Genomic DNA, 272,007 nt, shown 5'->3' with positions numbered 1-272,007 from the left:
TCACCTTCTGTGATGAGTGAGTTTCAGGGCTCACTCAGTTTGGCTTCCACAAGGTGGTGCTGTAATGAAGATTTTCTGGGAACAATAGAATATTGGCTCAAATTTGTGTTGTTTTTTTTACTTGTGTTTTTTTGTAAAAGTACTTCTGTTTTTTTGTTGCCCTGACACGTATTTGGTTACAAATGTATCATTTCAGATTTATCCCGTCAGTAAATGTCGGGTAGGTAATTGGAGCCGTTGATAAACTCCGCAGGCCCAGTGAAAGGGATGGGCCCGCAGAGGGAGAGAATGGAAGAGGAAACTCAATAGCGGCTTCGGGAGCAGAGGAAGAGCAGGGTGGCAAAGAGTGTGAGGTGCAGGGGGGAACTGCTAAACTGAGCAAAGCAAGAGGGCATCAGAGAGCATTTGTGGAGTGGTCAAAGGTATCAGTAAATGTAGGGGTTGGTACGGGAAAGAGGTCAAAACAAGCAAAGGATTGAGGATTGGGTAAAAGTGAGTCACCGAGGTTGGGAAAATACAATTGCCCGGAATTGTATAACGATTAAAAATGGTCAGATGATGGGAGGAAACTTAAGCATAGCAATGAACAGAGTAATCGAGACCAGAGTAAGGTGCTGAACTTAACCACCACACGTTTTATCCAGTCAGTCACTGGAAGTATCAGACATTCCCCGGTAAGATCACTGAATGAGAGATGTGGCCCTACTCTGAATAGAAATGAGAAATGCTGCACCACAGGCACTGAAACCATGTAGACTTCCAGCCAGTATGTCTGAGTTTATTGCATCCTTTTGCCCGCCAAGTCTGCCTTGGCGCTATCCTGCACTAACTCCTTACCGAGAATTCTACCCTCAAGTTTCCAAGAGGGATAAAAACTTTGGCACTGGGCTTTGTGGCTGGTGTTGAGCCAGGCGGGTTGGGCAGGATCCCAAGTTCATTCAAAAGTCTACAAATTAACAAAGCTTCCCAGCAGCTTGCCAGGCAATTCGTGCCGTTCTTGGTGTCTACTGTATTGCAGGTGCTTGTGGAGAATGAGCTCACACTGCCTGCAGCACAGAGTGTACAAACCCATTGACCCTGATTCGGACAGGAAAGGCACAAGTTAATGTACATCATTCATTCTACACGACTGAACATGCTGATCTACATGCTAATCAGTCTGGCTGCAGTTTTTATTGGACCCGATGTATATCTCTCATAATCAACTTTGTGGCTTGAAAAGCAATTAGTTCAAAATTAGTTCAAAAGATCAAAAAAATCAGCATTTGGAACGGTGACCTCCAGATTCAGTTCAGTAAAACAATTGTTCGTGATATGTGGTTTGCATTTTGCTGATGATGTTCTGAAATGTTCATCATAATCTCCAATCTGATCATTCTCCCTTCCTTTCGTACCTTGTAAAGAAAAGCATTGTTTTAATCTAGGAATTAGGAAGTGGAAGCATATGCATCCAGTTGATTTTTATTCATTAAATTGCAAATAGACGACTATGTCGCATTACCCCTATATGTAATGTTAAGTGACTGACATTTTTCATATCTGGTATTACAAGTAAAGTGCCAGAAACATTATTTTGTTATCAGTCGAGTGTTTGACACATGCAGAAGCCCATCAATCATTGCTTAAGAGTATACAAGTCACACTGAGTTTGTTACCATGTACACTGCCCACATGTGGACATGTCCTTTTCTGGAATGGAGTGCACCTTCTCTCCCGGGAGGGATGCACTCTGCTTACCCAGTTCTAGAGAATATTAGGTGCAGGTCGGCAAGAGCCAAGGCTCGGGGAGCCAAGACTGTCGTCCCCAAGCCTTACTTAATCCTCTCCTGGATGTGTCTGGGTGCTGCAACCGCCCCCAGTGCCTGTGGGAGAGGAAGGGGAAAATCTGCTTTCTGTTTCTGATCATTATCCAGAGACGCTGTTGGAAGGTGTCTATATGGACGCTGAGCAGGAATTGCATGGACATTACTGCATGGAAACAGGCCATTTGGCTTAACTAGTTTTTGCTGGTGTCACCACCCCTCCGAATCCCCTCTCCCACATCTCTATATTTCCTTCTCCCTCATATAGGTGTTCAGGATGGGGCTAGAGTCACAAGACAGTACACTTCTAAGGGGACATTGTCCACAGGCAAAATCTTGCCTTCCATTTCCCTGACAGCAATGGGAAAATGTTTCATTTCCAAGCACACATGTGCTTCACCTTGACGAGGACAAATCTCATCCTCTGTGAATTTTTTGTTGATCACTATGTACGACGTTTCTTCTTGTAATACATGCAAAACCCACCCATGTTAAATTATTTTAATATTTCACAACAGTTTCAGGGTAACTGCCAATCATTAATTGTTCTGACAAAATAAAAAGGTTTCTTATCAGATTGGTGATGGGAAATTGCTGCCGACCTCAGCAATAAACTTTATCGCCTGTGGCTCTCTCCAGCTGCAGGGATGGAGTAACTTTCTCTGCTCTGTTACCCCACCTGTGGAATGACGGCAGCAACGGTCAGTGAGCACCGGTTCCTGTCTGTATAAAATGTTGCGGCTCAGCTTCAAGTAAAGGTTGTTTCTGATCTCTCAGCGTAGAGAGACTGGATACCAACCTCTCCCTCCCGATGGCAGACACTCCAATCCCAGAGAGCAAACCGGAGGCTTCCATCTCGCTCCCCGGAGACATTTCCCACGGCAGATTCACAATCAGCACCCTGGTCAGTAATGATGAAGAAACCAAGAACATCTACACCGAGCCTGAAGCCTTCTACGAGAGCCTCAACGCCAATAATCCTGCCTATTCCACCATCTACCTTAGGACGTTCGGCTATAACACGCTGGATGCTGTTCCCAAATACGAGCACTACGCCAACACCCAGGTGCCCGGGGTGGCAAACACCAACCGGCCCACCCTGGCAGACCTGCATTGCTACATTTTGGTAAGAAACCTCATAAAGACACCAGAGGTCAAGGTCCTGGAATTGATCCACTCACTTCAGGTTCTCTGCACCACAGCTCAAGCCACAGCAATGTAGATGAACTCAGCGCTCCCTTTATTTACCTATGTATATTTTATTTATTTGTATTTATACATAAAAGTTGATCCACGTTTTCCCCGAGTGTTTCAAAACACCGACACAGTTTTCTGCGGGATCGTATACGTCTGAGAGAGAAAGAGGTGAGAGGTAGAAAGAGAGGTGTGTGTGTGAGAGAAAGAGGGGTGTGTGCGTGAGAGTCGGCGACTGTTCGTGTGTGTGCATGTGTGTGAGATGTTTGTGAGAGGCGCGTGTGTGTGTGAAAGTGACGTGTAAGTGTGTGAGAGAGAGAGCACAGAGCACCACCAGAATCTGTTCCTCCTGATTCCTGCCCTCACTGTGGCTGAGGCCAATCCCTTGTTCTGTGGCAGAAAACCATTCATTGCATTGTGCAAGGCATTGTCTCCATCAATGAATCGTGCTGTTCTGCCCACTCATCCTTTATTTTACAAACAGGCTTGTTACGAGAAACAAGACACTGTATTTTAAATGGTGTGGGAAAAAATGCTGCAAGGGGACTGTTTGTCTCTTTGAAATCGTTTATTACTAAAACAGTAGGGCAAAGAATCAAACCATTTGGCCTATCAAATCTCTGCTGTTATTTTTCTCCACAAGGGTCAGCTAGTGTAATCTTATTCTTCCCCATTGCTCCCCAAACTCTTTAACATTCCTCTTTATTTCAAGAGAATATTATACACGTTTCTCAGCTACTAAATGTCAGGAAGGGATGGGAATCAGCCTGGCTCCTCAGTGATTCAGTGAGTAGAAGCATTACCTATTGCAGCACTGAATCATAAGGGCCAGGACGCCCTCTGCTTCGTGGCCTTGTCTTCCATGGAGTTGGCCGACCTCAGCTGGGACATGACAATTGGCCTCGATGTTCCCTGGGCTAGAGAGGAAATAAATGCGATCAATGTGCCTGGGCACTGCCCTGCTGCAGAGTGAGAATTGTATGTTAATCTGTATTCTTGGTGGCTAAACCTATTTGAACGCTGTAGAACAAAGGGCAGAGGTCCCGCCCGGTGAGCGAGAGCGGGACTGATGGTGAGCCCAGCAAAGAGGAGGGCAACAGAGGAGTGAAAAGCACAGCGCCAGGGAGACAGCCTGTGCGTTTCGGCTGGGTCAAAGGTGTGATGGTAAGTCTACGTCACGGCATTAACTCCCTCTCTGGAAGGTGCAGTGTTTGCTGTTGTGGACTAGAGCTATCTTTTAGCTGTTGGTTAGTTTCTAATTGACAGTATTACACGACGAGAAGATCATCATCATCATAGTCTAAGCTGACACTCCGATGCAGTGCTGGGGGGCTATTTCATTGTTGGACATACCATCCTTCAGATGAGGTGTTAAACCGAGTCCCGTCTGCCTGTTCTGATGGATATTTAAGATCCCATGGCACTATTCGAAAAGAAAAGGGAGTTTCTCCCAGTGTCCTGGCAAACAATCCCCACAAATAAAATTGGTTGCTCGTTTCATGGCTGTTTGTGGGACATCGCTGTGCACGATTGGGTTGCCATGTTTACCTACAAATACACAGCCACACCTATTTCAAAGTAAATCCTGTGAAGTGCTTTGAGAAGTCTTTCTGACGTAATAAGGTGATATACCGAATGCAAGGATTAGTAGTATTATTAGATCTTTTAGCCACTCCATTTTATCAGAGAAAAAGAGCTGAGGTGGTCCCTGGGATTCAAGTCCAGTGCTTTATTGATAGAGCTACCAGGTCCATTGATTGTCTTGAACACTGTCGAATGTGGTTGTTAACCCTCCTTATGAACTCGTTCCTCATTGTCTCTTCACTTAGATTCGTTGCATGTTAAACATCTGGGGTGTCATTCTGTACCTGCGATTACCATGGATCACCGCACAGGCTGGTATAGGTAAGGGTGCGATGGGGGAATTTCTGAATTAGTTTAAGATGTACCTAATTGAAAGCTCTGATAACTCTGTTTATTGTTTTTGTTCTTACAGCTCTGACATGGGTTATCATTTTATGTCTGTAATTGTAACAAGTATAACTGGGCTGTCCATATCAGCAATATCCACCAACGGCAAGGTCAAGTCAGGTAGGTGGCTCATACCGTCTCCTCATACTGCCTCCCACTGACCTCTCTGTACGCCACACACTCTCAAGCCTGTTAAAAATTTGAAGTTCTCTTTGCACTAAACAGAGACCTGAACACAATTCACACGGTGTGTTTGGCAAGTCCAGCTGCCTTTCTGTAGGACAAAACCTCTGGACTGAATAGTAAAACCAGAGGACCTGGCCTGCGATTGAAGGCGGGTAAATTCAGAACAAATCTAGGCAAACACTATTTTAGTGAGCGAATAGTGAACCTGTGGAACAGGATCCCCGGGGAGACGGTTGAAGCAGGAACTCTTGATTCTTTCAAACACAAATTAGATAGTTTTCTTTTAGGAAATAACATTATGGGATATAGTACATGCGACCACCAGGAAGGCGAACTAGATGGACTTTGGTCTTTTTTTGTCTAGCATTTATTATGTTCTTAGGTTATGACTTGCTAAGACTGCTTTCAGAGTCAGAAGAAAGTCAAGGAGATTAAGGCTGTGTGACCGTCGCTAACGTTTCAGCTTCTGTCAAACAGCGCGTCTGGTCCAGCTTTGAGCCCTGTATTTTGTGGCCGTTGTGCAGGTGGCACTTACTTCCTGATCTCCAGGAGCCTGGGACCGGAGCTCGGAGGGTCCATCGGCCTCATCTTTGCTTTTGCGAATGCGGTGGCGGTCTCTATGCACACCGTTGGCTTCGCAGAGACTATGCGAGACATCCTCAAGGTAAGTCACTCAGTCGTTTTAGCCTCACACTGGCAGAAAAGGAACCCACCAGCACGTGCTTCTCTCACTGCAGTGTTTCAGGAAGTCCTGTTCAGAGTTAAAGAGCGCTGGTAACAAGAATAAAACACTGTGTGCGCATGGAAACCAAAGCGAGACAATTGACACGAAATAATAACAACAACTTGCATTTATTTAGCGTCTTTCAGATTTTTACTAATTTCTCCGCATAAAAAAAATCTTCCCCGTTACCCAGACCCAAGAGTTGTTATTTAGAGCTGCAATGATTTGCAGCGAGCACTGTGCTAATTGTGTCCATGCATCCAGCAGCCCTTAAGTACAGGCTACATATTTTTAAGTGATGCCGTTTGTTGTGCAAATACGACCTGATCCAGTAATTTTTTGTTAACTCCAGGAATACAACTTGACAATCGTGGACCCCACAAACGATATCCGAATAGTTGGTGTGATCACAATAACTGTGCTCCTCGGGATATCGCTGGCTGGCATGGAATGGGAAGCAAAGGTGAGCTCACAGCCACTGTAGAATTACAAGCCTTTGAGATGCCAGAATTGGTAGCAAATACTGTAGGAGGTGCTGTAGAAACTTAGCTGATCTCCCATAGAAATTTACAGCACTGAAAAAGGCCATTCGGCCCATCATGTCTCCGCTGGCTCTTTTAAGTGCAATCCTTTCAGTCCCATTTACCTGCGCTTTCACCATACCCCTGTAGTTGACTTCTATAGTCTTAAACCCTGCTTATCCCAAATGGTCCTTTGTTACTTTTGTCCCCATTTCATTGTATTTTTCCCATAAGGGAGCTCGCCCTTTTCCCCCCAACCTAGAAATACCAGGCTTATAACTGCCTGAGCAAGACTTGTGGAAGTACAGAGAGGAATGGCTGAGGTTGATGAGTTTCTTGTGGAGAAAGGAAGAGGTGCCATTGCTGGATCCCTCTATTTCATTGTCTTGTCTACTAGTTTATTAGGAATGGCATTAATAGGGGACGTTCTCCCAACGTGAAAGGTGCTCTATAAATGAAATGTTGTTGTTGTTGTTGTTATGGCAATGAGCACCCATCCACTCTTAGCTGGAGGGTACAGAAAATCAGAAAGAGCAACACTGAGAAGCAATACAGAAGTATTCCCTTTACAGTGTTCTTTATGACAAATATCCCCCTGTTTTCCCACAGGCACAAGTTGTTTTCTTCATTGTGATCTTGGTTTCCTTGGCGAACTATGTTGTGGGGACACTTATTCCAGCATCGAAAGAAAAGCAGGCGAAGGGCTTCTTCAACTACCAAGGTGTGTGCATTGAGGCTGCTTCTAATTAATGTGGAGAAGCTGCATCTAGTTACTGCTATAGAGATTGTCTCCAGTTACCTCTGTAGAGATCGTCTCTAGCTACTGCTGTATAGAGACAGTCTCTAGTTACTACTATGGAGATTGTCTCAAGTTACTGCTATAGAAATTACTTGCCTTGCCCCTTCTTCCCCATCTTCAGATCGCGCCAGAAGAACTTCCTCTTTGACCGTGCGCATGGTCACCTCCCCCTTACCCCCGGCTCGGGGTTGTGCTCCACCACTGTCAAGCACTCTGGGACGCTACCCTGCATTGGGAGCGCTATATCAATGCAAGTTGTTGTTGGGATTGTTTCTAGTTACTGCTGTAGAGATTGTCTCCAGCTGTGTCTAGTGCAGTAACAGCTCCTAGGTGCTGTAAAGGCCCTCAAGCAGGACGTTGGTTGGGTTGTGCCGCTTGGTGGAAAGTGAGAAAAAGGAATATAAACGCCCAGACTGGAAAACGCTCAAGTGATAAAAAAAAATACTAATCTGGATTAAATGATTTTATGATTGATCGCGGCATTGGACAAGAGTATGTGCCAACTGCATCATCACTCACCTGTTGACCTCAAAACTTACACTGGATGGGTATGTGGTGAATCACTTATCCTCTCGGCTGTTTATGAGTTCACTGAAGTATTGCGTTTTCCTTTGCAGCTGATATATTTGTTCAGAACTTCACGCCTCACTGGCAAGGTGACGATGGGTCGTTTTTCCTCATGTTTTCCATATTCTTCCCCTCGGCCACTGGCATCCTGTCGGGTGCCAACATCTCTGGGGACCTGAAGGTAACTCGATATCCATAAGTGTCAGTGCTTCGCTCAGATTGAAAACTGTTCAGTGATCCTGGCTTGAATTAATAAAGAGATGCCTCTTCAGGAATTGAGCCCTGAAATGGAAATGTAATTTATCCTGTGAAATGCCAAATAATCTTAGATATTATAAGGAGCAACAATGGCGTATCTAAACAATAATAATCCTTCAATTCGATAAAGCACCTTTCAACTGAGGAGTACATTTCAAAACATTTCACAGGATTTACTGTAAAGTGTAGTGACTGTGTATTTTGTAGATGAAAGCAGCAGCCAATTTGTGCACTAACAGCTGTGGTCATCTATGTGTTTCTTTTATAACATTGCGAAACCAAGGTGATTGGGTCAAGTGTAATATCAAAGTTGGAGAGAATAGGTGCAGAACTGTATGGTGGAGCGATGCTAAGGTTGGGTTATAAGGGGGTACAGTGGACATGAGACAGTAAGGGTGATGTACTTGAGTGCAATGTCATTATGTTATGAGGGTTAAAGGGTGCTGTAGGCACTCTTAGTGATTAATACCCGTTTGTGGTAGAATTCCAAAAGATGGGTTTGTTGCTCATTGTAGGAGATCTGGCCTCATTACCATTGTATTGGATTTGCAGGATCCTGCCCTGGCCATTCCCAAGGGAACCTTGATGGCTATTTTTTGGACTGCTCTTTCCTACCTAGCACTCTCAGCCACCATTGGTAAGTTTTATAGATACTGCCAAGAACCTCCCCTTTAATATGTTTGTGCTTATCTTAAATTTGTGGCCTCCCCTCATTATTCACTTGTTGTTCACTGGAACTACTTATCGTTTCCAAGCCGTTGATAACCTTGACAATCTCCATCAAGTCACTCCTCGGCCTTCTCAGTTCCAGTGGAAAGAGCCCTGATGCCCATTAGCATCAGACATTCTCAAACAGTCACACAAAGAGTTGCATCCCGACTTGGCTGGAGAAACACAAAAGACATGTTAACGATCTGTGGATCTTTAGCAGTTGCAGTTGTGGTGCCAGGAGATCTGCTGCTCATTCCAATGCGCACGAGGGTAGTATGCACTGATACCTTGTGCCATAGCAACCAGACACGTGCCAGCAATTCCTACATGATCTTTAAGCTTTAATTCTTTTGGGTGGTGGTGGGGGGGGCACCGTTTCATTCTTCTGAAGTTATAATAATAATCCTTACATTTGATTATGTCGGACAGTGGGTGGGAGATGTCTCAAAGCACTTCATAGGATTTACCATAACGTGTGGTGTCTGTGTATTTGGTAGGCCGTTGCACTTATGCAGTATCACTTAATGTAAATGCAATTGGCTTTATCTTTATCTACAGGCTCATGTGTGGTTCGTGATGCTTCTGGGAATGTGAATGACACCGTCCCTATCGGGTCTATGGACTGTGAGGGCCTTGCGTGTGGATATGGGTGGAACTTCACTGAATGCGCTCAGACTGGAACCTGTAAATATGGACTCGTTAATTACTACCAGGTAACGCCGCTATATTTCATAGTTTTACGATGTAAAATACTCACCGCAAAATCAAGCCCGGTGCTTAGTTGCATCAGGTGAGAGTAATTTTGGGGGTCAGCTGAATGCTTGACAACACGCGGAAACCCATCAACATTCTTCACAGTATCCAAATTAGACTGAAAGTTCCACATATGTACGCCACACACACACGTGTGTCTAGAATGGATTACACACTCTCTCCCTGGAGGAATGCACCCTGCTTGCTGAACTCTGGAGAGTATTAGACACAGGTTGGCGAGAAGACCCAGGAGGGCGCCCTGGGGCACTGCTGGAATTTAAACAGCTAAAAAACGCACAGCGTTACCATTGAGAGCACTGCATGGCAAGCTTTCCTCCCACTGCTTGACCAGCTAGGATAATCCTACCCGTTAGGGCTTTGATCAGCAGGGTTGACAGGAGTCAAATGGGAAGAACCCGTCTCCAAATTAGAGGAAGGATAATCCAATGTACTAGACTGAATAACAAAATTCTCTTTGATGTTTTTGTTAAAGACAATGAGTTTGGTGTCAGGATTTGCCCCTTTGGTTACCGCTGGGATCTTTAGTGCCACCTTGTCCTCTGCCCTGGCCTGCCTTGTGTCTGCACCCAAAGTCTTCCAGGTAAAGTCTCTGGTTACCTAGCAGTAAGTAGGAACCCGGTTGTTTGTCGATTGGCAGATTGCTTTCCAGGATTAACAACCCTCTAAAAAAAAATTAGTGACTCAATCCACGACTGTTTGTGGGACACTGCTGTATGCAACGGGCTGCTGCGTTTTGTCCATAAAATCCACTTTACAATATGTTTTATGAAGCGCTTTGAGATGTATCAAAGACGTGATAAGGCGCTATATCAAAATTAAAGGATTACAGGTTCTGCTGCCGCTCATAACCTCACTGCAGTGTATCACAGTACAGCAGTGCTCTTTTGTCAAGTAAAATTACTTGAGCCAATCATAAGGTGAATGAATAAGGTTTTAAATACGTGCGTATCTATGTATCGAACTTCCACCTTGACTCGCACAACTTTGTATCCTTCGCTTCCTGTAAAATATTTATCAATCTAGCATTGTATAATATGGCTATTTATCGTACAGAAGTAGACGGTGTGATTAAAATAACTTGGTAGCCCTGGTAAAGTTTGGAGTTTGCCTCTATGATTTTCAATATTCTCTTATAAGCAAGAGTCACCCTTTGGGCCCTTCGAGTCTCTCTACAGAATGTTTCCCTCTTTCTCCTCCGACAGTGTCTCTGTGAGGACAAACTCTACCCTGGTATTGGTTTCTTTGGAAAGGGCTACGGCAAGAACAACGAGCCTCTTCGTGGCTACCTTCTCACCTATTTCATTGCTATTGCATTTGTTCTTATTGGTAAGTGCCTTGCGTGGGGTGGGGGGGGTGGTGGGGTAGGGGAGTGGGATCCTCTTCACATCCACCTGAATTACAAGGCAATTCGGGAACTAAATTAACGAGATGCATGAATGTGTTGGACAAAAGACCTCACTCGTGTCATGTTGTATCATGTTACATTTCTGCTGCCAAAAGGCACCCATATCACAAGATCACACAGGGATATGGGTGTAACAGGCTACCCATCTCCGCATCAACAACAACATCAACAAGATTGCATTTATAGAGCGCCTTTCATGTCGGGAGGACGTCCCAAGGCGCTGGACAGTTGGGTCGGGACCCGAGCATTGGGGGGAAATGGTCAGGATGAGGGGAGGGAAGGGAGGGAGCGAGGAGGGGGGTAGAGAGTCGAGAGGGGAACTGAAGGCAAGGTTGAAGAGAAAGGTCTTGACACCTTTCTTGAGGAGGAAAGGGAGGAAGCAAGGCAAAGGCACTGGGGGATGGAGTTCCAGAGCCGAGGGGCTGTGAGGCTGAAGGCCCGGCCACCGATGGTTGGGCGGTTAGGGCGGGGGATGTGGAGCAGACCGGAGCCAGAGGAACGGAGGGTACGGGCAGGTAAATAGGGGGATAGTAGGTCGGAGAGGTAGGAGGGAGCGAGGCCATGAATGGCCTTGTAGGTGAGGATGAGGATCTTGAGTTCGATCCTCTGGGGGATGGGGAGCCAGTGGAGGCGAGCGAGGGCGAGGGTGGGAGTGATGTGGTCGCGAAGTCTGGTGCGGGACAGTACACGAGCTGCAGAGTTCTGAATGACCTGCAGCTTGTGGAGGGAGGTGCCGGGAAGGCCGACGAGGAGAGAGTTCCCGTAGTTCAGCCTTAAGGTGATAAAGGCGTGGACCAGTGTTTCAGCAGCGTGAGGGGTGAGGTAGTGCCGTAGTCTGGCGATGTTCCGGAGGTGGTGGAAGGCGGTGCCAGTTGTGGCGCAGATGTGGGGAAGAAACAATTCCTCCAACTCGCCCCTCTTTACCTACCTTTAAATCCACCTTAAGACCTACCTCTTCAACCACATCAATAGTCACCTCCTAACCCACTTCTCCTGTGAGGGGGATGACTGCTCCATTGTTCAACAAGCCAAGGCGTTATCTTGCATGTAGAGCACTAAATAAAAAGCAAGTTGTTGTTATATAATAACCCTTGCATTTGATATAGCGCCTTATCACGTCTTCGAGATGTCGCAAAGTGCTTCACAGAATATACGGTAAAGTGAATTGACTGTATATTTTGTGGCAAAACTATGTTGCCCAAATCCCTGACTGTCCAGACCCTTGGGACGTTCTCCCGATGTGAAAGCCGCTACACAAATGCAATTTTGTATTATTTGTTGTTGTAACCTCCACTGTTGTCTCTTTCCTTACACACAGCGGAACTGAACACAATTGCTCCCATCATCTCCAACTTCTTCCTGTGCTCGTATGCCCTCATCAACTTCAGTTGCTTCCACGCTTCCATTACAAACTCCCCAGGTGAGAATTTTCCTTTCTCCTTCCAACTCCCACCCCTTGCGCTCCACCCCTCTGATTCCAACCCACAGCTCGGGTACAGTCCCCTCATTGTCCAACGCCTTGGAACGTCCTCCCAACCTAAAAGGTGCTGTGTCAATGCAATTTGTTGTTGTCGTTGAGACCCAGTGCAATATCAGAATGTAACTGTGTTTTATCATCAGTAAAGGGTGAACTTTCTCAACACAAATCAGTTCTGTAGCTCAATGATGTGAGCGAGGTCTTTGAAGGGTAAAGAATGGCCAGTTAATGGGGATCACGTTTTAATTGCAAATACATCGAGCTTTTGTTCTTCTAAAGGTTGGAGACCTTCCTTCAAGTATTACAACAAATGGGCCTCCCTCTTTGGTGCCATTGCTTCCGTGATCATCATGTTCCTGCTGACGTGGTGGGCAGCCCTCATCGCCTTCGGCATTGTCATCTTCCTCCTGGCTTACGCCTTGTACAAAAAACCCGGTAAGTCATTCGGGAAAGTGAAACCAGAAGTATTTTTCCTGCAATCCTGTCTGAATGGTTTCTCGCAGCTCCTTCACTTAATGTACTTCATTTGTGGTTTGTTGTTGCATTGGTGTCAGCCTGGCTCAGTCGGTAGCACTCTCGTCTCTGAGTCAGAGGGTTGTGGATTGAAGCCCAAGATTGGGACTGTGAACTCACAGTCTGGGTTGACTCTCCGAAGCAGTGCTGTGGGTGTGCTGTTTGTCGGAGGTGCCGCCCTTCGGATGAGATATCAAACTGAGGTCTTTCTTCCATTAAATATTGGGAAATTTAACACGTTTTCTTATTTTCCACTTTAAGTCGTAAACTGGGGCTCGTCTGTTCAAGCCGGCTCCTATAACATGGCCCTGTTGCATTCCGTGAGGCTCAATGAAGTGGACGACCACATAAAAAATTACAGGTAATGAACAACACAAACTCTGGTTTATTTCTCTGCTCCTTTCTCGTGAATGGAACAAGCAAATCTGGGTTCCCGTAAGAGCAATAAGGATCTTTTTGATTCAATTTATTTCAAAATACTTTCCCCCCACCCCCTCCTCGAAGATTACAGATCAACGGCACGTTCTCTTTGACTGAGCGTGACTATTCTGTAAGGTAGTTGATAATTATAATGATAATAATAATAATTTCATTTGATATAGCGCCTTATCATTGAGACGTCTCAAAGCTCTTTCACAGAAAACATGATGCACATACGTGGGAGAAGGGATTAGGGGAGCACAGGAGAGGTGGGGACTCATGTGGAGTATAAACATCGGCACGGACTAGTTGGGCCGAATGGCCTTCTTGTGTACTGTATCACTGTTTGTAACTGTAATAATGAATGTCTTGCTTACAGTCTGGTTGATAAGACTCCAATCCTGAATTTTGTGCTTTCCTGTTTGCTATAGGCCACAGTGCCTGGTTCTCACTGGTCCTCCTAACTTCCGTCCAGCGTTGGTAGATTTGGTTGGGACTTTCACCAAAAACCTGAGTCTGATGGTGTGCGGAAATGTGCTGTTCGTGAGTGCACTTATTAATAACATTAATAATAATAGTGTTTGATATAGCACCTTTCACACCGGGGGAACATCTCAAAACACTTAACAGAATTTACTGTAAAGTAATAAGATTAGTGATCCTAGCATTAGCCCTCGCGCCTTCTCCGGTCAAGACGATGTCTTCATGGGATTCACTATATAAAATGTGGGAGAAAGGAATAGAGTGATACAGGAGAGGAGAATAGGAGGGGTGCGGGCTCTTGTGGAGTGCAAACACCGGCACGGACTATTTGATCCGATTGGCCTGTTTCTGTGCAGTAATAATAATAATAATAATATCAATCTGTGTAAATCTGTGGAAGGACTTAATAATAATAATAATAATAATCCTTGCATTTGATATAGCGCTTTTCACGTCGGGAGGACGTCCCAAAGCGCTTCACAGAACACACTGTAAAGTGAATTGACTGTATATTTGTGGGCGAACGCGGCAGCCAATTGCGCACAGCAATGTCCCACAAACAGTCGTAGATTGAAAATGACCAATTATTTATTGGTTTTAGTTTTGGAGGGATTATTATTAGGCTCTGTGTGGAGTAAGGAAACTTGCCCAAGGTTTCGCCCTCTGCCTGGAATTGAACTCAGGTCTCTCGCTTGCAAAGCGAGTGCTCTAACCACTGAGCTACAGGACTCCACAATTGCGCACAGCAGTGTCCCACAAACAGTCTTGAAACAGCAAGTACGATTTCCAGCGATTCTTTCAGGTTATTCCTTCAACCCAGAAGGTTAAGCACTTTGTCAAATTTGCTAAATGTATCTCTGTTATGAAGTCTCCCATTTCTCTTCCTCAGCTTGAAATGCACCACACTGTAGCTCTGAATTCACTGTACCTCCACTCCACTCTCCCTGACTGTGCCTATACATTTAACCCCAGGGTCCACACAGACAGAAGGTGCAAGAAGGTACCTCAGACGGACACATCAGGTGGCTGCACAAGAGAAAGATCAAGTCCTTTTATGCGGCGGTGGCTGCAGATGATTTACGGAGCGGAATTCAAATGTTAATGCAGGTAACGGCACAACAATACCAAGAGGCTCTTGATGACAAGTACACCTCCTGCTGTTTATTTAGGATACACAGTGGCTCAGATGGTAGCACTTCTGAGTCAGAAGTTGTGGGATCAAACCCCTCATCAGGACTTTGAGCTCACACTGGAACATTAAACCAAGATCCCATCTGCCTGATCAGGTGGATGTTAAAGATGGCACTGCACTGCTCAAAAAGAGAAGGCAGTTTCCTCCCGGTATCTTGCCCAACAATCCTCCAGATAAATTTGGACTTACTCCAAGGTTTGAAACGTTCGTTAACTCTTCAGAAGGCATTTAAACAGTAAACAGGTCATTATTTGCTGTGGGCTTTGCCATCAGAGAGAGGCTTGGCTGCTCTGGCACAGGAATGGGAAAATCACGCTATTCCATGTTATCTCTAGGCTGCAGGTCTCGGCAGAATGAGGCCCAACGTCATTATGTTGGGATATAAAAAGAATTGGCAATCAGACTACCCACGGAACATGGAAAATTATATTGGCATCATCCAGTGAGTAGCTATCTGACGCAACCCACCTCAGCACACCCCACCACATTACATCACACCCCAGCCCACACCACACCCCAGTGAATTGAATTCAGTGAAAGGCAAATTATTTCCTCTCCATACCTCAGTCTTTCCAGAAACACATCTTCTGCTAACATACCTGTTTAAACCCATTCATGCTCCCCGCTTCATCAGGCTGTGTTCTAGCTGTTTATGCTATTAGTTTTATTATTAAACCTCGATCCATTGTTGTTAGTCAAAAAAAAAAGTCTATTTTTATTCGGTGATCCGCCTGTTGCAGATTCTATGGCTCAGTTCCAAAAGAGAAAGGAGATTATCCTGGTGTCCTGGCCATCAATACTTCAGATAACCAACAACAAGAATTTTACATTTACACAGCACCTTTCACATCGGGAGGATGTCTCAAAGAGCTTCACAGAACCGACTGGGAGCCTACAATTGGTCTCTCATCTCACAGCTCTTTGTGAAGTCTGGCTATGTGCAAAGTAGCTTCTGTGTTCGCCTACAAAACATATCGCTGCACTCAACAGCACTTACTCTAAAGAGGCCTGAGACATTGTGATGTGAGAAGGCAATAATACAGAGTAAGACTTTCTAATTCACAACTTACGTCTGGTTTCAGCGACTCTTTTGAGAGTAATTATGGTGTGTGCATCATGCGAGTGAAGGAGGGACTTGATATTTCACGAATGACGGAAATGTACGGTGAGTGTGAGACAAAGATCTCAACATGGACAGTGTGCATTGAAAGCTTTGGGGCTTCTTGGGCTCTCATACAAAGCCTCCTATTAGATGGTCTCTAATGAACCCTGAAGCTTACCCTACTTTACCATATGATGAATATGCGTACATCTCTGTGTCCGTACCAAATTAATGGGGGGGTTGTGTGTGTGTGAGCGCCAGCATTTTCATGGCAGATAATAATCTGTCGCCTTGTTCAGTGCCACATCTTCTGTAACATGGATGGAGTGAGGAGGAAGTTATTGGTGTCAGACATTGTTACACTCGATTCACCTCCAACAGAAAATAAAAATTCATAATAAGAAAAAAACAGGGGGTAACGGGACTTTGTGAACTTGTGATCAATGGACCTTCATACATGGATCTCAGCTAGGAAGCTCATGCAGAAGCTGGGAACACTTAGGACTCCAGAGATTGCATATCAACTGAGCGTTTACCTGCATGTTGAAGTGAGTCTCAGGAAATCGGAAGCTGGAAAGGTGGGGGAGAATGTAAAGTGAATCTAAAATCCCTAATTTCTCGGTTTGACCGCGCTTTTGGAAATCTTTGCCCGCCCTCCCTCACCTCACACCTCCAGCTCGAGTGCCAAGCCAGGGGTTAAGTGTTTTGGGACATCCTCCCGATGAGAAAGGCACTGTATAGATGTAAATTTGTACTGCGCTGCAAATGTAAACTGTATTGTTATTTTAGTGAACCCGACATTTGATGCAAGGGAAGATGTGAAAACAGTGGAAAACAGAGTCAGTGGAGCTGCTTCAGCCACTGGCACAAGTGAGTTCCTGTCATTATCTTATGACCTTGTGCAGCCCAAGTCCAAAAGAACACAAAGCAATGGGCTGTGTTGTTGAATAATAGATGACTCCATGAACTTAACCAAAGGGGAAAGTGAGGCTTAAATTAACAATGAACCAAGCTACTTCCCTGCAAGATCCACATTTAATGTTGGCATTGTTTTTTAATATGTTACCCGAGACCACAAACCTGCCCAATTATGACTTTACTAAATGAAGCTGTGGCAACAATGTCCTCATTCTCTTGTGTCATTGAAAGCTGGAGCTAAGCGAGCACCCTCAATAAACAAGGGGTTTGTGTGGTTAGAGAGCACAGGACTGTGATCATTAGACCACTTCAGTTATTAAACTGCGAGCTTCCTGGGATTGTGCTCCTTGCCATACAATGCATTAGAGGAATGAAATTATTCTGGTTGGAGTTTGTAGTCATGTGTTAACAAATTCAGGCCCTAATGAGATTTACACCCACCCAAACCATGTCTGGTTTGCTCGTTGTTCCTCTCTGTGCTAAACCAAACATCAGCTGCTATATAAAAACTGTCCTCACTACCTCTTCTTGCAACAGACCCTAGTAATGCGCTTGGTGAACATCAGACAAGCACAATCTTCCAGTCCGAGCAGGGCAAGAAGACCATTGACATCTACTGGCTCTTTGATGATGGAGGTATCATGCATTCGTACATAATACATAATTCTTGCATTTGGTACAGCGCCTTTCATGTCGGGAGGATGTCCCCAAGTGCTTCACAGGATTTACTGTGAAGTGGAAAGACTGTGTGGGCGAACACGGCAGCCAATTTGTGCACAGCAATGTCCCACAAACAGTCATGGAATGAGTGAGCAATTTTATCTGGGGGATGGTTAGCCAGGAAACTCCCTTTTTTTTCGAATAGTGCCATGGGATCTTTTACGTCCATCTGAACAGACAGACAGGGCTTCAGTTTAACGTCTCATCCGTAGGACGATCAATTACCATGGTGGGAACTAACAACAATAACAACCACAACAAATTTACATTTGTCTAACGCCTTTCACGTTGGGAGGACGTCGCAAGGCGCTGGGCAATCAGTGTTTCGGACTCGGGCTGGTAGTTGGTATCGGGCAGGGTGGAGGGCAAGGGGAAAGGAGGGAGACCAATGGCACGGTCAAACAGGAGGGCCTTGAGATGATCTTAAAGGAAGCAAGGGAGGGGGTGAGGTGAAAGGACTGCGGGATGGAGTTCCAGAGAGTGGTCACAGAGTGACTGAAAGTCCGCCTGCCAATGGTGGGGCGGGTGAGCTGGGGGACGTGAAGCAGGTCGGAGCCCGCTGAGCGGAGGGAGCGGGCAGGTTGAGTTAGGAGGTCACAGAGGTAGCAGCACTGCAGAAAGTGGAGGTAGCATTAATCTGCATTAAACTTGTGATGATCTATCCTTTCTCTGACCGGCGCAGGCCTGACCCTCCTAATTCCTTATCTGCTCTCTCGGAAAAAGAGATGGCGAAACTGCAAGGTCCGTGTGTTTGTGGGGGGTCAGATCAACAGGATGGACGAGGAGAGAAAGGCGTAAGTACCTGACCTGAGACTGTTTATTCACCAGTGTCAATCTGACCCTTTGCTGACATTAGATGCTTGACAGCCGGCATATTTATTTGGGGGTAACGCTAGAGAAATTGGGCAACGATATCCGTGTTGTCACAAACCGACATCGCTCCCAACTTATAATAAGCAATAAGAATTCTTGCGTCTGATATAGTGCCTTATCACATCGTCGAGACATCTCAAAGCGCTTCACAGAATATACTGTAAAGTGAATTGACTGTGTATTTTGTGGACGAAACAGCAGCCAATCGCACAGAGCAGCGGCCCACAAACAGTCGTGTATTGACTGACCAATTTGTTTATTTATTTCTTGGAGGGATTATTACCCCTGGAAAGCAATCCGCCAATTAACTAACAACCGGGTTCCTGCTTACTGCTAGGTAAGCAGTGGCGTGTGGAGTTAGGAAACGTGCCTAAGGTTTTGCGCTGCCAGGAATCAAACTCAGGTCCGCTCGCTTGCGAGGCGAGCGAGCTAATCATTACGCTACGGGACTCCATAATGTAATAGAACTGGTCAAACCACAATGCTGCAGGACTCCTCCACATTAGTCCTGAGCCCTTCACCGAGGCTTGTTTCACGAGATCACCAATGGTTCCTGTGTCTGTCTGTTTGTGTTTCAGGATGATCACTCTCTTAAGCAAATTCCGCCTGGGTTTCAGTGAAGTCCACGTCCTCCCAGATATTAACCAGAAGCCACGACCTGAGCAGTAAGGATTATTTCTTTGGCTCGTGTCGGAAACTGCGGTCAGCCTGGCGTTCCGACATCTCCCTTTGCCCGTTAACCCTTCATGGCTCCTGCTCTTTTTTTTCTCTCTCTCTTCCCTGCAGTGTGAAGAGATTTGAGGACCTGATCGCTCCTCACAGGCTGAACGATGGCTTCAGGGAGGATGTCCTTATTAACGAGCTCAGGAGGGACTGTCCCTGGAAGGTGTCAGACGAGGAGATCAAGAGAAACCAGACAAAGGTGAGCAGGTGGATATCTATCCACCTTCAAGACTGATGTGGATCGATGTTTGTTAGGTCAGGGTATTAAGGGATATGGGGCAAGGGTGTTGCCCCATAGGGTGTTGTTGGAGTTGAGGTACAGATCAGCCATGATCTTACAGAATGGTGGAACGGGCTCGGGGGGCTGAATGGCCTCCTCCTGTTCCTATCTTCCGAGGGGTGGACGCAGTAATCGCAGAAATGGCGTTCAGGTTCAATCACAAGACTCCAGAACATGGGGATTCGATTATCGATGCTGAACTGAAACCCTGGTCCATGCCTTTGTCACCTTTCGGCTGGACTACTCTAACGCCCTCCTCGCCAGTCTTCCATTCACCCCATCCATAAAATCCAAATCATCCAAAACTCTGCCGCCCGCATTCTCACCCGCACCAAACTCCGCTCCCCGATCACCCCAGTCCTTGCCAGACTGCACCGGCTGCCTATCCCAGAGAGGATCGATTCCAAGATCCTCATCCTTGTATTCAAATCCCTCCACTCCTCTGCACCCCCCGACCTCTCTGACCTCCTCTCTCCTCAGATCAGTACCCGAGTCTTCGATCCTCCAGGTCTGGCCTCCTCCTCATCCCCCGAGTCCTCTGCTCCACCCACGGCGGCCGTTCCTTCAGTCACTATGCCCCGAGGCTCTGGAATTGCCTTCCTCACTCCCTTCGCCTCATCCACTCTCTTCCTACTTTCAGGTCTTTGCTGAAGACCTTTCTCTTCGACCGCGCCTTTGGTCACCTTCCTCCCCCTCCTCCTGGCTCCTCCCCCTGGCTCGGCACCGGGATCCGTTACTGTGAAGCGCTCTGAGACGCCGTCCGGCGTGGAGGGCGCTATATAAATCCAAGTTGTTGTTGTTGTACTAAAAACCGCAGTGTTTCCGCAACCAACAACAACAAGATTACATTTGTATAGCGCCTTTCACGTTGGGAGGACGTCCCAAGGCGCTGGACAGTGTACAGCATTTCAGACCCGAGCTGGGGTCAGGGCAGGAGAAGGGAGGGGAGGGGAAGAGGGGGCGGCCGATGGCATGGTGGAAGAGGAGGGTTTTGAGGTGAGACTTGAAGGAGGCTAAGGAGGGGGGCGAAGCGGAGTGATTGGGGGATGGAATTCCAGAGGTTGGGGGCAGAGTGGCTGAAGGCACCGATGGTAGCGCGGGTGGATCGGGCAATGTGGAGCAACAGGCACCCAAATACTGTGCACTTGGCCTTGCAACAAGACCATTGAAAACAGTGTCAGGGTGGGGGTAGGGAGTGGAGAGAGGGCCATCATCAGGGAAGGTTCAATTGATAAGTATCAGTGTGCAACCTCTGCGAGCGCTCTGGGATGCTACGCTGTGTGAAGGGAGCTATATAAATGCAAGTTGTTGTCAGTATGAAACGTATCATTCATTTGATCTAAGTGCCTCTCCTCCGGTCCCTGGAATTCCAGGAGAACTTAATAATACTAATGATTATCCCTCGGTTTAGTATAGCCCCCTGACGCACCGAAAAAGCAGTGTTGAGTGACTCGTTCTGTAGGCGACAAGATGCTCCTAAGAGTAAGACGTCATTAATAAATGCTACAGGATTACTCGGTTACAGTACAGTGTCTGTCAACTGACAGACCTATAGCCCCTGCGTGAGGAACGCTAGATAAATGCAAGTTGTTGTTGTGCTTGTTTTTAGACTCTTACAGTTTGTCCAAATGTTTTGATTTGGATGGAAATGCTCCACGTGCTCACTGTGTGCCGGTCAGTGGGTCTGTCCCCACTGAACAATCAGGTTACATTCAGAGCGCCCTGACCTGACACAGGCAACACACACTGAACACTTCATTCTCTCTCTCTCTCTGCAGTCGCTCCGGCAAATCAGACTGAATGAGATTTTACTGGATTACTCTCGTGATGCCGCTCTGATAGTGTTGTGAGTATAACTTTCTGTGTGTGTGTGTGTCTATGTATATAACCTCCTCCGTGCATGTGTCTATGTGTGGGTGTCCGTGTATCTGTATCTGTGTGTGTCTGTCTGTGCATGTGTGTACCTCTGTATATAATTTCTGCAATTACTGATACACAGTGGTGAGCGTGTGTGTACCCTCCTCAGTGACTGACATATAGATTGGTGTGTGTGTGTGTACCTTCCTCAGTGACTGACATGAAGAGTGGTGTGTGTGTGTGTGTGTACACTCCTCAGTGACTGACATGTAGAGTGGTGTGTGTGTACACTCCTCAGTGACTGGTATGTAGAATGGTGTGTGTGTGTACACTCCTCAGTGGCTGACATGTAGAGTGGTGTGTGTGTGTGTGTGTGTGTACACTCCTCCGTGGCTGATATGTAGAGTGGTGTGTGTGTGTACCCTCTCAGTGATTGAAGTACAGGCTGAGACTATTCAGTTAGTCTTACCGAAATGATTCAAATCTAGATATCAGTGGTGCTGGGACTCTGTCCTTCTGTTGTATTGTTAGGTTCAGCTTCTCATTGAGCTACGGTCGACTTGTCTGTTCTAGGACAATGCCTGTTGGACGACAGAACAAATGTCCGAGCTCCCTGTACCTGGCCTGGCTGGAGACCCTGTCCCAGGACCTGCGGCCCCCCGTCCTCCTAATCCGAGGGAACCAGCAGAACGTCCTTACCTTCTACTGCCAATAGCACTGGAGAAGGAGTCCTCCATTTCACCTTCCCTCTCTCCCTCCCTCCCTCATTCCCTTTTGCCCACAAGAAAATACATACAGTCAATTCACTTTACAGTCTATTCTGTGAAGCACTTTGAGATGTCTCGGAGACATGATAAGGTGCTATATCAATGCAAGGATTATTATTATTATTATTCCTCCCTCACTCTAACACACTGTAATCCTGAACATTCACACTGGATCTTTTATTATGAAGCAAGGACAATGGTTTTTTTCTGTATCACATTGGATAATAATGTTGTTATTCTCCTGACGTGAAAAGCACCTTACCAATGTAAATTGTGATTATAAAAGTCTTGCACACCTCTGTCGCTTTAAGGAAAGTAAATGGTGGAAAAATAGCCTGAAAGAATACATCGAAAGGTATCAATGAAAGGAAAGCACAACTCTGGGGGGGGAAACTTGTGCAGCTTTGTAGTGTGGATACTTTTATACATAAAATTTCAAGTCTTTGATTAGTGGAGACACAGACTTAATAAAAAATATATTTTAAATGTACTGTACTGCAGAGTTTGGGTGGAACCCACACAAGCGCTGGGGTTCAGTGAAAAGATTCTCGACTGCGGACGGAACTGGTTGTAAAATGGAAGACTTGTTTGCATCACTAAATGGATGCCACAATGAGTCATTGTAGAGTTTGTGACATTAAAGGCGCTGTAATAAATACAAATGTTATCATCACTCAATGTGTGCTGCTTTGTGTTGTGGCTGCTGTTATTTGGTCATGTCAAGATCAGCACAGGCCTGAATATACCTTGTAACTACAGTCATCTCATCTATATCTCCAGGGCTGTCTGTTGCTGGTGTCAGCATTCAGATCAGATGACAAGCCATCTGTCCCATCTTAGTATCCACCTGAACAGATAGATGGGATCCCACCTGTCTGTTCAGGTGGATATTAAGGATTCTGTGGCACTATTAGAAATGGAGAAGGGACTTTCTCTCGGCCGACAATCCTACAAATAAATTAATCATTCACTTCATGGTGGCTTGTGTGACCTTGTAGTGTGGAAACTGTCTGCCTGCAAACACACAGTCAGTATTAATTGTTTCTGAAGCGCTTGAAGGTGTTTTGACATTGTAGGCATTACATCAAATACGAGGATTATCATGATTCTAAATGTAATTATTGGTTTCAGGAGGAGAGGACAACTTGCATTTATATAGCGGCCTTCACGAGCGACAGCATCTCGGAGCGCTTAAAACCTTATAGAGGTGTATAACATTTTAAATGGGATTGAAAAAAGTAAACCCAGAACAATACTTCAGGATGCACCATGACGGTTGAATAAGAGAACACAGCTTTAGATTGCAAAGAGCAATTTCAAAGACAGAGACCAGGAAGTTTTTCTTTACCCCGAGAGTAATTAACAAACTGGGAATGGGTTGCCAGGAAGAGCGGTTGAAGCCAGGATCCTGGGATTCATTTAAAAAGTAGCTTGATGCTGTGTTGGGAGGGTGGAGGGTGGGAGTTCTGAAGGGACGTGATAAGATGGCCAGTGTCTTCTTCATCCAAACCAATCTTATGATCTTTTCCCGTCCTGTTCATTCCTTTGCTCCAAAGTAATAACTTAGGTGTTGTAGTTTACGTTACTTAAACGTAATAATTTACGCACCTATCCCAATTTTTAAAAGTCCTGTTAAAGTGGTTAGAGCGCTCGCCTCGCAAGCAAGAGGACCCGGGTTTGATACCCGGGTGAGGCGAGAGGTTAGGCAAGTTTCCTTACTCCACACGCCTCTGTTTACCTAGCAGTAAGCAGGGACACGGTTGTTAGTCGATTGGCGGATCGCTTTTCCAGGGGTAATAATTCCTTTGTGGGACACTGCAGTGCGCAATTGCCTGCTGCGTTTCGTCCACAAAATATACAGTCACTACACTTTACAGTATTCTGTGAAGCACTTTGAGACATCTCAAAGGCGTGATAAGGTGCTGCATGAAATGCAGGGATTATTACTATTATTACTATGGCTCGGCTGCTCTCAATGTGTTCCTCTATCCTGTGTTCTTTGGGAAAGGAGTGCACAGCCCCACCTGGTGGTCTGTGCTGAGAATTCCCCATTAATCTCTTGGAGGAGATTAACTGCAGCATTTGACTGCATTACAAGTCACTACACCTTAAAGCCACCCGATGTGTGAAGCGCTTTGATACGTTATGACATGATAAGACCTTTGATCAAAAGATTTTTTGTTTGAGTTTCACGGAGACTTTGCCATGCGGGCGCTCCCCTGGATGATGAATGGAACTAAGACTGGACGTGAGGTGGCGTACATCACACAGGACAACTAATAAATGTCAAATGGTCCTTCTTCATGCAGCGCCTTGGGACGTCCTCCTATTGTGAAAGGCGCTACACAAGTGTAATGTGTTGTTGTTGTTGGTGGTGGTGTTGTTGTGATCTTGTGCAAATTCACAGCTGACGCAACCAATGCTCTCCTCGAGTCTGGAGGACAGATTCTCAGTGCGGATGTGGCTGGATCTTGTGGCTGGAGAGTGTGCTAGCTGCAACCTATGACTGCCTTTTGCTCGAATCGTTAAACCTTTTTACCCGGTTTATTTCCTCGCTTGTTTTACTTTTCGGGAACCGAAAGTTTGTTAGTTCCACATTTATTACACGTCGTTATTTTTCTGCTGTCTCGCCAAGCTGCAGTCCGTATGTTGAGATGGGAGGTCTTGGCCTAAGAATCTGCCTATATACTGTGACGTGAGGGAATCTGCACACGTGAGCAAGTGAGAAATGTTGAGCACTTCCTGAACATTTCAAGCAAATAATTTGTGACGCAGGCTGAAATTAGGCGATTTTTTTTCTGTTTTACCAGCAGAGGGTGATCTTCAGTAAGAAGCTGCACAGAACTGTGATGGGATCTTTCACGTCCTCCTGAACAGGCAGACAAGGGCCTTGGCTTCGTTTGTCGTCGGAAGGACAACACCTGTAACAACGCATTCCCCCGGCACTGCACTGGAGTGTTAGCCTCCTCTTGGCTCAAATTCCCAACCCGGAGCTTGAAATCCACAACCTTCTAACTCTGTTGGTTGCGAGAGTGCCAGGCTGACCTACGAAGCCTCTGAAAGTGATGCAGTGTTGATGGGCAGAAACTGTTGAGAAATGGCAAAACTGGAAATGTCACAGCAATGGGACCAGAAGTCTAGGCTGAGAGTGCGGAAAGGGTTTGTGAGAGACTAGTAATGGATAATAATAAGTTAAAGTGGGGTGGCCCGCAAACCGCTTCTGCACCCAGTAGCACTTTATACTATATCCTGTGAAGCACTTTGAGACGTCTCGACGATGTGATCACAATGAAGTTCTTGTAACTCGATACATCAGTGATGAGTATTCACTTGTGTACTATGAAATTGTATATTAAAAGACAACTTTTTTTCCCCCCAAAAAAAATGTATCCAAATCATTGCCGCTGTCTTATAATATATATCAGTTTCTCCTTGAGATGGGTAACCAACATTTATGTAATTAGCCTTCTGGATAATATTTTGTATCTCAAAAATATTTTTATAAGTGTTTGTGTACATGGAGTCCTGTAGCTCAGTGGTTAGAGCACTCGCTTTGCAAGTGAGAGACCTGAGTTCAATTCCAGGCAGAGGGCGAAACCTTGGGCAAGTTTCCTTACTCCACACAGAGCCTAATAATAATCCCTCAAAAAAAACAAAACAATAATAAATTGGTCATTTTTAATCTACAACTGTTTGTGGGACATTGCTGTGCGTAATTGGCTGCCGCGTTCGCCCACAAATGTACAGTCAATTCACTTTACAGTGTTTTCTGTGAAGCGCTTTGGGACGTCCTCCCGACGTGAAAAGCGCTATATCAAATGCAAGGATTATTATTATTATCAAGTGCTATATCAATCTGCAAATGGCACCTTTGAGTCTCAGCAGACACAATAATAATCCTTAACAATCCTAGCACTTGATGTAGAGCCTTATCACATCTTCTAGACGTCTCAAAAGCGCTTCACAGAACATACTGTAAAGTGAATTGACTGTAATATTTTGTGGGCGCAACGCGGCAGCCGATTGGGCGCACAGCAGCGTCCCACACGCAGCCGTGGATTGAGTGACCAAATTATTATTGTGTTTTTGGTGGGGAGGGAAAGAGGATCCGCCGATCGACGAGCGACCGGGTTCCTGCGAGGTAAACAGCGTTAAGGAAACACTTGCCCAACGTCTCGCCCCGCCCGGGCATCGAACCCGAGGCCCTCTCGCTTGCAGGACGGGTGCTCTACTGACCGCTGAGCTTACAAGAGTGCACTCTTAGCTACGTCCCGTAGAGCTGCAGGACTCAGTTACCAATGGAAACAAATCATTGCCGTACATTTATTATTATTATTATTATTATCATGATTATGATTATTATCGGACACCCGGCAGCGGAGAGGTTGTAGAGTAGACCCCCCCCCCCCCACCCACCCCCTGAGTTGAAGGAAGGAAGGATGGTGTGTGTGAGAGAGAGAGAGAGAGAGAGAGGGAGGGGATGTGTGTGATGGTGAGGGGGGGGTTCACTCAGTCACTGAGATGACACTAAAAGCTGCTGCAGGGATTGCATCAGACGGAGTGAGTGTGTGTGACTCTCTCTCTGTCTGTCTGTCTGTCTGTCCCGGACGTGTGATGCGTTGTTGGTGACTGGGAGGGCGGATCAGGGAGAGAGGGGGGAGGGGGTGGGGGGGAGGGGGAGGGGGGGGGTGGGGGGGAGGGGGAGGGGGTGGTGTTTAGTAGTCTGACTAAATGTGGTCTTCTCAGGGTTACACGTCTGCTGTGAGGAGGACCAATCCCCGGCAGCCACACGCCTGGTTTGGCCACAAGAAGCTGTGCACCGCCCCGAGCACTGCCGACCCGTCACCATCGCCCTGTAACGCGCAGACACTCCTCACTCACTCACTCACTCACTCCTCCTCTCTCACACTCACTCTCCTCTCACTCACTCCTCCTCTCTCACTCACTCTCCTCTCACTCACTCCTCCTCTCTCTCTCACTCACTCACTCTCCTCTCACTCACTCTCCTCTCACTCACTCTCCTCTCACTCACTCCTCCTCTCACTCACTCCTCCTCTCACACTCACTCACCACTCACTCCTCCTCTCACTCACTCACACTCACTCCTCCTCTCTCACTCACTCACCACTCACTCCTCCTCTCACACTCACTCACTCACCACTCACTCACCACTCACTCCTCCTCTCTCACTCACTCTCCTCTCACTCACCACTCACTCCTCTCACTCACTCACTCACTCTCCTCTCACTCACTCTCCTCTCACTCACTCCTCCTCTCACTCCCTCCTCTCACTCCCCACTCCCTCCCTCCCTCCCTCCCTCCCGCTGTTCCGGGTTGTGTTTGGGGAGTGGGGGGAGGGAGCGGTTTCTCCCCCCGAATATAGTGGGGTCGCACCTCGTTGGGAATCTCCGGGACTGTCGCTGCGGCTCGTTTCAGCTGTTTATTTTCCTCCTCTGTGTGTGCGGTTTGAAAGGAGCTTCAGACACACAGAGTGACACACAGAGTGACACAGACACACAGACAGACACAGAGAGAGACAGACACACACAGAGAGACAGAGACACAGAGAGAGACACAGACAGAGACACAGAGAAAGACACAGACACACAGACACAGAGACAGACAGAGACACAGACACAGAGAGAGACAGAGACACACAGACACAGAGAGAGACAGACACACAGACACAGAGAGAGACAGACACACAGACACAGAGAGAGACAGACAGAGACACAGACACACACAGAGAGACACAGACACACACAGAGAGAGACAGACAGAGACAGACAGAGACACAGACACACACAGAGAGACACAGACACAGAGAGAGACAGAGACACACAGACAGACAGACACAGAGACAGACAGAGACACACACGGACAGACAGACACAGAGAGAGACAGTGACACAGACACAGAGAGAGACAGAGAGAGACAGACAGAGACACAGACACACACAGAGAGACACAGACACACAGAGAGAGACACAGAGACACAGACCCCCCCAGACCCCGAGGCTATGCAGACACACGGTCCCCCCGGGGACGGCGAAGTGACTTTGACCATCAAAACCCCCAGTCAGAGGTGTGGGGACCACACGGTGTGGGCGCGGCTCAGTTGGACAGTCCGGAGGCTCAAAACACAGCTGTACCGGGAACACCCGAACCATCCCGTGAGTACAGGGGGGGGGGGGGGTGTGGGGGGGGTGTTGGGGTGGTGGTGGTGTGTTGGGGGGGGGTGGTGGGTGTTGGGGTGGTGGTGTGTTGGTGGGGGGTGTGTTGGGGGGGGTGTTGGGGTGTGGTGTGTGTTGGGGGGGGTGTTGGGGTGGTGGTGGTGTGTTGTGTGGGTGGGGGTGTTGGGGTGGTGGTGGTGGTGTGTGTTGGGGGGGGTGTTGGGGTGGTGGTGTGTGTTGGGGGTGGTGTTGTGGGGTGGTGTGGGGGGGGGTGTTGGGGGGGGGTGTTGGGGTGGTGGTGTGTGTTGGGGTGGTGGTGTGTGTTGGGGGGTGTGTTGGGGTGGTGGTGTGTGTTGGGGGGTGTTGGGGTGGGGGTGTGTTGGGGTGGTGGTGTGTGTTGGGGGGTGGTGTTGGGGTGGGTGGTGTGTTGGTGGGGGGGGTGTTGGGGGGGGTGTTGGGGGGTGGGGTGGTGTGTGTATGGGGGGTGTTGGGGTGGTGTGTGTTTGGGGGTGTTGGGGTGGTGGTGTGTGTTGGGGTGGTGGGTGTTGGGGGGGGTGTTGGGGTGGTGGTGTGTGTTGGGGTGGTGGTGGTGTGTTGGTGGTGGTGTGTTGGTGGGGGGTGTTGGGGTGGTGGTGTGTGTTGGGGGTGTGTTGGTGTGTTGGTGGGGGTGTTGGGGGGGTGTTGGGGTGGTGGTGTGTGTGGGGGGGGTGTTGGGGTGGTGGTGTGTGTTGGGGGGGGTGTTGGGGTGGTGGTGTGTTGGTGGGGGGTGTTGGGGGGGGGTGTTGGGGGGGGTGGTGGTGGTGTGTTGGTGGGGGGGTTGGGGGGGTGGAGGGTGTTGGGGGGGGTGTTGGGGTGGTGGTGTGTTGGTGGGGGGTGTTGGGGGGGTGGGGGGTGGTGTTGGAGGGCTGTGCTCAGCTGATCTGAGAACAGCTGATTGCAATGCTTATTTTTTGGGGATAGAAAAAAGTCTCAACTTTCCTTTGGGTGACATTTTGTTTCCTGTTGGGTTGTATGTTTGAGGAAGTGTGTGTCTATACCAAAAAAAAGCCTCTTTCTCCCCCCAACCCCCCACCCCCCCCACCCTAATCTGTGTCCTAATTCTCTTAAGACCCGCTTGGGGTTTCGGGTTCAAATGTTTGGGCCGCGTTAGATGGACGCAGGCTTTTGTGTCCTTTGTTTTCCCACCACAAACAAAAGACCTGTGTCAAAAGTAAGGAAGCAGATTTTAATTAACGTTCAGGATTCAGTTTGTCCCTGAGCGCACTGCACCTCCCCGTGTGCCTTTGCCGGTGGCTGACCGTCACACTGACCCGAGCCCTGGAAATTCACCTGAACTTTCTCAGCAGCTGAACACAAATAGAGCCAAGGAGTAGTGGTGTTTTGTAGCGCAGTGGTTAGCGCCTTCGCCTCGCAAGCGAGAGGACCCCGGTTCGATTTCCCCCGATGTGGCAAAACCTTAGGCAAGTTTCCTTACTCCACACGCCTCTGTTTACTCAGCAGGAAGTAGGAACCTGGTTGTGAGTCGATTGGAAGGGATAATAATCCCCCTTTTTTAAAAAAAAACTTGGGTCACTCAACCCACGACTGCTAGTGGGACATTGTTGTGTGCAATTGGCTATCGCGTTTCATCCACAAATACACAGTCAATCCACATTACAAAATATACAAATGTAATCTTGTTGTTGTATTCGGTTAAGCGCTTTGAGATGTTTTAATTAACGTGGTAAAAGGATTAGTATTATTATTAAGGCCCGACATATTCACCTGCTTTTCGCCTGTCAGACCATGTTGTCTTCAGAAAAAGATGTAACGCTGCACAGAATTGTGCAAAATTCAGATGCCAGTGTTTTTTTTATTTGTTTGATGTAATAATGTTTTTTTTATTAGAAAATTCTGTGAATCCATGTCTTAAAGACATTTACATTTTCCCGTGTGATACTTTAATCTGAACAGTAAGGATCTGAACCCTTTAATTTTCCAATTTAAAAAAATAATTATCCAAAACAAATTTCTTATATAAAACTGGCGACTGAATTTTGCACAATTCTGCGTAGCCTTCAATCTTTTTCTAAAGACAACATCGTCTTGACCGGCTAAGAGCAGGTGAAAATGTCGGGCCTTAATAATAATAAGCCTTGCGTTTGATTAAGCGCCTTATCACGTTGTTAAAACATCTCAAAGCTCTTCACAGAATATGTGCAGGTATCTGCAGTGGTGTAATCAATCACGTGTTGTGTTTGCCGATTCCAGACCGAGCAGGAGCAAAGGCTGATCTACTTTGGGAAGTTGTTGCTCGACGACCTTCTACTGAGCGAAGTATTACAGAAGGTGAGTGGAGGCGGGGGGTGGGGGGGGGGGGGGTGGAGAGTTAACAGGAGCCGCTCTCCTGTCAAGCTGCTTATTACCAGATGGTAATGCATTGTCAGCTATTACTTGGTGCACTGTGTAGGTCAAAGATTCAGAGCCATAGAAGTTTACAGTGCAGGGGGAAGGGGAGAAAGCGCTGCATTGTCAGGGGTGCTGTCCTTTGGATGAGATGTTAAACCGTAGTCCTATTTGAGTGGACAGTAAAGATCTCGTGGTATTATTCAAAGTTAAAAAGGGGAGTTTCTCTCTGCCGGTGCCTTGATCAACAATCCCCTACCCAGATACAATTGGTCACTTGCTCCACGGCTGTTCGTGCAACGTTACTGTCAACAAATTGACTGACGCCATTTGCCTACCAAATACAGTCACTGCACTTGACAGTATATTGTGGAATCCTGTAGCTCAGTGTCCGCTCCCTCTGGGTTCGATTCCCGGGCAGGGCGAAACGTTGGGCAAGTTTAATTACTCCACATGCCTCTGTTTACCTAGCAGTCAGTAGAAACCCGGTTGTTAGTCGATTGGTGGATTGGGGGGTAATAATTCCTTAAAAAAAATAATTTGGTCACCTCAATCTACGATTGTTTGTGGGACACTGCTGTGCGCCATTGACTTCCGCGTTTCGGCCACAGAATAAACAGTCAAATCACTTTACAGTCTATTCTGTGAAGTGCTTTGAGATGTCTTGATGGCATGATAAGGCGCTGTATCAAATGGAAGGAATAGTATATGATCGTTGCAGACTTGTAGATGTAAATCGCTAACACTGTTCTCTGCTTTCCAGGAGGAACAGTACCACATCCTTCACATGGTCTGTAACCTGAGAACAAGCCTGAAATCTCCACAGCCAGAAAGAACAATGGTAAGATCTTGTTAAAGAGGAAGCGCGTGGGTTCACACAGTCTGTGGACCCCGCTGTACAAGGTGGGAAGGGCACTGGGACCCTTACAAGGATGTGGCATTTGCGTGCGGTCCTGTGGGGATGGTTATCCTCCTGAGTGGGGGAGGTAAGCTGGGTCTACTTGGAGCTGAACTGGCTCCAAGGTGACATGTTTGGAAAAAGGAATGTCGGAATTGAGCCAGGATGATCTGCAACTTGTGGAGGGAAGAGTTGGCATAGTTGGCAGTCTCGGTAGTCCGGTTCCTGAGCCAGGCGGTTCCACAGTATTCCAGACCACTGCTGATACAATCCAATACAAAATTACATTTGTAAAGCGCTTTTCACATCCGGAGGACGTACCAAGGCGCTGAACAGGAGCCAAGGGAGTTTGAAGGAGGCCAGGGAGGGAACGACGCAAAGGGAATGTGAGATGGAATTCCAGAGGCTGGGGGCAGAGAGGCTGAAGGCCCGACCGCCGATGGTGTGGCAGGCCGGAGGTGGACATGGAGCAGGCTGGAGCCTGCTGAGCGAAGGGAGCGGACAGGTTGATAAGAAGTTAGCAGGTCAGAGAGGTGGGGGGGGCAAGGCCACAGAGGACCTTGAAGGTGAGGATGAGAATTTTGAACTGGATCCTCTGAGGGATGTGGAGCCGGGCGAGGGTGGGGTCATGGAGCCTGGTGTGGGAGAGGACACAAGCTGCAGAGTTCTGGATGATCTGCAACTTGTGGAGGGAAGAGTTGGGAAGGCCAATGAGCAGGGAGTTGGCATAGTTGAGCCTGGTTGTAATGAAGACATATATGAGAGTTTTGATGGCCTGAGGGGGTGGGGCAGTGGCAGAGTCGTGCCCGAGTCGGGCAATGTTGCGGAGGTGGGGGGAAGCCAGAGCTGGTCATGGCACAGATGTGGGAGAGAAAGGACGGTTGAGGGTCGAACAGGATGCCTAGGTTCCTGACTGGTTGGTGAGTTGAGACTGTGAAACCGTGGATCCAGACGCTGCGAGTGCCTAAGGTGCGGAAGCCCTGGCGTGAGCCAATCAGGAGAGCCTCGGTCTTGCTGATGCTCAACTGTAGAAAGTTGGTTCTCATCCAGGGCTTGATGTGACAGATATTCTGTCAGGACCCCAGTGGTCCTGGGTCAAGGGTGGAGGTAGAGAGATAGAGTTGGGTGTCATCCGTGTACATGTGGAAGTTGACCCCATGTCTGCGGATGATGTCACCAAGAGGGAGTATGTGCAGGACAGAGCCTCAGAGGAGAGGACTGAGATGACAGCACAACCAGTCTGACTCGTCGGCAGGACCCGGAAAGGCAGACCAGTCACTGGGAGAAAGGAGTCCTCCCACTCAGCTCCTGTTAACCCTGCAAGCCAACGCCCTCACAAGTAGCATTTATATAATCAGACCAATACACTGCCACATCATATGTTACCTAATATATTTGAGCTTCCTAACATTGCTGTGTTTTGCAGGAGGTTGATATTTTATACACCAGATATTTTGTCGGGCTATTTTTGAATAGTGTGATTATTATTATTATTAAATTGACACAAGAATTGAGAAATGTCTCCAAACCAAATGAACCGAGCTGAAGGGTCAATGAATGTCCCGTGAACAGGTGCAGTCAGGGGAAGCTGCAAAGCTTCCTCCTTTGAGCAGTCGACACATCACCAATGTTGGCTGGCAACATATGTTCGACAGAGCTCAGACCGAGACCCGTTTTGGGTGTAATGCTCCCCCCAGCCCTGCACATTTGCATAAAATGCAGGAGGCAGCTGCAGTGTGCATTGCGACCACATTATTATTATTATTATTCCTTCTATATCTCCGCTATTATCACCCGCTCTCCCCCACTATCACCCGCCCTGTGCCCCAGAATTGACTGCCACGTTTTATTACAAAATACACATGACAGTAAATACTATGAAGTGCTTTGAGTCGTCCTGCCAGTGTGAAAGGCGCTGGATCACAGTGCAGTGATTGGTATTGTTACACTCGCTGTTAATCTACTCAGTCGGGTTCTGCCTATGCAACCTCCAGTGTGATCTGGCTTCAGGTCACCATAGAGGTTTGGTTGAGGAAGGGCCTTTGGACAACACACTTCATTGGTTGAATAAGAGCTGCCAAAAACCTTCACATGTTACTAAACTGTGAGCTACTCCAGGCCAATGCACAATTTAAGAGTCAATGACAATAATGATAATCCATTTGATGTAGAGCCTTATCGCGTCATTAAGAGTCTCAAAGCGCTTCAAACTATATACTTTAAAGTAAATTGACTGCATATTTTGAGGACGAAACACAGCAGCCAATTGCGCACAGCAGTGTCCCACAAACAGTCATGGAATTACCGACCAATTTCTTTTTGAGGGATTCTTACCTTCCATAAAGCGATCCGCCAATCTAGCAACCTACTTACTGCTAGGTAAGCAGAGGCATGTGGATTAAGGAAACTTGCCCAAGGTTTTGCCCGGCCTGCGAGTCAAACCTGGGTCCTCTCACTTGCGAGGCAAGTGCTCTAACCACTAAGGTACAGGACGCCACTGTACAGTGAGGTGTAAATTTATTTGTGTGAAGCCTGTTCTGGTAGCGTTTGGATGAGCAGATCCGATTTGATTGATCGTCCTGGGATTGACTTTCTTCCCCGTTTCTTTTCTCTCAAAAGCAGGAAGCGTCTGTGCCCACAGCCTCCGGGCAGGAGAACCTGACTGTGCCCGTGACTGTGCCCGTGACGGTGCCCGTGACAGTGCCCGCGGAGGGCCTCCGGCATAGAGGCCAGACCGCCTACCCCTGGCCGTACGGTGCAGTGTGAGTAGAAAGGAAGAACCTTTGCCAGTCTTATTGCTGCTTTGTTTGACTGGCTGGGGATTCAGTCTAATCGTTGTCTTTGCATTGACAGGCCTGTGGGTGAGAGGGTGCCAATGCCAGAGGGCATGTCCGGCCTGGCTGCCTATAACCTGTACAGCTCGCAACAGATCCTCTGGTTCCAGCAGATGTACGTGAGGCAATATTACATGCAATAGTAAGTACTGATTTAATGTGTCTTGTTTCCCTTGCGTTAATGTGAACGGTCATTTGCTGCTCGCTAATGCCCCCTACCCCTCTGTGTATATATATGTATACGCACTCTCTGGGACATTACCTTGCCCAAGGAGAGCTATATAAACGCATGTTGTTGTTGGTATGACTTGTGTGAGGTTCACTGTATAATGACAGTGCCAATCGTTGTGTGTTACAGCCAGGCTGCCGTGGCCGCTCAAGCCGCAGCCAACTCCCAGCAGCTGCAGCAGCCGGTGGTGACCCCAGGGCCACCTGCGGGGCTCCCCGACCAGCCCCCCCTGGTCAACCTGCCGGTGGACCACCACGTCCCCCTGCCTGCCGCCAACGAGCCCCCAGCCAACCAGAACCTGCGCATGAACGCTCAGGGGGGGCCGGTGATGGATGACGAGGAAGAGCTGAACCGCGACTGGCTAGACTGGATGTATCTGGCTGCCCGCGCCTCCTTCTTCTTCAGCATCATCTACTTCTACTCCTCGCTGAGCCGTGTGGTGCTGGTGATGAGCGCCATGATTCTGGTCTACCTGTGAGTGTCCTCCTCTGCTGTGCGGCCCTTTTGCGCTGGGTAGAGTCCCGGAGCGCTTGACGGTGGGGGAGCCTGACTCCGAGCCGGGAGGGAGGTGACCGTAGGGAACGGTCGAATGGGGAGGTTTCCAGGCGCGAGCTGAAGATGGGGAAGGAGGGTTTCAGGGTGAAGTGGCTGAAAGCCCGGCCGATGATGGTGGAATGGGGGGCACGAGGAGACCAGAACCAGTCGAGTGGACTGACGTACACAACGACACATCAACCACACACCAGGTGCAGGGATGTAGGCTCCCAAGGGAACCTCCTGGAGGAGCACAGGCCTGTCAACAACAACACCGCACAGCTGGCAGCATCGTGTGATACACGGGAACCTGGGCGGAAAGTCCAGGTCTCCCCAGAGGCTGGCCAGCTGCACATACACGTACACACATACACGTAAGCATACAAACGTGCACACATACACGAGTCTACACATACACGAGCACACACATGCATGTTTCGCCCACAATATACCCAGGCAATCCACTCTACAGTATATTCTGTGATGCTTTTTGAGACGTCATCGACGACGTGATAAGGCGCTGTATCAAATGCAAGGCTTATTATTAATAAACATGAGCGCGCACACACACACAGGTACAGACGCACTCACACAGGCACAAACATGCATGCATGCACACACATGCTCGCACTTATCCTGTTCACTGCAGTCTTTTCAAATCTTTGAGCCGAGTTTCCATCTGCGAAACCAGTACGGAAAAGCTCACTGCAAATAAACTTGAGTTTGAGCAAACTTTTCCCAAATTCCCTGAAATGCTGAAGGAAGCCTTGTTAACTCGATAGCCAAGTGGAATCTCCCCCCCCCCCCCCCGTGTGTTACCTCCCACTTAACAACTGTATAAATTCTTGTCAATTTCTCCCCCACCCCCGGTCCTTGATTTCCCCCGCTGGGGTAATGAGGCCAGTTAGTGTGTGTCCAGCATTTCCCTGTCTGAGAGATGCTGACCCATTATGCTCCGTGCTGATGCTGTTACTGACTGACTCATCAGTGAGGTATTTCCTGTTTGTTTGCTCAGAGATCTCTCTGAGAGATTCCGCCCTGTACACAAACACAAAAGGGGGCAGGGAATCCTCCCACTCAGCGCCTGTTAACCCTGCAAGCCAAAGGCCTGGTGGGTTGGGTGTTCCGAGCTGGACAACCAGCGGGAAAGCTTGCCGGACAGCAATATCAGTGGCAAGCTAGGCGGATTTAGCTGGTTAGTCTCCAGCAGTGCCCCCAACGCACACTGGGAGTCCCCAAACCTTAGCTCTTTGCCAACCTGCGCCTAATACTTTCTGGAATTAGGTAAGCAGGATGCGTCCCTCCAGGGAGAGAGTGGCAATTCCATTCCAATTATCTATCTCTAATTTCCATGTGTACGTGGGATGGATGGAATTCTCAGCTTGGTTTGGATACTCTTAAAGCATAGGGATGGATTTCCGCATGTAGGTGCTATATCAAATGCAAGGATTATTATCATTATTATTATTGGTATGATCCTCCCTGTGGTCCCTATGAAGCGCTTTGTGTTGTTTGATGTAAAAGAGTCTATTGTCGTGCCTGTTCTGTGTTGCTGGCCCCGATAACCAGAAGGTTCTCCTTTGTCTTGACTGCAGACATCACACGGGCTGGTTTCTGTTCAGACGGCGAGTCCCCAACAACGACCCTCCAGCCCCAGGCAACCTAAATCAGGCCAACCAGGCTGCCCCGCAGGACCAGGTGAGCAGAACGGTACACAGAAACTATCCCCGACTAGGTGAACTCAGGACAAGGCAGCCGACTTACTCCCCAAGTCCAGCAACTTTTCTGATGCTCACAGCCTGACTGAGCTGATAGAACTCTCACCTCCGAATCAGAAGTTTGTGGGTTCGATCCCCCACGTCAGGCCTTTGAGCTTGCAGTCCAGGCTGATGCTCCAATACGGGGCTGTGCGAGTGGAGTGTGTGTGTGTGTATATGAGTGTGTGAATGTGAGGTTCTCCTTAGTTTGGCTCCGGGCAAGTCAACTTGGAGACAACACAGCCCCAAGGAGACTCTGCTTACTCCCCCCACCCCCACCCAGAAGGATAGTATCAAGAAGGCTGTGGTTAATTTCTCTCTCCTGTGTGTCTGTGTATTTCAGGAGCCCAGACCCGAGGAAGATCAAGACTTGGTGAATCGTTCTGAGAGCGGTGAGAGTGACCGTCCAGAGCCAGGTGAACCCCCTGCCTCTCCAGACATTGACCCCGTCTCCCCAGCTACCGACCCTGCCTCCACAGACATGGGCCCCATCTCCCCGGACAGCAACCCTGCCCCCACCCCCGGGACAGAGAGGAGTACCATTGTGAACACCGCCTGGGTTTTTTTGAAGACCTTCTTCGCCTCTCTGATCCCAGAGGGACAGGGGGCCGCAGTGAACTGAACTGACTCTTGACTCGGGCCCGGGACTCTCCCAAGGTGCAATGGTGGTCTAGGGGCTCGGCCCCCACCGGGCAGGATGGGCTGGGACACACCTGGTCAGTGACTCCAGTTCCACTCCACCTGGTCCAGGTCTGATCCCTGGGACACGTCGAACAACAGTGTAAATAATGTCAGACTGATCCAGTCCAAGACAGGTTCCGAAATGTGCAATCGACGCTGACCTTCTCAAGCCATCTTCAAAATGGTGGCAACCTGTTTTGTGTTCGTTTCTCTAATCGCGTCACTCGCTCATGCGCACACTCACTGTGTCTCTCTTTCTCTGTTTCGCTCATACTATTCTCTTTCACTTCTCTCGTTTCTTCTTGCTGTATTTATTTCCCACTGTTCTTTCTCTCTCCCACTGTCTCTCCTTTCTCTCTCTCTTGTCCCCCCTGTCCCTCCCCCTCTCGTCCCTCCCTCCCTCCCTCTCGTCTCTCTCATCTCTCTCCCTCCCTGTCTCTCTCTTCCTGTCTTCTGTCCCTCACTCTCTAATATGACTGATTTTCATTGCCCTTGCCGTAGCTGACAGCGGTTGGAGTCTTAATGATCTGGCTGGACTCTCTTTAAAGCTGGAGAATGCTTTCTGCTCTAGTACAGAGATTCAGGCAAGAAATGATCTCCGTTAGCGGAGTCGTAAATAAATGATTTGATGCAAACTGAGACTTGCCTTGTGCTCACTAATAACAAGCGGCTTCTGGGAGATCCAGCCTGAGAATCGATACCAAGTCTAAAGGATGAATTGTGCTACATAAATAGTCAATTTAGACCCAGGTGCTATTTCTCCCCAGCTATGTTTTAATGGGTATTTAGTGTAAATTTACTTGCAGCGCCATCTGGCAATAAAACCTGGATGGACACACGACCAGATGGACATTAAAGATCCTGCAAAACTATTGGAAAAGAGAGGGGAGTTTCTGCCTGTGTCCTGGGTGACATCCGTTCCTTAAATCAATCATTAATCATCTCAAGGCTGCTAGTAAGTCCTTGCATGTGTAAATGTTTCCTGGGTTAGTCTGCAGATAGACAATCACTAAAGCTTGAGTGTGGACAACTGCACAGCCCTTTGAGAGGTTCCACTGCGATCTGTGGCTCTGAACGTTCAGATCTCTCCTCGGCCTGGCCCCACTTTACCTGCTGCAGCCCTTCTGACCCAGTCGATTCCTCCCGTTAGCCAAGCTCTGTGGATCTTCATCCCTGGAGTCTCCCTGCCCACCCATTTAAATTTTATTTCAATTATGGTTTGTACCTATTTTATATGGGACCTCTTTCCCCCCCACCCACACATACATACACATACAGCTCAAGACACCACTAAATTCCAAGTTGGTTGTAACTTGCCAGCAATTCTGACCAACAGGTACTTGAGTGATTGATGTGCAAGAGCAAGTTGACAAAGTGACCTTTACTAAGGGGCGTTCGTCCTAAGGCCAAGTGGAAGTTTCCATGTGGCCTCGTGGCAATGAATGGAGGCTTTCATTTTGTGGTTCCTCGGACAATTTCTAAGAATCTTTTTAATGTAAAATGACAATTAAGCACAAAATGGAGGAAGGTGTCAAAAAGGCAAAGGTTAAAGGGATTGCCAGACTCTTAATGGTCTGTAGGTTTGCAGACAGAGCAGTAGTTAGGTCATGTCTGAATGTTTAACATCAACACCAATGGTAGCCCTGGATCGATGAAGCCATTGCACACTGAGAGCCGATAGAGGTGACCTCTCACTCTTTTGTTCAAGGTCTCCCCTGTTGCACGTAGTCCTCACACCAGCTGCTCTGTGCCTCCTGGGGTAACTCAGCCTCCAGTGTTTGACCTGTGGGAAATCCCTACCATGTTGCTAAAATGATTAGCTCAAGATTAGGGGAAATATTTTTGTCAACAAGACAATACAGTCATTAGTCTGCTACAGAAGACATATTGAGGGGATCTTTGGTTAGTAATGGGTGGGCGGTTATGTATAGTGGGTGAGTGAGGGAGGGAGGGAATGAGAGTGAGAGTGTGTGACTGGATGCATGATTGGGTATGTTATTGGTGATACTTCTGCACCACCTGCTGTTGATATGTGATATAACACAAGCAAAACTTCAAATGGCTGATTCCATTGAATTACTAAGAACATAAGATCTAGGAGCAGGAGTCGGCCATTCGGCCCCTCGAGCTGCCCCACCATTCGATAAGATCATGGCTGATCTGACCTAACTCTAATTATCTGCCCTCTCCCCATATCCCCTAATCCCTCTATTTTTAAAAAATCTATCAGTCTCAGCCTTGAAAATGTTCAAGGGCTGAGCATCTACAGCTTTCTGGGGTAGTGAATTCCATAAATCCGTGAATTCTGAGTGAAGAAATGTTTCCTCAACTCTGTTCTAAAAGGCTGATCCTTAATTTTAAGACTGTGACCCCTGGTTATAGATTCTCCTACCAGGGGAAACAGACTCTCAGTACTTTATCAGCCCTTTAAGAATCTTATATGTTTCAATAAGATCTCCCCTAAACCCTGGTTTATTCAGCCTATCCTCATAGGTCAGTCCCCTCATCCCAGGAACTAACCTGGTGAATCTACGCTGCATCCCCTCTAAGGCAAGTATGTCCTTTTTTAAATAAGGAGATCAAAACTGCACACAATACTCTAGGTGCGGTCTCACCAAGGCCCTATACTTCTCTTCTTCTCTTTGACTGTGCCTTCAGCTCCCCTCTCAACTCTCCACCGCCTCCTCGCTCCCTCCCTTCCCTCCCCTCACCCTGACCATTTCCCCCCGGCTCGGGTCCTGACCCAACTGTACAGCGCCTTGGGACGTCCTCCCGACGTGAAAGGCGCTCAATAAATGGAATCTTGTTGTTGTTGTTTTACAGTTGCAGCAAGACTTCCCTACTCTTGTACTCTAAACCTTTTGCAATGAACGCTAACATGCCGTTTGCCTTCTTAGTTGCTGCTGCACCTGCAAACTAACGTTTTGAGACTGGTGTACAAGGACACCCAAATCCCTCTGAACACTAACACTATCTAATCTCTCCCCCTCTAGAAAATAATCTGTTTTTCTATTTTTTCTACCTAGGTGAATACTTCACACTTCCCCACATTAAATTCCATCTGCCACCTACTCGCCCATTCCCCGAGCCTATCTATATCCTGTTGCAATCTTTTTACATCATCCTCAGAGCTTACTCTCCCACCTAGTTTAGTGTCAATTTAGACATGTTACATTCAATATCCTTGTCTAGATCATTGATGTAAATTGTAAATAGCTGAGGCCCAAGCACTGATCCTTGTGGCACTCCACTAGTCACATCCTGCCAATTCGAGAATGACCCGTTTATCCCTACTCTCTGTTTTCTACCAGTTAGCCACTCTTCAATCCATGCTAATATGTTCCCATTAATCCCGTGGGCCTTAACCTTGTGCAATAGGCTTTTGTGTGGCACTTTGTCAAATGCCTTAAAATCTAAGTATACTACATCTACTGGTTCCCCCCTATCTAACCTGCAGATACATCTTCAAAAAACTCTAAAAAATTAGTTTAGCATTCCCTTCCCTTTTGTAAAGCCATGTTGATGTTGCCTAATATTGTTATGGTCTTCCAGGAATCCCACAACGTCCTTAATTAAGGGACTCAAGAATTTTCCCTATCACTGATGTCAGACTAACTGGTCTATAGTTCCCCATCTTTTCTCTCCCACCCTTCTTAAATAGTGGTGTTACGTTTGCAATCTTCCAATCAATGGGAACCGTTCCAGAATCCAGAGAATTTTGGAAGATCAAAGACAAGCCATCCACTATCTCAGTAGCCACCTCTTTTAAAACCCTAGGATGTAGGCCATCAGGTCCAGGAGATTTATCAGTTTTAAGACCTGACAATTTACCTAAAACCATTTCTTTACTAATATTAATTCCCCAAGTTGCTCGCTAACATTGTCTTCTTGGTTCCCCTCTATTCTTGGTAGGTTTTCAGTGTCTTCTAAGGTGAAGACAGTAGCAAAGTACTTGTTTAATGACTCTGCCATGTCTTTGTCCCCTACTATAATTCCCCCCGTCTCTGCCTCTAACGGACCCACATTTACCTTTGACAGCCTCTTCCTCTTTATATATTTGTAAAAACTTGCAGTCTGTCTTTATGTTCCTCGCTAGTTTGCCCTCATATTCCATTTTCTCCCTCTTAATCACTTTTTTGGTTCTCCTTTGTTGATCCCTAAAGTTCTCCCAATCCTCGGGTTTACTACTCATCTTAGCTGTTTTATAGGCTTCTTCCTTTAACTTTATACTTTCCCTAACTGCTCTAGTTAGCCACGGTTGGGCCACCTTTCCTGTGGCATTCTTATTCCTCAAAGGAATACGTGCTCGCTGGGAATTTTGCACTATCTCCTTAAACGTCTGCCATTGCTGGTCTACTGTCAAATCCTTAAGTCTAATTTCCCAGTTTATTTTAGCTAAATCCTCTCTCATACCAGCAAAGTTGGCTCTACTTAAATTTAAGACCTTTGCTTCGGACTTAACTACTTCTCTCTCTAACTTAATGCTAAATTCCATCATATTATGATCACTTTGCCCTCGAGGAGCCTTAAGTTCCAGTTTGCTGATCAGCTCTGCTTCATTACACAAAACAAGGTCTAATATGGCCTGTTCCCTGGTTGGCTCCGCGGAAAACTGATCCAGATAATTATCCCTAGTACATTCTATAAGCTATTCCTCTATCTTACTTTTCCCAATTCGGTTGTCCCAATCTATATGCAGATTAAAATCACCCACAATTAATGTTTTTCCTTTACTACATGCTCCGCTAATTTCCTGATTTATACCTTGAGAGATACTGTGACTGCTGTTCGGGGGTCTATAAACTACTCCCACTAGAGTTTTCTGCCCCTTGTTGTCATGTATCTCTACCCATATTGACCCTACTTCCTGCTTTTCTGATTTAAAATCTTTCCTCTCTACTGTTTTTATCCCATCCTTTATTAGCAGGGCCACCCCCCTCCTCGTTTACCACATTGCCTATCTTTTCTATACACCATGTACCCTGGAATATTTAGCTCCCGCCCTTGATCTCCCTGTAACCATGTCTCGGTGATGACTACTAGATCATACCTGTTTATTTTTATTTGTTTCTAATACTGTGTGAATTCACTTAATAATAATAATAACAATAATCCTTGCATTTGATATAGCGCTTTTCACGTCGGGAGGACGTCCCAAAGCGCTTCACAGAACACACTGTAAAGTGAATTGACTCTATATTTGTGGGTGAACGCGGCAGCCAATTGCGCACAGCAATGTCCCACAAACAGTCATAGATTGAAAATGACCAATTATTTATTGTTTTTGGTTTTGGAGGGATTATTATTAGGCTCTGTGTGGAGTAAGGAAACTTGCCCAAGGTTTCGCCCTCGGCCTGGAATTGAACTCAGGTCTCTCGCTTGCAAAGCGAGTGCTCTAACCACTGAGCTACAAGACTTACAGAGGAAGAGTGTTTGTCCGCTCTCCCTCTATAAGGCCACACTGTAAGAAGCTAATATTCCTCTCATTGTTAAAAATCTGTGTAAAGCCTGGATAATGCGCTGCCCTACCTATCCCCACACCCCTTTAAGCCAATATCTTTCACATACCTGACTACTTCCCTCTTGAAACCCACAATACACCCTGTCTCTCACACTTTACTTGGCAGAGCATTCCACATCCCGACAACTCTCTGAGTGAAAAGGTGAGTGAAAAATCTGGGAATACTGTAAAACTCGTGTAAGTCTCATCGTTATTAATCGTATAATTGCTTAAGTCGTACATGCACCAGAGTCCCATCCAGTTTCCGACCAAAATACACTTCGATTTCTTTGCACTAATCGTATTTTACAAAGCAAATCATCTCCTAACTCATAATGTCTAACTGCATTGAAATCCAGGAAACGAAGTCCTGCCCCATCGATGCATGTGTACTTACTAGCTGATTTGAAGTACACGTGCGCAGTGTAGATTATTGATCAATTCAGATTTTATACGATTCACCTGTAACTCATACTTTGCATAAGTATTATTATATGTTGTGGTCCCGACTGGTATGGCTTATGTGAATTTTACTGCATCAATGCAAGTTTGTATTGTATTGTAATGCAGCCACGAATCTGGATACTTTTGGAAGCTCTGGCTTTGGGAGATCTGGCGTCATGTAGCTCAGAGGTTAGAGAGCTCGCCTCGCAAGCGAGAGGAGCTGGGTTCGATTCCCAGGTAAGGCAAAATGTTGGGCAAGTTTCCTTACTCCACACGCCTCTGTTTACCTAGCAGTAAATAGGAACCCGCTGGTTAGTCAATTGGTAGATCGCTTCTCCGTGGGTCATAATCCCTTAAAAAAAATTTGGTCACTCAATCTACATCTGTTTGTGGGACACTGCTGTGCGCAATTGGCTGCCACATTTCGCCCACAAAATGTACAGACTATTCACTTTACAGTATATTCTGCGGAACGCTTTGAGACATCCCGAAGACGAGAGAAAGGTAAGGATTATTATTGTTAGAAAATCAATGTGGGGGTGGGGGGGATGGTGATGAAGAAAGGACGATAGTTGACATAAGTCATGGGGGAAGAGATCTTGAGTGCTTTGCAGGCAGGAATGGTGTGAGTCATGGGCTGGAGCTTTGAACAGATGACTGGGGAAAAGAGCAATACAAAGGTTAGGGATAGAGTTTGCAAATAAGGGTTACTGCAGTTCATTTTCCTTCGCTAATCATCTCCCTCCCCCCTTCACTGAGGCCCCTAATCCTCAAGAGATCAGGAATTCATATGTTTAGAGCTTTGTTGCCCAGACTAGCTGTGGGATCTTATTTGTCTCCCGTCCGCTTTTCATTTGAGGCGTTATCGGTCTTTTTTTAAAAAAAGTCAAAAAATAATATTGTTTTTTTTAATTTAAAAACACTTGAGATCTGCCCTGTGTGGGTGAGAAACTAAGTGAGTTTGTGGGCTGAGAGGGAAGCCAGTCAGACACTCGGGAAGCAGCAGTGTCCACAGGCTCTGAGAGACCGACTCTCTTGCTCTTACCAACAGCTCCCACCATGGTCTTGTCCTGGCTGCTGATCGCCACTCTTCCTCTCCTCCTCCATCTCCTTCCAGGGGGCTCCTTCTCCTGTGTCCCAGGATCCGGCAATTCCTCCGGGAACCACACTGGACTCATCTGCAGACTCACCAAAGCAGCAGCTCTAGTGCGTAAGTAGTTAGTGTGGAGAATAATAATAATAATAATAATAACTGTATTTATAGCCAAACGGCGCAGTGGACAGAATGAACGATTTTATTCAGGGGATTGTTGGCTAGGTCACCGGGCGAGAAAAACCCTAGGTGCAGTTGAAGAGATAGGTTTTTACGAAAGGTTTGAAGACAGATGGAGCGAGGGTGAGAAGCATGGGTAGAGGGAAGGAGTTCCAGAGTTAGGGGTGTATTAGCCAGATTCTTGACACCGATGGTAGGAAGGAGAGCAGCAAACCTGAGTAAGCTGAGCAGAGGAGTGAGGTAGGAGAATAGGGGATCATAGAGATAGAGAGATGCTATGAAGGTGGCCTGAATGGATTTACACTTGATGTCAGCTACCTTGAAGTAGACCTGTTGGGAGACAGGGAGCCTGGCAAGGACTGGGGTGATGGGGTGTGGAGTTTAATGCAGGTAAGGATTCGGGAGGGCGAGTGGCAGAGTTTGGGACCTTATGGATGATGGAACTAAGACGGGGGTGGGGGTGGTGGAGGGGGAAGATTAAGGGAAGTGGGCAGAAGAGGATGGGCAGATGTGTCTTTATTCAGCTCCCACAATCTTCTGACTCGGAGGCAACCAACTGAGCCAGGCTGACACACAAATATCTCAGATGCAAGGATTATTATGACTGTAAGCGCTCTGATTTCAATGGGTTACACCGTAATTGTCATTGTCTTTCCAGTGTCCTTATTATATTTTATACACAGACCTTTGAACCAAGTTACTTTTAACCCCCGTGCTTTTTTTTCCAGTCAATCAGGAGACCACAGGCGTGATCCAGGCAACCTACAGGCAAGCCACATTCCCTAATGTCACTGGGGAAAGCTCAATCCCACTCCTTGGCTCCATGAAGCACGTTTTTAAAAAGTAAGTGTTGGGGGCACTGAAGTGAGCAGCAGCCTCTATCACTCCCACCCCAGCCTCCTTGAGCCTATCACACCCACCCCTTAAACCAAGGTCCCGTCTGCCTGTTTAGGTGGACGTTAAAGATCCCGTGGCACTATTCAAAAAGAGAAGGGAGTTCCTCCTGGTGTCCTGGCTGACAAATAGTCACTCAATTAATGGCTGTTTGTGGGGCAATGCTGCAAGCACGTGGGCTGCCATGTTCTCCTACAAAATACTCCGTTGCTGCACTTTCCAGCAAATCCTGTGAAGAGCTTTGAGACATCCTCCCAAAGTGAATGCTACTAACTGTAAAGTCAACATGGCTTCACATTATGATCACAACCAAATGTAAAACAACCAACCCTTTCGGACGTCCTCCTGACATGAAAGGCGCTATACAAATGTAATTTGTTGTTGTTGTTATTGTAACTCTGGCTCCCGAGCAATAACAGTGTTTTACACTTTCGAAAGGAAAAAATCTGTGTTTGAAAATGGCTGATTTCAACGGTGGCTCTTCTAAGCATCACGGTTTACTGTTGTGATGTGCTTGAACTTTGCGTGCCCGTGAAAAATCCAAGAAACACACTGGTCCTTATGTTCCACCGAGGGCCAACTGCTCACATGGTGAATGAATTTCGAGTAGCTCAGTCCTGAAAGCCAATACATTATGTGATTAAACCTCCCGGAATGCATCCAACCAGAGATGGAAAACCTTTACCACCCCTAACCACCACCCCACCACCACCTCCAACCTGTACCCATTCTACCCGGGAACCAGCCGGCAGACCTTTAGTCACTTTGCCCCTCCCTCTGGAACTCTCTCCCCAAATCCCTCTATCTCAGTCTCACCCCTTCCCTCTCTGCTTTCAAATCCCCCTCCGCCTGATAATAAGCTGGATAGCTGTAACACAAGTGGTATGAAAGATGTCTGGAAATACTGACTTGTTGAGTTCGGGAGTGTGTCAACTTGAGCCCTGCATTTTGCCAGTTAAATCCTCAGCTCTTCCTTCCCGGGGTCTCCCCCAGTTTACAGGTAAACAACATGTCCATAGAGAAGAGCGACGTGGACCTGGGAGAGGAGCGAGGCATCTCAATTGATATCCAAAACGTGGCTGTGCTCTTCAAAGGAACCATTTATTACTCATACACCAGTTGGCTGCAAGTATTTACTCCCCAATGGGAGCTCTTTCCTCGTTGTTGTGTTATCATCTCTGTGACCCTTCTCCCCATCCCACTCCTCCTCGGCTCACTCCAACGAACGTTCCCACTCCTCCGTGTCACTGTCAGTGATCAGGCCTTTAGCTACTCTGCCTCTGACCTCTGTAATTCTCTTCCCTCTATCCCACCATCTCGGCCCCTTCTCTTGCTCCCCCATCGCACGCCATTCCGTCTCCTTCCCTCCCTCCTTCTCGTCCCCCTCAATCTCACTCCTCCCTCTCCCCCTCTCTATGTCATTAACTTCCTCCAAATACCTCTTCGAGGGCTCTTGGGGTCACCTCTTCCCTCCTCTCCCCTCTCAGCATCTGCCCCCATCGCTGTGAAGCGCTCTGAGATGCTATCCTACACAAAAGATGCTATAAAAACATAGGTTATTGTTACGTTATAAAGACGATCGCTGTAATGGTGCAGAGCAGTTCCGCTGCAGGTATGTTACGCAGTTAGAAAGACATAGAATAGGGTCACTGTCACAGGACACTTCTCTCAGCAGCATGTGTGACATTCCGACAGCTTAGTCTGTGAGACACTTTGGTCTGAAATTGTAGATACATTTAAGTACAGTGTTTGGAAGCCGGTTGCTGCGTCTCTCTTACGAAGGATTAACATCAGCATTTAGTCACTAACCACTGAGATGGGTCGGTGAACTGTCACTTCAACTGGATATGTGAATTCACCTCTTTACCTGCTGAATAACTGCTCCGAGACAGCGCGTCAGACGATCCTAACACTAAAAACACAGAGGAACCCTATTTTTCTTGTGGTTTGATACCTACGCAACACAGAGCACTAATAATAATAATAATAATCCTTGCATTTGATATAGCGCTTTTCACGTCGGGAGGACGTCCCAAAGCGCTTCACAGAACACACTGTAAAGTGAATTGACTGTATATTTGTGGGCGAACGCGGCAGCCAATTGCGCACAGCAATGTCCCACAAACAGTCGTAGATTGAAAATGACCAATTTATTATTGTTTGTGGTTTTGGAGGGATTATTATTAGGCTCTGTGTGGAGTAAGGAAACTTGCCCAAGGTTTCGCCCTCTGCCTGGAATTGAACCCAGGTCTCTCACTTGCAAAGCGAGTGCTCTAACCACTGAGCTACAGGACTCCACTGTATGTTGTATCAATTTTACGCTGCTCTTCTGCGACGACATGTAACCCAGTCTGCTTTACTCTCTTGGCTTTCCTCAGGTTAAGTTTACATCAATCGGTGGATTTTGAAATTGAATCTCAAGCTGATCTTTACCTTTCTGTAAATCTGGGTGAGTGCTGACGTGGAATCATCTGTATAGAGTGACTGGTCATAAGTAATAATAATAATAAAATAATAACCATAATACTCCATGCACTTGTTATAGCGCCTCATCACGTCAAAACCTCTCAAAGATCTTCACCCTGGAACACGTAGTGACTGCGAATTCGTAGACAAACTATACAAGTCACGTAAATCTTATCTCTTGCTCACGGACACTGGGGTCTAAAGAGAGTTGCCACTGGATTTCAAAGCGTGATAACTATTACATGTTGTGGGTAACCACATTCCATCCCTGAGATGTTTAAGTATGTGAAAGGTTCTGCAACAAGTGAAAAATTCGAAAGAATGTAATGGCATGGAAAAGTAAACCCAGAGCAGTACACTTGGATGCACTGAGAAAGTGGAACAAGAGAACACAGTATTAGAGTTGTAAATGAGTATGAATTCTAGTGTGTGTTTCGTTGACCACTCGAGAACTCCATTCTGCACACCTAGAAATCAATTGTGGATCCACAAAACCACCTCCCACGCAGATCCTGCCCCTTGCTTAAGGATCCTGGGACTCTGATAGAAAATAGAAGGGAATTCCTCCCTGTATCCCACCCAACAAACCTCCGGGTTAATTGGTCAATCATATCATGGACTGTTTGTGGGCCTTTGCTGGATGTGCAATGGCTCTTGAGTTGGCCTACAAAAGCAGTCACCAAACTTGACATAACTACCTGTTAACAAAAGGCAATATACTGCAGATGCTGGAAATCTGAAGTGAGTTAACATTTCAGGTCGATGACCTTTTGTCAGAACTGTTCCGGCAATAGGTCATCCACCTGAAACGTTAACTCACTTTCCTCTCTCCATAGATGCTGCCTGACCTGCTGAGTGTTCCCAACGAGTTCTATTTTTATTAACAACAACAAGATTCCATTTATTGAGCACCTTTCACGTCGGGAGGAGTAACTACTTGTTACCTGGCGCTGTAAAAATCTTAAGTACTTTTGTTCTGACTTCCTACAGCCTGTGATCGAGGGCGAGTGGCTGTAACCATCTCCGATTGTTTCCTGAACTTCGATAAGTTAATTTTACGTCTACAAAAAGATGAGGAGTAAGTACAGCCTTCAATTCTTTGATGTTTCTTTTTGACGTTTTCTGAAATAATTCTTATTTGTTAAATTCTGTGGCGCAGTTTGTTATTTCCTGAACCTTTAAAGGTTCCTCCAGGTTTCAGTCTTTCAGAGAGGATGACCTTCATGTCTGAAAGATCAGCAAGGTCCCGTGTCTGAGGTAGCTGATCTCAGTGCTCACATTGCAGTTGGGATGTTTCAATTAGCTCAGTGTCCCAGGGCTGGAGAGAAAACAAATCTTAAGATTAAAATCTTAAATATTATTAAGATTATTATTTATCTGGAGTTTCTGCTCCTGATGGAAAATATACACGCTCGTGTTTGTATATGTATGTATGTGTGTGTGTATACGTGTGTGTGTGTATATATATATGTGTGTGTGCATACCTTTGTGTGTGTATACCTGTGTTTGTGTGTATACCTGTGTGTATGTGTGTGTGTGTATATGTGTGTGTATACTGTGTATGTGTGTGTATATACGTGTGTGTGCATATATGTGTGTGTGTATATGTGTGTATGTATATATATGTGTGTGTGTGTTTGTGTATTTATGTGTGTGTGTATACGTGTGTGTGTATTTATGTGTGTGTGTGTATTTATATGTGTGTGTATATGTGTGTGTGTGTATTTATATGTGTGTGTATATATATATGTGTGTGTGTGTGTGTGTAAGAGGGGGCAATGCTGGTGAGAACAGGATCAGGCGTTTCTGCCACTCAGTTGTTTAACAGCCCCCGGCAGTGGTTGTCCTGGTTCACGCAGTGACCTTGGCCCCTTGGAAGGTGACGAGGACCCAGCATGAGTTGGCACCTTTATGGGTGGGAGGTGGGTGGGGACCCAACGGCTACACTGTGCTTTGTGATCAGCTCTGGTCCTCACTGGTGGCTCTGCTCTGCTGTGTGAAATGCTCCATCTAGCGGCCGAGATGGAAACTAACTCGACTCTTCCACTGATGGTACCGCACGCGAGGTGATGGTGGAGCCCAGACTCCACATGTTGGGGTGTGTGTGGTGTGTGCCAGTTTCTAACCGGATTCCTTACTAAGCAAAGTGGAAGTCCGTCGCACCGACTCCTGGGACCTCCGCCCCGACCTGGTGTATTTTCATGGCTGCGTCGCCCCGAGTTGGCGTGACATGGCGTGAAAACACATAACCTGCCGGATTTCAGGTTACAGGAAGGAATCGCCACTTGCCGGACTGAGGAATCCCGTTAGAAAGCATCCTAGACCCCGTTAGCATTCTCCCCTTGAGCGCATCCCCTGACGGTAAAACCATTCAAATGTAAAACCCTGCAGACTGGGTACTAAAGTATGAGATTGAAAGCAAGTTAGCAAATAGGCAACACAATTCCTGATCAAGAATGTATTTTACATATTGGTGTAAGTGAGCTTAACGATGTGTTTCCTCTCCTCTCAAACCAGGACAAGCTGGATTCAACAGCTCTTCACAGATTTTGTCTCATTTACTTTAAGACATGTGATTAAAAAACAGGTGAGGCTTGTTTTCCTGTTGTTTCGAGGCGACAGATGGGCTCAGTTGTGAACACTCTCGCCTCTGAGTCAAACGGTTATATTAGCTCAAGAACCACAATCAGGACCTTGAGCTCATGAGACCACCAGTGGAGTGTTGCCGTCTTTCGGATGAGACATGAAACCAAGGTCTTTTCTGCCTGTGCAGTTGGATGTCAAAGAACCCTCGGCAGTGATTGAAAGCCAAAGGGAATTTCTCCCGGGGTGTCCTAGCCAACAACTCCTCAAACAAAACATTATTCGTTCACTTCACGGCTGTTTGTTGGACATCGCTGTGCGCAAATTGGTTGACAGATTTTCTTACAAAATGCATGGACACATGCTGTAAAGCCTGTGAGGTGCTTTGAGATGTTCCTCTTGATGGGAAAGGCGCAATATCAAAAGTTACTATTCTATAATAATCCACGTTTTAGTCCTACAAATGGACAAGGTCAGGGCTGGGTTGCTGTTTGTATGCACTATTTATGTAAACACTCGGTGTAATTTCACACACATTTACTCTCCCTTGGTATCAGCCCTACTCCACATTCCCCTCTGAAAGTGCTGTATATCTTGATCTCCATTTACGTGATCTGCTATCAGCTATTGACAATGATGTGGTCTTTTATTTGTACTCACACTGATCGTCACAATGAATAACAGGAATTCACACTTTAATCATAGGAATTAAAGTTGAGTCATGTAACTTTATATAACTGCTCTTGGTTGTCTCATCTCTCAATGCGGCATCTAAATTCACACTTGGCTGATTTCAATGCAGTACTGGGGAGCGCTGCATTGTTAGAGGTGTCATCCTTTGGATGAGATGTTAAACTGAGATTCCGTCTGCCTGTTCAGGTGGATGTTAAAGAACCCGCATGCTGTTCAAAAAGAGGTTTTCCCAGTGTCCGGACAATGTGATGGGGGGCTATATCAAATGCGAGAATGATTAAGTCCTTCCGGTAACCGGAAGTAGATCATGCCGAACAGAGGAGTCACTTCCAGAGTGGAGATCCCGTGGGTATACGGGAATTATATCAGAATTCTTGTTAAGCAGTACCCAAATCTCTTCAAATGCCGATTTGAAGTGTTAATTTCTGGTCTTCAGTGTTCTGTGATGAGGAGATGCCAACTTGGATTTGTCTCAGAGCGAAGGGTTGACCCTTGGGTCACATTGACTCTCTCTAGTATTGCCTTCCGCCACTCTGCCCCCACCCTCTGGACCTCCATCCAGCAGTCTTGCCCTCTCCCTTGCCACCTTCAAGACCCACCTCAGGACCCTCCTCTTCGACCGTGCTTTCGATTTCCCTGCTTCCCCTCCTCCCCTCCACCCTCCCCCTCCCCGATCCTCAGCTCGGGTCTGTAACTCTGTCTGTCCAGCACCTTGAGAAGTCCCCCCAAAGTGAAAGGCGCTATACAAATGTAATTTTGTTGTGGTCTGCTATTCCGCAGGAGTCTAGGAGCAAGTTGAATCAGAGGCTGGTGAGAATGGGGAAAGTATTGCTGTAAACAGTAGTTGAAACAAAAATTTCAACATTTGGAGGGTTGCCTACATAAGAGAAAAAGTAATATATGGGTATGAGAGGGGGAGGTTTGAGGGATTGTGTTGGGTGTAAACAACAGCATGGACTAGTAGGGCTGAATGGCTTGCTTCCATTCTGTATCATTCAATGTAATTCTGCCTGTGTGTTCTCTGTTTATTCTAAGATTTGCGCAGAAATTCATCAAATGGCAAACCTATTGGCAGACTTCATTCTGGATCAGGCGGGTAAGAGCCCTCCGCACTGCGATGTCATTTCTGAATGACAACGGCTTTGAGTTCAGGAGCCGAGGTGGTGTAAACACTTCCATTTCAGCTCAAAGTGAGGTTGTCTGGTCCCCTGTCACCCATAACCCCCAAACCACCTTTTTAATTGATTTATCCCATTCTCCAGCTCTTCCCCCATTTCCCCTTGTGATTCATACCCGGATCTTTATCCAGTTCCCTTTATGAATGATTCAATTGCTCCAGCTCCAACAGCAGCGACAGCAACAATAAATTACATTTGAACAGCGCCTTTGACGTCGGGAGGATATTCCACTTGCCACAATAGCCACTTGTGCCAATGAATCCCAAAACCCAACAACCCTTTGAGTTAAGATATTCCTCTAAACTTCTCCCCTCCAATTATCCCTCTAACAGTCCAGAGCAGAGGTGGCCAGGCCAGCCTTTATGGTCGGCCAACAAAATAAAACATTCTTGATTGAATATTTCTTGAAATTAGGTCAGAATTGGGACCTTGATGACTCACCAACCCTAGCCACAGCCTAGGAGACTGTTTTGTGTTACAATTTAAGATTGAGCAGAATTGCAGGAAAAGACATTTCTGCACTGGACAATCTTTGTAGCTGGAAGCTGTTCTCAAAAATACCCCAGACTTGGGGCTTTCCTGTTCATTGCCACATTGACTTTGCAAACCGCATCCAACAGGAAACAATATGTCAAACACTTCAGATAGTGCCCAGATCTCTGGTGTCCTTTAAGGTCAGAAGGTTAGCACAATTACTGTTCTGTGTATTACTCAACACATATCCCCGAGCCACTCCTTGCTCATGAACCTCCAGTGCTACATACAAGCCAATGGTAATACCTTTAGAGATCAGAACTAAAAGCTAAGTGCAAGTCCTCCAGTGTTGTAGCTTGTGTCAGTCTGGCACAGTGGTTGCACTCTCCCCAACTGAGTCAGAAGGTTGTGCGTTCAAGCTTCACGTCGGGATTTGTGTTTCATTGTCCGAGGTTCCATTCTTCAGATGAGACGCTAAACCGAGGTCCCATCTGCCTGGTCAGTGGATGTCAAAGATCCCAAAAAGCGAAGGGTTTCCTGGCCAAAAATCCCCCAATTAAAACTTGGTCACTCACTTCATGACTGTTTCTAGCACACTGCTGCGTGCAGTTGGCTGCCATGTTTCTCCCACAAAATACAGTCAATCCACTTTACAGTATATCCTTTGAAGCGCTTTGAGACATCTCAATGATGCGATAGATGCTATATCACATGCAAGGATTATTATTATTATTAAGCATTTGTCTAGAAAATACACAGCCACTTTACTCTAAAATGAATCCTGTGAAGCACTTTAAGGCGCTGTATCAAATGGATTGACTATTATATTATGTTGCCAGTCCGCCCACTGTAGTGCACTCTCAACAATGAGATCTTTCTTTTAATAAAAATGTTCTCTTCTCACGCAGCGGCGTTTATACAGGATGGGAATGTTGCCATCAGTACCGCACTTATCTCCGACCCAGTGCTCACCGATGGCTACATAGAGTCTCGGCACACGGTACGGTGCTGTAACCAGTGAGTGAGTGTCTGTGTGTGTGCATTAGAGAATCGGGAAAATTGCAAGTAAAATGGGGAATTCTGACAACTGGATGTTTGGTTCTTTACCCCATGTCAGGGACTCGAGCTCACAGCCCAGGCTGATGCTCTAGTGTAGCGCTGCGGGGAGTCCTACATTGTTGGAGGATTTGTCCTTCAGATGAGACGTTAAACCGAGGTCCCGTTTGCCTGTACAGGTGGATGTTAAAGATCCCGTGGCGCTGTTTGATAAGGGAAGGGAGTTTCTCTCTCCCGGTGTCCTAACCAACAATGCCCCTAAATAAAATAGGTCATTCGCTTCACGGCTGTTAATGGTGCTGTATCAAGTGCAGTGATTAATAAGTTGCTGATGTATAAGTGTGCATGTGCGTAGGTGTATGTGCGTGCAATGTGTGTGTCTGTGTGTGTGTAGTTGTAGGTAGGTTTGTGCTTTGTGCACTTGTGTGTGATGTGTATCCCTCTCTGCTCTAATCGATCTCTACCCACTGTACCGATGTGCTCCTAAGCTCTGCGCTGTGGCACTAACCGTATATCCATGGCATTGCTCTCTTAGGGTGACATTTTCTACAAGAACTTGACATATTTTCAGCAATCCAATGCCATCCCAGGGGAGCAGGTGGAGGAGAGAATGTTTAACCTGTGGGTCTCAGAACAACTCATCAATTCTCTCTTCCTGGCTGCCTATCTGGAGGGTCACCTGTCTCTGAGTCTCTCTGACCAGGAGCTGCTGGTGAGGGCAACACCCATGTATAATGGCCTCGTCGGTCTCTTGGGTTCTGTGTAGGCATTTGTGTGTGTGTGTTGGGTGTGTTGGTTAGTGTTCGTTAGGGTGTTGAGTTTTTGTGCGTGTGGGGGGTTGGGGGGAAGGGAGAGGATGTGTATGTGTATGTATATGTGTGTGTGGCGGGGGTTGTGGGATGGAGGTTGGGTGGGTATGTGTGTGGGGGTGTTTGTTGGGGTGTTTGTGCGTGTGTGAGGAGGGAGAGGGTGTATATGTGTGGGTGGGTGGGAGTGTTGTGGGGTGGGGGTGCGGGTGAAAATTTAAAATGTTTTATTTGCTGTTTTAGAGATTATTGCAACATGAAGATCCTGTCGGCCAGCCAAACCTTTTGCAACAGGTCAGTGTTTCCTGTTACTGAAACCTTGCACAAGTTTCCTTACTCCACACTCCTCTGTGTTTTGTAATGTATATGTAGTATCTGTACTGTACACTATACAGTATGAGGGCCATACAGTGTATGTATAGTTATTGCAGTACAAGGCGATAAACGTGTGTTTGCTTAATAATAATAATAATCCTTGCATTTGATATAGCGCTTTTCACATTGGGAGGACATCCCAAAACGCTTCACAGAACACACTGTAAAGTGAATTGACTGTATATTTGTGGGCGAACGCGGCAGCCAATAGCGCACAGCAATGTCCCACAAACAGTCATAGATTGAAAATGACCAATTTATTATTGTTTTTGGTTTGGGAGGGATTATTATTAGGCTCTGTGTGGAGTAAGGAAACTCGCCCAAGGTTTCGCCCTCTGCCTGGAATTGAACTCAGGTCTCTCGCTTGCAAAGCGAGTGCTCTAACCATTGAGCTACAGGACCCTTCGGCAGAAATAAATGTCTGTTGATTGAGTAGAAGTCTTCTCACTTTTACCGCTGTTCACAAGCTGGGTCCTGTTTTACAGATAATCCCTGACATTCCTGCTCATGATCTAGTCTTGCACCTTTGGCCTCTTAGAGCACCTGTGATTCTCTTCACGCCCCCAGGCACCATCCTGCAGTCCTCGGTCGCAGTGGAGTTGAGGGTGAAACGCAGTGACAAAGACCCCTACGTTGTCCTGTACATGGAAATGGTTGGTATTTCCGGTGATTTCTGCTCAGAGAAAGCAGAGGTACACAAGAGCTTTTCTGATGACTGAGCAGAAAGCCAACCTCAAAAAATGTTTAGTCCGGCTCAGAGTTGCACGAACAGCTTCATTTCATAGAGCCTCATCACCTTGTCACAACATCTCAACATTCGTCACAGGATTTACTGAAAGTATACAGATTATATATATTGTGGGTCAACACAGCAGCCAATTTGTGCCCAGCAACGTCCCAGGAACAGCCACGAATTGAATGATCGATTTTATCTGGGGGATTGTTAACACTGCTAGTTGACATTGAACAGTGAAATGATCTAATAAGCACTGTGGTCAGCCACATGTAATACATTTGCAAAGATAGAAACTCAAATGCATTGTAGCCATGTTTCCCCCATTGAAAGATCTACACTCGGGGTTCAAGCCTCCCTTGAGGACTTTGAACTCACATCGTCCGGGTTGACCACTCCAATGCAGTGCTCGGGAGGTGTTGCATTGTTGGAGGTGCCGTCCTTTGGGTGAGACTTTAAACCACGATCCCTTCTGTTTGTTCAATTGGACATTAAAGATCCTATGGCAAGTATTGTGGAGTCCTGTAGCTCAGTGGTTAGAGCACTCGCTTTGCAAGTGAGAGACCTGAGTTCAATTCCAGGAAGGGCGAAACCTTGGGCAAGTTTCCTTACTCCACACAGAGCCTAATAATAATCCCTCCAAAAAACAAAAACAATAATTAAATTGGTCATTTTCAATCTACGACTGTTTGTGGGACATTGCTGTGCGCAATTGGCTGCCGTGTTCGCCCACAAATATACAGTCAACTCACTTTACAGTATATTCTGTGAAGCGCTTTGGGACGTCCTCCCGACGTGAAAAGCGCTATATCAAATGCAAGGATTATTATTATTTATTATTATATCCTGTGAAGTGCTTTGAGGTGTCCTACTGACTTGAAAGGCTCTATACCAAATGCAAGGATTATCATTAATAGTATTATTATTGCTCTCCCAGATAGGAGCCAATTGTGTGGGGAGACTACACCCAGTTGCCTAGAAATACACAGTCACTAGACTTGGCAGCAAAAAAGAGGTGGAATTAAAGCCAGGATTCTGGAGTTATTTATAAAACTGTAATGCAGTAATGGTGTGGGGGGATTCTGGAAGGATGAGTTCAAATGGATCGAAGACCCTTCTTCCTTTGAAACTCTCTTGCAGTTTTGTGAATGACCTTTGCAGTGTATGAAACACAAGGATTGTTATTATTATTGAGTAGACGGGCAAATCTGGAAACTTTATTCGTCAGTTTCAAGTAATCTTTCAGGTTATGAAAAGTAAAATTTTTATCATATATAAACTGCCTGTTATTGTGTAGTTGAGCATGTGTTTCAGCCCCGATTCTCATACAATTGGCTTCTTATCTTGTCCTCAGGATGTCAAAACTACAATCGAAACGTCCTACAGTGATCAGAAGGTGCGTCTGCGAGTCACTGACAACCTGTAAGTAACTCGCTCCACTGCACAGCTGTTTGCTTGCTCTTCGCTGCCAGCGCATTCTCAACGCTATGACCTATACTCTCAAACACTCAAACCCTAAACATGTCCATCTCTCCACAGCTGGTCTCTCAAAGTGGTCAAGAGTGCTGTGGAAATCGCTCTGGTCAGTATGTGCAAAGAATCTGCAGTTGGAAAGCTGAGCTCTTTTTTTTTTACCTTATATCTACTGAGAAACGTCGGATTCAGATTTTTGTCTAATCTATTTTAGGACAAGAATAAAGCCCAGCGCTGTTTGGAGAAATTTTTCTCAGGCGGCGGATTGAAAAAAATAATCTCGTGTGAGTACGTAGGTGGAGAGGGGGGCGAGTGAGCAGTAACAAGACTCTGTGTGTGAGGGAGAATGAAAATGTCTTTGTACTTGATGATACCGGGACTGAGGGATTATAGTTATGATGATAGCATTGGGGTGGTTTTCACTGGAAGTTTTTGGGTTCAAGCCCCAGGTCAGGACTTTGAACTCACAGTCTTAGTCTGACAACAAGAAATGTACATTTATTCTGGCGCCTTTCACATCTGGAGGATGTCCAAAGGCACCCGAGAGGGTCAATACAGCACTGGGGGAGCCCTGCATTTTCGGAGGTGGCATCCCTCAGATGTGGTGTCAAACTGATGTCTTGTCTGTGCCTGTTCAGATGGACGTTAAAGATCCCATGTTTCCATTTGAAAAGAGAAGGGAGTTTTCTCCCAGTGTCCTGGTCAAAAATCCCCTGGCTAAGAATGGTCATTCACTTCATGGCTGTTTTCGGGGCATTGCTGTGGCGCAAATTATAATAATTATAATACTTACATTTGACATAACGCTGTAAAGCATTCACTATAAAGTGGTGAAATGCGGCAGCCAGTTGCATGCAGCATTGTCCCACAAACAACCATGGAGTGAGTGACCGATTTTATTTGGGGGGATTGTTGGCCAGAACACAAATTACCTGCAAATGATAATAATAATAATTATTATTGCCCACCAATATCCTGGCAAGAGCAACACACGCAGCATTGCCTTGGAGTGACAGCCTTGATTGTGAACTCAAAGTCCCGATGTGGGGCTTAAACCCACAATGTTTCTGATTGAGCAGCCAGAGTGAATGGGATGAATGAGACTGTAACTTCTTCCTTGTTTGAACAGATGTGGAGTTTTACTTGATGGACTTGCTCAACAAAAAGGGACTGCATCACTTTGAGATTCTCAACCCTCTGATCCAGACAGAAGAGGTACAGAAGGTGGGGGGAAACTCTGTTCTAGACTTTTGGGGGGCCGATGAGTAGTCCTGTCAAACTCTCTCTCTCTCTCTTTCAATTCTCTAGGGATATGTGATCATTGCCACTGACTTTGCATTCCCACGACACTTGCTGGAGACCTTCCTCAGAAGCTTGCCGTCACTCGTGCGGGCTTAGATACAGAGCCTGTGACGGCGATTAGGTGGGAAATGGAGAATATGAAGCAAGCATCTGAGCCTCTCCTGACAGCCCAAAGTGACAGGACCTCAACCTTTGTTTTTGTTTGTTTAATTTGCGTGCCCAGACCACTGGGTGATTGCTAGTTACTGCTTGTTGTTATTGAAAGGCCAATTCTTTCTTCACAACGAGTCACTGTCCTGCGCGCTACATAAATGCAAGTTGTTCTGGTTGTTCACTGTGCGAGTGGCCCGTAAAATTCAAAAAAAAATCGATCGCCCACTCCAGGGCTGTTTGTGGGACACAGCTGCGCATAGCTGGCTGCCGCGTTTCGCCCACAAAATACACAGTCAATCTACCTTGCAGTAAATCCTACATAGCGCTTTGCAATGTCTCGACAACGTGATAAGGTGCTGTATAAAATGCAAGGATTATTATAAATACCGTCATTGCACTATACAGCAAGATTCCGCAAAGTTCTTTGGGATGTTTTGATGGCGTGATAAAGCATTATATCAAATTGCAGGGATCATTGTTGTTATTATGTTCTTGAAATCAATACTCTGATCACTTCAGTTCCATGTGATGCTATCACAGCAAAAGTAGGATCTCTGTGAATAAAGCCCCTTCCCTCATGTACAATGTTCGCAGTTACTACACTGGCTTCAGATCACAGTTGAACTTTGACCATTGGACAGCACACTTCATTGGTAGATCCTTGATTTTAAGATCCTTGCACTTGTCAAGTCCCTTCATGCCCTGTCACTAATCTACCTTTCCAACTTGCTTACTAATGCATTGCCCACTGCCTCCGCTCGGCTGGTTCTATCCTCCTGCTTATGCCTCCTACTCCACCGTCGTGCTTTCAGCCACTATGTACCGAAGCTATGGAACTCTCCCTCAATCCCCCCACCTTGTCCTTTCCTTCCCCTCTGTTTAGATCACAACTGAAGACATTCCTCTTCGACCATGCTTACGGTCACCTCAACCCTCCCCCGGCTCTGCGCCGGGCTCTGCCACTGTTAATTCACTCCGAGACGACCGCCTCGCGTGAAGAGCATCGTATAAGTGCAAGTTGTTGTAGAATTGGAGCTGCCAAACAACCTCCACACGTTGCAAAAGCTGCAAGCTCCTGCAGCGCTGCAGAGTTAGACAGTCAGCAATAAATTCTGGAAGCATTGCACAGTCCTGGTTCTGCGGTTGTGTCTTTGTTGAGGTTTTTTGCTCAGCAAACACAACCTCAAAGTCAATGATTCTTCCCACATCGCTCCTTTCTTTCTTCTTCCGCTCCCCTTCCTGCCATTTTGCATGGTATTCACAGCTGAGCCGGGATTTTTAAGACCCTATAACAGCCTCTAACAGGCTGTTGTGGACAAGAAATCAGAACTGCAAAGTCGCCTTTTAATCCCCGTTGTCTGACAAGCTCCTGCACCTGTGCGTTGTATTGCAAAAGCAATTGCAAACCTTTTCAAGCGTTCCTTTCCGATCAAAGCAAAGTCTCTTCTAAAACAAAAAGCTTTGGCGTTGCGTGGGTTTACGTGAGACAATGTTACACGAGTTGTGGTTTGACTTAGTCGTGAGAGCTGGTGTGTGCTACAGCAGATTTGGCACAAGGAATGGAAAGTTTACTTCTCTTCAACCTTGCCTTCAGCTCCCCTCTCGACTCTCTACCCCCTCCTCGCTCCCACCCTTCCCTCCCCTCACCTTGACCCCCTGCTCAGGTCCTGACCCAACTGTCCAGCGCCTTGGGACGTCCTCCCGACATGAAAGGCGCTCTATAAATGGAATCTTGTTGTTGTTAAAGAGGTTCTGTTACTTTCAGTTTTCCTTTTCTTGTTGTTAAGTGCAATGCGACCACATGTTTCCTGATTTCCAAGTAGCTCTAGTTAGTCGCTTACATCCTGTCGTGGTTTTTTGCTGTTAAATGATGTCTGTTGCCTTTTACAGTCGTTTAAGGACATTTGAATGACAAACTCTCTCTCTCTGGAGAGGCCATCCAGAGGAAGGGGCACTGTCTTGAAATTAGAGTTATAACAGAGTCACTTTATAACTCTGTTACAACGTGATGTTTTGGAACCAAAAAATCCTTGGAAAAATGCCCGTCGGTACCTCTTCTGGGTCACCAGGTCACCACAGAGGTCACCTCCGGTGTGGATTGGCCAGCTTACGTGCACTCACGGTTGCAATGGACCGCGGTTCCGGCAACTCAGGAGACCCACCTTGTACATTTGTCTTAAGGACGTGATAAGGCGCTACATCAAGTGCAAGGATTATTAGTAGTAGTATCGCATGCACTCTATTGAGGCACTTAGTGATAACATCGCACTGTGTAAGTGGGTTAGAGAACTTCTGACCACACAGAGATTTGTAGAATTAAGGCTTGTTCTGCCATAGAGATAGATCGAGGGGTAGATAGATGCTTACTTGAGAAGCAAAAGGTTTCAAGGGGAATCGCAGAAACAACAACATGCATTTATATAGCAGCCTTTACGTAGGATAACATCTCAGAGCACTGTATTGTGGTGGGGTTGGATGCCGAGCTGGGGGGAGGGAGAGGTCAAAGAGGTAGGTTTCCAGGTGGGATTTAAAGATAAAGAGGGGAGCGAGGCGCAGGGATAGAGGCAGGAGGTTCCAGAGGTTATGGATGTAGTGGTTGAAGGCACGGCCACTGATGGTGGCATGGAAGACCTGTGGGATGTGCAGCTGGCCTGCGTTAATTGAGCGAAGGAGATGGGCAGAGGCGTGGGGTATGAGCAGGTCAGAGGGGATAAGGAGGTATGAACTGACCGAGGAGCTCAGAAAGGCAGGGAAATGGGATGACAATTGTAGTTTGTGAATAGTCAATGCAGACTGCATCAGTGATTAGAAAAGCAACTAAAGGAGGTTTTATATGCAGTACATTGCTTTCCAAACCGAAACCAACAGGCAAATTCGTCATATTTTCTGTCCTTTTAGGAAGCACCATTTACAGTTATTTTCTATTGTACCTACAAGAGATGACACCCTGAGAAGTTCATAATTCAATCATCCCATTTTGTCTCGGTTAACAGCACCATGTGGCGATGGCATAATCTACATCCTTTGAGTTACAGCAGACGTAGCTATAAATGGAAGAAACATTTTTGCTGTAACCATTTTGAGCTGCTTTAATTTGCAAAATTCTCAAGGAAATCAATGTTGTTTGGAATGGTTGCTGCCTCATGATTGTGCTTTGTGCCTCTGTGAAAACGATGCTCTTTTCAATTGCCCAGATCGAAAGGCAATAGTGACTCAAGTTCATTTGGCAGAAGGCGAAATGAGCAAACCAACCATTCTTTTGCTCTGATTATCAGACCTTGTACATGCAATGCCCTGAATTTTCTCAGCCTGGACTCACTGAGACTATAACATTGTCCCCCTCTCCCCTTGATGATGCACGCCAGCGGGCAAAACCATGCCTCACTGACCACCACCACCCTCCATCTGGGAGTCCTCAATATTCGCTCCCTTCCTCACTTTGTGCGAGTCCTGTAGCTCAGTGGGTAGAGCACTCGCTTTGCAAGCGAGAGACCTGAGTTCAACTCCAGGCAGAGGGCGAAACCTTGGGCAAGTTTCCCTACTCCACACAGAGCCTAATAATAATCCCTCCAAAACTAAAAACAATAATAAATTGGTCATTTTCAATCTACGACTACTTGTGGGACATTGCTATGCGCAATTGGCTGCCGCATTCGCCCACAAATATAGTCATTTCACTTTACAGTATATTCTGTGAAGCGCTTTGGGACGTCCTCTCGACGTGAAAAGCGCTATATCAAATGCAAAGATTATTATTATTATTATTATTTGTTCCAAGGTCCATCTCAAAGCCTAACTCTTTGACCACACTTTCGGTTATCTTTCCCCCACCCACACTCAGCTCCCACCCCCAGCTCAGTTGCCAAACCAGGAGTGTCCAGCACCTTGGGACACCTTCTTAATGTGAAAGGAGCTGTATAGATGTAAGTTTGTAACATATTGATGACATAAACCACAGAAAACCAAATTAGTGTCTTTCAACTGTTTGGCTTGAACACTCCTGTTTCCAGTCAATCACGTGATTTAAACTTATGTGTGATGTAGTTTTTTTAAGCTGCCACTAGATGGAGAAACTATTCATATCACTTTGAGGCGAACGTAACTGCAGAACTTCAAGTTGCACGTTTAAGTGTTTCTGCGTTTTCATACGTTTTCTTTTATTTAATGTTCAGGCTTGGAAATGCACTGAAATCTGAACCAAATTGAGCGCGACAGCGAAAGACGCCGGGAATTAGCCTAGCAACGAGTAATGAGTAACTGTTGATTAAAACAAGCAGGGTGTTCCAATGCCAGTATTTGTATCAAACCTCTGGCTTTCAGTTTCATTTGCCACCAAAGACATCCTTGCCAGGAGCTGGTACGTGTGTGACTTCTTGTGAGTTCTTTTTTTTTAACATTTGTTCAATATAACCGAACAACATTTGCTATAGCACATGTCGGTCGGAAACAAAATTCAGCTTATTGTTCGTAACTCAAAATTCTGGGTTGGATTATTCCCAGATAAGGCACTGATAAGAATTTACCTGCTCTGCCAACCTGTATCCTAAACAAATCTGATAATTTCCGCAGTGTATTTTACAATCCCATTTTCCAGATTATTTGGCTGTAATTGACAATGCCCAATTCAAACCTCAACTCATTAAAAGTCCGCTTCGTTCCGTAACTCCAGTAGAGTTGCCCGCCCCAGTTCCCTCCTCTTAAAACTATTTCCTTGCAGTTGGCATTGGAGGCTTGCAGAGTTTTTGTTCGCTCGTCGAAAGTCATAAGGTGAACCACAGATAGATATCGTACAGAATTGAACTTGAACGTTTCTAAACATGTGCGTTGTTTGTGCGTTTGAACCACATTTTGAAGTCAAGGATTATTTTTTGTTTCGGTCAAGCTTCTCTGTCGAATTGACCAACCTTCCTGGTTTAGCTTGAATGCAGAAAAATGTGCATAAACGTTGCTCGATTGTGTTCTTTGTCCTCTTGCATTGGTTTGAAAACCTGAGGCTATTTTGCATGCAGGATTTCCTTTCGTTTTGCAAAGATAGGAGCGGGGTAGGTTTGATTGCTCTCTTTTCATGATCTTATGCATGTTATACATAACTACAGGGACCCGCCACCCTCTTTCCTCAGCAAACCCCAGCCTGCTTCGTGTATCCCACCCTGTCCTGTAGCTCGGTGGTTAGAGCACTCGCCTCGCAAGCGAGAGACTTTGGTTCGATTTCTGGCAGGGCGAAACCTTGGGCAAGTTTCCTTATTCCACAGGCCTGATAATAATCGAGGGATTGAAAACGATTGAAAAAAAATGTTTCCCCTCCACACCCATCATGGGTGTCATCCCCTTTTTTACACAGCAAGCTGTTTGGATCTGGAATGCATTGCCTGAAATGGGGGTGCAAGCCGATTTGATAACAGCTTTTAAGAGAGAAGTAGATAATTATTCGGGGAGGACAAGTTTGCAGGGCTATGGGGAGAACAGGGGATTGAATTGGTTAGCTCTTTTCAAAGAGCCGGCACAGACACAATGGGCCGAATGACCTCCTTCTGTGCTGTATAATTCTATGATTCTATATAAAGTAAAGGCTCAGCCTTTAACAATGTATATACTATTTTCTGTGTTACACTGGTAGACTTGAGGTAGTAAGGCATTGCAATACTTGTACTAAAATATGACCAACAAGAAGAAGGGCACAGTGGCAAATCCTCCTCCGAAATCCTAGGTTCTTAGTATAATGGTAACAGCCTTTCTTCCCCCTCAGGTCAGCTGTTGAAATTTACTGTGTTCATTAATAATAATAATAATAATAATCCTTGCATTTGATATAGCGCTTTTCACGTTGGGAGGACGTCCCAAAGCGCTTCACAGAACACACTCTAAAGTGAATTGACTGTATGTTTGTGGGCGAACGCGGCAGCCAATTGTGCACAGCAATATCCCACAAACATTCGTGGATCGAAAATGACCAATTTATTATTGTTTTTGGTTTTGGAGGGATTATTATTAGGTGTGTGGAATAAGGAAACTTGCCCAAGGTTTCGCCCTCTGCCTGGAATTGAACTCCAGTCTCTCGCTTGCAAAGTGAGTGCTCTAACCACTGAACTACAGGACGCATTGGAATGGTTCAAGAGTTAAATTGGTCATTGACCTGTTTTCAACTGTTATCAATATCACTTAATTTGCATAATTAATTTGCTGGATGCAAACTGACTCCCATATTCCCTGCAAAATTCACAGTCGCTGGACTTTACAGTAAATCCTGTGAAGCGCTTTGAGGCGCTTCATGCTTCAAAAATTGGTTATGTCAACGGGGACGATTTTCAATTCTCTCTCCTCTCTCTCTCTTGTGTTCTTTCTTATTCTCCCTTGCCAATTCTCCGATTCCCATCTGGTGGTGAACCAGTCAGTGCTTGTTGTTTGTGGGCAAACGCATATATTTGCTCTCTGTGACGGTGCTTTCTTTATTTCGCTTGGTTTTGGAGTTCAGCTCTGACAACACCACCACCAACAACAAGATTACATTTGTATAGCGCCTTTCACGTCGGGAAGACGTCCCAAGGCGCTGGACAGCGTACAGCATTTCAGACCCGGGTTGGGGTGGGGGAAGGGAGTGGAAGGGAATATGAAAATGCTCAGATTGCAGCTAAACCTCAGCACAGGGCAGATGGGTTTACAATAGTTACCCTTACACAAGGTATGGGTAGCTTTGTTCTACCTGAGTGGCTTCCCTGCACACACCACCTCATTCTCCTCAACTTCCAATTGTACAATTCAAAGGCGGGAACCCGAGGCAGATTCTGTTCCGGTCGGTGTTGTGTCTCAGACTAGGAGTTATCCATCCATTGCAGGAAGAGATTCAAAGCCTCTTCCCAAGCGATATCCCTCTTCTGGCATTCAGGAAGGGGTTGTCCAGATATTGTCCACAATAGGGGTTAGGTCAATCCTTGCTTGTCAAAAGGCGCTATATTAAATATATCGAATTATTGTATTATTTATTTTATTGGATTTTATATACATTGCCATTAAAAATCATAGTATGGAGGTGTTAATAATAATAATCCTTGCATTTGATACAGCGCTTTTCATGTCTTCTAGATGTCTCTTCACAGAATATACTGTAAAGTGAATTGATTGTATATTTTGTGGGAGAAACATAATGTACAGTACCCTGGTTTGTATCCTGCTGGAGTGTTGACTACAGTTAGGGTGCCCTGTTATTAAATTAAATTTAGAAGCCATGGGAGACATGCAATGAGGATTCACTCAAATTCAACTATCTCGAGGTAGATCACAGATAATAGACCAGACAGGAAATAAGCTGTAAATGACACAGCAGAGAGTTGAGGGGAGAAATGAACAAAATAAGTGATCTTGTCACAAGGGGACACCTGGGTGCATCTGGATCAAAAGTAAATGTCCTGTGTTATGCTGGAGTGAACCTGTATAACTTCAGCCACTGGGCAATGTGCTCAATGCAGTCCCCACTTGGGCTGGGATGTTGCGTATGATGGAAGCTGGTCGGCCACTGCTGTCCAGTTCATTGTGGGGTCCTGTAGCTCAGTTGTTCAAGCACTCGCCTCACAAGCGAGAGGACCAGAGTTCGATTCCTGGGCAGGGCGAAACATTAGACAAGTTTCCTTACCCGCACGCCTCTGTTTACCTAGCAGTAAAATAGGAACCTGTTTTTTTAGTCGATCGACCGATCACTTTCCTCGAGGTAATAATCCCTTAAAAAAAGTAAATAAAATAATAATTTGGACACTCAATCTACGACTGTTTGTGGGACACTGCTGTGCACAATTGGCTGCTTCGTTTTGCCCACAAATATACAGTCAATTCACTTTTGATACCTTTGTCAAATGCACCCGCATTATTCCATCCTCTCCCAGAAATGGGGGCCAGAGATTTGTGACTGTTCTCAGTGAGAAGTTTGATTTACACCCGAAGGCTACGGTCACAAAGGTGCATAGCCCCTCACCTCAACCATCACCCTCGGCTCGGGGTTGGGCTCCGCCACTGTTAAGCGCTCGGAGACGCAGTCCAGCGTGAAATGCAAGTTGTTGTTGTTGAAGGCAGCCCAGTCTTTAAAATAAACTTACAGACTAACAGCTTCAAAATTACAGCTGGATTTAAAGATTTGCCAAAGTCTAGATTCTCATAAAAAAAACTACCTAAATAGAGTAAATCTAGACCCAGGGGGAATTTTCTTCTCATCCACTGCTCGGGTTGGGTGATAATCACATTTGAATACAATGGTAAACAACCAATAGGTTCTGTCACATGAGTTAACTCCAGGCTTGCTATCGCGCCTGTGAACGAGTCTGTTCCAAACGTATCAGAAAACGCTTTTTTTCTTTTCAGTCTATCTGTCCAGCGCTCTGAGGGTGTTATGTCAATGCAAGTTGCTATTGTGGTTCAGATTGCTATTTAGAGAGTTAAGACAGTAGTTTTTGGGGGTGTTGTTATCATTATTTGCTCAAAATGAAATCTGGAAAGTACCAGAAACTGGTCAAGCAGGAATTGGAATCCACATTCTTCACACAATTATGGTTTTTGTTTATGTGTATCCGGATGATTCAGAGTTGGTAATTTCACCTCTCTGAGTCAGATGTTGTGGGTTCAAATCCCCCTTCGGGACTTGAGCCCACATTGCCTGAGATGACACTCTCATGCAGTGCTGGGGATGTGTGGTGTTGTCGGTGGTGCCGTTCTTCGGTTGAAACAATAACTGAGGGTCCCGTCTCCCTGTTCAGGTGGATGTTGAAATCCCACAGTGGTATTCGAAAATAGAAGGGAGTTTCTCTTGGTGTCCTGGCCAACAAATCCCCCAAATAAAATCGGTCACTCACTCCATAGTTGTTGGTGGGACATTGCTGCGCGCAACTGGCTGTCGTTGGTTTAACGTCTCATCTAAAGTACGGCACCTCTGACAATGGAGCGCTCCCCAGTGCACCGTGAGCTTAAGGATCACAAATTTAAAATGATTCCTTTTGAAAACGAATAAGAATTTGGTCACTCAATCGATGACCGTTTGTGGGACGCTGTTGTGCGCAATTGGCTGCCTTTGCAATTGGCTGCCGTGTTTCGCCCACAAAATACACGGTCAATTCACTTTACAGTATATTCTGTGAAGCGCTTTGAGACGTCTAGAAGACGTGATAAGGCGCTATATTAAATGCAAGGATTATTGTTATTATTATTATAAAGTCACCAACACCCGGTATGAACCCACGACCTTGTATCCATGTTTCAGGGCATCCAGAATCTGGCAACATTTGAATCATCTTTATTTGAAGCCAGTTTTGTGTAACAAAACTAAGACCGCATTCAACAATTTGCCGAAATGTGGACTCTCTGAAATACTAAGAAAATAGACTCAGGTGGGATTTCTCTCTATGTTTCTATACATTTCTCTTCATCAGTGATAATAATAATATAATATTTGATATAGCGCCTTATCACATCGTCTATACGTTTCAACGCACTTCACAGAATATACTGTAAAGTGAATTGACTGGGTGAACTGTATGGTGGGGGAGTGAGAATGTCAAACAAGAACAACAACAACATTACATTTGTAAAGCGTCTTTCACTTCGGGAGGATGTCCCAAGGCGCTGGGATGTCAGAGTGGGGATAACATGGTGAATGCAATGAAGAGGACACATGAGGAATATAGTTCCAATTTGTAGTCAGCCACAACATTGAGCACTGTAATTATATAAGAGATTGCTAGTATTTGCTTAGGATTAAGCTAAAAGGTCGGGTAGTCAATGGACCCCAATGAAGAAATAACTTGTGCTTAGAAACAACTTGTGCNTTTTTTTAAGGAGGACTGCTGCAAAGGCTTTGGCAGGATGCTGGGATCTGTGAAACATCATCATCTATGGAAACGTCTTCCGGGCGCACTTCGTTTACAAGACTGTTATGAGGAACATTGAAGGTGTTCAACAGACTGTTTATATTACAGAGTTTCTATCTAGACTGATCATAACAATAGTAATCCTTGTGTTTGATATACATAACCCCGAACATGTTGAAAGTTCAGTTTTCTGTGAAGTGTGAAGTTGTCTGGGTCTGTGTATTTGTGTGAGGGGCACTATATAAATGTGAGTTGTTGTTGATATTTTCATTGTTGAAGGACGGCACCTCTGACAGCACACCCCCAGCACAGCACTGGACGGTCAGTTTAGACTATAAATGAGTTCCCAGCTCCGATTTGGGGCTTGAACCCATAACCCGACTCGAAGGATATTACCAACTGAGACAGACTGGCACGCTTTAAAGTTACTTTAGAGTTACCTATAGTTGAAAGTGTAGTGACTATTAAGTAGGGGAATGCTGAATGTGTAGGATGAATGACCAGATGAAATCTGTGAATTCAGAATCAATGGGCAGGGATCGTTTTGGTTGGATGCAGTGACATTCCCAAATAACATCTCATCCTGTGCTCAAAGTTGCCACGACAGGGGGTATGATAAGGTGCATGTTCTATTGTTGCTTTCTCTGTGGAACTTGAGCGAGAATCATTATTATTATTTATTGTAGAGATGTACATACTAATAATAATCCTTGCATTTGATGCAACACCTTATCACGTCGTTGTGACGTCTTAAAGCGCTTCACAGAATAGACTGCAAAGTGAATTGACTGTATATTTTGTGGACGAAACGCGGCAGCCAATTGCGCACAGCAGCGTCCCCACAAACAGTGGTGGATTTTAAAATAAAGTAAAATAAGGTAACGGGAAATAAATAATATATAACAACTTGCGTTTACAGTAAGAATAACAACAACAGCATTACATTTGTATAGTGCCTTTCACGTCGGGAGGACGTCCCAAGGCGCAGCATTTAAATAGTAAATATAGTAATATAATGATATAGTAAAATATAGTATGTAATATAGTAAAATATAGTAGACAATAATATAGTAAAATATAGTAGATAATAATATAGTAACATATAGATAATAATATAGTAACATATAGTAGACAATAATACAGTAAAATATAGTAGATAATATAGTAACATATAGATAATAATAGTAAAATATAGATGATAACATAGTAAAATATAGATAATAATATAGTAAAATGTAGATAATAATATAGTAACATACAGATAATAATATAGTAAAAAATAGATAATAATATAGTAAAATATAGATAATAATATGGTAACATATAGATGATAATATAGTAACATATAGTATAGAGTATAGTAAAGTATAGTAGACAATAATATAGTAGAATAAAGGAAGAAAGACAATTGTTACCAAAAGCGACGAGTATTTAGGCATTTATTTATTACGCAGATATATTGAGGGATGGGATTTCCCCAACACTGTGCTGAGGGGGGAGGGGGGGGTGAGGGGGGGGTGAGGGGGGAGGAGGAGGGGGTGAGGGGGGAGGAGGAGGGGGTGAGGGGGTGAGGAGGGACGGAGGGGGTGAGGGGGGGGGAGGGGGGAGGGGGGAGGGAGGAGGGGGGTGAGGGGGGTGAGGGGGGAGGGGGGGAGGGGGGGGGGGGGGGAGGGGGGTGAGGGGGGGAGGAGGGGGTGAGGGAACTACAGGACGCATTGGAATGGTTCAAGAGTTAAATTGGTCATTGACCTGTTTTCAACTGTTATCAATATCACTTAATTTGCATAATTAATTTGCTGGATGCAAACTGACTCCCATATTCCCTGCAAAATTCACAGTCGCTGGACTTTACAGTAAATCCTGTGAAGCGCTTTGAGGCGCTTCATGCTTCAAAAATTGGTTATGTCAACGGGGACGATTTTCAATTCTCTCTCCTCTCTCTCTCTTGTGTTCTTTCTTATTCTCCCTTGCCAATTCTCCGATTCCCATCTGGTGGTGAACCAGTCAGTGCTTGTTGTTTGTGGGCAAACGCATATATTTGCTCTCTGTGACGGTGCTTTCTTTATTTCGCTTGGTTTTGGAGTTCAGCTCTGACAACACCACCACCAACAACAAGATTACATTTGTATAGCGCCTTTCACGTCGGGAAGACGTCCCAAGGCGCTGGACAGCGTACAGCATTTCAGACCCGGGTTGGGGTGGGGGAAGGGAGTGGAAGGGAATATGAAAATGCTCAGATTGCAGCTAAACCTCAGCACAGGGCAGATGGGTTTACAATAGTTACCCTTACACAAGGTATGGGTAGCTTTGTTCTACCTGAGTGGCTTCCCTGCACACACCACCTCATTCTCCTCAACTTCCAATTGTACAATTCAAAGGCGGGAACCCGAGGCAGATTCTGTTCCGGTCGGTGTTGTGTCTCAGACTAGGAGTTATCCATCCATTGCAGGAAGAGATTCAAAGCCTCTTCCCAAGCGATATCCCTCTTCTGGCATTCAGGAAGGGGTTGTCCAGATATTGTCCACAATAGGGGTTAGGTCAATCCTTGCTTGTCAAAAGGCGCTATATTAAATATATCGAATTATTGTATTATTTATTTTATTGGATTTTATATACATTGCCATTAAAAATCATAGTATGGAGGTGTTAATAATAATAATCCTTGCATTTGATAAGCGCTTTTCAGTCTTCTAGATCGTCAAGTGCTTCACAGAATATACTGTAAAGTGAATTGATGTATATTTTGTGGGAGAAACATAATGTACAGTACCCTGGTTTGTATCCTGCTGGAGTGTTGACTACAGTTAGGGTGCCCTGTTATTAAATTAAATTTAGAAGCCATGGGAGACATGCAATGAGGATTCACTCAAATTCAACTATCTCGAGGTAGATCACAGATAATAGACCAGACAGGAAATAAGCTGTAAATGACACAGCAGAGAGTTGAGGGGAGAAATGAACAAAATAAGTGATCTTGTCACAAGGGGACACCTGGGTGCATCTGGATCAAAAGTAAATGTCCTGTGTTATGCTGGAGTGAACCTGTATAACTTCAGCCACTGGGCAATGTGCTCAATGCAGTCCCCACTTGGGCTGGGATGTTGCGTATGATGGAAGCTGGTCGGCCACTGCTGTCCAGTTCATTGTGGGGTCCTGTAGCTCAGTTGTTAGAGCACTCGCCTCAAGCGAGAGACAGAGTTCATTCCGGCAGAGGGCGAAACTTGCAAGTTTCCTTACTCCACACACGAGACCGTACCTATAATAATCCCTTAAAAAAAAAAAAAATAAATTGGCATCAATCTACGACTGTTTGTGGGACACTGCTGTGCACAATTGGCTGCCGTTTTGCCCACAAATATACAGTCAATTCACTTTTGATACCTTTGTCAAATGCACCCGCATTATTCCATCCTCTCCCAGAAATGGGGGCCAGAGATTTGTGACTGTTCTCAGTGAGAAGTTTGATTTACACCCGAAGGCTACGGTCACAAAGGTGCATAGCCCCTCACCTCAACCATCACCCTCGGCTCGGGGTTGGGCTCCGCCACTGTTAAGCGCTCGGAGACGCAGTCCAGCGTGAAATGCAAGTTGTTGTTGTTGAAGGCAGCCCAGTCTTTAAAATAAACTTACAGACTAACAGCTTCAAAATTACAGCTGGATTTAAAGATTTGCCAAAGTCTAGATTCTCATAAAAAAAACTACCTAAATAGAGTAAATCTAGACCCAGGGGGAATTTTCTTCTCATCCACTGCTCGGGTTGGGTGATAATCACATTTGAATACAATGGTAAACAACCAATAGGTTCTGTCACATGAGTTAACTCCAGGCTTGCTATCGCGCCTGTGAACGAGTCTGTTCCAAACGTATCAGAAAACGCTTTTTTTCTTTTCAGTCTATCTGTCCAGCGCTCTGAGGGTGTTATGTCAATGCAAGTTGCTATTGTGGTTCAGATTGCTATTTAGAGAGTTAAGACAGTAGTTTTTGGGGTGTTGTTATCATTATTTGCTCAAAATGAAATCTGGAAAGTACCAGAAACTGGTCAAGCAGGAATTGGAATCCACATTCTTCACACAATTATGGTTTTTGTTTATGTGTATCCGGATGATTCAGAGTTGGTAATTTCACCTCTCTGAGTCAGATGTTGTGGGTTCAAATCCCCCTTCGGGACTTGAGCCCACATTGCCTGAGATGACACTCTCATGCAGTGCTGGGGATGTGTGGTGTTGTCGGTGGTGCCGTTCTTCGGTTGAAACAATAACTGAGGGTCCCGTCTCCCTGTTCAGGTGGATGTTGAAATCCCACAGTGGTATTCGAAAATAGAAGGGAGTTTCTCTTGGTGTCCTGGCCAACAAATCCCCCAAATAAAATCGGTCACTCACTCCATAGTTGTTGGTGGGACATTGCTGCGCGCAACTGGCTGTCGTTGGTTTAACGTCTCATCTAAAGTACGGCACCTCTGACAATGGAGCGCTCCCCAGTGCACCGTGAGCTTAAGGATCACAAATTTAAAATGATTCCTTTTGAAAACGAATAAGAATTTGGTCACTCAATCGATGACCGTTTGTGGGACGCTGTTGTGCGCAATGCAGCCAATTGCTCTCAGCAGAGTCCCACAGACAGTAGTGGATTGAAAATGACCAATTTATTATTGTTTTGTTTTTGGAGGGATTATTATTAGGCGTGTGGAGTAAGGAAACTTGCCCAAGGTTTCGCCCTGCCGGGAATTGAACCCAGGTATCTCGCTTGCAAGGCGAGTGCTCTCACCACTTTCATACAATACCAGATAGATTAGCTGATTGAAGCAACATTGTACCTGATTGTGGTTTTGATTAAGAAAAGGTTGATGATTCAGTGTAGTTTATTTGCATGGCTGTTATGTAACTTCCTTCCCAGGCGCACGTTTACAAAGATATCATCGTCCTTTTCCACTCACTCTAAGGCCCAAGGTTCCACCTAATCTTTAGCCTGTAAGGTTATAACTGGTATGAAGAACTGTAGAAGTATTTACTTAGCGTACTACCACGCACTCAGCTGCAACCCAAGGTGAAAGCAACGTCAGTCATGGAGTTAGTCGAGGGCTTCTCCTTTCAGGGTATGCACAACATTCCTTGCAATTCTTTATTGAGCCCTTTTTTCAGGCCTAAAATTACACCTAGTCTTAGCTGGTAAGATATTTAAATATCTTAAAATGTCTGATTATGCAAATTTGTGTGAAATTCAAATAGACCAAATAGGGAAATGAGAAGAAATTTCTTCACACAGAGAGTAGTGGGAATGTGGAACATGCTACCACAAGGAATTGTTGAGGCAAATAGCATAGATGTATTTAAGGGAAAGCTAAACAGGTACACGAGGAAGAAAGGAATAGAAAGTTATGCTTGAAGGCTTAGTTGAGGAAAGGCAGGAGGAGGCTTATGTGGAGCATAAACACCGTCATAGACCAGTTGGGCCGAATGGCCTGTTTCTGTTCTGAATATTCTAATGTATTCTAATGTATAATCTCTCCGCCTTGCCCCTTCCTTTTTTTGGATAATGCTTGAAGACCTTCCTCTTTGACTGTGCTTATAGTCTTTTCCCCACTCCCCCTGGCTCGACATCAGGCTCTGCCACTGTTAAACGCTCTGAGAGGCTACCCTTGCATAAAGGGTGTTGTATAATGCAAGCTGTTGTTGTTTTATCTTTTTCAGCCTTCATGACAACGAGCTGGAAGATGCTGGTGTGCAAAAGATCATTACTGCGCTTCCAACAATGATGAGTCTGAAGAAAATTGAGTTAGTAACTGTTCTTACTTGGTTAGAAAATCATGAACAGGAGGAGGCCATTCAGCCCATCGAGCCTGTTCCACTATTAGCTTTTGGCTGAGGTTCCATCTGCCTGATCAGTTGGACATTGAAGATCTCATGACATTGTGTGTCAGCCTGTCTCAGATGCTATGAAACACTCTTGCCTCTGAGTTGAAAGGTTGTGGCTCAAACCCCACGTTGGGGCTTGGAACTCGTATTAGCCTTGGCTGCTCCAATGTAGTGCTTGACAAATTTTAGATTCCTTTGGATGAGAAGCTAAACCAAAGTACCATCTGCCTGTTCAGGTGGATGTTAAAGATCCCCATGGTACTATTGAAAAAGAGAAGAGAATTTCTCTCAGTGTCCTGGCCAACAATCTCCCAAATAAAATTGGTCATCCACTTTATGGCTGTCTACGGAACATTGCTGTGCGCAAATCGGCTGCAATATTGGTCACTACACTTTCCCACAAACAGCCATGATATGAATGGCCAATTTGTATCTGAGGGTATTGCTGACCGGCCCACCGGGAGAAACTCTTCACCATGTGTAGGATTGTGTCTGACGCCTGCATGTCTCTAATCTAAGCAAGACTTGAAACCAGCAAACATGTGGAGTAACTAAAGCGCTTTGAGACGTCCTTTTGATGGGAAAATCCGTTCTTCGGTTGAGATGTTAAACCGAGGTCTTGTCTGCCATGGCGCTATTTGAAAAGAGAAGGGAGTTTCCCCTGGTATTCTAGCTAACAATCCCCCAAATAAAATTGGTTACTTGCTTCAAGGCTGTTTGTGGGACATTGCTGTGTGCAGCTGATTGCTGTATTTCGCTCACAAAATTCACAGTCACTGCACTTTATAGTGTATCCCCTGTATCAAATGCAAGGATTATTATTTTTTTTATAGGCAAGTAGGTATAACTTGTATTGTAACTTATTCTCTCGCTGCAGTTTAGGCAGGAATAATATCACCGACCGAGGTATTCTCATCATAACCAAAGCCATGAACATTTGTTCCAGTATTGTGGATATCAACATCAGGTAGGAATGCTCTTTCCAGTTCACTTTAAGGTGTAAATGAGGGAGACGGGAATAGTGGGGTACAGGAGAGAGCAATAGGAGTGGTGGAGGCTGATATGGAATATACACAGACTAGTGGGCCAAATAGCCTGTTTTCATGACCTATGTAACTCTATGTAAATATTCCTAACCCCCAACGACTGAAGTTAATAATATTTGTTGAAAATAGAGGCCAAAGGTAAAGTTTAATAATTTAATGTTGATGCACAATTCAGTTTTGCGAGGGATTGGTCTGTTCCTAAGCAAATAAGTGGACATTAATTATAGAACAGAAATTTGTATATCTTTCTGAATCCCACCCGCACCCTCTTCCTGTTTTTGAAATAATAAAGGAAACTTTTTGCTCACAGTTTGGGCAGATTACTCCATAATTGTACCTTTTACACATTTCCTAGGAGCTAGATTTAATGCCAGTGAGACAGACTGTGACACTCAGGACTGGGGAGAAAGAAGGCAGCTTGCTTTATTTACTTTGTAGCTTGGATTAATGTTAACCTCAGTTTTGCAGTACAGAGGAACACATTTGATATGACTTTGTGGGGGCAAGGGAGAAACTGACTTGAAACCTGTTTTTGTCGCCTTGAAAAGAGAAGCCTCAGAAGTGACTATTAGAGGTGTACGACATGTCAAATAAATCTTAAACAAGTAAACTTGGAATAATAAGTTAACAACTTGAACAGGTTTTCAGAAAGGGACGCATTTAAGAAACAGCTTAATGCTGTAATAGCTGGTGAGTAGTGTTGGGTGTTTTGTTGGGATGAAATCAGATGGACCGAAGGGTTTTCTTCATCCAAACTGATCTTGTAATCTTGTGAATCCTAACTATTGTCTGGATCTAATGTAGGGATTATGGGAATACTGCAACTATCAACTTTTCCTCTGGTTTCAACAAGTCCGACCTTCACAGGTAAATCTGTCTCCACTTTCGGTAAATAAGCTGGTCAGTTGCATGATTTGTGGTGTTCATTTTATTCTCGTTTAACAGGTTGTCTGTCTCCCCTTCCAGTCCCCCAGAGAACAAAGCTGATGAGAGAGCATTCCTGAGACTCAGGTAATGTAACATCTTCAGAGCTATACATTGGAGGTCCCGTCTGCCTGGTCAGATGAACGTCAAAGATAATAATAATAATAATAATCATAATAATAATAATTCTTGCATTTGATGTAGCACCTTATCAAGTCGTTGAAACAGTGAAATTACTTTACCATATATTCTGTGAAGCGCTTTGAAACGTCTCGATGACATGATAAGGCGCTATATCGAATGCAAGGATTATTATTTGTAAGCAAGTATGTGATTGTTGGCCAGGACACCAGGAGTGAGAAGCTCCCTTCTCGTTTTGAATAGTGTCACAGAATGTTTAGCGATCGCCTGGATCGGCACAGACGGGTCCTTTAATGTTCTTAGCAGCTCAGTCACGGGCAATATGAGCGTGTATCAGAGGCTGACAGATGTGCTTCTTTCACAGCCTCGTAAACTGCATGTTAACATTTGCGTGCATGCATAAGCTGGGATTGATCCTGTTGTCCTATCCTCGCCTGGCGGAACTGGAGTAAGTTCTGATTATTCCCTCGGGATCTGAAACTGAAAGACATGACTTGACGACAACTTATTATCCTTTTTGTGTGGCTGTAAAATGTTGCATTTGTGGTGTAGAGGAGACTTCCCCACAATAAAGCCATGTGATGGTCGTTCCAATCAGGCGTACGTGATACACAATCACACGACCCTGTAGTGATGCCGAGGCTCTGATCATTCCCCAACAGATAGATACCCTTTATTCTTACCTCCACGCCCCATCCTCACCTCCATGACCCTCCTTCTACCCTAGCCATGCCACCCCCTCCCTTCATGGCCTGCTTGCTTCATGGCTCCCACCCTCACTGTCCCACCATTAGCGGGTGGGCTTCTCAGATGATCCGATCCTGCTCTGGAACTCCACCCGGGAGTCACTCTGACTCGCTCCCTCTTTCAGCTCGTTCAAGGCCCATCTCAAGATTTACGTCGTGCTTTGCCACTGTCAAGCGCTCTGGGACTCTACCCGTGTGAGTGGTGCTATGTGAATGCAAGTTATTGCTGAGTTTAAGAATTTTCAAACATTTGGCGCAGCCTTAGTTTTTAAGACGATGATGGTCTCGAGCCTGAGACCATGAAGGTTTGGGTCTCTGAAGGCCAGGTGTATACATCTTCTTAAATGATGTTTTTGTAGGGTTCACATGTCTGTAGACTGTTCACACCTTAAACTTGCCTTTTTCGGGCTGAAATATCCACCTTTCTGTTTGTTTAGCTTGTCCGGCAATGAGCTGAAAGATCGTGGCTTCAGAGTGTTCCTCAAGATCCTCCCAAATCTCTCGATTTCCAAATTTATTAAGTAAGTCCGCAAATTAACCTGCACGGTTTCCAGTGTAACTCAGTGCACTGACCCACAATTGAAGCTTGTTCTTGTGCATTGAACAATGGTCAGAGGCTGAGGGTCTGACAAGACACTGACATTGTATTAAGACAGTCAATTACAGCCTCATGCCAGTTGAGCAGTTGAGTCAGGGGAGGGAGAAAGTAGCTGTGTGACAGTCCTAGTGTTGAGGAGGGGATAATCCCTGTGGTGAATTATTTGTGTCCAGTAATTAAGTCAATTTATTTCTGTCTCTTGTGGGTGTAAATCTGCTTGAGAATATTTCAGTGAGCTGCCCATGAAGCACATTCTGTCAGTGACAGAAAAGCAGAAGGTCGGGGTTTATAAATAAAAAAGGTAGCGTTGACGAGCACACTGCGCTTTCACTTCTCAGATAGAACTGGTTTTAATTTTGTGAATCGCTTCTGTCCTAGTCTCAGCAACAATGGCATATCTGAAACTGCAGCCCTGCATTTATTGCGGTCCATCAAGCTTTGCCCCAGGATAGCCGAGGTGCGGGTCAGGTGAGTGGAATAAACCTTGGGTTAAGGACTTTAATAAAATGCATGTCGGGCTGTGACGTGGGACCTGGAAAGGACATACAGAGATTTAAAGGTACATAATGATAAAAATTGAGTTCAGCTTCACATGAAACCACCACATCTTTGGTGATGAATAGTTATGATGGGGGAAATCCCACATTGCAAAGGTGCAAATAACATTGGCCAATCATTCATGGCTGTTTCTGGGATACTGCTGTGCACAAATTGGCTGTTGTGTTTGCCTACAAAATACAACCACTGCACTTCACAGTAAAACCCTGTAAAGCACTTTGAGACCTCTCAGTGACATGAGAATGTATATATCAAATGCAAGGATTATTATTATTATTTCCAAATGTAATGTGTTCAATACTGATCAGAATTTATACCCAATTGAGGGGACAGAGCACAAGAAAGCTCAAAGGCCTGTTAGGTTCAGAGGCATCTAGAGTCAGACCATAGTGAGAACAAAGTTCCATTATTATAGGGTGTAGACAGATTGAATCTGTTTGCATTAATGTTCCCCACTGACTTTGCTGATGATGTCCTGCACTGATAATTGGTTCAGATGAAGAAGGTCCTTTGTCCCATCTGATTCTGATCCCTTCAGAACAGCCGCCCTCCCATGACTGCATTGTGAGTGAGCAAAGTGAAATGGGACGTTATCTACCATTAGCCTCAAGTGACATTTGATCTAAACTATGAGGCCTTTCCTCCATTTCCTTCACATCTGTGCTTTAAGAACATAAGAACATAAGAATTAGGAGCAGGAGTAGGCCATTCGGCCCCTCTAGCCCGCCCCGCCATTCAATAAGATCATGGATGATCTATTTTAACTCCACCTACCCACCTTATCCCATATCCCTTAATCCCTTTATCCACAAGAAATCTATCCAGCTTTGTTGTCGTTTGCTCTGAGCAACAGTGGGCGACTTCACAGGTCAGCGCTGATGGAAGCTACCCTAACTCTTCACATGTGGTTGATGTTTTCTTTATGGTTTAACTTCCGCAGCCTCAAAAACTTTCAGACCGTCTTTATAAACTTTGCAGAAGATCATGAGGGCACTGATGACAGGTAAGCAGCTCGAGTTAGAAAGGGGCTGTGTCACTGGCTGGATCCTGTTGATGTACACACCACACATGTACACATACACGATACGCAAATACATATATACCTTACATTGGCCCACAAAATATACAGTCGGTTCACTTTTACAGTATATTCTGTTAGGCGCTTTGAGACATCTCGAAGAAGTGTTGAGGCACTATATCAAATGCAAAGATTATTATAAGAAACGTACACACCCCACCCACACACCACATTTACTTTGTCCCAATCTCACAATCGCAGCCAAGTGCACTGTGCTTGAACTTGACCGAATTTCCAAAAGGTGCTGTTCCCTCTTATAGTTCTGAAAATCAGAGTTCTTGTGAACCCAAACCGCATTAATGTTTAACATGATAACATAATAATAATAATAATAATAATCCTTGCATTTGATATAGCGCTTTTCACGTCGGGAGGACGTCCCAAAGCGCTTTACAGAATACACTGTAAAGTGAATTGACTGTATATTTGTGGGCGAACGCGGCAGCCAATTGCGCACAGCAATGTCCCACAAATAGTCGTAGATTGAAAATGACCAGTTTATTCTTGTTTTTGGTTTTGGAGGGATTATTATTAGGCTCTGTGTGGAGTAAGGAAACTTGCCCAAGGTTTCGCCCTCTGCCTGGAATTGAACTCAGGTCTCTCGCTTGCAAAGCGAGTGCTCTAACCACTGAGCTACAGGACTCCACGAGTCAACATGCCAGAGGAAATGCTGAACAGGGAAGAGGGTGGAGGCCCAGTCAGTGGGGTAGAGACCAGGTGTAATCAGCCACAGCAGATTGTACACAGCAGAGAACCTGGAGAAATGTTGAACGTTTGGAGGTGGAAGAAGCCCTTGGTTGCCTTTGTATATGTGTTAAGTTTCTCTCTCCCGACCATAGATAACTACTACTCAGCTTATTACAATAGTATTGTGTGTGCCACGTTTCTGTGTTATTGGGTAATATTGTGGCTCCGTGTTACCCCCTCTGATGCCAACCCCATGCTCGGATCCAAATCCCTAACTGTCCAGCGCCGTGGTACATCCTCCCGACGTGCACTGTACAACATGTAATTTGTATTGTATTGTATCCCAGTTGTTACAGCATAATGTACTTTTCTTGATCAGAACCTATAGTAATTGAACATGTAATGACAGACAGTGATAGTGTACGCAACTGTGCTTGTTTCCTTGTTACAGAGATGGACGAAGCAGTGCTGGAAATCCAAAGGCCAGACCCTGCTGCTTAACCACACTCAGGTAAAGTGGTCTAAGCTTTACCGCGTGGAGAAATGACCAACGAAACAATCTGCACCAACAGGCTCACAAGCAGGGCAGGATCTGGACTGGAAAAGCATGGAAGGAGCAGGGGCATATGTGAAGTGTTTAGTAACTGGCGCTCAGACTCCTGTTTTACACAGTGCTAAGCAAGTTAATGACAGCCTAAACTTAGGGATGATGAGATTGGACAAGCAGCTAACCATGAGCTTCCCAAGAGCTAGTTGATTAATAATTAATTGCTATGTGTAATTAGCTGCCGCGTTTCTCCCACAAAATATACAGTCAATTCACTTTACAGTGTATTCTGTCAAGTGCTTTGAGACGTCTCGAAGACACGATAAGGCGCTATATCAAATGTGGATTATTATTATTATAGCTAGTCTGGCGTGGGCCATATACTGCTGAGACTCAAGTCTCCTTATACCACCATACAACACAATAGCAAGCCATTCAGCCCATTAATGCTGCTGTCTTTCTCCATGTGAGCAACTGGCCTGATCTCACTCTGCTCTTTGCTCCTCATGCCCTTTAGTACTCTTCCTTCTTCGGCACCTATCCAATTTATAATAATAATCCTTGCATTTGATATAGCGCCTTATGTCTTCGAAACATCTCAAAGCGTTTCACAGAATATAGTGTAAAGTGAATTAACTGTAGATTTTGTGGGCAAAACTACCTTAATTCCCTTTCAAAGGGGCTTTACACACAGCCTTGGTTGATCTTTGAGGCACAAGTGTCTAACCCACGCACAGCTCAAGTTTTATGGACTGTGTTCCGGTTCAGAGTGTGTGCTAGCAAAATCAGTAGGGGATTTTATACTGAATCTCACATCATATATGATTGTGCAATAACATGACCTGGGAAAGTGTACCTAATACAATAAGTTACAACTCATATACTAAGTTTAAACTTTTCTGCGATTCTGTGCAAACTAATATTATAAAGCACAAACAGCCATCTCACAGGCTAAGACTATGTGCAATTTCAAATCTTTGAGTCCAAGTTTCTGATCCGTCCCTACTCAATGTTTAATCAGGCCCTCGTATCAATGTCCTTTTGGCATCCATATACGCAGGGCCATAAAACCTTGCCCATATGTCTTTCACAAAGAAAGTGTTTATTTGTATAGGTGACACAGTAATTCAAGCATCAAGTAAACGACTAATGTAACTGGCATAATGTGCCAATGGTGATGAGGTAATCTTGTCATGTGCAAAATTAATTCTGCAATCTCTTACAGCCTGACCAACTGCTACTTTCAGCTCAAACAGTTGGAAGAATTGGTTTGTGCACTGGATCACTGCCGTGCTCTGAGGGAACTTGAGTAAGTAACGAGCGAACAGCTTTGACTGCAACAACAAAATCTTCCTTTTGTATTGTGTCCATCACGTAGGGTAATGTCTCAGCGCGCTTCACAAAAACTGGTGCATTCAGAATGCCTGTCATTCCCATTACAACCACAACAACTTGCATGTATATACACACATATATATAGTGCTCTTCACAATGGAGTGTCTCTGAATGCTTAAATCTGCCCTGGTTACACACTAGGGCGACTGCCTTTTCAGCTCACTGTGCCAATGTAGATTTAATAATAATAATAATAATCCTTGCATTTGATATAGCGCTTTTCACGTCGGGAGGACGTCCCAAAGCGCTTCACAGAACACACTGTAAAGTGAATTGACTGTATATTTGTGGGCGAACGCAGCAGCCAATTGCGCACAGCAATGTCCCACAAACAGTCGTAGATTGAAAATGACCAATTTATTATTGTTTTTTGTTTTTGGAGGGATCTTTCTGGAGTTTCTTGATGGGTGTAACAACCCGTCGCCGTGTTTAAGAGTATCCACAGATATTAGAACCGCAGACATTTACAGCACAGCAGAAGGCCATTCGGCCCGTTGTGTCTGTGCTGGCTCTTTTAAGAACAATCCTTCCAGTCCCATTTACTTGCCCTGTCTCCCATACCAATCCAATCCAAAGTTGAGAGTTCCACATTTGCATTGATGTTTGCCTTTGTCTGGAATGTCTCTTGAGGAACGCAGCCTCCTCACCTGGTCAGGCAGACAGTCTAGACCAGTGGTGGCCAATCTTTTTGGCTGGCCAACCCAATACATTTTTCTTGATTGAATATTTCTTGATTGATTGCTATCAATATTGCTATAAACATTGCCACTCGGTCGCTATTGAAAACAAAATATTGATTTCACACAGACTTACCTAGACTAGTGCGAATGTGTGGTGGGCCACTTCTTGACCACCACCCCCCGTGGGTCACTTTTGGCCCATGGACCAAAAACCGCCACTGCTCTAGTCCCAGCTCTGCTGGAGACCAGTGACTGTAGCACACGTTGGGCATGTTTTCATGATGATGTAAAGTGATGTGAATGTTTTCATTTGCTTGCTCTCCTCTCTCAATCATCCCCTTCTCATTGCAGCTTATCTAATAACTCGCTCGGAGACAAAGGCATCAAAAAGTTGGTTGATCTCCTTCCGAACCTGCACGTGTCAAGCCTGATAAAGTGAGTTCAATGAGAATCCGCCAACATGGCAGGGACATGATATTTAATTGCTTCGGATTCTGAGAATTACTCTTTACAGTTTGGAAACATTTATTGTATTTTCAATGTGTTCAATTGAGACTTTGATCTCATGGTCTAGGCTGATACTCCAATGCAGTGCTGGGGGGAGCACAGCCCAGTTGTGTGCTGCTGTCCTTTGGCTAAGCCAATAAACCGAGGTCCCATCTGCTTGTCCAAGTGACACGAGCCAACAATCCCCTAGATAAAATTGGTTATTGACGTCATGTAGCTGTTTGTAGAACCTTGCTGTGTGCAAATTGGTTGCCATGTTTGCTTACAAAATGCGCAGTCACTACACTTTACTCGAATGCCTGTGAATGTCTTGCCCGCGCAGTATGCTATGTTAGGGTTGTTATTACTGTAATGAACAATGTTTCTCTCTCGATCACAGTATCAGCAACAACTCCATCACGCTAGGCGGGGTCCTGTACCTGATTAAATACATGAAGAAGAGCGAAGACGTTGTTGAGATTGCAATGAGGTAAAGTGGAAAGATTAGAGGAGAATTGGACCTCAGTGGTAAAGCAGTCAGTCATTCGCCAAGTGCAAAGTGACTCTTGTTCCACCTTCATTTCAAAGTTCAGGACAGATGTAATTCTTTGCATGAAGGGTAACTAACGACGGAAATGGAGATATCAGGAAGGGTGATAGAGGCCAGGATTTATTCTCTTACCCTAGCATTTCAGTGTATCCAAAATTTGGCAAATTCTTAAATATCGTCTTAATTTTGATGCCGGTTTTCTGTAAATTCCTTCAAGGTTACATTGCAATACTGCCACAGATTGAGCAATGAGTTCAGATTTGCCATTTTTGTGATGTTTCAGGGAGCCAATGGAGTGGGAGTGGGTAGATGGGGGGAAAGGCATACATCGCCTGCCTTTCAGTTTGTGTGACTTGGTTGCTGAACAACTTCTGTGTTTTGTTTTTGTTCCCACGTTAGTTTGAAGAAGAATGGAAGAGGATTACTCAAGTTCCACAGGAGCTGCAGGTAAATGAAAGAAAAAAGCTGAGGTCTCCAGTGCAGTGCTAGGGGGCAGATTGCATTATCTGAGGTGCTGTCCTTCGAATTAGACATTAAATCAAGGTTCCCCCTGTGTCCGTGGCACTGTTCAAAAAGAGCAGGGAGTTTCTCCTGGTGCTCTGGTCAATAAACCCCAGATAAAATTGGACATTCATTTCATGTCTGTTTATGGGATATTGATGTAAGCAAATTGCCTCATTCGCCAAGAATAAAATATAATTACTGCACTCCACAGTGTGTCCTGTGAAGCACTTTGAGACATTATTGACTCTGACAGAAAATGGACTTTACCCTGCGTGCAATCAGTTGGCAGCAACTTCTAGTGAATCCGGTGAAAACCCTCAGTAACGTTTTGGCGACGAAATGCAGATATGTTTGTTTAACCTGTGATCAACCCTACAACTCTTAGATTTCAGGCAGCAAAGATGGGCTGAACACCTTTCATCTCTGCGCTGAATGGTTGTGCTAAAATACCAATATTTCATGTTACCTACAATACAATAAATCTGTAGCAATAGCGTTGAGTACTAAATCCTTCCAGCAGGTTCGGATTTAACCTTTTTTTAACGTGGCCAAATCCCACATTCCAACAACCTTCTGTGTTAATAAAAAAATCCTGATCTTTCTCATTCTTAGCTGGCAATAATATTACATGTGTTTCCTCCTACACCCTGACCAATCTCCCTATTTATCTATCAAAGTGCCAGCCTGGTTCGGTTGATGGTACTCTCACCTCTGAGTCACAAGGTTGTGGTTCAAGTCTCATGTTAGGACTTTGAACTTACAGCCCAAGCTAACTTTCCTGCATTGCTGGGAGAGCAATACTTTGTCGAAGGTGAGACATTAAACGAAAGTCCCGTACGTGCCTGTTCAGGTGGATGTGAAAGGCAGGGCACGTTTCCTTACTCCACACACCTAATAATAATCCCTCCAAAAACAATAAACAATAATAAATTGGTCATTTTCAATCCACGACTGTTTGTGGGACACTGCTGTGTGCAATTGGCTGCCACGCTTCACCCACAAATATACGGTCAATTCACTTTACAATCTATTCTTTGAAGCCCTTTGAAATGTCTAGAAGATGTGAAAAGCGCTATATCAAATGCAAGGATTTGTATTATAAAGATCCCATAGCATCTTTTGAAAACAGAAAGGAGTTTCTCCTGGTGTCCTGGCCATCAACCCCCAGATTAAATTAGTGAATCACTTCATGGCTGTTTGTATTTCCATTTCCCTACAAAATACACAATAACTGCAGGATTTCGATTAAATCCCATGCAGCACTTTGAGACATCCTCCTGACAATAGATAAATAGGGAGATTGGTCGGAGTGTAGGAGGAAATAAATTAATTGCAAGGATTGTTATTTTTATGAGAATAATTTTGAGCACCTCCATCCGATCTCCTCTCATACTTTACCTGGTCTAGTGAAAACAGCCCCATTTTCCTTCTCTCCTTGTGAGTAAAGTCTCTTGGGCCCCAGTGTTGTGTCAGGCCAACAGTGGCATCATTCCATTTGTTTCCACTTCTCTTCATCTCGCAGGGAACGAGAATCTGGCGGATCATCAGACCTTCTGTCTAGAGAAGCAAAAATTGGGAATCTGGATTCACCAATGCCGAAGAAAATCAGGTGGGAAATCTGTTCCTGTTCCCTCTGTGTTCCTAATCCATCTCAATCTGTAAACCATTATGAAATAGGGTAGAGTGGAGTCCCATAATCGCTCTGGGACACTACCCTGCGTGAGGTGCACTATTTAAATGCAAGTTGTTGTTGATGTGCTTATTTTACGTGAAAGGGGCTTTATAAATACAAGTTATTGTAAAAGAGTGCAGCACGAACAAATCTAAGCGGAATGCAAACCCTTTCCCTTCGAGAAGAGCAGATCTGATAGCTCAGGATGTAAGTGTGCAGTTCTGTTCATTTCATTCCCAATAAATATGTTGCAGCCTTGAAGAGTGTAAGATGGACGATCAGAACATGGAGAATCTCTGCACAGTCATCAACGGGTGTCGTGGACTTACAGAACTCGAGTGAGTAAAAGAGGACAAGGACATAACATGGTTTTCCCTTTGCACACGTGTTAACTACAACCTCAAGAATAGCGTTCCTTCCAAATCGTAGAGCTCCAAATGATTCGGAAATCTAGTCCGGCTCAGGGTAGATTCCTGATCATATCTGTATCTAACAAGTAACTGCGCAGCTTGCTTCATCACAACTTTTTCATGTTTCTTTTCCTCTTTAGTGTATTGGGCCAAAGAGCAGAAAGTTGTGAGTTCAAGCCCACTGGGTCCGGGACTTTGAGTTCTCAGTCTAGGCCGAACCTTCAGCGCAGTTGCATTGTCAGAGGTGCCGTCCTTCAGATGAGACATTGAGCTGAGATCCCATCTTGTCTGGTGTTTAATGTGATCTGTGATCTTTCATTTCAGTTTGTCCAACAATGGCTTGAATGATGAAGTTCTTACAAAACTACTGAACTATCTGCCGGACCTACAGGACTTGAAGATTCTGAGGTGATGTCTCAGCGCTGATTTATAAGCTATATGTGTGTGTGTGTGTGTGTGTGTGCATGAGTGTGCCTGACTGTGTGTGTGTGTGTGTGTCTGCGTGTGCAAATATTGTTGTAATTTATTCTATTATTTGTTATATTTAGTCATTTTAAGGTTTATTGTACTGTGTAATGTTACCATCACAATGGGAATTTGTGATATTCACAAGATGATTGGCGAACTTCTGCAGACGCGCAGATGTGTGTGTCGGCTTGGCTCTGTTGGTAGCTCTCTCACCTACGAGTCAGAAGTTTGTGGGTTCAAGCCCCACATCAGGGCCTTCGAGCTCACTGTCTAGGTTAACACTACTGCAGTGCTGGGGGAATACCGCCTTGTTATTCGGATGAGACGTTAAACTGAGGGTTCCGGCTGCCTGTTCAGATGGATGTTAAAAATCTTCTTGTATCCTGGCCAGCAATCCCCCAAATATAATTGGCCATTCACTGCATGGCTGTGCACAAGTTTTCTGCCTTGTTTGCCTACGAAATACACAGACACTGCACTTTACAGTAAAATCCTGTGAAGTACTTTGAGATGAGCTCCTGACCTGAGAGTCAGGATATGAAATATAAGGATTATCCTGTGTCTCGAGCCGACTTGCCAGGACTTTGTTCAAGCGCTGATTTGTGCCAGGAACAAGGAATCATAGAATCACAGAATTATACAGCACAGAAGGAGGCCATTTGGCCAATCCTTTAAGGAGTCCTTTAGCTCAGTGGTTAGAGCACTCACCTCACAAGCGAGAGACCTGGGTTCGATTCCCGGCAGGGCGAAACCTTCGGCAAGTTTCCTTACTCCACACGCCTGATAATAATCCCTCAAGAAAAAAACAATAATAAATTGGTCACTTCAATCCACGACTGTTTGTGAGACACTGCTGTGCTGCCTCATTTCGCCCTCAAAATATTCACTTTACAGTATATTCTGTGAAGCCCTTTGAGTCGTCTAGAAGACGTGAAAAACGCTGTATCAAATGCAATAATTATTATTGTCGTGTCTGTGCTCTTTGAAAACTGTTGTTCAAATCAATTCCACTCCTCTGGACTTCTTTGGTCAGAGTCAGCTTCACTGAATGAGGAGGGAGTTTGGATGTGTTGTAGCACCTTTTTATTATAATTATTTTTAGATAATAATCCCTTCAAAAAACAGAAAAAAGCACTAATAATAATATTTTGGTCATTCAACCCACTACTGTTTGTGGGACACTGAAGTGCGCAATCGGATGCCGGGTTTCACCCACAAAATGCAGTCATTTTCACTTTGCAGCATATTCTGTGAAGTGCTTTGAGGCATGATAAGACTTGGATATTCCTCTCAAAGACGTGATAAGGTATATCAAATGTAAGGATTATTATTATTGTTGTAAATTATGTGAAACAGAGAAATAGAAAAGAGTGTGGTGGAAAGATGAATGACCTACACCCCCACACACGTACACTTATTATATATATATTATATCTATATTATAAATATATTTTATAAAAAAAAATTCTTGAAATGCTGTACAGAATGCTTTACATGTTCAGTCGGCGTCAGGTAATTTGCATCAGCAGCATCCCACAAACAAATCCAAGAAATATATTTGAATTGGGGGAGAGGAGGGAATTATTTCACTGCCACTGTTCATGTCCTGCCTTGGGATGATGCCAGTGCTATTTCCTTTGCTTCCCCTTACTTCATCCATGCAAGGCATTTCAGTCTTATACGTAATATTCATTGCTGAAGTGTAATCCTTGAGTCAGGGTGATCTTCTGACCCCGAACTGTAAGCCTTCAAGCGCTCTGGGACACTACCCTGAATGAGGGGCGCGATATAAATCGAGCTGCTGTTGTTGGTGTCGTTGTTGAGTGCCATAAGCAAATGTACTCCTGTAGGGACACAAAGCACCTCTGCCAAAAACCTGCTTCTGGGGCTGATGTCTAAGTCACCTAATGTTGTAAAGTGAAATGACTGTGTGTTTTGTGGACAAACGTGGCAGTTCGATTTGCGTATTGTACAGGCCAGAATTTCTGACCTGGCTTTCAGTAACGAGAATAATACTGTAAGAAGGAGGTGGCTCGTGTTGTGATATTGAAGTGTGATGTTTTTGTATTCCCCCAGTTTTAGTGAGAGGCACATTTCATCAGACACTGTGCTGCTGCTGGCCAGCTCTCTGAATATCTGTGAGGAGGTTGTGGAAGTGGAAGTGAGGTAAGTAACATGCACACACCTACGTACACGCTCGCGTACATGGAAACAGAGGCATTTATAGTGCACTGGCTGGGTTCACAGCAGGTCAGAGAGCAGGGTGTACTCACAGACACTAACACCCATGTCCAGGGGAGGAGAAATCCCAGTGATTCCCAACTCTCTGTGTCAGCAGAGAGCTGCCAGCAGGCAGGGCAGGGAGTCCAATTTACAATAATAATCCTGAGCACCTGAGGGGACGTCTTAAAGTGCTTCACGGGATATGCGTAAAGTGAAGTGATTGTGTCTTTCATGGTGGGAACGTGGCAGCCAATTTGTCAAAGCAGTGTCCCCACACACAGCCATGAAGTGAGTGACTGATTTTAATTGGGGGAATGTGGCTGGTGTTGCAGCACTCAGTATTGGCCTGGGGTTTCATCTCGGTCTGATTCCCTCTTTGAGGGAAAACTGAGATTATTGGTTACTGAGATTACGAAGGGTTTGACCGAATGTGAATCATTTGCTTTGCTTCTAATTAGACGCAGCTCTGAAAATAATTCAGAGAACAAAATCTGAATTGCTTCTGAACCAGTGTGGTTTATTGTTTTTTATTTTAGATCCAGCAGGAAAGCGTTGATCAGGCTTTCGAAGAGAGGAGACAGTTACAGGTAAAGGCTCCTGAATGCTTTCTGTGTGAGGTTTGTGGTTTGCAGGCTCCGGCCTGCTCCATGTCCCCCTGCCCGGCCCCATCCAACCACCAGCGGTCGGACCATCAGCCCCTCTGCCCCCACACTTTGGAACTCCATCCCACAGTCCCTTCCTTGCCTCCTTCAAAGCACGTCTCAAAACCCTCCTCTTCGATCGTGCATTCGGCCACCTTCCTGCCCCTACCCTCCCAGCCCTCCAACCCCCTGATCCCAACTCCCTGCTCGGGTCCAAATCCCTAACTGTCCAGCGCCTTGGGACGTTCTCCCACTGTGAAAGGCGCTTTACAAATGTAATATGTTGTTGTTGCATGGGGATGTAGCCTGAGATCTATTATTATTCTTCCCCAACCCAACCCAATCTCCCAAGGAGGACGGTGCAATGGACACCAGACTTGGAACCGTGGATTTGAATCCCGTTGGGTTTGTTTCAACCACAATAATAATAATAATAGTCCTTACATTTCATACAACGCCTTTCACATCTGAAAACGTCTGAAAACACTTCACAAGATATGTTCCCACAAAAACACACACACTGCACTTTACACTAAATCCTGTGAAGCCCTTTGGGGACATAAAAGGCTCTTTGTCAAATGTAAGGATTGTCATTATCCATACAGGAAAGTGTAGTAATTGTGCATTTTGTGGTTAAACATGACAGCCAGTTTGCACATAGCAACATCTCACAAACAGCCATGAAACGAATGATCAATTTTATTTGGGGAATTGTTGGCCCTGGGAGAGAGAAACTGCCTTCTCTTTTGGAGTAGTGATGGGGGATTTTGAAACACCACTTTAATAGATTAAATCTCTTACCCCTCGTGTCTTTTATCTCCTCTCAAGTGATGGTGCATTTTATTTCCCACACACCATTCCCGAAGAACTGAGCCCAACGTTCTCCCCTCATCCCAGATTTCAAGAAAACGGGAAGAAGCTGAGCGTTCCTCAACCCCGGTTTCTCAGGTACGTTGCGATCCTCGTTATCAGGGGAATTCTTGGAGGAGGTCAACACCGCAGACTATTAAAACCTTTCTCTCTTGCCTCCATAGCGTGAAGGACTGTGAGCTTGATAAGAGCAATGTGAGGGATCTGCTCCTGATCCTCGCTGAGTGTAAAGACTTGTGCAGAGTGGAGTGAGTATCACCACGAGTGGCTTACGGGGGCCAGATCAGTAGAACGTTCAAGAAGGCGACTTTCTGTTTGGTCAACCGGGTGTCTGACACATGCAGAAACCCATCACCATGCTGAAGAGCATCCAAACCAAGCTGAGGATTCCATGCACCCCACCTACACATGGAAATCCCAGAGATAGTTTGTTGGAAAGGAATGGGTACTCTCCCCCTGGAGAGACACATCCTGCTTACCTAATTCCGAAAAGTATTAAGCTGGAGCCAAGGCTTGGGGAATCTCAGATGGGGTGGGGTAGCTGCTGGAGTCTAACCAGCTAAAACCGCTCTTCTTTTACCTATGTGATGTACGTTCAATCATAGGAAAGTCATCAGGCCGTGACTTTGTAACTAAAATCAAACTCTAGAAATTAAATGATTTTTCCCCCTTCCCCGGCCCACCCAGCTCGTAGGTTAAGCCTCTCCCCGCCCCAGGTAGCACTGCACAGAGCTGGGTGGGGGGAGGTGGGGTCACAGGCTCAATCGCTGTGTGCAAATTGAGTTAGTTGATTTCGATCAGGGATGTAGATAAGTAAGGGAGGATTTAATCAGCCAAGGTTCCCCCTGACTTCCCAATGATTGTCCCTGTGCTGGGAGGTGTGTGTATGTGTGTGAACCTCAGGAGAGGACAGGGAGTTTTCACAGAGGGGAGAATGTTGGAGAAGACCCCCCCCTCCCACACCGCCACCACCCACCTCAAAGCCTTTTTCAGGAAGTGTCCCAAGTGGCCTTGATGTGAACGCTGCTCTCCTCACTCCGCCTCAGTGCTGACAGTGACGTCTGCTTTTCCCGTCTCTCCTCAGCCTGTCCTGCAATTCCCTGGGGGATGAGGGACTGCGGTGTCTGCGCGACTTCATACCCAAACTGAACATTTTAAAACTCCTCGAGTAAGTCTCTGCTGTCTTTGTCCACTCCGATCTGCCGGCTGGTCAACTGGGGAAAGATCGGTGTTTGTGTTGTCAATGTGTGTGTGTACTGTATAGTGAGTGTGTGTGTGTACTGCACAGTGTGTGTGTGTATACTGTATAGTGAGTGTGTGTACGGTGTAGTGAGTGTGTGTGTGCATTGTACAGTGTGTGTACTATATAGTAAGTATGTGTGTGTACTGTATAGTGAGTGTGTGTGTACTGTACAGTGTGTGTACTATACAGTATGTGTACTGTACAGTGTGTGTACTGTACAGTATGTGTACTGTACAGTGTGTGTACTGTACAGTGTGTGTACTGTACAGTGTGTGTACTGTACAGTGTGTGTGTACTGTACAGTGTGTGTGTACTGTACAGTGTGTGTGTAATGTACAATATGTGTATACCGTATAGTGAGTGTATGTACTGTACAGCGTGTGTACTGTATAGTTTGTGTGTGTGTACTGTGTAGTGAGTGTGTGCACTGTACATTGTGTGTTTGTGTGTACTGTACAGTGTGTGTGTGTGTGTGTGTGTGTTACAGTCGGTATGTGTAGGCTACAATGTGTGTATGGAAGCTACAGTGTGAGTAGTCTGAGCTTGATTTACGTGTTAATGTCCTTTAACTGTGTGAAGAATATGAATATTTACTGAACCTGCCGTTCAATCTGATCCCGACCCAGCATTAGTAGGAATGAAATCTCTCCCACTGGCGTGCTGTACCTCGTGGAGTCTCTCAACACCTGCCGAAGTGTTGCGGAGGTTGAGGTCAGGTACGTGCAACATTCTCCTGATGTTTATTTCCCTTTGGAACCACTGATGTGAATGCATTAGACACCTGGATGTCAGCTCAGAGCATTCTATTCAAATGAAGGTCTGAGCCAGCGATGCAAATCCGTGCGGCTCATAAATGTTTAAACTCCGCATGTGACCAGCTAATCGGGTACACAATGTGTTCAGGCCTTTGGCTCTCGCAGAGTCTTGTATCCAAACTGATCTCTGTGCAACTCTGCTCTCTCCATTGGTCAGTCGTTCTCTCTTCACCGGCTTCGAGGTTTCAGCGTGTTCCTCCCCGCTCTCTGGAACTCTCCCAAAAATCCCTTCACTTTGCTCCTTCCCACACCCCTCTCCTCTGTCCCCATCTCGCAACCCTTTTAGAGACCTATCCACGAGACAGTGACTTTGGTCAGATCTCTTGAGATGTCCTTACCCTTGCAGTAAATATTCCCATGTTCTAGCGTATTCCGACAGAGAGGACATACACTAAACGCCTTAATAATAATACTTACATTTGATATAGTGCTTTGTCACGTCATCGAGGCATCTCAAAGCGCTTCACAGGATACACTGTAAAGTGAATTGACTGTATAATTTGTGGGCGAAATGCATTAGCCAATTGTGCAGAGCAGTGTCCTGCAAACAATCGTGGATTGAAGTGACCAAATTATTATTATTTCATTTATTTATTAAACCCCCTGGAAAAGCCATCCGCCAATCGACTTCTTTTGCTTCCACAGCCTGGCTTCCAATGGCAAGTTTCTGATAAAGTTTGAGAAGAGACACGAAAAGAGGACTTGCAGGTAACGGTGTTTGTTCTCCTCCGTGTTGGTGGCTCACACGAGGGAGGCACGTCTACAGCAGTGGGAATATTATTCTTGTTGATCATCGTGGGGAAAAAAATCACTATTGATATTTTTTAGGATTGCTAATATTATTTGTGATGATAATCATCATCCTCGTTTGTGGTGTTGAACGCCTCGAAGCGTAGGGAATGGCTGTGAAGATTTTGTTGACTGTTTTATCGGCAAGCGCAAGGTCCCACAATTTATTTGGGAGAGCGAAAGGGAGAGGGAATTACCTTCTCTGACAGCAGATCCGATGATTCACAGAGACCTTTATGTGGACTCCCCGAGTGAACAAACCTCGCTCTTTCCTCATCATGTCTCAAGGCACCTATAATATTTGTCCAGTTGTGTGGACATCAGCGCTCCAAGCCAGTGTTCGCCTACTATGTGACATTGATGGAAATCTGCTCACATTATCCACCTCTCTTGGTCCAGGCAATATTGTGCTGCCTGTGGCCAAGTGGCTTTGACCCATGGCTCGAAGTTTCCCCACGTCAACTCCGACTTGCGGACTCGACCTAAAGTGACGTTGGGAATTTCTTTTCCCAGAGACGGATCGGAGTATAAAGCTGCCCAGCCAACATCCAACTGGGAAAAGGAGGGGCCTGACAGAGACGTGTGTAGAAGGATCAGGTGGGTCTATTCTTTGTTTTTTGAACCATACAAATTTACAGCACAGAAGAAGGCCATTTAGCCCATTGTGTCTGCGCTGGCTCTTTCGCCCACACTCCTGCAAATGACTCGTTTTTGGATATCTATCCATTTCCCTCTTGAAAGATAATATGGATCCTCCTGATGTGAAAGGCAGAATACAAATGTAATTTGTTGTTGTTGGATCCTGCCTTGTGTCTACTGTATCCGATAGGGCATTCCACATCCAGGCAGCTCTGTGTTAAAAAATATCTTTTTCCGATTTTCTCTGTTGTTCCTTTGCTAAGTATAAATTGAGGCCCTCTGTCACTGATTAATAAGTGCCTGTTCCAAGGACGAGGATCATGAGATTATTGAGATTACAAAAGGATTTGATCAAGTGGATGTCGATGTGGCTGTTTCCACTTGTTCGTGAGTCCATTGCTAAAGGACATCAACATAAGCTATCAAGCGCTGATAGGGAGTTTAGGAGGAACTTCTTCACACAGAGCTTGATGAGAACATGGAGCTCCCTAGCAGAAACTGTTGTTGAAGCAAAAAGTACTGTTGTATTCAAGAGAAGACTTGATGGGATACATGAGGGAGAAGGAAATAGGGGGATATAGGAGCGGGTGAATAGGAGGGTGGAGGCGAATGTGGAGTATAAACACTGACCGCAGACTAGTTAGGCCGACTACGTAACCTGGACTGTGTCTAATGTGTGGTGTTTGGCTCTGTCACAGCTTGAGGGACTGCAGTTTTAAAGAGGAACATCTGACGAAGCTCTCCTCCATTGTGGAATGTTGCAGCCACTTAACGGAACTGGAGTAAGTACAATCGATGCTGAGTTACCTGGGGGTTGGGGGCAGAGGAGGGGTGGGGGGGGGGGTTGTTATTGATTTGTAGAGAGGAGAACCTTGATGTGTGTCAGGCTGACTTGAGGGAACCTCACATGATGCATGTCCCACTACCGCTCGCCGTGTCTTGGCTGTCGGTCCGGGTTCCCCTGTAACTGGGTTTACTGTCCTGAAACCTGAAATTCCAGATAGTCTTAGCTTGATTGATCGTTTTGTCTTTAGAATCAAAGTTTGCGCTAAACTGAAGGAAATTATTAAACTCCATCTTAACTTCGGAAGCCTGTGGGGAAATGTGAGAAAAGTGGCTTCCAAATTAAGAATTTAGTGTTGGCGCGGTGACAATTGTAGGGGCAAAGGGGCCAGAGTTGTCCGATTTGGTGTCCAATTGAGGAAACGCACAAGAGTTTCAATAAAGACTGGATACGTGGTTAAGAGAGTATAAAGCTGAGGGATATAGAGAAAAATCCTGCATTTGGGGCAGTCAATGCTAGCACTCTCACCTCTGAGTCAGAAAGTTGTGGGTTCAAGCACATCAGCACTTGGAATCAAATCGTCAAAGCTGACAATCCAATGCAGTGCTGGGGAGATGTTGCATTGTCGGAGGTGCAGTCCTTCAGATGGGACATTAAAGATCCAGTGGCGCTATTCAAAAGAAGAAGGAAGTTTGTCCTGGTCAGCAACCCCCAAATAAAAAAAAATTGGTCAGTAACTCCGTGGCCGTTTGTGGGACATTGCTGTGCGCAACTGGTGGCTGTGTTTCGCCCACAAAATACAGTTTATCCTGTGAAGCGCTTTGAGATGTCTCGATGATGTGATCATCAAGGATAATCAACGACGGTGTATCAAATGCAAGGATTATTATTATAGGGATAGGGTCTGGGAGGGGCACTCCTGTGGAGTGTAAACATCAGCCTGGGGAGCAGAAGCTTCATTGCTCTGACCCGCTGTTTCTCTTGTAGCCTCTCCTGTAACAAGCTGGGGGACCGTGGCCTGAGCAGGCTGGTGGAGGTGGTAGCTGGACTCAAAGACCTGAAGGAACTTGAGTGAGTATCGCCCAGAGCGGAATAACTGAGGATGTGCTGAGAGCCAGAGTCTTTTCTAACACGCAGCAAAAGAGCATCTCAAAGCACTTTACAGAGCTAGATTGATACAAAATGAACTGAGTGTTGTTACAAAAGCAGAAATACGCTGCTAGGTGTCTGAGTTGGGGAGCACTCCTGCCTCTGAGTCAGTCAGAAGACTGTGGGTTCAAGCCCCAAGTCTGAACTTTCAAAACATTGTCCTGCCTGATGCTCCACTAGAGTGCTGGGGCAGCACTGCAATGTTGGAGTCCTTCAGCTGAGACTTAAACTGAAGCCCTGTCTAGCCGTTCGGGTGGACGTCAAAGTTTCCATGGCACTAACCACAAAGAGAATCCAGGAGTTTCTCCCAGTGTCCTGACCAACAATTCCCCAAATAAAAAAACATTTGTCCTCACCTGATGGTTGTTTGTGGGACATTGCTGGATGCAAATTGGCTGTTCCCCTACAAAATACACAGTAACTATACTTTTAAAGGAAACCCTGTGAGACATAGTGATGAGGTGCTATATACGGGCTGTGATGTGTTGTGTGGTGTGACGTTATAAGCACTCCTGAGCTCTGAATGCTCTTTGGGTTTCCCGCATTTGATTTGCATCATGTCTGCTCCTGATAAAGTTTGGTTGGGATACTCTTAAGCACTGTGATGGGTTTCCGCATGTGTCAGACACCCGGCTGACCCCAAAAAATGGAAAATACAATCATCGCAAGTTTGAATCCAGATAACGGATAATAGATGTCCAGCCAGAGAGACATTAGAGGCACAAATCAGGCTGATATACCTATCACAGATCTCTACAGGATTTTGCTTTGAGAATGTTATTTCTTTTTCCAGCTTACAGAAGAATGGGATTTCCCTCTGTGCGATGGCCCATCTCTTTGAAACACTGAAATGCTCCCAGAGCCCATTAACCCTCCGGTAAGAGTAGCACTGATTAGGTAAAGGTCAGAGATCCGGATATTCATCTCCTGATCTTCCACTTCTGCACAGTTTACACATGGACATATCTGACAGCGCTCAGTAGAGCACTCGCATTGCGTCAGGTTTTCAGGATGAAATTAAAAAAAACGTTCACACTTCACTCAACAATAGCGACAATACACATTTATGCAGCGTCTTTCACGCTGGGAGGATGTCTAAAAGCAATTCAACACAATTGCAAGACAGTCAAGTATGGGGCGTTTCGGGACAGAAAGGAGCCAAACCAAAAGTGGTTTAAAAACAGGAACTGAAACTGTGCATCTGTGGGGAGATGCAAGTGTCACGTTGGTTGAAACAACTTGAAAGTCCATCCCCGACTGCAACGTGCTGTGTTTGTGTCGCCCCGTCGCCTGCAAAATACACAGTCACTACACTATAGAGTGAATCCTGTGAAACACTTTGAGATGTCCTCCTGATGTGAAAGGCAAGAAAGCAAATGAGTGGTTATTATTATTATTGTTGTTGTTATTACAGGCTTGAGGAGCAGTGGATCCAGGCTTCAGCTGCCGTCAATCTTGCAGTGAGCTGCGTGCAAAACCATCCCAATATTGCTGCTATCAGGTACGTAGTGACTGGGTTCAGAACCTTCATTGCCCTGGGACTTATTAATGGCAGGATTGGGCTGGGAGCTGGTTAAATTCCAGGGTGTAAGGAAAGAGTTAAATAAGAGTGACCGTAAGCTCCATCAAAAAAGGTCTTTAGGCGGGATCCATGTACTGATCATCCACCTTGACACTCGCTGTTGATTTCAGGGGTGAATGATTGGACGGGCATGTTACATGGGTGAGGTGCCCAGGCAGGGCTGTGAACCAGAGAAGCAGTGGAAGATGGAAAATAGGAGGAGGGCAAATGATAATTCATATGGTGTTTGGTTCAGAGAAAAAGCTAATGATAAAGAGGGGGCGTGAGGAAAGGGCGGGGCTGAAGCCAGCACAAGCACAGTGAGCCAAATCGGAACTGTAAACCTTTGTGATTGTCTGATCGTGTCAGTGTTATCAGCCTACTGCAGAGTCTAGAATTTGGATAAGTTGTTAAACTCGTTGTTAACAGCAGCACTCCAAGGCTCTACCCCACGTGAAGGGCGCTATATAAATCCAAGTTGTTGTTGTTAAGTTTGAAGCCGGTTTTCCGTAGCTTCTTAAAACAGATTTACAGGAAATCGTCTTTGAAATTAAGGCTGCGTTTAAGAGTTTGGTCGATTTCTGGACTCTCCGAAATGTTGCGTCAATGGAGGAGTTTCTCCCCCTGTGTGTTGGCGCTTGCCTGGAATAACTAATTACAATTTGTTTTGCCAGGATAAAGAACACCAGTGTTTTGGTACAACTGGCAACCAACAATCACCAACTAGCTGGGAACTTCTGGTCTGATAACTCCAGGTATGGAATCCATGCTACATTGAGAGTCGGTCATGGTCTACGTGATGACCCTGCACCTAAATGGGTAGATTTGCATTGTGTTCACTAACGGTCAAAGACTGGGGAGTGGAGCACAAGCCTGAGCGAGATGACAGCCTGGCTCAGTCATACTGCCAATCTTGGGCCAGAAGGTTGTGATAATAATTTGGTCGCTCAATCCATGACTGTTTGTGGGACATTTGGCTGCCGCTTGTGCAATTGGCTGCCACGTTTCGCCCACAAAAAATACAGAGTCAATTCACTTTACAGTATATTCTGTGAGACGTCTTGAAGACGTGATAAGGCACTGTATCAAATGCAAGGATGATTATTATTATTTTTATTACTCTGCCCAACCCATTGATTTACTTTCTACTGAAAGGTGGACCCTAGATCTTTTGTGAATGAATTGGCTCTGGGCTGGATTTTGCGAATAGGCTCCTCACACTATAACTTGCTTAAGGATGTCTCTGCGCAGTTGTAACATTGCCCATGAATTAATGAGGCGGCAGATTAATGTGGGTGGTGGTGGGGAGGATCGGTAATCATGGAGACAGACACCAGCAAAAGTGATCAATCAATCCCATCGCTGTCTACGCTCCGGTACAGATATTGATTGCTGCGCAGGATCCAAGTGAGACATTCAATGCACGTGTACTGGATGAAGTGTGATCTGTCAGTGTTCATGAGATCGTTGTTGTGGTTGCTTGTTTTCCAGCTCGCTAATGGACTCTGCACACAGTGTTCCTCCTCTGCGCCTGATCGGGTAACTACCTCTCCCGGGTTCCTTTTCATTACCACTTTGGAATCAAAACACCAGCTGGTGGTGGGAGCCAAGGGGATGGGGGAGCAGTCGGTGGGGGGGAGCAAAGGGTGGGAGGGGAAAGATGGCCGAAAGCGCAGGCAAAGAGGAAGGGTTTGAGATGGACCTTGAAGGAGGCAAGGGAAGGGGCGAAGGTAAAGGATTCCGGGCTGCATTTCCAAAGGGTGGGAGTGGATAGGCTGAGGTTGGGGCGGGTGAACGTGAAGTAGACCGATGCCCTCCGAGCGGAGGGAGTGGACAGGTTAGTAGTGACGTAAGGGCAGTGCTAAGTACTGTTAAGTCACTAACTCTGTGGCAACATCCCAAACCTCACACAATGAAATACAATAAATGACAATAATCCTTGTATTTGACATGGCGCCTTTTATGTCGGGAGGACGTCTCAAAGCGCTTCACAAGATTTACTCTGGTGACTGTATTTTGTACATTGCAATGCTGTTGTGCCTGTGAATCACTTTATAATCTTATGCAATTATCTCCTCTCCCCCGAACCTTCAGACTCCGCCAATGCGCCATTCAAGCTCCCCAGCTTCTTGAGCTCCTGCCTGTTATTAGAATGTACCCACATCTATCGGAGATCGAGTAAGTCTCCACTTTTACTGCTGTTTCCACTGGTAGGGTTGTCAGTGACTCTTAGCCATAGCTGTTGGATAGTCACAGGAAGAGAAAACGAGGGCTTAGGCAGAACATTTTCACTCGGAGAGATGTTGGGATGTGGGATGCTCTGGTAGTGGCAGAGTCCACTGTGGGTTTCAAGAGGGAAGTAGACAGGTATATGAAGGGCACAGGTTGAAGGGATATGATGATAGGGCAGGGCAGTGAGATTGAATGAGCAGTTTTCTCTGAGACCCGTTTCAGATTCAATGGGCCAAATTACCTCCTTCTGCACTGCAAATTTCTATGATTCGTAGACAGCAGAACAACAAGATATAGGTTTAGAGTTGTAAATGGTAATCTCACAAAAGACAACAGGAAGTTTTACTTTACTCAGTAGGTAGCTAACAATTTAAACAGGTTGCCAGGAAGGGTGATTGAGGCCAGGACACTGGGACTGGGATTTAAAAAGCAGCTTGATGCTGTGATGGGAGGACGGTGGGGTGGGTGTTTTGGAGTGATGAGGTCAGATGGATCAAGGGGCCTTCTTCATCCAAACCAGTGTGTGTGAGTGCGGTATCTGTGTGTGTGGTGTGTGAGGTAAAGAACTGGCTCATAAGTTCAGACCTCTGACTCTATGAATTAATTAAAATTTCTGAACAAACACCCCTGACTGATGACTGCTGCAGACTCATGAACCACTTGCGATATTCAACAAAAATATCCCCAAACTGGACAATAAACAGCTAGAGTTAGTGTTGAGCTCACTGGCCTGGGGCTGAAAGGCGGTGCCTTGACTGAGGCCAGACTGAAAGCTCTGGGGTTTGTTTCCTGATCTGTGCTGAGTGAGCTGATCTCAACCAGGGAAGCAGGTGGGTCTACACTGGGCTCTGCAGAGGGAAAAACCGACAATGTTCCTAATCAATGATGCACTGAATCTAGCTGGGAAGTACCCGTGCTTGTGTGTGTGTGTGTGTAAACCAATGTGCACTGACCTTGAACAATGTAGTGAGCGGCCTCCGTCCTATGACGTAACCTCAGGCTCTCATGTGTTTCAGTTTATCCCACAACGACATCGGTGACCGAGGAGCGGAGGAGCTGGGCAAGATTCTGCAGGATGTCCATGGTCTCCGCAAACTCAGGTCAGTCCTGGTCACTTGGTTGTTTGATGCTTCGAGTCCCTCAAAGAACAACAGGACCCCCTAAACCCACACCACTGTACAGCAAGTGTCCTTCAGGGGTGTTGTACTGAGCTCCCGTCTGCCTGCTCAGTTTAGACTTTATAAAAATAATAATGATGGCATAGGACCTTTCACATCAGGAGGACGTCTCAAATCGCATCAAAGGATTTACTTTTAAGGCATTTTGCCTACAAAATACACAGTCACCACACTTTACTGTGTATACATGCTGTGGAGCGCTTTGAGACATCCTCGCAACGTGAAAGGCGCTAAATCAAATGCAAGGATTATTATTCTTATAACTACTTTTTAATGAAGTATATTGGCTGTGTATTTTGGAGGTGAACTCGGCAGCCAATTTGGCCTCAGCACTGTCTCACAAACAGCCATGAAGTGAATGACCAATTGTGGGCAATTGTTGGCCAGGACACTGGGAGAAACTCCCTTGTCTTTTCGAATAGCGTCCACTTGAACAAGCAGACAGGATCTCGGTCTAACAGCTCATCCAAAGGACAGCACCTCCGACAATGCAGCACACCCCCAGCACTGCACTTGAGCATCAACCTAGACCATGTGAGCTCCAAACCTTGTGGCTCAGAGACGAGTCTGAACCAGGTTGACACGGGCTTAGAACATTGTGTCAAAAACTGGTCAAACTTCCAGTATTCTAACATCTATTGCAGCCTTGAATCCATCGGGACCAGCCCAGCAGGAGCGAGGATGTTAGCAATGGGACTCGGTCGATGCCTTGACATTGAGGAGCTGAAGTAAGAGCTTATTTTTGTAGAGGTTCTGGGTACATTCCTCGATTGATATTTGCTGACATCCTGCCTCTCGTAGAAACCCAGAATAATACTTTTAGGCTCTGAGGCAGCAAAACAATAGATAGCAAAGAACAATTTTAGTTGCAAGGGTGGATGGTGTAGGTCAGGAACTTAACAATAACAACAAAAACTTGCATTTATTTAGCGCCCTTTACCTCGGATGGTGTCTCAGAGCGCTTATTTTAGAAGCAGCTCTGATGGGGAAAAAGGGAGGGTGGGTTTTCCCAAGATCACAAGATTGATTTGGATAAAGAAGACTCTTTGGCCCATCTGATCCTTCCAGAACACCCACCCAACTGTCTTCCCATCACAGCATCAAGCTGCTTCTTAAATGAGTCTAGCAATCTGGCCTCAACCACCCTCCCTGGCAACTTGTTCCAGTTGCTAATTACTCTCTGGATTCCATCCTGAAATTGTCCTTTACGATTCTAAACCTGTGGTCCTCATGTTCTAATGTCTTGGTGTATCCTAAAGTATTGATCTGGATTTACGTTTTCAATCTCATTTCAAATTTTACACACCTCTAGGAGGTCATTTTGTCTCGAGACTGAATAACAGGAGCTCGTCTAATTGTTGCTCACATCTCATCCTGGAAGTACAGTATGAGACTGAAGTGCGGGTGACCACACCTGGTCCTTCATGAACCGCTTACATCGTTCAATGAAAGATATCTCCAAACTGGACAAGAAACAGCTAGACTTAATCTTTAATTTCCACTTCCTGCTCCTGCCCACCCACAGCCTGCCCCACCCACCTTGAGAGGGCTGTGAAATGTGTGTCCGTGTTTGTGTGTGTGTGTGTGCGTGGGTGTGCGTGCTGGGTAGGGGTAGGTGGGGGGGTGTAGGGGTGAGCTCTGTTAGACCACCACCTAGTGGCAGCTATGCTTCCTGCAATGAACAAAGTTGCCGGGACTTTGGCATTGGGAGGGCAGGCGCCTGGCACTGGCTGAGCCGAGCGGGCGCGAAGCTTCCGACTGCCGTGCCCGGTGTCTGGGAGCAGGTTAGAGCCGGGTCAGCGGTCACTGAGTTATTGTACTTCAATTTCAGTTTGTCACAAAATGAGCTGGGAGAAGCAGGAGCCTCCGAAATGGGGAAGGTCTTGTCACAGATGGAACGCTTAAAGAAGATCAAGTAAGAAGCCGAGTCCCGATCGATCAATTTCCTATCCCCCCCCACCCCCCCCATCACACAGAAGTATACAATGCCCCTCATCCCTACTCTTTCCTCCCTCCCCCCCCACCTCCATAAACAGAACCCTTATTCCAGGCAAATAGAGTGCACGTTCTATTCCACACAGCTTGGATTCTCTTTACAGTGTGTTCTGTGAAGCGCTTTGGGACGTCCTCCCGACGTGAAAAGCGCTATATCAAATGCAAGGATTATTATTACTATTATTATTATTAAGCAAGGTGATAGGTTTCCGCACGTGTCAGCTACCTGGCTGAACAGAAAGAAATGTGCATCAGCCAAGACCCTTTCAAACAAGCGTGTGGATTCTGCCTCAATGACATGACACTTTCCCAGCGTACAACGTGCACTGAACCTGACCTCTGCATGTTTATTTAGCTCTTGTTAATTTCCTTAGCGTCTCCATGTCGCCTCATCCTCCCAGCGTTCTGGGCAAAATCTTACTCCATGGCCACTGTCCGGTCCGTAAAGGGAAGCTCAGTTCCTGAACGAGAGCCTCTTCTGACTTGAGGACGAGACCAGTTTTATTAGAGATGGACAGATTGGTAGTGACCCACAGACCTGGCGCTCTAGCCTGGAATGCTCTTGTTAGGAGCCTCTCTTCCCTTCTGATGAGGATCTTGCTGTTTCAGCCTCTGCAGGAGAAGGACCGCATCTGGTAGTTCGGTCGGTGGGCAGCTGTTGGCGAAAGGACTGAGCAACTGCATCAAACTGGAAGAGATTAAGTGAGTGAAGTCTGCTTTCCTTGAGATTATCCAAACAATGTAATATAATAATAATACTTACATTTGATATTGCGCCTTATCATATCATTGAGACGTCTGAAAGCGCTTCACAGAATATACTGTCAAATGAATTGACTGTGTATTTTGCAGGCGAAAGGCGGCAGGCAATTGCGCACAGCAATTTCACAAACAGGCGTGGATTGAGTAATCAAATTATTATTGTAATGTAACACCCCCCCCCCCCCCCAACAGCATTGCATTGGAGTGTCGTTTTAGATTGTATGATTCCAAGCCCTGACTTGGGGGCTTGAACCCACAACATTCTGACTCAGAGGCGAGAATTCTACCATTGAGCCAGGCTGACGCACTTCACACCAACAGCCCACCCAACTACAGGTTTTGCAAAGCTCTTTATTTGCCAGAAGCACTAAGCCCTGACGCACCGCTTCCCCTTTATTCTTTAGCCTGGATTCTCTGGAGCTCGGGGACAGTGGTGTGCAGCTGTTGGCGATGGGACTTTTGACGATGCCCCATTTAAAGAAATTAAAGTAAGTGATTAATGATTTGAGTATAAATTCTCAGCAAACATCAGGGCAAAGGGGTTCCAATTTTTAAACCAACTGAGACACAATTGACAGCCTTTACCGTCTGTGTTTCCTCTTTACCGTTCACCCTGGCAAAATCCGAAGCTCGAATTTCTTAACGTTATGTCCGTCATTGTCTTAATGTTTAAAGTAATGTAGAATTTCCTGCATGTCTTTTAAAGATCCCCCACGAGTTTGATGGTTCCAGTGGGGGAACTATGACCCTTTCCAGCATTATAAACGTTTGATGATATAGATAACCTCAATCTGTGAATTGTTTCAGCAGTTTAAGAAAGTTAAAATAATAATAATAGTCCTTATATTAGATATTGCGTCTCAGCACGTTGGTGAGGCATCTCAAAAGGATTTTACTGTAATGTGTAGTGACTGCATTTTGCAGCTGAATGCGGCAGCCAATTTGCGCACAGCAACAACGAACAGCCATGAAGGGAATGACCAATTTTGTTCTCTCTTAGTCTGAGGTCCAACTCTATCAGCAGCAGAGGGGCGGCTCAGCTCGCTGACTGTCTGAGAGGCAGCACGGAGATTGAAGACATTGAGTAAGTGGAGTGTTGCCATTTTTCTGGGGACATTGTCCGACTAAGCCACATTCATGAGCAACATTTAGTAAAGGAAGATCCTCTGACGTATCAAAACAAAGACGCTTCATGTCAGCAGTTCACTCAGGCCCAACCCTCAGGCACCTTTCCTGTTTGGCACGTTATCTTGTCACAGGTATTGTCGGATCTGATCCTTCCAGAATACTCATCCTAGTGGCCTCCATCGCTGTTTCATATCGAGTCTTCTGGCCTCAACATCCCTTCCCGGTTACCCTGTTGCAGTCATTATTGACCCTCTGTTGAGAAGAAATACTTCCTGGTGCCTGTCCTGAAATTGCCCTTTGCAATCCTGAACCTGTTTCCTCTTACTCTGTTGCCCTGGGGTAACCTTTTCATTCACATTTAAAGCCTCTAAAGATGCAAATGTCTTAAGCAAATCAAATGGAAGCACAAACAAGGTGGGAGATGGGGGCAGGAGGGCGATAAGTGAAGCGTACAGTCAAAGAGGTAGGTTTTAAGGGGTTCTGAAAGCAGAGGGGGAGGGTGTGAGGCCAAAGGAATTTGGGAGAGAGTTCCAGAGAGCGGAGACTGAGGGCCTGGGAAACGTGAGGCAGAGGGTAGAACCAGGACTGGAGGAGATCGCACAAGTGATTTGGGATAAGGCTGAGAGAAGCGGTGTGAGTGGAGAGTGAGTTGATGCAGTTACTCCTTCCACTGCTGTGGATTGAGGCTCCCATACACTAACTACATGCATCTAACCTTGCTCTCCAACCCCATTCAGTTTGTGTGACAATTACATCGAGGATCTGGGAGCAAATAAACTGGCTGACGTCCTGCCCAATATGAAACATTTGAAGAAACTGAAGTAAGTTATGTTTTCAGTTAAATTATTTCCCAGGTAACATTCCCTCTCTAAAGCCATTGTTCCAGGTGGCTCAGTCCGCTAAGCTCAGTCGACGACTTGCATTTCTATAGCGCCTTCATGCAGGGTAGCATCTTAGAGCGTTTAACAATGGCGGAGTTTGACGCCAAGCTGAGAGGAACGGAGAGGTCCCTGTAGAGATGGTCGAAAAGGAAACTCTATAAGTTCGATCTGGAGTTGGGTAAAGAGATAACAAGGGGCAAAGGGATGAGGCTGAGAGTTCCAGAGTTTTGGGGCAGATTGGCTGAATGCACAGCCGCTAATTGCGGAGCGGAGGGGACGAGGGATGGGCTGAAGGTGGGAGCCGACTGAGTGAAGGGGGCAGCTTGAAGAGTGGGGTGTGAGCAGGTTGGAGAGGTAGGGAGGTGCCAGGGAATGATATTAAGCATTGGACTTGGAACCAGAATGTCCTAGATTCAATTCCTAGTTGGTCCACTCAGCCCTTTATCCTATTGATGTCTAAAAACAGTCACGTAAACTGTGTCTTGTATATTTAACCATGCTCGCATGCCAACCGTGGCGCACACAAACTGGGAAAACTGTCCCCTCGATAAATTTGAATCTCTCACGTACACATTTCTTTCTACACTGTCTGATATCAGTTCCGAGACCAACAAAGAGGAGATGGTTCCAGGACAATATGTGCTCACATTTTTAAAGGAAGCGTATAATTTTAATTAAATACAGCGTCAGACACAATTTGACAAAGCTCCAAGGTAGCCCCAGACAGGTAGATAATGAGGGTTTTTATTTCTGATGCTAAATTGTCAGAGAATTAATGATGTAGCAAATGTCTGAGGATTTGATACTCCCCAAAGGATTGGGATGTTTAAGCAACTTTGTAATCTATTGTATCTTCACCATTAGCCTGACTCGGAACAATATCACAGCAGCTGGTGGCTCCAAGGTGGTGGAAGCTCTTGGACAATGTCCTTCAGTGCAGGAGATCCAGTAAGTGTGGGCACTGTGTGTGGTTGTTGTGGTTGTGTTTGTGTATGTGTGGTTGTGTGTGTGGTTATGTGGTTGTGTGTGTGCGGTTGTGTGTGTGTGTGTGATGGTGTATGTGTCCTGGGACTGCGTGTTTGTGTATACTAGGGCTGTGTGCTCTGTGTTTGTGTGTGTGTTTGTGTGTACTGCGCAGTATGGCACTGTGTGTGGGACTGTATTGATGGAATGTGATGTAGTGGATGAGAGATCAGTACAACTTTGTCATTCTGCTGTCATTTCTTTATGGCAGTTATACCTCAGCCTCTTTGCACTGCTCAGTCAAGGCAGAAATTGCTTGAACTTCACTTCAACCTGAGGCTTTTCAGTCCCAGGAATTTATTGCAATAACTAATCGCTTATTCCCCCACCCTCTCCAATCTCTCTCTCTCTTCCCCCTCTTTCTCTTCCCTCTGTCTTCCCCTCTTCTTCCATCCACCTCTCTCTCCCCCCTCTCACTCACTGTCTCTTTCCCCCACTCTCCCCTTTTGTCTTGTGCCCTCCCACCATGAAGCCTATCCTCAAACAAGACCGGAGATCAAACTGCGACAAGATTGGCTCAGACACTGCCAAAGCTGCCTTGCATGAAGATCCTGAAGTAAGTTGTTTCATTCTGTTGCAGACCGTCCAGTCATTGTGGTGATGGCCTTTAATGTGCTGTGAATCTTATTCAATCCACAAGCGAGGTGTAAACGTCAGACTCGGGTCACATGAAACCTTCACACGAACATTGGACTGAGAAGTTCACGTTTGACTGGGGAGCAGTCGTCAGTAAACCCAAGAGGCCCTGATGTCTCAAAGCCCAGGGTTTCGCCAGCTCCACCTCAAGACGAGGCTTCCCCCCACCACCCATAATCCCAGCTCAGAGCCACCGAGACACCAGCACGGAGCACCTGGTTATACACCAAGGCCTCCTGTGAAACAAAATGACTCCTCAATTCAACATTGTTGTTGTGTTCTTCTAACTCTCAACTGCTCATTCACATCACCTTGTTACCTCAACCTCTGAATTCCTCCCACCTCTAGTCCGGGGTATGCCGTTCTGGCTGTTAGACTTTTTTTTGGTCAGCCGGGTGTCTGACACCCAATACCGCACTTAAGAATTTCCAAAGCAAACTGAGAATTCCAAACATCTCACCTACACATGGAAATCCCAGAGATAGATTGTCGGAATGGAACACAAGCTCTCTCTCCCCCTGGAGGGATGCATCCTGCTTACCTAATTCCGGAAAGTATTATGCACAGGTTGGCAAGAACCAAGGCTTGGGGACCCCAGAGTGTCGGATGGGGTAACTGCTGGAGTCTAACCTCCTAAACAGTGTTTACTGGGGGGAGAGGTTGGGTTTCGAGATCACAATGGACTTGGAAAAAATCTTAATCACTCTCTGTTTCTCTCTCTCAGCCTTCAGTCCAATGACATTGGTGTTGATGGTGGAGTACAGCTGGCTCGAGGGCTGTTCGTGTGCACGACCATCGAAGAGATCAGGTGGGTCATGGCTTGGCATGTCCTGACATAGATTTGTGGAACATTACAGCACAGAAGGAGGCCATTTGGCCCATCGTGCCTGTGTCAGCTCTTTGGAAGAGCTACCCAATCACAGTCCCACTGCCCCGCTCCTTCCCTATATCCTCGCAATTTTGTTCTTTCCAAGTCCCTATGCTATTCCCTTTTGAATATTGTTATTGAATCTGTTTCCACCACCCTGTGAGGCAGTGCATTCCAGATTGTAATTTTTTTTAATAAATGAAATAAAAAATTCTCCTTATCTTCCCTCTTATTTTTGCCAACTATTTTGAATCTATGTGCCCTGGTTACTGGCCCAACCTGCCAGTGGCTTCTCCCTATCCATAAGATGGAAACAGAAAACATAAAGCGCTTTAAGACGTCCGCCAACATGAAAAACTCTTATCAAATGCAAGGATTATTGTTATTATTATATTCTTTATTTTCTCCCACAGTCTTCCGGAAAATAAAATCGGGAACAAGGGAGTGCTGGAACTTGCTGTGGCCCTGAAGGAACTGAAGTTGTTGAAGAAGCTGGAGTAAGTGTCTACAAGCCCTCGGAGTCCTGTATAATAACCCTTGCATTTGATACAGCGCATTACCACATCTTCGAGAAGTCTCAATGAGCTTTACACAATATACCGTAAAGTGAATTGACTGTGTATTTTGTGGGCGAAACACAATTGCGCACAGCAGTGTCCCACAAAACCTCCGTCCTTGATTGTCATTAGTGGGGTCTAATTTGCAGTATTTCTTAAAAAGAAAAGGAGAACGATCACATTTGCAAAATGTAGAACGTGTTGAATTATGCATCTATTCCAAATAAAATAGACGACTTCTCAACTTTAACGTGAGCACCACTGGCTCCCTGTCAACCAGCGGATCGACTTTAAGATCCTCGTCCTTACAATCAAACTGCCTAGATGGCTTTGCCCCACCGAAAGATGCACCCACAATTGTCGTCTTCTGCTGTTCTTGCCCGTCTCATGCCCTGCCCCACCCTGTTGGTGGGCGAACTTTCAGCCACTTTGCGCCCCTCGCTCTCCGGAACACCCTTCCCAAATCTATCTGCCTCACACGCCTTCATTTAAAACCCATCTGAAAACCCACTTCTTGAACCCTGATTCCCCCGTCACCCACCCAGCTCCGGCTCTCACTCTGCAAAGTGCCTTTGGGATCTTCTCCCACTCGCGCTGTGTAATTGTCGGTGACATTTCCTTTTAACCACCGGCTTGGAACGAGTTGTTAAAACTCACATCATTTTACCGAGTCGTTAAAATAATGTGAGTTGAGAAGCAACCTCCGTGCCCTGGGAATAGAACTTCTGAACGTTGAAAACGTGGACCTGGAGGTGTGTTTGGAAGAAGGGGAGCAGCTCAGAGCCAGGCCTGACTCGGAAAGTTTCCTAACTCTGTCTTCATTCCCCTCTTCACAGCCTGCGGCTGAACGGTGTGAACGACTGTGTGGTGGAGGAGCTGGCAGCCGGCCTGAGCCACTGTCCTCGCGTCCAGGAAATTGTGTAAGTGTTGCTGAGCAGGAGCTTCCTAGCTTCACATCCAGGTCGACCCCTGTTATAACACATGGAGGGGCGTGGGTGGGTGGGGGGAAAGGTGGGCTGCCCACGGCCACAGTCCATCTGCTCTATAAGTGAACCTAATATCTTACACCAGGCACTTTATAATGGGGTCTTCCTGTATTTTACTTGGTTTGGTTGACAGCACAGTCAACAGCTTGAATTTACCATCCCTCTGAAATGCCATGGGAAGATTGCACCAGACATTTACACTGCATCTCCGCACATCGGGAGGATGTCTCAAAGTGCTTCACAGAGTCGGTGGGGAACTGGAACTGGAACTGGGGGTGGGGGGCAGGGGAAGGAGATGGGTGTGGTGGGTGTGGTATGGGTGGCGCGGGAGGGAAGGTATCCAAAAGTACAGTCAAAAAGAAAGGTCTTCACCCTCCAGATTAACGTAACCTCACCCGCAAGAGTTCTGCTGCAGAAATACATACCTCCTGGTGTCTGCTCTTCACACCACGAATCTCGGACCTCTGTTTCTCTTTTTAAATAGCATCTGCTAGATTCTTTCACATCCCCTCAATCAGCAGACGGACGGAGCCTCTGTGTATAATAATAATAATCCTCGCATTTCATATAGCCCCTTATCACGTCATTGAGATGTTTTATCTATCTGGAAGGATGGCTCTAGGTTTACTTTCCGTATCCCTTTAAGACCTGATTCATCCGAACCCTCTCGTGCCCAGTGACAGTCCGGGCTATGGAATAATGTGATCTTCCCTCCTGCACAGATTGTCCTGGAACGGTATCAGTGACTGGGGTGCGGTGAAACTGGCTGAAGTGCTGCCGAGAATGCCAGGATTGAAAAAACTAGAGTAAGTTGGTGCTCAGAGACTCTGTCCGGGGTCTACATAAATGCATGTTGTTGTTGTTGTTGTTGTTGTTGAATTTGTATGTGGCTCAATGCTGCGATGGGAAGGTTGCGGAGTGTTTATTCTGGAAGGTGAGATCAAATGGTCTGCTTTCTCCCAACCTTTCTTCGAGCTGTGATGGGATATGTTTCCTGAGCCTTAAGTGGGAATTCCATTGATTGACTATAGGTGTCGCTGTTTACGTGTTAATCTGATCTGAGGGGTTGGATATCTGGCAGCTGTTTACAGCCAGCGCGGGAGCAGCAACATGTTGCAGCTATCTCCTGCTATTTATGTAAAAGAAAATTCTCGAATTAGAAGCCTTACGAGAGAGGAATAACTCCAGAAAAAGTAGAACGTTGAAACGATTTCACTCGCTACAATCAATATGGTGATTTTATTATAATCAAATGTTTTGTTACAGCACCTTATCAATGCGTCGTTGACGCATCTCAAAGCGCTTCACAGAATTTCCTGTGAATTGAAAGTATGGCTGTGCGTTTTGTGGACCAGCGCAGGCTTCCTTGATTCCGAATTGGGAATCGCCAAATAATTGCTCCCTTTCTTTGTTCCAGTTTGGAAGGGAATAAAATCACGGCAGTGGGGGCAGAGAGGCTGGTGGAGAGTCTCGGCCAGTGCCCTTTTATTGAAGTCATTCGGTAAGTGACGGGGAAAATCATTCATGGAGTAATGTGAATCGTGTCCAAGCCGAGAGTGTAACAGCTTCTGAAAAGAATGTGTGTAATAGCCAGAATCCTGCACTGATAGACTACGGCTGTTGTGTCCAATGAGGAAATGCTCCTGCCAGTAGATTGCTGGATCAACAATTGCCAGAACATGACTGTTTGTGGGACTTTGCTGTGCGCAATTGGCTGCCGCGTTCGCCCACAAATATATAGTCAATTCACTTTACAGTGTGTTCTGTGAAGCGCTTTGGGACGTCCTCCTGACGTGAAAAGCGCTATATCAAATGCAAGGATTATTATTATTATAACATGCCCTGTTCGCAAGCCAAAACTGTTATACTGCACCCCGGTATCACACAGGACCATATGTCTGCCCTGCTACGTATGTGCATGCTAACCACCAGAAGCACCTTAGGGGTGTCATTCTTAGAGGGTAGGTAAGTGAGGTTTCAGAACATCAGACTCAAGTCAACCCTCTGTAGTTTTAACTCTTAATATTAAACTCCAGCAGAAGCTTTGGCTCCCCAAGCCATGGCTCTCGCCAGCCTGCGCCTAACATTGTGCAGAATTAGGTAAGCAGGATGTGTCCCTCTAGGGAGGAATACACAGGAATTTCCGTGTGTAGGTGGGATGCATGGAACTCTCAGTCTAGGTGGGTTACTGTTAAGCATGGTGATAGGTTTGTGCATGTGTCAGACACCCAACTGACCAAAAAAAATCACTTACTTCTGTACATACGTTTCACAGGAAGCACCTCTGATGCCACTTTAGCTTGGAAGTGTTGAGTTTTATTCAGACTACTAAGAACATTAGAACAGAAAGAGGCCATTCAACTCATCAAGCCAGTTTCAACAAGTTAATAATAATCCTCACCTATCTTATTAAAGGATCTTTAACGTCCACCAGAACAGGCAGACAGAATGTTTAACATCCGATCCGCCAATGCCTCTCCCCTCAGGCCGCCGAGACCCTCGTCCATGCATTCATTACATCCAGGCTCGGCTACGCCAACTCCCTGCTTGTCGGCCTTCCCGACTCTTCCCTCCATAAGCAGGTCATCCAGAACTCTGCAGCTTGTGTCCTCTCCCCCACCAGGCTCCGTGATCCCATCACCTCCACCCTCTCCCAGCTCCACTGGCTCCCAATCCCTCAGAGGATAGAGTTCAAAATCCTCGTCCTCACCTTCAAAGCCCTCCCCAGCTTTGCTCCTTCCTAACCCTAATACCTGCTAACCCGTTATCAACTCGTCCACTCCCTCCACTCAGCAGACTCCGGGCTGCTCCACGGCCCCCACCATCGGAGGTCGGGCTTTCGGCCTCTCTGCCCCCACCCTTTGCAACTGCATCCTACAATCCCTTCATCTTGCTCCCTCCCACCATGTCCCCAAAACACGGATTTAATGTCCCGTCCAGGCTGGGTGTTACACAAACACTTCCTGGGGCGAATTATGCAGTATTTCTTAACAGATTTCTTGATTAAGAAAACTGAGCGAGGTCGTCTTCTGGTCAGTGGAATTACATGACACACAATGAACAACTATAAAGCGAACGATCGGTTTATCTGTGGGATTGTCTGCCAGGACACCCGGAGAAACTCCCTTCTCTTTCTGTATTGCACAATGGGATCTCTAACGCCCACCTGAATAGGCAGACAGGACCTCGATTTAATGTCTCATTGATAAACAGCATCTACAGAAATGTAGTGTCCCCGTATGTTCCCCTCCCACACACACGACTGCACCCAGAGTGTCAGCCTGGCTGTTGAGCTCAAGTTTGAGTAGTTAGGGAGAACGGGTCAGGTCAGCTAAGAGAATGGGAAACTGATCACTAACCAATCGGCCCGGCGTTAACTCTCTCTCATCCTCTAGGTTGTGGAAGAACAATACATCAAGAGACCAGGAGCAAAGTCTCCAGGAACAAGAGCCCAGATTAAATTTCAGCAGCACTCCATAACCTGGCGGAAGCATCTCTATCAGCTTTTCATACAATACGCTACATTTGTATAGCGCTTTCCATGTCGTGAGGACGTCGCAAGGTGCTGGACAGTCAAGGATTTGGACCCGAGCTGGGGGCTGTTGGGTTCAGGGAAGGCGGAGGGCAGGGAGGGTAGCAGGGTGGCCGAAGAGGTGGGTCTTGAGTCGTGCCTTGAAGGAGGAAAGGGAGGGAGCGAGGCGAAAGGAATGTGAGATGGAATTCCGAAAGGTGGGGGTCATTGTAAATGAAGGACGATTTCAGGAGAGACACTTGATGTATTTTTTCACACGGAGGGTGGTGACCAGACGGAATTGGTTACCACTACTGCTGCTCGAGTACTGAACACTGGATTGGTTGGAAGAAAAAGCGTGATGTGGCGACGGGAAGGAGGAAAACAAGTGAAAGAGACTTCTTCATTCCGAACTTGGAGAGGTCAACTCGTGAAGTCAGGGTGTCATCACCAGTTATGGGAGTTACAGGCACATCGAGGCAGAGGGGCCTGAAGAAGAAACAAACCAGTGGACCATTCATTTGCAGATTGAAGCCTGTGTTTCCTGCTCTGGATGGTAGTGCTAGCTATGCACAATTGATTGTTTTTGCACTACTCTATGCACTTTGGTTCAGTGTGCCATATTTATAGTATTTATTTACATCTTTGACACTGTTTTGTAATGTCTCGGAGAGTCACTTAACTGTATATTTTCTAAACATACTTGAATTAATGGGTGCAATACCAGCTGTGTATACTGCGTCTGTTTCATCTGTGCTAGTTCCACAGATTGGATCTACCTCACTGCTCTGGTGGTGGGGCTGGGGGTAGGGGAGGCGGACCAGGGAGTGGATGGCAGAACTGGGGGGAGAGAGGAGGGGGAATGGGGAGTGGGCGGGGGGAAGACCACTATCAGTTCTGTTTCCTCAGCCACAGATTCCTGATGTGAACAGGGAAAACAAAATGCACAGTCACTCCACTTTACAGTAAATCTTGTGAACCACTTTGAGATGTATACCCAACGTGAAAGGCGCTGTATCGGATGCCAAGACTGATATCAGTTATCATAGCTGAGCCTGTCTACACACACAGCACACACTCACCTTGTGGGTCTCTGTTTAGCAGTCAGGAGCAGGAACCCTTGCAATCTGTCCTTCCCAGACACAGGTCTACGGAAACCAGTTGTAGCCTCAACTGCTGTCCTGGCTGATATGATTTATGACAAGACTTGCCTTTGATACAACACCGATATAATATAACTTCCCAAAAAGCTTCACAGGCAATTGCTGTCAAGGGTAGTGACTGTGTGGTTGAAACTTGACACGGACTGGGGATTCACATGTAGTACTTTGAAACAGCACCTTAAAGCAAAAATAAGAAATGTTTCATAATATTAGTAAAAATCCTTGCATTTGATATAGCGCCTTATGTCATTGGTACGACTCGAAGCGCTTCACAGAAGATACTGTAAAGTGAATTGACTGTATATTTTGTGGGCGAAACGGGCAAAAAAAGATTTTTTTTTTTTCCGTTGATACAGTTCTCTTGTCGGGTCTCTCAACGCTCCCGTGCACTTTCAATTGTCATCCTTTCCCCGGAGTGTGACACGATCTGTGATTTGCTCTACCGTTTCTGTAACAGACGAGTGTTGAGCAGACCGTTTGGTTAATGAGTGCCCTTGTGTTGGTGAAAAGGTTCCAGATGGGAGCCGCTCAGAGGATTACCCCATTTGTTACAACATTCTGTCCCATTGTCTTGTGAAGCGAGACAAATTTAACGATTAAGTACCCTTCAGCTGATTCTTCCATCTGGAACCAATTGATAAAAGCAGGGCAATCATATAGTATTCCCCCTCATAACATCAGAACCAACAAGCTCAGTCGCTGTTACACCACACAAAGTGATGGGCAGAGGAAAAAAGTCTTTAAGACTCCCGAAAAAACCCATGAGATGAATGATCAATTCTCTCTGGAGGATTTGTTGAGCAGGAGACCAAAATAAACTCCCTTCTCTTTTCCAGTTGTGTCGTTTAGTCTTTAATGCCCACCGGAACAGGAGGAACTGACCTTGATTTAATGTCTTACATGAAGGATGATACCTCCACCAATGCAACCCTCCCCTTTCCCAGGAGTTGCACTGGACAATGAGCTCAAAGTCTCGAAACTGAGCTTGAACCCACAGCCGAATTAAAGGTTGAGAGAACATCCCAAATGCCCGACTAAACCACATAACCCAAGCATTGGTGCAGGGCAGGAGTTCTACATGCATGCTGCAGTGCATTCTATTCTGGGATCTGCAAACGTGTTTACGCTGTGCGTTTTGATAAGACGTTGCCATTTGTGAGTGGGAAGAGTTTCGATCCGATGGGATTATGCTGTTGGAGCGAGCAAGATCCTTATTTGCAGTTGGCAGTCAGCGGAATAGACGTTGAGCTATTTTTGCCACATGTTTGGGAGAATCTCAAAAATTGCACAGCAATAAAGTGAAAACAAAGAGCTGATTGTGATAAACACAAATAAAAAGTCTGCCATAAAGTTCAAGCTTCCCCCAGACAGCGTGCCATTGAGTAATAGCTATGTAGAATTCATTGCTTTGGCAGCAAATATTTACCCAAGAGTTTACACTCTAGGTTCATGCATGCAGTGGCTGATGCAACGACTACATGAAATCGCAGTAGTCATGCAAATTCACTTAATTCACGAGCTGATCGTTCAATGGCTACTGTGTTGGCCCCGTTCACTGAGTTTGCATTTCCAGAAGCAGGAGCAATACGCAAAGCACCTGTTAACATTGGTGCAACTGGGATCTGCGGGTAACAGGAATCAGCCTTATATTTTGCACACAGAAAAATACGCACGCAAGCACACTATTTTACAGTACATCCTGTGAAATGCTTTGAGACGTCTCAACGAGTTGATAAGGCCCTGTACCAAACGCAAGGATTATTATAATTATTACTATTAATTTAAGTCGCTAGTTGCATCAACTGCAACATTATATGAAAGGATGTCAGAAGGATATCTCAAAGCACTTCAATGTCTGCTGAAATGTCAGAGGTGCCGTCCTTCAGATCAACACAACAAATTACATTTATACAGCGCCTTTCACTGGACAGTCAGGGATTTGGACCCGAGCTGGGGGTTGGGATCAGGGAGGGTGGAGGACAGGGAGGGTAGGGGTAGGAGAGTGGCCGAAGGCGAGGTCGAAGATCTCAAAGAGTAGTGACTGTATGTCTGTGGACAAATGGATTTTGAGGATTGTGGACGGGATGGGAGTGAGAGAAATGACTTAGCACCACTTTAATAAAGTCTTGGTGAGCCACTGATTCCTCCCAATGTTACAATACATCTTTATTCTGTATTGCCAATTCTGTACAGAAAGCAGATGAGGTGGGATAAGCTTGTTCTGCAGTTTCTGTGTATTAACGGAGTACATTCATGCCATCTCTGCACTGTTCTGAGATACCGACACATACTTAAGAGCGTGCATGTTTTTTTTTGGGTGGGGAGGGCGGTGAATGATGTTTTCATGATAAATGTCAATTAAAGGGACACTGCCTTCATTTTAAAATAGTCTCTCAAAACAGATGGGAAAGAGCAGGATGTTATTTTATATATCAGGGAGATACGGGTGTGCAGGTGTGAGTTGGCGGGGTGGGGGCAGCCAGTACACAGAGAGCAGAGAAACAGAAAACAGTGGTCGGTCCCTTTAAGAGAGTGTGAAATGCCTTTCATGCTGATCACGCAAACAATGACGTTCCATCAGACTGCGAAGCGAAGTAGAAGTGAGCCGTGTCTTTCCTGTGTGGTACTCAGTGCCAATCAGCCCGATTTTGTGAACTGGTTTTGCGAGTGGCATCACTTTGGTTTCCTCTCCCCTCCCACCTCCACCCTCCCCACACACACGGTTTAGTGCATCCTGTGGTTACACTGGCAGTGTCGAAAATGTGTATGCAAATCTTTTGCCTTCTCTTCTGAAGCTTCTGAGCTCCAGTTGTAGACACGCTTCAAAATTGTACAAAATTGCATAAGACACCATGCCTTCTCCTAACGTCACTCTCCTCGTTGCTGTTTTTTTGGTCAGCCGAGTGGCTGTTACATGCTGAAACCCATCACCGTACTTAAGAGTATCCAAACCAGATTGAGATTCCCGCTCATGCCACCGACACTTGAAAATGTCCTTATCTAGAATGGAATAAACACTCTCTCTCTGGAGGGAGGGAAGCATCATGCTTACCTAATTCTGGAAAGTGCTAGGTACTGGATGGCGAGACCCAAGGTTTGGAGAATCCCGTGAAGCGCTTTGGGACATCCTCTGGCTGTGAAAGGAGCAACAACAACAATGTGGCATTTATATAGCGCCCTGTACACAGCATTGTGTCTTGATGGTGACGTAGCTTGATGCTGAGCCAGGGAGCAAGGGGAGGTAACTGTAGGCGAAGAGGAAGATCGGTCGAAAGGGTGTGATCTGAAGATGGGCAGGGAGAGGGCAAGGCAACAACAACAACAACAACAACATTACACCCTCTGATCGGACACTCTCATTGACAGAGCATACTTTATTTTCCCTTAGTGCAGATGCTATACTGCCGACCTTTATCGGGAGGGGTGGGGGGGGGGGGTCAGCCAGGTGTCTGATACATGTGAAAACCCATCGCCAAGTTTAAGGATATCCAAGCCAAACTGAGAACTCCATGCATCCCACCTACACATGGAAATAAATCCCAGAGATGTCAAGCCCTGTAGCTCGGTGGTTAGAGCATTCGCCTCGCAAGCGAGAGACCTGGGTTCGATTCCTGGCAGGGTGAAACCTTGGCAAGTTTCTTTATTCCACACGCCTGATAATAATCCCTCAGAAAAAAAAACCCAATAATAATTTGGTCACTCAATCCACGGCTGTTTGTGGGACGCTGCTGTGCGCAATTGGCTGCCGTGTTTCGCCCACAAAATATACAATCAATTCACTTTGCAGTATATTCTGTGAAGCGCTTTGAGACGTCTCGAAGACGTGATAAAGCACTATATCAAATGCACGTATTATTATTATTATATATTATTGGAATGGTAATGCCCACTCTCTCTCTCGCTCTCTCTCTCTCTCTCTCCTGGAGAGACGCATCCTGCTTACCCTAATTCCGCAAAGTATTAGGCGCAGGTTGGCAAGAGCCAAGGCTTGGGAGACACCAGAGTGTGCCTTGGGGGTAAGTGCTGGAGATCTAACCAACTAAAATCACACAGTGATGCATTGCCCACAAAAAAAGAAGAGAAAATAAATCAGCCCACAGAAATGCAACAGCAATAATACTTCCCCCCCCACCACCACCACCACCCCCACCCCTCCCATCCCTCTCTCTTCCCTCCCCCTCTCTCTCTCTTTTGCCTGAGCGCATTATCACACAGAGAGCAGGATTCGCTGTGGCTTTTTTTTTGCATTAGTTACACTGGAAATAAAACAGGCGGAGTCTACGAATGCCTCGCATTCTGGGCTCTGCTGCTGCTGTCAGTGTGTGTGTGTGTAGTTGTGGTGTTCATGTCACCAGTTTGCTTGGGATGTGACTGACCACTTGAAGGAAAGGGGGTGAGGTGGGGTTTATGGGGTGGTGGGTGGGGGGGGGGTGTAAGGGGGTAGGAGTGGAGTGGCTGATTTGCAGCTGATGTTGGGTTGAGCACAGCATTGACAGTGATATTAACATTGATATTTCAAGCTCCACATCCCAACGAAGAAGGAGGAGGAGGAGGAGGAGAGAAGAGAGGATCTGAAGGGATATCAAGACCAAAAACAAACTTTTTATTGCAACTTTTTTTTTGGTGAAGGGGGAGGTTTCAAGGGGTGGGGGGGGGGGGGGGGTTGAGTGGGAGAGGAACCTCAAAAGGATAACAGAGAGAGAGAGAGAGAGAGACACACAGTGAGAGAGTGAGTGAACCCCAAGCAACACAGCTCCTGTTGAAGGTAAGGTGTGTTATATTTATGTTGTGTGGACGTAAGGTTACTTCTGCCTAATGCTGAGAACATGTCTTTGAAATTTGAATTGAATGGACATTAAATCCTGTTGCTTTTGCGATGCTTTCTTTGGCTAAAGATGGGAGGAGGGTGGGAGCATACTATTTATTGTGTGATTTAATTTCTCTGTCTCTCTCTTCACCCCCCACCCATCCCACACACAAACACATTGCTGTCTGTTGCTTTTTCCTCGTTCCATCCATTGCATTCCACCCACAAAACTTTTCCCGGTGGGAATTTCTATGTAGTCGATCTATTGTGTATCTATCTATATCTATCTATCTATCTATCTCCACCTGTTGACACACACACATACACACACACACACTCACACATACACACGAATGATTCCTGGCGTTTGCAAAATGCATTTGACATTCTTGTTTGCAAAAAAGAAAATTGAAATTGAAATCGAATTCGAAATCGAAATGAAATCGAATAGAATCCGTCCCCCACATCCACCCCCACCCCCACCCCCACCCCCCACATCCCCTCCTCGCCGTGTGTGTGGATTGCCAATAATAATCTGCATAACTTGCCTTTTTTGCTTTGCAACCGATTAAAAAGGGATAACAGAGATGGTTGAGCTCAGCCCTTCTGCTTATCCATTGATTGCCCAATTGCAGCCTTTTTTTTTTGTATCGTTTGCAATAAACCAAGAAAAAAAAGAAGAATGTTGAATGATGACAATAAGGAATAGGATGAACCTGGCAAACCCCCTTCAGGATGGCAGGTGTCCCCGGAGACCATTCACAGCCCGTGGTCCAGAAGGACAGGTTGGCGATGGCTCCTTCTTTGCAGCGGTGGCAAACGATTGCAATGTTCTGTGGGCGCTCCGGGTTCGTGGCTCCCGGAGTCCCGCCTGTGGTCCCCTGACACCCACATCCAGCTCTAGGGGGCAATCCTGCTCCGCTCTGCCTCTGGTTGCACTGGAAACATTCAGGGTGGGTGGAGTGGGGATGGGAGCAATGAGTGAGTGGGAGCTCCAGATGTGGAGACATCCTTTGCTCCAGATGTCAAGTCTCTCTCCTTTACTCCAGATGTCAAGCCCACACCCCCCCCCCACCCCCACTTTGCTCCAGATATTTAACCCGCCTTTACTCCAGATGTGAAGATACCCTTTGCGCTAGATGTTAAGCTCACCCCCCCCCCACCCCCCTCCCGACCCCCCTTCCTCCCTTGCTCCAGCCGCCATGGGAGCGAAAACTGCAACTGAATGTAACTCTTCTGTTGGAATTAATCTTCCCCTTTACTCCAGATGTGGAGCTCCCTCCCCCCCCCACCACCCACCCTTTGCTCTAGGTGTGGAGTGGTTCCTCTCCCAGATTAGCCAAAGCGGAACTGTTTTTTTGCGGGACCTTGAACTTGCTTGAGATCCGCAAGTTCAGATGGAATTTCTTCTGCTTAAGTAGGAACCCAGTTGTTAGTCGATTGGCAGATCGCCCTCCAGCGCTAATAATCGCTCTCCAGGGCTAATAATCCCTCAAAAGAAAATGGCCCAAATTTGTCACCCAATCCACAACTATTTGTGGGACACCGCGGTGCGCAATTGGCTGCCACATTTCCGCCACAAAATAAGTCAAACCACTTTACAATATATTCTGTGAAGCACTTTGAGATGTCTCAATGATGTGATAAGAAGCTATATTAAATGGAGAAATGGAGTCCAGTAGTTTAGTGGTTAGAATACTTGCCTCGCAAGCAAGAGGACCCAGGTTCGATTCCCGGGCAGGGCGAAACGTTGGGCAAGTTTCCTGACTCCGCACGCCTCTGTTTATCTGGCAGTAAATAGGAACCCGGTTGTTAGTTGAGTGATGGATCGCTTTTCCGGAGCTAATAATCCCTTCAAAGAAAAGAAAAAATAATAGTAATAATAATTTGGTCACTCAATCCACGACTGTTTGTGGGATACTGCTGTGTGCAATTGGCTGCCGCGTTTCATCCACAAAATATACAGTCAATTCACTTTACAGTATATTCTGTAAAGCTCTTTGAGACGTCTCAAAGACATGATAAGATTCTATATCAAATGCAAGGATTATTATTTACTGTTATTATAAATGCCTTGTGCTGTGCTTGAAGATTTCAATGGTAGATGTTGAATAATTGCATTGCAAGACAATAAATCAATAAAGCCAATTGGATTGCAAGTCAATTAATGAACAATAATAATAATAATCCTTGCATTTGATATAGTACCTTATCCCGTCTTTGAGATGTCTCAAAGCGCTTCATAGACTATACTGTAAAGTGTAGCAGCTGTGTGTTTTGAGGGTGAAATATGGCAGCACACTTTAAATAAAGTCAGCGATGCCACCTTACACACAAGATAAGCTAATTTCCATAAAACTAATAATAATAATAATCCAACAGTTGGTGTAGTGCTCTCATGTTGGGGGATATCTCAAAGCATTTCACAGGAACTTCTGTAAATATCAAACCATTCTCTCAGCTTCACACTGAGAACTTCACCAAAAATAAATCTTGCGATGTATTTACATCTAAAATTCTATTTACAGCTAAGATGGTGTCACCGGTGTGGATCAGAGATGCACACAAACATCACTTAGCGTGATCGCTGGCTGGTCTGTGGTTTATGGGTTGAATCAAGTGAGGCATTAGCAGGAGTGTCACAATTGGCCTCATTGCCCCTGGGGTCTATAAAGGGGGGGAAAAAAAACAGGCAAGGCTCCACTGCCATGCTGATCAGTGCCCCCCTCACCACGACCGTCGCTAGACAATGTCAGTGTAAGAGCTTGTTAATGAGAACACAATAAGGCTAGGCTGTGACATCCTCACCTTTGCCAGCACGATCTATCCAGCCTCAAATCCATCTAAAATAATAGCACTCCTCCAACACTGTATTGCGGAGTCATCCTCGACTGTGAGCTCAAAGCCCCAATATGGGGCTCGAACCCACAATCTTCTGACTCTATAGGCGAGAGTGCTACCGAGTGAGGCAGGTTGATGCCCTGCGTTTAAGAGAGAGCAAGCAAACAACATTAATTGCTCTCCTTTAAGTGCATAATGGTAAAAGGTTCATTTCTTTAAGTGGGTTCCTTTGAAGATGATTGTTGCTTCTGTTTGTAGATAATTTAGTAACTGGAGTGTAGTCCGTGTACAAATTGCTCCTTAAACTTTAGGCAGCTGAGATCCATTAGTAACATGGCAATGTTCCAAACTGTCCTGTCCCCTTGTAAGTAATCTCAGGAACAATTCCAAATTTGTTTTCACGCCACAAGCTTTTCCTGTTTGGACAGAGCTGGAGTTTCAACTCACTGGTTCTACAGGCCAGGATGTTTTGTATCTTAGTCTATTATTTTTTAAGGATCGATCACAGGAGCAGTAAATAGTGGATAAACCGAGGAGGATGCCGAGTGATTTGAGCTGGAGTGAGGTGACCGTAAGTACGGTTGAAGAGGAATGTCTTTCAAGCCTGATCTGAAAAAGAGGAAGGTGGGGGTAGGGTGGAGGGATTGAGACAGAGTGTTCCAAAGTTTCGGGGCCTTGGGGCTGAAAGCACGGCAATCAATGGTGGAGCAGAGGGGATAAGGGGCAAGCAGGAGGCCGGAGCTAGCCGAGCGGAGGAGGCGGGTAGTGGAATGGGGAGTAAGCAGGTCGGAGAGGTAGGGAGGTGCCGGGGTATGAAAGGATTTGTGGACCAGTGTGAGGATCTTGAAGTTGACAGTAATTCCCTGTGAAAATCTTTGAGACTTTTGGCCTTTTAGGTGGTGTATCAAATGCAATAATTACTATTTTATTATTTGTGAAACCTCTCAGTATGACACATTGGTGCTTTTATAAATTGGGGCAAGTTCACTGGAGACTGGAACTCGGTCATTAATTGGACTTAAACAACTTCAGAGGAAATAACCCATCATCAACACTCATCGTTGTGAAATGGACAGCAGAGTAATGTGAGAGAGAGAGAGAGAGACAAAAAAAGACAAAGAGGGAAAGAGAGGGAGAGAGTGCAGTGAGCGTACTGGAATCGCAAATGCAGATCCCTACCTGAATTTGTTGTTACAGAAACTGCCCAAAATAGACCTGTAGCTTTTGTTTTTGAATCCCGTGCCAGGAAACTTTGGAGGAACAGAAAATAGATTCCTAAGGTGCATATTTTAAGGCTTGACATTCTGACTGGTCCTAGTCCATCACACAATCAAGTCTTTAAAATTTAAGATTGCCCCAAGCTGCGGAGAATACTTAAAATCGGTTTTAATTTGGAAGCGGGTTTGTTTTAAGAACTGCAGAATGCAACAATTTGCAGCTTTGTCTGCCCACAGTGTAGCCTACGTCTCTTTAAAGGTCTTTAATTGGTCTTTACTGAGAAACTGACTGGGTAACGAGCAAAGCTTTTCGAGTTTGGGAAAAAGCTTCTGTTTATAACCCTGCTGCCACTCCAACAATCAATCTGCACACAGCCGTGCTCTGGGAAATCGACAGGCTTTTTTTTTCATCATTCTTCTCCTCGGATGATCTTTCACAGTTTGATCCTTAATAATGAATCCATCTTGGCTGCAGTAAATGAATTTAATGGTCATTTCAGAACATTTTCTGAGCAGTTGAGAAAGCTTGTTGTCAGTGTCGGTCGGAGCCAACTGCTCATTAAACACCACTCTCCCCTTCTCACAGCTCCGCTGAGGATGGCCATTTGCATCACTTTATATTGCAAACCCATCACCGCTGGAAATCCAGTACTTTTAAATCTCAAAATAAGGGCTAATTTAGAGCTTTGAAAGGTGCAGTGTATTTTTCCAGGGTTCTTGGCTACATGTATGAATTAATCTTCTTTTAATCTGCTCAATCTAATGCATTCCGTAGGAAGAGGAGTAGGCCATTCAGCCCTTCGAGCCTGTTCTGCCATTCTATTAGATCATGGCTGATCTGTACCTTTAACTTCAATTATCTGACTTTGCCCCACAATAAGAAAGTGCTGTGGCTCTCCAGATGTTTTACAAGATAATAATAATAATCCTTGCATTTGGTATAGCGCCTTATCACATTGTCTCAATTCGCTTCCCGAGATACACTATAAAGTGGATTGCCTGTGCAGCCAATTCAGATTATATTAATTCCATAGATTCCTTTGGTGTTGCATAGTTATCATTCACCGCAAGGTTAGTGTGTCAGCCTGGCTCAATTTGTAGCACTCTTGCCTCTGAGGTAGAAAGTTGTGGGTTCAATCCCCCATTTCGGGACTTTGAGCTTGTAGTCTAAGATGACTCTCCAGTGCAGTGTTAGGGGAGTGTTGCATTGTTGAAGGTGCCAAGCTTCATACGAGATGTTAAACCAAGGACTCATCTGCATGTTTTTTGTGGGGAATTGCGGCAGCCAATTCAGATGGTATTAGCGCCTTATCACGTTTTCGAGAGTCTCAATATACTGTAGTGAATTGACTGTATATTTTGTGGGCGAAACACGACAGCCAATTGCGCACAGCAGTGACCCACAAACAGTCGTGGATTGAAGTGGATGGAATTATTACCCCTGGAAAAGCGATTCATCATTCGACTAACAACCAGGTTCCTAGTTATTCAAAAAGAATCCTACTTATGGCACTATTCGAAAAAAAAAGGAAGTTTTCCCAAATGCCCTGCCCAACAATTCCCCAGAAAAAAATTAGTCATTCGCTCCACGATTGTTTGTGAGACATTGCTGTGTGCAAACTGGCTACAGAATCCTGTGAATTACTGAGAGACGACCTTCCAAAGTGAATGTTATGAAGGATTATTAGTATTACAACAAGGGATGCTTTTAAAATATTTTCTTCATTTAAAACTGTGGGACATTGTATTTTATTTTCTATTATTTTAGCTTTGTGGCTGGAGTGGGGGGGGGGGGGGCGGTCACTGAACTAAATTAATGTTGCATTACGGGTCCTGATAGTTGAGTCAGTTGAATTACTTCAGGAATGGATGTGTGAGCAGAAACTGGCTGGTGGGAGGTTCTGCGTTCTTGGCTTAAGGCAAATGTCTTCAGGACTGTGAACACATTATGGGGAGGCCAGGTCTGTTGGTGGAAAACTGGAAACTTTAGATTGTGGGAATGACTCACTCTTGCAACGTGCCTAAACACGGGCTTAGTGAGATATCCCAGGAAAGGTGCCAGCAAACGCCAGTCAGTTCCGCAGACTTTTCCCTCAGAGCGTAGCTAGGTAACCGACGGACTGAAAGTCGTGTGAAATTTTCTAGACTGGGAGCTTTATCTTGCCTCCTACTCCACATCGCAAGCCCATCAATGTGGGATAAGCGCTCTCTCCGTTCTGTGCCTTTTGCCAATGTTTTGCACGTCGAAATGACTGTCAGTGTTACTTTGAAGTTAATGGTGAGTGTGTCTCTGTGGCGGGTCCCATCCATGTCAAATGGGATCTGCCCATTATTATCGCCACCATCAAAGTCACGGCACATAAAGGGAACGAGATTTTCAGCCCTGTAGTGTGTGTATAGTAGAGCACTATGCAACCCTCTTTGCCTGGAGATGTACATAGATTATGAATGAACACACACATACCAGCATATGATTTATATTCAGGCTTCAATCCCAGTCTTGGCTAAGGCTCCGAGCTAAACAATGAATCGAACAAAAACCCACTAGATTTCAATCGCAAGACCTGGCCATTAACTCAGCTGATAATGGAGTTTACGTGGTTGGCTTCTTACATTCATGTAGGGCTCAAAAACAATGACAGAGATTTACAGGTGTGAGGGAGAGAGACATAGAGGGATATGGGAGAGAGTGACAAAGGGAAAATAGAAGAGTGCGGGAGAGAGGAATCATTAGCACTCGCCTTGCAAGCGAGACACCTGGGTTCAATTCCAGGCAGGGCGAAACCATGGGCAAGTTTCCTTACTCTACACCACACGCCTAATAATAATCCCTCCAAAACAATAATAAATTGGTCATTTTCAATACACGACTGTTTGTGGGACACTGCTGAGCGCAATTGGCCGCCACGTTTCACTCACAAATAAACAGTCAAATTACTTTACAGCATATTCTGTGAAGCGCTTTGAGACGTCTAGAAGACGTGAGAAGCGCTGTATCAAATGCAAGGATTATTATTATTATTATTGTTCATATTATCCATCCAGAGATCACAGGCTCAGAGAAACAATGGGGCAGACACCAGGAAGAATTTGCATACAAGGAGGGCAGCTGGAACAGCTTAAAAGATCTGCCATGATCTAATAGACTGGTGAAACTGAGTCAATGGGCAGAAAAAAACTCTTATTCCTGTGATTTGAATAGGTTAACAGGAAAGGTGGCTGAAGCCAGGGGACCAAACCCAATTTAAAAAAACACAGCTGGATTCCGTAATGGGAAAATGGTAGGGTGGGTATTCTGTAAGGCTGAGATCAAGTGGGCTGTTAGTGAGATGTTGCTGTACGGAAATTGTCTGCTGAATTCACCCACGACACACACAGTCACTGCACTTTACAGTATATCCTGCGAAGGGTTTGGGATATCTTCCTGACGTGAAAGCTGTTTTATAATAATAATAATCCTTGCATTTGATACAGCGCCTTACCACGTCGCTGAGACATCTCAAAGCTCTTCATACAATATATTGTAAAGTGGATTGACTGTCATTACATGGGCGAAATGCAGCAGTCAATTGCTCACAGCAGTGTGCCACAAACAGTCATAGATTGAGTCACCACACTTTTTCTTTTTTTGGTGGGATTATTAGCCCCAGAAAGCGATCCCCCAAACGACTAACAACAGGGTTCTTACTTACTACTAAGTAAACAGAGGCGGGTGGAGTAAGGAAATTTGCCTAAGGTTTCGCCCTGCCTGGAATTGAACCCAGGTTTGACCACTGCATCATGGGACTCGGTAATAATCATAATAATTATAATTTATTATTATTTTTATTCTTATTAAGTAAACTGAAGGGCTTCATAAACTCATCCAAACTTTTCCTGTGATCTTGAATGTGCAGATCTGGGAATGAATGATTGAATGGATAGTTGGTCACGGTGCTGATATGTATGTATATCCATTTATTTCATCGCTGTTGTGTTTTATTGTTCTATTTGTGAGACACTGCTGCGCTGTGCGCAGTTGGCTGCCTCATATCGCCCACAAAATATACAATCAATCCACTTTACAGTATATCCCGTGAAGCGCATTGAGATGTCTCAGTGACACGATAAGGCGCTATATCATTGCAAGGATTAATATTATAATTATTATTTAAAACAGATTCTCGAATGCAAAGTAATGGCAGGCTGCTTCAAGCTAACCCACATCTATAAATAACTCTGAGTTAAGCTCCGCACTCTGCGATTCCGATATGTCAAACTCTGCCTGAATACAGAGCTCCGAACCCAAAGAAAATATTTCCTCGTTTTGGCTAAACAGTCCGCACGATTGTCAGCACTTGATGTGTAATTTCCCTGGTGGCGTGGCAATCAGTGAGCTCATTCCCAGCCCAGAGCTTCAGTTGTGTTTGTCTTAAAGGGGAACTAAATCACCTGTGGTACGGTCATTTCATTTCTCTTCTCTCCAGTAAAATTCTTCCCGGCTGCCCCTCTCACTTGCATCAAATGTGAGGATTAACATTCTCAGCTTTGAAAGGATGTTGCAAGCTTATTCGATCATCAAGGTTTACAGTATTCATTTAGTCTGTGTTAGCCGGGTAAGCAGAGTCATTGAGGACTGTACTTAAAAACTGCTTTAATTTCTTCTGTGAGAGCAATAGTGGAGCGGAGGTTTGTTCCAACAAGTGCAGCAGAATTGTGTTTGATAAGGATTGCGAGGTATGTGGACAGACTACTCGTGTACCTGGTGTGGAGAAGTCTATAAAAACAGAAAAGCAGATTATTTTCTGGAGGGGGAGAGACTAGATAGTGTTAGTGTTCAGAGGGATTTGTGTGTCCTTGTACACCTGTCACAAAAAGTTAGTATGCAGGTACAGCAAGCAACTAGGAAGGATAATAGCATGTTGGCGTTTATTGCAAAAGGGTTAGAATACAAGAGTAGGGAAGTCTTGCTGCAACTGTTCAGGGCCTTGGTGAGACCGCACCTAGAATATTGTGTGCAGTTTTGGTCTCCTTATTTAAGAAATTATTCGCCTTAAAGGGGGTACAGCGTAGATTCACTAGGTTGGTTCCTGGGATGAGGGGTTTGACGTATGAGGATAGGTTGAGTAAACTAGGCCTATATTCTCTAGAATATAGAAGAATTAGGGATGATCTTATGGAAACATATAAGATACTTATGGGGCTTGATAGAGTAGACAGTATGAGACTGTTTCCCCTGGTAGGAGAATCTATAACTAGGGGTCACAATCTTAAGATTAAGGGTCAGCCTTTTCGAACAGAGTTGAGGAAACAGTTCATCACTCAGAGGGTAGTGAATTTATGGAATTCTCTAGAAGGCTGTAGATGCTCACTGCTTGAACATATTCAAGATTTCTAAAGGATAGAGGGATTAAGGGATATGGTGTTAAGGCGGGCAGATGGAGTTAGATTGGAAGATCAGCCATGATCTTATTGAATGGCGGGGCAGGCTCGAGGGGCCAAATGGCCTATTCCTGTTCCTAATTCCTATGTTCCTATAAAGGGTTTCAAAAAGGAACAAGTTGCTGGAAACTAAAAGAATTCAGGCTTAATAGATGATAGTCATGATAATAATAATACTTTCATTTGTTTTCACTTCAGGAGGACAACTCAAAACTCTTCACAGGATTTTACTATAAAGTATTCCTTTACCCTCCGTCTCTTCCCCTCTCTATCTGTCTTTAAGTCCTCCCTTAAAAAATTCTCGTTGACCACCTCTATGGTCCCTTCCCTCTCTTTGCTCGACCTTCAATCCTCTCTTTGTGAAGTGCTGCAAGATATTATCCTACATTCTGCATAAATGCAGGTTGCGGTTGTTGTAGTGTAACTATTCAAAAAGAGAAGGGAGTATGACAATGTCCCTGGCTGGCAATGAGATAAAATTGGTCACTCACTTCAAGGCTGTTTGTGGGATCTTGCTGTGCGCAAATTGGCTGCTGGGTTCGCCTGCAAATACACAGTCACTACGTATCATCCTAAAATCCTGTGAAGTGCTTTGAGACTCGAAGGACAAATGCAAATGAAAGGGTGATTGTTCTGAGTGCAAGTTGAGCTATATTTTGCTGCTGACGTTAAATAACTCTTTGAATGGACTGTTATTCTTCTCTGTGTAATTGTGCCACCTGGTTTACAGTGGATCAGCTGGTGAGGCTATGGCGTACACACTAAGTCCGACTCCTGTGACACCTGGCGCCCCCGTGCAGTACTGTGTCTGCAAGGTGGAGGTGTCTGTGTCCGGCCAGAATCTACTGGACAGAGATGTCACCTCAAAATCCGACCCCTTCTGCGTGATCTTCCTGGAAGTAAACGGCAAGTGGTCAGAGGTAGGTCAGCAATGCCGTCACTGAGAAACAAGAGGCCGTGGATCATGGCTGGATCCATTCATAGTTTCGAGCCTGAGGTGGGTAGATTGTTGTTAGGTCAGGGTATCAAGGGATATGGGGCAAAGGTGAATAAATGGAGTTGAGGTACGGATCAGCCATGATCAAATAGAATGGCGGAATAGGCTTGAGGGGCTGAATGACCTACTCCTGTTCCCTAGGCACAAAGCCACACAGAGTGGAAGTCACAGGTTCACATCCAGGTCTGTACTGTCAGCTGATCTCAGCCCGTGCGATGGTTAGAGTGCTTTTACAGTTAGTCTCAGCCGCTCTTAAGCGTTAAGGAGAATGTCCCCTCTACTGATCGTTATCTTCAGAGAACCCATGTATGAAGGTGAACGTGTGTGAATTGGGCTTGGTTATAACACCCACCCCCGCCAGTTAATTAGCCCAACTACGGACCATACACAGAGCACAAAACACTGAGCTTATCCTGTGGGCTGATTCAGATAGCCTCCAGGCGTGGCTGCTGTGTACCCTCCAGTAACACCAGGTCAGGTCAGTTGCACTCCCCTCGCGCCGCTCCTGTGTCTGGGATCGGCTGCCGGCTAAACCCACCCTCTGGGGCTTGCTCTCCTCCCAACAGATTGGCCGAACGGAAACCGCCATGAATAACCTGAACCCGGTGTTTGCCAAGAAATTTGTGATCGACTATCACTTTGAAGAGGTGCAGAAGCTCAAATTTGCCTTGTTTGACCAAGACAAGTCCAGCAAACAGCTGTATGAACATGACTTCCTTGGAGAATTCTCGTGCACTTTAGGATTGGTAAGTCGGTCTTTGTACAATGTGATCTTAGTTATTTCAGTTACTGATCTTGTAGTTATTTCAGCAGATTCCCGTAGCCCAGTGATTATAGCACTCGCCTTGTGAGGCGAGAGGCCTCGGATTCGATTCCTGGGCAGGACGAAACCTTAGGAAAGTTTCCTTACTCCACACGCCTCTGTTTACCTAGCAGTAAGTAGATGGGTGGATCGCTTTCCAGGAGTAATACTCCCTCAAATAAAATTGGTCACTCAATCCACGACTGCTTATGGGACAATGCTGTGCGCAATTGACTGCCGCGTTTCGCCAACAATATATTCTGTGAAGCGCTTTGAGACGTCTCAACGACGTGGTAAAGTGCTATATCATGTGCAAAGATTATTATAGTTCTTCAGTCACTGATTTCTTAACGAACATTTGTTGCTGTTGCAGATCGTTTCAAACAAAAAATTGATGAAGCCGCTTGCTCTGACCAACGGCAAGCCAGCTGGGAAAGGAACCATATTGGTAGGACGCAATTAATGGAGCCTATTATTACTGCACTGATACTGAGACCAGGTTTACCAAGAAGGGTGATAGAGAGCAGGACATTGGCTACAGACAAGCATACAAAGGGTTGCAAGAGTATGGGGATAGTGCAGGGCAGTGGGGTTGATAGAACAGCTTGCTCTGAGACCAGTGAAGACTCAATGGGCTGAATGGCCTCCTTCTGCGTTGTAAATGTCTGTGATTCTATGAGATAGTGGATCCGAGGAACACGACAACTGTCCCCAGTGCCCTAGGCTCGTGAATGGGAAGATCAGCCAGTGTTCCTGTTTGTAACTCCAGCTGAATAGGTTAGGTGTGGATGTCAGGTTAGAACATGATTAGGTTTGGCTGTCACACGCTTCACCGGTGAATAACCCGTTAGCATTTGTTGCCTCACCTCACCCATGACGAATGCCTTCCTGACAGGTTGGTGGAGAGCATTGCCTTTTCCAGTGTTGTTTGTGGGATAAACTCCAAGTTTATCTGTCTAATATTACTCAGTTGTATTTAGTAAAGCTCTTTGAGACGTGTATTTTAAGTTACCATTGTTGGTGTTTTTAAATCCCGCAATGGAAAAAAGTGTGCCAGCCGCGTCGGGCATGGATGGCACATTGGCACGAGCTTGACAGGACAGCTCTAGTTGGTGGGCATCTCAATCAAGTAGCATCAATATGTTCAGTGGGCACTGCCGTGCTCCATATGCCCCGCTCTACCCACTACACCTTCAACGGATGGGCTTTCAGCCGTTCTGCCCCCAATCTCTGGAACTCCTTCCCCGTGTCCCTCTGACTTGCTCCCTGCTTCACCTTATGCCTATTCGATCGTGCTGTCAGTCATCTCTTCCACTACCACTACCATGCTACCACTCCCTAGCCCCAGTACCAGCCAGCAGTTTCAAGCGCTTTGAGTGGTACACCCAACATGAAGAGATGTAAATTGTATTGTAAGAATATTCCTGACATGCACATTTCCTCGCAGTTTGACTGTAACCAGATTTACAAATAATACAGGATATTAATGATCTTTCTTCTGTCCTTACAGGTAAGCGCACAAGAGATCTCAGATAACCGAGTCATCACCCTGAGTGTGGCTGCAAGAAAGCTGGACAAAAAGGTGAGCTGTGATCATTTGTGGGTCAGTGTTTTGGGGTCAACCAGGAACTGGGTTGAACCTTGGCTCAGTTCAACAGTCACCATCGCCAGCACCTTCCCATTCAATTTCAAGCTTTGTTTTGGTCAGCCAGTTGTCTGACACACCCGGAAACCATTCCCACTGCTCAAGAGTATCTCCAAACCAGATTGTTTCGACATACAAATGTCATCTACACATAGAATTTTTTCCATGTCTGGAATGGAAAGTGCATTTTTTCCCTGGAGGGACGCACTCTGCTTACCTAATTTCCAGAAAAAGTATTAAGCGCAGGTTAGTGAGAGCCAAGGCTTTGGGGCCCCAGAGTGTGAGTTGGGGTAACTGCTGGAGTTTAGCTACCTACAACTGTATAGCTTGCCATTGAGAGCACTGTTTAGCAAGTGTCCCATTGCTCAATCCAAAAGGACCACCTTACCAGTTTGGACATTTGCTTGCAGGGTTAACAGGAGTTGAGTGAACCAGGCTGGCAGGTCTGTTGTCTGCAGCCCCCTCGAGTACTGTGGACCCACCTGGCTCAGGAATGAAACTACCAAGGGTTTATTTCATTTTGCCATTCATTTGAGAGGCACGTCACCTTGGAGCTAGTTGAGCCTCAAGGAAATCCACTTACCTTCCGCCCCCATCTCAATTTTAACATGATTCCTTTGATGTAGTTACAACTAAACCCAACAACGCTGGTCCAAGAGGTGACAGACCTAACCCACTGTGCCACATTATATCCCCTTTCTCACTATTAGCCTGCTTCCATTTCTGCACGATAAACAGTGTAACTTTGCCTCCTTGATTAGCGGCACTCAGAAGTCCGAAAATAGACATTGAGATGGTGGGAAGTCAGTAACTGTGGTTATTACTGTTATTGATTGGCGAATGTTCCCTTTGTGCAGGCCCTGCAGGTCTCCAAATGGAAAGCAGTTGCACACAGAGCAGATAATTACACCACACCGCTGATCCTAAGAGCGGGTGGCGCTTGTAATGCCTGTTATTTATGTGTTTAAAATATCTCTGTGAAGTCAGAATGTGTGTTGGCTGTCCAGTGCTTCCCTACAGCTGACTAAACAGATGCAGGTGTTCTTCTGAGACGAGGTTTGAGGCTAGAGCGGAGGAATTGTACTCAGCATCTGGCTGTGTTGTTGCACTAAGGGGCCACAGCTTCAGTCCGTCTCTCTGAGAACACATGGAACTATAGAAATTTACAACAATAACAACAACAAATTGTATTATGTAGGCCTTTCACGTCAGGAGGATCTCCCAAGGCGCTGGACAGTGAAGGGTTTCCAACCGAACTGGGGGCTAGAGTCAAGAGGGGTTGAGAGCAATGGAATGGAAGGAAGGTGGAAGGTGGGAAGATGACTGAAGGTGTGGTTGAAGAGGAAGGACTTGTGACGGGCTTTGAAGGAGGCAAGGGAGGGAGCGGGGTGGATGGAGTTCCAGAGAATGAGGCTAGAAAGGCCAAAAGTCTGACCTCCGGTGGTGGAGTGGGCAGGGTGGGGGGTGTGGAGCAGGTCAGGAGGGATAAAATTGTTCATTCCCTACATGGCTGTTTGTGGGACATTACTGTATGCAAATTGGCTGACCGGTCTGCCCATAAAATGCACAGTCAATCCACTTCACAGTATATCCTTTGGGACGTCCTCCCTACATGAAAAGCGCCAGATCAAATGTAAGGAATATTATTACTGTATTATTTCATTAGCTGTAAGATGACCTTTTTCATCCACAAATTAATATTTGTGTTGCAGGATTTCTTCGGTAAATCAGACCCGTATTTAGAATTCTATAAGCAAGAAGAGGATGGGAAATGGATGCTGGTGCACAGAACCGAGGTATGTCCAATTGTCCAAAAGTCACGTACGAGTAATATAAAAACCTCTTTCTGTGAAATTTACGACTGACAATAAAAATAACTTGCATTTATGCAATATACATATTGCACGTAAAAGAAACTTCTTCAATTCTCCGAATGTAATTGATTAGAAATTGAAGGAATGTTATTATAATATTAATAATCCTTACACTTAGTGCAGCAAACCCCTTTCACGTCGGGAGAAGGTCTCAAAGCACTTCGCTGGGTTTACAGTAAAGTGTAGTGACTTTTTTTTGCAAGCGAATGTGGCAGGTAGTTTGCGCAACGTTTTTACTTAGAATAGACATTGATTGTCAGATCATCTGACAGCATCTACATGCTGCCTTGCACCCAGAGTAGTGTTTGTGCTGGATGGCTATTAATTGCTTTGGCACATTAGCTGAGTCGTGAAGAGGGGGGCGGAGATGGAAAGGAAAAATTAGTGGGAGATAATAATATAGTCAAAAATAATAATAATCCGTTCATTTGGTATTGTGCCTTTCAGGTCATGCAGAAACCTCTCATCATGCTTAAGAGTTATCCAAATCAAAAAGGGGGGTGGGAGAGGGAAATAACATCCGTTGTCTTTGCTAATTTGTTTGTAACAAAAATAATCCTTGCATTTGATATAGCGCCTTATCACGTCTTCGAGATGTCTCAAAGCGCTTCACAGAATAATACTGTGAAGGGAATTGACTGTAAATTTTGTGGCCGAATCCTTTGTCACGAAATCTGCAGCCTGTCTGCCTGTATCTAAAACTAAAAACCCTGGTGAGTGTGATAAGTGGAGTACAATTCTTTAGGATGAACCACGACAGTAGAGCAAGAGGGAAGGTTGGCGCTGTTCAGTATCTTCATGATGTTTACCCTAATCAGCCTGAATGTACAGTAATCACCAACTGGCTGCTCTGACGATTGATGAAACTGACCTGACATTGTCGTGCATAGACACAGCGTAGCTTGTTGCGGAATTAACACTGAAACACCTCCATTGTCTGCTTTCACAACAGCTCCTCTACAATGTCACTAAACTGTGTACCACCAGGGCTGCAGGAGTTTCCTGTGTGTTCATTTTCAAAGGAAGTGTTGCTGCGAAGTTAGTCAACCCTTCTGATGTTCAGCTGCAAACCTCATGTCACACTCCTATATTCTGCTGTGTTTAATAATAATAATCCTTTCAGTTGAAATAGCGCGTTATCTAGTCCATCTGATGTTTACACCCCACATGAGCTCCCACCCATCCTTCTCTCTCACCCCTCTATTCCGTTCTCTCCTCGTGCATTCATTAAGATTCTTCTGAAACGGATTAAGTCTTGCTGCATCAACCATAGCTTCCAGCAGTGAGTTCCTCATTCTCACCATTCTCCTCCTGAAGAGGTCCGGCATGGATGGCGCTATATAAATCCAAGTTGTTGTGGTTGTGGTTGTTGTTCCGCCTTTTAGATCTGCTTCTGGTGATTTTTATATTTACACTCCCTTGTTATGGACTTGCCAATAAGTGGGAATGGTCTATTTATATCCACCTTATTGATTCGTTTCAGAACTTCTCCATCAAGCCTCCCTATCAAGCATCTAAAAAAAACACATTTGGCCACTCAATCGCACTGTGCGCATTTGACTGCCTGCAAAATATACATTTAATTCTCTTTACAGTATATTCGAGAAAAGTGCTACACAAAACTTTTATTGAAGCGTATTCTGTGAAGCGTTTAAGATCGACGTGGTAAGACGCTATATCAAATGCAAGGATTATTATTATTATTATTATTTAATCGCCAGAGAGAATAAAATAAAGTGGTTGCAAAAATTAACTCTCCTGCAACGAGGGAGGGATGTTAGTGAGTGGGGGGGTAAGAGGAGAAAGTGGGGAGGGGAGGGGCGAAATTCTATCTGGGTCTAGGCAAATGTTTTTTCTTGGGGGTTTTGGAACAAATATATTTTGGACCATTCTTAAATTCAGCCTTAATTTTGAAGCTGGCTTTCTGGAGGTTATTTTCAAACTTCAACACTCCAAGGCATTACCTTGCATGAAGGGCACTGTAAAAATGCAACAACGATGAAAAAAAATAGCATTCATATAGCGCCTTTCATGTCAAGAGGACTAAACCTATGCAAGTTATTGTTGTTCTAAAGCTCTTTTGTAGACTTTTTGACGTGGTAAGTTGCTGCATCAAAGACAAAGAGAGATATTATTGTTCTTTCACACATTTAATCACACAGATGTCCATCATGTGCTAGCTTGCATCTGAGGTCTTAGGTGTCAGTTGCTCAGTTGTTGGGACGCTTGCTTCTGAATTAAAATCTCGTGGGTTCAAGCCCCATGTCGGGTCTTTGAACGCACAATCTTGTCCGACGCTCCAACAGAGCGCTGGGGTTGTGCTGCATTGTTGGAGGTGCTGTCTTTCCTGGTGGGATATTAAATCTGCCTCGCATCAGTAAAGATCCCAGGGCGCTGTTTGAAAAGAGAAGCGAGTCTCTCTCTCCCAGTGTCCTGGCCAACAATCCCCCAAATAAAATTGGTCACTCACTCCACGTCTGTTTGTGGGACATTGCTGGGTGCAAATTCGCTGCTGCCTTCGCCTACAAATATCACTCATCACGGTTTCTAGTAAAACCCGTGAAGCGCTTTGAGACGTCTTAATGACATGATGCAGCGTTACATCAAATGCGAGGATTATTATCATTTGCAACGATTATGAACTTTTTGTGCAGAATTAACCTCAGGATCTGTGCGGAGATTGTGGCAGCCCGCCTGCTCCCAAGTTGTGGTTTCCTGACGTGAAACCCGCTGTGAGGAATCGACGGCCCCGATCAAATTAATATTTACTCAGTCACGACCCATTGAGCAGAGCAAAAGAGCCGTGAATAGAGAGACTCATTAAAGAGGCTGCTCACTCATTAAAAAAACGCTGTCGTAGTCATCGCATTCCATCTGCACAAATGACTATGTGTTTGCGATGCTCAGTATTGGAGAACTGTTTATGTGAATGGATTTGGGGAAAAATAACCAGAGCTTCGAAATTCCACTGTTTGTCTTAAAATTCGAATTGGCGCAGAATTGCGAAAACAGACCTTGCATTTTGTTTTCAGGAGAAACAACTTTGATTAAGACGGCGTTTTAGAATTTTCCACAATCGTTTCGGGCATCATAGGGTAGAAATTCCAGCGCACAGATGCTATAGCACTTTTCATGTCGGGAGGATGTCTCAAAAGTGTTTCACAGAGCTTTATAGTCAGCGCCCTGGGATGTCCTTGTGACATGAAAGGTGCTATACAAATATGATTTGTTGTTGTTGTTGTGGTTGTTGTATATGTAAAGTATAATAACTGTCTGTGTGTTTTTGTGGGTGAAACATAGTTTACTAATTTGCGCACAGAAATGTCCCACAAACAGCCATGAAGTGAATGACTAGTTTAATCAGAGGGATTGTTGGCCAGGACACTGTAGAGAACTCCCTTCTCGTTTCGATTCTTTAACACCCACCTGAACTGGCGATGGTTTAATATCTCATCTGAGGGACAGCACCTCTAACAATGTAGGGCACCCCCAGCATTGTACTGGATTGTCAGCCTAGATAGTTGGGTTCAAAGTCCCGCCTTGGGGCTTGAACCCACAACCTTCTACCAACTGATCCAGGCTGAAACCTTACTGATCAGCACTGAACTATCTGGGAGTGAGAGCATGGGAAAGGGGAGTAGAAACCCTTTGAATATCTCTGTTTGTAGGATCTATAATAATAATCTGTGTGTGTGATATAGCACCTTATCACGTCTTTGAGATGTCTGAAAGTGCTTCATGGAATATACTGTAAAGTGAATTAGCTGTATATTTTGTGGGTGAAACGCGGCAGCCAATTGCACACAGCAGTATGGATTGAAGTGACCAATTTATTATGTTTTTTTAAAAAAATTGAAGGAATTATTAGCCCTGGAAAAGCGATCCGCCAATCGACTAACAACTGGGTTCCTAGTTATTGCTGGGTAAACAGAGTCGTGTGGAGTAACGAAACTTGCCCAACATTTCGCCCTGCCCGGGAATTGAACCTACATCTCTCGCTTGCGGGCCGAGTGCTCTAACATCTCAGCTACAAGATCAATCTATGTAGGTCAATCTCAATTGCACTGTCATTGGACGTGACCACCGTCCCTTCACAATGCATGCGTTGTGGTTAATCTACAGAGAACACATGCAGAACGCACACAGAAATCCTATTATCTTGAGAGAAGCCAAGAGGTTTGCAGGCCTGCCAAATAATAAATGTTGAGGAGGAAGTAATGAGTAGTTATCTATTTTAACGTGACACATCGAAGAGGGACTTGGTTGGAATTTGAGTCTCTTCAAAAATACACATTGCAAAATGTCTTATGAAATAACAACTTGCACAGTGAAGGCTTATGAATCACCGTCATTGTCTCTTTGCTCCGCTGTAAAGGTCAAGTGACTCTCTACCAGGTTTTACTGCAGGCATGTTTTCACACACATTGGTTCACATTTGCTGCTTCAAGAAAGTCTGCAACGTTCATACTCTGTGGAGAGAAAGGCAATAAATAGCAGGGCTGCTTTTCTGGAGTTGCTGCAAAGCACGTAGTTTCATCTCTCTAAGCTGTGGTCTCCGTCAACTATTGCAGTATTAATAGTAATCCTTGCATTTAATGGCACCTATATCCACCCATTGATTGACAACTGGCTCAGTTGGTAGCGCTCACATCTCTGAGTCAAAAGGTTGTTCAAGCCTCCAAGTGAGGACTTTGAACTCGCAAGTCCAGGCTGACACTGCAATACAGCGCTGGGGTGGTGGGGGGCTGCTCCATTGCTGCAAGTGTCATGCTTTGGATGAGATGTTAAATCAAGGGCCAGTCTGCCTGTTTAGATGGACATTAAAGATCCCATGACACTATTCGAAAGAGAAGGGACTATCTCCTCAGATTAAATTAGTGGTTCACTTCACGACTGTTTGTGGGATGTCGCTGTGTGCAATTTTTCTGCCGTGTTTGCCTAAAAAAAATCACAGCCACTACACTTCACAGTATATCATGTGCACGGATTATTAATTTTAATATTAATAATAATTGGAGTGGATTTTTGGCAGTTGTGTGTGGTAGGCTGAAACCAGCCAGGAACCTCTCAAATTCACTCGCTTTTCTCAGTCATATTAGGAGCTGCCACATGGTGTCACAGATGGGGAGCTGTGGGCAACACCAGAGAAGGCTGGGTGGTTGCCCAGCGCCTGTGGAGCAACGCTTGACCTAACCTAACCCAACCCAATAGCTGACTGATGAAACCATAGCAACAGGCAGGAGTCTTCATTAAATGTGAAATGCTCCAAAAAGTCACTCAGCCAAATAACATGCCTCTCGGCCACTTTCATCTCTGCCAGACAAGCTGGCACACCTCTTCATGTCTCAATGTTATTCTACAAGGCGTAATAAGATGTGGGATACTGAGAATGGGTTGTTATAGATCAATTTCAAGATCCTCCCACTTGTCTTCAATTCACTTCATGCCCTGGCACGTTCCTACCTCTCCAGCCTGCTTACTCCACTACCCGCTGCCTCCACTCGACTGGCTCCGACCACCTGCTTGTCCCTCGTGCCCTCCATTCCACCATCGGTTGCACGCCTTCAGCCACTACACATGAAAGTCTGGAACACTCTTCCTCTATCCGTCTGCCTTGCCCTCACCTTCCCCGTCTTCAGGTTGTGCCTGAGGACCTTCCTCTTCGATCGTGTATACAGTCACCTCCCCCTACAGGCTCAGTCACTGTCAAGTGCTCTGGGACGCTACTCTACGTGAGGGACGCTGTGTAAAATGCAAGTTGTTGTTGCTGTTGTTGTTGTTTATCCTTGCATTTGATACAGAGTCTACATATGCCTCACGGGGAATCGCTGACCTGTGTATTTTTAGGAAAACGCAGCAGCCAATTTGCACACAGCAATATCCTTCAACTTAAAGTGGACACAAGGATACTGGGAGAATCTTTTGAATACAAGGCACAGAATCTTTAATGCTCACCTGAGCATGCAGACGTCAACCTTACTATCTCATTGAAACAACACTGCCTCCGACAATGCAGCGCTTCCCTAACCTGGCCCTCAGTCTCAATGTGCGACATGACCCAGAGGGGAGAGTGATAACGACTCAGGCGAGCTGATTCTATGTTACCCAGTCATTACACTTTACAGTAAAATCCTGTGAAATGCTTTGAGATGACCTCCTAACATGAAAGGTACTATATCAAATGCAATTATCATTATTATTTTTATTAGCATTTCCCATTAAAGAGACCTAAGGACAAGTTGAAGAGGTAGTATATAATAATCATTCCCCTTTTCCTTTATATTTATTTTAAGCATGATTTGTTTGTCCTTTACAAGAACTTAAATACATTTTGCTATTGGATGTGTCATCGTTGGAAGGTCTACTTTACCTAACAATGTGGACCGCAGCACACAATAATAATCTTTGCATTTGATACAGCGCCTCATCACCTCTTCAAAATGTCTCAAAGGGCTTCGCAGAATATACTGTAAAGTGTATACTTTGGGCGAAACCCGGCAGGCAATTGTACACAGCAGTATCCCACAAACAGTTGTGGTTTGAGTGATCAATTTTTTTTTACACAAGGTAAACAGGAGCTCAGGAAACTACTTTAAGTATTCCAGATAACTTGACTACGGTTTGGCTGATGACTTCTGTTTGCCTTGCAGGTTATAAAGAATACCCTTGATCCCGTGTGGAAAACTTTCAGCCTACCATTAGTGTCTCTGTGTAATGGCGACATTGACAAAACTGTTAAGGTGAGTCGGGTCTCTGATGATTGCTCTAGTCTTTAGTAGTTACTCATGACATGAATGAAAGTTTGGATTATACAGCACTTACACGCAGTTAATCTGAAGATCACAGCATTCCGGGGTATTAAAATCCAATTACTGTATTTTTGGAAAGGTTAAGTACACTCCCATTCTGATATTTTCCACCAAGAACTGTTGAATGAATTGCGAACAAAGGGCCCCGCTAGCTTTTGATGCCTCATCAGTGACTGGAAGGTGTGTTTACTCAAAACTGGTCCCATCTGCTCATCACTCCTAATGACTCATGCAGCAAAGGTGCTTAAACAAAAGCGATTGTGAAGTTCTCTGTGGTTACTGATTGTGCAACAGCACATTTCCAGCACTCAGCACCGACAACTTGGTGCTTCCCCGGCACTGTACTGGAGCATCAGCCTAGACAGTTCAAAGTACTGACGTGGCGCTTGAACCCACAACCTTCTTACACGAAGGCGAGAGTGCCACCACCAGCTGAGCCAGGCTGACGCAGATATTGAGAGCTTCAGCCCCCTGGACATTGCTGGATGTGGCAGTTGCTGTCTCCTCTCCCGCAGGGGAAGCTTTGCCACCCTCCTCGACATGGGTGTTAATATGGTGACCGGGTGTGAAACGTATGACCACCAAAATGTGGTTGGGGCGGAATCCATAAGCTGTCTTGAAAGGGAATTAGACAGATATTCTCAAGAAGAGAAGTACAGCGTTAAAAGGAAGTGGAGGGAAAGGCATGAGGACGGGAGTAGCTTTTTCAGAAACCCAGCGCAGGTACACTGGGCCAAATGATCGCCTTGGGGACTGTACATTCTGGATTCTTATGATTTACAATACACTTACACATTAGGCTGACCACCCAAGAAGTTTAACAATGATGGCCTGAGCTGTGGGGTGGGGGGGCAAGGAAACCCTTGAGGGTGGGGAGGGGAAAGATGTCCAAAAGCATGGTCAACGAGTCTTGGAGGGAATTTGAATGAGGGGAGGGAGGGAGGGACTTGGAGGGACTTCAGGATAGAGTGCAGGCAGAAAGGCTAAAAGTCCGGCTGCTCATGCATTTCTTTCTGCTTCGCCAGATTTTATGTTACGATTACGATAATGATGGCGGACATGACTTCATTGGTGAATCGCAGACCAGCGTCACTAAGATGAGTGAAGCGAGCAATTCCATAGAGGTAGGAACTGAGACACTGCGTTTATGGGGTTGTTATTCTCCCACGAGACACACAGTCGCTCCACTTTACAGCACACTGTGTGAAGAGCTCTGAGACATCCTTCCGACATGAAAGGCACGAGAGGGTCCGGGTTCAATTCCCAGACAGGATGAAACCTTAGGCAAGCTTCCTTACTTCACACGCCTGTTTACCTAGCAGTAAATTGGAATCCAGTTATTAGTTGATTGGTGGATCACTTTCATGGGGGTAATAATCCCTCAAAAAAAGAATTGATCACTCAATCCACGACTGTTTGTGAGACACTGCTGTGCGTAATTGGTTGCTGCATTTTGCTCACAAAATGCACAGTGAATCCACTTTACAATGAATCTTGTGATGCATTTTGAGACTCTCAATGATGTAATAAGACACTATGTCAAATGCAAGGATTATTATTTTGATCCACTGGAGAGCTCAGAGCACAATATTCTAATGAATACTACACTCCAAACCTCTGTTGCTCCCTACATCAGTCCATCCGCTTGTCTTCAGATCGCACCTGAAGACTTTCCTCTTCTACCAGGCCTACGGTCAGCTCTCCTTTCTCCCCAGCTCGAAGTCAAACTGCGCCAATGTTTATTGCTCCGAGGTGTATGGTCGTAGCCTCTTTCATTCACATGCTCTGCCTTATCAGTAATGCAATACAACTGGAAATGAAGAATCAAAATAGCGCTTCACACGGCAAGGAATTTATTCCGTGACCTTATTTCCAAATGAAACCACATAAGCAGATCTAGTTGCCATGGTAAAGCTCCGGCTCTCTCTAACAAAAGCCTGTTCATTCATTCATTCATTCACTCATTCGTTCATTCATTCATTTATTTACCTTTAGAACTGGGGTTCCTGGATGTTTATTTCTGTTACCAAAAACGTCTGCCAAGATATGCATAAGAGGCACAAAGCTTCGCAAGCGCACGTTAAAAATAAGCACGCTGCTGCCTGGAGATCACAATCTGTGTGCCAGTTCAGTTCATCGCAAGGCAACAGGTTTCCTTAAGTGTAGTATTCAGTGCTCCCCACTATGCCATGTGGCTGTTTTCAGCTGCCAGTGTATCACACCGTTACAGTTCCCTCCGTGCATCCAAGCAACTCATCGTACAATGTGCCTATCGCCGAGTCACTAAGCATTGACTTGTTTTCCTGTTGTTATTTCAAAGACTTTATATTTGTGGGCGTTTCACCCACAAAATACACAGTCCATTCACTTTACAGTATATTCTATGAAACACTTTGCGATGTCTCAATCGTAATAAGGCACTTTGTCAAATGCAAGCATTATTATTATCATTCTTCCCACCTCCTTCGGTAGAGGGGGGAAAGAATGAATTTTCTGTCTTTGTTTCAAACTTCTTTTTAATGAAATTTTCTCTTTCAAGTACAGTCCCAGTCACTGATAAAATGCCTCTCTAAAAATAGCCAAGAAACTGCCACTTTCTCGAAAGTGAGAGATATCCGAGATAAGGTTACTCTGTCCTCTCGGGAATCCTGCTCAAGTCTAAATATTGGCTCAGGCAAGTGGAAAGATTGATATTTCAGAGCGTTGTGTCTGTAGAAAGTGCAGGAGGACTAATTACACATGAGTGCCTTATTGTTTGTAGGTTGAATGAAGTTCTCAGTAAGCTGAGGCTTTGACATAACAACACGAGAACTTGCTGACTAGGCAAAACAAGCCCACGGCCCATCTAGTTCGACTTCCACCATTCTGGCAGTAGGATTTGACGATGGACAAGGGGGTTTGGGGTGGGGGGAGCAAGACGGAGGGACTGAGGAATTTAAAAGAGAATCAGACAAGCTCGGGCAGAGAGTCCAGGGAAAGTGCAGGGAATGGGATTCAGATGGATGGCTTCGTGGAGGAGCAAACACTTGACATGAAACAAAAATTGGCCGATTGGCCTCCGACTGTGCGGTACATTTCTATGGTTCACACTCTGGCGCGCATCAGCTGCGTAAAATGGAGTCAACGGGAATCGAGACAGCCCATCAGAGATCTGTAATAAGCAGCTATCACAAAAGAAAGCCCGTGATTTTTGTTCCGTTTTCTTCCGAGTACAATGAAAGGAAGAAGCTCCCCAGAGTGTTCCTGCTGTGTATCTGCTCGGTGCTGCATATTCATTATCACAGCCGTCTTCCCAATCAGACAGGCTGCCTTGTGTTGTGTTAGAGGGAGGGGGAGGCTCCTGCCTTGGGTACGTGTGCTGCTATTTGCAGCCCTTGCCGCCTGCCCCAGATGTGCAGTGACTCCCAGTACAGAGTGTTTGTTGAGCCAACGGTCTATAATACTGAAATGTCTTAACGTCAACATCATAAAATCTGCAGCTGAACAACGCGGGAGACTTCTCTTTCAATCCTTGCTTTGACAACAGCGGTGATGACGCAGTTTATTAGCACGAAACGCCGGTAAATTTCAAAGTACTTATTATTATTATTAAAAATAATAATCGCTTTGTATTTGACACAACGCCTATAACGCTGAGTGTATCTCAAAGCTGGGTTTTCTGTGAAGTGCAGTAATTGTGTATTTGTAGGCAAAAGCATCAGCCAAATTGCACACAGCATTATCCCACAAACGTCCATGAATTTTATTTGGGGGATTTGTTGCCCCGGGACATTGCGAGAAACACTCTTCTCTTTTTAAATCGTTTCTGTGGGATCTTTAAAGCAGGGACAGATGGGCACTCGGTTTAACGTCTCATCTGAAGGATGCACCTCCAGCAATGGAGTGCTCCCCCAGAGCTACACTGGAGTGTCAGCCTAGATCATGTGAGTTCAAAACCCAGACGCAAGAAACACTAGCAATTAAGCCAGGCTGACACCATCCCCAGTCCTCACCAATTCCCCCAGTTGTCATGACACCAAACAGTCTACCAACACCTAATGTCTTATTTCTTATATGGGTGGTGGGGAACAGCAGAATATCGTAAATGGGGGGAATGTAAAAGCTAATGATGTTTACCTCTTCCCCCCCACCTCCCCATGACAGATCGAGCTTGAATGCATAAATACCAAGAAACAAAAGAAGAAGAAAAACTACAAGAATTCTGGAATAATCGTGGTCAAATCCTGCAAGGTAAAGGCTCGTGGCTTGTGGCGATTGAAGGGCAGCCAGGTGCAAAACATGAGCAGTTTAACCCTGCTTTAGTAAGGTCGAAGCTTCTTGAAATGCACTCAGTATGCACACAATGTCGGAATATTGCCTGAAATATTGGGCTGATTATGCGTGCAGACGATAAATTATGTTAAACCATTGCAAAGCAAACCTCACGTACTGACTGCTTGTTAATTTCAGGTCACCCGAGATTATTCGTTCCTGGACTATATGCTTGGTGGCTGCCAGCTGATGTTTACTGTAAGTGGGGGCTTTGGAATATTCTTGGGGGTGGGGTAGGGTTAGTTTTTGTTTATGAAGAGGTTCAGTGAACAGAACAATCACAAAAAAACAGCTGATGTCCAGCTCTGCTCCTCATGAATAGACACTTGCATCCGTGACTGCAAATTAGTTATTTTGTGCATTCATCACTGCATTGTTGTAACTGTTGAGCAGGTATGAGCACCTGGCAGATTCAGTCAGTCAGTCGCCATTCTGCTCAAACCGTTCTTTCTGGATGGCTTGAAAAATCTTATGCGCTGCTTTGTATAACATGTAATGAGTCATAAATTTAATACAGCCCCTGATCGTGTCGTCGAGACGTCTCAAAGCGCTTCAAGACTGAGATTGATAGATTTCTTGTGGATAAAGGGATTAAGGGTTATGGATAAGGCGGGTAGGTGGAGTCAGAATAGATCAGCCATGATCTTATTAAATGGCGGGGGCGGGCTCGACGTGCCAAATGGCCTACTCCTGCTCCTAATTCTTATGTTCTTATGTTCACTGGATACACTGTAAAATGTTGCAAATGCTGTGTATTTTGTTGGCAAACGCGGCAGCCAATTTGCTCCCTNAAAAAAGCCATGAACTGAACCCACCCCAGCATTGCAATGGAGTATCAGCTTAGACTGCATGGGTCCAAAAATCCTGAGATAGGCCTTGAACCTACATCCTTCTGACTCAGAAGTGAGAGCATTGCTATACCTGATCGCTCCCTAAGGGAACCTTCTTCATAATGTCTCCTTGTTCCTCCAGGATAAAACAGCAAAAAATTCCCAATTTCTACCCTTCCTAACAGTCAGCCTAATTCAGCTAGGTACAAGCAAGGCTAGGGAAAGGGCATAGCAAGCTTCAGAGCATTCAAAACAAAATAGAAAGCAGATAAACAGTGAAAGGTTTCAGCTGGAGGGGTAAACATATCTCTGGTCTATTACGTAGGTTTTTATTCAGTCTTGCAAACAAAATAGTAACTTGTTGCATGAGTGAGTTGGCAGAGTCCTCCAGCTCTGGCTTCAACCTTTGTGTTGGATATTGGATATTAATAACGTGCGATTTTAACAAGACCTGTTCAAACCAGGGGATGAAAAGTCTGTTAATTACAGGCCGCAGTCCCTTGAAGGATGGATTTGAAACAGCGATGCTGCTCAGTGGATCTTGTTAACATCAGGGCTGAGAATTTTACCTGCGTTTGATTTAGCATCAATTACGTCTCAACATGCTTCACTGAGTTCTCGCTCGTGACTGTGGGGCGACAATGGGAGCTAGTTTACACAAGGTCCCATCTGTGCCTGTTCAGGTGGGAGTTAAAGACTATTCAAAAAGAGGAGTTTCTCTCTCCTGGCCTCAATCCCCCAAATAAAATTGGTCACTCATGACTGTTTGTGGGACTCTCTCTCTGTTTCTCACTCTCAATTCTCTCTCTCTCTCTCTCTGTCTCTCTGTCTGTCTATCTATCTCTCTCTGTCTGTCTGTCTGTCTCTCTCTCTCTGTCTTTCTGTGGAGCTAGATATAATGTTTCACTTAACGTTCTCATATGAAGCCGATCATCTTGTTCATATATGCAAATGTGGTTAATTACTAATTGGTCTTGCCCAATTAGTTCAAAACCTGGGACCTGTATGATGCTGACGTTCAGAGGATGTTGCTGGTGAACTTTGAGCCTGAGTTAAGGGTTGACACACAGCACTGTCTGTGCATGTTCAATCAGCCAAGTACCAGTCCTGGCCAAATCCTGGCTTACTCCAGAAAGTGAGCAGTCCCTATATCCCTCTCAAAGAAGAAGCATTGTGTTTAAAGCTCCTGCCCCTCAGGCAAAGTGCCAGGATAGTTACTGGAGCTCTTGGTTGGTAGCCAGCTTGCCAGCAGCAGCCCAGCGTGTGATTATAACTCCAGGGCACGAGCGATGTAAACACTCCCACACCTTCGATATTGTTGTCACCGAGAGCAATGGAGAGTGAAGCCCCCTTCCCCTCCTTCACTGCTGTTCGTGGGACGGATTTCTCCCCCTCATTGTCCAAATCCACTCCCAAACCCCCGCTCCAGGTAACCTGGTTGACAATACAATGCAATTTACATGTATACAGCGCCTTTCATGTTGAGAACATGTCCCAGAGAGCTTAAAGTCTTCCCGCCTCATTGTTTGCGTGATGTCTCTGGTGCAGGTTAGCTGCCTCGCTTTGCTTACGTAACACTGACTTCACTGTTTTGTGAAGCGTCTCGAGACATCTGTTTCTGTAAAAATAATCAGATAATTATAATTATAACCTTTGCATTTGATACAGAGCATTTCATATCAGGAGGTTCCTCTGTGCTGTTCAAGTTGGTGTTTAAGAACCCGAAGCACTAATCAAAAAGTCAAGCGAGTTTCTTCCAGTGTCCTGGCCACCAGATACAAATTAGCAGTCAAATTTGTGGCTGTTTGTGGGACATTGCTGTTTGCGAATTGGCTGCCGGGTTTGCCTACAAAATACGCAGTCCCTAGTCTTTACAGTATAACCTGTGAAGCGGATTGAGACGTCCCGTAGATGTGAAGGTATATATACCAAATGCAAGGATTATTATTTATTATTATTAATATATGGGTGAGTTCTCTCCTACCAATAGTCAATCTCTGTATCTCCAGTTTATCTGTTGCTTCAGGTTAAGATTGTTGCTCTGCTGCACGAGGCAGATCAGTTCCCTTACGTAGACCTTGTCTGTAGCCATGAAGGAAAGAAAGAGAAATGGAATGATTTCATTAGATCAATTTGATTCGAATTTGTGCCGTGATCCATGTAAAAAATCATTAATTCGCTTGTAGACATCAGTTGCACAGTGTGTTTTGTAGTCCTTTGGCTGCACCATTTATTAAGTCTTCCTTCAGACTGCTCAATGTAATACGTTCCACATTGACAGCAGTCCTGCTACTTGCCCTATGTTTTATGGGCCATTGATATTGATTCCATAGACTCTTTGGTAATGGGAGTGTGTTAGTAATAATAATAATAATATTACCATGCTCATAAAATAATTATAGTATTATAATTGTAACAACAATAATACTCATTTTAGAGATGTTCAAAATTCAAAAATTGCGCATTTCTTATTAAGAAATCTATTAAGAAACACTGCAAAATTGCCCCTAGTGGATAGGCAGACATTCAGCATGAGCTACCATCTAGGTGGTTTGATCTAATTTGGGTGTTATTGCATTTCCTGGAAGACTGCCTTTGGAAAGACTAAATAGCAATAAAGTGCATTTCTACTGCAATCTTTTCAATAAACTATTTATAAATTATTCATACACAATATAATGCGTTGCCGTCAGTAGCAGCTCATAATGTCTCGCAGTTGTTCTCCAATAAAACGGCATATATTATTATTATTATTATATAGTCATACAACCATATAAGCCATATAGATAGGTACTAGGGGAGTGATAGTGGACTGAACTTGATTGAATTGAACTGGACTGCAAGACTGGCATCCACGTCTGCAGCTGTGAGCTGGAACTGGAAGCTCTTAAGCACGGAGAATGAATCAGACCCCTGACTGACAAACACCCCACCCACCCCCCGTACAATCCTTTAACCTTATGGGAACATAGGAACAGGCGTAGGCCATTCAGACCCTCGGGCCTGTTTCACCATTCTATAAGATTGTGGCTGAGGAGCTTAGACCAAATGTGGTTTACCATTGAATCCAAATTTTATCTGGGGGATTGTTGGCCAGGACACTGGTAGAAATTCCCTTTTCTTTTTATATCACTGCATAGGAATGTCAGCCTAGACTGTGAATTTGAAGACTTACATGGGGCTTGAACCCACAACTTTCTGACTTAGAGGTGAGAGTGCTACCAACTTGGCCAGGGAAGGAGTAACAGACTCACAATTGTGGTTTTGGTGGGCATTAGTTGGTGAAGGCCAAAGGAGGAGTTCAAGTTATTGTGATGTTTTTCTCCTGGATTCAGTACATTTTGACAGAGTTTAATCCAAGCGGAATCCGAAGCCCAGACCCGAGCTCCTTCACTCATCCCTGTACGTTAACGCATCACTGGGCAGTGAGAAGATTCGCTCCGTAGAACAGAGCGAGACTCTATGCATCAGCTGAGCGTGAAGCCCATTATCGGCAATAGGTATAAGGGATAACTGATGCATATTTACTTTATTGCATCAGCCTGGAGCACTCTCGCCTCTGAGTGAGAAGGTTGTGGGTTCAAGCCCTATGTTTCGTCTTGGTATCACACATAGTCTACAGCTGACACTCCAATGCAGTCCTGAAGGTGTATTGCATTGTCGGAGGTACCATCCTTTGGATGAGACTTTAAACCGAGGTCCCGTCTGCCTGTTCGGGTGGACATTAAAGATCCTATTTAAGCACTAAAAGAGCACTATTCGAAAAGAGAAGGGAGTTTCTCTCTCCCGGTGTCCCCGGCCGACAGTCTCCCAAATAAAATTGGCCTGTTTGTGGGCCTTTGCTGTGCCCAAACCATCTGCCGCGTTTCGTCCACAAAAATACAGTCAATCCACTTTACATTGTATCCTGTGAAGGACTTTGAGATGTCTCGACGACGTGATAAGTTGTTATACCAAATGCAAGGGTCGTTATTATGATTATTATTATTATTACTGTAGTAATGTTCTGCGGTATTTCTTGTGGTCTAAAGCTATTTATACTATTTATACTGATGCCTAAAATCACCTCCTTACACACAAGGCGTCATTGTGCTCTCAGACAGAGGTGCCTTTGTAGCCTGTTCTCCTGTAGCTTCTCTGACTCGGGAGCAGATCGAGGGTCCGTCCTTCCGTCTGTGGCTTGCGTTGCCGCGGCAACCAGTGCTCGCCGTACATCATATTAACACAGCAACCCTCGCTCCAGCAATCGTTCCTTTCCTCGTCCTCCCAAAGATTTATTTCTAATAAAATTGCAAAGCGAAAGCAATAAAAAAAAACGCATTCCAACGACAACGACACTCAAAGATTAACATATGCAGACGTTCTGGTTGAGGTGTTCTATTCTGTGAGAGTTTTTATATACAGTATATGTGAAATCTCCATATTGGCTTTGTTCCATTTGCCTGCGTGGTTTGCGTTCAAGCTGGGAGATCGAGAGCCACTTGGTGCACCCTTTCGTCGACAGGCTCCAATGAACAAGGTCTGTCCAGGCGAGGAGGGCTGTGTGCAGATGGAAAACACGTTGAGCCCTGACCTCACTAATTCACAGACAGAGCTTTGAATTGCTTGCATCAAAGTACTGTATTTCCTGAGTTCGATTCCCGGGCGGGGCAAACCTGAGGCAATTTTCCTTACTCCACACACCTCGAGTAGTAAGTACGAACCTAGTGGCTAGTCGATTGACAGATCGCTTTCTGGGGGTAATAACCTCTCCAAAAAAAAATAATAATTTGGTCACTCAATCCATGACTGTTTGTGGGACACTGCTGTGTGCAATTGGCTGCCAACTTTTGCCCACAAAATACACAGTCAATTCACTTTACAATATATTCTGTGCAGTGCTTTGAGACGTCTCAACAACACAATAAAGAGCTTTATGAAATGCAAGAATTTCAATATTATAGATACAAAGAGAACTTGCCAAGTCTGGGAAGCTGAAATCAACCCAGAAACGATTCAGAACACAACAGAAAGTGGACCTTTAATAATAATAACAGTCCTTGCATTGGACACAGGGTCTGCGATGTCAAAAAGTATTAAAGGGCTGTAGCGCCTGGTTGAATGCAACTCTATGTATTTAGGTGTCAGCTTGGCTCAGTTGGTAGCACTCTCTTCTCTGAGTCAGATGATTGTGGATTCAAGCTCTATGTTGGGAGTTTGAGCTCCTAGTCTAGGCTGATGATGAAGGGCTGTACTTGCGGAGCACTGCATTGTCAGAGGAGTTACTCTGTCCTTGCATGAGATATTAAGCCAATTTAAAAAAAATTGGTATTTACTTCATGGCTGTTCGTGGGTCATTGCTGGTCGCAAATTGGCTGCTGCATTTGCCTCCAAAATACGCAGTCACAACACTGAATAGCTTTGCAAAGCGTTCTGAGACGTTTTGACGATGTGATAAGACGATCGAAGAGGAAGGTCTTAAGGCGTGATTCGAAAATAGGGAAGGAGGGAGCAAGGCGGAGGGATTGAGGGAGAGAGATATAGTCATGTTAGCGCCTGCACTCTGCTGGCTTTGAGCTAAGAGGGAAATAACAAGGCAAACAAGACAGGATTTAAATCTCTTGCATGAAGTCATTCTTCAACCAAAGGGCAAGCACTCATTTCACACAGGACTGAATTCATGTGAATAAGGCATTTTGAAAATAGTTTAATCTTATTCTAAGTGAAAACAAGTTTCATGAGGCGAGAAAATCAATATCACAATTTAACTTAATGGACAACAAGGAGGTCAGGACAGAATTCCTTCAGTACCCATTTCAGATCCGTGCAAAGCATTAACCAAACTGGGATCAGCCATTTAAACACCTAGTCAGGTTCCGCAACTGTTAAGCTCTGAGATACTGCCCTGCGTGGAGGCCGCTATGTAAGTGAAAGTTGTTGTTGTTGTTAATGCATGGGATTGACAGGGGGACTGGGTTTATAACAACAACAACAACAACAAATTATATTTATATAGCACCTTTCACATTGGAAGGACGTGTCAATACTCTGAACAGTTAAGGGTTTGCCCTCGAGCTGGGAGTTGGAATCAAGAAGGTTGGAAGGCAAAGGGAGTTGGGCTGGGAGTGTGGCTCAAGGCACAGTCAAAGAGGAAGGTCTTGAGAGGGGCATTGAAGGAGGCGAGGGAGGGGGCGAGGAGGAGGGGTTCGCAGATGGAGTTCTAGAGGGTGGGGGCAGAAAACCTGAAGCCCCGTCCGCCAATGGTGGGGCGGGTGGGCAGGACGGGGGACATGGAGCAGATCAGTGCCTGCAGCGGAAAGGTCGGTATGGTATATCCTGTGCAGTGAATGCACTGTCCTTTCATCCTCAGTCTTAGGTTTGAATCCAGTTCCACATTAACAGAATCAAAGCTCCTTCACACTCTCTCTCTTGTCCTGCTGGCTATTAGAATAGGTTAACCCAGTTCCTGCTGACATAGACGACAGAACAACACCCTGTAAACTGCAGTGACTGTGGATTTGCAGACGAACACTGCAGCTAATTTGCACACAGCAATGTTCACTAACAACAGTCAAGGGAATGAGTACATTTTACCTGGGGGTTTGTTAGCCAGGACACTGCGAAAAACTCCCTGCTCTTCTCAAATAGTGCCATGGATTCTTTAATGTTCACCTGAATAAGTAGACAGGCCCTTGGTTTAATGTCTCATTCAGAAGACGTCTCCTCCAATAATGCAACACATCTCCAGCACTGCACAGGAATGTCAGACTAGACTATGAATTCCGAGTCCCGAGGTGGGGCTTGAACCCACAACTTTCTGACTCAGAGGCGAGAGTCCTGCCACCTGAGCTAGGCTGACCCGTATCTTTCCAGTGGAAGTTTTATCTTGTTTTAGGTATCGAGTGTTTGATGATTTCTGGTATGTATTGATTGTGAAATTGACTTGTATGTAGCAGTGGAGCCTACCACTGAGAGTTCCGATCACCAAGACAGAGGCGTAAAGTGACAATTTAATAGCAGTTTGGACGGTCAATTGGATCGGATTTACTGTGTATTTTTCCTCCTATTTCTTGTGGTTTGTGGCATTGAGAGTGTAATGTAACCAGTCGGACACACATCCTTTTATTAACATGTCATCATTGGCCTTTAGTAATGAAAAGCGATTGCCTTTACTAACGTCTGTATCTGTGGAGATGATGGTCACAGTCTCTGAACACGGCGTTCTCAGTTTAAGGAATACATTGCGATCAGATGGGGAGATGTTTGGCTGCTTTTATTTTATTTCCACCTCGCTGCTAGCTGATCTGCGAGGTGATGATTCATATCGTGTCTAATTGCGTGAATGCACACGGCTGCCCAGCACCACAGGGCGAGCGCTTAAGTTCGAAGTCTTTTGTGCTGGTGTTGAAGTTAGCGACGCACTGCTACTGGTGTGTGTCCTGCACGGATGCCTGTACACTCCATTGACCCACTGAGTTCAATCCCTGCTAACAATCAATCAGCCTTGCTTTCTGAGCCTGTCGCCTACTGGTGCTTGGATAAAGATGGCAAAGGGGCAGCACTGCCAGTCACGGTGTGCTTGTCAACGTACAGACTCACTCAGTGTGGTGACTGTTACAATAACGTAATTACTTTCTTCCCTCTCCGCTCGACAAACTCGGTCCTGCTGCTCATTCCTCACCTCTAACATCTCCGGAACTTCCCCTCTGTCCTGCCCCCTTTGCTTGTCTTTAAAAGTCTCCTAAAAAACTACCTCTTTGACTGTGTCTCTGGTTACCCCCAACCCCCCACATTGCTCACTGCTCAGTGTCCAGCACTGTTTCCGCAAAGCAATTCGAGATGTTAGCCTAAGTGAAGGGTGCTATATAAATGCAAGTTGTTCTAGTCTTACCATGACCTGACCAGTCCCCCTGTTAGAGAGTTATCTTGTAACTAACACCAGGTTTCTTTAACTACCGCTACATCATTTTATAATGATGATTCTGAAACCAACAATTCCTGGTGCCAAGCCAGAATTGCCCATGTGAAAAGTGCTCTACAGTAGACCTGTAAATCGTACTGTATTGCATAACTGAGTTGGCAATTCACTTCATGCCAGTTTCTGGAACACTGCAGTGTGCAAAATGACTGGCCGAGTCACAGTCACTACACTTGCCGTATCTTTACCAGTGATGCTCTATGAGATGTTTCGATGTTACAGGCACTACATCGAATCAAGGATTATTATAATGATTGGTCCTTGCAACTGCTTATGTGACAGCCTGGCTCAGTTGGTCGTACTATTTCTTCCTAATCAAAACCTTTGTGGGTTCAAGCCCCATTTCGGGACTTTGAGACAGCGTTGCTTTCTACAGGTGCATGTCACACTGACACAAAGACCGCTTATTTCATGATTGATGGTGGGACTCGGCTATGTGCATAATAGCTGCCTCATTTGCCGATAAAAACAATCACTACACTGGAAAGTAATGAGCGTAAATGCTTTGAGGTGTCTCAGCATGCTAAAGCTATAAATGAAAGGGTTCTGGTGACTAATCCTAACAGGATTTGATACTGATTGGAACTGGCTCAATCTCACTTGAGATTCCTGCAGGTAACTGTGAGGTAGTTAACGACACGGGTAATAATTACCCTTACATTTGGTACAGCGCCTTTCACATCAGGAAGACGTCTCAGAGGACGTCTTGGGATATACTGTAAAGCGTAGTAATTGTGTGTTTTGTTGGCGATTTCGGCAGCCAATCTCCACACAAGAATGTCCCACAAGCGGCCGTGAATTGAATGGCCAATGTTATCTGGGGGAATTCTTGGCCAGTTGATTGCTCTCTTTTCGAATAGTACCGTGAAATCTTTAACGTCCACCCGAACAGCCAGATAACTCCATAGCGGAACCAGCGCAACTCAGTTCTTGTTTGACGGGCATCTTAACGGTCTTGCGTTTTGTACTCAGGTCGGGATCGACTTCACGGCATCCAACGGAAGCCCTCGGGACGCCAGCTCGCTCCATTACATCAACCCCGAGGGATCCAACGAGTACCTGTCCGCCATCTGGGCCGTGGGTCAAATCATCCAGGATTACGACACGTGAGCTCCTCATCACTGCCTCTCGCGCAGCTTAAACTGCATCGTGTTGGGGTGTTACCGTGCGTCCAGTCTGCGACATTCGCTCTGTGCAGTGTCTGTTCTCCACACATCCTGCACGCTGTACTGTGCACTCAGTATGCAATGTCTAATCTGTACATATACAACCCGTGCTCATTATACACCATGACCTCTGTATAAAGTGTGGTATTCAGAGGTCCCCCACCCTGCCCACTTCACCATCGGGGCTCAGGCCTTTAGCCTTTCTGCACCCATATTCGAGAACTCCATCCCAGGGTCCCTCGGCCTCGACCCCTTCCCTTGCTTCCTCCCAGACCTGTCTCAAGACCTTCGTCTTCAACAGAACCTACAGTCAACCTTCAACCCCCAACCCCCACTTGACCTCCAGCTCTCCAGATTCCAACCCCCAGCACGGATGCTAAGTACTCGGGATTTCCTCCTGACATGAAAGGCACTATATAAATGCAATTTGTTGCTGTTGTTATACACTGAGGGATTGTTGGCCAGGACATTGGGAGAAACTCCTTTCTCTTTTGAATAGTGCCACAGGGTCTTTAATGTCTTTAATGTCCATTTGTACAGGCAGGTGGCATATTGGTTTAACATCTCAAATACGCTCAGCTCTGCGCTGGTGGAAGCCTAGACCAGGAGTTAAAAAAACAACATGGGACTTGCACCCAGAACCTTCTGACCCTGAGACAAAACCGGGCCAGGCTGACATGGCTCATTGTTAGGCATTAAGTGCACCAATTCAGAGCGTCCAAAACTTGGCCAATTCTCAAACCCAGTCACGTTATTTTTGGAGCCGTTTTTCTGTTTCTTTTTTTAAGACTGAAAGAAAAACAGTTTCAGTGATCAGACTGAATTCAACAATTTGCCAAATTCTGAACGCTCCAAAATGAGAAGAAATTGCAGTAAATGTAGACCCAGGGGAAAATTCACCCTCAGCTGTCTTTAAAGACACAGACGTTGAGGTTGTCAAGGTGCAGACTTCAAAAAGGTGGTGGTGATGCTTTGGATCGTGTAGAGGGAGGTTGATTGTGATTTGGTGTCAGAGATATTGAAGATCCCAGTTGAAACGCTGGGCTGTGTGTCAGCGAGCTTATGTGGTTTTGACACTTGTATGTTCTCTATTAACCTTTGTGCTGAACTTCCTTTGTGCCTTGCAGCAAATGAAGCTTGTTGCAACTGGTTTCCCTCCTTCCTTCTCAGAGGCAATCACAAGTAGGAAAGAATGGACCATTTAAAGCAGTGCTTTGGTGATTGGAACTTGTCCCATTGCTTTTATTGAAAGTGCCTCACCACGGGGGCCACAGAGTAGTGGGAAGCTGCGTCCGTTGCCTTTTTGGTCAGCGGATATCAGGCTCAGAAACCCATCAGCGTGCTTTATGCTCTCCGCACCAAAGCACAGCGCAGTGAAAGAGTCTCTCCACACCATGTTGGGAGAACAGCTCAAAACGCTGTTGGCCGGGCACGCGAGCTGGGGGATGGGAGCTGAAAGGGAGAGGGGTGGGGAGGGAAAAGACTTGCCTCGCAAGCGAGAGGATCTGGATTTGATTCCCAGCAGGGCCAAACCTTAGGCAAGTTTCCTTACTCCACACGCCTCTGTTTACCTAGCAGTAAGTAGGACCTGGTTGTTAGTCGATTGGCAGATCTCTTTCTGAGGGTAGTAATTCCCTCCAAAAAGAATAAATTTAAAAAAATAATATTTTGGTCACTCAATCCATGACTGTTTGTTGGACACTGCTGTGTGCAATTGGCTGCCCTGTTTTTCCCCACAAAATTCATTTTACAGCATATTCTGTGAAGCGCTTTGAGAAATTTTAACGATTAGGGTAATTAGGGGCTGTATCAAATGCAAACACTGAGTTCCACATTACACATGGCTTCCATTTGTCCAGTATGGAGCACACACTCTCTCTCCGGAAGGACACACCATTCTTATCTAATCCCGGAGTATTTTGGTGTTGGGAACCCTGAGTGTGCATTTGGGGGTAACTGCTGGAGTATAAGAGGGAGGAAGAGTTTTTCCCCCGAGAGCTTTCACTTCAGTTGTGTCTGAAAGAATGAGGAACCTGCAAAGAGTCCCCCTGTAATAATGGCACTAAACAACCCGTCAAAACCACAGCACACTTGTGTTATCATTGAGGCGGTTGGAGCTGGTGAAGCGGAGAGTGTGATATCGAGCAATATAGACTGAGCTGGGTCCGATCAACCATCAGATATCAGCCAGGCAGAAGGGTGGCTGCTGGCCTCTGTGCTCTGGGGTTAGCAAAGTCTGTTTCTGCTTCCGATCGATTCTCTCTTCAGACTCGAGCGGACAAAGATTTCCGATAAAAGGCTTTTGTGTCAGACTGAGAGCCTGTCGTCCAACACGCCTGCCTTTCCTCCAGCATTTGGCCTCTGCTCCCTTGTGTCTGCAAAGCGAAGCTGCACACTCTGAAGGGATGAGAAATGTGTACAATGTGCACCCTCTGCACCTCTGACGCCTTTAAAATAACACGTCTCGCTTCCTCTCACATAGAGAACCCACATAAAAACCCTTTGTTATTGGGTCACCCTGTAGCTCCCTCAGGCAGGTGTAGTCAGTGAGACAGAGGCTTTTGAGGCCACTTATTATAATGGAGAAACTGAACCCAGGGTTGTAGGAATGAAGGTGCCTGAGGAACGGCTGTTGTACGGGAGGGAAACGTTCCAACCCACGAAAATTTATTGCACAACCCGGGTGTCTGGCCTTCAATTTGGAACCGAGGCCGTTTCACAAATAGAACTAGAGACGTTCACAGCATTGAAGAAAGCCATTTGGCCCATAGTTTATGTGCTGGCTCTTTTAAAGAGCAATCCTTTTAGTCCCATTTGCCTGCCTTTCCTCCCATAACCCCTGCAAATGACTCCTTTTTTTTAGATATCTATCTCGTTCCACTTTTGAAAGCTAACCAAGCTACTTCCCTTTGTTGGAGTACTCTACGGATACAGAAGGCAGGGCGTGCACAAGTACAATGAATCGCCAGAGCGTGAGACACCCGTGTGTTTAAAACTGATCGAACCCTGCCCAGAGTTTGCCAGACGAAAGCAACTGTCCTGTTGGGTGACATGTTGGTTCACCAACACGATATACAGGGTGGTCAAAAAAGTTGCCATACCATTACAATGTCTAATAAGTCTTAAGGAAATGCTGATTTTTTTTTAGATTATAGGGTAGATACCACGACTTTTTGGTCACCCCGTATCTTTGTCTCTGCAATTTCCCACACAATCGCCTCCCCAAATCTCACTGTACCGCACGGAGAGAGAGAGAGAGAGAAAGAGACACAGAGAGAGAGAGAGAGAGGCAGAGAGAGGAAGAGGGAGAGATGAAGAAAATGGAATGATTTATATAAAGCGCTTTGAGGCATCCTGCTGACAGGAAAGGCGCTGTATTAAACACAAAGATTATTACTGTAATATTATTTGCCCTCAGGCAAACCTCCAGCGCAGGCGAACTCTCACACCTCTTAGTGGACAGATGCAGAATAGCACGGTGAAGAGGACAGGAACAGTCAGACGCACGCGTAAGGTGTCATCCAAAGAAGATGCTTTGTCCCACTCGATCTTCTCCTTGCAGAAAGCCAGCCCTTCCCCCTTCTCTTTCTGCTCAAAACAACAACAACAACAACGTGCATTTATAATGTCTCGCTCCGTGCTTTGCTTTATCAGTCGACCACACCGTTTGGATTTTCGCCCAAATCACTCGTTGGAACGGCCTGAAATCGCCATCAATGGCACAGCACTCAAAGCCGCACAAGACATCACTGTCCTGGCCAGTCGTCTGTCCAACAAAAGCTGCCATGAGGCTGGCAAGTGTACCATAAAAACTGCTGGTGCCATGGGCTGCCTTAGAGGCTAGTTGGCAGCCAACACACATGTGCGGGGCGATGAGAGGGGGAGGGGAAAGGGAGAGGAGGGGAGCGGGGTGGGGGGTCAGCGATCTGTTTGAGGTTCTGTTCACCAGCCTGGACGCAGTTTAATGCTGCCAATCGTTCCCATAATTATTCAACCAACAGCTGTTTCCATGGACACTGCTGGAGTAGAGATGTCCTGGAAAATGATTAACATTTCTCTGTAATAACTGCTGAGATTTTGCAGTGACAACTCTCTTTCTGTGTGTATTTTTACACCCTCTTCTCCCCCTCCCCCCCCACCCCTATAGTGACAAGATGTTCCCTGCTCTTGGCTTCGGTGCACAGTTGCCCCCGGACTGGAAGGTAAGACACTTGTCTCTTGCTCTGGGAGGTTCCTTACAGTGATATGTGATGTAACAGTCTCGTGTTTGCCCTATACAATGTTGAACATGGGTTTGTCTGAGTCCTGGTCGATCTTAAATGGGAATCACTGGCGGACGGGATGGGACAGGACGGGATGGGACAGGACGGGATGGTGGGTGTAGCTCTCTACTCTTTGCCCTCGGAGAGGCTTGTTCAAATGCAGCTCAACCAGGGCAGTGTTAAGCCACTTCACTCACTGCTGCCTTTAAGTATCCAACCTGACTGACTTGTTACTTCCAGAGGCCACATTTGATCTCACGTACAATTATATCTTGGGAGTGCTTTATAATAACTAAATAATAATCCTTGCAACTGATATAGCACCTTATCACATCATTTAGACGACTTAAAGTGCTTCACAGAAATATTGTAAAGTGAAGTGACTGTATATTTTGTGGGCTTTACAGTGACTGGGTTGGGTGCTGAATGGGTGGGGGTGGTGCGGAGAGAGTGGAGGGAAGAGGGGGGTGACCACAGACAAGGCCCAAGTGACAGGTTTTAAGGGCAGTGGGGTTGGGACGAGGTGGAGGGGTCCGTGGTGGGAGTTCATTGAGGTTCTGGCTTGGAATGGAAAAAATCTATCGGCGAATCGAAGAACCTCAAATGTGTAAAAACCTGAATCAAAAGATTAAAGATTTCCTGCTGATGATCAAATACTTTCCCTTTACACAGTTAGTGCAGCAGATGATTAGTAGATTTATTCGTGGGCTTACACTGGCAGCTTGCTCTTAAAGGTCCCATTTAGTCGAATGAAGATTTTAAAATCAATCAAATTGTGTCTTGGGGGATTAAGTGAGCTGAGCTCCGAGCGCTATGGTTTTATCAGGTTCTACAGGAATCCTTAACCAGTCAGAAGCTTTCTTGGCACTCGGCTGTGTGTTGGTTGAGATGGTTAGAGAGAGAAGGGAACTGCGTAGTGAGGCCGTGCAGTTTGTTAAACCGATAAACTTTCCTAAAAAAAAATTCTCCGATTGGTGGTACATTTTACCAACTAAAACCAAAGTTTTCCGTCACCTCCTGCCTGCTGCTGGAAAGGTTCCTCTATCACACACACCCACTTACGTAAGAGACCGATGATCCATTGACCTGGATTTCCCAGTTTATGACTGAGACTTGGTTACAGCTCAGAATCACACAGCTTCCAACCAGACTGATTGCAATAAGTATGAAAAGAATACTTCCATATTTAAGAACGGAAAATAAAACTGCACTCTGAAACTTTCCTCTTCATTAAAACTGGTTTAACGCTGTTGAACTTAGCTGTGCGCCACTGGTTATATTGCTTTAATGAGGTAACCAGATGTGGGCACGCTCTGAATGAATTACTGCGAATGTGGGTAAGAGATCGCAGCTCTGGGTCCAACCACTGTGGACATGGAGGCAAAGCAGATGATTCAATTCACTGACAGCAGGAGGTTTCAGACAGATGGAGGCAGCTGTATTTGTCCCGCGACGACCCTGATTTGTTTGCAGCTTTGTTTTAGGGTTGGGCATGTGTTAATGATCTTCTTGATGTCTCAGAGAGTCAGTCTCACTCCCCCACCCACCTCCCTGCAATGACCACGAGGGTTTAAATTCCTGCAATAGCAATGTGAGCGGTTGCTGTAACTACAGTTGAATTCCTGGCTGTGTAGAGGCCAGGACGCTAGGATTCATTAAAGCGACCTCTTGGTGGGTTATCTTGCTGAGGTCAATGGTTGAAGATGGCGTAGGTGAGAGCAGGAGCCCAAAAGGCTAATTCACCCAATTTCAGAGCAAAGTGGCCCGTCAATAGGTGGAGAATTATTTCCGTCTTCCCGATGAGAGGTTAAACCGAGGTCCCATCTCTCTGTTCAGGTGGACGTTAAAGATCCCATTATTCGAAAAGAGAAGGGAGTTCCTCCAACAGTCCCCCCAAAATAAAATTGGTCATTGGGCCATTACTTCGTGCAACTGGCTACCGTGTTTCGCCCACAAATATACAGTCAATTCACTTTACAGTGTGTTCTGTGAAGCGCTTTGGGACGTCCTCCCGACGTGAAAAGCGCTATATCAAATGCAAGGATTATTATTATTAAGACAAAACGGTCTCGAGGGGCTAAAACCTGGTGAAATTTAGGGGCATCAGTCACAACTGCAAGTCTTATACAGCATTTGTCTGGCGTCCGTCACATAGGGTAGCATGTTGGAGCGCTGTGACAAACAGACTCACCATGGGGGAGTGAATTATTGATTCAGAATCCCAGCCAGGGCTGAGGCAGCCAGTGTCTTGTTATATACACTGCGCTCACTCCCTTTGCAATAACCCGTCTCTCCTGGTCTGAATCGCACATCTATTCTGCCAGCCACGTTGCCAAGACAACCAGCGAACATTTTACTGAATGACAAAGTTCAGTGGAAGTGAAGGAGCCCCTTCTCCTTTAACCCAACGTTATTAACCTGACCCTTAAAAAAGCCTTGCGGCTACACACGATGGCTCAGTGGGTGAGGCCACCACAATACAACAACAGTACTAATAATCCTCGCTTATAATACAGCACCTTCCACATCGGGAGGACATCACAAAGCGCTTCACATGATTTTACTGTGAAGTGTATTGTGACTGTTTATTTTTTGTGGGCGAAAGAAACATTTTTTAAGGTCAGCCGGGCATCTGACGCACGCAGAAACCCACCACAGTGCTTAAGAGTATCCAAACCAGTCTTGAGAGTTTTGTGGATCCTACACAGGAAGCCTTTAAAGCTTCGGATGAGATGTTAAATTGAGCGCCCGTCTGCCTGTTAATGATCCTGAGATGCTACTCGAAAACAACAACAACAAATTACATTTGTATAACCCTTTTCACATCGGGAGGATGTCCCAAGGCCCTGGAAGGGAGAAGGGGGTTCAATCCCCCAGATACAGATTTGTCATTCACTTGGTGGCAATTTGTGGGACATTGCAGTCTGCAAAAATTGGCTGCTGCATTTCACCCACAAAACACATAGTCCCTGAAAAATCCTGCAAAGAAGCTTTGAGATGTCTTGACGACTTGATAAGGTGATATATCAAATGCAAAGGATTATTATATTATTATAACCGCGTGCAGAAAAGCGCTTGGTTTGGGGGGGTGGGTGGGGGGGGGGGTTTGTTGGGGGAGCTGAAGGATGTAGTGAAATAATGAAGATTAAAACAACTCAAATTACAGTTCATTACCTCGCTGCTAAAAATGAAAAGAGGGAAATAAAAGATGAAGATTAATTTTCAGACAATTCCATTAAGATGCATGGATTGTATGAATGTTTTATTAATGTGGTTAGAGTGATTGCTCCACTGGGTTTAACTCTGGTATATCAGGCTGGTAATAAATTAAGAGTACAGTTTGATATCCTTGAACCTGAATAACAGAAATCCAAAAAAGCAGAAGAGAGATGAGGGTATATTAATATGGGGTGCGTATCTTGGTATGACATTACCAGACTAGTTGCTGCCACTTGTGAGCCAACTAGTCTGGTAAGCGCTCTGAGATGCCGTCCGGCGTGGAGGGCGCTATATAAATCCAAGTTGTTGTTGTTGTAGTCTGGTAATGTCATACCAAGTATACCAACCATGTTCACTGCCCCTGTGGTGCGGAGCCTGTCTTGTGCCAGTCTGTGCTGTTAACCTACCCCAAGTCTCACAAACTTTGTGCCTGTGTGTGGACGAGTTCTATCTGATTGCCTTGCTTAGCTCAGGCACCTGTGCGGGCGATATTAACACTGCAGAATTGAGTACGTTCCCACAGAGGAATCACAGTCTAATTCTGAAGCTGTTGTCGTAATGAAGGCAGAATCGGTCAGTGGTTTTCCACAGAATTTTTAGTTAACAGAGACCACAGATATTCACAGAGACGGTTGAGTTTACACCAGCTATTAGGGTGTGAGGTTACCTGAGGAGCAACTGCAGCCAGGGTTCCTAGGCTGATAACAGTGCTCTCCGTAGCAAGGCTGTGTGTTTTAGCTGGTTAGACTTCAGCAGTTACCACCCCCCCCAACCCACCATGCATACTCTGGGGCCCCCAAGCCTTGGCCATAGCCAGCCTGCACCTAATGCTCTCCATTATCCCATTCCAGACAAAGGGAAATTGCTCTGTGTAGGTGACATATATATGTAGAACTCTCAGTCTAGTTTGGATGCTCTTAAGCATGGTGATGGGTTTCCAGCGGAGCAAAAAAAACCTGTGGCAGATTGTTTAATCCCATTTCCCTGCCTTTTCCCCACACTCCTCAATACCCTTACTTCCCAACTATTCATCTTTCTCACCTTTTGCTTCATCTTTGATTCTGACTCCACATTCTTCTGGGGCAGTGAAAGCCACATTTTCACGACAATCTGTGTGAAGGAATGTATTTTTGAGCGGGTGATTCCTGCTCCGACCATGCTGTCATCGGAATAGCCATGGTGGGATGCAGCAACTTATTGAGCCTATTACCAGCTGGATAACCCTTATTGCTCCGTGCCAGCACCACAGGATGTTACACTTCCATTAAACGCTCCCAGTCTAGTTTTCATTCCGACAGTAAAACCTGGGCCCACCTGTCGAGATCAGCCACCAATGAAGGAAACCTCTTGTGAAGGTACAACTGGTTTGAGCACCACTTAACAAGAGGGGCCAGGGTTTGTGTCTGTGCTTGCGATCTTGGCTATATCATTGAGCCAGGAGAGGGAGGGAGGGAGGGTTTAATGGAAGGAGAAATGTCCTCTCTCCTTGGGCAGTCGTGTGACACAGGCAAGGTTGAACTCAGATCAAGGCTTAACAAGTTTAACACAGGCAGGTCCTTCATTTCTAATTCTGTGTATTTCTTGTTGTCACAGGTCTCCCATGAGTTTGCGATCAACTTCGATCCGACAAACCCTTTCTGTGCAGGTTGGTATTGGGGAAGCAAGGCACCAGGATACTCAGTCCACCTGTCTCCATTCCATTTGCTTCTTACATTTTCAGATCCCTTTACGCTGATAAGGCTAGAAATTTCCTGAGTTCTGAACCTGGCCATGGGACCATTTTGTCTTAGGGTGTAAAAGCAGGAAGATTTGTGGAAAATTGCTCAATTTAGTTTGAATTCATGAGTCGTTTTCTCCACATTTCAAGAATTTTCCCCAATTCTGCACAACCGCAGATGAAGACTAAAGGGGCCAGCCTGGCTCAGTCGGCAGACCTCTCGCCTCTGCGTCAGAGGGTTATGGGTTCAAGCCACACATCGGGCCTTTGAACTCATTAGTCCAGTGCAGAGCTGGAGATGCTTCTGTATTGTTTCTACCAATCATGCAGGCGTTTCTCCAGTGTCTTTGTCCTGAGTAGTGCTGAGCGTGACGAGGGCAGCGATTGGAATCCGCAAGCGAGCTCATTACTGTTTGTGCTGCTCTCTGAGACCGTCCAACGAAGCCATTGACCGGTCTCTAATCTGATTGCCTCCTGTAGGTGTGGATGGTATTGTCGAAGCGTACACGGCCTGCCTACCCCACATTCGGTTTTACGGACCCACCAACTTTGCTCCGATAATAAACCACGTGGCACGGTTTGCCGGCCAGGCCATGCAGCAGGAGGCAGCGGCGGTAAGTGAGGGGCAGAAGGAATAAAGTGGGGTTCGCGAGACATTTGTCTTCAACCCCCCCCACCCACCCCCGAATTTACACACGGTGTCGGGAAATGTCACGATAAGTAGTTATGCTGCACGTTTAGCATTGGATTCGGTAACTGAATAGTGTCAACAGAGCTCAGAATAGATCAAAGGGTAGAAAATTGTGTATGTGCGTGTGTGGGGAGGGGGAGGAGGTTGCACAATCACTGTTGATCTCAATGTGGACTCCATGCAACACCTTTAACCGAATAGACAGTCTCGAATTCGAAGGTCACTCTCATATTTTCTTTTGAACCTTTCAATTTCAATCGCAGCCTAATCAATCTATTCAACTGTTTCACTTCACAGTATATTTAATGCAAATATATATTTTAATATATATATATATTCAGTGAAAAGCACTATATCAAATGCAAGGATTATTATTATTATTATTAATCGCGGCCTTCGTCCATCTCACCCCAGTGACCATTCTTCCCGTGTGAGTCTCGATCTTGCACCTTAGTCAGCTCTTTAATAGAGTGAACCCAGTTGGGCCCCAATAAAAATCTTTCAATTAAGTTACAATCTACTCTTGGCACCTGTTTACTCCCTGAACAGCTCAACAATTTTGTTCTGTGCGATTAAATTTTTTTTTGCCTTATTAAATCCTGCTCCTTTTAGGATCTGACTTGTCGCACGATTAATGCGCAGGTCACACCTGATGTAGAATAGGTTCGGTCTTCTTTCCGAAGTGAATGTGGGGCACTTTGTGAAGCGGTTAAGCTGTGAAGAGATCCAGCTGTTCTCACATCCGTTTGCAGGCAATAATCCTGTTTCAGGCGGTAACTTGTTTCTTTGCGTGTTGGCATGATCTTACATAAATTCCACGAGTCGTTCTGTGAAGTCTTATTGTTCTGTCTGAAATTTACACACTGTGTGTTCTCAGAGCATCCAGTAAGCACTTGGGAGAAATGAAGCCTTTAACTCCTTTTATTGTCATCAATTGGTTCACAATCAAAGCAACAAAGCTTTCAGTTGAACACATCCTTAGTCAAAAGTGTCTCAAAGTGCTTCACAGGTAAATATTGGACAAGATGTTTTTCTGACTTTATTACAATAGTAATAATACTTTATTGCATGTCTCTGGTCAGTTTTATATTAAAGTGTTATTTTCTTATTGATTGTAATTATGTTTTGATAATTGGATTTTGACGCCAGAGTTCCTGTTTAATCTGATTACTCAGACGAACATAACTGGAATGAGAAGATTTAATGGTCAGTTTGTACTGTAAGACAAAAATTCACAAACCGACAGGATATACTGTAAAGTGATTGCATGTTTCGTAGGCGAACATGGCAGCCGATTTCCATCCCTTTTAATGAATTTTTGTGATCCATAGCTAACGTGGGATGACTCCTTTATTTCTTTGAGAGCGCCCAGGAGTTTCACCACGAACACCAAACCTGTTCCCGTTTCACTCTCCTTTCACTGCTATCGTTCGTCTGATCTATAATGGGTGTTTAGCAGAAGAAAATTAAATATAATGAAACCTACATCAGCAATACTGAATAATAATGAATGCAAGTATCACAATCTGAGGCATTTAACCCTGGTGTTTATTACACAGTTGCACGTCATTGATTTTATGAATTATATACGTATAAAAATATAAAAATGTACGTTAGATCCCAGCTCGAAGCCATACTAAGCCTTCCACCCCTTAATGCAGTTAAATCAACCTTTGAAACATGAATTCTTTATTCATTTTTCTTTGTAGCTCACTCTTTCTCTTTCCTGCTTTCTTTTCTGCCCTATTTTTCCCATGTTCTCAAACGCCACAGTGGACACTTACAGTTGAGAATTTCCCTTTGCTGGTTTACATTATCTGCCTCTCTAGCCGGATGTTAAAAATCCCACTGCGCTACTGGAGAAGACAAAGGAATTTCTCTTTCTCGGTTTCCTAGCCAACAATCCCCTAGATAAGATTGGTCACTTACTTCACGGTTGTTTGTGGGACATTGTTGTGGGCAAACTGTCTGCCATGTTTGCCCACAAATGTACAGTCACGTTACAGTAAATCCTGCGAAGTGTTCTAAAATGTCCTCCTGATGTGAAAGGCACTATATCAAATGTAAGGATTATTATGATTTATTATCATTATTACAAAATTTCACATGTAAATGGGCAGAAGTTTTTTGCTCAGCTCACTGCTAAAAGGATCAGTTAGCGCGACATGTAAACTAAGCTTCCTGTTGTTAATGACTCCATCACTGGAAGGGTTTGTGAATTTTTGTCTCACAGTACAAACTGACCATTAAATATTCTCATTCCGGTTATGTTCGTCTGAGTAATCAGATTAAACAGGAACTCTGGCGTCAAAATCCAATTATCAAAACATAATTACGATCAACAAGAAAATAACACTTTAATATGAAATTGACCAAAGACATGCAATAAAGTATTATTACTATCGTAATAAAGTCAGAAAAACATCTTGTCCAATATTTAAAGCAATAAACCAATAAGTCACAGTGCTCTCTCTCTCTGGTGTGGCTGCCTTCAGTGCTTGGATTCAGTTCTCTGTAGCTTTACACAAAGGCGGCTGAGAGCTGGTGCTGCTCTGGAGTTTGAGGCACAGGTAACTCTTTTAGGCGGCTTAGTTTGGTTTGGATACTCTTAAGCTTAGTGATGGATGGTTACCGCACGTGTCAGACACCCCGCTGGCCAAAACAAATTAGCTGTCTTACTAGACCAGGTTGATCCCAGTATCGGGAGGTAGGAAATGCAAAGTAACGTGTACCTCAGACAATTTATGCATTTCGAACCGTTCAGAATTATGGTCAGTTTCAAACCAAACATTGGCTTATAGTTCAGGGTCTCTTTGCTTTGATTCATAAGATAGTGGGTTGTTCTGGGCCTACATTTGAGCTTGTAATCCAGACTGATACTCCCCTACACTTCACAGAAACGTTAGGGAGTGCTTTCAGTTATTGAAAGCACGCTATCAAATATAAGGTTTATATATTTCATCTTAAAACAAAGCCCCTTCTTGCATGTTCAGGTGGATGTTAAATATCCCTTGACACTATTCGAAGAGAGAAGAGAGTTTCTCTCTGAGTCCTGGGCCACAACGCTCCAGATAAAATTGGTCACTCACTTCTCGGCTGCTTGTGGGACATTTGCTGTGTGTAAATCGGCTGTCTTGTTCGCTTAAAAAATACAATTCACAGATAACTCTGCGAGGCGTTTCGAGAAGTTTTGACGCAATCTCAAATGCAGGCATTATTTTTATTATTTTTATAACGAGTGGTGATGAGCAGTAAGAAATTGAGATGTGTCCATCTCGTTGAATGCCAGGGTGTTTCATTAATCTGACAGATTGAAACTGACAGAAGGAAATACTGGGAGACTGGTCTTTTATTGGATGAAACTGCTTTCAGTAGGGAGTCTCCAGGTTCAGATCTTGGCTCTACTGATGGACCCATTTGCAGTGTGAGGTAGCCTTAAACAAACAAGAAGATGAAAGGTCACTCTCTAACCAAAGAGAGCCTTGGACAGTGAATGGTCGGACAGTCCTACCTCCTCCATTTCTGAACTACCCATCACAACAAGCATGAAGCATTTATAGTGCCCAAAGCCAATTAGAGACTCAATTGGAGGGAAGAAGAAGGAGGTGAGAGTATTCTGCCTCAGACCTTTCATATCAATGTATAATCATAATAATAATAATCCTTGCATTTGATATAGCTCCTTATGTCGTTGAGACATCTCAAAGCACTTCACAGAATATACTGTAAAGTGTATTGACTGTGTATTTTGTGGGCGAAACGCTGGATGAATGAACCTGGTTTGTAAAACCCTGTTTCAGTCCCTGCGTCTCTGCCTTCAGTTATAAGCAGAGCTTCCATTATTGTCGCGTCTAAAACGTTCTGAAGACAATTTCCGACACAACTTTTTGTTTTGTATTTTCGAAGGCTTCCGCCTGCAAAATACACAGTGGCTGCACTTTACAGTGAAGCGCTTTTGAGACATCCTCCCCGAAAGGCGCTATAGCAAATGTAAGGATTATTATTATAATAAGACTTTGGACTGAGAATAGAAGGTGTCCCTGCCTCTGGTGGCGGCACATCTACAGGCAGGGGCTCTTTCTTCTCTGTTCCAGTAAGTGCCATCTACTGCTATTAATCCAACAGGATATGCCGCTGAGGCGAGTGGGCAGCACTTCAGAATTTGAGTATTTAAGTTGTACGTGTCAAATACATGCTAAATAATAGACAAATGCAGTTAAATCACAGTCCTGCCTCTAGGAATCCATTTGAATTTTCTAACACAACTTTTGGAATCTGTGTTTCAAATCACAGGAGCCAGAGATTCTTCCCGCTCAGCTCCTCTTAGCCCTGCAAACCAAAGCCCAAATGGGTAGGGTGGTCCTAGCTGGACGAGCAGCAGGAAGCTAGCCACATGCTGCGCTCAATGGCAAGCTTTGCAGTTTTACCTGGCTAGGCTCCAGCAGCAGCCCACCTCAGCGTACACTCTGGGGTCCCTAAGCCTTGGATTTAGCCAATTTACACCTAGCATACCCTAATAATTTCACCCACAAAATAAACAGTCAATCCACTTCACAGTATATCCTATGAAGCGCATTGAGATGCCTCGACTACATGATAAGGCACTCCATCAAATTACGGTATTAATACTCTCTGATGTTAAGTTAGCAGAGAGTATCCCTCCAGGGAGAGAGTGTGCATTCAAGCCAGGCACAGGGAAATTCAAACTCTATTTGTAATTTTGTTGTTGTTGTTGCAAGTGGTCCATTCATAAGAGGAAACCTATCAGCATGTTTAAGATTATCCGAACCAGATTATTCAGTTGGGTTTGGATACCGTTAGGTAGGGCTTGAGACGGACCTTAAAATAGTTGAAGGTGCGAGCGAGACCGAGGGACCAGTCAGAAGGATCCCAGTGGGGTGAGACAGTGGAGGGACTTAAGGAGTTAAAATGAGAAGGTAAAAGCTTATGTGGTCAGGTCGTACACCCATGTGTCTATAGCATTTCTTGTCATTGTGAGACAGTGTTTACTCACCACATTAGAGAATCCGGTGCCAGAAATACTAGACTGATCTTTACTGTTATAGTGTATGTAGGCTGTACAGTCTGGGCTCCTTTTGATCTGTTCTGTGCTTTCTGGCTGCAATAATCCGTGCATTTGATACATGTCTCAAAGCGCTTCACAGAATATATTGTAAAGTGATTGACTGTATATATTTTGTGGGTGAAACGCACTGGGTGGCTGGATCTAGAGGGGGACTATTTGACTACAGACTGCAGCCTCTGAAACGTTCCTTCTCTGTAAGAATTGCGTTGCATAATAATGATAAAGCTTGATGGGGTGGGGGATTGTCAGAGAGCATTATTTACTGATTACATGGGGTCGATATCCATCTCAGATCATTGTATGTTAGAGGTTTGTAGCCACGTTCCAATAAATAAAGCATGAAACCACCGAATCGGATAGATCCATTGGAAGATGCTAGTTTCACTGATTCTGAAGCTACTCTGTGCATATAACGATCGTGTCTGTGCTTACGCTTTTAAAGAGCAATCCTTTCAGTCCCTTGTGCCTGTCTTTCCCCCCCATAACCCTGTCGTGCTTCTGTTCATTAAATTTCTTTCTACACTAGAAGCAAACAGGATTCCCTTTGATGTAGTAATTCACCGGTCAGTCTTTCATTACGGAGATAGGATCTTGTTTAGTTAAAGCGATGGAAAAATCTCAAAGGCATTTAGTTCCGTGCAAGAAACAACAGATCAAGGATCAAACAGATCCACACCAAAAGAATTGGAAATATTATCTCTTTTAAAGAGGGGGGTCAAATCCCAACTGGCCTTTGCATCACAAAACATTCAGTACAGTTGGTTTTGACATCTGCCTCTTCCTGATATAAGTTTCGCAAAGGTTCGAACTCCTCTGGATCTGCACTAGGTTGTATACTTGAGAAGGGTTTACCTCTCCTTGGCACAATACTGTTGTCATGGGCGTATTTCCAGAAGGAAATGCTCCATTTAATGCATCCCTTATGAGCCATATCGCTTTCACGTTGCTTCTGTGAGGAGTTTGGCCAGGCTTCTGGAGAGACAGCACCTCTAATCTAGTCCACGCTGATTTGACAGGATGGTAAAGCTGTGGAATATAATTGTCAGCCTTTCAAACACACTTTGTGACAGTGGCAGAGCACGATGCTGAGGCGGGTGGGGGGGTGGTGTGGGGGAGGTGACCATAAGCACGGTCGAAGAGGAAGGCTCACAGGCGCAACCTGAAGATGGGGGAAGGAAGGGACAAGACGGAGGGATAGAGGAAGAACGTTCCAGAGTTTCGGGGCAGGGACTTTACCAACTGAGCCGCCAAACCATATTTAATTTTAATGATATCTCACGGTGCTAGACGTTTAACAGGGTTTTGATGAATGAGGATGGGGAGGGAGAGAGAGACTGAATGGGGAGAGGTGGGGGGGGGGGAGGGGAGTTGTCATATGTCTGCTAAGTTTTTGCTGGGTTTGAAGCTAAAACAAGAGGCATTTGCTGGTTAATGAGCTGGCACTCAGCCCAGCAGGACTCTGACACTGATTGTGATTAATGCTGAATAAAAGTTCTGATTGCCTCCTCGGGCTTGACAGTTGTTCAGTTTTACACCAGAGATCAGATTTGTTCAATTCTCTCTGAAATCCCTAAGATTTTTGTGCCATTTCTCCTCTCCTGAAACCATTTAACTTCCCTTTTGCTGCCTGTGATCTGCCGTTTTGACTGTAAAGCAGCATTGCAACTGAGACCAACTCTGCCTTTCTCTGACTTAATGATAATAATCCTTGCATGTGATTCAGCACCTTTCACGTCAATTGGATGTCCCACAGCGCTTCAGAAAATCATCAACTCACCCCCAACCACACCCACACACACACCCACACACTACCCCACCAGCCCTCAGCAGTCTCACCTGAAATCCTTTAGTGTTAGTGGTTAGAACCCTTGCAAAGCAAGCAAGCAAGAGGACCTGGGTTTGATTCCCGGGCAGGATGAAACCTTAGGCAAGTTTCCTTACTGTACACACACGCCTCTGTTTACCTGGCAGTAAGTAGGAGCCTGCTTGTTAGACGATTAGCAGATCGCTTTCCGGGTGCAATATTCTCTCCAAAATAGTATGGCCACTGTTTGTGGGACGTTGCTGTGGACAATTGGCTGTCCCGCTTTGCCCACAAAATATACAGTCACTATACTTTACAGTATATCCTGTGAAGCACTTTGAGACATCCTGACGACTTGATAAGGCGCTATATCAAATGCAAGGATTACTATTATCATTATTATTATTTTACTGTGAAGTAGAGTCACTGTGTATTTGTGGGCGAATGTAACAGTCAATTTGCTCAGATATTCTATCAGAACTGAAGCTCATGTATCTAAATGCACATCGACTTGCTGAGCTGTAAGTTTGTGCACGAACCTAAAGACTGGGCTCCTGAGTTAAAATAATCAGCCATGGGTCTTGCCCAATATCAGTGTGGTTGTTTTGATCTGATCTGATCTCTGGATTATCTGTTCGTGGTGTGAGATCGGGCAATTTCAGTTCCCAACGGTTCAGGAAATTACGAGGTTTCCAAAAAATAACTGATTCTTTCCAGTGTTGATGCCTGAGACATTCGTTCTTCTCCCCTAAGGCTGTCCTAGAGTCAGATTCCCATTGTAATTTAAAATCAATCCCTTGAAATCCCGCTGTATCCAACTTATCCTGAAACTGCCTATTCGTGGAGCCTTTCAGCCAGAAGTGCAGGCAATGTGTTGACTCTTACACAGGCTTGGCTGTGCAGCTCGCAGTTTTATTGATATTAATGGTTTCAAAGCCAATATTTTATATTTAGATCTTTCCTGTGCTCTCGGATGAATTTATACCAGAATGTACCTTCCCAGCCGCTTGTAATCCCTTCTACTGTGTCTCTTTCAATTCAATATCTGTAACCGGGTTGTACACCTTTGTAGATTATTATTCAAGCGCTCCGGGACGCTACCCCAGGTGAAGGGCGTTATACGAACTCAAGTTGTTGTTGTATCCACCACCACAAGATCAAACAGGATCAAAAGGTTGATCTGGATGAAGAAGGCCCTTCATCCCATCCGATCTCATCCTTCCCGAACACCCACCTTCTTGGGCTCTCATCACAGCATCACGCTGCTTTTGAAGCCAGAACAGGGCGAGCTTTCTTAATCCCACACCACATGCTGCAATGAGGAGCTGAGTCTGAGGATGAGCCCAAAGCCCTGCTATAATCTGTGCAGACTAAGGATGCGGGCGCCTGCTGAGTGCTCTGGGACGCTATCCTGCGTGAAAGGCGCTGTACAAATGCAAGTTGTTGTTGTTGCTGAGTTAGCCAGGGCACTCTAGGTTAAGGAAGGGTAAATCAAACAGGGTGCCTGCCTGCTCTTGATAGCTATCTGGTGCATGCGTTGGCAGGGGTAGTGGGGGGTTGTCTGTGTGTCAGGTAAGGACAATATTAGGCCAGGCTGTGAGGCTTTCCATAGTTCAATATTCCACCAACTCACACTGACTTGGGTCACACATGAAGAATTCATCTTGACTGAGTTATCAGAGGGTCTTCTGTAGGACTACACCATCTGTCACAAGTCAACACCTTCAGGAGAAAAAATCCACCTTCCCCTCCTACCCCTTCGTACAAATCCTGAGGAAAATCAGTGGCTTTTGATTACGAATGTTATTTCCGTATTGAAATCTGAACAAAAATTGCCGCAAAGAAAAATTGAATCAAACGATACATTCCATACATTTTTTAAGTTCCACTTTAGAATGATTCTCCTGGTTGAAGAAAAAACTCTCGTGAATTTGACAGCATGTGCTGTGTGTGAGTGCCTTGAAGCACTTGGGGGTTAATGGGGGTGACTGGGTTTCATTGTGCGTTTGGATTTGACTAAGGCTTGCACAAAATGACTATAATTTTGTTCCCACACGTAAAAAACTGGGGAGAACCTGTGTCTAGATTTACACCATTAACATAGCGTTTTAGAGTGTGCAGAAGTTGGCAAGAAGTGAATTGTGTCTTAACTTTGAAGCGAGTTTTGTGCAGTTTTTAATAGGTGTTTTTACATTCCTTCCTTTGGATGAGACGTTAAACCGAGGTCCCGTCTGCCTGTTCAGATGGACGTTAAAGATCCCGTGGCACAATTTTTCCCCGGGTGTGGGGGCGGGGCGGGGGAGGGCCTGGCCAACAAATCCCTCAAATAAAATCAGTCACTCATTCCATGGCTGTTTGTGGGACGTTGCTGTGCGCAACTGGTTATCTGTCGTGTTTCACTCCCAAAAAATACACAGTCAATCCACTTTACCGCACGCCCTTATGAAGAGCTTTGAGACGTCCTGACGATGTGATAAGACGCTATATTAAATGCAAAAGTTATTATTATGATTCTTATTAACATACAGATGTCACTCAGTGATGACACGAGTTTGGGGAAACTTGGAATAGCCCTTCAGGTTTGCGCCTGGCATTGCTCACTGCCGGCTGTTGACGTGGCCTGTTGTTGTTCTCTTGTCTCCTGCGTCTCCAGCAATACTTCATCCTCCTGATCATCACAGACGGTGTCATCAGCGACATGGATGAAACCAGACACGCGGTGGTGCAGGCTGCCATGCTTCCCATGTCCATCATCATCATCGGGGTGGGCAACGCCGACTTCGCTGCTATGGAGTTCCTGGACGGGGACAATCGGATCTTGCGCTCCTACACTGGGGAAGAGGCGGTCCGGGACATCGTACAGTTTGTGCCATTCCGGGAGTTTCGCAATGTAAGTGCTCCGTCAGAGAGACATCGTGACTCGTTCCTTCCATATCACAGAGAACTCCCCCCCCCCCCCCCTCCCCTGGAGCAGTGGGTTAGCAGAACAATTCACTCCACTGAGACCCCAAATAACTGTGGGGTCTGTGTCCCCCACCCACCCACCACCACATGGGCAAATTTGAGTGGGTGGGCTCCAGTGGACCTGCGTGTCCCGTCAAAGAGCAAGAAAAAGAGGTATAGGGGAGGGGAGGCATTTGTTCTTCTAAGAAATGACACACTCTTAAGAGAAAAAGAAAGTCTCAAAGAGCCATTTAAAGTCTTCCTGCATCTCCTTTTCTGAAACGCTGCCCTTTCCTTTATCAGTTTACCATGTCCGGTTTCACTTGGATTGAAATCCATAGTAGTTCTTGTCTGTGCCTCTCACACCGTATAACCATCCGTGACCAGACAATGTTGAACATTAGCGTTAGCACACACACTCACACACACTCACACACACACATACACACACACACACACACATACACACACACACACATAGAGGTCTGTGGGGCTTTTGCTGCCGTGAATTAGCTTTGTGGTTGCCGAGGCAACAGCACTCAAAAGAAACTCATTGTGGGTACCACTTTGAGGCTTGACCTGATAGGGCATTACATCGAACAAAACATTTTTTTTTAATACTATTATCGTTATTACTATACAAGACTTCCCAGACCCATTTGTCGTAGGATGCTGACAGCCAGAAGATGGAGGAGACTTTCCTTCCCTCTGTCTGCACTGGATCCGCAGGACCCTGAGGTGAAAGGAAGAACCCACTGCCCCAGCCAGTCTTTAAGAACCATCACAACCAACACCAGAGAGATGGCAAAGGGCCACACACTCTGTACGTCGTGCCCTGCCTCTAAATATATACCCCACGTCGGGACTTGAACTCACATCGTCTAAGCTGATGCTCCAATGCAGTGCTAGGGGGTGTTGCATTGCCAGAGGTGTCATCTTTCAGGTTGAGTTGATAAACCAAGGCCCCATCTGCCTGTTCAGTTGGATTTAATAATCAAATGGCACTACTCGAAAAGAGAACCAAGTTTCTCTCTCGCAGTGTCCTGGCCAACAATTACCCCCAAAATAAAATTGGTCACTCACTCATGGCTGTTTGTGGGACATTGCTGTGCACAATTGTGCTGCTGTATTTGCCTACAAATACTTCATTTCACAGTAATTCCTATAAAGTGCTATGAGACTTTCTTCCAACGTGATAAGGTGCTATGCCAAATGTAAGGATTATTATTATTATTATAGACCTTTCCATGATACAATGGCTGTGACATTACACAAATGACTGTGTAAATGCAGGCTCTTTAGAAGGGACAGACGAGGTTATAGATTTCACAGCTATGATAACATAAGCGCACATTAAATAAAACTAGATCTAATCATACAAAACATAATTTTCTAATTATGTTATTGCCCAAAACGCCTTTGTGACTCAATGTATAATAATAACTAATTTTCTGTGAAGTGCTAGGTGAGTGCTGTCTCTCTGCTGTACCTATTCTCAGACTGTCAATATTTATTTTAATCGTTGGGTTTACATTAGAGCCAGTGGAATGTATGATGCTCTTAGATGGCTGAGCAATTCGTAGAGAAAACAGCAATACCCCCCACCCCCACTCCCCCAATCAATGAATTACACTACAACAAACTCCGTGCCCATATCTGAAGATATTTGTATTAATATATGTTTCATTCATTCCCAAACCAACCTAGCATTTCATAACACAGATGCAAATGGTAGTAATAATAATAATCCTTACATTAGATACAGTGGTTTATCACATCTTCGAGATGTCTCAAAGCGCTTCACATGATGCACTGTAAAGTGAATTGGCTATATTATTATTATTATTAATTTTAACCCTTAGACTGCCGGAAGGTCGCAGGAAACTAGTTTCTCCAGGCTCCAATGTTTTTACAAGCATGTTTCACCGGTGCTAAAAACAAACCCTCCCTAAAGTGGAGGCTTATTGTAGCATCTTTCGCTATAACCTCAGTTATGATTAACTAACTGCAAAGCCAGAGAACAAGCGCCAAGAGCCGCACACCAATGGCATTTCAATGGAGCCATTTTGTGAGCTCCTACCTCCCAGGTATAACTTCGGTGCCGCCTTCAGCCCACCTTCGTGATCTTGTGTATTCTGCTAATAACTGTAAAAAAAAAGCTCTACTTAACTGATATATAAACTAGGAAGATTCCCAGCTCGATCTCCAGTCCTAATTGAATTGATTGATCTCAACCCAATCGCGGATGGAACCCAATCTGGAGTGAAAACACAATGTCATTGCCCAAAACGCCTTTGCGACTTGATGTGACTCACCACTGTGAGCCAGAGGCACCCCCTGCAGGATGTTATCCTAATGCTCCTCTGCTGGAAGGTGCACATTGTGTGGACATCAGGTCAGAGAGGACCAGCCTGGGGTCTGAATTCCCCACATGGTTGAATATCCCGCAACACTGAACGGTCACCTAGTCCGGGTGCTGGAGGGCAGATAGCAGCAGCGAACTATGCCACGGCTCGGAGGAGATGGGAGAAAGGCTCTTAAAACATTCTGGAGGAAATCAGCCAAGCAAACATTCAGTGAACATCGGTGTCAGCATTTAATTGTGTTAACATGACTTATATTCTCACCGTACAATGTGCAAGTTGGACTCTAATCCTTCAAACCATTGAGTGTACATGGGCTGACCGTGCCGCATGAAATTCCCTCACAGGTTTCTACATGGGAAGATGCCAACCCTTTATTCCCCAGTCAGTTTTAACAATGTCGATGCACTTAAGTGTGAATTAATTATTTAATGAATCGGGCACACCGTTGGGTTCTTGCCAGTGTAGCTGTGTGCCGCCAACTGTGAAAACACCGCTGCTGTTCTTTAAACACAGGAAATCATCTCCGCTGTGTACAGGGAGTGAGCTTGGCTCGGTGGATCGAGCAGCTGCTCTCAGCTTCAGGGTCTCTTATGAGTTTACCAGTCGGGACATTTTCACCAGGATCACAATCTTTTTGTAGTGCGTTTCTCTGGGGACAATTTAAAATGTCAGTGACCTAGTCTGTTTATCACCTTTGTACCATCCGTGTGAAACCTGTGGCTTCTCACTTAATAATAATAATAATCATCATAATAATCATTATTAAGACATCTCATTAAGACGTCTCAAAGCGCTTCACAGAATATTCTGCAAAGTGAATTGAATGTATACTTTGTGGGTGAAATTGATTTAATTTCAACAGTGTCAAGGCTTTGATGCACACTGGTGTACGGTTATAACAGAAACCCCTTCACTTAGCTTCTCTTTCTTAAATCGGGCCTTTTTTTAAATCAAGAAAGCTATTCTGAACTGTGCAATAAATCCTCGGTCGTAAATCACATTCGTTCACTTTCAGCTTCAATAGCTTGTACTAATAATAGTAGCTTTCATCCCACGATTGATATGATGAAGAAGGTCTAACCTCCAGAATATCTATCCTACTGTTCTCCTATCACAGCATCAAGCTTTTTCTTTTTTAAATTAGTTTTTTTTTAAAATGTCTTGCTCTCAACTACCTTTCCTGACGACCTGTTCATTAATCAGCTTCTGAGAAAAGAAAAACTTCCTGTTGTCTGTAGAGTACATCTCACTTTACGTGAATGACCTTGGGTCCTTGGAATGCGTAAGAGGCAGCCCAGACCCTGGGGCCGCAATCCGTAGCTCTGCACCTTATAGCAGGCGTCACTGAACAGAGATCGGGGAACCCTGGCTGGATTTTCACACTGGGAGCCGCTGAGCACAATTGCAGTACTCCTAACCTGACACTCCACCCAAGGCTTGTGACCTTCCTGGTCTGCATCCTTCAGTTACACACAGGGTCGAGTCTCAAACAACTGAGCCCCTGGCGGTCTGCAAAGCACCATCACACTGAAAGTACATCCTCCTCTTCTTGCTACACATGGTCGCTGACATCCTGTTGAACAATGACTCCACATTGCCTGACGTAATGGTCCTGCATTCAGCCAGAGAGAGACACACACTGGACACGAGGAGAGCATGCGGACGGCAGTCTCCAAATGAGTAGCTCCTTCAAAACTGAGCAGACTCATTTTATGTACTGTTGCTAGGTTACATTAGCAGTCGCTGGGATTTGAGCTGCGGTCACTGACACGGAAAGGTGAAACATTTCAGGCAATCCACTAGCAGACTGCTCCGGTTTCATAACCCCGTTAATATCACCTCCGTAGCCCAATATAAAGGTCTGTAAATGTCTTTAAATGTCACATACACATTGCATCTGACCGAGGCCATTTGCTGACTTTTCTGCTGAATTACAATCCAAAAATAAGCTTGAATCTACATTCTGCAAACAAATGCCATTAGATGCAACAGCTGCGCTATACAGAGAGGCATATCCATCTTTTGGAAGAAAAAGGGAGGAAAAAAATGCTCCCTCAGGCAGGTTTAGCCCAAGCAGCTATCAGAGAAAAGCAATATCAAACTGGAATTTTATGGTTTATGTTATGATGTTGCAATAACTGCAAATTGAGGGGTTGTGCGAGATCAGTTCTTATGGAATGTTTTTTTTCCACTGTGGGACACTAAGGTGATCGGTGAATTAAAGTCAAACTCCAAGTTCAGGGCTGGTGGAATAATGTATTGATTCAGGATTGCACTGAGCGCCAGCCGAGATCGCCTTAGGATTTCCAGGTGCGGTTCTCAAATCAGGATGTTTTGGATGTTAGTGGAGGTTTCCCTGGGAATGAGGGAACTAAGAGTTAGGGGCACCACGTCCCACGATGACCCACAAGAATGAGATCAGTGGCCAGATCCTATACAATCCAAAAAAAAACAACTGCCTTGTTTGTTTATGCAATGCACATCCAAAACTGTACACCATAGCCTGCTCAGCCTAAACCACCTATTCCACTTGCTACGACAGATAAAGACATCGAGGGATATTTTTCAGCAGCTGGTAATTTTAGACTAATGGAATGTGACTTCTCCTCTGGCTCATAATGTTGGGTCAAACATTTTCCGCCACGGGTTAAATCCAATCCATAAAAAATAATAATAATCATCCTTGCATTTGATATAGCGCCTTACCACATTGTTAAGTCATCGTCAGATTATACTCACAGAATATACTGTAAAGTGAATTGACTGTATTATATGAGCAATTGTAAAAACACCCATTGTAAAGGGAGTAGAGCTGCACATGAACCCAATCAACTTCTTTGATTGTCCCTTTCCACTCACCTTGGGTGCGAGTCTTCGAGCGCTTAATGTTCTATGAGTCGATGCTATAACCCTCTGTTCTATTGTCCGTTCTGCAGGCTCCAAAAGAAACTTTGGCCAAGTCTGTTCTGGCAGAGCTGCCTCAGCAAGTGGTTCAGCATTTCAAGCAAAGGAACGTGCCGCCTGTCAACTCCGACCCAGCTTAAACAGCAACACCCCTCTCCCCCCCGCCCCACGCACACTCAAACCTGCATGATGCCAAATCCCCGGCCCTCCCTCCCCCCCTACACTGAAAAGTTTACAGCATAAATCGTTGCATGTTTTGCAGCAGTTGGCGCATTTGTAACGTTTCGTTTTTAACTGTACAAAAAGAAAATAATTTTAAATGACTCCAATCTCAATTTGTTTGTAACGAAAATCTGGTGCTTTGTAAATGTGTGGCGACAAACACTACAGCAGTTTGGTCAAGAAAAGTAGCCACGGTTAAAGTATTGAATGTATCTTTGTATTATCGGTGTTATGTAACTGTGTTTTTATAATTAATGCCAAACTGGGCTTAAATAAGTTATGTATTGAGAATAGTCTATGTGACATGTACCTGACAGAATTGAGAGCGAGGATTTATCTTTCATTTTGTGTCCACCTTGCCTGTGTTCAAAATAAAGTGTACTTTTGTCAAGTTGTTACATTCACAAAGTAGGTACCATGATGATTCAGTAAATTAAGGAGAATTGTATATTATTTCCACTCGTTAGAAAACTCGCCTTACTCTTGCCTCTCAAGTCGGAAGGTTGTGGGTTCAAGCCCCAGGTTAGAACCTGGAATTCATATAGATAGTGTTAAAGTTCAGAGGGACTTGGGTGTCCTTCTACACCAGTCACAAAAAGTTAAGTTTGCAGGTACAGTAAGCAATTAGGAAAGCTAACGGTATGTTGGCATTTAATAATAATAATAATAATCCTTGCATTTGATATAGCGCTTTTCACATCGAGAGGACGTCCCAAAGCGCTTCACAAAATATACTGTAAAGTGAATTGACTGTATATTTGTGGGCGAACGCGGCAGCCAATTGCGCACAGCAATGTCCCACAAACAGTCGTAGATTGAAAATGACCAATTTATTATTGTTTTTTGGTTTTGGAGGGATTATTATTAGGGCTGTGTGTGGAGTAAGGAAACTTGCCCAAGTGCTTTGAGACACCCTCTTGACTTATTATTATTATCTAACTGCATTTCTCTGAGGTTCTGCGTTCCTCCACAAACCTCTCAATAACCTTGCTTTTCAACTTAACTCCCTCTGAAACACTAAACCTAAATTCAGCGCTTTGCTTGAATTGGTGACTATTGTCAATGTGCCTGCTGCTGCTCATTTAGTGCATAAAGTTCATTTGGAGAGACTTGGGTTCAATTCCTAGCAGGGTGAAATGTTGGGCAAGTTTCCTTACTCCACATGCCTCCATTTACCTAGCAGTAGGTAGGAACCCGGTTGTTAGTCGATTGGCGGATCTCTTTTCCGGGGGTAATAATCCCTTCAAAAAAATAATTGGTCACTTCAATCCACGATTGTTTGTGGGACACTGCTGTGTGCAATTGCCTGCTGCGTTTAGCCCACAAAAGATAGTCAATTCACTTTACAGTATATTCTGTGACATCTCAGAGACATGAAAAAGCACTATATCAAAGGCACGGATTATTATATAATGCATAAAGATGGGCTTTTATCGATACAATATGTTCCTGATGAAAGAAAGGACAAAAAAAAACTCAGTTCAGTTTGCTTTGGATGCTCCTCCACTGCTCAATTTTCTCATGGATCTGCTTGTTCTCACACTTTATTCCTGCCTTGTTCTCATCATTCCTCTGAGCAGGATGCAGCTCTTTCAACTAAAACTCTCAAGCATTGAAGTAGCACTACTATTACACTTCCCATAGTGATTCCAGGGAAGCAAATCTTGGATCAGTATGTGTCTGGACAAGGGCAAAGCTGTTGAGATACGTTAACAATCCAGTAAATCTTGTCACTTCCGTTTGCTGCATTATTCAATGACTAATTTTGTTCTTTAAAAGTAAACTTGAGGACTGTGTATTCACATCTCGAGCTATCAACTTCCCGAAAGTTCAGTGGAGACAAACACTCCAAACTACGCTAAGTCAGCCTATACTAGTAAAATGACAGTGTGTGTGTGTGTGTGTACGTATCACCAAAGATCTCAATAAGCGATTGACCTAGAGACACGATTTATACCTCATCAGAAATACTTTCATGCACGAATGTCGGAAATATTTTTTTCAGGGATCTCCTATCAATGATGAGCTATATTTTAAAAAATCTTTAATTAAGCCCCAAAATATGAGGTATGCATGCAACAAAGTAGCAACAGAGGACATCACAAACCTTTCTAGAGAGATCCATCTGTACTGATATATTCTGCAACAAAGTAGGGACAGAAAACCAGAGCCATTTTTGGGGGGTATCTCCTATCGTTATATAAAGAAAAGTATAACAATACCAAAATCAACATTCCATATTGGATCTTTTGATTGCAAGTGTAGCTGCAACAGGTTCAGCTCGTATAGTATAAACAGAATTACAGCTCATAAACCTCTTAATAGCTCAAAGCTGTCAAAACCTGGACAAACGTGTATCACTCAACGTTTAAATAATACTGATTGATTGTACTCCGTCCTTGGTTTTATTACAACAACAACTTACACTTATATAGCGCCCTCCACGCAGGACAGCATCTCACAGCGCTTGATAGCAGAGCTACAGGATAACACTGCAACAAATTCATACACTATATCTCTGCAAGACTACCTCCTGAAGATGGTCTCGATTCTCCGCAACTGGACCAACTTGGCACAGTGCTGAGGAATGGACCCTCTACTATGGACGTATTTTAAGAAGAAAATGTTGTGATGCAATAGTACCATAAATACATGGAACAAAGTGTTACTGATTAATTCCACATTAAATTGGAATTGCAAAAGGTTGTTAGAGCAGTGGTGGTTAACCTCTTTGCTTGGCCAACAAAATAAATGGTTTTTGATTGAATATTTCTTGATTTATGGTATAATTCTATAGCAATAATGCTATATTGTTATTTCTATGATTATTTTGTTCGCCAACCAAAAAAGGGTTCGGTAGAGCTCAGTCTAAAAGCTACATTCTTCATAAAAAAATGCTTAAAGACAATTATAATTTTGAATAAATGTTACAACTACTGGAGTCCTGTAGCTCAGTTTTGCAAGCTTTGCAAGCGAGAAACCTGGTTCGATTCCCAGCAGAGTGCAACCTTGGGCAAGTTTCCTTACTCTACACCCCTGATAATAATCCCTCAAGATAAACAAAAATAATAAATTGGTCACTTCAATCTACAACTGTTTGTGGGACATCGTTGTGCGCAATTGGCTGCCGCATTTCGTCCACAAATATAGTCAATTCACTTTATTCTGTGAAGCGCTTTGAGACGTCTAGAAGACATGAAAAGCGCTATATCAAATGCAAGAATTATTATTATTACAACTGGTGGACTGAGAGGTTACTAATTTAAATGGGATTGGGATTTGACCTGGTGATTGATACTGAAAACCCCATGTTTCCATTACAAACCTCTTTGGTGGAAACCTTTACTTAGCTCTCCCCTTCTCTAGCCATCTTGGGAGTTACTATCCAAGTCCCAACATGTGTCTATGATTGTCTTTCAATGTACTTTTCATTTGCAATGGAATCGTTTTTTTCTGGCATTAGAGACTGCACGGAGACCACCTCTGCCCTTATGGAACTAAGCTGGAACCCAACCTATAATTACATTCTTTCAAGATGTTATTCACCACAAGCGGTTACATAATACTGATGAACACTGCGCTTGTTTGAATAGACCTGAAAAATCATAAAAAATCTAGGCTTGCAAAGAATCCTTTAAACTTGCTTCTTAAAATTAACAATTGAAGAAACCACCTACGTCTGTGATGTATCAGTAGACAGATTAATAAGTTCCTCTTAATCCACTGGAAAAGTCATGTGAAAACCATGGATTTCGATAAACCAAGGAAACGTAGAAATGGTAGAAAGTATACAAAATGCAGGTATAATTGAGTTATTCAGAATTTAATTCATTTCTTAGATTGCCCGCAGCCCTTAGCAATATATAGATATCTTAGTGCATCACAGCTGAGACTTTTAATGGCCAATATTCAAGTTAACGTACATATGGTGGCTATTTGTGCATCTGAGAGCATGTTTTAAAAAAAATATTTACACAAAATATTGAGAGTGGTTCAACAACAAACGTAAATCAAGCCCTGGGGGAATAAGTCCATGTCACCCTTCTGCATGGTGACATCTGCAGCGGCCTGCCACACACACACGGTCTAATCAGAGAGATTCTGAACGGGAGGGGGGGGGGTGAAATCCACATTCACATAGAACTGCCGAGAGGTTAAGCAATCCAAATGGATTCCTTTTGCTGTTTACACAGGACTCTTTTTTTTGTATTACAAAAACGCTTCAATACAAAATAGAAATCCTGCCCGTCACAATATTCCAGCTTCATGGATTTTCGGTGAAAGTGTGGGCTCGAAAGACTGAAGTGACGATCCTTCCTCCAGTGGTGATGATATTGTCACTGTCTGAGCTGGATTCTGCGTCTGAGTCACTGCTGCCTGAGTAGGCCCCGAGGCCTGGTAGTATTCCCACACAAACAGACGCTGGAGGATGCTGCATTGCTACACCCATCGTGGAGTCGGACGGTGCTTGATCGCAGGAGACATCTTCTAAACGTAAGATCAAATAAGATGTTAGAACACAGCGCAGTGTAACTGTAGGATAGCGTACAGGTACCAGCACCATCCACTGGGGCACAGGTGAGCAGGTTGTAGGTTCGAATCCAGTCTCGTGTGCTTAGTTAGCAGATCTCAGGCAGTAGTTGGGGGAAGTAATAGGAAGGGGAATGTGGGTGGGAGGGAGACGATCCAACATTCTTGCCTTGATCCCTATGAAGTCACGCCGGCTGGAAATTTGGAAAAGGATAGATGCCTTCATTGAAGGAGCAAACACCAACACTAATATAATGGGTCGACCTATGTGTCATAGATTTCTAGAGCTCTAACTGGAGGAGTGTCCCGCTACACCACAGAGCAGCAGTACTTCCCATCACTCTGTGGACCTGGAGGATATGGCCTTCCATTGAAGGGGGGAATTTCAAAACAACTTTGCGGAAACACTATTTCAGTTAGCGAACTAGGGAGACTGTGGAAGCAGAAAGTGTTGATTGTTTCAAAAGCAAATGAGATTGATTTCTTTTAGGTAATAATATCTTGGGATACAGTATATAGTTTGGGACATGACATGTGCATGCAACTGCCAGGATGGTGGAAGGCGAACTGGATAGATCTTGGTCTTCTTTCATCTAGCAATTCTTATGTAGATTCATTTGCGTCACTGTACACAGCTTCTGAGCAGAAACCGGGCACACAAACAGTGTCAATACGTTTCTTTGCGACAGATGGAGGAGATTGATGCAAATTACAACATGCTTTCAATAAATTTCATGTAATGTACCGGTTCAACCAAAAAGATTGAGATCCCTGTGTTTTCCGGAGCTGTGACAATGTGCCAATGCCGTCATGTTATTTTTTAAAAAATTATATTTTAGGAAATGCTGTACAATTTATTGCTGTCGCCTAACATTGAAAGGCCGGGCAATACTTAAACTGGAAACACAACGATCCTTCATTTTAGACTGATACATACAATTGGTTCAAAAGTTTTCAAATTAACCTGGCCTTTCAGACAGCATGCGTTGTCCAAATTGGAATCCCAAATCATGCCATGGTTTGTGTATTCCTCGAGGGGGAAGCAAGGAAATGACTGCGAGGGAAGAAGGTTGGGTTTGAATAAATGCAGATATGGGAATCGATGTTTCAACATAGTTATCTTTCAGGGATTCAGGAAGTGCTTATTTTCCCCTGGGAGACAGATGGAAATTATAAATTAGTAAGAATCAGTGCAGAAAAAAGTCAAAGTCTTCTTTTTAAAAAAAACATTAAAGAAGTAGAAGATGGATATAATTTAGATCCAATATGACACATTGCAGAAAATATTTGGGTTAGGGTTAGGCACACTCTATATACACACACGTATTTGTATAATATGAGAAGTTTTCATTTCAGAGTTACCACTCAACAAATGTCAATCACTGTACACCACACCCATATAAAATATTAATAATAATCCTTGCATTTGATACAGTGCTTTACCAAATCTTCGAGACATTTCAAGTGCTTCACAGAATATACTGTAAAAGTGAATTGACTGAATATTTTGTGGGCGAAATTGCGCACAGCAGTGTCCCCAAACAGTCAACAGTGACTAAATTATTTTAATTTATTTTTGAAGGAATTATTATCCCTGGAAAAGCGATCTGCCAATCGACAAACAACCGGATTCCTACTTATTTCTAGGTAAACAGAGGCATGTGGAGTAACAAAACTTCCCCAACGTTTCGCCCTCCATATATTGCTATCTAGAACACAATGGCAGCACATGTTTGGGAACAGTCATACCTTGACAGTCACCTCCCTCATTGTTGTCCAACTTTTGCTTCTTGACAATTTCAGAAGTCTCGGTGCTGGAATGAAGCACAGTAACATGGTTATTAGGCTGGAGAATGGAAACAACAGCTAGTTCCATAGGGAGCTAAAAATTGGGTTCCTCTACCTGAAAATCACAAGGTATTAATATCCCCTTTGTCTGAACCACTCATTTGAAGGACAATCACACCTGGTTCATGGCAGATAGGCAAACAGCACCACAGTAAGACAACATTAGGGACAACATTCCTCAAGATTTTGAGATAACATTCAAGTAAATATTCTTTCTTCTCCCTCCGTACAAAAAAATCTTTCAAAATACTGTATTACAGAAGATGAGGGACAACATTCAGGTGTACTAGAATACAGTGAGTCCTGCTTAGTAAGGGGCAGGGGGAAGCATTTGACATCTAACTTGCTCCACCAGATGGGTAAAAGGAAGGCATCTGTTAGATTTGGTCAGCAGCATGGCCCCCCGTTTACTGAGAGAAAAAAAATACATCAAAATCTTCAATGATGGATGGATGGATATCACAGGCTGAGCCCATTGTATAAAACAATCATGGGCACAACATTATTAAACACAACGCTTCACCATACAAAATGCACCTTCACTCACTGTGATGAGCCTGTGATATTTCATACTTGTGAAGTGAACTTTGTATGCCTGTTGCCATTGTGAGTTATCATCTGTGGGCGGCTTCGAGCCATTGCAGAGCAGTGCAGCATGTGCAGAGGTTTGTAACTGCTGATGAACCATTCCATTTAAGTGCCCTCGGGGCACATGACTTTACCTCAGTCCGAGAACTACTTCCTTCGGGCGCACAAAACTAAAAATTAAAACCTTAGAAAATAGAAAGCTCTGGCACTGAAGTGAGCCTTTTGGTTCATTGTGCTTGTATCGCCGTTTCCTTTTTACTTGTTAATCCCACTTTCTAGCTCTATGCCTGTGTCCCTCAATGCTTTATTTAGTTGCTCATCCCTATTGAACGATTCCACAGAATCATTAATTCCAGAAAATGAGCTGATGACTTGCCCTGAAGCATGGGGATGTTTAAAGCTGCATTCGGGGAACTGAAGAGCTTCTCAGAGTCGACATCTTTTAAATTCACAGCTGTCAATCGTCAGTTCAACTTAGCAGTCGGGAGATGAATAGGAGAATTTTAACGGCATATAAATGAAAATTACACACAAGTTGCTGCAGCCTTTTTGCTCCCTTTGCTTGAAAGTGCTCACTGAGTATCTTGTAAATTATCATAATTTCATGCATATTTATAGCAACTTATCCACTTAATTGCAGGGCTTTGGTAACGGAGACCTAAAGTGCCATCGACAAAGTTTTATTTAACAAGCAAATTTTCAGTGGGTTTTGTCATTGATTATGGTTTGGATGGAGGGGGGCGGGGGAGGTGGGAGAGGAGAGAGATTTTAGAATCTTGTCTGAAAGCAATGAGATTGTGGCCAGGAAAAGCAAGAAGATAGATAGCGGTAAAGAAATAAAATGTTAATAATAGTCCTTGCATTTAATATAGCGCCTTTCACATTGTCAAGAGGTCTCAAAGTGCTTCATAGGATATACAATAATGTGGATTGAATGTGTATTTTGTGAGCGAAATGCGGCAGCCAGTTGCGCACAGCAATGTCCCACAAACACTGGGAGAAACTCCCTTCTGTTTTCGAATAGTGCCATGGGATCTTTAGCATCCACCTGAACAGGCAGAGGGGACCTCAGTTTAACGTCTCATCCGAAGGAAGGCACTCCGACAACAAAAAAGCACCCCAGCACTGGAGTGTCATCTTGGTGTTTCCAAATTGTGACGTGGGGCTTGAATAGACAATCTTCTGACGCAAAGACAAGCGTGCTATCACTGCGCATGGCTCACACACAAAAATTAATCTGTGAGCAAAACAACAGGGTGGGGAACTGCACACAATCCTAAAATTATGGGAATAAAACTGAATTCAGATAGAGGTCTAGCAATTCTCTGCTCGCACCAGCACCCTTTAAAACCTCAAGAGTTTGTTAAATACCTTGTACTGAAGGGAGCACGATCTGGAAATATAACTAAGACGTTAGCTCATTGCAGTGATAGTGACTTCAGTTCTATCTGAAAATCCAATCCAACGAGCAGATTTGTGAGGTCGTGCCAATAATTATGAGCTCAAATCCTTTAACACTCTTGTTCAGCCAGAAGATTTAAGGTTTGAGCCTAGATTTCCTGAAACTTGTACTAGTTTGCCTCAGTTTGTGGGAGATGTGAGGGAAATGTGATCTAATCAGGCCTCAAGATGAAACAGAAATTGAGCTGGATTGAGCTGAGACACGCTCTGCTTAAATTGATCATTAAAATTGGTTGTGGAAAAACTATAATATAACAATAAAATAATAAAGTACAGTAGTACAGAACATAGTACAAAACATCCTATTCTCAGGCAGGAAGAGGTTATGTGGCATGCAACCTTGCATGAAAGAAAAGGATCAGCTCAGTCCTGAAATAACGAGGATCGAAACTTAGAATTTTGTTTCAGCACAGAGGCCATTGAATCTGTTTTTCTGTTGCCTTTTCTTTCTATTGATTCCACTTTCTAATCATGGAAATGTTGTATGTAAGCTTCTTTGTTCTATCATTATCACTTCACCCCACCCGAGGATATTTCATGCTCAGGCACTCAGTTTCTTTATGCAGCCTGGTCTGGGTGAAAAAAACAATAAGCCTGGGTATGAGCCAAGTTAAAATTAAACTCAACACTGATCGCAGTTCATGCAAAACCATGCAACAGTGCTATAGAAACAATCCATTAGAATATGAAGCAAGCAGTTGCTTACCTGTCATTGGCACATTTGATGTTAAATAATTAGCGTGTGTTATTATCTAAGGGTAACATGCTCGGAAGTATCGAAAGCAAAAGAGTTTAATATATGACACAATCATATTGAAATTTCCCTGCGTCTGGCAAGGAATGTGCACTCTCTCCCGCTGGAGGGACACATCCTTCTTACCTAATCCCAAAGAGTATTAAGCGCAGATTGGCCAGAACAAAGTTTTGGGGATCACAGAGTGTGCATTGGGGTACTGTTGGGAATTTAACCAGCTAAAACCACATAGCCTCCTAATGAGAGCAGGATCTGGCAAGCTGCGTACCCACCTATTAAGGCTTTGGCTTGCAGGGATGACATGAGGAGAGTGGGAAGAATCCCTGCCCCTAGTCTGCACCGCCAAGTCCTGCAGACAAGCCAAGTCTGTCATCAGCATTGCAGGGCTTTATTCATGAAAGCAAGATATTAGAGTGGTTATCTGATATTACTGCAGCAACGGAGATAGCCGTGAGTTAGTCTTCAGGTTTCTGTAAGAGCAGATTATCAATGCAGTACATTATGTTATTTCCAAACAGATGGGTGCTGTCAGTTCTGTCATTTCTATTATAATTATAGTCATGCAGGCAAAGCTGGACCTGCCTATAAGCAGCAGCCAACCATTATGTTTCTATTCAAAGAATGATTTCCGAAATGGATATTGTCATTACGCTAATAATAAACAATATGGTTAAAAAGTGATTGATAATAAAAAACAAATTTGAAAAACTTGAACAAATATAATCTACTTAATCTTTCCCCCCAACTTTATTGCACTAAAAAAAACTATATTCTGATAAGCTATTATATTATAAACCATCACAAGACTATTTATATCTATAGGGAGTCCTGTAGCTCAGTGGTTAGAGCACTCGCCTCGCAAGCGAGAGATCTGAGTTCTATTCCCACAGGGCGAAATGTTGGGCAAGTTTCCTTACTCCACACGGCTCTGTTTACCTAGCAGTAAATAGGAAACCGGTTGTTAGCCGATTGGTGGATCACTTTCTCGGGGATAATAATCATTCAAAGAAAAACAATAATAATTTGGTCACTCAATCCACAACTGTTTGTGGGACACCGCTGCGCCCAATTGGCTGCCGCGTTTTGGCCACAATTCACTGTAAAGTATATTCTGTGAAGCGCTTTGAGACGTCTAGAAGATGTGAAAAGCGCTATATCAAATGCAAGGATTATTATTATTTTTTAAATATGCTAAAGCTAGGACCGGTCAAAGAAAGACAACAATGTAGTATACAACATTCACAGGACAATTGTTTTATGTATGACTACTTAACCAAATTAGTCTCATTAAACATATGCATGTAGAAGATTATTTTTGTTAACTTAAGACAGATGGCTAGATACTATTTGACTCGGCTTGTTTATCAGAGATTGCACGTTGTATCAAATACCTTAAAGTTAATGATTCATAGTGGGGTTATAAACAATGGTGATATTCTATTATTTTAAGTGTATGCAGTGAAATCACACTGGCATTTACTCAACTGTCTATCAGCAAGTAAAACAGTTCTTACTGCATTCAAAATGGTAGAGGCATTCATTTCAAAATGGGTTAATGCACCAGTACTAGATAAATATTTTACCTGTTTCTATGTTAAAATTAACAAATTTATTAGACAATTTAGGTTCTGAAAAGATTTTAGAAATTCCCCAAAGACAAAAAGGCTCTATATGTCAAATAATTATTTCTTGGAAACTCAGACTGACAAAGCTCAATCTAACAAGAGTGAACTCATCTGCTCATCCCTTCAATAGTAAAGAGCACTAAATATACATTTATGCTAATCTTTACATGCATTAGATCTGCATGAACAAAATTAGGATCCTCTTATAAACAGTCATTCTTTAGAGATACAAAAAATGACGAAATTTATCTGAGGATATTTAGATGCGTTTTCTATGCTGTAACTGCTTGTTCTCTACATTTATTGCATACACCCCAGCCTTCAAGATGTTCCCAGAGACAGTCAATTACACTCGGAGGTGGGATATGAAGAACTCAACGCCACTACAGTTTATCTCCTGCACCCAGACAAGCAGCCAGAATTGGAAATTCATCCCCGAGAGAAGCCTGTGTGAAAGTGTCAGTCACTGCAAATCTTGCAGCATTGAGTCTTCAGTATTTTAGTGTTATCGCTACTTGGCTTGACTCACAGTATCGCACTCCACTTACAGCAGCTATTATTTGAAAAAGAATAAGTACACAGGAATACTTCACATGGGTTACTTATTTAATGGAGAATTAGTTTTGCAAAACATGGCACTCGTCTCAAAGCAATGAAATAATTACATCTTCTTGTTACATGGATCCGTTATTAAACAAATAATGAGCTTTTTTCTGAATTAATTGAGAAATTCAATACGATTTGCCAATATGATTTCATTCTCTACCCTACGATAAGAAAATAACATCATTATCAGCACAAAATCCTTACTCTGAAAAGCTGATGCAATATAATGAAAATGATATTACACTTGTTGGCAGGGTATAGAGGGACACTGCTTGAGCCTTTTATCAGCAATGTTGCCAAACTAAGGTAGATAATCCCAGAATAATAAGCTTTAAATAAATCAAACACAATCCCTTTATTTAAAGGTGTAAGGCTGTATTCTGTTCGACTGAGAACTCAACATATCAAACATTCAATCTTTTCCCAGTACATCTCAAACCTATATAATGAATAACTGGGTAGTGCAAGTAACTTGAACAAATGCCTTTTTTTCTCTCTGAAGCCTGGTTCGAACTCTGTTCAGATAAGACACTTCTCTTTCTCTATGGCAACCTGTACTGGCCTCAATCCAGATGAATCTGGCTAGTCCCAACACAGATCCTATTGGGTGTGCAATGCCCAATTACAGCCTAAACTGCCCATCTCAATCCGAGACATGTTGAGTGTAAAAGAGAAATCTCGTACTGGCGCACTAAGTTAAGGTTTCATTAAAATAATAATAACAATCCTTGTACATTCATTTATTTTTAGATGATTTTAAAATTAATTAGTTAATTAATTAATTAAGTGCATGGGCCGATTCTCCGCAGAAGTAGTTCTGTTCCATATCCACCCTAATCTGTGCTGTGTTTTGCTCTGGGGATGTGAAATCCTGACCACAGATACAAAGAGTAGAAAACCATTCCAGTCAGTGGGATCTCTCATTTAAATAAGGCTACCCTGATTGCCCTCCAGTTTCCTTCCCTCCCCAGTTCAGAATGTACTGACGTTTCCTCTTTTCTGTACTGTACAATTCCACAAGCATTGCGCAATCTGCAGTATTTGCCTAAATGTGTGATCTTAGACAGCGAGCGTTGATTGGGCATTGGCTCTTTGATTTGGGCATTAGGGTGGAAGCTGATGCTGTGCTCACCTGCTTGTCCCACACATATGCACATCCAGCAGAAATAACTGAATAATCATTGGAAGCAGTAGCCCCAACTGATAACCCCCTCCCTTACCCAGGACATTGAGGCCAACTGGCATCAGATAACCATTCTTCCAATCTAAATGCATCAGCTACTCGTTGAATAGACAAGCTGAGCCCATAGGCTGCCTTTTCTTTCCATTTTATCCACCAAAACCAGATAATATTCCTTACATTTGATATAGCACAAATAATGTTGAAACATCTCAAAGCACTTCAAGGGGAATATCTGTAAAATGTAATTACTGTGTACTTGCAGGCAATCCCTACACAGCACTGTCCCAACAAATAGCAAATCACCAATATTATCTGGGATCTTTAATGCCCACCTGAACAAGCATTCAATATCTCAGTTTAATATCAAATAGTTCGGACATCAACAATGCAGCACTCCCCCACCAATGCGTCAGATTGTCAGACAGATAATGAGCTCAAAGTCCCAACATGGGGCTTGAAACCTCCGACTCAGAGGCAGGAGTGCTACTAACTGAGCAGTGCTACCAACCTCGTCTGCCTCCCTCATTCTAGCATGTAGCCTGTCTGTCGTTGCTGCATCAAGCGATGTTTCTTGTCAACGCAATGAGAAATTCTCTTTACCACCTTGGTTTAACACTGAATAAGCCAAGGGGAAGGAAGGTGACACCTGCTACAAAACATTGTGAAGTAAAGATTCTCCTCCTCTCCCTTAAAATTGCCCTCAGGGTGGGGTGAATTATACTTGCTTAGAATAGGTAAGAAGAACTTTGCTTTGTATCAACACCATTAAACTGTTTTGGATGAGTTAAATTCAACAGTAAATGCCTGGCGTTATTACATTTACTATTGCTTATGAAAAAAAATTATGGTGTCTGACATCACCTGACTATTCAGAATCAACATGAATCCTGGAACACCTTGTAATGTTATTACCTTCACATCCTTGTAAACATTAGAGCAAGGCTTCTTTCACACAGGATTTCACGGTATGCCTCAGAATTTAATCACCTAGCGGAATACAAACCTTTTACGTTTCACGGCTCCAGCTAACAGCTTGGCTTGAGAGAACTTGCTCTTGGTTTCTGCCGGTTTAGTGGCTGCTTTCTTCTCTGTTTCCTTCTTGCCGTCGGTACTTGCTGTGAGTTTTTTAAGGGCACTGTTACTACATTATTAAGGATAAATAAGGACTTCAAAGGCAACCCCAGTTACACATCTGAAAGGGTTTTGAGGTTCAATCTCAAATTCACAGTTAAAAATACTTAAATGAACAGAACAAATCCACTGAACAGAAAACAATCTATAATATAAGCAGTAGGATAGGAAGGATTAAGACTTGCTAATTAAACTTAAAACACGAACAGCTACACTGGTGTTGTAGCCTTTCCTCATCTGACAATTACATGGTCCACCACCATCACACCAGCTGGCACTGGTTAACTTAGCACAGGGCAAGGATCGAATCTGGGTATGTTTGACTCTGTGCCACATTTTGTGGTGCATTTAAACACTTAGCCATCAGGGTTCTACATTATTAAATTACACCTTTACTGTTCCAAATTGCAGGAGGTAAAGATTGCATTTGCAGGAGTTGTAATAAGAGGGAATGGTATAACCCATTGTAGAATCCTTCTCCTCAGCATAAAGCCAATCTGCTCAGGTTCAAATCTTTTGCACGAATAAGTCAAATGGCAGTCTGTAGTTCACAGAACAAATAATTCCACACAAGCTACTTTCAGCCACTTTCATAGAAATTTATTGGGTCCTCATTTCAGTAGATGAGCTGAATGCTAAGCACTCTCGGAAAAACAGCTGTCCCCTGCAAGAACGCCCTGAGATCAACACACACATATTCATTATTTCCAGCATTTAAGAGATTGCCTCATAGCCCCACGTCATGAATGATTATTATAAATCATTTAAAAAAAAGGTTTCTAAGAAATCTGGTCTCTGTAGATGTTAATTGACTCACATCAATTTTTCCCTGAGCCTTTCTCTATCATCACTCTGACATTGACAGGAACAGAGCTGAAGATGTAGCATTACAGGAAGTGGTATCATACATCACCCCTGAAGCTGGTCACCAATGCAGAAGTACGTGTATTGATAGTTCCAATGTAATGTTGCAGCTGCTGTTCTCCCCAGCACTACTACGTTAGTTTAACCATTACTTAGTACTTTAAAAATTATGAAAACTGGAAAAATTGACAGCGACATTCCCGTTTTAGGCAAATGACGTCTGAATTCAGAAACCAGAAACGGTTACAGACACAACGAATAATGGCCTTGAAACAGCTAGACTCTTAAGTCCTCAAAATCCTTGCTAGACAAACTTCATGCACTGAGTTCTTTCGTAAAATAAAAATAAAAAATAATCCTTGCATTTGAGGAGTGCCTTATCGCCTTGCAAGCGAGACACCTGGGTTCAATTCCCGGCAGGGCAAAACCTTGGGCAAGTTTCCTTACTCCACACGCCTGATAATAATCCCTCCAAAAACAAAAATAATAAATTGGTCATTTTCAATCCATGACTGTTTGTGGGACACTGCTGTCGCAATTGGCTGCCGCATTTCGCCTACAAATATACTGTCAATTTACTTTACAGCATATTCTGTGAAGCGCTTTGAGACGTCTAGAAGATGTGAAAAGCACTATAGCAAATGCAAGGATTATTATTATTATTATTATTATGTTGATGAGACATCTCAAAGCGCTTCACAGAATATATTCTAAAATGGATTATTTTGTGGGTGAAAAAGTGGAAGACAAGGTAAACAAATTTAAATAATCGTTCACAAAAGGAACGGGCAGAAATCTGTTCGCCGAGCAATGGGAGTGGGCACTGAACGCTTACATAACAGCTTATTTCATGTTCTGCCTGCAGTTTCTTTTATACCGGACCAAATGATCTGATTTAAAAACATGAAATACTCTTCAGGGCACACTGCGGGTCTAACAATAATGATCAAAGCAAATTTGGTAAACGGCAGCAACAGGAGCAAAACAAACGAAGCCCATTTTTAACCGTCTTCCCCCACCTTCATTGATCATATTGTGAACTGGTGCAATTAACTCCACAAGAGAAATATAGGGCACTTTCAAACAAAACTCTGCCGACGGTTTGATTTCTTTGAGAAGAAAAATAAATGCTGTGGCGGGTGCGAAGCTTGAACAACAAGAAATGGAACAGGAGAATTTAGAGGTGCCGTTAAGGCAATTAATTGCTTCAGGTGAAATAGCAATTCTTACTGACCATCACCCTGCACAATGAAACATTGTGGTATACAAGGATTTTAAAATATTTTGAAAGAGCTGCCTTGGTTTGGTTCATCTCCTGAATGACTAATGATTTATTTTCCCCACCCGCTTCAATCTACTCCCCTGAGCTTACTGACTGGCTGTTGTACAGGAGCTGGACACTTTCTGGTAAATGATCAAAGTGGTTGTTTTTCATGTGTCAGACCATACAATTGTTGGCAGCTTCTTCAACCTGTTGTAGAAGGTGGAGGAGTGGGGGGAAGTGAGAAGAAAATCGACACTGAAGCCAATTTAGTATCCCTACTGCTACTCATCGTGGTTCACTCATGACAGATTAAAATAGATGTTCTGCCTCCCAAAACACAAGTTACATTTCATCATTTTTCTGTGTGTGTCAAGGTACAACAATAGCACCAATTTACAGAGAAAGGTCAGCAGGGATCGCCACTTGATCTGTCAATGTAGCCACACAAGTTGCTGTCAAACTTCGAGTGGATGGGGCAACCTTCTGTCTTGTGCCAATTATCTTTATCAATAGAATGTATAAAAAGAGAGGTATGGATTTCACAGTTAAATAGGAAAAACACATATAATTAAATGGGATGTGCAGCTGAGAGGTTCCCCAGTATTCACTATGTGCCTGCAATCAGGAATCAAATGGTTCTTAATAAAAGGATATTCTATACTCATTAAGTTCCTTGGCATCTTCGTCTCTGCGCTGTTTCTCTACAAGCATCTGTTGCCTAGAAACTTCATCGAGGTAGCTTGTTTCTTCCTCGTCTAGGCCCCTCACCATGTTTTCTGAATGGAAAAAAATAAAAGCACAGCACTTTCAGCATTAGTGTTCATCAGATGTCCTTACAACCAAACAGCTACACCTGCGAAGCGTTCAAAAAATATTCCAAGGAGAAGGACAAACCAAAGACTATCTGGTGAGCTCCATCAGCTCTTTTACTGTAATGCAGTTGATGAAACAAATATAATTAATCCCTTTAAATGTATAAATATAAACAGACAGAGCATGAAGAACCATAAGGGACAAGTACGTTTTTGAAAAAGTGATTCAATAACTCAAACCCAAATGTTTTGTCCTGTTTACCGTTCTACGTAATTCAATGTTTCCCCTCCAGAGAATCCTCTGCCTAGTAAGACCTATCTGATAATCTTACTTTCCGTCTGTTTACCGCTATTAACACAGAAGACTCCCTCAATTTTCATAATCCAATTTTTCGCCCCATGATAATCCATGCTCAGTAGTGCAAATAAAGTATATGAACAGACATGTAGAAGTAATTAGATTCCCACTAGGACCTAATGTTGTATTCCCAAGGAAGATCTCACAGCTCGTTTTTTTAAAATTTGAATTAAAATTTTTTTAAAAAGATCCTTTGTCCTGTTTGAAATGTGACGGAAATCTTTACTTTCACATCTATGGGGTGAAATTCGGTGCAGTTACTAATCTTGGATATCACACGGTATCATCACAATATATCGCTTATTAAACTCGGTGTCAAATGCATTCTCGAAAACCGAGCTAACGGATTAGATGTTCTATTCAGAAGCCTGACAAAAGAGCTCATCAGTGGCGAGAGAAGGGATTTACTTCAGTAATCTACTTTCATTCAAGTTAACTTTGCAAAATCCTGTGATGCCACCTGGTGGATGCAGCAATGCCGAAGGGCATGCACAATTCACTGGAAGTCAAACTAGAAAAAACATTTAAGGTTAATATCAATTGGTTAGTTAACATTGCTTCAAGTGAAACAACATCATGACATATTATTATACGGGGTTGGTAACGGTCCTATGATGGGCAGGAATGGTATTTTGGCTAATCTTGGACACCTCTTAAATCGGAGAAAACAGCCGTCCCCAATGTATCTGTCTTAACTGGCTTCGACTGTTCATCTGACACCTTGTATTGGTGTATTGCTACGTGGTTGCATTGGAGTTTAGGCTGTATTGGGTTTCTGCAATGGGATACTGCACGGATTTCAAGGGGTTCATGTAGATAAGGTAAAAGCACCGGCTTACTGAATTTAAACTGCTCTTCATATTCAAATTGTTTCTTTTCTTTCTGTTCTTGAAGCTTTTCATATAGTGACCGAGGATCATAGGCCTCCTCAGGGCATTCTGCAAAAAAAACAAAGGTAGAAGATAGAAAATTAGAGGCGTTAGCCAGCCAGTAATCAGAAGGTCATGCTATTTTACTATAAATTCACTGGCTTGATCCGTTCAATGCTGAGAAACCTTTTCAGCTGCAAAATACAATAACAGCAACACTTAATTTATAGAGCAGCTACAAAAATTGCTGCATGCCACCAATACAAGGTGTCAGTAAGGGTGAGGAGGGGGTCCAGAAAATTCCAACCTACCTTATAAAAGGGTGACCAAGCGGTCAGTGCTTCTGCAAGGTAATGAAGCCATTGCGTATGTGCACAGAAAGCTGTCTGGTTGGTCTCCCATTGAACACTGCTATAATGGTCACATCGCGTTTCAAATCTTGCTGCCATGCTTCAAAACCTGTCATCGCACTTCAAATCCATTTGTCCTGGTAACATAATTTGGGTGGCACGAGGCCAGAATTCAGATTTGTAATAATAATAATCCTTGCATTTAATATAGTGCCTTATCACTTCATTGAGAAGTCTCAAAGCACTTCACAGAATATACTGTGAAGTGACTGTATATTTTGTGGGTGAAACGTGGCAGCCAATTGAATAATTTGGTCACTCAATCCACAAATCAGTTGTGAAATGAGTGACCAAATGATTATTATTATTATTTTGGAAGGGACTGTTACCCTTGGAAAGCAATCCGCCAATCGACTAACAAACAGGTTCCTACTTGCTACGAGGAAACAGAGGCGTGTGGAGTTCCAGCTAAGAAAATGTCAGGGTCCACAACCCAATCACCTTATAAGTATTTTATAACAGGATTTTCTCACATATAAATAACTGCATTACCGTGCAGCTTACTGGCCCAAGCACTCATATTTATCTAGGTGGAACCATCCTACCCATTACAGCTTTGAATCACTCAGTGAGGGCAGGTTTTCAAATCTAAATGATGAGCCCCAAACAGGCTGGTCAAGCATCAATAATTCCTTAGATTACTGCAGGCCTGCCTATCTCCTGAGAGTTAGTTCAACCCCGGGAAGACCGCATTTACCCAAGCCTTTTCAAAAGGCTTCCACTTTTTCAAGCAAGTGAAGATAAATGGATTACTACCAATGAAACATTTTAAATATCAATACATAGATTTGGATTTGGTCAGTCATAAAGACCGTAAAAGAAATAGAACAACTTATTATACTTCAAGCACAAACTATTACAGTGGTTACTTGCCGAAGATATAGCACGATAAATATCGATGTCTCAAAATTATCAATAACAGTTTTATAAATAATGATAGCTGTTTATTAAACTCTCCTACAAATGCTTTTTAGTCAATTTGTTAGTTCACTAAAGCTGGGTATAATTCGATATGAAAAATACAGTAATAGTACTAAATGGAGTATTTTCATTAGTGGCACCATTTGTAAGAGAACGGTAACATTACCATCCGCAAGACAATTACAGGCTGTAATTTGTAACAAGTGAACATTTGTTAAGTATTGATTACTTACCGTAAAAGACCTGAGACAAAGAGCATGTATAGTCAAGGCCAAGTTATTTATCCGAGGGTTTAAATACAATGCATTTCAGTCTCATTGCATAAAGCATATATTTTGTTTCTGTAATTCCGTGCTTACTTTGCTTTCGAGGTAGCTCTTGACTAAATATTAGAAAGGTGCAGAATGGAACTCTGCATCAAGCAATGCCAGCAGGATACAACATTAGAACCTGCATTGCATTGACATCCGGTGATGACACAGAGTAAGTGCTGTGCTTCAACACAACAAAGCTTGTGACTGGACTTTCAGCTGTAACCAGCCATATCTACAGTTAAACAATACCCTCTGGATCAGTGAGAGAAAGAAGAGCTGTGCATAGGGTATGTAGCAACAAAGCAGCTCTCAAAAAATATAGGAACATACATTGCAGAAAATAGATCCCTTTGTTCATACAAGATATGGGGCAAGGATGGGTAATTAGAGTTGAGGTACATATCAGCCATGATCTTCTAGAATGGCGGAACAGGCTCGAGGGGCTGATTGGCCTACTCCTGTTCCTATGTATTGTGTTCAATGGAGGCAATGCTAAGCTACTCCTCCTTCTAGTGCAGACACAAACAAAGGTTTATATTGATATTTAATGATCATGTTTAAAATGTACTGTTTCCCCCTGTACTGGCATTGCAATACTAAGGGAAGCTCTTTTAAGAGATCAAAGCAAAAAGGCCAAGAATCATAATGCCCGGCACAACACATGATTGAAAAGCACAGATAACAAGGTGAGGTAAGTGATCAGATAATGTCAGGCTTTGGTTTTGAAAACCTGTAGATAATAATCTTTACATTGGATACAGTGCATTATGTCATCAAGACGACTGTTTGTAGGACACTGCTGTGCGCAATTGGCTGCTTTGTTTCGTCCACTATATATAATTAAAATCAATTCACTTTACAGTATATTTTCTAAAGTGCTGCGAGATAGCTCGAAAATGTGATAAGGTGCTATATCAAAGGCAAGGATTATTATTATATTTTGCCCCAATGTCTGAGATCACATCCATTCAGTCTACTCTGATGCGTCTTGCCTGGCGCCAACTGTGAAACGAAAGGTTACCTAACGGTTTCATACTTGAAGACAAAGATAAATATACAGCAATGCACATAAGTGACAACAGTCAATGAGTCTAAATTTCACCGGAGTTGAGAACAAGACGACAAAGCTGATTTTCTCCCTCTTTAACTATAGTTGAGGACAAATGTGTCTTAATTTGAAGCAGCCTTTAGATGCTTTCAATTATGGTTCAATTATAATGATTCAGCCTATTTCGAGTTCCAGAGTTAATAGTCAATAGAACACGATGTCCCACATATTGTGTTTCAGGCATAAGAGAAACTCAATGATGCACTGTATGTGTTTTATTCTCATGTCGCTACTTGAAATTCAGTGCATGTCTCCTTCCATTGTGAAGCATCTGTCTTGAGGGACGTTATTTAAAACAACTCCAAAATGTGTTGCGAGATAAATTTATTTTTAACACCAGCCTAATATCAGAGATAAATGAGTCCATATATAAAAGCGAAGGCGGAGTTTTCTTTCTGAGAACTTAACTGTTCAAATTGAAAAATGTTCAGTAGAAAAGGAATTTAACTGAGGGCTCTCTATTGTACATGCTATCTACAATTTGAATGTTAAGCAGGTTATCCAAACAAGCAAGGAATGATAACAGAACCTAATCCTGTCCTCATCCCCACCCACACACCAGGTGAATATGGGGCTCAGGTGCCTATTGAACATCTGGTTCAGATCAGCATAAACTGGGATTAGAACTGCTTTACCTACTGGGCCATGAGGAGCTCACAGCATTTATTTCTATTTTATACACTAGGTAACACTAGTGCTACTGTTGCTTCTGTATATGTGCTCATCTTAGGCATGATCATAACTGGAGATTCTTGTAAAATAAAACCCGAAAATCTAACAGCTGGGCCTCAAAATTATGGCAACTGACCTAAAGACAGAAACCTCTGGCAAGACGAAACAGACAACAGCCAGACCAAACCTGGGCCATTAATGGCAGATGGACCATTGCAAACACAGATGCTCAGTTAACTGCATTTGCTGGACCTCTCTACGAGCAGATGTAGGCTCCTGTCACCAAAATGTACTGCAGAAGGTCTACATCTGACAATATTTTCAAATATACAACAGCAAAAGAAGGCATCAATATCACTCCCCATCACGGAGTTGTGATACAGGCGTGTACTAAGTGAGGTGCACCACTGAGTTGTAGAATGAGCTCATGTCCCTCAGTACTTGGTTCACATATTTGGTGTGTATGGAAGGGTGGGTTGCTATGTTCACCAGATCTGTGGGATGCACTTTCTTAAATCAGTGCCTTGGGACCTCCTCCCAACGTGAAAGGCTCTATACAAATGTAATTTCTTGTTACTAAGTGCAAGGATCTCACTAACCGCAAGCATTGCGTGAGTTTTCTGGCAGCAGAGGTTAGCACTGAGCACTTAGCTCAAGAGCAACACTACTTAATGCTTCATAACAGGTCAGTATCTTGATCAAAGAATAGTACACGGCATGTACACCTTGTGTATCTATAAGAGAATAGCACAGGAGAGAATAATAAAAATAAATATAATTGAAGCTCAGAGGACAAAATCAAAGAATTATCAAGTCAGACCAGAGCTGGTGCTGGGACGGTTACAAGCTGCGAAATCATCTTCTGAAAAAGAGCTTTCAGTTTCACTGGATCTCAATTACTAGTGTGGGAAGAACATTCACTGCATGATGTTAAGAATGGAAAGAATCATAAAGGTGGTCCATTGTTAACTGGTCAGTAATTGCTGGTTTATATTTACTGCTGCTCAGCACATACATATTAAACAAACTTTGCTAAATGTTAAAAAGATATTTATTACAGTGATGTGGGAGGACACTGCAATTTGCACACAGTTATAGTTCACCAGCTTGCCACAACCTACTAGAAGTTGCACTATAAATAAAATTCTCAGCACACTAAAAGTTAGGGAAAAGTTAGCCTTCATCTCCGAAGATATTAGATTCAGTTTCCTCTTCTTCTGACTCTCAAGAGTTTTCTTTACACAGAGGGTCATTAATGGCTGGAACAGGTTGCCATTTAAAAAGCACCTTGATGCTGTGATGAGGAAACTGTAGACTGGGTGCTCTGGACGTTAATTATTAGAGTACTTCGTGACACTGCAACTATTCAATGCTGACGGCAAATAAACAGAATCAAACTGGCCTTACTTTATCTCCGTGCAGTATTCCACTGAGATGGTCAATAGTCAGACTTGCTATGCCGAGACATTCCATCAAAACAAAAACTTGCTGAGTTCTGAATAAAAATACGAGATCAGTGTTTAAACAATGTTTTGTGTGCAACTCAGCATTTTGGCTTCATTTCATTTGGGGTTTAGCAATATATTTGCAATGTCACCTGAGTGGGTTTCTTCTGCCATTGTTCTGAGAAAAGAGTGGGAAGCAAAATGGAGCACTTTCTTGTCAGCATTTGGTGACTAAGCACCTGTAAGTTATGTACGACATTCAAATGAAACGTTGGACCCTATCAGGGTTGTTATGGCAATTCCAATCCCACTGCCTGCTTATAGCAAGGTTGCATTTGTAACTGTATCACCAGTGCAATGTCAGTCAGGCTGTCGATTCAAATGCCTATGCCAGAATTCAATCTATTCATGCCTCTTGAGTGGTTGCTACATTGATTTTACATGAACTGGATCAGTGGTTCAATGTAACTGAAGGGCTGCGTCAAAGAGCGTTAAATCTTTTTGTATTATTACAATCCAATATTTAATATTTAATAATTGCATTTCGCACACAAATATACAGTCAATTCACTTTACAGTATAGTCTGTGAAGCGCTTTGAGACGTCTAGATGTGAAAAGCGCTATATCAAATGCAAAGGATTATTATTATTATTAATAGCCACTCAAACAAAGAGTGGTTAAAATAATCTGATCACATACACAATATTTACAAGGAAAATAGCTATATTAATAATAATAATCCTTACGTTTGGTATAGGGCCTCTCACCTGAGGAGGATGTCCCAAAGAGCTTCCCAGGATATACTGAAAGGGCAGTGAATGGGTATGTGTTTTGTGGGTAAAAGACTAAGTTTTTACCTTAAACCTGAGTGTCAGGACTCATTTTAAAATAAAATTGATCCATTGCCTTAATGTGAAAATCTTTGTTTAAAGCATTTTTGCTGGAGATACCAGAGAACCTACTGTGAAGTGTTACCGAACTAAATTAAACACTTGAGATCCCATCATTAATTGTTTTGTCAATTATGTGAACGTCAATGCAGTACTGTCAATGTAATAAACTCTTCCCAAGCCAGCTTGCTAAGGACATGAACCGCATTTATAGAAAAATCAGGTACTCTTCCCAGAACATATGACACCCTTTAAAAGGGATTTAGATACTTGAAAAAATATCGAAGGCTATAGGGATGACGTACACTTCAATTTAAAGTTTGCTGTACGACTGCCTATTATTATTAATATCACTGGGTAGATCACATTGTATGAAGGAATTATATAAATCTAGCAATTATATTATTAATATAATAATAATCCTTGCATTTGATATAGCGCCTTATCACGTCATTGAGATGCCTCAAAGAGCTTCACAGAATACATTATAAAGTGGACTGACTGGATATTTTGTGGGCGAAAAGTGGCAGCCAATTGCACACAGCAATTTCCCACATTGAGTAACCAAATTTGCATTCCACATAGAAATCATTATTAATATTATTATAAGATCTAGAATTCCACAGAGATGCAAATATGGAAATCAAAAGTGCGTAGCTTTCCTACCCACCCTTTGGACTTCAAGTTCAGTAAAATTGTTTGTTACGGGTATTTTTTACATTTCTTGGTGAAAATTAGTTCTTTTTCCCCCAAATCCTCTCTTTGAATATTTGTACTTCTTTCCCTCGAGTTTATTTTAATAAAAATGGGAGGCTGCCTTCATTCACCTTCTGTAATTCATGGCTCAATCCTTTTGTTTCTGAGACTCTCTTTCCTTTGAATTTGGGACTGAATCACATGCAGCACAGCACGTGTCCGAGTCCTTAAGCTGAGAAAAAGCCAGATCATCCCTCCTACTCTGAGTGCGTGACTGTCTGACTGCAGCAGGCAGCAGCTCGTGTTGGCACTCAATTAAACAATTGGACGCATGCAATAAGAACTATTGGGAACCAGACACAAGGATATCCATGTGATTTGCAACCAAAATCAATTATTTTGGAGAAAGAGATACCTCACTAGGTAGTTCACATTGTATGAAAGAATTATATAAAACTAGCAAGACTAGAGAAGGAATACAATAGGTACTAAATTCACAATAAGCTTGTCAGAACAACACATCAAGGAGCAGGGAATAGAAGGGTAACATTATTATTATTATTATTATTATGGGAGAGGGGTTCAGGTGGGTTGGAGGCTCATGCAGAGTGTAAAAAACAGTACAGAATAGTTGGGCCGAATGGCTAGTTTTCAGGCTGTAACTTTCTATGTCACTCCACAGCAATGTTCACCAAGTGAGGAAGAGCACGTTTAGGTTCAAAAACCCATTTCCTTTCATAATTATGCAATTGCTTCATTGTCTAGCACTGTTTGCTTGTTCTGATGGAACCCACCCAGGCCTTGCAACATGAAGTCAAAAGAGTCACAAACAAAGAGCTGCACAAAAGCTTCATATGGCACAAATGTGGCTTCATTACTACATCTCCCTATTCATTAGTTCGAGGCTCCGGTAACCTTAAAACAGTCATTGGAAGCATTGAGCAGGATTTAAGAGGAAATATAACAATGTTTGCTATGTGTACAGATATGACTGCAGTCTACATAGAGACATCTTTCACAGCGTGCAGGATAATTGCTGTACCATTGAGGGGAAGGTGAAGAGACAGCATCCAATTAAAGAAAGCTTCTACAGGTATAGACTTGTCCATCTGCAACCAATTACTGAAAGGAATGTTAAACAAGAACCATGCACTGGTTTAATAAATGACAGCTCCTGGCTATACACTGTACTTTAAGAAAGAATCTCTGCAAAGAATGGAGTACTGTGCTTCCAGTCTCATTAAAATGCCAAACTACTTTAGCTTCTGTTAGATCATGCAAGTGGTCAGTTTTCCGACCTTATCAGCCATGGCAAAACATTCCTGGAGATGAGCTGATTAAAAAAACTAGCAGATCTACACCGCGATTGTGTCAATGTACTAAATTGTAGACATTTATGTATACTTTTAACACATTTTTGATTTGATACATTTTGGTAAATCTGAAAATTGATAGAAGTTGAAAGAAACACAGAGAATTGTGAGAATTGTCTCTAAAAACATGATTTAAAACCAATTTGAGCGCAGAGAGATCCTAAACCATTATAAAATTGATTTACATTATAAATATTAATCTATGCCAATGCATTCAAGCTGCTGACGATTTTATAACAACCCAACATATTCTTCAGAATCACGAAATGCAGAAACTTGTACAGATGGAAATGAACAGAGTAGATAGAAGGAAGAACTTTGTAAGAAAATAAGATTAGAAAGTGCTGTGTTCACGGATAGATCAATATTTCCAACTATTTCAAACGGACTTAACTGCTTCAAAAGCAGCACCAACTCTAATGGGAGAAAGTCACTTAATAACTACACAATGCTCGGTGTTTGTAAACAAAGAGTCACAGAACATATGCTAAATTCCCCTCCTCAACACTAGGAAAGTAATACTTCATCCAGCTTTTTTAGCAATTGCACAATATTTACAAGCTCCTCCAATGGCTTATTGGGTAAAATGAAACTCTGCCAGTTGCTGCCCAAAGGACAAAACATTTCCATTTAGCAACATCTGCTTCCTACTGCTAAAACAGTGCCCGATCAAAACCAGTAGATTTGTCATTAAATCCATGATCCTTATCCTTCTTATAAAAAACCTCACATGTGGAACTTTGTCAAATGCCTCATCAAAATCCGAGAGTTACATTCATCAGTTTAGTTGCATCCTCAATGAATTCCATTAAATCCATAAAGCTAGTTGGACCGCTGTGAAATCCACACTGAGTAGTCATTACATGCTTTGTCTTAAGATGAACACTGATAACTTCTTAACCATTTTTGCCATAATTTCCAGGCTTATGTCCCACTTCTTTTTGAATAACATTTGCTAACCAGAGCCTTGTCCATTTTCTCTCGAGGATTTGTTTTTTGGTGGTCAGGAGAGGGGGGTGCATTTGCCCTGGTTGCTCTGAAAACCTTTAATTTTTTGAGTTTCTCCATTACCCTTGTGCTATCGATATCTACTTATGCTAAGAGTCCTCAGTCATCAAAAGGAACCTATTGGGAAAACTTTCTACTCAAATATTAAATAACATGTTCAAATGGCAAACTTATCCACAATCAGACATCGTTGGACAGGAGTCAGTGATAAAAGCTTCACAATAGCTTCACAATGGCAAACTCTGGGATTGAACATATGGGAACAGGTGATGTTTTTTGGGGAGTGGGGGGGGAGGGGGGAAAGAGGGTTAAAGAGATGAAGCACATGGATACAATAATAAAAAGCCAGGTGCAGGAACTGGTCTATGTACACCTATTAGAGTCAATCCATGTAAAGTGAAAATACTCCTACACTGTTACTATCAACTTAATGAAGGCAGTCTGCAGTTTTATTTCAAACTTTCCAATCTGTCACATTTTAATTAGTTAATTTAAAACAAGCAAAGACTGCAAGCTGTTTCAACTGTCAACTTCAAATTATATTTCAATTGAAGAGGTGGTGAGAAATAAGCACCAGGTCGCATTTGTTATTACTCCAGGGTGACATGCGGCGACTTCGAACAATATTGAAAGTATCGCAATGATTTGCAGTTCACTCCAAACGTAGACTGTCGGAGTGGAGTTCTTACGATGTGGCTTGACATACTTAATAATACTTGCATTTGATATAGCGCCTTATCATGTCTTGAAGACGTCTCAAAGCTCTTTACAGAATATACTGTAAAGGAAATTGACTATATGTTTTGTGGGAGAAATGCACATTGTATTTAATGATTTTCTTAGTAAAGAATCCTGTTAGAAATATTATTAGACCCTGACCGTCACTGTCGTCGCCAATCTGAGTGCTCCTTTGGATGTTCTGGACTAAGTCTGGCCCAGCACGGAAGCAGAAATGGAATCATTCAAAGTAGAATTGTACATTTCTGTTGCAATTTCAAGAGCAATGTTGTCTATGACACACCACAGAAATACAGTTTAATAATTGAAAATTCTAAGAAAAGAAATGTATTATCTCTATAACTTAAAAGCAAGTATAATGCACACATCTTATTTAAGGCTGTCTCTTTGGGAAAATAATCTGATCTTATAAGTGTTACAGCTGCACTGATCACTATACTACAGTTCCTATGAGAATGTTATTGAGCAGCAATGCACGTCATATTTCCCAAGTTTGCTTTTTTCCTCCCTAGATATCAATTAATATTTTATCAAGGCCTCAGCAAGTTCCTAACTATGAATTGTGTTTTTATTCCTTTCAAAACAAAACAATCGTCATAAAATCAAACATAAACAACTGCATAATTTATCTGACTATTAACTTCCATTCTCTTTCCTAGGTCAAACATCAGAGAGCACTTTCTGAAGTTTTATTTTCATATCAATTCACTCTGCAAAACACCGTTTAGAACGCTGAAGTATTGCTTATCTACTTCCATCAATAGATAATTACAGGAGTAGTGGTTAAACAATGGATTTCATAATTGCTCAATTTGTTATTTTTAAATTAATCTTTCTTTGCACAGATATTCCGCATTGTGCACTTTCCCATCTATAGTGGTGGACAAATATTACTGTAAAAAACACAAAACAAGAAACCAAAATGAAAATAAAATCGGTTTCCTCACACAATTTTGCCTTAAGAGTTTCATTGCTTCTCTCTATTCCCCAAGCCCCAGAAAAGAGCATGAAAGACTAAGGATCGGAAGATTGGGCTAGAACAGTGTATTAAAACTTCGGCTTTCATCTCTGGGAATTGGACTTCAATTCAGCATCGGAAATAAGATTGTAGAGTACATCTCAAGTAACAATAACACAACCTAAACAACAATAAACAAACACAGTTAAAAAAAAAGTACTGGTCCATTTAAAAATGATTGTGTGAGCTGGAATTCATGATCAATTCTCAAATAATTGACTTAAATAGTTCCATTGTGCAAAAAAGTCTTCCAATATAATTAGAATCTCCTCATCCCTAGTATGACCTCCTTGAAAATTTCCGATGTAATGTATTGTCTACAGTTGTGCTGTCCTTTCTCCACAATACAGTAACATGGGCATTTTCAGCCCTGAGTTTGATCGCCTTAGTTGTCATTGCTGATAGCTGTGGAACAAGTCTAAACTCTGCTCTTTCAGCTGCAGATGCATAGCATAAACGATGAAGCCAACAAAATGACAAAGGAAATTCAGACTTAACAAGCCAAAATAAAAGATGAACCACATTAAAGTTAATCACCGAGACTTCTTTTTCATCTAGAACAAGAGTAATGCAGCTCTCTGCAAAATAGCTGAAAGTGGTTTAAAAGAACAAAGAAAGAGCTGAGTACTAAAAGGGTTTTTCAGAACAGACTGCAAGCAAAACAGGCAATTCCAGGATTTTTTTTGTGTGAACTGTACAAAGGGAAGAATTCTACAGGAAATTTGTTCTCTAAGTGGCAGAAAGGCTTTGCAGCCCCAGAAGTACCACTGTCCATTTCTGATTGAAAAGTTGCACAATTTTCAGCACAGTTATGTGACAGATTTGCATCGGTAAATACCAGAGCTCACCATTAAAGTCCATTCATCACTTGAGAAACGTGGAACGAGATATAGATAATTGAACAAAATCGTCAGCTTGCAGGCACCCTAGTAATACAGTGCATTAACATTCTGCCAACTCCATTCTGTTGTTCAGTTCATGGTATACAGGGCTTCATTACCTGTATGAGAGGAATGAGGGGTTGGGGTTCTCTCATTTTTCTCCTCTAATGTTTTCAACAGAAAGCTCTTGAGCAAGACCTACAGGCAGACCTGATCCTACCCTTAGCTGTCCACACATTCGTACCATCTAGCAGAAGTCTCTGAACACCAATCAATCCTAACTGATTTTAACCCCTTCTAGCCCCAGGCTGCTGAATCAACTGGTGCATCCCAAACACTGTTCTGAATGAGATCAGTTACCTTGGTAAAAACTGGAAATAAATCAGTAAAATTACAGATGTGTATTTAACAAAGGCTTTAACAACTGAGTCATTGAGAGGAACCTTAAAGATTTACCTGAGATTTCAAAAGGACATGCTGCTTAATAAGCGGTTCCTAAAATTGAAACCATTCAAGAAGGAAAACAAGCAAATGATACAGTACCAACGATTTCAAAACCAGCGTAAGCATCACAGTTTTGTCTTTGTCATCTAAAGCCATAAATTAAAGTAAAAATACTAGAGATACAAATGAGGAAACTGGGAAAATTATAAAAGATCAGGACTCTTGCTAGAGAGAGACACATGTACCTGCACACAATGAGTATTTAATTTGCCATTTTTAAAAGGAAACAGATTTTGAAGGTAAACACAATACGTCCTTTAGGCTTCCTAATACAAAGTAAACTTTAAAGCAACACAGCCAGTTAACTTGCAGCCTAGCCTGGTGTAATGTACATGTTTTGTTGCATTTAACACTGAATTGTACCTTCTGGGTCATCGGGTTTCCGAACCTTTTCCCACTCTTCCTGTCTTTGTTTGCGTTTTTCATCTAACTCGGCCTCAGTTACAAAGCGTCTCTTAATAACAAGGTTATCTCCATTCCCACCGTCCATACTTTGATGAGTCTGAAAAAGAGTTGGAAAAATTTGACTGCATCGCATATCCATCGTTTTAGCGAAGTAAACTGTAATCTTGTTCCATATCAAAACAGGTATTTATTTCATTCAATTTCATCTGAACTACCAGGTGCACTGAGAGGCTTTGTTAAAATATATACTTAGCAACGTTTTAATATATTCAGATAAAAGAACCATTTTACATCAATAAAACCTAGCACACTGGACTATGCGGCCGTTGATTCAACAACAGTCTGCCATAAAGTGAATTCACCTTAGTTCATTATGGGACATTGATGTGTGCAAATTGGCTGCAGCATTCGCCTGGAAATACAGTTACTGCGTTTTACAGTATCTCCTGTGAAGCGCTTTGAGACGTTCTCCCAACATGAATGGAGCTATATCAAATGCAAGGATTATAATTTAGTGAGATTATAAGGAAACAATCAAAAAAAAACGTATAGTGAGGTTTGTTTTGCACACTTGCTGTCACAAAATCAAAATGAAAACGAATGGCTTGAAAAGCTGTTGTGTTGGTTCAAAAAAACTAAACTGGGTGAGAATTACTTGTGAAACACTCTTGAGATATTTCTGAGCTTCTGAGCTTCTTGACATCAATTAAAACCACATTATCACAAGATTCCCTTGTATAAGGTGTCAGTTCACCTTACTTGGTAGCATTCTTGCTTTGGGGATATGGGTTCAAGTCTATTGCAATTTGGGACCATAATCCAGACTGACACTCAGGTGCAATACTAGGAGTTTTACATTGTCAGAAGTGTCACCTTTTCAAAACATTGAACTGTTAACTGTTTTAGGTGCACATTAAAAATCCCATGACACAATTTAAAGAGAGTTTCTCCAGATGTCCTGACCAACAATTTTCCAGATTAATTGGTCATTCACTTCATGGTTTGTGGGGCCTTGTTGGACCAAACAGCTGTTGTGTTGGTTCAAAAAAACTAAATTGGGTAAGAATTACTTGTGAAACACTCTTGAGATATTTCTTGATAATAAAATGTAATAAAAATGTAAATTCTTTCTTTATGAAGGATTTTTGCATTCAGTATAGAAACCATATCAATGAATGCATTATTAATTTAGTTGTGAAATCCTGAAAGAACAGGTTACATAAAAAGGCTCAAAAAAAGTAATAGATGAGGTCTGTTATGTGAACTGCATGACACATTAATATAAGGCAAGCCTTTGGTAACAGTCTCGCTTGCAGTTTCTATCAGAAACTTAAATGCAACAATCTAAAATATTAATGAAAGTAGATATAGTACACATCGTCATTTATATAAATTTAAATCTTATTCTCAGTGGACAGAAATAAAAATTCCAATTACTTTGTCAGTGTTCAGTCATATTTAATTAGTGATATTGAGGTCTATGAATACAAGGGCAGAATTCCAAGCATCCACAGACAGAAGCACGGTTGGAGTTTTGGTGCTGTGAAGCCTTTACAGTGATGCAGAAAGTGATTGTGTTGCTGTACCACCTCCTGTGCCTGATGCAAACAGAGGATAAAAACATAGATGTATTTAAGGGGAAGCTAGATAGGTACATGAGGGAGAAAGGAATAGAAGGTTATGCTTGAAGGCTTAGTTGAGGAAGGGTAGGAGGAGGTTCATGTGGAGCAAAAACACCGGCATAGACCAGTTGGACTGAATGGCTTGTTTCTGTGCCGTACAATCTAATGTATTCTAAAATCCAACATGTCTTTCTGGACTTGAGTCCCAATCCTACAATGCATTCAAAAACCTAATCACATTACCTCAAAGCTGGACAGGTGGCCTCTAGTATAGAGGCATGTACTCCCAACCCCATAGAACTAACTATACTGGTCAGCACAGTGGTATATTTAGAAGGGACGTGTTAACCCGATCATCTAAATATCTGTTTCCACACACAACTTGGTATTATCTCGCTTGCAAAGGCAAACTATAAAGTTTTAGTTAAATAAAATCCAGTCATACCCCAACGCAAACTCTCGGGTCTCCAAATCTTGGCTCTTGCCAACCTGCACCCAATACATCTAGGTAAGCAAGGTGCATCCCTCCATGGAAAGGGTACATCTCATTCCAGACAAGTGGGAAATTTCCATACATAGGTGGTACACATGAGATACTCTGTCTGGTTTAGAATTAGATGTATTGAGCATGTTTTCAGCATGTATATGGTTTTCCACATGTCTGACAAATGGCTGATAAAAAAAACAGATCTTTATCAGCAATCCATCACATCCTCAAAAAAAACATTGTTGTCTCAAAAGGTTGACTCATCCCTCCAGTTTACTAACAGCCATGGAGAGGTTCATTGGCCAGGTGGTCAAGTTTGCCATTTATTCCTGTTCTGGAAGAGGATGAGGTTAACAAGACACAGAACGGGTTAACAAAGTGATTTGCAATAAAATGTAATGCAGAATGTGGCCCATATTCTCAAAGCACCATTTTCTGTACATCAAGAAACAATTTTGATGATTAATGTGGCCTGGCTTTAATATTTTTTCTAAAATATACTATTTTATTGCAAGGATTTAGAGACCTCGTTTCTGGGTTAAATGGTTAATAAAGTTACATATATTGCATCGTTCATGTAAAGTAATGCCACGAAAAGTAGTTTAAAGTGAAGATTTCAAGACGTGTTAAAAAAATCCAAATATCTCTTACAAGGAACCAATCTCTACTTGGCAGTATTAACCTTGCGGAGTCATGTAGCTCAGTGGTTAGAGCACTCGCTTTGCAAGCGAGAGACCTGAGTTCAATTCCAGGCAGATCAGGGCGAAACCTCGGGCAAGTTTCCATACTCCACACAGAGCCTAATAATAATCCCTCCAAAAACAAAAACAATAATAAATTGGTCATTTTCAATCTACGACTGTTTGTGGGACATTGTTGTGAGCAATTGGCTGCCGCGTTCGCCCACAAATATACAGTCAATTCACTTTACAGTGTGTTCTGTGAAGCGCTTTGGGACGTCCTCCCGATGTGAAAAGCGCTATATCAAATGCAAGGATTATTATTATTATTGAACCTCTTAGACATGATCTGCATTTAATAATCGTGTGTTGGATTGCAATTATTCATTCTCATTAAATACTTTTTAAATCGCTTCCTTTATATTGGACTCCAATCATTTTCCTGTCAAAGACGTCAAAAACAAGGATTTCATTTGACTGTTTTCTTAAAAGGAAATGGCAGATGTTTTTCAATCATAGCACACCTGTACAGTACTTAATGAGCCTCAAAAGAACTTTCATTCATAATCTCTCCAATTCTGTTTTAATTTCCTTAATTATTCTTGGATGGTTTCCAGATTGGAAATGAGAATTTTTTAAATTAATTTTCTTTCATTAAACTCCACAAATCCCAATCATTCTCCTACACCTCCAAAAATCCCCATTTCAATCTGGAAAATATCAGCTTCTCTATAATCTATTTTATTTCAGGTTATGTGTTGCCTATGTTAATGGTATGGCTGTAGTTTATTCTTCTGCTTCTCCTCCCTTTTAGGTCTAACCAAAAGAAAGTTAAAGCTATCTGCCCCAGACTTTACTTACTATCTCTAGAGCCAGCCCCTGAAGATGGTCTACAGCAGTCAACGGTGACGTCTCCTCCAGAAAAGCAATTAGTACATATCTCCCCTAATGAACAATCCATGTAGCAATAAATATGCAGCAGTGACTTGCTCCATCATTAAATAAGGGATAGATATTTATCATCTCGAAACACCTCAAAGTAAAATCACATCAAAATGTGGGTATAGATTAGGATTTTTTCCTTTCATAAATTCCCCAGTGCCACTTAATTCATACTTTCTAATTCATTAGCTGTAAAAAAAGTAATATATGCAACGCTTTTAAGAAAATCTGATTACAAAAAAAGTAATTTCATGACGCACAATTATATTTCAATCTTTATTAGAAAATCCATTCTTAGATGACTAACTCCCCAGATATTAAGAAAGATTAGTCTTTGTGAGCCACAGGTTGAGAGACTAACTTCTACACTACTTTAATCAAATTTAATATTATGCTTGCTCATCGGCAACACCTGGTCAGACCAGTCATCTGCACATCACAGCAGCCCTAAAAAATAGAAGCAATTGTTTAAGCAACTTTAAGTCTTATCCTACAGTTTGCAGTGTATGGTATGGATCACCAAACTCATTCTTTACAATGTTTTTCCTCCTCCTCTTCCCAACATTAGTCTTAAAGAATCTTTTCTCCCCCCAACAATTAATTCACATTCTGAGTATCTAAGAATTCATCTGGATTTGCACATTGGAAATTATATTATCACATGGTCAGAATAAAGAGTCAAAATTAAACAGAGAAGTAATATACGAAACAACAACAAAATTATATTTATGAGCGCCTTTCACATCGGGAGGACGTCCCAAAGCCCTGAAGTACTCAAGTACTGAAGAAACAAGAGTACTCCAGAACTGTGTAAAACAAAACCTTAACATGTTCTGAATTAAAATATAATTTAGTTGGTTAATTAGTTAATAATGCACAGATGTGTTGCGTGTGTGGGACGGTCCTCACTGTAGTGTGACAGCAGTATTACAGCTCGTTTCAAATTCTCTGCAATTATCCTGGGAATGTACCTTTCTCTTAATGCATTAACAATAAACCCAAAGCAACATTTACAAAGGCTGTGAACCATCACATTTGTCATCTGAAATGAATTTATATTGTCTTCTAGACTCTGGATAAAGCTAAACAAATCAATATTGATCTTACATCTGCCAGCACTTCACATGCAAGTGGTGGGAATACAAAAGCTAAAACCCTGTATGTCAACAATCATTTCTTGAGGCACACATTACAGAAAAAATAAAAACAGATGACCAGGAACAGCACAGCTATTCTTTTGGGCCTCATTAAGTCACCTCTTGTAAGGGTGGCTCAACTGGTAGCACGCTCGATAACAATAAGGCCAACTATCCCTCAAATAAAATTGCTCATTTATTTTGTAGCTGTTTGTGGGACACGGCTGTACAAAAATTGACTGCCGCATTTGCTACAAATAAAGTCACCACACACGATAGTAAAATCATGTGAAGAGCTTTCAGAAGTCTCAACGACAGAATAAGGCATGACATTAAATGTTAATTGTTCTAAATTTACATTTAGAAAGTTGTGGGTTTCAAATCCCACATTAGTGACGTTGAGCTCAAGGTCTTGGCTGACGCTCAAGTGAGTATTTGGGGGAGCGCTGCTTTTTTGGAGGTGGCATCCTTTAGATGAGACGTTAAAATGAGGTCCCATCTACCTGTTCAGGTGTATGTCAAAACCCATAACATTTGGGGTAGAAAACGGGGAGATTTTCCCAGTGGTTAGTTAAATTACTCATTTACCTTTGGGATGTTTGTGGCATATCGCTGTAATCAAATTGGCTGCTGCTACTGCCTACAAATACAGTCCCTACAATTAACAGTAACTACTGTGAAGCTCTTTGAGACGTTATGATGTAATAATGCACAATTTCAAATGGATTATTATTTACTACACAAAAATAAAGCAGGGGGAATTGCTCATCACATTATTTGATTTGTCACTTGATTCCCTAACACCAACCCTTGAAACTTGGAAGTCACAATATCTCCAATGCAGATGTTGCAACTCTGTCCGATTCTTTAGCTGCACTAAGTCAAGAGCAGAATTCAACAGGATCATAGTGTTCAATAGTTGGACTGCAATAGAAATTCTCACTCAACTCAATAACATTAACACCATAAAATATAAGTATTTCCAGAGAGAGCTCTTCAGAAAGACTCGAGATGATGCACAATTCACCCTCAGTAATCCAGTCCTCCAGTTCCACCTGGTGGATAACGCAGCCTATCACAAATTCTAACGAACTTGTTGTCAAACCATATAAAGTTTCCCATTCGATTTCTCCTCCCTACCTGATATGCTCTGAAGCGAGGACACAATTACCGAATGAGCAGTTGTTTGATGGATGAGCACGGAGCACATTAACTTGCCTTTGCCCCTCATGTTGTCGTGCTCAGTGCCAACAGTGGATTGACAGTAAATTATAAGGTGTCAGGAGAAGAAAACAGCTGCTGTTTTACTCCTGGGCCACAGGTTTTGACTTGAGAGTGAGGTGACAACGTGGGGCACTCGTGTTAAATAAAACGACTCGCTATCTGCTCACGAAACGCTGTGGCTTTGAGACCGAGTGGCGCTGCGACCATTTAAAAAAAAACCTTTATATAACATTAGGGTTTGCGGTTTTGTGCCACCAAAAAAAAAAAGAAAGAAAAATCGTGCGACCTGTTAAAAGGTGGTAAAGGAAGAGGTCGTCGGTCGGTGCGGATTAAATACGAGCGGTAACATGTTTGCGGATCGCAGCATCAACGACGATCCTTACGTTGGGAAGAGCGCCCTCGGCCGCGGGGGCGGCGTCACCGAAAGGCCCTTTCACGGGATTGACTGTGAAGCCGTGACTGCGTGTTCGGTGGGTGAACTCCCGGCAAACCCCCTACAAACGGTCACGGAGCGAACTGCCCGAACCTGGGCCGTGTCACGACGCGCACCGTATATCTGCAGGTGTGCAATCAAATAAATCAATCACAGCGTTGACCGGGGCCGCGGCAGCTGCGGACTCGACACCAGAGGGTACCACCGGATACAACCTGCCGCCGACTCTCGGGGGGTGTGTGTGTGTGTGGGGGGGGGGGAGAAGGAGCGTCGTGTCTGCAGAAGGTAAACGCTGGATTCACAGGCGCTGCCGCCCGGGGCCTGGGCCAGAAAAAGAGGTGATGGAGCCTGAGCTGCTCACCCCCCTCACTGGGGTTACCAGGGGCAACCGCCCTCGCCCCGCCCGCAGACACACCGACTCCCTCCTCCCCTCCCGCCCGCCCGCCTCGCGAATAAACCCGAGCAACAGAGACAGCAACCGGTCCAACCCCCGCCACCCCCTCCGACCTCACAGGCACCAAAACACCCGCAGTAAAAGGCCTCCCAAACGCCGGGCCACAGGCAGCTGCCCCTCACCTTCCGCCGCACGGCCCCTCGCGTCCCGCACACAACTCCTTCCCTCGCCTCCCCGGAGCCCGGAGGAAAGGTTCCGACCTGCATTATCTTCCGCACTTGCAAAACTGCACTGGAGCCTTCTCTCTGTCTTCTTTTTTTGCTGCTGCTGCTGCTGCTGTGTGTGTGGTTGTAAATTTTATTCTATTTGGTTTCCCATTTGCTGAGCCGTCGTGCTTTTTATTAAACCGTTTAATATCTGTGATCTTAGACAATTAGTTTTTTTTTCATTTATGTTTTTATATATATTTTAATACGTATATGTGTGTGTGGGAAAAAAAAGCAGCAAATTGGTGTGAATGTGTCCAATTAAAGTAATGGTAATGATAATTCTTGCGCTTCACCACAGCGTGGAGACGTCTCAAAGAGCTTCACAGGAATTTTACTAAAGGTGCAGTGACTGTGTGTTTGTCGGCGAACGCGGAAGCCAATTTGCGCCCAGCAATGTCCCACAAACAGCCATTGAAGTTAAATGGTCAATTTTATTTATAAAAGTATGTACAATACCTTTTTTCCTGTAATGTTCTTCAACGGTATTTTAAAATAAGAAGCTTCTATGAATGCACAATATCTTGAGATAAAGCGAAGAAAAAAAGTGCCAATGTCGGAAATCTGAAATCCAACTGCCTACAAAATACACAGTCACTGCACTTTGTAGTAGGTCCTGTGAAGTAGCTGTGAAAGGTGCGACACCAAGAAGAAGTGGAAGGATTTCAGAAGAGAGTTTCAGAAGGTGTGTCAAAGTGGTAAAAGCATCTCTGCTGAGAGTGCGATGAAGGACATAAAGAAGGCCAGAGTTGGTGAGTGGAGTGAATGACCGGGGGAGTGAGCTTGCAGGAAATTGCACAAGTACGGTTGGGCAAAACACTGTTGCCCAAGTACTGAAACAGTGATATTTCTGATTTTTCACCTTTTATGTCAGGAGGATGTCTCACAGGTCCCTTTATAAACACTAGTGACTGCACTTTGTAGGCAAACGCAGCATTTGTGTAAGGTATTGGTGGCCTGTGCCCATCAATCAAGATCCTCCAGGAGAGGGATAGGGATTCAAACTGAAAATACTGGAAACAAAGTGAATCTGAAAGAGAAAATTAGGTTACTGATTTATTCTGATGATGGGTCATATCCAAAATCTTAACATTTTCTCTTTCAGGTTGATTTGCCAATAAATAATCATTACATTTGGTTTAATACCTCTAATTTTGGGAGTGTTTCCTTCAGTTTTTAGTTTTATTGCATCAATTATTTTTTCAATCAAACTTCCCCAATTCACCCAACTGTTGCACGGAGGACACATTGAGTAGTATCAGGGGTTTTACACACCCAGCCACAATCAATTATACAACCAGCGTCTGCCCAGCATGTATTCTTGTAGCCAAGTGTTTGAACCAAAACCAAATTAAACAGTAAACAGCAGCTAACTGAAGGACTGGTTAGTAACGGCATTGCCCAATGTAGCAGTGAGTCAGACAGAAGTTTCATCTCCTGATGAGTTAATTAATCCCAGCCCAGGTAGGGTGGATACAGTTAACCTCAGTGCCTCCTGACTTTTGCAAGGGGAAAATTATCCAAGCTTCCCATTCCTGCTTTCTCTCCAGTGACCCTTACTGAAAAGTGGTCGTTAGGTGATCTAGTACAATCTCATAGTGCAGCATCACAAATATGTTGGTGTACATACTGCTGGTCCCATGCTTATGTTTAAAGCTAACTAGGGATTTGAAAGATAACATCTGATCATACCAGGATATCAACATGATATGCCCTATACTGTGGCTCGCAATGTCCTTTACTGTAACGGGCACACTTTATGTTATGAGTGAGAGAATCATTCCATTAATAACTGCTTACGGAGTAAATTGTGTCAGTGATGAACCACTTTTTCTTATTTTGGTGGTCTGCCAATCATCACATTAAACTAAGTATTCGATCTTGGCTACTTGGAATTTAAAAGCACATAATACCAGCCAAGCAAAATGATTGTTTCCAACAGTTGTTACTGAAATACTCATGTTAAGTTGCATCCATGTCCTGGCTTTAAGCTGAGCAGCCCACCATATTCCTGGTCACTCTTTACTCTGTGCCTTCCCGTTGTCTGTATAAGTAGCTATATTTTCAAACTATTGACGTCTTCTATCCATTTGCGCAAGTTGGATGAGTTTCCATCAGCTATTTATAGGGTGGTTGTCGTGATATTTGAGAACCGTAAAACTTCCTTCAAAGAGGCAGAGGGTGTCTTTTGCTGATCCTAAAAATAACCATCTTTTCACGATGTGTTTATAGTGACCGTTATGAAGATGTAGCGAGACAAATTGCTATTATTAACAATCAGCAACTCGCCTACAAATACACTGTCGCTACACTTTACAGAAAAACTCTGTGAAGCACTTAGAGAGGAGGCAGCAATGTGAAAGGTACTATATTAAATGCAAGGATTATTATTAAAATAGACTGTAACAAGGCCATTTTCTGGAAAGGCTGGCTTCCTGACACAGCATGGATTTGAACACCCTCCAGCACTGGTACCATGGTGGTCATGGGCTTGGGCTGACGCTGCAGTAGGATTGTGCTTGCTGCAGTGGGAACTTCTCTGCAGTTGCAGGAGTCCTGTAGCTCAGTGGTTAGAGCACTCGCTTTGCAAGCGAGAGACCTGAGTTCAATTCCAGGGAGAGGGCAAAACCTTGGGCAAGTTTCCTTACTCCACACACCTAATAATAATCCCTCCAAAACCAAAAACAATAATAAATTGATCATTTCAATCTACGACTGTTTGTGGGACATTGTTTCTCCCATTCCTCCTTCCTTTGCTGAAGTCACTGACGTTTGATGTTCTTTCATTCTGTGGCTTTAAGATAACACCTGTTACCTTGTCCAAGTGGCTGTTTTTTTATAATAATAACAATAAGCTTTGCATTTAATATAACACCTCATGTCGTCAAAAGGTCTCAAAAGTCTTCATGGCATTTTACTATAAAGTGTAGTGACTATGGATTTGTAGGCAAACGCAACAGCCAATTTGTGCGCAGCAATGTCCCATAAACAGCCCTAAAGGGAATACCCAATTTTATTGGAGGATTGTTAGCCAGAGCACCAGGAGAAACTCCCTACTCTTTTCAAATAGTGATATAGTGTCCTCCTGAACCAGGCAGAGGAGGATTCAGCACAATTCAATCCAGTTCTAGATCATAGAAGAATGACTACTCGGGTAGAGGGCACCACAACAACAACTTGCACTTATATAGCGCCCTCCACGCGGGGTAGCATCTCAGAGCGCTTAACAGTAGCAGAGCCTGACTCCGAGCCGGGGGGGAAGGGGGAGGTGGCTGTAAGCACGGTCGAACAGGAAAGCCTTCAGGCAGGACTTGAAAGAGGGGAGAGAGGGGGCAAGGTGGAGGGATTGAGGGAGAGTGTTCCAGAGTTTTGGGGCGTAGTGGCTGAAAGCACGACCTCCAATGGTGGGATGGAGAGTGCCAGGGACAAGCAGGAGCCGGTGCCAGTCGAATGGAGGTGCTGGGTGGGGGACTGGGGAGTGAGGAAGTCGGAGAGGTAGGGAGGTGCCAGGGAGTGAATGGATTTGAACACAAACACATGCGTTTGTCTACAAAATACAAAGTCACCACACTTCATTAACTCCTGTGGAAAGTTAGTAGGATGAGAATAGAATCTCAATGAAGAAAATTATCTGGTTGCAGCTGTGATGCAGTCCTGTTGATCAATCTCTTGGTGACCCATTGGCCATGCCTCCTGTCTGTAAAACCAGTTTTCAACTAATGAAAAGCACTTTTAAAAGAAAAGTCTCTCCCACCGTTCACTTTGGAAAGTGGGAACTGCAAGGAAGAGGCAAAAAGGCATGTGATAGGTTTTAAGGTTAGAAAAAGTGTGGGTAAAGGCACAGAATCGGCAGAAAAGAGGTCAAAACTGGTTAAAAACAAAGTTAATTCAATACAAAGGAGATGGAGATAATAGGAAGTAAATACATGAAGGCAAGGAGAGTACAGGTAATGTGTGTGATTATTTCAACATGTTTTTGTAATAAATGCATGAATTAATGGCACAGTACTAAAGCTATCCTGAAATTTGAAAATTAAGATTAATATAGGATTGGTGTAAAATTCATTTTTTAATAATAATCCCTAAATTTGCCTTATCGTTTTGTTGATATGACAGAGATGACAAAGGAATTACTGTGAAGTGTAGTTACTGTGTATTTGTAGGCAAATGTGGTAGCCAATTTGCACATGACGGAATGTCCCACGAATAGCCGCAAAGTGAACAATCAATTTTATTTGAAGGATTGTTGACCAGGACATCAAGAGAAACTCTCTTCTCTTTTTGAATAGTGCATGGGATCCTTATCATCCACTAAAACTGGCAGATTCTATTTAACGTCTTATTGAAGAAGTAGTGTCAGTCTGAACAATGTGCTCAAAATCCCAATGTGAGACTTGAACCAGAGGTGAGAACGCTCTCAATTGAGTTGGGCATCACAGCTAAAAAAAAATTACAAAATATTACTTCTTGAATTTCGTACAGTGGCTTATGTTGAAGCATCTCAAAGTGCTTCACAGTTTTCTGTAAAATGTAGTGAATGTGCAGTTGTAGACTAGTCAATTTACCTGCAGAAAAAGCAGCCTCTGGTGACTTGCTAGTAGTCTACGAGTTACTATTGTGTACTTTTAGGAGGGCTTTTATGTTTGTGTGTTTTGTTTGGTCTTATTAGATGCTGACACTGGCTGGCAATTATTTTGTTATTTTGGAGTAGAATAATAAAGAAATTGTATTACATATAATTTAAAGATGACACAAAATAGATACAAAAAATGATTGCAATACTTATTTGAAAATTCTTCCGAAAGTGTTAATTTTATTTGCTGTACGTAACAGCTGCTTTATTGGTTGATCCTTTGGGGCCAGGTTTTAATTAGCCGATTCCTATTTATAAATGATACACACTGGGAGCAATGATGCATGAAAAAAATTGTGAACGGACATCAAACTCATTACTCAAGTAAGTTAATACAGATAAGATAATACAATTTCTATATCAAATTGACAATAATAAGCCTTGCATTTGATCAAACACCTTATCACATAGTCAATATCTCAAGGTGCTTTTACTGTAAAATGTAATGACTGAATTTGTTGGTAAACAGCAACTAATTTGTGCATAGCAATGTTCCAATAACAGCTGTGAGGTTAATTGCATTTTTTTCTGGGGGATTGTTGAGCATAACCCCAGGAATAGCTCAAAGGATTTTTAATCTCCAATTGAACAGTCGGACTTCGGTTTAATGCATCTTCTGAAGCATGCCAACCCCCAACTATGCAAGTCACCTCCAACACTACATCGGAGTCTTGGCCTAGACTATGTGAGCTCAAAGGCCCGCTGTGGGGCTTGAACCCACAGAGGCGACTCAGTGGCAAGAGTGCTACCAAATGAGCCGGGCTGATATTCATGAGACTTGAACGGACATTTTGGGGGGTATGCATCCTGTAATCTTCTCCACCCCCCACCTCAGTGACTGGTACCAATATTCAAGCAGCCTTGAGGCTTACAATTATTGTGCAAAATTGAAGGATAGCTCCAACTGAGTAGGAGATACCATGGAGGAGACACGAGGAGTGAAGAAAAATAACACTGCCATGTATCTGCAGTCTTTCTTTCCACTGCCTAGCCCCCCGCCCCCCCCCCCTTTAATCTAACCTTAAAACTCACCTCTTTTGACTGCGCCTATGATCACCTCCCTCACCCCTTTTCCTTGTCCAACCTCGCCATCGTACAGCGCTCCAAGACGCTATCCCGCGTGGGGGGGGCAACATGTAAATATATGCGGGTTGTTATTTCTTTCTCTTTTGAGTCATGAAAGCCCAAGATTACATCACAAGCTCATGGGACAGGTGTAATGTAGCTCAAGTGACGTCACGGGCCCGAAAGTGCAGCCGCGCCAAAAAAAAACTAAAGTCGGGCCTTGATATTATAGTATTACAAGGGTCCCCCTTCCCAGCCCAGACCAGACAACATAGCCCCACTCACTCACTCAGTCAGTCAAGTCAGTGAACCAATAACACCGCGCATGCGCACACACACACACACTCTCTCTCTCTGTCAGTTCCTCAGGGCGGGCGGGCGGGCGCCGGTGGACCTGAAACCAAATAATAAAGGTGTGGAGGTGTCAAAGCGCGAGCGTAGTGTTGGTGCTTGGGCGGGCGGCCGCGTTTATTAGCCGCGGGCGGGCGGTGTTTGCTTTTCTCTGTCAGTCAGTCAGTCAGTCTGTCTGTCTGTCTGTCTGATGCCGGTGGGGGCACTGTGGCGATTGAGGTGTTTACAAACATGTTGACGACGCCGGGGGGGCGGTGGCGGCGGCGGAGGAGGAGGAGCAGCAGCTGCAGCTGTAGGACGACGTCGACAGTAACAGCAGCAGCAGCAGCAACAACCGCGGCGGAGAGGAGGAGGAGGAGGAGTGGGAAGAGGAGGGAGGGAGGGAGGGAGGGGAGGCCGCGCGTGTGTGTTTGTTTCCGTGATGTCTGGCAAGATGGCGGCGGGCCTGGGCCCCCGCCTCCGCTGTGCGCGGCTACAGTGAGTGAGGCGGCGCCCGGCGGCCAGGCCAGGCCAGGCCAGCGGCGCGGCGAGGATGGTGACCGAGCCGCGGCGGGGGCCCTGTTAGATGATCATTGCCGTCTGGATCGCCTTCCAAGCGAGCAGGAGCCTGGTGCGAGGGTTACTGCTCACCGCAGAGGCGCTCGGCGGCGGCGCCGACGCTGCTGCTGCTGCTGCCGCCGCCGTCCCCGCCGTTACCACAGACCGGATGGGAAACAGCTGCGTGTGCCGGGAGGACAGCGACGCCGAGGGGAACGCGGGTCCCCGGGAGCCGGGAGGACAGGCCGAGCGCTACGCTCCTCCGCCGCCGCCGCCGCCTCCGCCTCCGCTGTCTTCGTCCCTTCATTACCACCACCACCACCACCACCACAGCAGCGGCGGCGGCGCCGAGGCCGAGCCCAGGAACCGCTCCCGGGAGCCGGTCAGGCCGCCCAGGAGGGGACGGGGACCCCACGAGCCTCGCAGGAAGAAGCAGAATGTGGACGGGCTGGTGCTGGACACCCTGGCGGTCATCCGCACACTGGTGGACAAGTAAGTGGCTCACCCTCCGGCCACCCCTCACTGCCCTCCAGCCTCTCGTCCTGGCCTTGTTGCCCCTTCAGTCTCTCCTACCAGCCTCATTGCCCCCCCCCCCGGGTCTGGCCCAAGCCTCGCTGCCCCACCCTACAGCCCTCACTCGCCCTTCCCCAACTGCTCAGCGTCTCTCACACACACACACAGCCTCAGTTAACTGTCCCACCTGGTGGTGTGCGCTTGTTGACCGCCCACTGCTGTTCGTGCGTTTACACCGTCAGGGGCTGAACTGTCTGGTTTGGCACTGCGCGGTTTTCCGGGGACATCAAGACTTTGCGAAGAGCGCAGGTTTTCAAATCCTTCCCTCTCGGTCGGAAAGCGAACACGAGCTTCGTTGCATTTCCACACGAAGAGCTGAAGCAAAGTCACTGTGATCCATAGTGACTGAACTTTATATATATATATATATATATATATATGTGTGTGAATCCCCACCCACCCACCCAGTAACAGTGGCAAATTGCATTTATATAGCACCTTTCACATTCGGGCCTTGAAGGTATGGAGGGAAGGGGCGAGGCGAAGGGATGGAGTTCTTGAGGGTGGGGGTAGGAGGACTGGAAGGCCCTGACTGCTGATGTTGGGGCAGGGTTGGAGGACATGGACCAGGCCAGTGCCTGACAGGCAAGAAGATTGGTGAGGTCACGTAGTGCGCTTCCTGATGCTTGTACGGTACTTATCAACCGCAATGGAAATCCTTTTCAATACAGGTCAAGTTTACCCGAGCAGCACAAAAGTTTACAATGGACTTCGCCATTCTTTTGCGTGCCAGTTGGTAGCTTATTATCAAGGTTGATGATAATAAGAATAATCCTTGCATTTGATATAGCGCTTTTCACGTCGGGAGGACGTCCCAAAGCGCTTCACAGAACACACTGTAAAGTGAATTGACTGTGTATTTGTGGGCGAACGCGGCAGCCAATTGCGCGCAGCAATGTCCCACAAACAGTCGTGGATTGAAAATGACCAATTTATTATTGTTTTTGGTTTTGGAGGGATTATTATTAGGCTCTGTGTGGAGTAAGGAAACTTGCCCAAGGTTTCGCCCTGCCAGATGTACCGCAGTGTCATAGACCAGTTACGTAATTCAGCACTTGGTCAGATTGGATATTGATATAAATTGAAGTTCTGCTGTAAAATGATAATAATCCTTGCATTTGATATAGTGCTGTAACACGTCATTGGGACGTCTCAAACCACTTAACAGAATATACTGTAAAGTTAAGATTATTTTATGGTTTTGCTGTGAGCTGTATGAGTAAATATTTTTTGATTGCAGTTGTAAAATTTAGTTGCCAGTAAATAAATTCAAAGTAAGGGACTGAGCAAAAATGCCATGACCACTGCACTATTTGCTAAATGCAACTGTTGGTTTTATCCTGAAAATTAAAGTCAGCAACGACTGTAGCGAGTATCTGATGGTTGCCTGAGTAGATACTACATCATCAAATATATTCAATTACTGAATTAAATTGAGCATTTAAATACCTTCTGTTTATTTAATAGCAAAGATCATTCATATGTGTCAACTTCATTGTTTGACCATAGAGAGGATTCACACCTGAACCCAATCCAGTCTGTCAACAATATTTAGGAGTGGGAACTTGAGGTGAGCTGCCAGCAGTTTGTGAGCATTGTTTTATTCTAGCCATCTTCTAGCCAGTCCAATTGAGATGGGCTAATGCAGCAGAATACGGATTAAACCTATGGTTTAATACGGGATGTAATACTTTTTCCCACAAATATACAGTCAATTCACTTTACAGTATATTCTAGGAAGTGCTTTGAGACGTCTTGAAGACATAATAAGACACTATATCAAATGCAAGTATTATTATTATGGGGCCAATTGTTTATCCATCGAGCCCTCTTTTTTAAAAAAAATGCTGCTTATCCCCTTTTCTGAAAGGGTTGTGAACATTTCAAGAACTGTGCAGGACAAACCTGTCATTTTGGAAATAAATTATGGCCTTGTGTCAAAGTTCATATCATAATTGTACTGCTGGCTCCTGAAGAACATACCAAAATTGCATCTTTATGGTTTCCAGCCACCGTAGTCAGTTTCATTTACTTTGTTGTCAGGTGCACTGTAACGTAAATACATTGCATGCACCTTGCAAGGGTGCTGAGTTAATGTTATCTTTTTATGACTCAAATAGGACAAAACTAGGGGTAAGTATTTATGAACTTGCCCATCGAATTTGGACTTCGCTATTTGAACATTGCTCATCGCCTCTTTTGCCATATGAAAGTAGTAGTAGTCTATGGAAGTTATTGATGCCACAGAAAGATTTGATGAGAGTGTATTGAGTTAGAAATGACCAAAGGAGAATCCATTGTCTTTATTAAATTGATTTCCTTCCTGGGCAGCTAATTGAGAGTTGTGTCATTGAGCTTTTTTGTATTTGTTATTTTATCACATACAGTGTGTTGCCTTCAAACTAAGCTATGCTCCACATTGGCAGCAAAAAGATGCAAAGTGAATATCTGCACTTGTGCTTCAGAATACAGTAACCCATATCAAAGGGCCAAAGTAAGATTTTGGAGATTTGATGATATGAAATTTGTGGCCTAAATGGTAGCTCAGCCTTGAAACAATGTGGAGGTAGTAGGGCTTTTTATAAGAAGCCTTGTGAAGGGTTTAGTCCCACACAATAATCTAAATGGTGTCATTGAAGGATGGCGTAGTAATGATCATAACTGCTTTTCTTCATTTCCAAATTAAATAAAGGACTGTTCTCTTGAGAGATTACTAGGCAAGTTCTTTATTTTGTATTATATTGTTTGCTAATACTGACAAACTTTTTGTTCCACACTTATAATGGGGAAGTTCCATTCTTGTGGGTGGACAATCAACTTTGTCGACATTTGCTAATGCTACTGTGTGCTCAGCTGTTACAGCGAAAGAAAGGGTGACTCAACTTTTTCTTACACAAACTTATAGAAAGGAAGAGCTTTACTTATAGGCCAAGCTTGTTTCTTGCACAGCTGTTCAGCAAGTGCTGTCAGCTACAATGTGTTCTAAAGACCCTTCAATTGCAATTCCAGGCAGAAATTTCCCTTAATAATTGGAGAAACACAATTGGTAGAATTTATAAATGGACCATTGGGGGGGAAAAAAAACTCCCCTTCTTAAAATGGAACACTTAATGCTAGTCATACCATTGGCTTATATGCTTTCAGCTGCAGAAGATAGTAACTTGGCTTTTCGCTTTAATGATCATATTTTGGGGGACAAGAAGATAAATTGACAGAGGCAAACTCAGTAGGTTGTTGTAAAATCTACGCAGCACTAGAGGTACCTGATTTAGAACCAATTTATTTATGAATAACAAATTAGAAAAAAAATCAATACACATTTTCATTAACTAAGTTTCCCTTACCAATCCTTTACATATTTTATATAATATATATTTTAATTAAAAAATACTCTTCACGTTGTGTAAAATTAGGAGAATTGGTATTAGCATAAGATTTTGTTGTGTATTTGTGGTGCAATTAAATAATTGAGTACTGCATTATCTACTTGATTAACAACATTTTTTAGTAAATCATGTAGGGTAGTGTAATTTTGAATGCCAAATAACTTGAACAGTGAAAGCCCACAATGGTTTTCAAGAATAGTTCTATATCTACTGAGGTAGATTGACATTCTTGCAATTAGGTTGCATGTGTTATTGCAGTATTACCTTTGAACAAGCGAGGGTGATCTCGTAATGTACTGCTTTATGCATTGTTATACAAGTCCCTTGTTTTTGTTTAGGACCCAATCAAACCAACTTTGTTGGACTTAGGACTGCTGTGGAATGCAGCTAGTGAGTTATTTGTGAACATGTAGCATTGTCCAGTTACCCACCGACCCTCACACCTGGTGTCTTAATGTGTGCAATATTAAATGCTATGAATGAAAGAAGACATACCGCATGGGGACTGAGTGCCAAAGTGGATTAGTAAAGCAGTGTTCTTTTAAGCTCTGAGAATCTGGTTTCTTTTCAGCTGATAGTGAAAAAATATTTCCTGTGACTCTAAGAGTCCTAAATAAAACTGAAATTGGTTTTGGCAGCACTTCCTCATGGGTGTGAACCTAAGCACAAAACTTACCTAAATCATGGTTCAACACCTTAGTTGGCAATATTCTCTTGATGAAGGGGGAAGTGGAAAATCTCTGCTGCTTCTCTAAAGTTAAGCATTTCAAAGCATTGTTCTATCCCTGCAAGGCTTTATTACTAGTAACAATCTTTCTCTTTAATTCCATACTTTATCACGTTTCGTCCACAAAATACATTCGCTACATTTTACAGTATGTTCTGTGAAGCACTCTGAGACGTCTCGAAGACAAGATATGAAGGCACTGTATCAAATGCAAGGATTATTATTTTATATTTTATTATACTGCTATGAGAAATTCTGCAAGTTAACTTTACAAAGCAAGTTAATAGATGCATGGTTGAGACTCCGATGTTTGAGCATTTTGTACAGTATGCGGATTAATCTCTTTTTTTCTTTTTAGTGACCAGGAGCCTCCGTATTCAATGATCACACTGCATGAAATGGCAGAGACAGGTAATCTTTCTTTTCAAACTAATTCTTAAAGATAACCAGTTTAAATTAAATGCAAGCAGTTTTACTGCTACTGATGGATTGCATTTTACAGGGCTGACTTGTCACACAAATTGAAGTGTCTCCTTAACACTATTTTAAATATTTTCTGTGTTATCTCTCTCCCCATTGTTAGGCCCCTCTTAACTAAAGTGGGTAGTTATCCTGTGCTTAACAGATCAAGACTGGTTATCTGTCCAAGCCCCTCACTCTCCTTGGGACGTCCTCCCAATGTGAAAGGCGCTATACAAATGTAATTTTGTTGTTGTAAACCACTAATCACAATTTTACATTCAAATGGCGCATATATTTATACAGTAAATTCAAACTGCTCTTAAACATTCTTAGTGATGTAGCGCCTTTCATGTCAGGATGATGTCCCAACCTGCTGGATAGTGAAGGGTTTGCACCCGAACTGGATGTTGGAATCAAGAGGGGTGGAGGGCAAAGGGGATGGGGTTGGGAGCATGACTGAATCATGTTCAAAGAGGAGGTGGATTAATGGAGGATAAGGGACAGAAAGGGGCCATGTTGGGGGATACAGGTTTTCGAGTAAGCAAACTTTACTTTGATTTGCAGAAGCTGTTAGAATGAAAGTTATTAGTTATTATGAAAGCCCAGCAAATTTCTCATAATTGCTTTATTGAAAAGTATCCCTATTTTTTAATGCTGTTTTAAACTTTATGCTAGTTCGTTAAATTTTTATTTGGGGGATGAGCATTGGCAGGATGCGTGACTGTGGTTGATGGTTGGAAATTTGCTGTATAGCTGTCAGCAATGGAAACCTGTCTTGATTTGTGGTGTCCCTGATGCTGCACTGATTGAGATTAGCTGACTCATGCATTGACAAGGGATCAAATGCACAACCATCCATTTCGGTTTTATTCTAGCCAATGGCTTTACTAACTGAGCCATCAAAGGAACACTGCTTTTTTTTAAGAACTTAATGCTGTTATTTCTGAGACCACAGTGCAGAGATACAATGGTTAATGTCAATGTAGCCAGGGTTTTGCAACAGAAAGTTCCATCTAAATTAGATAAAATCGTTTTTAAGATTTCAGATTCCCTCTATTCATACATGTGATTGGAAGATCCTTTTCCTGGTTTAATAATCCCTTCCAAAAAAAAAAAAATTTGGTCACCTAATCCTTGATTGTTTGTGGGACACTGCTGTGCGCAATTGGCTGCTGCGTTTTGCCCATAAAATATACAGTCAATTAATAATAATAATAATAATCCTTGCATTTGATATAGCGCTTTTCACGTCGGGAGGACATCCCAAAGCGCTTCACAGAACACACTGTAAAGTGAATTGACTATATATTTGTGGGCGAACGTGGCAGCCAATTGCGCACAGCAATGTCCCACAAACAGTCATGGATTGAAAATGACCAATTTATTATTGTTTTTACTGTAAATTAACTTTACAGTACATTCTCTGAACCGCTTTGAGATGTCTCGAGCACATGATGAGGTGCTATATCAAATGCATAATAATGCGTTTATGCGTTAATTATGCGTTTCATGTATAAAGCCTACAGGCCAGGAAGAGTTTTGGCTCACTCCTCAATGTGTACTGAATTAACATTTGGTTGTAAACTGGACTGGAAAAGGAGAGAAACAGCTGTAGTGCCATGCTCTTGCTGAAAAGTGCTTGGATATTTCAGGATAGGATTGGATTCAATTGTGACCTAAGCCATGGTGAAATAAACCTTCGGCATAGCTTTTGAATGAAGAATAGCCATTTGACGGGTACCAGCAGTACTCCAGGAAAGGGACAACCTTTCAACCCAAGGAAGTTGCCTTCTGGTGAATGCAATCGTCTATGAAATGTAATGTAAAGGAAGATTACTTGGTATGTACGGTTAATGTGTACATTACTGCTGAGAATTAGTTTGGGTAAGTGTAAATTAGAGAATTTGTACTTGCACATGCTGCTTGAACAAGCAGGAGATGAGGAGAGTTACTGCCAGAAATCTAAAGCTGTGACTGTTGTGCAAGATTCTTTGTTATCAAACTCACATCTGATGCAACTAATAGGTCGTGTTGCAAATTCTTACATTAAAGCAAAGTAGATCTGCAATGTGCTTATAATAAACGCACAAAGAATGTGGGAAGTGAACACTTTTTTGTAGGCAAAACTTGTGAACAACCTGTTTTTTTGTAGGGGCTGCAAAAAAGAATTAGTACGTAGATCGTACTTGTAATATCAAATTTGTTTGCTCTTTTCCTAGTGGAGTAAAGGAGTAAGAGTACTTTCTTTGTTGAATATTTGATATTTTTCTGAATTAATGTCGCTGAGTTACCTAAGGATTAAATTTCTCTGCAATTACTTCTGTGTTGGTGTCATTCAAACCAATATAATAGAAGCTAATTACACTGTTTCAACAACTGGAATATTTAATGTATCAACTAACAAAGTTTACTAGAAACAAGGAATACAGATAGGTTATTGAACTACTGTGCAGCAACTTAACTGCTTGAACTCGCAACCTAAAGGCTTGTGGTTTTATAGAACGTCCTTGATTCGGGTTGGATGTTGTTTTTTTTTGTACAGAGCACAAGACCAGACGTGTCGGTTCATGTACTGCCCTGTCTCCAGAGGGAGAGGGTAAAGTGTAGGTTAGCTTGCTCAGATTCATGTAGTGGAATTAAACTCAGTCCATTGATGGCTTTGTGTAGTGGTTTCCAAGCCTGTGGGTTTATGTATTCTGGTAACCCTCAATCTGCAACCACATGGGTATAAATGATAACCACTCTTCAGAGATGTGTAAGAAATTTCATTGAAGTGTTTTTATTGTATGCTGTTTCCAAAAATGTCAGTCCTGAAAACAAATTGTGCTCCCTTGTAGATTTCTGCCAAACCCTACAATACACAAGTACAGCGCTGACGCATAGTTCTAGGATTTGACAACTGTATCTCTGTACCCAGCTTTTTGACCCTATGTTCTGAGGTTTGTTCCCCAATGCTTTCCCAAACAGTATGGTTGGGATAAGGACTGCAGGGGCTAAATTCAATTGCTTTGGGGTACAGCACCACTATCTTGTACCACCTTCATGGGTGGGTTGAAGAGTCATGTGAGCCAACATTGGTTTCCTCAAGCAAAGTTTCCACAATGAAGGTGCTAATCTTAATTTTCCTGAGCTGTGTAAATCCTAAAATTCTCCAGCCGTAGGTTAAGGGCAGTTTCTATGCATTTCTTTCATCAAGTCTCTTGGTATATTGCACCTAATCTGTCTAAGTGGATATAGAGCTGACGATGTCATCTTGATGACACGAATAGTTGACAGTGTATATTTAACACCATGTGCAGATTAGAGCCATTTGGTCCAGTCCAGTAATGCTGGCAATGACTGCTATAGTGTTTAATCCTTCAAGCAGCAAAATTGCTTCCAGGAAACATTGTTCTTGTTAAACAATGAAGCTGCATCTATTGACAAAATGTTTTTTTAATCCTGCTTGAAAAGTGGTTGAAATCCTGCTCTGAACTGGCTATTTAAGACTGGCACAAAGGGGTATTATTTGCAGAGACAGTTTTGTCCCAATATGAAAGTGATACTGGAGCCATTCCGATTCCAAGTCTTGGGTGTGGTTATTAAATATTTACAATACAAAATTACATTTGTATAGTGCCTTTCATGTCGGGAGGGTGTCCCAAGAAGTTGTATTTAATACAGCTTTGACATTTTAAATGTACATGGCTGTCTATCCATGGCTGCAGGAGATGGGGAGGAGTGGAGAGAGGTAAGAGATAGATACTCTAGCCATCCATCTGCATATGGGTTGAGTGTTTAATCAAAAAACATTGACTGTGTAGGATTGGGAGAGGTTTGCTCATTAGACATTGTCAATGGTAGTTATCGAATGCTGGGAATTTTTTTGATACAATATTGTGACTGATCATTAGGTTCAATAAGGATGCAGTACAGTCATGATAAGGATTTTGATTATGTCATGAGAATCGTGACCTGGTTGCAAAACATTAGATATTTATATTTAATTTGTTGCTTCGTATTGGAAAAATAAACTCTGATCCATCCTTTTAAATTGAAAGAACAGCATGAAAAGTGAAACATTTTAAGTGTGCTCTTTTATAGATTACGCTGATGATTGAGTCCATTAGCATTATTGAAGCTTGTAAGGTTCTAGGAATCCGATTAAAGGTTTAAAATCATAACAACCAGAGATTTATATCATAGAACCATAGAAATCTACAGCACAGAAAAGCCATTTGTCCCATTGTGTCTGTGCTGGCTCTTTGAAAGAGCAATCCATTCAGATGCTTTTCCCCCATATCTCATATTCCTCTTTAGGTATCTATCTATAGTGAAACTCTGAGAACTAACCCCTCTGATAAGTAGTCAACCCCACATAACTAGTTACTCACTCAATATCCCGGCTATTCAAATATTTTGTTCTTTCTAGATATTGCACTTTGGATAACTAATCAATTCTGATAAGTAGTCATTTGAGCTCGGATGACGATTTATCAGAGTTTCACTGTAGTTCCCTAATATCAATGTCTCTGTAAAACTTTTTCCTGAAATAGCCACCTTGCTGCTTGTCTTCTTGACAATTTATAACTGAACCAAAAGAGCAATGCAACTTAGTAACTTACCTGTAGATTTGTGGTCCCGGGTTTGGAAATCGTGTGCAGGTCAAAATTCAATTTAATGTTATAGTTTCAATTAGTGCTGGATTAGTTGTGAACTACAATGATCTACTGTATTTCATCACTGATGGTTAAAAAAAAAGTGAGTCTTGGGGAAAAAAATGTTACGTTAGTGGCAAGCAACCCAGTAAGCTCTTAACAGTGGCACATTTGTTCTTTCAATTCATGTTATGAGTGTTGCCCTTTCCCAGCTAATCCAGACCAGCAAAGGGGAGCCTTTTTAATGTGCAGAGGTTCAGCAATGGAATTTTGTCGACATTAAACAATGCTCACAGTTGATCGATTCATTTTATTAAAAAGTACATTGCGACTTCAAACTTGCCATCAGCCAGGCTGGGCCATTTGCCAAAACTGCCATCAAGTATGTATGGGCATTTTTTTTTCAAATTCCAGATACCCTGATTGGAAGTTCATGGCAAAACAGGCATTTGGGAATGCCCTGTGCTAACTAGTAATTTGGTTTGATGTAATGGCCCACAATTGCTATTTTCCTGGAAATGGGTTGAACAAGTTGCAATCTTATGTGACTGGATGCTGTAGTTGCTTTTCCTCACCCACTTTTTTAAAAAAAATGTATCTTGAAGACACTGTTATAGATGAGCCAGAGGTTTTTCGGGCTGACCACTATTGCAAAGATGGAACCATAATCACAATTGGACCTTTGCACACAGATGTAGGGCTACTTTACAGCAGGTTTCCAAATATCCTGGTTACCTTTTTATTGAGAGCTCAATTTACTCAAGAGCTCAGCTTTCCAATGCAAAACACATCTAAACCAATCAAATACTGTTGGTTTCTCCTCAGTGACATTTGACTAAAAGTAATTCTAACCTCACATAAAGGCCACATTGGAATATTGTGAACGGTTTATGGTAGCCGATCTATAAAAGCCGATTGAATTTCTAGAGAGTCTTAAGACAAGAGTGAGTGAGTGAATCTGGACCTTTATCCTCACAGTTATGAGTAGGAGAGATGAACTTGATATACCTGGAGTAGAAGCAGACAGCAAACTCTATGTTTAAATAGTATTTTATATGTGCTAAATTTTGTGGCTACTTTTCTCATTCTAGCAATAAGCTATTCCATCTTCCCATAGAATCTCAAGAAGCGTTCCTAATTTTCCACTATCTTAAAGTTTCAGAGATCAATAATGTTTTGAGATGAGCATGCATGATCTAACTTCTCTGTTTTGGAGCCAGCTGGCGTAAACTGAACCCTTGTGAATTCTTTCTTGGTGACAGATGAAGGTTGGCTGGAAGTAGTGCAGTCCCTGATCAGAGTTATTCCTCTTGAAGATCCATTGGGACCAGCTGTCATCACTTTACTACTTGATGAGTGTCCACTACCTACCAAAGTAAGTGCTTCTTGGGATTCTGAGAAATGTCTAGTATTTGCCCCTGTGAGATTGGGATGAGAGAAATAAGGCAGATTATACTTTTTTTTATGAATGATCTGGACTTTGGAAGTTCTTGAATTCTATGTTCCCCACCCCCCCCCCACCCCCAAATCTTTGGACTCGGTGAATTACACCAATAAAGTGCATTGCCTGAAGTTTGAGGGAGGGAGAGACTTGTCTTGACATGATTCAAATAGGTGTGGGAATTGTGGATTTTAATAGTTTTGCATAGATTTTAACTTGTAAATGTGTTGTACTGTATTACTAATACTGTATGTAACTTTGATGTTTTTTAAATCTAAGGATGCATTACAGAAACTGACAGAAATGTTGAATTTGAGTGCATCTGTGGCAAAGCAGGACGCTTCCAATCCAGCTAAACATCGCAACACTACTGCAGTACTGGGATGCTTGGCTGAAAAGCTAGCAGGTATGTGGCAGGCATTGTTAAATCTTTTAATATGGTTGTTTTCTGGTTTGACAATAAAAATAAATATTAGTAAATTGTGCAGTTGTAATATTACAGCAAACGTGGCTACTTTCAGGGCAGGAAGGAGAGCAAGAAAGGGCTGAAAAGTACTTCAACCTGCACTTCACCCCCTCCTGCTCCAGCTCCTCGGCCTTCTCTTCCCTCCTCTCCTAGCTCAACCTCTCCCTCCACATCAACTGCGCCACTCACATTCACGGCCACCCACTCGATTTGGTGATCACCCAGGACTCCTCAGTGTCTCGGATGTCACCGTTACCGACAAGGCCATCTCCGATCACCACTTCATCTCCTTCACCACCTCCACCCCCCTCCCTACCGCCACCAGATCCACCACCATCTTCTACCACCCCTGGAAGAAGTTACCCCCACAATTCCTAACCGCTGCCTTGGAGTCCTCTGAACTCCTCTCCCTCTGGCCTTCATCCCTCACTGACCCCTCTTCTGCTCTCACCCTCCTCCAAAACACCCTCTCCTCCACACTCGACACTCTTGCCTCCATCACCTCCCGCACTCCCTTCCGCTGAACGCACCTGCCTCAAATCTGGCCTAACGGTCCACCGGCAAATCTGGCTGGACCTCCTCAAAACCTACCGCTCCACTCTAGCCTCGGCCAAGTCGTCTTTCTACTCCAGGATAATCCTGGAGGCGAAGAACAACCCCAGGCTTCTGTTCTTTACCATATCCTGACTCCTCCGTTCCCCCCGCCACCCCACGCAGGTCATCTTCTCCAACCTTCACTGTGAGGAGATGCTGGATTTCCTTGAATCCAAAATCAAGGGGATCCGCTCCGCGGTCACTTCCCCTCCAACTTGCACCCACCCCTTCCCTCCCACACTCCAACTCCTACCCATCCTCCCCTACACACCTTCGTACCCGTTTACCTACCCTCTGTCACCAACCTCATCCTGTCCTTGAAACCCACCACCTGCTCCCTGGACCCCATCCCCACTCCACTCCTTATCTCCCAGCTCCACCTCCTTGCCCCACTTCTCACAGACACCATTAACCTGTCCCTCTCCTCTGGCTCTGTTCCCATTCCCCTCAAAACTGCCACCATCACTCCCACACTGAAAAAACCCTCCCTTGATGCATCGCAGATATCAAGCTACCGGCCCATCTCCAACCTCCCCTTCCTGTCCAAGGTTCTCGAAAGAGTCGTCGCCTCCCAACTGCGCTCTTTCCTCTCCACCCATTCACTATTCGAACCCCTCCAACCGCCCTGGTCAAGGTCACTGATGACATCTTGACCATCTGCGACCAGGGCTCCCTCTGCCTCCTCGTCCTCCTCAACCTATCGGCCGCATTCGATACGGTCGACCACTCTATCCTCTTCCTATTGCCCACCTCAACCTTCAAGGCCCTGTCCTTGAGTGGTTTAGGTCCTACCTCTCCAACCGTCTTCATTTTGTTTCCACTAACGGCTTTTCCTCCACCCCCCTCACTGTCTCATGCGGCGTCCCTCAGGGCTCTGTCCTCGGTCCCCTCCTCTTCACCCTCTATATGCTCCCCCTTGGTGACATCATCCGCAGACATGGGGTTAACTTCCACATGTATGCGGATGACACCCAACTCTACCTTTCCTCCTCTACCCTCAACTCCACGACCACCGATGTCCTGACAGCTGCCTGTCCGACATCGAGTCCTGGACGAGAGACAACTTTCTTCAGCTCAACGTGCGCAAAACTGAGGCCCTCCTGATTGGCTCACGTCAGCGCCTCCGCACCTCAGGCGCTGACAGCATCAGCATCCAAGGCTGCACTCTCCACCTCTCAAAGCCAATCAGGAACCTCGGTGTTCTGTTCGACCCTGAGCTGTCCTTTCTTCCCCACATCCGCACCACAACTGGCACCGCCTTCCACCACCTCCGGAACATCGCCAGACTACGGCACTACCTCACCCCTCACGCTGCTGAAACATTGGTCCACGTCTTTATCACCTCAAGGCTGGACTATGGGCACTCTCTGCTCGTCGGCCTTCCCGGCACCTCCCTCCACAAGCTGCAGGTCATTCAGAACTCTGCAGCTCGTGTACTGTCCCGCACCAGGCTTCGGGACCACATCACTCCCACCCTCGCTCGCCTCCACTGGCTCCCCATCCCCCAGAGGATCGAATTCAAGATCCTCATCCTCACCTACAAGGCCATTCACGGCCTCGCTCCCTCCTACCTCTCCGACCTACTATCCCCCTACTTACCTGCCCGTACCCTCCGTTCCTTGGCTCCGGTCTGCTCCACATCCCCCGCCCCAACCGCCCTACCATCGGTGGCCGGGCCTTCAGCCTCTCAGCCCCTAGGCTCAGGAACTCCATCCCCCGGTGCCTTCGCCGCTTCCTCCCTTTCCTCCTTCAAGGCCGGTCTCAAGACCCTTCTCTTCAAACGTGCCTTCAGCTCCCCTCTCGACTCTCTACCCCCTCCTCGCTCCCTCCCTTCCCTCCCCGCTCCCTCCCTTCCCTCCCCTCACCCTGACCATTTCCCCCCTGCTCGGGTCCCGACCCAACTGTCCAGTGCCTTGGGACGTCCTCCCGACGTGAAAGGCGCTCTATAAATGCAATCTTGTTGTTGTTGTACTGACAAAACTTCATTAGTTTATCAAACGGGTGATCTTTTTGGAGGAGTAAAATTTAAAAATCAAAAACCATTGCAAATTAGAACTCTTTACAACCTCGATTTTTATCGGTAACCTTAAGTGTCAAACTGGCATGGGTGTGGGGTTTGGTAGGGGGTTTGGAGCAGAGTTCCCACAGCTTGACACATCACACAACCAGTTACTAACAAAAGTCATTGCTACTGACTCCAAACCAACGCATATTAAAACTGGATCTTTCTGTGATATCTTTGCTTGAATCATTTAAGTGCCTGGATGTGACTCAGCTAAGGTGGAGTCCATAAAACAACAGGCTTGCACATGAAGAATGATCAGATGGATGAAATAACACAGGCTGACCAGTATCATGGAAATGTTAACTCAGAATTAATTGGGGAGATGAAAAGCAATAAGCTTTAGGTGGATAGCTTAGACCTAGAGCTGTAGGGTTTACTTGTTACTGTTGAGATTTGAGAGTAATATTTGTTTAAAATATCACAATATGAGAGATGATCTTTTGTATTGTTAATTGTTAACATGTGCAACGCTTACAGGTCCTGCTAGCATAGGTCTTCTCAGCCCAGGGACCCTGGAATATTTACTGGAGAGCTTGGTAAGTACTGTAAATGCTTTGATCTGTGTACTGAATATCTTTCAAATTCGCATTAGGCCACGTAAAGCTGTCTTGATGAGGTGATCCTGTGCAGATTTTGCAATCCGCATAGTCACTCAATGTTAACAAATGTAAACTCTTTTTCTTATTGTTTCATACCAAACTAACATTCAATGATGGTAAGGTTGTTTCTTGACCAGATGGTTATTGAAGCCCTGAAGAATTCAGTTAGGATTAGACGCATCAGCCTGCTCAGTTGGTAGCACTCTCATTTTGACTCAGAAAAATGTGGGTTCAAGCCCAACATTGGGGCTTTGAGCTCAATATAAACTGATACTCAAATCCAGTGCTTGTGGGATTGGAGATACTGTCATTTGTATGAGACATTAAACAAAGTTCCATCTGCCTGTTCAGGTGGAGTTAAAGATCCCATGAAACTATTCTCAAAAAAAGTTTCTCCTAATGTCCTGGCTTCATGGCTGTTTGTCGGATATTGCTGTGTGCAAATTGGCTGTCGAGTTCACCTACGAAATAGTCACAACACTTTTCAATGTATCCTGTGAAGCACTTTGAGGTTTCCTGGAATGAAAGACCCTATATTTAATGTAAAGATTAAGTTTTAAACTTCAACTTTAAAAAAAAAAAAAAAAAACTTTTGCTTTCTGCAAACCACTGGGAATTGTGAATTCTAAATAGCCCATTAATGGATCATAATTTGCAATTTCAGAAGAACCTCTTTTGCGCAAGTGTTCCTGTATACCTGCGTGTGTTCTCGTCAGTCCAGGACTGACGAGAAGGTAGGAGAAAGAGCCAATGTAATATCTTTTGAGTCGCACACTGCACAGATTTTGAAAAAATCTTTTGTCGGCATAAGGCAAAGTGTGCTGTCAATGAAACCCACAAAAAGGATGTATTTGTTCAGATCTTTTGAAGAATTGTAGCTTAAACCAAATGTGAATCGATGGAAATTCTAATCTGTATGTCTTCTTTTGTTTCATATTACAGAGTGCACAATCCCACCCCACAGTTATGCTTTTCTCTCTTATTGCCCTGGAAAAGTTTGCACAAACTAGTAAGTTTTTTTTTCTTTTTCTTTAAATCTTAACATTTTGCTGTTGGTATGATGATGGATGTAATATCTCGTGAGATCTAGAGGTATCTTTCTGTGATCAACATGTAGATGAAGGGGGCAGTGTTGGTAGAGAATGCAGTTTATGGATGGGAGCTTAGTTTGAATCCCAGTTCATGGTGGATTTATTGATCTCAGCTGGGGCAGCATTGGGAGTCCACATTTCCCTGGCCTTACCAGTGGTAGACAGGGGAAAGTAGCTCTGTTACTGGTCCAGTTCCTTCTATTGGGGAAGGGGTGCGCAACAGCCCGGTAAGGCTAGGCTCAGGCCTGTTGCTCTACAGTCCTATCTCTCACCCACATTTCTATTCCAACCTATGAGTAACTGACACTTGGGATGTAAACTGTCTAGTCAATGACACAAGCTGAGCATACCACCTTCGCGTACAAACAAGGTAGCAGTATGTCAAAGGGTGCTTTACCAGAATCATTGTGCTCATTCTGGGAACACAGAAAATCTAGTCCAAAGTTGGTGTAATGTATTTCTGACTTATTTGAAGGAACCTGTGCTCTGATTTCCTACCAAGGAATCGCGTTTGAGATCATTGCATATTCAGATTCCATTTCTGTATTGCATTTAAGCTGTTATCTCTTCATTTATTTCCAGCATTAGATCAACTGTGTTGACACAATGCTGCTTGTAATTGCAGGTGAAAATAAATTAACTGTCTCTGCGTCACGCATTAGTGACCAACTAGTTATGCTGGAGTCTTGGGCAAACCACACTGACTACCTGAAACGGCAGGTTGGCTTCTGTGCACAGTGGAGCCTGGACAATTTGTGTAAGCAATTCTACTTCAACTTTATTACATTCTTACTGGCAGGTAAAATGCTAGCAATACTCAAGAATGATTTTAATTTAATTGAAGTCGCATAAAGATTACAGTGCATTATTGATATTACAGCTATGATTTTGTTATTTAACTACCAAAACTGTACACAACTATCGCAACAGAAAAACCTACATGTGCAATCACAGTGCAAGTTTTGGCAGCTAAGTTCTCCATGAGAAATTGCATCGTGCTAACTTAAATGATATTAAGTTCTTCCATAGAGGGAAACATGGTAATGTAACCTTCCATACTTGTTTGGCAAATAACTACTAGAGAGCAATTCCAATCCTAATTCATATGAACATACACTTGACCATTGCTGAAAACATAGTGTCAATTCAGATGCTAAATGTAAATAACTTGTCGCTACATTACTTGTCTCAATTAAGTTTATAGCTTTGGATAAAATTAACTATTTGTTTTTCTGCAGTTTTGAAAGACAGTAGGCAGTTCACATATGAGAAGGTAAACCTCAGCCACATTAATGCCATGTTGAACAGCAACGATGTTAGTGAATACCTCAAAATTTCACCAGATGGACTGGAGGTAAGACTGCATGTTGTCTTTGGATCATACAGTACAATTGTCCTTAACCCCAATTTTCTTCCCTAACCGACTAGTCTATGCTAAACAACTTCAGCTACGTTTTAGTAGAAAATGTTACGTCTCTTAGAATACAGTATTTAGTTTAATTTATTTGAGAAATAAAAAGGCTTCTGTGGTCTCCCCAGTTAGTGAATAAATGCACTACCCGATTAATTGGTCTATACAGCGTGGAAGGCCAGTGCTGAACTAGCTGATCTTAGACAAGAAGCAGTAGGAACACTACCAGGTCTGAATAAGGTAGAATCTTACTAGCAGTCTGACTTCTAATCACCTTATGTTTTCAGTTTTTTTGGCCAAAATTAAGCTGCTAAACAAATTTTTAAGAAACCAGATTATAATGATTATTTAAATGAATGCAGATTAGATTTACAATCCACTGTTGTCAGAGTCCTTTTTTAAAAAAAAAGATGATGTCCTTTTTAAATACGTTGGCACAGCCTTGACCACCTAATTACATAGTGAAATGCACTGTAAGCTTCAAGAATCAAGTCATAAAACCGTACTTCCTCTGAATATTGATAGGTGATGTAGAGTACGGGCATCTGTGGCCATCTTAATGCTGTTTGTGGATTTTCAAGGTAAACCTTCACTGCTGAACATGTGGATCCAACACTAAAATATCTGCAATCCTCATTAAAACTCTATTTGTAACCTTACTTCTATGCAACAAAACCATTTGTAGAAGTCTTACAGAATGCATTTACATAAAGGCTTTTGTTCATTGGTTTCCTTTAGTGCATAAAATTATAGGCTCAAATATAAGAAGTGTTATCAATTGAGTTTCTTCATTTCTCTTACAGGCTCGCTGTGACGCATCTTCATTTGAGAGTGTGCGCTGTACATTCTGTGTAGATTCCGGAGTATGGTACTACGAAGTAACTGTAGTTACTTCTGGAGTAATGCAGATTGGTTGGGCGACCAAAGATAGCAAGTTTCTTAATCATGTGAGTTGCTGTACTTGCATTGTTGAAAAGGTAACCAGTTGCTCACTCTTGTAATCAGATCGACTTAAGGATTCTCAGTTCCTCACTAGCTTGCATTTTAACCTCTATTATTTCAATGCACAGACTTTGAATGGATATCCCACATATTTCACAATGAGGAAAGTGAAGTTAGCTACATTTATTCAGTAGTTTGATGCCTAACTTGGCTTTAATTAGTAAGTTTGTACCTCAAGGTAATGCGCTGACTTCAAAGGCTCACTTTCCTTAATAGCATACTGAGAAGAGAGCCTCGAGGACACACTGAGCCTGTATCTAAAAGACTCATAAGCGTGCCTAGAACAAATTGTTTTACTCTGATACTAATGATGTACATTTCTTTATAGGAGGGTTATGGGATTGGTGATGATGAATATTCGTGTGCATATGATGGCTGCCGGCAGCTGATTTGGTACAATGCCAGAAGTAAACCACACACCCATCCTTGCTGGAAAGAAGGCAAGTTATAAATTTGAATTTTGTTGCCGTGTATCTTATTGAACAAATTAACTTGTGGGAACTGATGGTTCAAAACCATGTGTGTAGTATTCCAGCGACTACTGCTGGTGTTAGGCATTATCATTTAAGAAGTAGTTTATTGGCTATAAAAGAAGTTGCTATTTTCTGCAAATCTGCAGCAGCATAAGAGGTGGTAGCCTTATTGTTATGCATACCACATGTTAGTTTTCAAATGTTTTTGTGGTGTTTAGTGAGTGGTTAACACACAAACAGAAAATTAAGTAATTGCAGCAAGAAAGGTTTTGGTGAAGTTGTGCTGAGGATTGTGGTCGGGTGATAGTGAGGCCCAGAGCTTGACTTGCCACCACATTCTGCCCCCTCCCCATCACTGGGCCGTGGATATAATACATTTGGGAGCCCAATGGAAGGACTTGCCCTGTACACGGTTCCAGTTTAGCTAGGGCTGGCAATAAACTACTTCAGTGATTTTTGTTTAAACACTTAGTGTGTGGTGTTAACAGGCTTCATGTTTGGGCTTGGGTTTACTGGAAAACAAACCGCTGATGGTGATCTGGGACCTTGAATCTCACAAGCCCAAAGGGTGAATGTGTAATACACATGACACCACTCAGTTTTATTCTTAGTAAACAGAATCCCATTACGTATAAGCCAATAAAGTATATGCTAGTATACTGCACCTGTTGAATGGTGAATTGTGTACAGTTTAACTTAATGTACTCTTTGGCTCATTTTTCCATTTAGGGGACACAATAGGATTTCTTTTAGACTTGACCAAGAAGGTGATGATTTTCTATCTTAATGGAAATCAGCTACCACCAGAGAAGCAAGTCTTTTCATCAGCAACGTAAGTACACTCTGGAGAGACCTGTTTGCATTTGATTTACAGCTGATAGCTAGAGTAGCTGTTTTCAGACTAGTTGTGGAAATTCTTGTTAACGTTTTTTATTGTTGACAGGCCAGCTCACACAATTTTGCATTAATTGATTTGTTTGCTGGATCAAAGGAAGAGAATGTTGTATCACCAAATGAACAATATACTATATGGGGGAACTCAAAAAAACACATACTTTTAATTCAGATTGAACATTTCAAAGTTTTTCTCCTGCAATTGAGCTCTGAAAAAAATATTCCAGGATAATAAGAAGAAATGGTTGATGGTTTGTGTGAACTCTGAACTTTCAAAGTACAGTACACTAATTGACTATTACATCACTTTAAGAAAACTTCCATTATATGTGTTACTCTTGGTTTTATGGCATTTCAGTTACTGGTGATAATTAATATTTGGAGTGAGTTCAGTTGCTGTAGAGGGAGAACTGTGGACGTGGGTAGGAGATTCAGTTTGAATGTCAGGATAGTCTGACTTAACCTTCTATAACGGGAAAGATTTTTTAAAATGTGATGCTACTCTGCTCTACAGCATGATATGATCGCAGTTCAGCATTCACCTATGCGGTAGACTGAAGCGAGACTAGTTTCATCTTTCAGAAGCATCCCTGTCAGCTGATAATGGGCAACTTCTATCACAATGGAAATAGTCCTGATCTCATACCCTCTGGAGTTACCAGCACTCAGTCCCAAAAGTTCTCGGCTAATTTGTTAAACTGAGCGCTATAGAAGCGTGATCATAGTTAAGGGTACTACCTTCACAGAGCCCCACTGGTGAGCTAAAGTTATAACTGGCTTCCTGGAAGAGGTTGTGGTTGAAACCAGTTCTTTAAAAGGTATTTTGTCAACAAAAGTCGTCTATTACGGAATTTCCTAAAGGTTCTTTAAACACTTGTTATCCAGTAAAAATCACTGGGCTCTAATCCGACCTGAGTGTAATGTAATCTTCCACCATTCATTTTTTTTCTCTTTTTATTACAGATCTGGTTTTTTTGCAGCAGCCAGCTTCATGTCTTATCAACAGTGCGAGTTTAACTTTGGAGCAAAATCATTTAAATATCCTCCAGCAGTCAAATACAGCACATTTAACGAGTATGCCTCTCTCTCACCAGAAGAGAAAATAATTCTTCCAAGGTGAGTATTTTTAAATCTATGCTTTTAAACCTAAAATCTTCTAGATGTGAGCATTTTATGTTTGTATTGGTCTCGATTTTAAATGATTTCATAGCAACTGGTTTGCACCTTCATTTTGAATATTAAACCTCTGTCCCCTCCCTTGTATCAATATGTGATATTGGGATTTTGAAGAGTGGGTTATTTGTTCATTAAAGTTGCTCAAAGTGTCCAATTTTGGGAAATGTGTCCATTTTGGAAGAGTCAACCTTACAACTCCCCTGCGTCTTACTGATGACGCCCATGTTTTGAGATTATAACATGCACTTATCCACATGATTCAGAATTGTGCAGCTGACTACTACTGCCTGGGTGAAGGCTATGACAGTGACTGACAAAGTTGATGTTAAATTGTATGTTCTGAAATAAGCAACATGTTAAATGTTTCAGGCACCGACGCTTAGCCTTGTTGAAACAAGTGAGCATACGGGACAATTGCTGCACACTCTGCTGTGATCAAATGGCTGATACAGAACTCAAGCCCTGTGGACATAGGTATGTGTCAAACATGGACCTTGTTTCAGTTTACAGCAAGCTCCTTACAGGGGTTTATGATTGTAGATAACCACCCTTTCCCCAGAGAGTAGCATGTTTAGCAGCCGTTCTGTTTGTTGTAACCCACCACTCCGAGGCCATATATTTCACTTTCTGCTGAGCTCCCAGAACCTTCTCATGATCTCCCAGTAGACATTGCATCTGTTAGTAATTACTGTTACTGTTCCAACCTGTGAGTGAGTGGCCTTTCCACTGGTGAAATGTGCCATTTTATTCTTTAAAAACAATAAGACAAATGTCTCATTTTAAAAATGACCCTTGATTCCACACAATAGGACCACTGTTGCACAGTTCCTATTTTCTAAACATCTTACACATGGTGTGTTTTTTTTTTTAAAAATCTTGTTAAGAACATACATAAGAATTAGGAGCAGGAGTAGGTCATTCGGCCCCGCTAGCCTGCCCCGCCATCATGGCTGATCTATTCTAGCTCCACCTACCCGCCTTATCCCCATATCCCTTAATCCCTTTATCCACAAGAAATATATCAATCTCAGTCTTGAATATTTTCGAGGACTGAGCATCTACAGCCCTTTAGGGTAGAGAATTCCATAAATTCACTACCCTCTGAGTGAAGAAGTTTTTCGTCAACTCAGTGTGAAAGGGCTTACCCCTGATTTTAAGACTGACCCTGGTTATAGTTTCTGCAACCAGGGGAAAAAGTCTCCCACTGTCTATTCTGTCGTGCCCCTTAATAATCTTATAGGTTTCTATAAGATCACCTCTCATTCTTCTATATTCTAGAGAATATAGGCCTAAATTGTTCAACCTATCCTCATAACTCATTCCCCTCATCCCTGGTACCAACCTAGTGAATCTACGTTGTACCCCCTCCAAGGCGAATACATCCTTTCTTAAATAAGGAGACCAAAGCTGCACACAATACTCTAGGTGCAGTCTCACCAGGGCCCTATACAGTTGCAGGAAGACTTCTCTACTCTTATATTCTAATCCTTTTGTAACAAATGCCAACATACCATTAGCTTTCCTAATTGCTTGCTGTATCTGCAAACTAACCTTTTGTGACTGGTGTACAAGGACACCCAAGTCCCTCTGAACGCTAACACTATCTAGTCTCTCCCCTTCTAAAAAATAATCTCTACTGTTTTTGCCACCTAGGTGGATGACCTCACACTTCCCTACATTGTACTTCATCTGCCGCTTATTTGCCCATTCACCTAGCCTATCTATCTCATTGCTTTTTTTAATATCATCCTCGGTGTTTACTCTCCCTCCTAATTTAGTGTCATCCACGAATTTGGATACATTAAGTTCGACGTCCTCATCTAGATTGTTGATGTAGATTGTAAATAGTTGACTCCCAAGCACTGATCCTTGTGGCACTCCACTAGTCGCATCCCGCCAATCTGAGGACCCGTTTATCCCTACTCTTTGTTTTCTTCCCGTTACCCATTCTTCAATCCATGCTAATATATTCCCCTTAATTCCATGGGGCTCTAATCTTGTGGATCAACCTTTTATGTGGCACCTTATCGAATGCCTTTTGGAAATCTAAATACACTACATCCACTAATTCTCCCCAGGGGGTTAAGGGGGTGATGAGCTAGTTCAGTGAACTACAAAACTAACTTCCTTATGACTTCACGGAAGGAGATTTGTTTTTCTCCAAATTTTAAAAAAAAAGAAATTCAAACGTTATCATCAGTAACTGACAAACCAATATATGGAACAACCCATTTGTCTACTTGAGCTCTTTAGTGTGTTGCTGTTGCTCCAAATGTGCAAATATGATGCTAAGGTTTTTTTCACAATGTACTGTTTATAGGTCAACATTGCTTTCTTACATGGTAGTGTTAGTTTCCCAGCTAGCTCGGACTCCCACTCCGTTGCTGTGAACCACTTTGAGATGCTCTCCTACTTGAAAGCTGCTATTATATAAGTTGGAATTTGTTGCTGTTGAATTCAAAGATTGATTTTTCTGTTTACCCATTACTTTGCATTTACACTTTACTTTATTGGCTCCTGTTACTGCAGATAAGCACTTAATGGCAGCCTGGCCTTCTTTCCTGTGCTCTCTGCCTGAGTGCTAGCTATAAAATCAATCTCTTCCCAATTGCCAAGTCAATTCTGAATCACTCCTACTCGTGGGTCCACGTGCCAATATGACATTGATCGTTTGTTATCCCCTCGGGCCTGCAATTAATTGAAGGAATGGTGGAATTGCTTGATTATACCCTCTACAAGTATTACCTTATGTTACTTTTTCCACTCAAGTGTGGCTGCTGGACTCTGCTTCAGCTTTGATGTGAGCAATACATTCTAAAATGACAGCAGCAGATTATTGGTAGGGATTGTATCTCAGCGCTCAGGCACTACAATGTGTGATGGGCCTATATAACTGCAATCAAGCTAGTTTGTAGCTTGTACATATCTCCAGTACATATTCTATTACATTGCACAGTTGCTTTTGCATCTATTTAGCATTTGTATGTTTGAATGATCCCTTCATATTTACATAACTGTTCTATTGTATAGGTGTGTACAACTTTGCTTTGTATGTGGTTTCTTCTGGTCTTAATTTGCACAGTTGCTTTTATAATAGCTTTGGGGGGAAAAAATACCAATTATAACTTTACAGCATTCAATCAGATGTTGTGTGAGAAACAGTTGGAATGTAAATCATGTGGTTGGAGGCCCAGCAGCAGATCACACGACTGGAAAAATCAATATCCTTTCCAGCTTGTACATATTGTACATATTGAACATGTAACACTTCAGCTTCATAGTTCATCTCAGCAATGGTGGTGGGGGGGTGAGCTTTCATTCCATTCCAGTAATGTTTGCTGTACAATTGATTTTGATTAAAAGCTGTTGAGGTTTTCAGAAATCGATCACCAAACCCCTACTGCTTGAATCCGAAATTACTTATTCTTGCAATGTTATGCTGTTATTCCTATGTAGACTATTGTAAAATGGTGTGGAGTGAAACTGAAGAATGAGGCACACTTGTCTTGACTTGACTTCAGTATTGTGGGGTATCCTTCCAACTTCACTCTAGGGAGTTGGTTCCAGTGCAGTGCATTGGCTTGGAAATCACATCTAATCTGTACCCACTTATGGGGGGGAGGAAAGCATTGAAAGGATTTTTTTTTAAAAAAGCCTTGGTGTCATCCTTGTGATGAAATATTTCTGCAGCAAAAAAACATCTTTTGCTCCTTGAGTCAGTACTGGGCAGACGGGTAATGTTCTCAATATGCAGAGCTGACCCATGTGATTATGAGCTTCAAGCAAATCAACACTATTGTCCAAGACATTCACTGCCAAAAGGAAGTGATTTGTGGAGCATCACTGCTGGTACACCACACAGTGGGGTTTGGACTGAGAATGTTAAGATGTAGCTTCATCAATTCTTCTATTCCTGGTATAATTTGAGTAGTGGAAAATCTTGTGGTACAACTCTGGTTACCCTCTGCAGGACTAATACCCTACCCACAGCCTGCTACTAACATATGGGCAAGCAGACAGCCCTCATCTGAACCATTGGTCTGTCCCTTTTTGAGTTCAGCATTATTGCTACAGTTAATAAGTCCATCCTCCAACTATACTACAAAATATATCTTTAGAATTGCTGTATTAGTATTCATCTTCACGTATTTGTATTGAATTCAACATATCTTAAGGTTCAGTTTTAATGGAAAGCTTCCTTTCATCATTTGACACCATCTGACCCACTGGTCTGCCCACTATTGAGATATTTTTACTTAAATTGGACTCTGGCAAAATGCCCACAAAACTATTTCAAGTGAAATAGTATTTTTTACTGCAATGGCATAAAAAGTTTTCCTATTAAGTCTTCACTCTGAGACATGTACTTTTCAACATGTGACTATATGCAATATTTGCCAAATTTTCTGCTATTTAACACCAATTTCTTCTGTATTAACAGTGACCTATGTATGGAATGTGCCTTGCAGCTGGATACCTGTCCTTTATGTCGTCAAGAAATAAAGACACGGGTCAGACTGATTTCGCACATTTCCTGAACTTTTTACTATGCTCCTAAGACCTGTTCTGATCAACATCAGTGTTGAGATGCTGATGAGTGAAGTATTCCAGCTGGGATATGCACCGTCCGAAATGTAATGTGTGGAGATGCTGGTTTAATACAAGTCCATTGGCCATCAAAGCAGCTAATTAAGGACACTGATTCCAACCGGATTGTAAGAATAAAGGTACACTTCTCTCTCCATCTGGCATCTGACTGGAAGAAGCAGGCCCTGATCATGCTGTACTTCATTTAGCATCAGCCTGCCAACTCTATCCAAGACGTCAGTGGTTCCCAAGGCATGCAGAAGACTCCCAGGATACAGACGTCGCCAGGGAATCTAGAAGAAAAGTGTTAAATTAACAGTGAAAGGAAACTTCGGATTCTTTTTGACATTATCTAAAATGCAGAAATGTTTACTTTTGTAGGCACTTGTTCTACAATCCCCTCTCTTTCTCCCACCCCCTCCCACCCCCTCCCCGATGTGCGGGGTACAGAGTGCATCAGCATCAACTTTTGCTGGAAACACAATACATGGAACAGACTGAACTCTGCAGAACTGCATAATTTGCCAAATAAATTGGTAGAATTTAAGACCTAATGATTCCAAAGAACATTCTGTGAATTTTTTAAAAACACAAAACATCTGTGGTAACCAACATTACTTTGCAAGTTTTTTTGTTTATTGATCACAAAAACATTTTTTTATTCTGTCTACAGAAATGAACTTTGTGGATAGCAAAATTATAAATTATTTATTTAATGAAATGGTGCGTGTTTTACTGATGCCAGCTCTTCCCCCACCCCCAATGTAACCTAACCTTAGTATTGCATCCGCCATGTCTTGTAATGCAATATTTGACCAATTTTCTTTAAGTTATCTTCTTCCCTGACTTTTGTATTGGTCCAAGAAACCTTTTGCTAGAGCAATGCACTATAGAATAATTTTATTGCAGCTGCATCATGTGTAAAGAAAGCGAACGCAGTAAGTTTGATAGGCTTCACGCTGCTTGTGTAAGCCGGGAAAGGGATACGGCAGTTTTACTTTTGTTATTTTTTAAAAAAATGATATGCAACAATTTTTATAAGGAAAAATAGTTTTTACAAATCAGGCTTAAATGGAACGGTGATGCCATTCGGGTTGTTTCTGCATCGGCAGAGTCGTTTAAACTCAGCGTTTTTGCTGTTTGTACTACATCTTGAGGTGCTTGGCAAACATTAACACAGAAAGGTTTTCATCAAGTCTTGCCAAAAAAAATTCCCGATGTGCAGATATCCAATGTGGCACTCGTTCCCAGTATCTAAAACACCCGTCCAACCGGTGGTTTAAAGAAATTGTGTAATAAAATTTGGAATACAGAAAAGCATGATGCCCAAGTCTTTTAAAATGTGTGCAGTAATGTGTAATTAGAATTTAAGTCGTTTCCTGGGTTTCGGCGATACCTTGAATCCACATGTCTGTTCATTTCATGTGACGAGCCCCTTCCCATGTGGGTGGCAAACCTTTCCAGGTGCTGCTGGTTTGGGCCCTAAGCTTGTGAATGTTTTAAGTTGTTTTCTCTGAAATATGGCAACATGAGTACTTCAGATCAGAGAAAGCATTTTCACATCAAAAGTCTGTATTAGTTTGTTCCCTCCTACACATGGTTTTACTTTTTCTGGCCGAATTCCCCTTGCTCTTCCCCACCCCGCGCCCCTCTTCCTGAAGGGAAGAACTTAATTGGAATGTGGTTCTATAGGAGGCAGCAGCTCTCTCTCGTACTTTTTCAAAATGGTCACTTTCAATGGGCAAGCGAACGCCAGCAACAGTTATGGAGGGCAATCCAGCCAAACCCGTTTCTGTTCTCACCAGATAGTTCGGACATGTGGACTCAAGCCAGATAATGGCCTTGCATTATGTTGGTGAGCAAGCTGGTCAAGGGAACACGCAGGTGTTATGAATGAATGGATTTGTATATGTTGCAGAAGAATATCACAATATTTCAAAAACAAATGGTCAATATTCCCTTGAATGTCCCACCACTGAAATGTCAAAGAAATATTCTATGGATTACCAGGAGGGAATTTAACTGGTTGTAATAAGATTCTGATTAACTACTTTTGGTTCAGTAATGCAATGTTTAAAATGCCTCAGTTAATCTCGCAACTCCTTTTGACGCAAAAGGCACGAATATCAAAGGCAAGGATTATTATAAATGCTAATTTGCACAAGTCCCTTTACCAGACTGAACAGGAAGCACTTGTTTGAATCCTATTGAAATGTGTATCTGTGTTTAGAGTCATTTGCTGTGTAACATATGATCAGAGTTTCAGCAGTAACAAAATTAATTCACTTTTCTTTGAAGCAACTGAATTGTGTAGCCTTTTTAAAGTTTAGGTTTTAAAATTAAAACGTTTGCAGCTGCAGCAAAAACATTTTTTAATGAAACCTTCCGTTGTCTTGATCTCTAAGCGAATAAGAATGAAATTGCATTAAGTTTCTGAATGTTGCGGAAAAAAAACTACAGTTTTGATCAATAAGATGTTAATGCATTTATATTTTAAATCTTTGTAACTCGTTTGAACCAGTAGAGACTAAGGGCGGGGACTAAACATTTTTTTTTAGAAGAACTTGATTAAAATAAAATAAAGCTAATTTAAACTTATCGGAAGAACAATGATAAAGTGAATAACTTTGAGAACAGGTAAGTTTGCACCGTAAGGAATGCAACCTGTACACATGTAGGTAGGCTGAGAAGGGGCGTCCAAATAGACAGTCCAAGTGGCAGAGTATTTGTGCTCTAAATGTGAGTAGTTAAAGCAAGCTGGGGGGGGGGGGGGGCGGGGGTTGGTTGGGGGGGGCAGGGGTTGGTGGGGGCGGGATGCAGGGGTTGGTGGGGGGGCTGGTGTGGGCGGGGGGCTGGTGCTGGTGTGTGGGGGTGGGGGAGCTGGTGTGGGGGTGGTGGGGGGTTGGTGCGGGGGATTGGTGTGGGAGGGGTTGGTGGGGGGGTTGGTGTGGGGGGGCTGGTGGGGGAGGGGCCTGGTGGGGGGGTTGGTGTGGGGGGGCTGGTGCGGAGGGATTGGTGTGGGAGGGGTTGGTGGGGGGTGTTGGTGTGGGAGGGGCTGGTGGGGGGGTGGTGTGGGAGGGGCTGGTGGGGGGGGTGGTGTGGGAGGGGTTGGTGCGGGAGGGGCTGGTGGAGGGGCTGGTGGGGGGGTGGTGAGGGGGGGGCTGGTGTGGGGGGAGGGGCTGGTGTGGGAGGGGCTGGTGTGGGGGGAGGGGCTGGTGTGGGAGGGGCTGGTGGGGGGGGTTGGTGTGGGAGGGGCTGGTGTGGGGGGGAGGGGTCGGGGGGGGGGGGGGGTTGGTGTGGGAGGGGCTGGTGCGGGGGGGAGGGGCTGGTGGGGGGGTTGGTGTGGGAGGGGCTGGTGCGGGGGGTGGTGGTGGTGTGGGAGGGGCTGGTGGGGGGGTTGGTGGGAGGGGCTGGTGTGGGGGGGAGGGGCTGGTGTAGGGGGGGGTGGTGGTGTGGGAGGGGCTGGTGGGGGGGTTGGTGGGAGGGGCTGGTGCGGGGGGGAGGGGCTGGTGTAGGGGGGGTGGTGGTGTGGGAGGGGCTGGTGTAGGGGGGGTGGTGGTGTGGGAGGGGCTGGTGGGGGGGGTTGGTGGGAGGGGCTGGTGCGGGGGGGGGTTGGGGGGGGAGGGGCTGGTGCGGGCACGTGATCCCGCACTTGAACCAGGCGCGCGCCGCCCTCCCACCACGCGCCGCCCAACGGTTCCAGGTGACGCGACGCCGGGGCCGCGGCGCCATGAGCCCTTCCCGCAGCCCTCGGGCCGCCGCCGCCGAGTGACCGAGGAGCGGAGCGGCTGTGAGCCGGAGCGGGTGAGTTGATACTCCCCACAGCGAGCGGCCGTGAGATGTTACCCCACAAACTAATCAAATAGATGAAGTCAGTGCTGTGATGGTGGTGACGATGATTATATTTCTCTCTCTCTCTCTCTCAGTCGCCGCCTTCTCTGGGCTCTTGTGTTGCGGTCGGTCGGTCGGTCGGTAGGTCCGCGGAGAGGGGAGGAGAGGAGAGGCCGGAGCGGGCGGGCCGGGGCCGGAGGGGGGGAACCCAGAGCCGCTGCTCTCCGTTGCCCGGGGGGGGGGGAAGCCTTTGGTCGACGGACCCCGGACTTCCGTTGCTGTGGAGAAACCGTTTCAACAATGGCCTGGAAATCACCAGGTCAGTCAGTCAGTCAGTCCGTCAGTCAGCGCCGCCGCTCCGCTCAACAGCAACAACAACAACTTGCATTTATTATAGCGCCCTTCACGCGGGGTATCGCCAAGGCTCACAGCCCCCCCTCACAGCCCCCACCCTGACCCCTCACAGCCCCCCACCCTGACCCCCTCACAGCCCCCCACACTGACCCCTCCCCCCTCACAGCCCCACCCTGACCCCCTCCCCCTCACAGCCCCCACCCTGACCCCCTACCTCACAGCCCCCACCCTGACCCCCTCCCCCTCACAGCCCTCACACTGACCCCCTCCCCCCTCACAGCCCTCACCCTGACCCCCTCCCCTCACAACCCCACCCTGACCCCTCCCCCCTCACAGCCCCACCCTGACCCCCCCCTCACAGCCCCACCCTGACCCCCTCCCCCCTCACAGCCCCCACCCTGACCCCTCCCCCTCACAGCCCCCACCCTGACCCCCCCTCACAGCCCCACCCTGACCCCCTCCCCCCTCACAGCCCCCACACTGACCCCCTCCCCCCTCACAGCCACCCAGCCCCCGACACTTAACCCCCCCCCTCACAGCCCCCACCCTGACCCCCTCCCCCTCACAGCCCCCACCCTGACCCCTCCCCCCTCACAGCCCCACCCTGACCCCTCCCTCACAGCCCCCACACTGACCCTCCCCCCCCTCAAAGCCACCCAGCCCCCACACTGACCCCCTCCCCCCTCAAAGCCCACCCCACACTGACCCCCTCCCCCCTCAAAGCCACCCAGCCCCCACACTGACCCTCCCCCACTCAAAGCCACCCAGCCCCCACACTGACCCCATCCCCCCACCCGTCAAAGCCACCCAGCCCCACACTGACTCCCTCCATCCCTCAAAGCCACCCAACCCCCACACTGACCCCCTCAAAGCCACCCAGCCCCCACACTGACGCCCTCCCCCCTCAAAGCCACTCAGCACCCACACTGACCCCCTCAAAGCCACCCAGCCCCCACACTGACCCCCTCAAAGCCACCCAACCCCCACACTGACCCCCCTCAAAGCCACCCAGCCCCCACACTGACCCCTCCCCCTCAAAGCCACCCAACCCCCACACTGACCCCATCCCCCCACCGTCAAAGCCACCCAGCCCCCACACTGACCCCCTCCCCCCTCAAAGCCACCCAGCCCCCACACTGACCCCTCCACTCCTCAAAGCCACCCAGCCCCCACACTGACAAGCGCTTCACAGGATATACCATAAAGTGTATTGACTGGATTTTCAGGCAAACGCGGGCAGCACAACTGGGCATAGCGATGCCCCACATCAGTCTTTGAATCAAACAAATTACCAATTTTATTTGGGGAGGGGGAGGTTGTTGGTTAGGGCACAGGGAGAAACTCCCTTTTTTTAAATAATGCCATGCGATATTTAACATCCACCTGAACAGGTGGGAACTTGGTTTAAAATCTCATGCAAAGGATGGCACCTCTAACAATACATCGCTGCATGTGGTCCAATCTTTTGGCTGATGAGGGCCAGATTTGAGAAATATCCGCGGGCCACATATTTTAGCATGATTGGCCCAGCACATTGCTGTGTCTCCTGTATTTGCTCGTCAGACAGTGAATTTGGAAATGGTTCACGGGCGGGATGAAATCATTACCCGTTGGGCTACCCTGCCTTAGACATCAACCTTCCAATGTGGGTCTTGAACCCACAACCTTCTGAGTCAGGGTCATAATCTTTAAGGAGATACAGGCATATTAACCTTAACAACGATGCAGTGAGCTACACCCTTAATCATTCCCCCTTGAAACGTATCAAATTGAGGGAATGTACCTTTACAATTCCCCTGATGTGACAACATGACTTCAGCCTACCATTTCCATTCATGAAGTAATTGGAGCTTAATGAGATATAATAGTATAATAATAATCCTTGCATTTTGATGAGATGCATCTTCGAGACGTCTCAAAGTGCTTCACAGAATATACTATAAAGTAAATTGACTGTATATTTTGTGGACGAAATGCTGCAGCCAATTATGCACAGCAGTGTCCCACAATCAGTCGAGGGTTGAGTGACCAATTATTATTTTTCTGAAGGAATTTTTATCCCCAGAAAAGAGATCTGCCAATCGACTAACAATCAGGTTCCTATTTACTGCTAAGTAAACTGGCATGTGGAGTAAGGAAACTTGCCCAACCTTTTGTCCTGCTGGGAATCAAATCCAGGTCTCTCGCTTAAAAGGCGAGTGCTCCAACCACTGAGTTACAGGACTCCAATCGTATCAAGTTAGCTCTGGACAGAATTTCTGTACCCAAAATGGTTACATATAGAATAGTACTAATGGGTAACTAATATTTGTTTTAAGAGTCCCCTTACATCTATTTATAGTTGTTTCTATTGTTAAAAAAAAGTGTAGCACCTGTTTTATATGTGAATGACTACGGCATTGAATAATTTATATTGATATGATTATTTACTAAATTATAACTTTTGTCCTGAACAGTTCTGTTTGGTACTGGGGATCGAGTCGTAGAAATGGAGGATGTAGAAGAAGAGAATTTTGTGATATCTGTGTAAGTAAAGTTACTGTACTATTATTTACAGTGTGCGTGGAAATGCCGATAGTATGTGATTTAACGGTGCTTTAGGAATTGTTTTCTTAATCTAAATATACAGTGTAATACTCTATGAATAACTGCTGCACTTGTAACCCTGGTTTATCTCCTGTTTACTTTATCAGTTCATCTGATGTTGATGCTGAGTTTGATACAGTTATTGGAAACATAGAAGATATAATTATGGGTAGGTCAAACATTGTTTTAAGTAAGTCGCCATTTTTCATTGTACTTGGTTAAATGTGGCAGTTTCACAGGTGTTTTATTTGATACAATTGTAATCTACATTGCAAAGCCCAGTGAGAATAGAAACGTATAGGAAAAAACATACATGAGAAAGTGTTACAAAAATGTTGCACATTCAAGGGATCTCTCTCAGACAGTCCAAACACAGTTGACAGAAAGATTTGTATCATTTTTTAAGGGAGCAGGAAATCCTTTAATATTGTTTTTGAAATCCTTTCTATTTATTTCTATTTCTATTTATTTATTTCTATTTATTTATTTCTATTTATTTATTTCTGAAATCCTCCCTCTTTCTACTTATCTCTGAAAATGGCAACTGTTCAGTTGATTGATTGATTTTCCTTCTCTAACCCAGGGCATTGAGGTCTTGTGCAGTAATCCTATCAGCTCCTTGGAATGGAACCTGGACTCTCCTAGTCTTCGTGGCTTAATAGTAATGGTTTTACCAACTGAGCCATTAGCAGTGTCTTTTAGTACATCTTAAAGGACAAACTGGTTACTGCTAAGTAAAGAACTAGCGAAGGTGTCAAGCGTTCCTCTGGACGGTGATTAAAAATAGTTTTTTAACTAGCAACATTTCCTAATAAGAACAACATATTCGGAGGGAAATCAATCCTGGACTGACTGCTCTTTGCATCTCCTGGTGGCAAACTTGAGAGTGACGTGGTCAGAGGCTTGGAAACAGATTGTCTGCTTGTCCTTGTGTTTCATGAAAATAGAAGTAACTAGTTGAACTGTGTCAAAAACTGATACTCTTACTGTTTTAAAAGGGGTCCTTGGTTTAGAATGTCAACTGCTATTCTCTTCTCATTTTAAATATACTGCACTTTCAGTGGCTTCTGTTGCATAAAGGTAAAACTGTTAAACTTTTCAATATTTTGTACACAGGTTTAATAGATGTAAGTTTCTGAGGATGTTGGAATGATACAAACTAAGTCTAAATAGGAAGTCAGTCTTTTGTATGGCAGCTTCCACAACTTTTTCATTTACTGCAAACACGATTGATAATGAGAATCAGCAGATTTTTAAAAAAATTGTATCTGTCATTGCTCTGCCACTCAGGTGATGAATTTCAGCAGTTACAGAGGCATTTTATGGACAAGTATTATTTAGAGTTTGAGAATACTGAAGAAAACAAGCTCATTTACACTCCAATCTTCCAAGAATATGTGAGTCAGTACCTTTCTGTTCTTCCCTTTTAAGTATTCCCCATGTTTCTTGAGCTATGTACCTTGCAAATATTTGGTCACTGGACTGACCAGTACTGTTCATTTTTTTCTTTAAGCACTTGTTATATAGTCTTTTTCTTCAAATACATTCAATGATGATTCTTTTTCAGATTGAGTTGCTAGAGAAGTACATTGAGCAGCAGTTAATGGAGAGATTGCCAGGCTTTAACATGACTGCGTTTACCACATCACTGGAGTAAGTCAAGTCCAGCAAAGATCCAGAAAAATTCATAATGTTAGGGCTCCCCCAATAGTTGAAAGTAGGTAAAGGCAATATGGCACAAAGCCAAATAAACTAGATTACAAGTTTGATTCCATGGGCTACAATTGTAGTAGCTCAATTGAAGTCCCAGTTAGCGGACTTCAATTGGGCTGCTATAATTGTAGCCCATAGAATTCCACATCTGCATAAGTCAGTGTTTTCATAAGAGGAATAGGGTTGGGAAATGGAAAATGAAACCTCATGATGTAGCTAATGGCTATTGTGAAAATGAACTGATGCTCTTTGAACTGTTGTCACAAGGTGTTGCTACAAACTGCAACCAAGAGAATATGAAAGGTTCACAGGCAATCATAGAATTATACAGCACAGAAGGAGGTCATCTTGTCTGTGGCGGCTCTTTTACAACAACAACAACATTACAGTTGTAAAGCAGCTTTCACGTCAGGAGGACATCCCAAGGCTTTTAAAAGTGCTATCCAAATCAATCCCACTTGCCTGCTCTTTCCCCATAGCCTGCAAACCTGTTCTCCCCAATAAAAACAGACATTGCTGGGAAGCCACAGAAGATAATCAGTATTCTAAACGGGTGGTTTTTCCAAGTAGCTGCCCTTCATTTGAACTGAAAGGGACTTACTTAGGATGGCCCATGGGTTTTACATCCGTTGAAGCAATGAGAACTGATGGGTAAGGCTGAAGGGACCTCTATAAAAGACGGGAGGGGGGGACAAAACCCGTAGGAAAATGTTAACGTGATTGCAAGGGCATTCACATGTTGTGAAATGGTGTTAATGGTAGGTGGAAGAAAGTGGTAGTTATTGTGAAATATGAGTGAGAGAAAAGGGATGGGGGAGAATCCTAAGGAAAGGAGATGAAGGGGCAAAGATTTAAACTTGTTAAAGTCAAGGTCAAAGAATTCCGAAGAAAAACAGGAAACTTGTTCTTGAAGTTTGCCTTGGATTTGATTTGGAACATCATAAGGAGCCGAAAGAAGTTGTAGTGAGAGGAACAGTGGAAGTAGCTAGCCAAGCGACGGTAGGGAGTCGTGTTTATAGATTAATTGTAAGTGTTGAACACCAAACCATTTTACATGCCTATTTGAAATCCAAGGTATCTCATTATTGTGCTTCGTTTACAGGCAACATAAGGACGAGATCTCTGGAGAGATATTTGACATGTTGCTGACGTTCACAGATTTCCTGGCTTTCAAAGAAATGTTTCTTGACTACAGGGCAGTAAGTGATTCTACTTGTTGACACTGTTGTACAAAAAGAACAGCTTAGATCGCCGGGTGTCGTGGTACTGTGTTGAATGCAGATGTATTTTAACAAAAAATGATCTTCCTGTGTTATCACCACCATATGAGAACTGCTTTATCAGTTCTGAAAGCAAGAAAAGTGTTCCCTCTTCAGTAGTTTCCCCTTAGTCTTGTCTCCGTTACACACAAATGATGTGATCAATTGTATCAGCATATGAAGTAGAACAAACAAATGCACATCTTATTTACTATGCTTTCTTTAATTAAAAAAAACACATTTTATCTACTACAGATTATAGCAGGAGCACCGTACAGTCATTAATTGATTATTGAAATAGAAAAAATAGTCTTCATTTATTCCAAAGGCCATTTTTCAAAATTTGTACTGGGCCAATAATATTGGTAAGTGAATAAGTAAAAGCGATACTGCAGGTGGAAACTCAGATATCCTCTCCTTTTCAGGAAAAAGAAGGGCGTGGACTTGATTTTGGTGCAGATCTGGTCGTGACGTCTTTGTCGAAATCATCTTCGTTGCCTGGTCAAAGAGCTCCTAGCAACATTCATTAATGTAATGTCCTGTGTATCTTGACACTATTATCTTCAAAGAGTTGCACACATGATGATGCTTCATTTATGGAAAGTTACANTTTTTTCTGACGAGTCCAAAGGAAATAAATAAATCCACCTATTACAGATACACAGTAAAATGTCAATACAATAATTCACTACGAGGGTGATATTAAGCCAGACCAAATTCTCTTTGGCTTTCTTTAAGGTGTAAAATCTGCCCTATATCTAAAGCCTTCTTAACCAGCTAGTGTAAGACACACATCTGATCCTTATTTAAATGATTGTTTGTTTACAACACCACACATCGGGCCACAACAGAGACCCTGAATGTCGCACTCCACAAAATGCTAAATAATTAAGGAATGAAGCCAAACTAAATTGTTGTTAACCGGCTGATTTCTCTCCCATCCCCGTCCATGTTGTTTACCTCACGTCCCAAATCACATTTTAGTAGATATTCCTGCTAGTTTTCCTTCATCACCCAACCAATTACTGCCTAAACTTGCCCTGATTCTAATACCAGTGTTCTGAGTAGAACAGTACCAGAGTTCTATTATTTTATTAATAGCAGATTGCTTTTATCTTGCAAGACTCATAAAATTGGATCGGTTCTCAAGCCAAATGCAGGATCTGTTTGTCCTTTTATTGGTGAAGCAGTATTCATGGCCATTTCCCCCCCAGTACAGTTACCTCAAGCAGAAGCTTTGGATGTCATTTGGTTTCTTTAACTCTTTGACATTACAACAAAGGTCTTGCTTGGTTGGGTAGCACATCTGACCGTGGTATGTTTTTGCTTCTCAGGGTGGAAATCTGCAAGTACACCTTTATCACAAATAGCTGTTGAGACAGGGATTATACTGTCATTCGTTACTTGAATAAAAAATAGCATTAAATGAGTGAAGAAAGAGCAGGAGAGTGGAATTAAAGTAGATCAGGCCAGCGGAGTGAGATAAAGCAGACAGCTCAAATGGACAGGGATTGGTGTAGTTAGCTCCAGTGGGGCAGCTAGCACCAGCACAGACACAATTGCCTAAATTCTAAACATTTCCGAAGCGGTGAGGTTCATGTCTCTTATTCTCTTAGCAGCCCTCCAATCACCAGAATTGTTGTGAACCCTTTTTATTTGAGACTTTTAAATTGTATTTTTGTTACTGTCAGGCAAAGTGGTATGTAAAAGTTACAGGGGTGTGGGGGAGTTGAGTGTGAATGTAAGGATTACACTGCAGTTTAGTTACAAAGGACACTTTACCTATTTTTCTCTCCTGATACTTCAATGTCCCTCTGTGATTTGCATTCCCTTAGATGAAGGAGTGGAAACATATTTAACCTGGCTCTGACCCTTATTTGTGAGATATCTACACTCGGTTCACATGTGTTCTTTTACCACCTAATCTTTGTTCATTGTGAATAAAATCTTTATTTGTTTAATTGGTTAGTCCATTTTATAAGCTTAAAATCCATTGTGCTGTTGTTACCTATAACAAGTTTTAATATTTTTTGTTGAATGAGTGAAGGATATTATGGTTTCTTCATGTGTATGAATTTGGGGATTGAAATCCTGTTTTATTGGATTCATGTTTGATTTGTATTTTTCATACGTGTACATTGTTATTCTAATGTATTTTAAATAAGATTGCTGAAACTCATTTTTTTAAGATCAACTGTATTTGTTTCTTATTTTTAAATGAAAATTGCTGATAAAAAAAATTGTGCCCTTGGGTCAAATATTCTACCAGCCTCCACAGTTTGGCCTATGTTTTTTGGTCAGCTGAGTTCTGACCAAATGCGGAAACCCGTCAAGCTTAAGAATATCCAAACCAAGCTGAGATTTCACGCATCCCACCTACACATGGAAATCCCAGAGATAGATTGTTCAAACGGTAAATACACTCTCTCTGGAGAGACGCATCCTGCTTGCGTAATTCCGGAACGTTTTTGGTGCAGGTTGGCAAGAGCCAAGGCTTGGGGTCCCCAGAGTGTGCGTTGGGGGAACTGCTGGAGTCTAACCAGCTACACCCGCACAGTTTACAAATTACAAATTACAAATGGTAATTTGATATTTGAGCTCACACTTGAATGACTACTTCAAAAAAAAAGTTGCTGAAAGGTTCCCAGCAACAGGAAATGCCTTGTTGGAGGTGGGAGGAGGGGACATCGGAAGATAAGAAATCTTATGTGGCTGTGGTTACAGGTTCTCTTGTTAACTTCCATTTTAAAAATATGTATTTTGATAAATACCAAACTGCATAATGGGTTGTGATTAGTGCTAATAGTTTTAATCTATAATTTACTATTTTGTCAAACAAAGGGTAATGGAGATCTACAGTAAGGTAATAATATAAAATAATAATAATCCTGGCATTTGATTTAGCGCCTTATCACGTCTTTGAGAATATACTATAAAGTGGATTGACTATATTTTGTGGGCAAAAGGTAAATACGATTTGGGGTAAATGAATGTGAAAAAAATAATTTAGCAATTTAGTTATAGCAAGTCTAATTGTACATATACTTGTTCTCATAATGTTGTTAGGGGATTTTTATAATATATAAAATGAACCAAATTTCCAACAGTTTAATATGTAAATACACTGAGAGCTACAGTTACACTTTTACACCAAGTAGATTTGCAAATAATTCACACCTGATTTAAGCAGTTTTCCATGGTTCCAGACATTTCTCTAAATTATGCATTATTTTCCATATTTTTATAATTTTAAAATGCAGTACTCAAGTGGTTACAATTGTTCTTACACAAGATAGTGACATCCATACGTTCAAAAAGATTACATTTTTCTAAAAAGTGGCCCCAATCTAGGAAGCTTCAAGAATAGTTCCCTTTGTAATATTTAAAGCTAAATTTCTAAGGATGATTTTTGAACAGCAGAATTTGTGAAATACACCAAATCACAGCTTCATTTTTAAGTTATTAAAGAAACTAATTGAGATCATTTAAACTGCTTCAAAACCCAGAATCGTATTTAGAGAAAGGTGAAATAGTTAATTGTTAGGCAGCAACCAAATGTTACTTGTTCCTTTAAATGTAACATTATTTCCTGGTTTATAATATTTTTTTAAATTGACTAAAATCTGCATAATATTTCCCAACCAATTTGCTCAATGAAAGAACCCCCATTCATTCAAAATAAAATGAATATAGGCAAGAACACACTTAAATTATGGCTTCAAATTACTTGCCACCATGATAAGGCAATAGGTTTGTGATTTTTGTTTCCAATCTAGATGTTGTAATAATTCTTGTTGCTAGATATGCTTCTGAAGAACGTTGGGGGGAAAAGAGGCAATCTACTACTGATTTCTAGAGTATGTACAGGATTTCCACTTTGAGAGGCAGTCTACCCTGGGTTTCAAGATGTACTGCTACTATATTCTCGCCATGACTGGAAACTGAAGAAAGAACTCGCTCCATATGCTATCGTCACCACCGCTGCAAAGAACTGTTGAGAAAAATAAATGGTTAAAATCCATGGCATTCTAATATAATTCTGCCTGTGTACTCTAAATACAAGTTTACAACCCACGTCGGCGATGGTTTCCCAAACGGAATAGCTTTCAGTGAGTAAAGGCACAGTCTGCTGCAGATCCTGGCCAGACAGGCTGTGTGGTCAACAATGTGAATCTTGGCCAGTGCTAAGTTAGCTGACCCGAGCCAGGCCTGCGTTTGAGGCATGGTGTCCCCTGGGTTCAGGATGGGGGTAATCAGTTCGCCCCCATCCTCGCCCGACTTCACTGGCACCCCATCCCCCGGAGGATCGAGTTCAAGATCCTTGTTCTCACCTTTCAAGCCCTCCATGATCTTGCTCCTCCTTACTTCTGTGACCAATTAAAACTTCACCAACCTGTCCTCTCCCTCCACAGGCACTGGCCTGCTCCATGTCCCCCGCTTTCTCTGCTCCACTATCGGCAGCCTTTCTGCCTCCATCCCAGAGCCCTTCCACCTCGTCCCCTAACTTTGACCTTTTTTTTCAAGCTGCTATTTACTGTAAAGGTAGAGGCTACTTTTATGAATATAAAAGTTTGAGTACTCACCGCAGCAGCTGCTCTGTTATTGTACTGATACTTAGCAGTTTTTTTCTGCTGATTAACACGTGCTGCAATGGTACTGAAGGCAGTGATATACAGAACTGTAGCACCTAGGTTAAAGCACATTACCTGTGGAAAGAGAGAGATCTATGTCAGGAGAATATCACAACAACAAGATTTCATTCATAGAGCGCCTTTCATGTCGTGAGGACGTCCCAAGGCGCTGGACAGTTAAGAACATAAGAACATAAGAATTAGGAGCAGGAGTAGGCCATTCGGCCCCTCGAGCTGCCCCGCCATTCGATAAGATCATGGCTGATCTGACCTAACTTTAATTACCTGCCCTCTCCCCATATCCCCTAATCCCTCTGTTTTTTAAAAATCTTATCAGTCTCAGCCTTGAAGATGTTCAAGGACTGAGCATCTACAGCTTTCTGGGGTAGTAAATTCCATATATTCTCTATCCTCTGAGTGAAGAAATGTTTCCTCAACTCTGTTCTAAAAGGCTGACCCTTAATTTTAAGACTGTGACCCCTGGTTATAGATTCTCCTACCAGGGGAAACAGACTCTCAGTGTCTACTTTATCAGCCCTTTAAGAATCTTATATGTTTCAATAAGATCTCCCCTAATTCTTCTGTACTATAGAGAATACAGCCCTAGTTTATTCAGCCTATCTTCATAGGTCAGTCCCCTCATCCCAGGAACTAACCTGGTGAATCTACGCTGCATCCCCTCTAAGGCAAGTATGTCCTTTTTTAAATAAGGAGATCAAAACTGCACACAATACTCTAGGTGCGGTCTCACCAAGGCCCTATACAGTTGCAGCAAGACTTCCCGAGGCGAATGCTGTTCGCCTTCTTAGTTGCTGCTGCACCTGCAAACTAACTTATTGAGACTGGTGTACAAGGACACCCAAATCCCTCTGAACACTAACACTACCTAATCTCTCCCCTTCTAGAAAATAATCTGTTTTTCTATTTTTTCTACCTAGGTGAATAACTTCACACTTCCCCACATTAAATTCCATCTGCCACCTACTCGCCCACTCCCCGAGCCTATCTATATCCTGTTGCAATCTTTTTGCATCATCCTCAGAGCTTACTCTCCCACCTAGTTTAGTGTCATCCGCGAATTTAGATACGTTACATTCAATGTCCTCGTCTAGATCATTGATGTAAATTGTAAATAGCTGAGGCCCAAGCACTGATCCTTGTGGCATTCCACTAGTCACATCCTGCGAATTCAAGAATGACCCATTTATCCCTACTCTCTGTTTTCTACCCATTAGCCACTCTTCAATCCGTGCTAATATGTTCCCATTAATCCCGTGGGCCTTAACCTTGTGCAGTAGCCTTTTGTGTGGCACTTTGTCAAATGCCTTCTTAAAATCTAAGTATACTACATCTACTGGTTCCCCCTATCTAACCTGCAGATACATCTTCAAAAAACTCTAAAAAATTAGTTAAGCATGACTTCCCTTTTGTAAAGCCATGTTGACGTTGCCTAATCTTGTTATGGTCTTCCAGGAATCCCAAAACGACATCCTTAATTAAGGACTCAAGAATTTTCCCTACCACTGAAGTCAGACTAACTGGTCTATAGTTCCCCATCTTTTCTCTCCCACCCTTCTTAAGTAGTGGTGTCACGTTTGCAATCTTCCAATCAATGGGAACCGTTCCAGAATCCAGAAAATTTTGGAAGATCAAAGACAAGCCATCCACTATCTCTGTAGCCACCTCTTTTAAAACCCTAGGATGTAGGCCATCAGGTCCAGGAGATTTATCAGTTTTAAGACCTGATAAAGATAAGACCTGTTGGGTCAAGACCCGAGCAGGGGGGAAATGGTCAGGGTGAGGAGAGGGAGGGGAGGGAGCGAGGTGGGGGAAGAGAGTCGAGAGGGGAGCTGAAGGCACGGTCAAAGAGAAAGGTCTTGAGACCGGCCTTGAAGGAAGAAAGGGAGGAAGCGGCGAAGGCACTGGGGGATGGAGTTCCAGAGCCTCGGGGCTGAGAGGCTGAAGGCCCGGCCACCGATGTTAGGGCGGGGGATGTGGAGCAGTGTTTCAGCAGGCTGTGGTAGTGCCGTAGTCTGGCGATGTTCCGGAGGAGGTGGAAGGCGGTGCCAGCTGTGCCGCGGATGTGGGGAAGAAAGGAGAGCTCAGGGTCGAACAGAACCCCAAGGTTCCTGACCGGCTTTGAGAGGTGGAGAGTGCAGCCTTGGATGCTGATGCTGTCAGCGCCTGAGGTGCGGAGGCGCTAACGTGAGCCAATCAGGAGGGCCTCAGTTTTGCGCACATTGAGCTGAAGAAAGTTGTCTCTCGTCCAGGACTCGATGTCAGACAGACAGACATGGATCTGGCAATAATTCACCTGGTGAGATAAATAATAATTCTCACGTCTGGAGAATGTCTCAAAGTACTTTGTAAGATTTTATTGTGAAGCGCAGTGAACCCACAGCATTCTGGCTCCGAGGCAATTGAGCCAGGCTCACACAAATGCTGAGATCTAACGACAACACGTGAAATCACAGAACATCAATGATATCAATTTCCAAGTTGACTTTTTTTTAATATCAAAGATAAAAATGTAAGGTAAGCTGGTAACTTTGCTGTAACTAACGACCCCACTCACTTGGCCCTGAAATAGTCGCTTACACCTGTAGAAAATAAGTAATTCACTGCTACTTAGAAAACCTACCACAAGAACCCAAGGCACCATTGGTAGTTTTGCAGTCAGGCCCAGCATGTATAAAACAAAGAGTATAATGGTTAACAACCACAGGAAGACTGCGACAAACATCACCCATCCAAATGCAGGGTCATTCCCAAAGTGAGAACCAGCAATCAGTGCCCACACCAATAAGCCGATTACCTGCAAGGAAAATAAAAAAACATTATGTCAGCAAACTTGCGATAAACACAAGTGTGTTTCTAACTCTTTTTCCCTGTCAATTTTCTCTCCTTTCCTCAAGTGTTGACTCATGCTGCTGATAATTGTCCCAGACTCTCACCACCCTCCAGAACCTAATTCAAAGCTGCCAGTTTTCATAGGTAAGAGTAGATAATGTGAAAAAATTCTGCGGCATTGAACGCTGACATTTAATAACCTTTCAATTAACAGTACATTGTAGTAATTTGCAGTTTCCCATCCATAAAACCGTGAAGGGAATTAGTATACCTTAACCAAAGTCTTGTTTAGATATAAAGGAACTCATAATAATAATAATCCTTGCATTTGATATGTTGTTCAGATGTCTCAAAACGCTTCACAGAATATATTGTAAAGTGACTTATGCTGTATTTGGTGGGAGAAACTCGCGTACAGCAGTGTTCCACAAACAGTCATGGACTGAGTAATCAAATTATTATTATTATTTTTGTTTTGGAAGGATTATTACACCTGGAAAGTGATCCACCAATCGACTAACAATCAAGTTCCAACTTACTGCTTGGTAAACAAAGTGAGTGGAGTAAGTTTTTGCTGTACTGTATTCTGTAACACCGATTTATTAGGTAATAATTTGCCCTTTTGAATGCAGTTTGAATGAGTTCTCAGTGTGGTTTTATGGGCAAAATTCCACAGTCAATTGCGCACAGCAATGGCCCACAAACAGCCCTGGATTAAGTGCCCAATTTTATTTGCGAGATTTGTTGGCTTGGACACCAGGAGAAATTCCCTGCTCTTTTTTGAATAGTGCCATGGGATCTTTAACATCCACCTGAACAGGGAGATGGGACTTTGGTTTAATGTTTCATCCAAACGACGGATGCCATGCCTAAATCCTGTGGCAGTAATGATGTCTTGGAAGTTTTGACACCCCCTCCCTCCCCCTCCATCATTATTACCACTGAACAATCCCATTCCCCCTGAATACAAACCCTTGTTAATCTGTACAATTGGGTAAACTGTACCTTACTCATCACAGTCTTTTGTTTCCAAAAGTCCTTTCAACACTAAGTGTCTTCACTGCTGTTGTTACATTATAAAATCTATGCAGTGGAACAATGACCTCTGTGTTGCCATTTGTTAGCCGGTGTATAGAGTATGTTGTGGTTCAATAAGCTCTTGTTGCTCTGAGAAAAAAGTCTCTTGAAATTGGGCCCCATCCTTAAACTGTTATTGTTGCCCTTCCAGCAGCAGAAAGAGGTTAATGTGTGTATGTTGAAAGGAGATTGGATGGGTTTGAAGGGCCTTTTTTCATCCAAACCGATCTTGTGATCAGTGACAACACTTAAGCAAATTACAACAGTATTTTCTATAAAGATACCAAACGGGATGGTGACAGGGTGACCAAAAGAGCAAATAAAGATCAGAAATTGGAAACCAGTCATAAATTACAGAAATGTTCAGGTTTATCGTCATTTCATAATGAAAATAAAAATTATAATCCTTGCATTTGATATAGCGCCTTATCACATCTTCGAGAAGCCTCAAAGCACTTCACAGCATATACTGTAAAGTGAATTGACTGTATATTTTGTGGGTGAAAATGGGTAGATTTGCTCAAGAACTTGCTCCTTATTGGACCACAATATTTTAGCAAACTTTAGCTTTAGCTTACACAGGCTTCTGCACAAGCTTAGTTTATTTCAATCACGTCCGATGAGGAAGCAGGTCCTTTTGATTTGGTGAACAGGGCTATTCTGGCAGTACATTTGGTTATCTTAAGGGTTTGCAGCTTCAAACAATAGAACTGCTAAATAATTACATGTGAGGATAATATGGAGTCCTGTAGTTCAGTAGTTAGAGCATTCGCTTTGCAAGTGAGAGACCTGAGTTCAATTCCAGGCAGAGGGCGAAACCTTGGGCAAGTTTCCTTACTCCACACAGAGCCTAATAATAATCCCTCCAAAACCAAAAACAATAATAAATTGGTCATTTTCAATCTACGACTGTTTGTGGGACATTGCTGTGCGCAATTGGCTGCCGTGTTCGCCCACAAATATACAGTCAATTCACTTTACAGTGTGTTCTGTGAAGCGCTTTGGGACGTCCTCCCGACGTGAAAAGCGCGATATCAAATGCAAGGATTATTATTATTATTAATAGAGTGGGTGCAGAAAACTGATTGTTTGGTAGAACTGCAAAAGGCTTGTGAAATGCTATACATCCCCCGCACCTCTCCAGGCTGCTTAATAACAATAGAATTGCTAAAGAATTTGATTTCCTGCCCTCAACACTTTCAGTTTCCATACAATTCAAACATGCTTCTACTGACTTGTGGGTAGAACCATAAAAACTGGCAGGTAAATAGGCAGGTTCACACTATTGTGTTAAAGGATTAGTCCAGGTCTATGCCGAATTTGTTGATCTTAGGCAGGGCAGCAGTTAGGGGGCTGCGGGAAAGCTGCATCAATATCCCCCTCCCTCCCCCTTACCCTCCCCTAGAATATTCATACAAACCCCAGTACTCAGTTTAGTGTCAGTGTCATATTTGTTCTCTTGCAAACTTGGCACTGAGGTGACATGACAGTTTACGTCCCACCAAAACGTTCAGTTTAACACGAACAGCAACATATGGAAATTGTTGGAATGGAATGCGCATTTTCTCTCTCTCTCTCTCTCTCTCTCTCTTTCTCTCCCTGGAGGAACACATCCCGCTTACCTAACTCTGGGAAGTATTAGGCGCAGGTTGGCAAGAGCCGAGGCTTGGGGATCCCGGTGTGTGCGTTTGGGAAGTTGCTGGAGTCTAACCAGCTAAAAACACCTCGCTTGCCATTGATATCTTGCTGTCTGGCAAGCTTTCCTGCTGCTTGTCCAACTAGGACCACCCGAGCCTTTAGGGTTGTGACTTGCAGTTAACAGGAGCTGAGTGGGAGGATCCCTTGGTCCCCAGAGGTGCTAACCACAGGCAAAGGCAGACATACACCATGCTCCATTTTCAAGGAAGGAACATCTTACCCAAGTAAATACCGACCGGCGCACTCTCACCACTGACAATTCAAAGATGCAGCAAAATACAGGAGCTGATGTGTGCAATGCAATCCTGAACATCATGTACCTGACCCCAGGTAAGGCTTATGTAAACAGAGACGGCTTCAGGTAGGGAATCAACGTGCAAACTCTTCCTCTAGCAAACTATCCAAATCTCTAAAGCCCCTCCCCCCAAAAAAAAAAAATTAACTCTAGAAATTGGGCAGGGAATGAGACCTTGCCATGCATCCATCCACCTGGACCCTTAAACCTTTTCCAAAGCGTCGCAGCAAACATGAAGCCAAGAAAGGAACTTACCATTTCGACCATCATCAATATCCCGAAGACTGATCTGATGAAGGAGATGTTCACACCGATGGGAGCAAACCTGCCTGAGGTTTGGGTGGTGGTGGTGGTGTGAGAGGAAGCTGTGCTGGTCTGTGTGCTCACTTTGTCTGGAAACTCCATGGTGAAAGCTGTGAGACAGACAGCACTGGGACCTCAGCACCACCACTGCAACCCTCTCGGGTTAGGACAGTGTAAAGCCTTTGCTGGTGCTGGAGGGGCAGATTAACGCTGGTCCGTAGCACTGGTGCCTGTGTTATTGCCAAGTGCCTGGGTTGGATCTGGGCACTGATGACTGACTGCTGAGGGCGTTAACCCGGTTTAAGCATTGCCACACACGCCTATTTCCCCCCTGTCTGGCACTGATCAAAGTTCATCCAGTCCTCTCGTCAATTATTTCCTAAATTGTTTCAAAGATGTGTTGTCTGTGTTTATTCCTTACAGTGGTTCCTGTGTTTGTAATGCAACCACTGTCCATAATATACAACAAAACAACCCCCCCCCCACCCCCCACCCCACTCCAAGAAACGCCTCGTTGTTTCCTCTGGTGTTATAATAAAAAGCAATGCTTATATTTTAATGTGATTGTTTTTCAAAGGTTTAAAGGAAAATCGATGTTGTCTTTTGACAGATGATTTTTGATATGAATGCAAACTGTTGGATGCACAGTCCTGTGCTATCAATGTCCCTATTGCTCAGTCGCACTGCTCTTTGCTTAAGTTATAGTTAAGGGCAGTTTTCTTTTGAAATCCAAATCTTTAGAAAACTCAAACTTTATAAAAGCAAAGTTTCAAACTTCTGGGGGAAGGGGTTAAATGTGCGGGAATCACTTTAATTTGATTTTTTTAAACCTATTTTGGTTACCTGGTATCCCTCCCTTCACTGGTGATAGATATCTGGCTGATATTTATACTATACTGGCTGTACCAGTTGCAGTTAGGCTTGCAACCAAGCGATC

The 272,007-nt window shown here is 43.9% G+C and overlaps 9 protein-coding genes and 2 long non-coding RNA genes across 17 annotated transcripts; 9 read left to right on the top strand and 2 right to left on the bottom strand.

Moving 5' to 3' along the window:
• Positions 1-2,580: 2,580 nt before the first annotated feature.
• On the top strand, positions 2,581-22,910 carry slc12a3 (solute carrier family 12 member 3). The gene is given in 25 exon segments (XM_042340304.1): positions 2,581-2,928; positions 4,023-4,160; positions 4,826-5,087; positions 5,678-5,817; positions 6,230-6,340; positions 7,008-7,119; positions 7,815-7,945; positions 8,575-8,659; positions 9,292-9,446; positions 9,980-10,087; positions 10,710-10,833; positions 12,231-12,332; positions 12,669-12,824; positions 13,164-13,263; positions 13,754-13,865; positions 14,778-14,912; positions 15,333-15,439; positions 16,080-16,162; positions 16,889-16,969; positions 17,555-17,653; positions 18,420-18,531; positions 19,189-19,275; positions 19,397-19,532; positions 21,392-21,459; positions 22,044-22,910. Coding segments are annotated over 25 exon segments (3,201 nt in total). The 5' UTR covers positions 2,581-2,613; the 3' UTR covers positions 22,186-22,910.
• A 1,702-nt stretch (positions 22,911-24,612) lies between these two features.
• On the top strand, positions 24,613-25,613 carry LOC121850160. Its single transcript, XR_006085479.1, has 2 exons — positions 24,613-24,958; positions 25,048-25,613. It is a non-coding gene; the product is annotated as an uncharacterized LOC121850160 (long non-coding RNA).
• Positions 25,614-28,196: 2,583 nt separating this feature from the next.
• Positions 28,197-38,060, top strand: herpud1 (homocysteine-inducible, endoplasmic reticulum stress-inducible, ubiquitin-like domain member 1). 2 transcript variants are annotated; one of them, XM_042340497.1, is made up of 8 exons: positions 28,197-28,409; positions 30,660-30,737; positions 31,558-31,635; positions 34,315-34,454; positions 34,546-34,668; positions 34,885-35,229; positions 36,885-36,987; positions 37,390-38,060. In XM_042340497.1, the coding sequence occupies exons 1-8, from the start codon at positions 28,257-28,259 to the stop codon at positions 37,666-37,668; spliced, it is 1,299 nt and encodes a 432-aa protein (XP_042196431.1). In that variant the 5' UTR covers positions 28,197-28,256; the 3' UTR covers positions 37,669-38,060. The 2 variants fall into 2 exon arrangements, with proteins under 2 accessions (XP_042196431.1, XP_042196430.1); XM_042340496.1 differs by having other exon boundaries at positions 34,312-34,454.
• Positions 38,061-44,448: 6,388 nt separating this feature from the next.
• Positions 44,449-59,694, top strand: LOC103187882 (cholesteryl ester transfer protein, plasma). Its single transcript, XM_007907585.2, has 16 exons — positions 44,449-44,881; positions 45,673-45,787; positions 46,832-46,963; positions 48,217-48,287; positions 49,295-49,382; positions 50,822-50,891; positions 52,616-52,676; positions 54,141-54,232; positions 54,824-55,000; positions 55,338-55,388; positions 55,955-56,122; positions 57,557-57,624; positions 57,742-57,784; positions 57,890-57,959; positions 58,805-58,890; positions 58,984-59,694. Exons 1-16 carry the CDS (start codon positions 44,731-44,733, stop codon positions 59,071-59,073), a joined length of 1,533 nt encoding a protein of 510 aa, XP_007905776.1. The 5' UTR covers positions 44,449-44,730; the 3' UTR covers positions 59,074-59,694.
• A 3,764-nt stretch (positions 59,695-63,458) lies between these two features.
• On the top strand, positions 63,459-69,205 carry LOC121850161. The gene is made up of 3 exons (XR_006085480.1): positions 63,459-63,505; positions 68,369-68,495; positions 68,944-69,205. It is a non-coding gene; the product is annotated as an uncharacterized LOC121850161 (long non-coding RNA).
• A 5,466-nt stretch (positions 69,206-74,671) lies between these two features.
• On the top strand, positions 74,672-113,849 carry nlrc5 (NLR family, CARD domain containing 5). 3 transcript variants are annotated; one of them, XM_042340512.1, is made up of 46 exons: positions 74,672-74,746; positions 75,705-75,794; positions 76,678-76,740; positions 76,819-76,884; positions 77,303-77,386; positions 78,122-78,205; positions 78,661-78,750; positions 79,781-79,843; positions 81,057-81,116; positions 82,378-82,461; positions 83,579-83,662; positions 84,114-84,203; positions 84,663-84,710; positions 86,290-86,376; positions 86,694-86,777; positions 87,174-87,257; positions 89,394-89,483; positions 90,077-90,127; positions 91,010-91,129; positions 91,216-91,299; positions 92,136-92,219; positions 92,921-93,010; positions 93,755-93,817; positions 94,412-94,495; positions 95,236-95,319; positions 96,309-96,392; positions 97,264-97,347; positions 97,885-97,971; positions 98,706-98,786; positions 99,523-99,570; positions 100,126-100,209; positions 101,280-101,363; positions 102,086-102,169; positions 103,273-103,356; positions 104,046-104,138; positions 104,603-104,686; positions 105,199-105,282; positions 106,064-106,147; positions 107,072-107,155; positions 107,703-107,786; positions 108,591-108,674; positions 109,148-109,231; positions 110,128-110,211; positions 111,000-111,083; positions 111,695-111,778; positions 113,673-113,849. In XM_042340512.1, the coding sequence occupies exons 1-46, from the start codon at positions 74,724-74,726 to the stop codon at positions 113,755-113,757; spliced, it is 3,672 nt and encodes a 1,223-aa protein (XP_042196446.1). In that variant the 5' UTR covers positions 74,672-74,723; the 3' UTR covers positions 113,758-113,849. The 3 variants fall into 3 exon arrangements, with proteins under 3 accessions (XP_042196446.1, XP_042196448.1, XP_042196447.1); XM_042340514.1 differs by lacking the exon at positions 76,678-76,740; XM_042340513.1 differs by lacking the exon at positions 99,523-99,570.
• A 5,747-nt stretch (positions 113,850-119,596) lies between these two features.
• Positions 119,597-181,246, top strand: cpne2 (copine II). The gene is made up of 16 exons (XM_007907582.2): positions 119,597-119,716; positions 129,968-130,157; positions 130,801-130,980; positions 131,410-131,484; positions 132,547-132,618; positions 134,394-134,477; positions 141,206-141,295; positions 142,390-142,488; positions 145,508-145,594; positions 145,814-145,873; positions 155,435-155,568; positions 159,776-159,830; positions 164,703-164,754; positions 165,307-165,440; positions 175,061-175,297; positions 180,653-181,246. Exons 2-16 carry the CDS (start codon positions 129,987-129,989, stop codon positions 180,758-180,760), a joined length of 1,638 nt encoding a protein of 545 aa, XP_007905773.1. The 5' UTR covers positions 119,597-119,716; positions 129,968-129,986; the 3' UTR covers positions 180,761-181,246.
• A 3,403-nt stretch (positions 181,247-184,649) lies between these two features.
• Positions 184,650-218,302, bottom strand: psme3ip1 (proteasome activator subunit 3 interacting protein 1). Of its 4 annotated transcripts, none has more exons than XM_007907578.2 (7): positions 218,220-218,302; positions 211,078-211,216; positions 198,706-198,804; positions 197,351-197,472; positions 194,441-194,574; positions 187,122-187,186; positions 184,650-185,327 (listed from the first exon to the last, which is right to left on the bottom strand). In XM_007907578.2, the coding sequence occupies exons 2-7, from the start codon at positions 211,202-211,204 to the stop codon at positions 185,107-185,109; spliced, it is 768 nt and encodes a 255-aa protein (XP_007905769.2). In that variant the 5' UTR covers positions 211,205-211,216; positions 218,220-218,302; the 3' UTR covers positions 184,650-185,106.
• A 6,584-nt stretch (positions 218,303-224,886) lies between these two features.
• On the top strand, positions 224,887-251,020 carry rspry1 (ring finger and SPRY domain containing 1). Its single transcript, XM_042340191.1, has 15 exons — positions 224,887-225,138; positions 225,223-225,381; positions 229,934-229,986; positions 235,937-236,049; positions 236,395-236,521; positions 239,718-239,776; positions 240,782-240,848; positions 241,556-241,687; positions 242,169-242,284; positions 243,145-243,288; positions 243,672-243,783; positions 244,546-244,648; positions 245,674-245,826; positions 246,256-246,360; positions 250,328-251,020. Exons 1-15 carry the CDS (start codon positions 224,918-224,920, stop codon positions 250,422-250,424), a joined length of 1,761 nt encoding a protein of 586 aa, XP_042196125.1. The 5' UTR covers positions 224,887-224,917; the 3' UTR covers positions 250,425-251,020.
• Positions 251,021-254,487: 3,467 nt separating this feature from the next.
• On the top strand, positions 254,488-260,928 carry LOC103187877 (ADP-ribosylation factor-like 2 binding protein). The gene is made up of 7 exons (XM_007907575.2): positions 254,488-254,623; positions 257,115-257,184; positions 257,352-257,413; positions 258,535-258,641; positions 258,812-258,897; positions 260,060-260,156; positions 260,642-260,928. Exons 1-7 carry the CDS (start codon positions 254,605-254,607, stop codon positions 260,744-260,746), a joined length of 546 nt encoding a protein of 181 aa, XP_007905766.1. The 5' UTR covers positions 254,488-254,604; the 3' UTR covers positions 260,747-260,928.
• Positions 260,929-263,311: 2,383 nt separating this feature from the next.
• On the bottom strand, positions 263,312-271,310 carry pllp (plasmolipin). The gene is given in 4 exon segments (NM_001292692.1): positions 263,312-264,207; positions 264,800-264,922; positions 267,489-267,662; positions 271,023-271,310. Coding segments are annotated over 4 exon segments (537 nt in total). The 5' UTR covers positions 271,173-271,310; the 3' UTR covers positions 263,312-264,117.
• Between the last annotated feature and the right edge of the window lie 697 nt (positions 271,311-272,007).

Source organism: Callorhinchus milii, unplaced genomic scaffold (genome assembly GCF_018977255.1).
Source record: "Callorhinchus milii isolate IMCB2004 unplaced genomic scaffold, IMCB_Cmil_1.0 Scaffold14, whole genome shotgun sequence".
NCBI classification, from domain to species: domain Eukaryota; kingdom Metazoa; phylum Chordata; class Chondrichthyes; order Chimaeriformes; family Callorhinchidae; genus Callorhinchus; species Callorhinchus milii.
The sequence above is the reverse complement of the archived record's forward strand: the minus strand, read 5'-3'. Positions and strand labels throughout refer to the sequence as shown.

Coding starts and splice junctions, on each gene's coding strand:
- herpud1 (XM_042340496.1), top strand. CDS start 28,257: ATGCAGACACACGGTCCCCCCGGGGACGGCGAAGTGACTTTGACCATC. Junction 31,636..34,311: donor CACAGCCAGAAAGAACAATG/GTAAGATCTTGT, acceptor TTCTCTCAAAAG/CAGGAAGCGTCTGTGCCCAC. Junction 36,988..37,389: donor AGGCTGCCCCGCAGGACCAG/GTGAGCAGAACG, acceptor TGTGTATTTCAG/GAGCCCAGACCCGAGGAAGA.
- nlrc5 (XM_042340512.1), top strand. CDS start 74,724: ATGATGAGTCTGAAGAAAATTGA. Junction 91,300..92,135: donor AAAGACTTGTGCAGAGTGGA/GTGAGTATCACC, acceptor GTCTCTCCTCAG/CCTGTCCTGCAATTCCCTGG. Junction 93,818..94,411: donor CACGAAAAGAGGACTTGCAG/GTAACGGTGTTT, acceptor TTCTTTTCCCAG/AGACGGATCGGAGTATAAAG.
- cpne2 (XM_007907582.2), top strand. CDS start 129,987: ATGGCGTACACACTAAGTCCGACTCCTGTGACACCTGGCGCCCCCGTG. Junction 141,296..142,389: donor ACATTGACAAAACTGTTAAG/GTGAGTCGGGTC, acceptor CTGCTTCGCCAG/ATTTTATGTTACGATTACGA. Junction 145,874..155,434: donor GCTGCCAGCTGATGTTTACT/GTAAGTGGGGGC, acceptor TTTTGTACTCAG/GTCGGGATCGACTTCACGGC.
- psme3ip1 (XM_007907579.2), bottom strand. CDS start 211,204: ATGGACGGTGGGAATGGAGATAACCTTGTTATTAAGAGACGCTTTGTA. Junction 198,805..211,077: donor GAAACCCGATGACCCAGAAG/GTACAATTCAGT, acceptor TTTTTTTTGCAG/AATGCCCTGAGGAGGCCTAT. Junction 185,331..187,121: donor TGAGGGAGGTGACTGTCAAG/GTATGACTGTTC, acceptor TCTTACGTTTAG/AAGATGTCTCCTGCGATCAA.
- LOC103187877 (XM_007907575.2), top strand. Junction 257,185..257,351: donor GAGAATTTTGTGATATCTGT/GTAAGTAAAGTT, acceptor TTACTTTATCAG/TTCATCTGATGTTGATGCTG. Junction 258,898..260,059: donor GCGTTTACCACATCACTGGA/GTAAGTCAAGTC, acceptor CTTCGTTTACAG/GCAACATAAGGACGAGATCT.
- rspry1 (XM_042340191.1), top strand. CDS start 224,918: ATGATCATTGCCGTCTGGATCGCCTTCCAAGCGAGCAGGAGCCTGGTG. Junction 229,987..235,936: donor GCATGAAATGGCAGAGACAG/GTAATCTTTCTT, acceptor TCTTGGTGACAG/ATGAAGGTTGGCTGGAAGTA. Junction 243,784..244,545: donor CCATCCTTGCTGGAAAGAAG/GCAAGTTATAAA, acceptor TTTTCCATTTAG/GGGACACAATAGGATTTCTT.
- LOC103187882 (XM_007907585.2), top strand. CDS start 44,731: ATGGTCTTGTCCTGGCTGCTGATCGCCACTCTTCCTCTCCTCCTCCAT. Junction 45,788..46,831: donor ATGAAGCACGTTTTTAAAAA/GTAAGTGTTGGG, acceptor GGTCTCCCCCAG/TTTACAGGTAAACAACATGT. Junction 49,383..50,821: donor CGTCTACAAAAAGATGAGGA/GTAAGTACAGCC, acceptor CTCTCAAACCAG/GACAAGCTGGATTCAACAGC.